The sequence below is a fragment of the Bombina bombina genome, chromosome 1 (assembly GCF_027579735.1).
Source record: "Bombina bombina isolate aBomBom1 chromosome 1, aBomBom1.pri, whole genome shotgun sequence".
NCBI lineage: Eukaryota > Metazoa > Chordata > Amphibia > Anura > Bombinatoridae > Bombina > Bombina bombina.
This window is the reverse complement of record NC_069499.1, coordinates 1,279,124,150-1,279,412,507: the sequence shown is the minus strand read 5'-3', so window position 1 is coordinate 1,279,412,507 and position 288,358 is coordinate 1,279,124,150. Positions and strand designations below refer to the sequence as shown.

Here is a 288,358-nt window from a genome sequence, read left to right as displayed (position 1 = left end):
GTTTTTTTAATCTTGCCCTGCTTTTTCTCCATTACTCATGGACTCTCCACAGCTTTGGTATTGGTTCCAGGAGTAATGGAACATGGACTCTTACCACCTTTATGAAAGAAAACATAAATTTATGCTTACCTGATAAATTAATTTCTTTCATGGTGGTAAGAGTCCACAAGACCCCACCATGTTATATTTTTTGGTGATGGTTTTTTCTTTTATTGCACATCTTTTTCCCAAGCTCATTAATATATATATATATATACACATATACATTATATATATATATATATATATATATATATATATATATATATATATATATACACACACATACACAAACACACACACACACACACACATATATACACAGACACAAACACACTAGGCGATAAACCTGCCCAGAGGGCAGTCTATATTAAAGAAATACAAACCCCCAAGCTACAGTTAAAAAAAATAAAAAAGTAAAAAAACAGAAAAAAATAAACAAAGCTATCCAAAATAATAAAATCAAACCTAAACTAATACCCCTATAAAAATAAAGACACCCCCTAATCTAATACTAAACTACAAATAGCCCTTAAAAGCGCCTTTGTAGGGCACTGCCCTAAGGTTAACAGCTCTTTTACCACTAAAAAATAATAAGTCCCCCCTAACATTAAAAACCACCCACCCACCAAAATAAAAACTAACACTAAAAAATAAATAAACTACCCATTGCCCCTAAAGGGGCATTTGTAAGGGCATTCAGCTCTTTTTCAAGCCCCCAAAAAACTCTAATCTTAAAAAAAAAAAAAATACCCCAAAAATGAAAATAAAAAAGCCTAAACCTAAGCCCCAAACAGGTGCTCACTGTTTCTGAAGTCTGGCGGAGAAGGTTTTCTTCCAGACAGATCCATCATCTTCTATCTTCATACGGAGTGTGTTCCCAATGCCTGGGTCCTTGGCGGCATGTTGGCTCCTCTTCATCCGATGTCCGTCGTTGACTGAATATTGAATGCAAGGTACCGCAATCAATTTTTGAAAATCAGCCAATTTTGAAATCAGCCAATAGGATTAGAGCTACTGAAATCCTATTGGCTGTTCAGATCAGTCAATAAGATTTAAGTAGCTCTCATCCTATTAGCTGATTTTGAAAATTTCAGCCAATAGGAATGCAAGATACCCCAATAAATATGGGGTATCTTACCTTCAATCTTCAGTGTGCGGCCGCCGTCGAGGATCGCCACATCTGGGAAGACTGCTCTGGACCTCCGCTCCGCTTTCGCTATGGATGAAGATGATGGACCTGCTGGAAGAAGACCTTCTCCGCCAGACTTCAGGAACCGTGAGAACCAATTTGGGGCTTAATGATAGGCTTTTTTTTTTTTTAAATTAGATTAGAGTTTTTTGGGCAATTTAAAAAGAGCTGAATGCCCATACAAATGCCCTTTTAGGGGCAATGGGTAGTTTAGGTTTTTTTAGTGTTAGGCTTTTTATTTTGGGGGGTTTGGTGGGTGGGGGGTTTTACTGTTAGAGGGTGGACTTAGTATTTTGTTTTAGGAAAAGAGCTGTATAACTTGGGGCAATGCCCTACAAAAAGCCCTTTTAAGGGCTATTGGTAGTTTATTCTTAGATTAGGGGGTGTTTTTATTTTGGGGAGTTTTATATTTTCAAAGGGATTAGGTTTATTTTTTTTATTTTGGATAATGTGGTTTATTTTCTTTAATGATAGCCTTTTTTATTTTTTACGTAATTTTAGATAAATCTAATGTAATCTTATTTTTTTTTAAATTAATGTAGTATTTTATTATTTTATGTAATTAAGGGGTTAATTTAGGAGGTGTTAGTCACTAGCTTAGTTATTTGCATTGTGGGGGTTGGCGGTGTAGGAGTTAATAGGTAAATTAATTTATTGCATTGGTGGTGGATGGCGGTTTAGGGGTTAATACATTAATTATTTAATTTGCGATGTGGGGGAATAGCTGATTAGGGGTTAATAGATTTATTAGGTAGTTTGCGATGTTAGGGTTGGCGGATTTAGGGGTCAATAATTGTATTAGTTTTTTTTCCCCAACATTCTTTTGGCTGCCTCGCGCTGCCAACATTCCTTTAGAGATGCTGCTCAACTGGCGACGGACATGTTACAAACACAATTATAGTATAGATATATAGACAGATATATATATATATAAATATTTTTAGTGCTTTTTTTTTCTTTTCTTATCTCTTTTTGCTTGGTTATACATCAGACTAACTACCATAGAGGTGGGAGGGGTTATATAGAGCTGTTGCCTCCTCCTAGTGGCAGGGAAGGTAATTCCCAGGAGTAATGGATCGTGGACTCATACCACTATGAAAGAAGTGAATTTATCAGGTAAGCATAAATTATCTTTTTTTTTTTTTTTTTTTTTTGAAGTGCCATACAGCAAGCAATGTTATTGGATGCTGTACAGTCACAAAAATAGAAACCCAAACTGTCCGGGTCATTCCCAGAGAGGTGGCAACCCAAGATGTGATAGCAGAAGCAGGTCAAAATTGTCAGCGTGACTGAGGAAACTGTTAGATTTTCTTTTCTTCAGTAGTATATCTATCTTATGCATGACTTCTCTGGACCACATGGAGGAGTTTGACATGGACAATCCATCGTCATGGGACTCATATGCTGACGGCCGACAGTTTTTTATGAAAGCTAATAAGATAAAGGATACTATTTAGAAGAGAGCTGTGTTACTGAGTGTCATTGACTCTAAAACTTTTGAAACTTTTGTCCTCTCACTGTTATCCCCCTGCTAAACCAAGTGACTGCTCAAAAATTAATTTTGCACCCACCCACTCTGAAATAATTAGGTATTTTTATTTCAACAGACAAAATCAGAAACCAGGTTAAAGCATTGCAGTGTACATTGCAGAACTGGGCAGACTATCTGAAAATTGCAATTTTGGTGCCAGTTTAGAATCCTTACTAAGAGACAGGCTTGTGTGTGAGGTACATGATGAAGCATTGCAATGCAGACTCCTATAAAAAGCCGTCTTAAAATCTGTCTGGATTGTTTACATCCTGATTTAACAAATACAGCAGTAAAAAAATCAAAAAAATCTTAATTCCATAAGAACTTTAAGTTTGCTACTTTGAGAGTCTTTGAACCTGACAGTATTGTTTGTGTCGGGAAATATGCTACTGGACCTAAATGGATACCTGTCCTGCACATGTTCTTATGGCCACTGGACCAGTGTCATACAAAGTACAGATTGCTGATGGCAGGATATTACAAAAGCACATCATTCCGAGAGCTGTCTGAAAAAATTGTGCCTGCTACTGTTTCCGTTGGCACTGGATTTTCTATGGTACCTAATGACATTGAAACATTGTACAATACAAAGGACAGTTTTCCTACAGTTGCTGTTACAGAGCCATGGTCTCACAATTCATCTAACAGTGCACCAACAACAAATTTAGATCTTGAGCGTCCAAGAATACATTTACCGTCCCAGTTATCGCAAATACTTTAAGGTCTAGGGGAAAGGAGTGTTATGATTAGTGTAGTGTATGCAGCAGCCGATCAGCAGATGACAGCATTGTAAAATTGAGTTTGTTAGAAGTTCCATATTGTCATGTAATACCTTTTTTTTTTCTAAAGAAGTTCCACTGTTTTCAGTTAGTTAAAAGTACAGAAAGAAGTCTTGTTCTTAAGAGTATGTGAGTCACACACACACACATATATATATATATATATATATATATATATACACACATATACACAGGGCCGCCACTAGAAATTTTGGGGCCCCTGACTTGACCATTGATCAGGCCCCCCCCCCCCTTGACATGTGCAATTTTTGACCAGTGACTAAAACGTTGATGCACTTTATTATTAAGTGTCTATTTAAACTTGGAAATGTTGTAAAGGTAGTAACATACACACACACACAGACACACTCATACACTAAAACACACACTCACACATAAGGATTCACATATAGATACTCTAGCAGACACGCAAAGAAACACACAAACACACTCAGACACAGACACCCACACAGACACTCAGCACTTGATTACATTGACCTGACAAGTAATGAGGTAGGCTACAGTTTTGTAAAAAAAAGGAGATTTAGAAAACAAAATATGGAGTTCTGATTATCTTTTTGTAAAGGAAGATGCCAACTAAATGATGACAACAGCATGCAGTGGCTGAAAGGAAGGGCCCTGAACTGCCTAAACAATAATTTAAAGGTTAAATGGTGGATTGGTGACTTCCGTAAAGGTCTCATTAGTCTCAAAGTCTGTAGAAACATGTGAATAATCAGTAGTAAGGTAAAAATGTCCTAAAAAGGAACAGACAATGGACACAAACACACACAAACTCAAACTTGCACATACACCCAAGGAAACACTGACAGAGACAGCCTCAGAAAACAAACAAAGACATACAGACACACACACAGAGACAACCACATAAAACACAGAAAGACATACATACACACACCCTCACTGAGACATCCACAGAAAACACACAGACACACCCTCACAGAGACACCCACAGAAAACACACACCCTCACTAAGACATCAAAAGAAAACACACAAAGACATACACACACCCTCACAGAGACACCCACAGAAAACACACACCCTCACAGAGACATCCACAGAAAACACAGACATACATACATATACACACACACACCCTCACAGAGACATCCACAGAAAACACAGACATACACACCCACCCTCACAGAGGCATCCAGAGAAAATACACAAAGGCAAACATACACACACCCTCACAGAGACACCCATTGAAAAAGCTCAAAGACATACACACCCACTCTCACAGAGAGACCCACAGAAAAAAATACATACACACTCATAGAGACACAAACCAAAGCACAAAGACATAAACACAGACACCCACAGAAACACTCACAGGAGGAAACATTTATGCACCTTGCATCCCCTAAATCAACAATGTGTGACATGCATGATAAAAAATTGCAGAAACTAAGAGATCACTTTTTAAAGAATCATATTTGTAAATGTGTAAACAAAAATAATTCTGTGAATTCAAAATTGTACATTAATGATCTGGGTAGATGGCTAGATGAAGAAAAATTATTTTAAAAGGTTGACATATGTTTGTTTGTTTTTTCCCCAACCAAGAGCACCACTTCAAATATAGTGTACAAATGTTCCCATCTGTCAGCTGTACTTATGGATTTTGAAAATGCTGTACTCTATATGGTCTTGGTGGAACCATAAGCTGTGGTACTCATACCATTAGATCTGATTAAATGCATAATTTAGGCCTGTTGGTATGTATTTCAAAATAAAGTCAGCTGTAGTGTAAACTGAACAGTTTTAAGTTAACCTGACTCATTTCAAACACTGAGCAATCGAAGTCTGAGAGTATAACATTTTATGCAGATGTAAAAAATCTTAGATGAAATGCCTCCTTGCATCTGGAAAGTCCTTGCATAAAAGGGGCAGTAAACTGTAATGTTATATATATATATATATATATATATATATATATATAAATAAATGCATATCTGCCAAAAGGGCACCTACCATTTGTGTATTGAGGAGGAAACATTTCTGCATGGTTTTAAATATAGAATTTCTACAGCATTGTCAAATAATCATAAATACACTGCTGCTAAAAAAAATTGTTTTTATGGACCCCTGGCCCCACCATACAACTACTACCACACTGAAGTTACAATCCGAAATTGCACAAATAAATAAAAACCATTTGCTAAGTAAGTCATACCTCCTCTGCAAATGAAAGTTATCTGCAGTCTGACTCAGGCACACACTGTACAAACAAAGTCTGTCTCATACTGTGCATAGTGGTTTAGTACACATTCAGAAATCCTCTCAAATGCTAATACTTTACTCCTTGTAATACCATTTCCCATGCTCAATTAGCACTCTGCTGTAGTACCCACTGGTGGCTGCCAAAATTTAAAATTTAATTTTTTTTTTTTTTTTTTTTTAGTTCTTGCCTCATGGGCCCCCCCCTGGCCCATTGGGCCCCTGACAGGAGTCACCCCTGTCACCCCCTGATGGCGGCCCTGCATATACACACACACACACACACACACACACACACACAACCCCAATTCCGAAAAAGTTGGGACGGTATGGAAAATGCAAAAAAAAAAAAGACTCAGTTGAAAATTCAATTCACCCAGTACTATATTGTAAACACATTATTAGTTGATGTTTTACTTTGTGAATTTAATGTATTTTTGAAAATATACACTAATTTCAAATCTAATAACTGCAACACGTTCCAAAAAAGTTGGGACAAGGGCAATGTAGGACTAATAGTAATGTGACAAGTTAAAATAAGAAGGTGATGTGAAAAAGGCGAGGCAATCGTGTAGTAGTATATAAGTTAAGGCTTTACTATGCAAAGCAGAAGCTACACAAACACTGTCCAGAAGTGCCGCCGACTTTTTCCATACTGTCCCAACTTTTTTGGAATTGGGTGTGTGTGTATGTGTGTGTATGTATATATATATATATATATATATATACACATATACACACACACACACTAATAAATAATAATACCCTACTCTACAATTATACCTGCATCTCCCTTTATAATACTACCACCAGTTTACTGGCATAACTTAGTTTAAACTTGTTTCATGTGTATTTTACCTTTGCCCTTTTCTTTTTATAGTTGTCATAATAAAATAGATTGCTGGATGGCTGTAGAGGTTTTTACAACTATATTTTGCAATATAAGCATTGTTTATTGCTAAAACATAACATGAATACTGAAAAAGTGAATTATTAACCTTAGACTCTTGTTCTCTTCTAGATAAAATTGCTTTATCACCTTTGACCAAGTTTTCAAATGTTTCTAGAAGACGTGGTAAAAATAGACATTGCTTTCTCCTGTTATGTCACAAGCAAATTCAATGTAATCATTGTGTATCAGCCATCAAAATTAATGTTAAAATGGCTACCTTCAGGTTTTGTACAGTGACAACTTTGTGTCACACACAAAGCGGGATGTTTTAGAATGCATGTTTCTCAACAATTCTTATCTATTACAGCTTATGGGGTAGATTTATTAAAGGTCGAGCGGCAGTGATGGGTAATTTGATGGATAAAAGGACAACATCTATGCACATTGCCTCCTGGAACTGATATTAACTCTATTTCTGGTAATTTAATGTGGGCTGCAAATTATTCCATTGTGAGTATAAAAAGGGTGAAAACCACACCCTTGTAGTTTGCCTTTTACAAAATTTAGATAGTTAGAGGGTAGCTATTTGCTATAACTTTCGAAGATAAAGCAGAATAAAGATTAAAGCAACCACTGATCATTTTAATGCCAAAACTGATTTGTTTTAAAGAATGTGCCAATTTCCAATCAAAACTATTATGCTCCTTTACAGCATCAGTAGATACTAAAATCATTATTGTTTTGGTGACTTTGGCATATTGCATGGGCTGGAGGACCCTAACAGTAATGGTCTTGAACTGGGACATACACTCAGGATGTCTAAAAAGATTGTAAAATTAAATTAAGGTGTTTAGCAGGAATTTTGCTATTTATTTTCATAGAGGGGGATAATAAAAATATTAAGCTGTAATTAGTGGGCACTGTGCGTTTGGATCTATGATAACATCAAACATATTGCAGGGTAATCAGGTAGTCAACGTGTTCAGTCTTATCAGAAGTAATGTTTTGTCATTTATTTTCATGGAACATTTCTAGACAGATTATAAAATAGTGTAAGCATATTTTAAAATATCTTGCTGTGTTCTGACTACTACAGCAGTCATTTTGTAAAATCGGGATTAGATGATTTAGGGACTTACTTTTATGTCCTAGCTGATTATTTTTTGTTGAATAAATGTCCCATATGTTATGATTTTAAGAGGGGCTAGTATCATGTTGTGTATTAAATACAAAGAAGGTGTAAATGGAATCTGAACATTTGCTTTTGGAAAATTCATTTATCTAATCACCATATAAAAGGTTTAATGATTCACTGAGCCAGACTGAATCTGGAGATGACAAAAATTATGGGTTTTGTACGTTGAGACTAAGGGGAGGTTGGCGTGATATATTAAAATAAAGTCTGGAATATGTACATGTACCATACACATAATAATTTAAAACAGATTTATTAATTGAAAATTGAGCTCAAGGAAAATTTACGTAAGAGTTTAATAGCTCTTCAAGGGCAATACAAAAATATTTTATGTGGAATCCTATTCTTGTGTCTAAATTTGTGTTAATTATCTGTTTAAATAGGTTTATTGTCCTGACCTGGGAGCATGGATTGTTTTAAATGTTGCTTGTCTGTTGTAGAAAACAAATTGGTCTTCAATTAAAATTTTATTGTCTTTGCACCACAGTTGAAATTGGCAGTGTTTTACAGCATTTTTTCACATCTGCCAAATACTGATAAAAGACCTGTTGACCATTTTTGCCAGATTGGGAAAAACATCATTTAAAGGATGTGAAAATGGCAGAGGTGATGAATTAGTAACCTTACTTTGCTGTCATAGAATTGGAATATTTTGTCATTGGCTCCTTCATAGGTGATTATTTTTGGTGCACCAATGAGAATTCACAAATTATTTTTAGGTTTTAGTAAGAGTACTCTATAGTCACTTTCTATCAAGAACATTCTCTATCCCAGTTGTCAATATAAGCTGATCTTGAAGCTGTTAAATAGTAACTTCTCCAGGGGTTACTAGTAGTGTTACATAAAATTTGACAATAGATAAGAACAAAAGGCCCATCAAGTCTACCCCTATTAATTGTGCAGTGTCTCATGCATTTTTAAATTATTTAACAGCGTGTTTACCATCACTATTGGAAGTGTATTCCTTCATCAAAGGACAACAAGACACTGAAGCAAGTTTGATAATAGATGTCAATTGGAAAGTTGTGTAAGATGGTATGATTTATCTGAATAATAAAAAAACTATTTGGGGTCCCTTTAATACCTTTTTTTAACTTTGTCAAAAACGTAGAGTCAATGGGATGCATTTAAAAAAAAAAGTATCATACAACCATTCTAATAGAAAATAAAAATTAAAAATGTTTGTATAGTCCAAAAAAATCCCAGAATGGATGATGGAGTGAATCTATTCTTTAGCCGCTAATAAATAAAAAATACCAAACACCACACATCGAAATAAAATGAAATAAATGTGATAACACAATCAAAGATCATGAAAGCACCAATGAAAAAAGAAAAACAAGTGAAAATAAAATTATGAGTTCTTGTAAGGATATGCGTATTCTTGCTTGGAATCTTCTGTTTCTTTGTATCTTTAGAAATTCTCAGAAAAAAGGAAGAGAACATGCAACATAGTGTAATTCTGTAACACTATCCAGAATATATATCAAGCTTGTGGCCAAATGCCTACTCACATGTGTTGGAGCTTATACCTAAGCTCAAGGAAATGCGCACACCCACTTTGCACTGGTGGGCAAACAGTACTCTCACGGCAATATGGTAAAAAACTATTTATTAAAATGTAATAAAAAGCGTCACAAATGTTTATGGTACACTTATTACAGAGGTTAATAGAGCAGTGAATTATTATTATTGCTCACAAAAGCAAACTCCACTGAAGGATGCAAGCGGATTCGGGCAGCAGAGACTTGACCGCTAAACCGTCCAACCTGACCACAGATGTGAGTTGCTCCTCCTTCCAGTGCACAAGCAAGTGTAGAGACGCGCAGGAGAGTAATTCTTTAGCCGCGCCATCATCCATTCAGGGCTGCTCTCCAAACAAATAGAAGGCGCCTTATGGTGTAGTAACTTTAATAAACAGTCTAATGCAAAGTCAGAAGATTTTGCTCACTTGTGAGAAAGCACTCAGAGCTAACAACACAGACCAGGACCCTAAGAGCTGCCTGGCAAGCTCACCACCAGCCACAGGAACACCACCACAAGAAGACTTGGATTAACAGTAGACCAATGTCCAAACTGTCACCACTACTCAAGAGTGGTAAAATGTTAAAGAATTTTAGCACTGTAGGTGGCAACTATTAAACCACAGGAGTGAATAATAAGTTAAAAACTTTAACACCTTAAAAACCACAATGTACCATGTATGTCGACGGTCGTTAAAGGGACATGAAACCCAAATTTTTTCTTTCATGATTTAGAAAGAGCATACAATTCTAAACAGCTTTCTAATTTACTTCTATTATCTATTGTGCTTCATTCTCTTGATATTATTTGCTGAAAAGCAAATCTAGATATGCTTAGTAGCTGCTGATTGGTAGCTGCACATAGATGCCTCCTGTGATTGGTTCACCGTGTGCATTGCTATTTCTTCATTAAAGTATATCTAAAGAATGAAGCAAATTAGGTAATAGAAGTAAATTGGAATGTTGTTTAAAATTATATTCTCTATCTTAATCATGAAAGAAAATGTTTGGGTATAGTGTCCCTTTAAGGGTTTTCTTGTTTCTAATAGCACGGGTGTCGCCACAAGCGGCAGGACCGCACTATTATACCCTCCATCCTGTCTTCTGGTGACTGAAAATAGTGCGGTCTCACCACTGGCGATAAAACTGAGCTATTAATTACACAATCCTTATAGAAAGACCAGCGACGTACATAGTATGTCATTGGTCCTTAAGGGGTTAATAAAATCTGAAAAGCAACACGTTTCTCAGTAACACGCTGTTTCATCAGGCTGATGAAACAGTGTGTATCTGAGAAACATGTTGTCTTTATAGGCACAGATAAGCAACTTTGCACAAATATAAATACACAGATGAAATACAGGATAAACATGTACGCAGAACTAGATTGATAGCACAGATTGCCTACAAGGCACACAGGAATGTAGATTTAGCCTGATGGCTCATATGTTATACAGGATACACAAGTATGCAGACAACTTGATAGCATAGATTACACAAGTATGTAGAATTGTTAGCATAGATAGTATACAAAATACCAAGAGTACAGGCTTGGCTTGAAAGCACAGATGGAACTCAGGTATACAGGAACAATACAGTAAAACTGGAAACAAGGATCTCCAAAGCTGAGGGGAACAGCCAGACAATGGGCTACTGATCAGCTCTTCTGTAAATATGAAATATATAAGCATACACTGCCCTGTAAATTCACGCAGTCAGGCACCCACACGTGCATGTTTTTAGGAAGCTTGTTGTTGACGGATACGTTGCTGATTACACCGTGACACCTACTAATTGCATTCACTCCAGAAACATTCTATAAAGCATATAAAAAGATACTTAAATATTTCTGGAGATGTGGAAATCTCTGTCACCCTCATCTCTTTATCCTTTCTTCCTTTTTCTTACTTTGATCTGACTGACCTTTTATGGTATCACACATAATTGATAAACTCCAGGCTCGCTGTCTTCCAGAGAACATAATATAATTAAAGACTGTTTTCAATATTGAAACATTAATGTGCAATGACAGCTGGAGTACACTTAAACTACAGTGTTGATGGTTTATTTTTGCACCTTTATATTCACTTTGTACCAAGATGTTGTTTTCTCATATTTGTTAAAAAAAACAAACTGATGTTTATTTTCTAAAGGAGGCTTTCTACTAAAATTTAGAGAAGAAAAAAAATAAAATAAAGAATTTTATACAAGAAAAAGGTGTAGGAGCGTGCATATAATCTTGAACACGAAGACGAATGGCAGGTGTACTACCACATTTCAATTCCCGCCATAAACTGTGCCATAAACTGTGCATTATGAAGAGCTAAACCCAGTGAGTATCTCCTGCAAGAACAGCCCTGCACATTGCATAGTTAATGCATTTTGTTAATACATAATTTATGTAAGAACTTACCTGATAAATTCATTTCTTTCATATTGGCAAGAGTCCATGAGCTAGTGACATATGGGATATGCAATCCTACCAGGAGGGGCAAAGTTTCCCAAACCTCAAAATGCCTATAAATACACCCCTCACCACACCTACAATTCAGTTTAACGAATAGCCAAGCAGTGGGGTGATAAAGAAAGGAGTAGAAAGCATCAACAAAGGAAATTTGGAAATAATTGTGCTTTATAAAAAAAATCATAACCACCATAAAAAGGGCGGGCCTCATGAACTCTTGCCAATATGAAAGAAATGAATTTATCAGGTAAGTTCTTACATAAATTATGTTTTCTTTCATGTAATTGGCAAGAGTCCATGAGCTAGTGACATATGGGATATCAATACCCAAGATGTGGATCTTCCACTCAAGAGTCACTAGAGAGGGAGGGAATAAAAATAAAAACAGCCATATTCTGCTGAAAACATTAATCCACAACCCAAAAAAAATAAGATTATTTTCATTTTTGAAAGAAAAAAACTTAAATCAAAAAGCAGAAGAATCAAACTGAAACAGCTGCCTGAAGAACTTTTCTACCAAAAACTGCTTCTGAAGAAGCAAATACATCAAAACGGTAGAATTTAGTAAATGTGTGCAAAGAGGACCAAGTTGCCGCTTTGCAAATCTGATCAACTGAAGCTTCATTCTTAAAAGCCCACGAAGTGGAGACCGATCTAGTAGAATGAGCTGTAATTCTCTGAGGCGGGGCCTGACCCGACTCCAAATAAGCTTGATGAATCAAAAGTGTCAACCATGAAGCCAAGGAAATAGCAGAAGCCTTCTGACCTTTCCTAGGACCAGAAAATAAAACAAAATAGACTGGAAGTCTTCCTGAAATCTTTAGTAGCTTCCACATAATATTTCAAAGCTCTTACCACATCCAAAGAATGTAAGGATCTTTCCAAAGAAATCTTAGGATTAGGACATAAGGAAGGGACAACAATTTCTCTACTAATGTTGTTAGAATTCACAACCTTAGGTAAAAATTGAAAAGAAGTCCGCAAAACTGCCTTATCCTGATGAAAAATCAGAAAAGGAGAATCACAAGAAAGAGCAGATAGCTCAGAAACTCTTCTAACAGAAGAGATAGCCAAAAGGAACAACACTTTCCAAGAAAGTAGTTTAATGTCCAAAGAATGCATAGGCTCAAATGGAGGAGCCTGCAAAGCCTTCAGAACCAAATTAAGACTCCAAGGAGGAGAAATTGATTTAATGACAGGCTTAATACGAACTAAAGCCTGTACAAAACAGTGAATATCAGGAAGTATAGCAATCTTTCTGTGAAATAAAACAGAAAGAGTTGAGATTTGACCTTTCAACGAACTTGCAGACAAACTCTTATCCAAACCATCCTGAAGGAACTGTAACATTCTAGGAATTCTAAAGGAATGCCAGGAGAATTTATGAGAAGAACACCATGAAATGTAAGTCTTCAAAACTGTATAATAAATCTTTCTAGAGACAGATTTACAAGCTTGTAACATAGTATTAATCACTGAGTCAGAGAAACCTCTATGACTTAGAAATAAGCGTTCAATTTCCATACCTTCAAATTTAATGGTTTGAGATCCTGATGGAAAAACGGACCTTGAGATAGTAGGTCCGGCCGTAACGGAAGTGGCCAAGGCGGGCAACTGGACATCCGAACCAGATCCACATACCGAAACCTGTGTGGCCATGCTGGAGCCACCAGCAACACAAAAGACTTTTTCTATGATGATTTTAGAGATCACTCTTGGAAGGAGAACTAGAGGCGGGAAGATATAAGCAGGATGATAACACCAAGGAAGTGTCAGTGCATCCACTGCTTCCACCTGAACATCCCTGGACCTGGACAGGTATCTGTGAAGTTTCTTGTTTAGATGAGAGGCCATGAAATCTATCTCTGGAAGACCCCACTTCTGAACAATCTGAGAAAACACATCTGGATGGAGAGACCACTCCCCTGGATGTAAAGTCTGGCGGCTGAGATAATCCGCCTTTCAATTGTCTACACCGGGGATATGCACTGCAGAGATTAGACAGGAGCTGGATTCCGCCCAAGCAAGTATCCGAGATACTTCTTTCATAGCTTGGGGACTGCGAGTCCCACCCTGATGATTGACGTAAGCCATAGTTGTGATATTGTCTGTCTGAAAACAAATGAACGGTTCTCTCTTTAGCAGAGGCCAAAACTGAAGAGCCCTGAGAATTTCACAGAGTTCTAAAATATTTATTGGTAATCTCGCCTCTTGAGATTTCCAAACCCCTTGTGCTGTCAGAGATCCCCAAACAGCTCCCCAACCTGACTCGCATCTGTTGAGATCACAGTCCAGGTTGGCCGAACAAAGGAAGCCCCTTTGACCAAACGATGGTGATCTATCCACCATGTCAGAGATTGTCGTACATTGGGATTCAAGGATATTAATTGTGATATCTTTGTATAATCCCTGCACCATTGTTTCAGCATACAAAGCTGTAGAGGTCTCATGTGAAAACGAGCAAAGGGGATCGCGTCCGATGCTGCAGTCATGAGACCTAAAACTTCCATGCACATAACCACTGAAGGGAATGATTGAGACTGAAGGTGCCGGCATGCTGCAACCAATTTTAAACGTCTCTTGTCTGTTAGAGACAGAGTCATGGACACTGAATCTATCTGGAAGCCTAGAAACTTTTTGGTAAATTGATCCTCCAACCATGTTTCCGAAGAAACAACACTAGTTGATTCGTGTGAGATTCTGTAGTATGTAAAGACTGAGCTAGTACCAAGATATCGTCCAAATAAGGAAACACCGCAATACCCTGTTCTCTGATTACAGATAGTAGGGCACCCAGAACCTTTGAAAAGATTCTTGGAGCTGTTGCTAGGCCAAATGGAAGAGCAATAAATTGGTTATGCTTGTCTAGAAAAGAGAATCTCAGAAACTGATAGTGTTCTGGATGAATCGGAATATGAAGGTATGCATCCTGCAAGTCTATTGTGGACATATAATGTCCTTGCTGAACAAAAGGCAGAATAGTCCTTATAGTCAATATCTTGAAAGATGGTACTCTTACATAACAATTCAAAATTTTTAGATCCAGAACTGGTCTGAATAAGTTTTCTTTCTTTGGTACAATGAATAGGTTTGAATAAAACCCCAAACCTTGTTCCTGAGGAGGAACTGGCATGATTACCCCTGAAGACTCCAGATCTGAAACACACTTCAGAGAAGCCTGAGCTTTTACTGGATTTACAGGGATGCATGAGAGAAAAAATCTTCTCACAGGAGGTCTTACTTTGAATCCTATTCAATACCCCTGAGAGACAATGCTCTGAATCCAATGATTTTGGACAGATTTTATCCAAAAATCCTTGAAAAACCTTAATCTACCCCCTACCAGCTGAGCTGGAATGAGGGCCGCACCTTCATGCGGACTTAGGGGCAGACTTTGATTTCCTTAATGGCTTGGATTTATTCCAATTAGAGGAAGGCTTCCAACTGGAAGCAGATTCCTTGGGAGAAGGATTGAGTTTTTTTTCCTTATTCTGACGAAAAGAACGAAAACGGTTAGAAGCCTTAGATTTACCCTTACGTTTTTTATCCTGAGGCAGAAAGACTCCTTTTCCTCCAGTGATAGTTGAAATAATAGAATCCAACTGAGAACCAAATAAATTATTACCTTGGAAAGAAAGAGATAGTAATCTAGATTTAGATGTCATATCAGCATTCCAAGATTTAAGCCACAAAGCTCTTCTAGCTAATACAGCTAAAGACATGGATCTAACATCAATTTTGATAATATCAAAAATGGCATCACAAATAAAATTATTAGCATGTTGCAGTAAGCGAGTAATGCTAGATATGTCAGGATCCAAATCTTGTTGCGATAAATTCTCCAACCAAAAAGTTGAGGCAGCCGCAACATCAGCCAAAGAAATAGCAGGTCTGAGAAGATGACTTAAATATAAATAGGCCTTCCTTAGATAGGATTCAAGCTTCCTATCTAAAGGATCCTTAAAGGAAGTACTATCTTCCGTAGGAATAGTGGTACGTTTAGCAAGAGTAGAAATAGCCCCATCAACTTTGGGGATTTTTTCCCAAAACTCTATAGATTTTGCTGGTAAAGGATACAATTTTTTAAACCTTGAAGAAGGAATAAAAGAAGTACCTGGCTTATTCCATTCCCTAGAAATCATATCAGAAATAGCCTCAAGAATAGGAAAAATCCCTGGGGAAACCACAGGAGGTTTAAAAACAGCATTTAAATGTTTATTAGACTGAACATCAATAGGACTGGTTACCTCAATATCCAAAGTAATTAACACTTATTTTAATAAAGAACGCATATACTCTATTTTAAATAAATAAGTAGATTTGTCAGTGTCAATGTCTGAGGAAGGATCTTCTGAATCAGATAGATCCTCATCAGAAGAGGATACATTATTATGTTGCTAGTCATTTGAAATTTCATCAGCTAAATGAGAAGTTTTAAAAGACCTTTTACGTTTATTAGAAGGTGGAAATGCAGACAAAGCCTTCAGAATAGAATCAGATACACATTCTTTAAAATTTACAGGTATATCATGTACATTAGAAGTTGAAGGAACTGCAACTGACAATGTACTATTACTGATGGAAACACCATCTGCAGGTAAAAGTTTATCATGACAACTATTACAAATGACATTTGGTGGAATAATTTCAGGCAGCAATGTTCCAGCAGAAACGTCTGAGGCAGGATCAGATTGGGACATCTTTCTCAATGTAAGAGAAAAAACAACATATAAAGCAAAATTATCTATTTCCTTATATGAGAGTTTCAGGAATGGGAAAAAAATGCAAAAGCATAGGCCTCTGATAGAGCAAAAAGCAAGAGGCAAACAACAATGGGGTATTGAAATATTGAAAAAATTTGGCGCCAAGAATGACGCACAACGTAACGTAAACTTTTTTTGGCGTCAAAAATAACCGGAAATGACACATTTGCGTCACTAATGACGCCGCCATGTGAAAGGTCTCGGCGTCACGTATGACGCCGGAAATGACAAAGTTGCGTCATAAACTTCTTTTTCCGCGCCAAAAAAAATTTGCACCAAGAATGACGCAATAAAGTTTAGCATTAGACGCACCCGTGGGCCTAATACCCGCAATAGCAAGAAAGTAGTCAATTGAAAAAAAGACTAAACCCCAGGTAAGAAATAAATTTCTTAAAATGTTTAAATTCCCCAAATATGAAACTGACAGTCTGCTGAAGGAAATACATGAATCTGACTCATGGCAAATATAAGTACAATACATATATTTAGAACTTTATAAAAATGCATAAAGTGCCAAACCATAGCTGAGGTGTCTTAAGAAATAAAAAACATACTTATCAAAAGACACCCATCCACATATAGCAGATAGCCAAACCAGTACTAAAACAGTTATTAGTAGAGGTAATGATAGATTGAGAGTATATCGTCGATCTAAAAAGGGAGGTAGGAGATGAATCTCTATGACTGATAACAGAGAACCCATGAAATAGACCCCCGTTAGAGAAATCATTGTATTCAATAGGTGATACTCCCTTTACGTCCCTCTGACATTCGCTGTACTCTGAGAGGAATTGGGCTTCAACAATGCTGAGATTCTGAGAAGCGCATATCAACGTAGAAATCTTAACACAAACTTACTTCACCACCTCCATAGGAGGCAAAGTTTGTAAAACTGAATTGTGGGTGTGGTGAGGGGTGTATTTATAGGCATTTTGAGGTTTGGGAAACTTTGCCCCTCCTGGTAGGATTGTATATCCCATATGTCACTAGCTCATGGACTCTTGCCAATTACATGAAAGAAAAAAAAATAATTATATATATATATAATCAATGTAAATATTTGCATAGGAAATTAGCACATCTAGGCAACTCTCTGCGCATGCTTTCCCCCAGAAATTCTTAATATACAATGTTTCCAATGCACAAGAGAATTGTGGGTAAGATATGCAAATTAGATATGCAAATTCTAAGTTTTTTTGCTTCAAAATACTGTTTTGACACAGCAATCCTTTTAACAGGATTATGACAGCAAACCAGAAATCACTCACTAGACAAGCCTGTTTCGTTCTTTTTGGAACTCATTAGTAGGAGATAGATTTCTGGTTGCTGCATTGGTAAAGCTATTTTCATGGTTAAACCAAAATTAATTAAAATTATGGGGGGAGAAAAAAAACTGAAATTAAAATCCTCCATGTCTCAAAATTAAATCAATGTAAATATTTGCATAGGAAATTAGCACATCTCCTACTGATGAGTCCCAAAAAGAACGAAACAGGCTTGTCTAGTGAGTGATTTCTGGTTTGCTGTCATAATCCTGTTAAAATGATTGCTGTTTCAAAACAGTATTTTGAAGCAAAAAAACTGAGAATTTGCATATCTTACCCACAATTCTCTTGTGCATTGGAAACATTGTATATTAAGAATTTCTGGGGGAAAGCATTCGGGGATACTTGCCTAGATGTGCTAATTTCCTATGCAAATATTTACATTGATTTAATTTTGAGACATGGAGGATTTTAATTTCAGTTTTTTTTTATCTCCCCCCATAATTTTAATGAATTTTGGTTTAACCATGAAAATAGCTTTACCAATGCAGCACCCAGAAATCTATCTCCTACTGATGAGTTCCAAAAAGAACGAAACAGGCTTGTCTAGTGAGTGATTTCTGGTTTGCGGTCATAATCCTGTTAAAATGATTGCTGTCTCAAAACAGTATTTTGAAGCAAAAAACTGAGAATTTGCATATCTAATTTGCATATCTTACCCACAATTCTCTTGTGCATTGGAAACATTGTATATTAAGAATTTCTGGGGAAAAGCATGCAGGGATACTTGCCTAGATGTGCTAATTTCCTATGCAAATATTTACATTGATTTAATTTTGAGACATGGAGGATTTTAATTTCAGGTTTTTTTTTATCTCCCCCCATAATTTTAATGAATATATATATATATATATATATATATATATATATATATATATATATATATATTTTGTGGGATTCTCATGGGTAGGGAATTTTGCCCACTGCCCCTCCAGCAGCTTCCTCTGCCAGACAAATGTCCCAGTTTACAGGGATTTTGAAGGGATCTTACTATGACACGGCTTGGCCCAAGCCCACATACGTCCCACCACCACATCTGTCACAGTTGTACCCACAAAAGACCAGTGGGTCACCTCCCTATCTAAAAATGTTGGTAGGTTTGTTACTGGTGTACATTAAAAGCTCAGAAACACCAGTTATAAAAAAATAAAATAAGTAATGCACTTTAAAAGGTCTATTTTAAAATGCAGCAAAAAAAATAATACTTCAAATCTAGTCAGGGCTGTAAGTGGTTAATTTTTTTTTAATTATTATTATTGTTATATGAGCTGTGTTGTAATAGAAAATATTGCATAACTTTATTTGGAAATAAAAGTTTATCACACTGACAGAGGCTAAATCATCAGACATTATGGTCTATAGCAAGCAAGTTAGCCCCTTCAGTGCAGAGCCACTTCATACCCCTGTGGTAGAGCTGTTTATCGTCATTTGGCTATGGGCTAGGAGTACAGCGTTTAACTGAAAGCGTCAGCCTAAGCAATTGGCCTAAGGGGCATTTGCATTTGTGAACCCTCTCTATTTTAAGGATGGAATAAAAGTTATATTTTATTTTACTTAACGATGGCCTGGAATTTCTTCATTTGTTCACTTATTTCATTTACACATAAATATAAATGTTTGTTTCTGTGAGGTACACAACAAACCATTCCTTTTTTTTTTTTTTGAGCAGAACTACCATTTTTGCAAAATAACGTTAGCTTGCAGAATTACATTATACAGGAAAACACCATCTTGGAATTTATGCACAAATTGAATAAGTAACCTAGACATGAGATATTAGATTCATTTTCAATTACACAAAATTCTTATTTCCCAAAGTAATTGCTTAGCCCATTTTAATAAGGCATGCATGCTCCTATGCCTAAGATTTCTACCAAGCCAGTATTTTACCAACATGGCAGGTATTTTTAAAGTTCAGTATAAATAGTATAAATATTAAATATAGATATTATGTGAAATTTTATAGGGTTTTTGGTGTTACTATATTATGTTTTTCTGGAAAATAATGCGTCAGACACATGGGGGGGAATTATCAATGTGCAGACGGACATGATTAGCTGTAGTGGATCATGTCCGTCGCACATCGATAAATGTTGACAGCATACACTGTCGGCATTTATCATTGCACAAGCATTTCACTAGAAATTCTTGTGCAATGCCGCCCCTTGCACATTCACGGCCAATCGGCCGCTAGCAGGGGGTGTCAATCAACCCGATCGTATGTGATCGGGCAGATTGCTGTCCACCGCCTCAGAGGTGGCGGACGAGTTAAGGAGCAGCGGTCTTAAGACGTGTGAGCGAAAACAGTTTACTGGAGCATTAAATAGCACTCCACTTGTAATCAGTGTATCAGTAATGACTTTTACTTTACACAGAGCATATGTACATATTTGTGGTGCACCCTCTTTCAAATAATGCTTGCAGTCAAAAAAGATAGATTGCACAGGAACGGTGTTTGAATGACAGAGAATGGGGTATATATATATATATATAAATATAAATATATATATATATATATATATATATATATACACATATATACACATACACACACACATATATATATACACACACTGTGTATATATATATATATATATATATATATATATATATACACACACACATACACACACAATCACTTCTTTTCAAATCTGAAATTATATATATATGTGTGTGTGTGTGTGGTGAGAGCGATTCAGCAGCAGATTTTCCACTACTTATTTTAGCACAAAAAGGAAATACACAAAGCATGTGATTTGGAATGAAAATGTCCCTTTAATGCTTACTAGCTCATGGAAATAAGTTTATCAGGTAACGTTTTGTTTTTATTATTATTTTAAATACATTATTTAAATAAAAACAGGCACTGATAATGATCTCCATAACACATTAAAAAACTACTTTTTATTAAAGGACAAAGCTAAGCTGACTTCAGGAATATTTTAACATAATGAGTTTGCATTCTAACAGATCAGACGTTTGCTGCAGCGAAGCAGTAAACAAGATTGTCTCAGTTCTTCAGTTTATGGAAACATTAACTGCATACACTACAGAATTGTTTGCAATCATTTAAACGTCCTTTAGTAATTTAATGGGAGCATTTATCTCACCTTTGCCATCTATCATCAAGGTCAGGCACAACACAAGAAGGACTTGGATGAGATTTTCCATGTTTACTTCCAACAGCAACAGCAAATTGTTTAGTGAAAATATGCAGAAGAGAGAGTCTTATAGCAGCGAGAAACTTTGCCAGTGGCCCAGAGAAGCATGTGAGGCTTTGAGCAGTCTGTCATTGGACAGGAGCCAGTCACTGTTACTCATAGGCTTTCATTCATTACGTCAGGAAATATTTGTAATACTAATTTTCATTGGTTCCTTGCAATGCCTGTTACCCACAGTCACTGCATTTATAAACAACTCTAGCTTGAACTTTTTGCACATTTATGAGATTCTTTAACTGATATTAGTAAATATATATATATATATATATATATATATATATATATATATATATATACACACTATATATAGTGACAGAGAACAGGGAATTGTGAGTGATCAGGTGTATATTTCTCCTACAATGTTGAAATGTGTATTCAGTTTTTAAACCCCAGGAAAATGTATTGTATAAAATGTGGCTTGGAATTAAGCTACTGTGTTTTTGGGTCCCTGGGGTGGAACACTGGAGATAGGGCGGGCCAGTGTTCCATTCCTCAATTTTCTGTAGCTGAGAGTAAGCAATCAGGAAGGGATCTTTACTCACCTGTGTTTAATTAAAGGAAGTTAATTTATTCTCCAGCTGCTAAGTGGAGAGAGCGAGCGAGCGAGCGAGCGAGCCACCAGTGTTTCTGACTTGGAGAGACAGACACACATTGCAAAGCTGATAAAATTGAGTTTTCTAAAAACAGCATGTTTAGTTTAGTTTACCCTGTTTTAATAAGTGCTCAAACTGAGCTAGGCTTTTTGTTTGTAGTATTAAGTGTGTTAACCTTTTAAAGCCGTTATGCCGTTCTATTCCGTCATAATTAGACTGGGCTTTAAAGCCGTTATGACGGAATAGAACATCATAGCTAACGGCTGCCCTGAAGCCTTCTGTGCTGTCAGGACTTGATCGCGGTCTTGGGGGCATTCCTAGGACTGTTGGGACGCCCCCCAGACGTGATCCAATAATTGAAATCTTGAGATTGTGTGTACGATTGTGTGGTTTCAATCTGTCTACATCGGAACAGTTGTTCCGATGTAGGCACTTTAACCCTGACACGAAAGGGTTAAACTGCTATAAAACACACATTGCTGTTATCTGCATTTGGACAGTGAAAATAAAACTGACTGTTTAAATGTATCAAGGCTGTGTCATAGAGGACCGTGCTATTTCCTTTAAGCCAGGCACCAGGAGTGGGTGCTGGATTACAATATATATATATATATATATCAAATTTAGTAACGGAGGGGAAGCAATCGCTATGAGCTTATATTAAGACAAAAAGTGACCAACCAGTTGGCTTCTAGGCTAATACTGGTATGGTCTAGAATATATCAAATATATGGTGCAGACCCTTATGTAAAATAGATGAGTTTATATAGAAAGAATAAATCCTGGAAAAAAAAATAGGAAAGACCAGGATGAAAGACAGGGAATTCAGCACTCTTTTACAAAAATAAACTAAAGCTCAAAATACTTATTCAAAATGTGTCAGCCTCAAAGGCTTGTGTAGCTGCAAAGGAGAGAACTCTCTGGCACTTACTGTATATTACATATATATATACAAAGATAGAAAAATGCAAACAGACCCAATAGGTAGATATGATCTCTTTATAGGGATATCAAGTAGCATAAAAAATACAACATGTTATGTTACAAACCTGACCGGTCAGGGGATAGTGTCTATACCAAAACAGAAATTATAAACATGATATGTGGTTATTTTCACAGGCCTGTGGAGCCATGTGTGTAAACTGCAGGATAAGAATGGGGGACAATAATTAGACTACTACACCCTACTGCTTGTGGCACCTTAGTATGTAAGGCTATATGCCGGGCAGATTACTATATGGGATCTAAGTAGTTACAGTTAGTGTACCCCAACACCTATGCAGAAGTATTGATGTTCTTAAAAACGGATAGCACATATACATGTAACTATAAGATATATTTATGGGGGACTGAAATACAAGCTACTACACCCAGCTGCTTACGGCACCTTATAGTGTTGAGGCTAAATGCCGGGCAGGTATATGTATGGGATCTAAGTAGGTTGTTGTACTGTGCCCCAAAATATGTACAAATATCTTATTGTCATGCAAACAAACAATTTAGCACAGTAGTATACAGCCAGCCTCGCTGGGTAATCACTTAGAGGCAGCTACTCTTGCTATCGAGTAAGAATGTCCCTTTGGAGAAAAGTTATGCAAGCTGAAAAGTTAGCCATGAAGCAGATACAGATAGTTGCAGAAAGCCCAAGGTTAAGCCTCCGTGTTGCGTGGTATTAGTAAGCTTCAAGCGCATATTAGTAGCATTTCCTCAGGGAATTTTTAAAGTATACTCTCTCAACAGGGTATCATCATCCAAGACAGTCAATAAACAGCCTATTAATCAGGCAGTGACAAGGTAGTATACGACCTGTTTCCTTCAAAGTTATTTCTATGACTGATTCTTAGGAGATGAGCCTCATTGGGTGTTCGGGAACTCCATTCTAGAAATCCGTCAGATATGTTTGTTTGCAGCGTGTCTGTTCCGTGTATTCAACACCTATCACATGCTCCGGTCAGCTTGTCCAATGCCGCTTTTCTAAGTACGGGTAGACAATCCTTTATCCGAGCTGCTTGGGACCAGAAAAGGTTTGGATTTCCCATTATTTGTATCTTGGTTAGGCTTGCATCCTATCTGAAAAATAGGTGCCGCAAGCAGTAGGGTGTAGTAGTCTAATTATTGTCCCCCATTCTTATCCTGCAGTTTACACACATGGCTCCACAGGCCTGTGAAAATAACCACATATGTTTATAATTTCTGTTTTGGTATAGACACTATCCCCTGACCGGTCAGGTTTGTAACATGACATGTTGTATTTTTTATGCTACTTGATATCCCTATAAAGAGATCATATCTACCTATTGGGTCTGTTTGCATTTTTCTATCTTTGTATATATATATGTAATATACAGTAAGTGCCAGAGAGTTCTCTCCTTTGCAGCTACACAAGCCTTTGAGGCTGACACATTTTGAATAAGTATTTTGAGCTTTAGTTTATTTTTATAAAAGAGTGCTGAATTCCCTGTCTTTCATCCTGGTCTTTCCTATTTTTTTTTTCCAGGATTTATTCTTTCTATATAAACTCATCTATATATATATATATAAGCTACTAGCCAGGCCAAAATGTTACTCACCACTGATCCCACCCATCTAGGTTTGCCAGGTGTCCAGTATTCAACTGGACAATCCAGTATTTTAGAAGGCTGTCCAGTAAATGTTCACATTTTTACTGGACACTTAAAGGGGCAGTCAAGTTAAAAATAAAACTTTAATGATTCAAATAGGGCATGTAATTTTAAACAACTTACCTATTTAATTTTTGCTTTTTTTCTCTTTGTATTCTTAGTTGAAAGCTAAACCTAAGAGGTTCATATGCAAATTTCTTAGACCTTGAAGGCCGCCTCTAATCTATAGGCATTTTGGTAGTTTTTCACCACTAGAGGGCATTAGTTCATGTGTTTCATATAGATAACATTGAGCTCATGCACGTTAATTTACTGTGGAGTCAGGTCTGATTGGCTAAAATGCAAGTCTGTCAAAAGAACTGAAATAAGGGGGCAGTCTGCTGAGGCTTAGATACAAGGTAATTACAGAGGTAAAATGTGTATAATCATAACTGTGTTGGTTATGGAAAACTGGGGAATTGGTAATAAAGCGATTATCTATCTTTTAAAATAACAAAAACTCTGGTGTTGACTGTCCCTTTTTTAAATATCCATTTTTTTTAAGTCCCTGAGTTTTAGCTAAATTTAAAAGGCCTCCTATGCCTAAAAACATTACAAACATGGATCAGAATGAGGACAGTCAAGGAGGGGTCAAATTACTCCTGTTCACATGTGTAACTGGCAATCAAAGAGGTAAAATTATTAATTTGTATGTTACTGGCAGCCAAAGGGTAAAATGATTGTTCAGGTGAGAAAAATATAAATGGGGGGGGGGGGGAGATAAAGAGTGGAGGCTAAGGTAGAGTTTTTAGAGGGTGGGGGGGGGGGGGGCATTGTGTGACCCACCTACCATTCTTTTAGTTTGCATTTTGCCTAAACAACAGCAGATTGTCCAGAATTGTTGTGGAGTACAGCTGGCAACCCTACACCCATCACCCGCCCACACACATGGCTTGTGACCATCCATCTTCCTCTCGATCACATTCCAGATTTATCTTTGTGAAGGACGCATGAATCAAGCAATGTACAAGGTTCTCCTTGAAGAAAACTTGCTCCCTTGCTCTGCCAATGTTCCCGAACTCTGAGGATTGTTTTTTTTCTGTAAGACAATGCTCCATGCCACACAGCCAGGTCAATCATGGTGTGGATGTACGACCACAAGATCAATACCCCGTCATAGCCAGACCAATCTCCATACCTGAACCCCATTGAAACCTCTCGAATGTGATAGTTAGGAGGGGGAGGTAGGGGGTACCACTACACTACAGAAAAAAAATGAATTATAAAATAAATAAAAATAATTAAAAAAAATAAACTGAGTACTGGCAGACAGGGAGGAGGGTTAAATTGCTGTTTGGGGGGGGGATCAGAATGAGGGAAGAGTTAAGGAGTGATCACTACGCAAGCGGTGGCTTGTGCAATGATAAATGCGGGCAGCGTATTGTTGGTTAGTCGCAATGCCGGCTGGACAGGGGTGAAGATATGTGCCCTTATCCATTCAACAATTCTTAAAGGGACAGTCTACACCAGAATTTTTATTGTTTTAAAAGATAGAGAATCCCTTTATTACCCATTCCCCAGTTTTGCATAACCAACACAGTTATATTAATATACTTTTAACTTCTGTGATTATCTTGTATCTAAGCCTCTGCAAACTGCCCCTTTATTTCAGTTCTTTTGACAGACTTGCAGTATAGACAATCAGTGCCTGCTGCCTGCTCCCAGATAACTTCATGTGTACAAGCACAGTGTTATCTATAAGAAATACATGAACTAACAAATACATGAAAAACTGTTAAAATGTATTCTAAAAAGAGGTGGCCTTCATGGTCTAAGAAATTAGCATATGAACCTCCTAGGTTAAGCTTTCAACTAAGAATACTAAGAGAACAAAGGAAAATTGGTGATAAAAGTAAATTGGAAAATTGTTTAAAATTAGATGCTCTATCTGAATCATGAAAGTTTATTTTGGCCTAGACTGTCCCTTTAAATCTAGCCCTATATACACACACACAACCTGTATACTCTCAAAATCATAAAGGGACAGGCACACACAATGCTCACAGTCTTAAAGGGACAGAGTCTCAAACGGACAGATGTGCCAACTGGCACACAGCCGTGAAAGGGTAACTTACACCTAACCCCCCCAATCTTAATGGTGCACAAACACCCAAGGCACACAGTCTTAAATGAACAGCTGACATCATGTATAAAAGGGACAGATCACAGTATGCACATACACACAACAGTGAACACACTCAAAATCTTAAAAAACAGGCATATACAAGTACACTGCTTTAAAGGGATGCTTAGTCTTAAAGGGACAGCCACATAACACACACAGACTTAAAGGCACACTCAGTCTTAAAGGGACAGGTGTACACACACATCACACTGCCTTTCAAGGGACAACTTACACCACATGCACAGTTTTAAAGGGACAGATCACAGTATATATATATATATATATATATATATATACATACATACATACATACATACATACATACACAACCTTGCACACTCTCAAACTCATAAAGAGACACACAATGCAAAGAGGACCCAGGTGGAAATATGCCCCAGGTGTAAGAATCCAAGAAGGGTCCCCCCCCCCAAAAAAAAAAATGTGAATTTGCATAATGATCAACAAATGCATGATAACAACACAATGCAATAGCACTTAGTATAAACTAAATTAAATATTTTTTTCTGACACGTTTTAAAGCTATGCCTATTTTCACTCCCCCTCTATTATGTGACAACCATCAGCCAATCACAAAAAGGCTGCATATACATATATGATGTCAGTTCTTACACATGTTCAGTAGAAGCTAGTGACACAAAAAGTGTACATATAAAAAGTCTGTGAACATTTTGTTAATGGGTGTTAATTGTAAAGTTGTTTAAAATGATGTGCTCTGATTCATAAAAGTTTAATTTTAACTAGACTGCCCCTTTAATGTCCTTGAGTCAATTTAATTATTTTGTTATTGAGAGTGACAAGCAGTTTTATCTGCTGAACTGGGAAGCAGTGGTCTTATAAATAAATGTGACTGTGTGACAAGCAGTTTAGAAATGGACTGGTTAATGATGAAAAATATATTAGCTTAAGGCCAGACCATTTCTAAACTGCTTGTCAGAGTTTATTTATTTAAAGGACCACTAAATGCAGGAGAATTGCATAATTAACAAGTTCATAATAAGACAATGATTTAGCACCTACTCCGAATTTTAAATAAGAAGTATATTCTGGCAAATTTATTTTCTCTCTCGTTTTCCGGCCTCCTATATCATGTAACAGACATCAGCCAATCACAGATCAGTATACGTATACCCTATGCTCAATTGCTCATGCACATGGTCAGTAGGAGCTTGTGCCCCAGAAAGTGTGTTTATAAAAAGACTGTGCAAAATTTGCTAATGGAAGTAAATTGTAAAGTGTCTTAAAACACCATGCTCTTTCTGAATCAAAAGTTTATTTTGACTTGAGTGTCCCTTTAAAAGACCACTGCTTCATAGTTCAGCAGATAAAAGGCTTTAACAAACATAATAATGCAAAGTGAAATGTTTTATTAATATTAGCAAGTTTGTAAAATCTATGTAGGCACATTACATTTTAGTTATATTAAAGTGTTTTCAGTATAGCACAACTGGAATATAAAAGATCCCTTTACATATAACATCCACATAATAATGCAGGCTACAGCAGTGATTCAGTCATACACAACTAACCTGGCAATCATTCAGTACATTCAGGTTAGCGTTCACTGATATGATAGTCTACTATTAGTCATCCTGATTGAACGTTGCAGTGTTGTGGGTGCCAACATAATGTATCTCCAGCATGCATGCCTGAAGTGCTAAAAACTCTACACTACACAAAGACAGTCAGTCACGAGTTATCATGACCGAGTAGTTCCGCTCAGTGACAGACCCAATCTCCTGATAGCAAACACAGTGGTACTCACCGCTTAGGGTGAAACTGGCAAAGGCATGGCAAGAATAGTAGTATATAAGAGTGAGATACATTGAGTCCGACTCTGCTCACTATTGCGTTTGCCACTAGCCAACCTTAGCCGTGCTGTAGAATCACATTCTCACTTACTGCACATGTAGTCAAGAGCCCATTGAGGAGACTACACTTGCAGTCAGGAGCCAATGTGCACACTGCATGCCAAGATATTCTTCCGGCTGAGCTGGCCCAATAGCATAAGAAACAACCAGACGTTGAGTTATGTGATGACTAACAGGAGGAAAAGTTGTGCTGAAGCTGGGACCATAGCGAGCAGGCAGGTGGAAAAAAATAATAGTAATGAAAAAAAAAGAAAAAAGTTCAAAGTTGTGCTAAAGTAGGCCCCTCTGAGGGATGGACCTCTGGGGCCTGGTTGCAGTGTCGCCCTCTGCATCCCAGGTGGTTCCGTCACTGAGCAGACCTACTCAACATAGGGCCTGGTGCAAAAAAAAAAAAAATCCCCCCCCCCCCCCCAGGTAACTCTGTAGTAAGCAATAGTAATAATATAAATAATATAGAAAAAATATGCAAGCTGCTCTGTATTATCATTTTGAGGATAGATATATTGACCTGCACTAATAAAAGGCTTCACTGTATTAGGATTGTACACATTCTGCACAAGCCTATAGATTGGCTGCTATGCCCTTTACAAGCACGTCGTTCCTGGTGCCACTGCACCTGCTGCACCAAAGGTAGTTCCGTCCCTGACTGGTACACAGTTCTATAAGTGCACAGAGCCTTAAAGAGACAGGCACACACCCAAAATGCACAGTCTTTAAAAGGACTAAACACACACCGCATGCACACAGTCTTAATGGCCTTAAAGGGACAGATCCCACCACACAGCTTTAAAGAAACGGCTCACTTAATGCTCACACAGTCTTAAAGGGACAGATGCACTTACACAATGCAGCCTTAAAGAATACCAATTACAGTCTTAAAGGGAGAGATTGCAGCACACACAAACACACACGGTGCACACAGTCTTAAAGGGAGAGCTCACACTGTCTTAATGGTACAGTCGCACACATACAGTGCACATAGCCTTAAAGGAACAGCTCATGCCATGTGCACATTGGCTGGGACGCGCACACACAATACACACATCTTTACAATAACGAACCAAAGCACAACCACAGTCTTACAGGGACAAATCACAGCATGCACAACCACACACAGCCTTAAAGGACAGCTTACAGAATTAACACACAACTTCACATGGCTTAAATAATGTGAAGAAATAATTCATGGTACACACACCCTTACATAGATGGCTTAAGGCATTCATAAACAGCCTTAAATAAATAGCTTATGTCATTCAACCACAGCTGTGAGTTGTCACTTTAAGTCTATGTATGTGTGCCATGAGTAGGCCCTTTAAGGCTGTGTTTGTGTGCTATGAGTTATTTCTTTAGCCTGATAATGAAAACCCTGCTGGCATGGAGAGAAATCTTTGGAGGTTTTAGCATTATATTGTAATGTAGGTATGTCTCCATCACATGCAGGACTCTACTAGAGAAATAAACAGCTTTTAAGCTAAACTTTGCCTTTATAAAATAGCTTGTTGGAGATCTCAGTACTGGTAAGATTTCTTAGATTATCTTGTCAGATCAGAGAGCTTAAGATCATTATGCTGTCTCAATCCCTTTAAGGCTGTGTAGGTTGTGTGTTTGTCAGAACCTTATGGGCTAGGTGCATGTGGTGTGAGTTCTTCCTTTAAGGCTGTGTGTGCTTTGCATGTTTTTCTGCATATTGTGATCTGCTCCTTTAAGTCTGTTTGTGTGTGTGTGTGTGTGTGTGTGTGGAGTGATCTGTGTCTTTAAAGGCTTTGTGTGTTATGTATGCCTGTACCTCTGGGACTGTGTGCACATGGTGTGAGTTGTCATATGACTGTGTGTGTGTGCCTGCCTCTTTAAGACTTGTGGGGTGTCCATTTAAGGGTGTGTGTTCTGTGTGTGTTTGTGCACGCTATGGTTTGCCCTTGTAAGACTGTATTTTTGGGGGTTCTTTAAGACTGTGGAGCCAATTTACGAAATGGTGGGCGGACATGATTCGCTGTAGCAAATCATGTTTACCTGGAAAAAGAGGCATCAGGGGCCATTTGGCCCTTGATAAATCGGCCCGGTTGTTTTGTGTGCGCGTGTGTGTACACACCAGCTCTTTTAAAGGAACATTATAGTAAAAAAATGATTCCATTAGAGCATGTAATTTTTTTTTGACTATTGACCCTGCTCTACTGTGTATTTATCCCCTGCAAAGGGGTTAAACACAAATTCCACTTGGGACTAACAGTGCACTGGTGGTTCTGAGTGGAACCCACCGTGGATCCAATCAACAGTGCTAGTTGTACATCTGAGTTGTGTGACTAGTAATGCTGACTGGATCAGCAGCGGGTTCCGCTCAGGACCAGCAGTGCACTATGGGTCTTGAGCAGAACTTCTACTGTGTGACCCCTTTAACGGATTACAGCAAGTCATTTTTTGGCTATTATGGCTCTTTAAGACTGTTTGCTAATGGTGTGAGCTGTTGCTTTAACGCTGTGTGTACTGTGTGCCTGTACCATTAAGACAGTGTGTTTATGCAGGGCAAGCTGCCCTTTTAAGGCTTCATGTGTACTTGTGCATACTGGGACCTGACCTTAAATTCTGGGTGTGCTTTAAGACTGTTTGCACTGTGTGAGTCTGCCAGCCCTATTATAGACTGTGTGCATGGTGTTAGCTGTTCCGTTAAAACTGTGTGCATTCTGTGTGTGTGACTGCACCATTAAGACACTGTGCGTGGGGTTTGAGTTGTCCTTTTAAGATTGTATTTAGTGTGCTTTAAATCTGTCTGCATTGCGTGGGTGTGTCTGTTCATTTAAGTCTGTGTGAGTGTGGGGTGAGCTGTTCATATAAGGCTGTGTGTGTTGATTGTGTTTGTGCCTGGTTTGATCGGTCCTTTTAAGGCTATGTGTTTCTGTGCCTGTACAATTATTATTGTCTGAGAGTGTGTGGTGTGAATTGTCTCTTTAAAGGCTGTGTGCATTGGGTGTGTGCTTTCTCAGAAATGCTTGTGCAATGTTGAATGCCGACAGCTTATGCTGTCGGCATTTAGCAATGCAGGGCGGACACAATTCGCTACAGCAAATTAAACTGACCCCTATGTGTCTTGTGTGTTTGTACCATTAAGACTGTGTGCATGTGGTGTAAGTTGTCCCTTTATAAACTCTGTGTGTGTGTGTGCGTATACACTTGTCCCTTTTTTGTGGGTTGTGTGTGCCTGACTTTTATAACTTTAAGAGTGTGCAAGGTTCTGTGCATGCACATACCGCAATCTGTCCCATTAACACTGTGCATGGGGTACAATTTGTCCCATTAAAGACTGGATGCATTGTGCTGTGTTGCGCCTGTCCCTGTGAGACTGAGTGTGCCTTTTACGTCTGTGTGCTTTGTGTGTGCCTGTCCCTTTAAGACTTTGAGAGCATGCAAGCTTGTGTGTGCGTGCATTCTATGATCTATCCCTTTTAAGACTGTGTGAATGTGATGAGTCGTACATGCATTTTGTGTGTGTGTGGAGGGATGCTTGCTCCTTTAAAGAAGGCTTGTGCATTGTATGTCATTTTCACTTTAGGAAGTTGAGTGTGCAAGGTTGTGTGTGTGCATACTGTGATCTGTCCCATTAGGACTACATGTGGAGTTAGTTTTTCCTTTAAAGGTTTGTGCCTGTCCCTATAAGAGTTTAGGAGCTTGTAAAGATGTGTGTGTGTGTGTGTGCGCATACTGTGATCTCTCTCTTTAAGACTTTGGGGACAATTTATTAAATGTGTGAGCGGACATGATACGATGTAGCGTATCATGTCCGCCGCACATCGATAAATGTCAACAGCATACGCTGTCGGTATTTATTATTACACAAGCAGTTCTTGTGAACTGCTTGTGCAATGCCGTCCCCTGCAGATTTGCGGCCAATCGGCCGCTAGCAGGGGGTGTCAATCAGCCCGATCATATAGGTATTGATGTCTGCAGCCTCAGAGCAGGTGGACAAGTTATGGAGCAGCCATTCAGAGCTTGATAATTCGGCCCCAATGTGTATGTGTGGTGTAAGTTTTCCCTTTAACGGCTGTGTGGGGTGTGTGTGCCTGTCTTTTTAAGACTGTATAAATGTGTAGAGAGTTGTACGTGCATTTTGTATGTGGCCATCTGTTTGTTTAAAACTGAGCATCCCTTTAAGGTTGTGTGTGTTGTGCCTATTCCTTTAAGACTAAGAATGGGTGAGGTTATGTGTATGCTCATACTGTGTGGGTTATGTGTGATGTCCCTTTAAGACTGTGTGAGCATTCGGTGAGTTGCAAGGCTGTGCTGTGTGAACATCTCTCAGTAGTGTGGCCTGTACAGTAGGTACTTGCAGGGTCTCTTAGCAGTGTGTGCCTGTACAGTAGGTACTTGCAGGGTCTCTCAGCAGTGTGTGCCTGTACAGTAGGTACTTGCAGGGTCTCTCAGCAGTGTGTGCCTGTACAGTAGGTACTGGCAGGGTCTCTCAGCAGTGTGTGCCTGTACAGTAGGTACTGGCAGGGTCTCTCAGCAGTGTGTGCCTGTACAGTAGGTACTGGCAGGGTCTCTCAGCAGTGTGTGCCTGTACATTTGGTACTAGCAGGGTCTCTCAGCAGTGTGTGCCTGTACAATAGGTACTTGTAGGGTCTCTCAGCAGTGTGTGCCTGTACAGTAGGTACTGGCAGGGTCTCTCAGCAGTGTGTGCCTGTACATTTGGTACTAGCAGGGTCTCTCAGCAGTGTGTGCCTGTACAGTAGGTACTGGCAGGGTCTCTCAGCAGTGTGTGCCTGTACATTTGGTACTAGCAGGGTCTCTCAGCAGTGTGTGCCTTTACAGTAGGTACTGGCAGGGTCTCTCAGCAGTGTGTGCCTGTACATTTGGTACTAGCAGGGTCTCTCAGCAGTGTGTGCCTGTACAGTAGGTACTAGCAGGGTCTCTCAGCAGTGTGTGCCTGTACAGTAGGTACTGGCAGGGTCTCTCAGCAGTGTGTGCCTGTACATTTGGTACTAGCAGGGTCTCTCAGCAGTGTGTGCCTGTACAGTAGGTACTAGCAGGGTCTCTCAGCAGTGTGTGCCTGTACAGTAGGTACTGGCAGGGTCTCTCAGCAGTGTGTGTCTGTACAGTAGGTACTGGCGGGGTCTCTCAGCAGTGTGTGCCTTTACAGTAGGTACTGGCAGGGTCTCTCAGCAGTGTGTGCCTGTACATTTGGTACTAGCAGGGTCTCTCAGCAGTGTGTGCCTGTACAGTAGGTACTAGCAGGGTCTCTCAGCAGTGTGTGCCTGTACAGTAGGTACTGGCAGGGTCTCTCAGCAGTGTGTGTCTGTACAGTAGGTACTGGCGGGGTCTCTCAGCAGTGTGTGCCTTTACAGTAGGTACTGGCGGGGTCTCTCAGCAGTGTGTGCCTTTACAGTAGGTACTGGCAGGGTCTCTCAGCAGTGTGTGCCTGTACAGTAGGTACTAGCAGGGTCTCTCAGCAGTGTGTGCCTGTACAGTAGGTACTGGCAGGGTCTCTCAGCAGTGTGTGCCTGTACAGTAGGTACTAGCAGGGTCTCTCAGCAGTGTGTGCCTGTATAGTAGGTACTGGCAGGGTCTCTCAGCAGTGTGTGCCTGTACAGTAGGTACTGGCGGGGTCTCTCAGCAGTGTGTGCCTTTACAGTAGGTACTGGCAGGGTCTCTCAGCAGTGTGTGCCTGTACATTTGGTACTAGCAGGGTCTCTCAGCAGTGTGTGCCTGTACAGTAGGTACTGGCAGGGTCTCTCAGCAGTGTGTGCCTGTACATTTGGTACTAGCAGGGTCTCTCAGCAGTGTGTGCCTGTACATTTGGTACTGGCAGGGTCTCTCAGCAGTGTGTGCCTTTACAGTAGGTACTGGCAGGGTCTCTCAGCAGTGTGTGCCTATACATTTGGTACTAGCAGGGTCTCTCAGCAGTGTGTGCCTGTACAGTATGGCACTGGAAGTCTTGACTGTGTGAATGGCGTTATGAAATCTGAAGACTACCAAAGAATTCTGTGGTACAATGTAGGGCCCAGTGTTAGAAAGTTGGGTCTCGGTCAGAGGTCATGGGTCTTAAAGCCGGACAATGACACAAAGCACATGTCAAAAAACACCCAGAAATTATTTAAAGGGACACTGAACTCAAATTTTTTCTTTTGTGATTCAGATAGAGTATGAAATTTTAAGCAACTTTCTAATTTACTCCTATTATCAAATTGTCTTCATTCTCTTGGTATCTTTATTTGAAATGCAAGAATGTAAGTTTAGATGCCGGCCCATTTTTGGTGAACAACCTGGGTTGTCCTTGCTGATTGGTGGACAAATTCATCCACCAATAAAAAAGTGCTGTCCAGAGTTCTGAACGAAAAAAAGGTTAGATGCCTCCTTTTTCAAATAAAGATAGCAAGAGAATGAAGAAAAATAATAGGAGTAAATTTGATAGTTGCTTAAGATTGCAGGCTCTATCTGAATCAAAAAAGAAAAAAAATTGGGTTCAGTGTCCCTTTAAGACAAAGTGCTGGAGAGCAAAGGCGTCACTACGAGGGCAATTGCCCCACCTAGATTAATCTTTGCCCCCCCCCATGTCCCACCCCTCCGCAGTCAGATCTCCTTCATCTGCCTGTATGCACTAACAGTTAAACACTAGTACAATGCATATTTTATAAAAAATAAACTTTTATTTTAAGTTGCTTCACAGACTCATTAAGCAGTAGCATGTCTGGCCAAATTAAAAATGGCGATGCACCTGAAAAGTTCAAAGGAGGACAACCTGCTGTTGAGTGACATGTGTCATTTGGGTGGTGTTTTTTGATGTATTTCATAAAGGGGCATGGCTTAATTTTGCTCCGTGATTCTGTGACGTTTCACCAATTACAACTATGGGCAGAGCTATGCAAATGATTCCACAGACTAGTAATTACAAAATACTGGGGTTTTCCTGGAGATAGCTGGAGGTAGGTTACTTGGAGTGAGGTATTGAGAGTTGCATTGTGTGCATGGGAGAGAAAGTAATGTTTCAGCATGCCATATAGTAAAGTAACAGTGGGTAGTCTGTTGTAGTATATCTATGTGACCTAGTGATGTGATGATACTGAGTGGCAGTGATGTGTTATCTAGTAGTGTAAAAGCTAGTGATGTAGTGATTTTATATATGTTATATGATTTAGAAATTCCTTTCCATCAAACTCTGGTTTAATGTGGATATTATTGGGAGATGTGTGTGCATGACATGGCACATGTATGTGTGATGGTCATGTGGTGTGTATTATATGGTGAATATCAATTAAATTGTGTAAAATAAGGTATGAAAGTGATGTTACATGGTATAATCATCATGTGTATCACACTGATTTTTTTTTTTTTTTTTTTCAAACAAGCTTTATTGAAGAAAAAAAAAAGAAATACATCACCAATATAGCAAAAGAAAAAAGACAGCATTACACAATGCAATTCCCTGAACAGGGGAGGGAGAAAACATACAAAGGTGATGCAATAAAATTCCACCTGACAAAGAAGTTGAGTGTTTTGGTCTTAGAGTGGTAAAAGTCTGTATTAGTCCTTGGGTCTAATCGAAATGATAAAGCTTGTTAATTTGACAGTTTTAGTGGATTAAAGACATATAAAGATTTCGTAATATGCATATCCAATATGAGCCCACAAAACAGGTGGTAAGCTCAAAAGTGTTCAGACAAAAGAAAGACTGAAAGACTGAAGAACAGATCAAGAGAAATTAAAGAGTATACCCCACAAGAGGTGGGGGAAAAAAAAAAAAAAAAAAAAAAAAAAAGGGAAGGGGAGGGGGGGGTCATCCAGGGAAAGTGACAAGGAGGGATATCTCTTATTCTGGGTCACAGAGGGCAACCACATGTAAAGCGAGTGTAAAGTGGATGTCAGCTAGCTCACAAATGAACATTAAGGTGCCGTGTCCTTCCATATTGCTAACATCATCTCGTGTATTGCTAACTTTTTGATTTTTATGTAATGTAGTTTCTCCAGACTCAACAAGATCTCTACCGAGGACTGCCATTCGTCAAGGGTGGGAACCCGGGAGGATTTCCACCCCCGAGGAACAAGCCTTTTGGCACCAGTAAGCATGATCAGCATAAGGGCCCTAGTGGGTTCATCCCTGATCTTAGGTAAGCGCAAGAGTAGCAAAGTCTCAGGTGTATTAGGGATAGTGATCTGTAGCCTACGCGACATGGTCTCAAGCACAGCTGTCCAATAATCCTGCAACCTGGGGCATGCCCACCAAATATGAAGGAGCGTGCCTGGGTCACCACAACCCCTCCAACACAATGAGCTCGCCGCTGGGAAGAGCCTATGCAATTTCGCCGGGGTGTAGTACCACCTAGTCAATAGTTTAAGGTGGATTTCCTGTACAACCGCCGAGACAGAAGATCGTTTTGTCAAAGTAAACGCTTTAATCCAATCTTCCTCATCTATTATATTGTTAAAATCATTACACCACATCAATGTATACGTAGGTAGCTGTACCCCCGGCGGCAAGAGCCGGAGTTTATAAACTTTAGATATCAGCCGCCTAGGAGGGGTAAGATCCACACAAAGAGCCTCAAACGGAGTGAGCTCTCTATTAAAATCCCCCCTGTTTTTGTGATATCTCAGATAGTGCGATAACTGATGATATCTGAGCCACGATTGAAAGAGCTCTCCATGACGCTCAATCAACTCAGTCCTCGACCGCAGCCTCCCCGTATCAAGAGCGAAATGCAATATTCCATCACGGAGACTGTAGTTAGAGCCCAGCCGGGAGCCCAGTACATGATACGGGAGTTCAGGATTTTCTATAATCGGGATCATTGGGGAATAGGTCGATGAAATATGAGTGCTAGTGGCAATCAGTCTATCCCACTCCTGGAAGGTTGTAAGAGATAAGTGATATTTATGAATTAGCTTGGGTCGATTTGGTGCAGGAATCCATGCCATAGCACCTACGTTGCGTCGTTTGAAAATTTGACTGTCGAGCCTTACCCACTGTTTATGTGGCGTATTTCGAGACCACTCAATTAGTCTTTGCAAGAGTATGGCTCGTCTATATTTGGACAGATCAGGGAACCCCAGCCCCTCCCTCTCACGAGGAAGGTATAGAGTCCTCCTAGAGACCCTAGGTCTCGTGCCATGCCATACAAACTGCTCCAAAGAACGTTGTAGTTGCATTAGGAAATCGCTAGGTAGAGTAATAGGAACTGTTTGCATTATATACAATATGCGCGGCAAAATATTCATTTTAATTAAGCTGATCTTTCCCAGCCACGATAGCATTTTATTTTTCCAGGATGACAGATCGTTAGTTAATTCCCTTTTTTAATGTGAGATAATTGTCTTTGAATAAATCAGTCGGACTAGCGGACAGAAATATCCCCAGGTATTTTAATTTGAAAGGAGCCATAGAAATGTTATGGCTTAACGCCAAGGACTGGATATGTTCTCTGGGAGTATTAATGTTTAGCATCTCGGACTTAGATAAATTTAGGTGAAAGTTTGAAAGTTTCCCATACCGTTCTAATTTGCGCAGTAGTTCAGGGACCGAGGTTTCCGCATTAGTGAGGGTGTACAGGATATCATCCGCATAGAGCGCCTGCTTAATTTCAACATCGCCCACACTAACTCCCGTGATCATTGGGTTCCTTCTAATAGTTTGCGCTAGCGCCTCAATAGAGAGCACAAAGAGAAGCGGCGACAGGGGGCACCCCTGTCTGGTCCCATTTGTAATATTAAAAGCGTCCGACAGCGTGCCATTTACCCGTATCCGAGCATTTGGTTTCGAATAAAGAGCGAAAGTCATGTTTATGAAGGATTCGCCAAAATTCATCGCCTTCATGACTCGACGCAGAAAAAGCCAATCGACCCGGTCGAAGGCCTTCTCCGCGTCGGTCGAGAAAAGAACCAGTGGGATGCCTACATTTTGAGCGTGGCTGATCAGCTGAATCACTTTGTTAGTATTATCTCGCGCTTCCCGACCAGGTATGAAACCAACCTGGTCGGAATCGACCAAGACAGGGAGGAACCTATTGAGTCTCCTCGCCAATATCTTAGCGAAGACCTTCACATCCGCATTGAGTAGCGAGATAGGGCGGAAATTGGCAGGGGAAGTAGGAGGTTTGCCCGGTTTGGGTATAACCGCAATATGAGCTTCCAATAACGACCCAGTAAGCGTGGGATTATGCATAAGTGAATTAAATAGTGTCAACATATGTGGACCCAAAGTCTCCAGAAAAGTCCCGTAATACTTGGGTGTAAACCCATCTGGGCCAGGGCTCTTCCCACCAGGGAAATCTCTTATTGCCTGGGAGAGTTCCTCTATGGAAATAGGGGCATCAAGGGAGTCCCTGTCTTCATCGTCTAGTTGTGAGAGGCCTAATGAGGCCAGGTAGTCATCTATCAACGCCTGTTTGTGTGACATAGCATCGGTCAGATGCTCGCCTTCCTGCATGGGAGAGATATTGTATAACTTATTATAATAGTCATGGAAGGAGTTTGCTATCTGCTTGCTGCCTCTCAGCATTGTGCCATCTGTGCCCTGAATGTAATGAATATATGATTTTAGTTGCTGCCTGCGTATGCTTCTAGCTAATAGCTTGCCTGGCTTGTTGCCCCCTTCGTAATAGTGTTGTTTTGTGGCTAGCATCTTACGGTGCAAAACCTCAAACTGGTGTACACGGAGTTATTTTTTAGCGTCCTCTAGGGACTTACAAACCTCTCTATCAGTAGGGTCACGTTTATGTACAGACTCAAGTTGCGTAACACTATCTAAGAGCTGTTTGTGTTTCTGGTTTTGCATTCTGATCAAGCGTGCCTTATGTTTGAGGAAAATTCCGCGAATTACACATTTGTGGGCCTCCCAAAAGGATGTGAGTGATGTATGAGAGGGATCATTGTGTGATAGATAGTCTGAAAGGGATTTCTGGACGTCTGCTTTTACATCTGGGTTCTCTAAGAGGAGTTCATCCAACCTCCAAATGTAAGCTGTAGGGGGAATGTCAGGCCATTGTATGTGACAGGTAATAGGGGCATGATCTGACCATGTAATTGGGCCTATCGTGCATTTACTAACCATGTCCAGTCCAATTGAGTCAAACAGAAAGTAATCTATACGAGAATATTTGTTATGAGGTGGTGAGAAATATGTGTAATCTTTATCTGTCGGATGAATTGTTCTCCAAACGTCATGTAATTGTAAGTCTGCTAAGGTTACCTTGATAGATTTGATAGTTTTATTGGGAATGCTTGTCGAACCATTAGATGTGTCTATACTTATTAAGATCTCCTGATAAGAAGACCGGGCCTTTAGCTAAATCCAGGAGGATTTTTGATAGTTTTTTCATAAAGCGGTGTTGTTCTAAGTTTGGTGCGTAGAATGTGACTAACGTCAGAGGGTGTTCATAGAGTGTGCCTATCAGGAGTAGAAATCTACCGTCAGGGTCCTTCTCTACATGGGTGATTTGTAAGGAAACAGAATGGTGTACTAGGATACCCACCCCGCATTTTTTAGTATTTCCTGAGGCAAATACTGCCGTGGGGTAATGTCTAGGGTTCCATTTTGGTTCTTTGCCCTTACGAAAATGAGTCTCTTGAAGGAAAATAACGTGACTGTGTGTTTTACTGAGCTCCCGCATTGCTATCGATCTCTTACCCGGGTCATTAAGGCCTTTTGCATTTATTGTGGTGAGATTGAGACTATGTAGATTGAATCTACGCTGCGATTGAGCCATCTTTGCTTAGGGAAAGTAGGGGAGGGATGGGAATTGGGAAGGGAGAAAAAAAAAAAAAAAAAAAAAAAAAAAAAAGGGCGTTAGAACTGTATACAAATCTCTGAAAAGAAAGAAAAGAAAAAAAGGTATAGTCTAAGAATATTCAGATAGTAAGAAGAAATAAAGATTGGACTTTGAATGTAAGAGAAGTAAGAACCTCCAAAAGAAAGAAACAACAACTACCCGAGCTGTTAAGATGAACCGCTCGTGCAGAAGGGGAGGTAAAGTAGGGAGAGTAATCCTTTGGCAAATAAAATCATTAACATATTATTTAAATTTTCCAGGATCCAGGAACACCTAGAACCCGAAAGCAGTTTGAGTATGGCAACATGGGTGAAAGACGAGGGAAAGAGGGTGCAGCGGGAGAGAAAGAAGGGAAAGAGTAGCTGAAAGGAGGAGAGTGAAGACGAAAAAGGAAGGAGTGATAAAGGATGAGGGGGGGGGGGGAGAGGGAGAAGAAAAGAAAGGGGAAGGAAAGAAAGGGTAGAGGTGAGGAGGGGGAATGGGAGGAAGGGTAAAGTGCAAGGGGAGGGAAGAGAAAAGGGCGAAGGGAAGAAAAAAGGAGTGAAGGAAAAGGAAAGGGAAAAGGATGGAGAGGAGGGGAAAAGGGGGTAAAAGGGAGAGGGGCATAAGGGGAGAGGGAAGAGGGGAAATGATGGGGAGGGGAGAAGAGTAAGAGGAAGGAGGGGAGGTTGAGGGAGAGAAGGAAGGGAGAGTAATGAGGGAAAGTTGGGGAGGGAGGTGAGGAGGAGAGGGAGAGGTGGGAGAATGAGAGGGAAAGGAGAAGGAGTAGGAAGGCAGAGTAGAGAGGAAAGATGGATAGGAAGGGGGAGTGGGAGGGGGGGAAATAGTTAATAGAGGGAGTAAGGGAGGGGAAAGTGGGAAGGGGGCAAGAGGGAAGGTTAGGGGTCAGATAGGGGGAAGGGAGAGTAAAGGAAGGGCAGACAGGGGAAACTTGGCAATATATTATAACTTAGTTTAAGAGAAAATACCTAACTGAGCAAAACATAAACACTTCTAAACCTTAACATTATTGCATAATATTTTCCGTGTCACCGACACGGAACAGAAACATATGTAAACTTTGAATAAAAGCAACCTTCCAATAAACATAGTAACACAGAAACATTGTCTAGTCTTGAGTCAATATATATTGCGTGTCCCAATGAAAAGGGGTACCATCACCCCTCAGAACACTAACTCAAAAAGAAAAGGATACAAGACCATATCATGTAAGTAGCTTGTCAATCTGTTCCATCAGGCTGTACATGTTGATGTTTCCCCCCGTTGTCTTGGGATCGGGACATTTCCTTCTGAAACCGCGTTCTGCGGTGGTTTGTCACCAACTACAAGCAAGGTGTCCAGAAAGGTCTGAGCATCAGCACCTGGGCGATAAATTGCTGTTTTGTTATTCCGGGTGGCGATAATGGATACAGGAAATCCCCATCTATATGGAATCTTGTTGGCTCTCAACTGTGTCGTAATGGGAGTCAATTCCCTTCTTCTCATCAAGGTAGTCGGTGAAAGGTCAGAGAAGATCTGTAGGTCCTCCCCTGCGTGTCGAACTGGTTGTTTAGTGCGTGCACATTGAAGTATCTCTTCTTTGTCTTTAAAATTTAAAAAGCGGACTATTATGTCTCTAGGAGGAGCTTTAGGGGGTGGCTTTGCCCGTAAGGCCCTGTGGGCGCGTTCCAATGGTAAATCAGGGGACATTGGTGTGCTTTTGAGTGTACGAAATAAACTTTGCAAGTATCCTTCAATTGCTGGGGGATGAATTGTCTCGGACACACCTCTGATTCGAAGGTTATTGCGACGCCCCCTGTTGTCCAAATCCTCTATTTTTTCAGATAAAAATGGTATGGTTTCGGATTGTTGCTGGATTTCTAGTTGCATCTGAGTGACTGAGTTGGTGGTTTCAGCTTGTTTTGTCTCAGATTGTGACACTCTAGTGTCCAGTAGATTGATGTCCTTTTTGAGATCATTAAACATGTCACGCATTTCCTTGACTGCATTGCTAATGTCCTCCTTTGAAGATAAATGCTGCAGGTCCTCTCTTGTTATATGATGTCCGGTCTGCATGTCTGTTATTTGCAGAGGTGGTTGAGTAGTGTTGTGAGCAGATTCCATGTCACCTGCGTGCGCTGGAATGGTCTGTTCAGCCTGCTTTAAGTACCCACTCAGGGTGTGAACTGGGGTGCCTTTATCTGATTTATTAAGATGTTTCTTACAAGGCATATCTGAGTAGACCCCTGCTTGAAGATATTATATCTGCTGTGGCAGTCTGCCTGTCAACCCAGTTATTGCAATATGAAAACCACCAATCAGCCTTTATTTGTGCTGTTTGTAGTGTCTTTACTTTTTATTATTATTTGGTTGTTTGTTTGGTTTCCCTTTTTTTCTTTTTTTTTTTTATTGTCTTTATTTTTCTTCTCCCTTTGTTGTTTTTCTTTCTGTTTCACCTATGCTTTATTCCTTTATTTTCTCTTATGTTGGTATAGCACAAGGAATGTTTGTCAGCGTTTATTATGCTGTGATGGTATTTCCCTTATGTGTGTAGTTGTATAGCCTGCTTTGTTAACATGCAGGTAATTTATCTGGGCCTCCTCTCACCCCTCCTCCCTCTAACCGTCTGCCTAAGATGCAACAGACTCACAGTAGACCAAGTGATATCCTGAGAAAAAATGTCCCAAACACCAATGCAAAAAACAAACAAAAAAAAAACAAATGACAGCAATGAAATTTCAGTTAACTACCAGGGTCTACCCAGGTTAAACACCGGTATTATATTTCTTTATTTATGTTGTGTTTATTTTATATGCTGGCGCGGTAAACGTGAGCCAGTAGGGTGATGGGCTGCACTTTACTTCACTCCGTGGATGCGACGGAGTTGGCAAGGCTGAGTTGGTAGTATGCGCTTGCCGTGTGAAGAGTCTCTTTTGTTGTGTTTCAGTCACCGCCAAAGTTGTACAGCTGGGGCCTAGATGTATGTATGCGCCTATCGCGCAGCAAGGGCGGCAGGGATTATGTCATGCAGCGTCTGTATAGAGCGGGCTTTTATTAGATGTCTTACCCGGCTGCAGAGAGTGTAAGAGGATCCTTCCGTGCCTCACTTAACTAACCGTCTGGCTCCGTCTGACTTGCTATAGCCTTCAGCATCCACAACGCCTCTGATATTACAGGCCCCAGGCTGCGTGCCAGTACAGGCTCACACTGTCCGTGGTCTTTCCGATTGAACCAAAAGAGGGTAAGCAGGTTGAAATGTTATTAGCCTGTCAGGCAGATTATTAAACCAAGTTATCCCCCAAAGCTGAAATTAAAAAAGTAAGGGAATTGCCATATTTATGTGGTTTTATTGCCAAAGAGTTCAGGAGCTTACTCAATGCACAGCCATTCGCCTGCGTGGCCAAGCTCCGCCCCATCACACTGATTTTTTATAGGGAGATGATTTCATGTGTATCATTCATGGGGAGTGTATAACTTATTTTTTTGGCAGTGATTTGATGTGTTTATGAATATGTTGAATTGTGTGTGTGTGTGTGTGTGTGTATATACGCATGTGTATATGAATGTGTGTGTGTGTATGAAAAAAAAAAATATATATATATATATATATATATGTGTGTCTTGAAGATCACCTTACCGGGAGAAGTCTTCATCCAACTGGGCCGGAGTCCTCAACAAAGCCGGGAGAAGTCTTCATCCAAGCCGGGCGAAGTGGTCCTCCAGATGGGCAGAAGTCTTCATCCAGACGCCATCTTCTATCTTCATCCATCCGGCGCAGAGCGGGTCCATCTTCAAGACATCCGACGCGGAGCATCTTCTTCAATCGACGGCTAACACAGAATGAAGGTACCTTTTAAGTGACGTCATCCAAGATGGCGTCCCTTCAATTCCGATTGGCTGATAGAATTCGACCACTTCACCCGGCTTGGATGAAGACTTCCGCCCAGTTGGGTGAAGACTTCTCCCGGTAAGGTGATCTTCAAGGGGTTAGTGTTAGGTTTTTGTAATGGGGTATTGGGTGGCTTTTAGAGTAGGGTTGGTTGAGTGGGTGGTGGGTTTTAATGTTGGGGGGGGGATTTGTACTATTTTTTTTTTTACAGGTAAAAGAGCGGATTACTTTGGGGCAATGCCCCGCAAAAGGCCCTTTTAAGGGCTATTTGTAATTTAGTGTAGGGTAGGGCTTTTTTATTTTGTTAGGTGGATTAGATTAGGTGTAATTAGTTTAAAAATCTTGTAATTTGTTTATTATTTTCTGTAATTTAGTGTTTGTTTGTTTTTGTACTTTAGATCATTTTATTTAATTGTATTTAATTTAGGGAATTAATTTAATTATAGTGTAGTGTTAGGTGTAATTGTAATTTAGGCTAGGTTTTATTTTACAGGTAACTTTGTATTTATTTTAGCTAGGTAGTTATTAAATAGTTAATAACTATTGTACCTAGTTAAAATAAATACAAACTTTCCTGTAAAATAAAAATAAACCCTAAGCTAGATACAATGTAACTATTAGTTATATTGTAGCTAGCCTAGGGTTTATTTATTGGTAAGTATTTAGTTTTAAATAGGAATAATTTAGTTAATTATAGTAATTTTATTTAGATTTCTTTTAATTATATTTAAGTTAGGGGGTGTTAGGTTTAGGGTTAGACTTAGGTTTAGGGGTTAATAACTTTAATATAGTGGCGGCGACATTGGGGGCGGCAGATTAGGGGTTAATAAATGTAGGTAGATGGCGTCAATGTTAGGGCCGGCAGATTAGGGGTTAAAAATATTTAACTAATGTTTGCGAGGCGGGAGTGTGGCGGTTTAGGGGTTAATATGTTTATTATAGTGGCGGCGACGTTGGGGGCAGCAGATTAGGGGTTAATAAATTAGGTAGGGGGCGGCATATTAGGGGATAATATATATAATTTAGGTGTCGGCGATGTTGGGGGCAGCAGATTAGGGGTTCATAAGAATAATGTAGGTGGTGGCGGTGTCCGGAGTGGTAGATTAGGGGTTAATAATATAATGTGGGTTGCGACGATGTCAGGGGCGGTAGATTAGGGGTTAATAAGTGTAAGATTAGGGGTGTTTAGACTCAGGGTTCATGTTAGGGTGTTAGGTGTAGACATAAAATGTATTTCCCCATAGGAATAAATGGGGCTGCGTTAAGGAGCTTTACGCTGGTTTTTTGGCAGGTGTTAGACTTCTTTTCAGCTGGCTCTCCCCATTGATTCCTATGGGGAAATCGTGCACAAGCACATTACACCAGCTCACCGCTAACGTAAGCAGCGCTGGTATTGGAGTGCGGTAATGAGCTAAATTTTGCTCAACGCTCACTTCTTGTCTGGGTTGTAAAAACCCGTAATACCAGCGATGTCTGTAAGTGAGTGGTGATCATAAACTGCTCGTTAGCACCGCACAGCTCAAAATGAAAAACTCGTAATCTAGCCGTTTGTGTATTCGAACATTTTAAGTATATACATGAGAAAAATCCCAATGGGCTATCAGTAAGAATCTTGGAAACAATATCAGCAACAGTGGGCAATGATTATCCGAGGCTGATGCGACTGAGACAGTGCAAGACAAAGTGGATACATCTATTAGATAGTTTGTCCCGGGTGTCATACAGGAGACTGGAACCAAGCCAGATAGCTAGGAGCGCCGACTCCCTAGTCCCAGAAAGGGAGGTCACAGGCTCCGGATACCTCAAGCAGCCTCGTCTCATCCTGTACTCACTAGGGAGATATGTTACCCAGCACATCTCAGCGTTCTCCTGTACCCGCACCTCGTCCTTAGCAGGCGACACAACCCACTTCCGGTCGGCCTTACTCCCGCTGAGGTCGGTTGTTTCCCGGTGCCGTAAATGATGTGGCTCTGCCTGTGAGCCCAGCAGCAGCGTGACTTCCTTGCCTGTAGGCAGACCGCATCGGCCCGCTACCCACACTGTAGTCAGGGATCCAGGTGTCTTGGGGAGATTTTCTGGCCCTTCTTGGATTCAGAGCCCACAGTCAGTGTGCGTGTGCTTGCTGACTCCACCCATCCAGAACTTTGATTTCCATGGTTTACCACCTTTTGAAATTATATCAGATTGAATAAAAGGGAATACATCCGAGAGGTTTTCAGCTGTAGGTTCTGAATTTTTACTGTAGTTAGCTGATTTTGTATAAGACTGCTGAAACCTGGGAAATTGCATCCCAAAACCAGAGAATAGGGCAACCTCGGGACTACAGCCGCCTCAATTTTTATAGGCCTACCAAGGTGTTTTATATCAATAGCAACAGTAGCATATTCTACTTTAGTACCATGGACACAAAGTACACCCACCCTTTTCCCAGGTAGTACTTCTATGGTGTGACTAGACTCTCAGAAACTAAATTAATTTTACTGCCTGAGTCTACTAGGTCCAGTATGGCCTTTCCATTTAGCTGTACACGTACACTGAAAACACTTGTTTCCCTATTAAACACACAAGGCCACAAAAGTTTTTATCTACAGAAGCATATCCACATTCCATGGCTTTCTGCAGTTGTGGACAATGAGCTTTGATGTGTCCTAATTGCCAACACTTGTAACAGGTAATGAACAGTATCATTCTGCAGTCCTTTCTGGGGTTCATTATTCTTTGAGCCAGATTGAGTTCCTTTAGGTCGCCTAGTCAAGTTTACCATTTTCTGAGCTCCACTAGTTCTCCAGTCCTTTAGATCCCGGTGTTGTTTCACCTTTTGGATTCTTGCAGATGGAGAGGAAGATTTAAGGTCGCTCACAGCAGTATAACGCTCCACCATAGCCACCATCTCCTCATAGGTAGTGGGGTTACCCCTCCACCCCCACTGGAGTAGTCCATTTGGTAAAGCTCGCACAACACCAGGGTCTCTATAATTTGTGTTGGTGTAGAGTTTTCTGGTGTCAGCCATTTCTTTGCCAAATGTATCAAGTCAAACAACTGGGTTATTGGGGTCTTCTGCTTCTGATATGCCCAATTGTGATATCTTTGGGCATACACTGCAGGGGACACACCAGCCCTGCCCAGGATTTCTGCTTTAAGACTGTCATAGTCATTTGCTTCCTCCTCTTCCAGATCAAAGTGAGCCCTTTGGGCCTCTCCTAATAGAAATCGTGCAAGGATTCCACCCCACTTTGCATGTGGCCACTGCTCCCTAGTGGCAGTCTTTTCAAAAGTAAGGAGGTAAGCTTCTACATCATCTTGCGGGGTCATCTTTTGCAGATACTGACTTGATTGGATAGTCCTGGTATCACTGCTGGTCTCTCCTTTGCTGGCATTTGAGAGACGGTCCACTATCCCTTTAAGCATAATGCGGTCAGTGTTTTACGCCTCTATTACTGCTCTAAGGTGCATAGACAGTAAACAGTTGCTGCACTGCTGTGGCCTGTAACAGGGCTTTTAAGATCTCCTCAATTTTTGCAAACAAACTTTTATATATTTTTCTTTTAGTGGGCTCTGTACTTTTAATCTCCCAGTACTAGACCAATCCTACTTCTGACACCTTTGTGACAAGGTGGCCGAGCTTTTGGCGTTAGGCAAGAAGGAATAGATCATTTGATTCAGAAACAAACTATTTATTTGTTACACAGCAGGTTTCACATAATTAGCTTTTGATTCACAAAACAAACACCTACTCCTAACTCAGGAGGCTAACTAAACTTTGAAGGATTCCTAATTATATTACTGGGTCATCTAAACTGTCCCCAGTAAACAACTGCTTTATAGAAAAAAACAATAGTTTTAAAGTACCTGCTTTCTGTGTCTCTCTGTCTCTGTGCTTACAGGCAGTCAGTCAGGTGATTTCCTCCTCACAGGAGGAAGAGAGACAATGCTTTTGCTGAGAGCACCTGAAATGTAACTGTTTTCATTCTGGATAAATAGAGAGCTCCATTCTCCTGCTAACATAATAATGATCTCTGACCCTGTCAATATATATATATATATATATTTATTTAGACACGTGTATGTATCTGTATGTTCAAGCCCTTTTTTTTTCTAACAGATGAGATCTAATATCTTTGAGCTTTTATAACTTTTGTGTGCAATATTTTTTTTAAATAATTTTTATAAGATGGTGTTATTATGAGTGTAACTATAGTTTGTAATGCATTTTTTATGTGTTTAGTGACACATTTTAGTTTTGCAAAACTGTTAACCAGAGCTCTGAAGTCGCAGTAATCATTCTAGCGTAAATAGCTTGAGTGCAATTGCGTTTACTACTTTCAACTAATATGAGCGATAAGGCCGACGAGCGCAAACATTTGCAATAAACCCCTTAATGCTTGCGCGCAAACATTTGCGCTCCACTCATAATCTGGCTCATTATCTTTTTTAATTGATAAGTAATGCATATTACAACAGTTTCTATTAAAGGGAACTAAACCCATTTTTTCTTTCATGATTCAGAGAGCATGCAATTTTAAGCAACTTTCTAATCTACTCCTATTATCAAATTTTCTTCATTCTCTTGCTATCTTTATTTGTGATGCATAGGAGCCAACCCATTTTTGGTTGAGAACCTGGGTTATGCTTGCTTATTGGTGGGTAAATCTAAGCCTCCAATAAGCAACACTATCCATGGTGCTGAACCTAAAATGGTCTGGCTGCTAAGATTTACATTCCTTAGCAGCCAGAAAACGAAGAAAAATTGATAATAGGAGTAAATGAGAAAGTTGCTTAAAATTTCATGCTCTATCTGAATCATGTAAGAAAAAAATCGGGTTCAGTGTCCCTTTAAGTATAACTTACTGCTGAGTGCTTTTTATTGCAGCAATGAAACAAATGGTGTTTTATCTCTTAAACTATATTGGGTGAGATTTTAACCTGTGAGATTCGATACAGCAGTGAGCTTTTTCAACTCTTGAGATATCATTTAGAAGTTTTATATTTAATAATGTAATCACAGTAGATTGATAGTCCATCATAGACACAAGTTAATGTTTTCACAAGCAAATTCTTTATGCAAAAAATAATTACTGCACTTTTGTTTCCCCTTAAAGGGACATAATCCAATTTTTTTTTATAACAATTTTATACAACTTTTCAATGTACTTATTTCATCAAAGTTGCTTCATTCTCTTGGTATCCTTTATTGAAGTAACAGCAATGCACTACTGGGAGCTAGCTGAACACACATGGTGAGCCAATGACAAGAAAAATATATATGCAGCTACCAATCAGCAGCTAGTTCCCAGTAGTTCTCTGCTGCTCCTGAGCCTACAATGTTTTTCAACAAGGGATACCAAGAGAACTAAACAACTTAGATAATTGAAGTAACTAGGAAAGAAAAATGTCATCTTCTTCTATCTAAAGCATGAAAATAAATCCTTTTAATATAAATGCCACAGCTTGGAGAGAAATAAAATTATGTTGAAAAGCCTTCATAAAATAATCATTTACTTGCGAATCACATAATACGTTCATTTCATGTGCTCGAGTTATGCAAAATTTAGATTTGTATTTTTGTGCACTATTTGAGTATGTTAATGTGCTTTTTAAAAACGTGTGTTCTGGTATATTGTTTTCTATTCACCACTATATTGTAAATATGATTTTATAAACGGTGCCTCATGTAGCATTTAAAACACCAGATACAGTAGATATCTAAAGTTCTGTATGGCCTCCGTTTTCTTCCTGCAACCTCCGCACTTTCTCCGGTAGTGTAACAGTCCAAAACTTTACTCTTTCCTCTATTATCCTTTTTGATGGTTTTTGTTTAAGATTAAGTTCTAGATAATGTTCTTGTTCATCATACTCCGGCCATTCTACAAGACCAGGTCCATTAGGGTCCCTGCATATGACAGAGGAAAACAATGGTATTATTAATAATATTAGTAATAAGAATATGTTATACAATGTTAAGTGAATACAAAATAGGGACAAAACCTTAATTGACTGGAGTATGTACATATATATGAATAGGGTGTATTCCCATAGTTTTTCAAAGCAATATATTCTTTATTAAAAAACAGAAAAATATTTGTATATCCCTCAATGAGTTGGAACAGTCCAACAGTATTTATGGAGCTTATATTGCACAAGACTGAAATGAACAAGGTTAGTATAGTCTTATAAAACTAAAATATTAATGTACCATTGTACAAACTGGCAGACACATTTAAAAAAAAATGTACATTGTTTTCTCTATGAAAAATCAGTACTGGAACAAGCCAGTAGCTGGTCCTGTTGTGTTTTGCACACTATTAGTAGCTTCTTCAGGTAAGGTCCATCTCCAGTTTCTCTTTCCTTCTGCCTACAGTTTACTTCCATCTTTATTTTTCTATTTATTGGCAGCAATAAATTATATATATATATATATATATATATATATATATATATGTACAGGGTCTGGCAAACCTATTACTTTACAGTGATCGTGTAGGGTTTAAACAAGGTGTACATTAAAATTAATAATTTGGGGGGGTGTTTCTGGGGAGCACCTTGAATGGTAGCAATTGTGGTTACTGCATGTGGAATGCTAAAAATCTATCAGCAGTTTGTGAATCCATTTATTTTCTTTCTTAGTAATTTTGCAATCAAAAAATTGTCCTGAATCTCTAGATATTAGTTTAGCTGATTCCTATACGGGTTAACTGTTATGGAGCATTGAGGCCTATGGCAACCCTTACGAGAAGAGGCTCTCAAGTAGACAGGATAAGAGCAGCTTATATGCTGTATGTTACTGATAGTTTGGAAGCTCATAAATATGGGAACTAAAACTAAGCAGATCTTAGGCACACTCAAGTAACTTTTATTTAAGCCTCTATCCTGCTTTGAGAAAGAGGTAAGCTAAGCATTACTCTACTGATGAGGTCCCTACAGAAGAGCACAAAACTGAGACCCCTGATCTTGCTCTGAACCAGGGAGCAGTTATTTTGCCTACAAATTCTTTGCCAGCATTAGCTGATACGTAAATGGCCCCCTGGTCAGGTCTCTGTGGATGTGGAAGCAGAAGTGGAGGTGATTGATTGTGCAGACTTCCAGTGCCCCGCGGCAGTTTGGATTATTTCCAGTATCTAATGGCAGGAGCTGTACATATGTCTATAGCCGGAGCACATTCCTAGAACTCTGGTGGAGTGATGTGAGCTTTGCGGAGAGAAAGATAAAACATAACTCAGTTCCTGACAGAAATCCTAATCCACCTGACCCTGAGACTTCTCAGGAAGCTATCTCTCAGGCTGCAGTGCTGTATGGAGAACAATCACAAGCCGCATGGATGACGGATATAAACACCTCAGGATTTATGTATCAGTTTTCCATTTAAACCCCATCTGTTTTATTGTGACATTTTGAACTAATGTTCACCTAATACATATTAAATAAGGATACCCGGACTTGAGTGGTTTAAGTGAAGTACGTCTCCCAGACTGTAATTCCTCTATCAAATGGGCATATAATACAATTGTTTACTTTAGTTAACCTTTTAAGATATTCTGTACTGCAGAATATTAACCCTGGTCACAGATATTGTTATTTTTGAGTGCTGTAATGCACTTTGTATAATGCAGTCAATTTTTGCAGCTGGATAGTCTTGATAGACGAAACACATTCGGCCTCATGAGTATAGTACACTAGAATTCAAATAGAGATGACCTGAGTATTTTTTATATTTGTTTACTTTGCACAACTGCTCATCCATTTTATTTAAAGCTTTATATATGTTTGTTGGGTTAGGCCATAATTAGCCCTCTGTTATGTAGTAATGTGCCTTTTTTGGCCTCCCTTGTATTTACTGTATGTAAAGGCTGAACATTTAAAGGATTTGCACTGCTTATATATCCTTCCTCTAGAGTAATAATGATCCCATACAAAGTGTGCTTGGTGTTGCTTTATATCTATGTAGTTATAACATTTCCTATTTTGGAACCAGAAGTGACTTCACAAAGGATTGTCACATGGCCTTACGGGTTTCGTAAGAGTCTATGCTCACTTGGTCAGAGGATAATCTACTGCCATCCTCTACAGGCTTAAATAGTCTGTTGCTGGTATGATTGCTACTTTAATTGAACAATTGGATACTAATTATATGGAGGTTTATTACTGCTGGGAGTTCGATGTATGAAAAAAACGTGTTGTCCCTTCCAGTTTATCCGGCTGCCCGCTTGGCACGCTACTTTACTTGATTCCAGCAGTATTTAGACGCCGGTGTATCAGGCAAACATTCTCTAATAAAATATGTAAAAAACAATCTGGTGCCATACTAGAGCACAACTTTGTTATCACGGGAGGTAGGATCATTTTGTTTTAAAGGCTCCCTGGATAACAGTAATAGGTCAGAACTCATTTATAACATCCATGTTAATTACATATCAACAGGGCTAGTCACCCCCCTTTCGTGTATTTCACTTTCATATTGATAGTAAATAAAAACCATTAATATCAAACTCCTGGTTGACACAACCTTTTTATATCCTGTGCCCACTCCTGTGTGTTTGGCCACACTCTTCCCTTCTATTGCGCTCTTATACCTACCTAGTACGTTATGTCCGTCACTTTAAACATTGACAGATCCAGCAAATGTAATAGACCTAACATACTCTTTCCAATATCACAGTACATGTTTGAACATGCAAAAAATAACAGCAAAGGAAAAAAAAACAACAAAACAAAAAAAAACAAAAAACAAAACAATGTAATGTTTATCCTGCCCCACACATTTATTTATCTTTATTTATCTTAATTTATTTTAGATTATGTAGGTGTTTAGTGTTGTTTGTTTTGTTTAGTTTAGTAACAGTTATAACTATAAAACCCCAATAGTGAGTACACAAGTTGTGTTCAATATTTGTTATTTTCGATTATAACATTGCTCTGAGAGGTATTAACGTATTGGTATTATCAAATGTTCCAAATATCCTTACTGATGTATCTTCCTGCTTTCTAAATGCACTTTACCACCCTGTGAGGTGGAACAAAACCTATATTGTGTAACTGTACTCACTGTTGGAAATAAATAAAATTATTAAAAAAAAAAAAAAAATATGTAAAAAACTTTAAAATAGGTAAAAATTGTCAAACTTCTTATTAAAACTGACCTGTATACAGTTAAATAAATATATATTAAAACCTAAAAATATAAGAAGCGCTCACAAGGGCTAAAGACAAATCAAATTTATTAATTTCAGATGAAAATAAAACTTAAAACTAAAACTTTAGAGTGCGCACTCTTAAAATACAATTGAGACTAAACAATTCAACAATTCATTTAAACTGATTCTAAAACCATAAACTAAAACAACCTTTGAAAGTTTCTTGACTTTGTTATTTGCAAAAGGTGCTATTAGCAGATACTGTTATTTGCAAAAGGTGCTATTAGCAGATACCAAATAAAACAAACTTCCCAAAGTCTCTTAATTTGTTTTGTGCAAAGGCGCTTATAGCAGATACTAGCAGATGGATCTATATCCTTTAGTTCATTAGACTCATTTCCTTTGACCAATCAAATGTCTCTATTATCGTTGTTTTGATATTTCAAATGTAACCGTTATAGCAATAATTGTATCAAAGACTTTTTTCTAGCCAGAGTTCTTTGTTTCTGTAAAACACTTTTACCTTAATATTCCAGTTCCTTTTGAAACATAAGTATTCCTCGCAAAGTGAGCCTTTGTAACGGCTTTCAACAGTGGGTTTTTGTGAAGCAACAAAACCTGCTTACCGTGATTCGGCTACCGCTGATCTTAGCTTGTTTGAACAGATCCCCCGCCTTTCGATGACAATGGGCAGTCCGCCTCTATTGCCTCCAGGCTAAAAAGGGAACTAATACACTTGCTTCTAGGTGCGGGTATATGTTGATCTTACCCGATTTTTTGTTAGCGATCTCCTGGACAAGTATACACAGCTTATGGTAAAGCTGTCAGATCCTTGCAGTTTTAGATATCCAAGCCTATCTTTTACGGCTGTATATCTGAGTCTGTGGTATCCTATGAATCATCAACGCATTTCCGCTCGCAATGAGCCTTTTTCAAGATGATATCCTCAGGTGTAATCCACCTTTTTATAGCTTGAATGATTATCTGCTTGATTGTTTCTTAAAGGGATATTACAAGTCTTATTTTCTAACATATATCTTCCTTGTATTTAAAATCTGTCATTATTATATTAACATATATACACAAAATTTTTTAATTAAATGAAAATGTATGATAAACAGTCTGTTGTGATAAATTTACACTTAAAATATTCCGGTTTAATAACTTTACTAGTTGTTTTGCATCCTCATAAAAAGATATTTATTGAACAGCTTAGAAGTAATTCTCAAGCTCACATATCAAATAAGTTACCGCTTCTTAGTTAAGACAATTTGTTCCTTCATATGCATTAATATAAAAACTTTATCATTATAAAATGTCTATATTTTTTAAAAATCTTATTAAGAATTTATTTAGAATTTTGTTAGAATACTATTAAAGGGATATTGGTAAAATAAATAAATTATTAAATAAATTAGGGGTCCTAACCTAGCCTTCAAAACATTATAACTGGTTGCTTTATATAAATTTAGACCTACCAATTCTTTCATATATGCTATAAAAACCTTTTACATAAAACTCTAATAATTGGTATATCAAAAATTATAATACACTAAAGTTAAAACTAATACATTTTATTATACCCCCAAAAAAATGTCTACAATTGATATTTGGAGATTTTTATATTAAAACTGATTAAAATTAAATTGGAATAATTTATTTTATCTTCTATGTAAAAAGGGATTTAGATCTAATTCTGCATTTAATCCTAGGGGGTGGAGAGTTTTAAAATTATATATAAGTTCAGCTTCATAATATAAAAGTTCTTCCTCGTGATTTCCTCCCCTCCAATTTTTCTTTATACATTTTATACCCCAGAATTTAAAACCTAATGTACTCTGATTGTGTTTATCTTTAAAATGCTTTGATAGAAGCTGTCCTTCAAACCCATTTTTAATGTTATTTAGGTGTTCACCTATCCTATCTTTTAGAGGTCTGCTCGTTTGACCTAAGTACTGTTTCAGGAAGGATATATAGGTACTCAAGCGCCAGCTAACACCTATAGGCCCGGAAGAGGTGATGACCTAGCAATCACCAAAAGGAGAGTAACTAAAAGAATGAAATAACCAGGCACCAACTAACGGAGGCTAGGTGTGTGGGTAAAAAGCTGCTATTTAATATAAAAATAAAAGCACATTAATTAATTACACAATCAATGAATAAAAACACATTAAATAAAACTCCTAGTTCATGGATCCATGAATCATACAATAAAATAAGTAGTGTAATGACAATGAGTAGGTCTAGTTAGACAATAAAAGTGACTTGCTCGTTTAAATTAATGCCGCAGACAATGATAATACTAAAAATACAAAAGCACATAAATAATAATATAGAAAAAAAGATCAAAAAATATCCAGTGTAAAGTGTCCAAAAAATAAATAAATTAAACACTGCAAGAAACTGCTGTGGATATATAACACAAATCCTTAATATGTGTCAGAGTTGTTGAAACAAAGTGTCCAAAATATAGCAAGGTGTCCTAAAAATGGTAGTCCAAAACAATAAAAAACAAGTGTGATATCAAAAATGACTTGGAACTAGTTCAAAGGTGGATCAAAATAATTTTAGAACTAAAGTGAAGTGGTGCAATGAAAAAAGCAAAAACAAAAATTCAAAAATTCAGGTGACACAAAGAAAGTTGAAGCCAATTAGTGTTGAAAAAAACGTTTCCTCCTGTTTTCTTCCAGTGTGGGATGGGGAATTCACAGGACAGAAGAGGAACCCATGTTTAAAATACCTATGTGTATTGCAATAAACATAAAAAATACCTGTAAAAAATAGAGTCTTGATAAAGGCCTAGAGGGGCCGAAACGCGTAGACTGGTAAGCCTGATTTCATTGGAGCAAAATATTTATAAACTTGCTACACATTGTTTGCATTTTTATTTCCACAGGTATTTTTTATGTTTATTGCAATACACATAGGTATTTTAAACATGGGTTCCTCTTCTGTCCTGTGAATTCACCATCGCACACTGGAAGAAAACAGGAGGAAAAGTTTTTTTCAGCACTAATTGGATTCAACTTTCTTTGTGTCATCTGAATTTTTGCATTTTTCTTTTTGCTTTTTTCATTGCACCACTTCACTTTAGATCTAAAATTATTTTGATCCACCTTTGAACTAGTTCCAAGTCATTTTTGGTTTCACACTTGTTTTTTTATTGTTTTGGACTACCATTTTTAGGACACCTTGCTACATTTTGGACACTTTGTTTCAACAACTCTGACACATATTAAGGATTTGTGTTATATATCCACAGGAGTTTCTTGCAGTGTTTTATTTATTTATTTTTTAGACACTTTACACTGGATATTTTTTTATCTTTTTTTCTATATTATTATTTATGTGCTTTTGTATTTTTAGTATTATCATTGTCTGCGGCATTAATTTAACCCCTTAACGACCGAGGACGTGCAGGGTACGTCCTCAAAAAAAAGGCAGTTAATGCCTGAGAACGTACCCTGCACGTCCTCGGTTTGGAAAGCAGCTGGAAGCGATCCTGCTCGCTTCCAGCTGCTTTCCGGTTATTGCAGTGATGCCTCGATATGGAGGCATCCTGCAATAACTTTTTTAAGCCATCCGGTGCAGAGAGAGCCACTCTGTGGCCCTCTCTGCACCGGAGATCGGTGGTTCCCTGCGTTGGTGGGTGGGAGCCGGACTGGGAGGCGGGTGGCGGCCATCGATGGCCCTGGTTATGTGCAGGGGGGGCGGGATCGTGGGCGGGGATGAGCGGGGGCGCGCACGGACGCGCGCGCGTGCACGGGAGGGCGGGGGCGGGCGCGTGCACGTGGAGGGAGCGGGTGGGAACCGCTACACTACAGAAAATGTGTTAATAAAAATGTTTAAATGCCCTAATATTTTTTTTTTAAAAAAAAAGATCAGCAAGGTGGTGGGGGTTTGTCTGTGTGGGGGGGGAAGCTACACTACAGAAAAAAGCCAAATAAATATAAAAAAAGCCCTTTTTTTTTGCAAACTGGGTACTGGCAGACAGCTGCCAGTACCCAAGATGGCCCCCAATGAGGCAGAGGGGATGGTCAGAGAGCGGTTTTGGGGGGATAAGGGAGGTTGGGGGCTAAGGGGGGGATCCTACACCCTAGCATATGTAAATATGCTAAAAAAAAATATTTATTTTTTAAAAAACCCTTTTATTTTAGTACTGGCAGACTTTCTGCCAGTACTTAAGATGGCGGGGACAATTGTGGGGTGGGGGAGGGAAGGGAGCTGTTTGGGAGGGATCAGGGGGTGGGATGTGTCAGGTGGGAGGCTGATCTCTACACTAAAGCTAAAATTAATCCTGCAAGCTCCCTACAAACTCCCTAATTAACCCCTTCACTGCTAGCCAGAATACACGTGTGAGGCGCAGCAGGATTTAGCGGCCTTCTAATTACCAGAAAGCAACGCCAAAGTCATATATGTCTGCTATTTCTGAACAAAGGGGATCCCAGACAAGTATTTACAACCATTTGTGCCATAATTGCACAAGCTGTTTGTAAATTATTTCAGTGAGAAACCTAAAATTGTGAAAAATTTAACTTTTTTTTCAATTTGATCGCATTTGGCGGTGAAATGGTGGCATGAAATATACCAAAATGTGCCTAGATCAATACTTGGGGTTGTCTACTATACTACACTAAAGCTAAAATTAACCCTACAAGCTCCCTAAAAGCTCCCTAATTAACCCCTTAACTGCTGGGCATAATACACTTGTGGTGCGCAGTGGCATTTAGAGCCTTCTAATTACCAAAAAGCAACGCCAAAGCCATATATGTCTGCTATTTCTGAACAAAGGGGATCCCAGAGAAGAATTTACAACCATTTATGCCATAATTGCACAAGTTGTTTGTAAATAATTTCAGTGAGAAACCAAAAGTTTGTGAAAAAATTTGTGAAAAAGTGAACGATTTTTTGTATTTGATCGCATTTGGCGGTGAAATGGTGGTATGAAATATACCAAAATTGTCCTAGATCAATACTTTGGGATGTCTACTAAAAAAAAATATATACATGTCAAGGGATATTCAGGGATTCCTGAAAGATATTAGTGTTCTAATGTAACTAGCGCTAATTTTGGAAAAAAGTGGTTTGGAAATAGCAAAGTGCTACTTGTATTTATGGCCCTATAACTTGCAAAAAAAGCAAAGAACATGTAAACATTGGGTATTTCTAAACTCAGGACAAAATTTTGAAACTATTTAGCATGGGTGTTTTTTGGTGGTTGTAGATATGTAACAGATTTTGGGGGTCAAAGTTAGAAAAAGTGTGTTTTTTTCAATTTTTCCTCATATTTTATATTTTTTTTTATAGTAAATTATAAGATATGATGAAAATAATGGTATCTTTAGAAAGTCCATTTAGTGGCAAGAAAAACGGTATATAATATGTGTGGGTACAGTAAATGAGTAAGATGAAAATTACAGCTAAACACAAACACCGCAAAAATGTAAAAATAGCCTTGGTCCCAAACGGACAGAAAATGGAAAAGTGCTGTGGTCATTAAGGGGTTAAACGAGCAAGTCACTTTTATTGTCTAACTAGACCTACTCATTGTCATTACACTACTTATTTTATTGTATGATTCATGGATCCATGAACTAGGAGTTTTATTTAATGTGTTTTTATTCTCTAAGTACTGTTTCAAACACAAACATTGAATTAGATAGATTACATTTTTATCTCTACACCTAATCATATCTCTAATTTTATATGCTTTAGCTGTTACTGTGGATTTTACTTGTTTTGTTTTAGAACTATGTTTACAGGCAGTACATAAATGACATGGAAATATAAATTAAAAATCATGAAATTGTTACAAAAAACATTTAAAAAAAAGTTAATACAAACAACTATATACATGCGGATAGCTGCCATCACAAGAATTGGAAGAGAAATATCCCAAAAGGACAGCTTTTAAGATTAAAGAAAAATTGTACGAATACTGAAGACTATATAGAACAAGCAAACATACTAGAAGAAAAATTCGTGGACAGAGGTTATAAGAGAGAAGATATAAAAAAGGTGAAAGAAGATATAAGTCAAATAACCCAAACTGAAATTCTAACTAAGAAAAAAGATTTGCAAAAGAAAGAAGGATCAACAATTTCAGTACCATTTATAACTACTTATAATAATCAATACAGTATATTAAATAAAATTTTAAATAAACACTGGAATATTTTAAAAATGGATCCACTTATGGGGAAAGAATTAAATGAAAGACCCCAATTGATTTTTAAAAAAGCAAAACATTTTAAAAATATACTATGTCCAAGTGAACTTAAACAAAGAAATGTGAAAAATCAAGTAGATTTATATAATAAAAGTCTATCAGGGTTTTACCCATGTCATTTATGTACTGCCTGTAAACATAGTTCTAAAACAAAACAAGTAAAATCCACAGTAACAGCATCGTGTTTGAAACAGTACTTAGGTCAAACGAGCAGACCTCTAAAAGATAGGATAGGTGAACACCTAAATAACATTAAAAATGGGTTTGAAGGACAGCTTCTATCAAAGCATTTTAAAGATAAACACAATCAGAGTACATTAGGTTTTAAATTCTGGGGTATAAAATGTATAAAGAAAAATTGGAGGGGAGGAAATCACGAGGAATAACTTTTATATTATGAAGCTGAATTTATATATAATTTTAAAACTCTCCACCCCCTAGGATTAAATGCAGAATTAGATCTAAATTCCTTTTTACATAGAAGATAAAATAAATTATTCCAATTTAATTTTAATCTTTAATTTTTGGGTATAATAAAATGTATTAGTTTTAACTTTAGTGTATTATAATTTTTAATATACCAATTATTAGAGTTTTATGTAAAAGGTTTTTATACAGTGGCGGCTGGTGACTTTTGAAGATGGGGGAGCACTAGCCCCACCCCCTCAGATGGCTCCGCCCATTTTAGTGTATATATATATATACACATGCACAGTATATATATATATATATATATATATATATATATATATATATATATATATATATATATACACATATACACATATACATACACACACGCACACAGACATATATACACACACACATTTAGACATAGATATACACACACACACACACACATTTAGACATATATACACACACACACACACACACACATTTAGACATATATATATATACACACACACATATATATATATATATCAGGGCAATTACATTCTAAGATAGCATGATCACACAAAATAAATTGTGTTTGGTATATATACTCAGACACTTGACCCTAAATTAAGGCTGATGTTAAGAAATTTATAAGCAATTGGCTGTCAATTATTGTAACATCTAGCTATACTCTCTATAGCAGCAATAACCAAATACAATGAAATAGGCACTGGATTTCATTGGTGTATGCATGCACAAGCAAAATGTTGATAGATGGAACATAGAAGAAATGATAAATAACTTAAAGGCAGATAAAATTAATTCAAAACCTTAACATCCACATGTTTATATTTTAGAAATGCACTTATATATATATTTTACAGACTGTATATTGTTTTCAAGTTTTGATTTTTTTTATTTATTTTTTTAACAAAATTAATTTTAGTAGCCAATTAGTGAAAATATAGATGCACAATTTTAATAATTATAGATCCAATTAGACTTTTTGCAAGAATCTGTTTAAGTGTGTGAAACTGCAGAGGGAAGGGTAAATTGTGCCTATTTTTTTTTTTATACTACATGTACAGCAGCTTAAAGGGACAGTCTAGGCCAAAATAAACTTTCATGATTCAGATAGAGCATGTAATTTTAAACAATTTTCCAATTTACTTTTATCACCAATTTTGCTTTGTTCTCTTGGTATTCTTAGTTGAAAGCTTAACCTAGGAGGTTCATATGCTAATTTCTTAGACCTTGAAGCCCACCTCTTTCAGATTGCATTTTAACAGTTTTTCACCACTAGAGGGTGTTAGTTCACATATTTCATATAGATAACACTGTGCTTGTGCACGTTAAGTAATCTGGGAGCAGGCACTGATTGGCTAGACTGCAAGTCTGTCAAAAGAACTGAAAAAAGGGGCAGTTTGCAGAGGCTTAGATACAAGATAATCACAGAGGTTAAAAGTATATTATTATAACTGTGTTGGCTATGCAAAACTGGGAAATGGGTAATAAAGGGATTATCTATCTTTTAAAACAATAAAAATTCTGGTGTAGACTGTCCCTTTAAGAGTTAAATTAAACAGTCCATGCCACTTTCAGTGTTACCAGTAAGGAGCACTTTTCCCCTTTCACAGCCTGCATAGCTCAGGTGATTTATGATTAGCTCTGTCTTGTGTATTTTGGATTTTCAGGAGAAGCTGCAGATAAACCTGCAAGTTAATGACTCGTCTGTGTCTCTGAGAAGCGCTACTCTCTGAACTGTTAGTCTGCATTCCTTGTTAGGCAGTTTAATTAATTGCTCTTGCTCAATCAAGAAGTGACTAACAGGAAGGATCCAACACATGCAGCGTCCCTAGTTCAGTTAGCTCATATACATTGCTGCTCTATTTGATAAGCCTCTTTGTAAATGTTTAAAGCTGCAAGCCTAATATGTTAAACACACAAGAAAACATTTGAGAGTTATAGATGCACACATCTAGCTGCCAATGTTTACACTATAAGTTATAATGTAAACATCAGCAGTTAGATGTGCTGCAACCCCCATGCCTCAGTCTGAATTCCATCCTTCAGAAGCAAAGGGTGGGGGGCACATACAAATGTAAAGCATTTAAGAAAAGAGCGTAACGCTGCTCATCCTTCATCCCAGACCCCCGCACATTGAACTTATATGTCCTGATTAAATGTGCAAGTGCTGTGCTAACAGTCAGGTGTTGTATCAAATATAACCAGGACATATATTTTAATTTGTGGGGGTCTGGGATCCCTAAACATAGGAGCCATAGCATTGCTTATTTCTAACCGGTCTAACAGCCTGCCACTGCATACCTCTCACATGGTGCCTCAACACAGCAGCAGTATCGAGTAGCTGCTCCAGCTCCATCCACTCCTCTGAGTCCTCTCTGCAAGTGCAAAAGCCCGCGCGCAGTGAATGTTTAATGGCTTCTTTCTCAAATGGGAAAACCCACCAGTGTCACCCGGTCCAGGCCACACCCCCCTAGTGACGCTACTGCCTCTACACACACAGCTCTTAGTGTGCTAGTGTCACATGACAGCTGGCTCTCGCACACGAAGAGCTGTGCGGTTATGAAGACCTATGGGCTGGCCTGTAGGTGGCGCTGCTGTCAATGCAGCTTTAAAGTGGGAAGAGCTTTTGCCTATACTTCTAGCTATCGCACTGCACATCATGTGCGATAGATAAAAGTATTAGGCAAATGCCCATTCCACTTTCAGCCTAAATAAGGCAATTTTAATGTTTTTACTGTGGAGCCTGGAGTATTTCAGGAGTATTTTTTAATTTAATCAACAAAAAAGTTTAAATATTTATTTATTTATTTTATTTCTCACTTTTTTTTTTTTTTGCTCATCAGGGGTCAGGGGGCATCAGGGGTCAGGGGGCATCAGGGGTCAGGCCCAGGGGGTTCACGTGCTCATGTGCTCCTATAGAGGAGCCTCCACTGTTTTTATAGCATATATGAATGAATTGGTAGGTCTAAATTTATATAAAGCAACCAGTTATAATGTTTTTAAGGCTAGGTTAGGACCCCTAATTTATTTAATAATTTATTTAGTTTACCAATATCCCTTTAATAGTATTCTAACAAAATTCTAAATAAATTCTTAATAAGATTTTTAAAAAATATAGACATTTTATAATGATAAAGTTTTTATATTAATGCATATGAAGGAACAAATTGTCTTAACCAAGAAGCGATAACTTATTTGATATGTGAGCTTGAGAATTACTTCTAAGCTGTTCAATAAATATCTTTTTATGAGGATGCAAAACAACTAGTAAAGTTATTAAACCGGAATATTTTAAGTGTAAATTTATCACAACAGACTGTTTATTATACATTTTCATTTAATTAATTTTTTTTGTGTATATATGTTAATATAATAATGACAGATTTTAAATACAAGGAAGATATATGTTAGAAAATAAGACTTGTAATATCCCTTTAAGAAACAATCAATCAGATAATCATTCAAGCTATAAAAAGGTGGATTACACCTAGGGATATCATCTTGAAAAAAGGCTCATTGCGAGCGGAAACGCGTTGATGATTCATAGGATACCACAGACTCAGATATACAGCCGTAAAAGATAGGCTTGGATATCTAAAACTGCAAGGATCTGACAGCTTTACCATAAGCTGTGCATACTTGTCCAGGAGATCGCTAACAAAAAATCGGGTAAGATCAACATATACCCGCACCTAGAAGCAAGTGTATTAGTTCCCTTTTTAGCCTGGAGGCAATAGAGGCGGACTGCCCATTGTCATCGAAAGGCGGGGGATCTGTTCAAACAAGCTAAGATCAGCGGTAGCCAAATCACGGTAAGCAGGTTTTGTTGCTTCACAAAAACCCACTGTTGAAAGCCGTTACAAAGGCTCACTTTGCGAGGAATACTTATGTTTCAAAAGGAACTGGAATATTAAGGTAAAAAGTGTTTTACAGAAACAAAGAACTCTGGCTAGAAAAAAGTCTTTGATACAATTATTGCTATAACGGTTACATTTGAAATATCAAAACAACGACAATAGAGACATTTGATTGGTCAAAGGAAATGAGTCTAATGAACTAAAGGATATAGATCCATCTGCTAGTATCTGCTATAAGCGCCTTTGCACAAAACAAATTAAGAGACTTTGGGAAGTTTGTTTTATTTGGTATCTGCTAATAGCACCTTTTGCAAATAACAGTATCTGCTAATAGCACCTTTTGCAAATAACAAAGTCAAGAAACTTTCAAAGGTTGTTTTAGTTTATGGTTTTAGAATCAGTTTAAATGAATTGTTGAATTGTTTAGTCTCAATTGTATTTTAAGAGTGCGCACTCTAAAGTTTTAGTTTTAAGTTTTATTTTCATCTGAAATTAATAAATTTGATTTGTCTTTAGCCCTTGTGAGCGCTTCTTATATTTTTAGGTTTTAAAACATTCTCTAATACTTTTTAATTGTTTTAATTGTTTTACTTATCAGCAACTTATTACTTTATTGTTTTTTATATACGGATATATTAAAGTTTACTTTTTTTAAACTTTTTTTTATGCTCTAGAATATGGTGGGAACTTCCTCACATATACTCACTGAGAACAATACAGTGAGTTGCAGAGGGGTTTCCTACATTTCTAATACTTTATTCAGAGTTTAAGAAAGCTGAGACCTAAGGACACTATAAACACAGGTTGGAGGTCCAACGCTGGGGCTACAAAGAATCGGGAACGGATAACTTAGGATCTATCTCTACATTCCCCACAGGTGAGCGGTCACTATTGCTTATATATTTTCAAAATACAGTTCTAACACCAGAAATATTTTTTCTGTCTTTTCTCTTATGTAATGTAAATGTGGATTAACTCAACTGGAAGCTCTGTTTTAAACCCTAGAACTATATATAATATATATATATATATATATATATATATATACAGGGAGTGCAGAATTATTAGGTAAGTTGTATTTTTGAGGATTAATTTTATTATTGAACAACAACCATGTTCTCAATGAACCCAAAAAACTCATTAATATCAAAGCTGAATAGTTTTGGAAGTAGTTTTTAGTTTGTTTTTAGTTATAGCTATTTTAGGGAGATATCTGTGTGTGCAGGTGACTATTACTGTGCATAATTATTAGGCAACTTAACAAAAAACAAATATATACCCATTTCAATTATTTATTTTTACCAGTGAAACCAATATAACATCTCAACATTCACAAATATACATTTCTGACATTCAAAAACAAAACAAAAACAAATCAGTGACCAATATAGCCACCTTTCTTTGCAAGGACACTCAAAAGCCTGCCATCCATGGATTCTGTCAGTGTTTTGATCTGTTCACCATCAACATTGCGTGCAGCAGCACCCACAGCCTCCCAGACACTGTTCAGAGAGGTGTACTGTTTTCCCTCCTTGTAAATCTCACATTTGATGATGGACCACAGGTTCTTAATGGGGTTCAGATCAGGTGAACAAGGAGGCCATGTCATTAGATTTTCTTCTTTTATACCCTTTCTTGCCAGCCACGCTGTGGAGTACTTGGACGCGTGTGATGGAGCATTGTCCTGCATGAAAATCATGTTTTTCTTGAAGGATGCAGACTTCTTCCTGTACCACTGCTTGAAGAAGGTGTCTTCCAGAAACTGGCAGTAGGAATGGGAGTTGAGCTTGACTCCATCCTCAACCCGAAAAGGCCCCACAAGCTCATCTTTGATGATACCAGCCCAAACCAGTACTCCACCTCCACCTTGCTGGCGTCTGAGTCGGACTGAAGCTGTCTGCCCTTTACCAATCCAGCCACGGGCCCATCCATCTGGCCCATCAAGACTCACTCTCATTTCATCAGTCCATAAAACCTTAGAAAAATCAGTCTTGAGATATTTCTTGGCCCAGTCTTGACGTTTCAGCTTGTGTGTCTTGTTCAGTGGTGGTCGTCTTTCAGCCTTTCTTACCTTGGCCATGTCTCTGAGTATTGCACACCTTGTGCTTTTGGGCACTCCAGTGATGTTGCAGCTCTGAAATATGGCCAAACTGGTGGCAAGTGGCATCTTGGCAGCTGCACGCTTGACTTTTCTCAGTTCATGGGCAGTTATTTTGCGCCTTGTTTTTTCCACACGCTTCTTGCGACCCTGTTGACTATTTTGAATGAAACGCTTGATTGTTCGATGATCACGCTTCAGAAGCTTTGCAATTTTAAGAGTGCTGCATCCCTCTGCAAGATATCTCACTATTTTTGACTTTTCTGAGCCTGTCAAGTCTTTCTTTTGACCCATTTTGCCAAAGGAAAGGAAGTTGCCTAATAATTATGCACACCTGATATAGGGTGTTGATATCATTAGACCACACCCCTTCTCATTACAGAGATGCACATCACCTAATATGCTTAATTGGTAGTAGGCTTTTGAGCCTATACAGCTTGGAGTAAGACAACATGCATAAAGAGGATGATGTGGTCAAAATACTAATTTGCCTAATAACTCTGCACTCCCTGTATATATAATCATAGAAACATAGAATTTGACGGTAGATAAAAACCAGAAAAGCCCATCAAGTCTACCCATATTACATGTTACTTTTTCCTTAGGATAGCCTTATGCATGTCCCAGGCATTTTTGAATTCCTTTACAGTCTTTGGGTTTACCACCTCAAATGGAAGTTTATTCCATGAATCCACCACCCTTTCTGTAAAAAATGCTTTCTCATATGTCTCCTGAATCTGCTACCCTCTAACTTTAGATTGTAACCCCTTGTTTTGGCATTTATTTTTTTGTGAAAAATGCTTTCAGCTTCTATTTTATTAAGCCCCTTCATATATTTGAAGGTTTCTATCATGTCACCTCTTTCCCTTCTATCCTCTAAACCAGTGTTTTTCAACCAGTGTGCCGTGGCACACTAGTGTGCCGTGAGAGATCCTCAGGTGTGCCGCGGCAGACTGACAACAATGTGACATTTTTTAAATTTTGCTTGTTTTTTTATTCTGGGCCGTTTTTTTATTTTAAGTGAGATGATGACTGATGGGGGGGACTTTTCCCAGTGTGGGGGTGTCCCTCTTTCAAATTTTGAAATATTGGGAGGTATGTGACAGGCTCATCAGGCATCATTTACAACCATGACATATTGACATTCATTCACAGACAATCATTATGATTGTTTGTGAATGAATGTCAATATGTCATGTATAGTTTGTAGGAGGCATGGCATGACAGCACAGTACAGTGTGTGTGTATGTATGTATGTTTGTGTGTATGTATATGTATATGTATATGTATGTATATATATATATATATATATATATATATACATACATATATATAAATATATATACACACTGTATTAAGCTACAATGTGTTATTTTGTAAAATATTGGGATGGTGGTGTGCCGCAGGATTTTTTAATGTAAAAAAGTGTGCCACGCCAAAAAAAAGGTTGAAAATCACTGCTCTAAACTATACATATTTAGATCATAGAGTCTTTCTTTGTAAGTTTTTATATTTTAGACCATGTACCATTTTAGTAGTCCTCCTTTGGACAGCTTCTAGTTTATTTATATCTTTCTGACGATATGGTCTCCAGAACTGTACACAGTATTCCAGATTTGGTCTAACTAATGATCTGTAAAATGGCAAGAACCTTGCTATTTCTGCTACTAATACCTTTTCCAATGCACCCAAGTATTCGACTAGCCTTACTGGCTGCGCTGCTGCATTGTGTACCAAATTTTAAATCTAAAATAATAATTCCCAAGTCCCTTTCTTCTTTAGTTACAGTTAGTAATGTACCATTGAGACTATAATTGGCCTTTGGGTTTTTGGATCCTATATGCATAATTTTGCTCTTGGTAATATTAAATTTCAAATCCCATTTATTTGACCAGTCCTTTAGTTTTTTTAATATCACAGTTCATTTGATCAACCCCTCCTGGAACATCTACCCTGTTACAAATTTTTGTATCAGCAGCAAACCTTCCCCTTAAGCCCACTTCCAAAATCACTTATAAACATGTTAAGCAAACAGGCCCAAGAACTGACCCTTGGGGAACACCACTAGTAACTGATGCCTCATTTGAATGTACTCCATTAATTAAAACCCTCTGTCGTCTATCTTTAAGCCAGCCTTTTACCCACTTAACAATCTTAGCATCTATTCCAAGGCAATACATTTTGTGAATAAGTTTGTTGTGTGGGACGGTGTCAAATGCTTTGCTAATGTCTAGACATGCAACATCTATGGCTCCTACCTGGTCTTATTTTAGTTACATGGTCAAAGAAATCAATTAGATTAGTCTGACATGATCTTCCAGCAGTGAAACCATGGTGTCCTTTGTCTTCTAAGTTGTTTGTTTGAAGGAAAGATACAAGTCTTTCCTTTAAAATTGTTTCCATTAATTTCCCTGCAATTGAGGTCAAACTGACTGGCCTATAGTTTTCATAAAAAGGGTAGTAGGGAAGAATATGCTGAGGGATTACATTTGCAATTTTCCAGTCTTTTGGAACAACTCCTGTTTAAGTGACTGGATGGAGTAGCTATTACGGATCAAAGTTCTCTTAGAACTCTTGGATGAATATTATCTGGACCCACAGACTTATTTTCTTTATTTTTGATAAAGCCTTTTTGACCTCTTCCTCTGTAAAAAGAAAAATATTATTATTATTTACAGTAACATCCCTTAATAAAAAATCACTATCTTTACCATCTGTTGTAAAGACTGAACAAAAGTAATCATTTAAACAGTTTGCTATTTGTTTATCTTCTTCCACTACTCTCTCATCATTCTTAAATCTAACTTTCCTTCTTTTAGTTTTTCTCCTTTCACTGATATATCTAAAGAAGGTTTTGTCACCGTTTTTTTACAGATTGTGCTATTTTCTTTTCTGCATCAGCTTTAGCCTTTCTGATTAACTGTTTTGTCATCTTTTGATGGGTTCTCCATTTTTCCTTATCCTCTTCTGAGCCAGTGAGTTAGATTTTTTTTATAGACTGTCTTTTTTGTCTTAACTGCATGTGTTTCTTCTCTTAAAACCATATTGGTTTTCTTTACTTTTACAAACAAGCCTAATACAGTGTTTAGTTGCATCTAGAATAGCATTTTAAAATATTCCCACTGTTCTTGTACTCTTGTAATCTGTGGAATCCCTTTTTAGAGATTCATCAAGGTATCCTCCCATGTAAGAAAAATCAGTTGTTCTAAAGTCTAAGACTTTTGTTTTACTATGGTTGCACAGTACCCTTGCCTGAATATTAAACCATGCAGACTGATGATCACTAGAAAATTGTCCTGAATCTCTAGATATTAGTTTTGCTGATTCATTTACTGTTTAAATGTTATGGAGCATTGAGGCCTATGGCAACCCTTATGAGAAGAGGCTCTCAAGTAGACAGCTTATATGCTGTATGTTACTGATAGTTTGGAAGCTCATAAATATGGGAACTAAAACTAGACAGATCTTAGGCACACTCAAGCAACTTTTATTTGAGCATCTATCCTGCTTTAAAAAAGAGGTAAGCTAAGCATTACTCTACTGATGAGGTCCCTACAGAAGAGCACAAAACTGAGACCCCTGATCTTGCTCTGAACCAGGGAGCAGTTATTTTGCCTACAAATTCTTTGCCAGCATTAGCTGATACATAAATGGCCCCCTGGTCAGGTCTCTGTGGATGTGGAAGCAGAAGTGGAGGTGATTGATTGTGCAGACTTCCAGTGCCCCGCGGCAGTTTGGATTATTTCCAGTATCTAATGGCAGGAGCTGTACATATGTCTATAGCCGGAGCACATTCCTATAACTCTGGTGGAGTGATGTGAGCTTTGCGGAGAGAAAGATAAAACATAACTCAGTTCCTGACAGAAATCCTAACCCACCTGACCCTGAGACTTCTCAGGAAGCTATCTCTCAGGCTGCAGTGCTGTACGGAGAACAATCACAAGCCGCATGGATGACGGATATAAACACCTCAGGCTTTATGTATCAGTTTTCCATTTAAACCCCATCTGTTTTATTGTGACATTTTGAACTAATGTTCACCTAATACATATTAAATAAGGATACACAGACTTGAGTGTTTTAAGTGAAGTAAGTCTCCCAGACTGTAATTCCATTATCAAATGGACATATAATACAATTGTTTACTTTAGTTAACCTTTTAAGATATTCTGTACTGCAGAAATCTTAACCCTGGTCACAGATATTGTTATTTTTGAGTGCTGTAATGCAGAAATTTCTATTGAACACTTTGTATAATGCAGTCAATTTTTGCAGCTGGATAGTCTTGATAGATGAAACACATTCGGCCTCATGAGTATAGTACACTAGAATTCAAATAGAGATGACCTGAGTATTTTTTATATTTGTTTACTTTGCACAACTGCTCATCCATTTTATTTAAAGCTTTATATATGTTTGTTGGGTTAGGCCATAATTAGCCCTCTGCTATGTAGTAGTCTAAGACTTTTGTTTTACTATGGTTGCACAGTACCTTTGCCTGAATATTAAACTATACAGACTGATGATCACTAGAACCTACGTTCTCACCCACAGACACCTCAGATACTATATCACTGTTTGTAAGTACTAAATCTAATATAGTTCCTTTACGTGTTGGTTCTTTTACTAGTTGCTCAAGAGATTCCCCTTGTAAAGATTTCAGAATATATTTACTTCTAGTTGATTTGGCAACAGGTACTTCCCAGTCTACATCAGGCATATTAACGTCCCCCACTACTATAACATTGCCCTTCATTGTAATTTTGGCTATTTCATCAATTAATAAATTATCTGATGCTTCATCTTGTAATGGTGGTCTATATACTACTTCTATTCTAAACACCTGTTTCCCTTCAGTTTCTATAGTTACTCAAACACTTTCTACATTGTCATTTTTTTCTACAATTTCAGTTACTTTAATATTTCCTTTCACGTACAGAGCAACTCCGCCAGGTATGACTGTTCCCCAGTCTTGAGAGTCATTGTACCATGTCTCTGTTATAGCTACTAAATCCAATTTATCTTGAATCATTATTGCAGTAAGTGCAGGTAATTTACTTACTAAACTACAATTAATTGTGCACATTGGACATAGAACATTTCTAGAATTCTCAAATCCTTTTGCATGGTCAATACAACCCCTGTCTACATTATTCAAAATCTTATTCCTAAAAGTAATGTTTTTTGTATTTTAATTAAAAAAACAAGAATGTAAACTTTGGTCGACTGTCTTGTCATTCTCTGGGGGACAGATTAGTATGTTAACACTGCCCCCTTCTTTAGTTTAAATTGCTGCTAATAAAGTCTTTAAATGGATTTTTCAGATAGAGCATGCAATTTTAAGCAACTTTCTAATTTACTCCTATTATCAATTTTTCTTCGTTCTCTTGCTATCTTTTTTTTTGAAAAAGAAGGAATCTGAACTTGTTTCTTGGTTCAGAACTCTGGACAGCACTTTTTTATCGGTGGATGAATGTATCCACCAATCAGCAAGGACAACCCAGGTTGTTCACCAAAAATGGGCCGGCATCTAAACTTACATTCTTGCATTTCAAATAAAGATACCAAGAGAATAAAGAAAATTTGATAATAGGAGTAAATTAGAATGTTGCTTAAAATGTCATGCTCTATCTGAATCACGAAAGAAAAAATTTGGGTTCAGTGTCCCTTTAAATTCTTTACTCAGTACTCCTGTCCCTTTAATATCCAGATGCAAACCATCCTTCTTATACAAGTTACTATCAAGCCAAACAGGGCTTTGATGGCTAACAAAACTATGGGGGGTAGTTATCAACGTGTCAACTTTCCTGCCTTCGCTGGCCCAATACGGCCTCCTAAGCTCGCCTACCATCGCCGCCGCAGACCTGAAAAAATTTGCCTAAGTTATCAATAAATCTGTCAAAAAGCCGCGCACCAAGTACGGGGCGATGAGCAGCGGACTGTGAGAGTTATCACTCATCTGATCTCGCTGCTCTTTGGCTTTTTTACAGCTTTATTGCTAGCCTGTCACTAAGCACCCACACTAAACTACACTGTTCTACCCCCTATACCGGCGCCCCCAGAGCCCCCCGCAACTCAATAAAGTTACTAACCCCTAAACCGCCGCAACTCTTATAAATGTATTCACCCCTAAACCGCCGCTCCTAGACCCCGCCGCAACTCTTATAAATGTATTAACCCCTAAACCACCGCTCCTAGACCCCGCCGCAACTCTTATAAATGTATTAACCCCTAAACCGCCGCTCCCGGACACCGCCGCAACCTACATTATACCTAGTAACCCCTATTCTGCCCCCCTATACCGCCGCCCTCTATAATAAAGTTATTAACCCCTATCCTGCTGATCCCGCACCTCGCCGCAACTAAATAAATAGTTTAACCCCTAAACCGCCGCTCCCGGACCCTGCCGCAACCTATATTAAATTTATTAACCCCTAATCTGCCCCCCCTACACCGTCGCCACCTATAATACATTTATTAACCCCTATCCTGCCCCCCACTACACCGCCGCCACTGTAATAAATTTATTAACCCCTAAACCTAAGTCTAACACTAACCCTAACACCCCCCTAACTTAAATATTAATTAAATAAATCTAAATAATATTTCTATTATTAACTAAATTAATCCTATTTAAAACTAAATACTTACCTTTAAAATAAACCCTAATATAGCTACAATATAAATAATAATTATATTGTAGCTATCTTAGGATTTATTTTTATTTTACAGGTAACTTTCAATTTATTTTAACTAGGTACAATAGCTATTAAATAGTTATTAACTATTTAATAGCTACCTAGCTAAAATAAAGAGAAATTTACCTGTAAAATAAAAACTAACCTAAGTTACAATTACACCTAACACTACACTATCATTAAATAAATTATTCCTAGGATAGGGGTTACTAGGTATAATATAGGTTGCGGCGGTGTCCTGGAGTGGCGGTTTAGGGATTAATACATTTATTATAGTTGCGGCGGGGTCAGGGAGCAGCGGTTTAGGGGTTAATATGTATAGAGTAGCTTGCGGTGGGCTCCGGGAGCAGCGGTTTAGGGGGTAATACATTTATTTAGTTGCGGCGGTGTAGGGGGGGACAGATTAGGGGTGTTTAGACTCTGGGTACATGTTAGGGTGTTAGGTGCAGACATCTCCCATAGAAATCAATGGGATGTCTGGCAGCAGCGAACTTGTACTTTCGCTATGGTCAGACTCCCATTGATTCCTATGGGATTGAAAACCAGGTACGCTGGGCCGGAAAAGTGCCGAGCGTACCTGCTAGTTTTTTGATAACTAGCAAAAGTAGTCAGATTGTGCCACACTTGTGTGCGGAACATCTGGAGTGACGTAAGAATCGATCTGTGTCGGACTGAGTCCGGCGGATCGAAGCTTACGTCACTAAATTCTACTTTTGCCGGTCTCTAGCCTTTGATAACTAAGGCGAATCAGCCTCGCCACAAATACGCTGCGGAATTCCAGCGTATTTGAGGTTGACAGCTTGATAACTACCCCCCCAAATATTCTCTCCCTGCACCACCTCTCTAACCAAGAGTTTAATTCTATAATACTGCATTCTTCCTACGTCCTGTGTCTATACACAGATAAAACAGCAGAAAAGGACACAGATGCAGCTACATGATCTAAACAACTTCCTTGTTTTAAAAAACTCATTTTTCACAGCAACACCATCATTGCTAGCCAGATCATTTGTACCTAGGTGAACAATAACATCCAACTCACTGTCTTTTTTTATAGCTGCCTTAACAATTCCTGAAATAAGATTTAAATTTCTGAGCGGTAGAACCTGGAAGACATTTAACCTCTCTCAAATCTCCTTTATCATCTATCTGTATATTTATATAAAGGAGGTGGACCCGCAAAGTGCCGGCGAGGGGTGATGTGTCCCCAATAGGATATAAGCATCGCCACTTGTTGACACTTTCAGTGGGCGGGAGCCGTATTTGCAGTGTTCCTACACAGCACAGTTATTTACTGAAACCAAACGCGGTTTTTGTGTCGGAACACTTCATATATTGCCTGCGTAACCTAACTGCAACTACACCTGCACTACCTAGCTCACACTATAAAGCCTTGCTACTGAAAAGGTGGCAAGACAAACATGGCTGACACCGTACTCATAACCTGCACTTCAGAGAGTGGAATATATCGCACTGCTGGTGATGTATCCCAATTAAACTCAATAGAGCAAATCCCGAAAAATCACTTTCACAATTTACAGTGTGTAATTTAAAAAATGAAAACTTGCTCAGTAAACGCATCATTTTGAAACATAAGAGGTTAATTTTTTTAATGAAATATCTTAAACTGCAAAATGAAATTTGTATTTGTCCTTTTCATTTTGATTACAGTTTTCTATACAGTAGAAAACACATTCATGCCTGGGGCCTTTTGTTAGCAGATTCTATTTGGAAATGTGATCATCCTATATTATACATACAGCAGAGGAATGCGCACAGCGAAAGCTGCCTGGTGGGGGTGTGGCCGGGCGTGCAGTGTTGGGGGCGTGGCCGATGGGCGTGCTGGGGTGTGGCCTTGCGGGAGCGCGCGTGGCCGATGGGAGATACCAAAAGAGATCGGAGAGACCAAAAGAGAGGAGGGAAAGAGGGAAAGCAATCAAAATAGGGGGAAGAGAGAGCACAAAAGAGGGGGGGAGAGAGAGCACAAAAGAGGGGGAGAGAGAGAGCACAAAAGAGGGGGAGAGAGAGAGCACAAAAGAGGGGGAGAGAGAGAGCACAAAAGAGAGGGGAGAGAGAGAGAGCACAAAAGAGAGGGGGGAGAGAGAGAGCTCAAAAGAGAGGGGGAAGAGAGAGAGAGAGTGCAAAAGAGAGGGGGAGAGAGCGCAAAAGAGAGAAGGGGAGAGAGAGCGCAAATGAGAAGGGGAGAGAGCGCAAAAGAGAGGGGGGAGAGAGCGCAAAAGAGAGGGGGGAGAGAGCGCAAAAGAGGGGGAGAGAGAGAGAGCAAAAGAGGGGGAGAGAGAGAGCAAAAGAGGGGGAGAGAGAGAGCAAAAGAGGGGGAGAGAGAGCAAAAGAGGGGGAGAGAGAGAGCAAAAGAGGAGGGAGAGAGAGCAAAAGGGGGGGGAGAGAGAGCAAAAGAGGGGGAGAGAGAGAGCGCAAAAGAGAGGGGTAAGAGAGCAAAAGAGAGGGGAGAGAGAGTGCAAAAGAGAGGGGAGAGAGCGCCAAAGAGGAAGAGAGAGAGAGCGCAAAAGAGAGGGGGAGAGAGAAAAAATAAAATGTAAAAACAAATACATAAAGGGGTATGATAGGTACTGGCAGACAGCTGCCAGTACCTAAGATGGTGGCACTAGTTAGAGGGGGGGGAGGGTTAAAGAGCTGTTTGGGAGGGATCAGGGAGGTTGGAGGGTAAGGAGGTATCCTACCCTGCAGACATTTTTTTTTATTTAAAAAACAAAACAAATTGATGTTCAAAGATGTTCAAACCAGAATGTGCTTTTGTGATCAGGTTTTTTTTATAGGTTACGAGCTTTCATGCATGCTAATTCCAAATATGTTCATGACAGTGTTTTTTACAGTGCTTGTGCCTACATTTTTGAACTTGTAAACGTGATCGACCCTTTGTGAATGTGAGTTCAGTAATCTAGGTGCAAGCACTGTAAAACACACTGTCATGAACGTGTTTGGAATTAGCATGCATGAAGCAATGTACCCTATAAAAAAAACCTGTTCATGAAGGCGCAATCCCGTTTAAACAACTTCTATGCAGATAGATAAATCCATGTAATAGAAACCGAAAGTCTTCATCTTGTTTTAAGATCACGCCAAGCTGGAAACGATACTTTTACAAACAATAAATCTAAATATTGCAAAATACAATATTTGTAAAATATTAAAAGTGACAATATAGCAAATGATCAATGATTACCCATCACATGTCTTAGCAGTGTTGAGGATGGGTTCGGATTACAATAGGTTTATCTCACACATATAAATGGGCATTTCCCTTACAAATTGCACAAAGGGCTTATTTCAAAAGAAGTCTGAAAGGGCTATTGTATATGTCAGTTTGTACAGTGTGTCAACTTCAAATCACCACTGGCAATAGAAATAAAGTTAAAAAATAACATTTATTGTGTATCAAATATAAAAAGTAACAGATCTTTTAAGGAGCTGATGACACAGTATATATTTGATACACAATAAATGTTATGCTAAATTTCTGTTGCCAATGGTGATTTAGAACACACTGTACAAACTGATGTATTATATCAGCATAGTGGATTTTTACCTTCAATTAAAGGGACACTGAACCCCACGGCATTGGACAGACTTTTAAAAATTAACAAGGGTTTAATTCATGAAGGCCTAGATTAGGAGTTTGGCGTTAGCCGTGAAAACCAGCGTTAGAGGCTCCTAACGCTGGTTTTAGGCTAACTCTGGTATTTGGAGTCACTCAAAAAAGGGTCTAACGCTCACTTTTCAGCCGCGACTTTTCCATACCACAGATCCCCTTACGTAAATTGCGTATCCTATCTTTTCAATGGGATTTTTCTAACTCCGGTATTTAGAGTCGTGTCTGAAATGAGCGTTAGAATTCTAAAGACAAAACTCCAGCCGCAGGAAAAAAGTCAGTAGTTAAGAGCTTTCTGGGCTAACGCCGGTTTATAAAGCTCTTAACTACTGTGCTCTAAAGTACACTAACACCCATAAACTACCTATGTACCCCTAAACCGAGGTCCCCCCACATCGCCACCACTCGATTACATTTTTTTAACCCCTAATCTGCTGACCGCCAACTACGTTATCCTTATGTACCCCTAATCTGCTGCCCCTAACACCGCCGACCCCTATATTATATTTATTAACCCCTAACCTGCCCCCCACAACGTCGCCGCCAGCTACCTACACTTATTAACTCCTAATCTGCCGACCGCAAAGCGCCGCCACCTACGTTATCCTTATGTACCCCTAATCTGCTGCCCCTAACACCGCCGACCCCTTTATTATATTTATTAACCCCTAATCTGCCCCCCTCAACGTCGCCTCCACCTGCCTACACTTATTAACCCCTAATCTGCCGAGCTGAAGCGGTGTAATTAGTTTAAAATTGTTGTAATATTTTTCTTATGTTTGTAGATATTTTTTTATTTTTTGTAACTTAGTTCTTTTTTATTTTTTGTACTTTAGTTAGTTTATTTCATTGTAGTTATTTGTAGATTTTGTATTTAATTAATTTATTGATAGTGTAGTGTTAGGTTTAATTGTAGGTAATTGTAATTATTTTATTTAATTAATTTAATGATAGTATAGTGTTAGGTTTAATTGTAACTTAGGTTAGGATTTATTTTACAGGTAATTTTGTAATTATTTTAACTAGGTAACTATTAAATAGTTCTTAACTATTTATTAGCTATTGTACCTGGTTAAAATAATTACAAAGTTGCCTGTAAAATAAATATTAATCCTAAAATAGCTACAATGTAATTATAATTTATATTGTAGCTATATTAGGATTTATTTTACAGGTAAGTATTTAGCTTTAAATAGGAATAATTTATTTAATAAGAGTTAATTAATTTCGTTAGATTAAAATTATATTTAATGTAGGGGGGTGTTAGTGTTAGGGTTAGACTTAGCTTTAGGGGTTAATACATTTAATAGAATAGCGGTGAGCTCCGGTCGGCAGATTAGGGGTTAATAATTGAAGTTAGGTGTCAGCGATGTTAGGGAGGGCAGATTAGGGGTTAATACTATTTATTATAGGGTTAGTGAGGCGGATTAGGGGTTAATAACTTTATTATAGTAGCGCTCAGGTCCGCTCGGCAGATTAGAGGTTAATAAGTGTAGGTAGGTGGAGGCGACGTTGAGGGGGGCAGATTAGGGGTTAATAAATATAATATAGGAGTCGGCGATGTTAGGGCAGCAGATTAGGGGTACATAAGAATAATGTAAGTAGCGGCGGTTTACGGAGCGGCAGGTTAGGGGTTAATAATAATATGCAGGGGTCAGCGATAGCGGGGGCGGCAGAATAGGGGTTAATAAGTGTAAGGCTAGGGGTGTTTAGACTCGGGGTACATGTTAGGGTGTTAGGTGCAGACTTAGGAAGTGTTTCCGCATAGCAAACAATGGGGCTGCGTTAGGAGCTGAACGCGGCTTTTTTGCAGGTGTTAGGTTTTTTTTCAGCTCAAACAGCCCCATTGTTTTCTATGGGGGAATCGTGCACGAGCACGTTTTTGAGGCTGGCCGCTTGCGTAAGCAACTCTGGTATCGAGAGTTGAAGCTGCGTTAAAAATGCTCTACGCTCCTTTTTTGGAGCCTAACGCAGCCTTTATGTGGACTCTCAATACCAGAGTTATTTTTATGGTGCGGCCAGAAAAAAGCCGGCGTTAGCTACACGGGTCCTTACCGACAAAACTCTAAATCTAGGCCAAAATCTTTTATATGTATATATTTTGCAGAATTTTTACCTATTTACCGCTGCAACGATAAGCACAGCTCTCCCGTTCGCCGTTTTGTCAAATTGATTGACAGAAGACGATTCGTAAAAGAACCAATCCTTGTTTCCCTCCGGGCCGTGACGTTTATGCAAAGGGGCTGAACGCCCCGGGGGGAAACAAGGATTAGTTATTTTACAAACTGTCATCTGTCAATCAATTTGACGAGAATTCCAAAATAATTAAATAAATTTGCTAATTTAAGTAAATTGAAAGTTTTTTAAAATCGTATGTAGAATATACCCCAAAGTTATCATTTTTATAGTTTTGGATCTAAAATGTAACATTAACAGTGGTCACATGTATCACTATCTCATGAGATTAGGGTTGCCACCCGTCCCTTAAAATACAGAACACTTATAAATTACACATGCTGCAGGGTGTGCAGGGAGGAATATGAATAGTGCTGTCCAGAAACACAATACATGTTCCTTCCTGCACACCCTGCAGCATGTGTAACTCATAAGTGTCCAGGAAAACATGGCTGAGGTGGCAACCCTACATGAGATACTTTACCTTATTAAGGGCCCAGTTTTAAAAAAACTGATCCCCTTAGTGACAGAAACAGCCCTGAAAGCTAAAATGTGCCTTTCTGTTTTTTTTTTTATTATATACTATTCAGTACTGATGAGACTTAGGGGTCGAATTATCCCCCTGTTTCCGCGCGAGCCTTCAGGCTCGCTGGAAATGGCAGTTATGAAGCAGCGGTCTTTAGATCGCTGATCCATAACTGGTCCACCTGCTCTAAGGCTGTGGACATCAATCCATAAACAAGACTGGTGTCAAGATACCAAGATTACTTTGGCACATAGTTATTAGTGATCGATAAAAAGAAATACTTTAAACTGGTGAGAGGAAAAAATAACATATTTTACCCATATCGAGCAAAGTTGGCCCAGTATTTCATAATTGTTTTGCTTAAGGATTTTTCTTCATCGGTGGCAGGAGCTTGTGAAGGAAGAAATATTTTGTTAATGACTTCTTGAAGTTCCATAAATATAAAATGTGTACAGTTAGGAATGTGCTAAAAAGCAGGTGAATCACTTACTGCTAAACATGACGTTCTTTTCCATGAATGGGCCTCCCAAAACAAATATAAGCTCAGATAGATGATCGGCTTTTACATAATCTGCCACAGAATTATGAAACAATGAGGATCGATGCTGAAATTCATAGAAGTAAACAGGGAGACCAGAGTCTAAAAGAGAAAAAGAAGGGACATCTTAATAACTGTCACAAATAAGAACATACCCCTTATTTGTAACAATTGTATCGCCTTAAATCATTCCAAATATATAAAACTATATTCTGGTGCACAGTATATTCATATCTGTTTATTGTAACATTTATTTCTTGAAATAACTTTTGACAGATGTTTGCAGTATTTATATCTACTTAGGACTAATATATATTTTTGGAGAACAAAAATACTTCCTACCTGCTTTTCAACAAAGAATATCATGAGAACAAAGTACACGTGATAATAAAAAAAAAAATTTAACTTTAGAATAAATACAACTTTTGGGTTTAATTTCCTTATAAGTGTATGGGGTCGATTTAACAAGGGCCTTCAGGCTTGCCTGAAACAGCAGTTATGAAACAGCGGTCTAAAGACCGCTGCTTCATAACTTGCCCGCTGCCTCTAAGGCTGCGGACATCAATCTGCCAGATCCTATACGATCGGGCTGATTGACACCCCCTGTTAACGGCCACAAATTTGCAGGGGGTGGCCGCAAATCTGCAGGGGGCAGCATTGCACAAGCAGTTCTGGTGAACTGCTTGTGCAATGATAAATGCCGACAGCGTATGCTGTCGACATTCAGCGATGTCTGTCGGACATGATACGCTACAGCGTATCATGTCGTACAGACATTGGGAAATCTACCCCAATGTATTCAGTCTCTGTTCTTTTAAACTGGCTGTCATCCAACCTCTTCCATCTTTCACTCTCAACCCAATAATTTTGCAACTTCTCGCTATATTCTCAAATCACTATCTGCGCCTTTAATACGTCCCTGTGTTTAAGCTATGATTGGTAAATTCCATTGTATCAATCAGTATTGTTTCAGACCTTTGGATGAAAGGGAACTTTTAGAGGCCTATTTAACAACGGTCTTGCGGACCTGATCCGACAGTGCGGATCAGGTCCGCAAGACCTCGCTGAATGCGGAGAGAAATACGCTCTCCGTATTCAGCATTGCACCAGTAGCTCACAAGACTCGCCAGAAACACAGGCTCACAAGCTCCATACGCTTGATAAATGGGCCTCTTAGGATCTAAGCTTTGCATTGTTAGTCCTACTACAATACTCAAATTTAATAATACAAAGAAGTAAATATTTGCATCTTTTTAATTGTGAGAACTTCTTGTCATTATTCAAAATAGTTCCCTTACTATGGGTACAGTTTAACTTGGGCATCCTTATTTATATTGAAGGTATAATAAGACCCCTCAAATATATTTTAACATTAAGGGGTCGATCACAATAACCCCCCCCCCAGAAAAACATGATTAAAGGAAAATGAAATCCAAAAATATGTTTTTTTTTTCATGAAGATCTCATGATTTTAGGTTGTGAAGGGTTAACTTTTTGCCTGTGTATTAATTATTTAGTTTTTCCTTATGAGTATTCTGCATCTATTCTTAAAAAACAGACCTACTATCATAAATACGTTTTACGTTTCGGTAGAGCTAATTTTATCACTTACATCCAGAGACCTGATGCCTCAAGTCGGTAAGCTGTTAACACAGAGTGATGAGAGACAGAGCCCCTCTTCACCACATAGGGGCCGCATTATCAATGTGCGGACGGACATGATCTGCTGTATCGATCATGTCCGCTGCACATCGATAAATGCTGACAGCATATGCTGTCAGAATGTATTGCTGCACAAGCATTTCACAAAAAATGCTTTTGCAATGCCGCCCCCTGCAGATTTGCGGCCAATTGCTAGCAGGGGGTGTCAATCAACCCAATCATATCCGATCGGACTGATTGCTGTCCGCTGCCTCAGAGGTAGAGGAAGAGTTAAGGAGCAGCAGTCTTAAGACCTCTGCTTTTTAACTCCTGTTTCCGGCGAGCCTGAAGGGGTCAAGAGGATCTCTGGGCCTTTTTCTGATGGCCTATAATAAGAATAAGTATATGTAAATGTGTATTTTTTCCATTAAATTGAGTTTTACTTTTACATATCCAATGCAATTGCTTTTCAAACATTAAGTGTTAGATATTTCTAAGGCTTTAAGGGAGATTGAGGTTTTTGAATATTTCTCCTAACTGCTGCCTGTTCCAGGTTTCCGGGACTGTTGACATCACCACACCCATTCAGGGTGTTGTCCCTGGCATACTCATATTCCCCAGGTGATACCAAGCAATTTGGCCACCTCATATGTGGGGGTAAGAGTATGTGGGGGCGCATGCTTAGCTCTGAAAATCACCCCTCTGTATGAAAACACGTGGGCATTATCCGCTCTAAAGACACAGTATGAATGACAATCATGTTTCATCATACACATTGAAAGGGTCAAAGTGTAATTTGAGCAATATTTGTGCCTTTTTATTGAAGTAAAAACTGTAGTATTTATGAACATAAATTATATCAGTTCATCATGTGTGCAATTAAAAAGTTTAGTTTTTTTATATGAACATATTTTAACGTCCAAGCACTTTATTTCATGCTGATGTTCATACTTAAAGGGACACTGAACCCAAATTTTTTCTTTTGTAATTCAGATAGAGCATGCAATTTTAAGCAACTTTCTAATTTACTCCTATTACCAATTTTTCTTCGTTCTCTTGTTATCATTATTTGAAAAAGAAGGCATCTAAGCTTTTTTTTGGTTTCAGTACTCTGGACAGCACTTTTTTATTGGTGGATGAATTTATCCACCAATCAGCAAGGACAACCCAGGTTGTTCACAAAAATGGGCCGGCATCTAAACTTACATTCTTGCATTTCAAATAAAGATACCAAGAGAATGAAGAAACTTTGATAATAGGAGTAAATTTGAAAGTTGCTCAAAATTTCATGCTCAATCTGAATCACGAAAGAAATTTTTTGGGTACAGTGTCCCTTTAACTTGCGTTTATTATTTAAAAGGGTGTTTAAAGCAATATTTGTACTGTTTTATTAAAGTAAAAACTAGGGCCTAGATTTGGAGTTTTGTTGGTAAAAACCTGCGTCTCTAAAGCTCCTTTTTTTTCCAGCGCTCCCTTAAGCCAACGCTGGTATTATGAGTTTTCTGAATGGCTGCATTAGCCTCAGAAAAGTGAGCGTTGAGCCAAATTTAGCTCCACTTCAACCCTTAATACCAGCGTTGCTTACGGTAGCGATAAGCTGGAAAAACGTGCTCGGGCACGATATCCCCATAGAATACAATGGGGCTGAGCTGGCTGAAAAAAAACCTAACACCTGCAAAAAAGTAGCGTTCAGCTCCTAACACAGCCCCATTGTTTCCTATGGGGAAACACTTTCTAAGTCTACACCTAACACCCTAACATGAACCCTGAGTCTAAACACCCCTAACCTTACACTTATTAACCCCTAATCTTCCGCCCCCGCTATCGCTGACACCTGAATTATACTATTAACCCCTAATCTGCCGCTCTGGACACCGCTGCAACCTACATTATAGCTATGAATCCCTAATTATTAACCTCTTATCTGCCGACTAGACATCGCCGCCACCATAATAAATGTAATAACCCCTAAACTGCCGCCTCGCAAACACTATAATAAATTTTATTAACCACTAATCTGCGCTCCCTAACATCGTCGCCACCTACCTACAATTATTAACCCCTTATCTGAAGCCCCCAACATTACCGCTACTATAATAAAGTTATTAACCCCTAAACCTAAGTCTAACCCTAACCCTAACACCCCCCTAACTTAAATATAATTTAAATAAAACAAAATAATTTTACTATAATTAAATAAATTAATCCTATTTAAAACTAAATACTTACCTATAAAATAAACCCTAATATAGCTACAATATAACTAATAATTACATTGTAGCTATTTTAGGATTTATATTTATTTTACAGGCAACTTTGTATTTATTTTAACTAGGTACAATAGCTATTAAATAGTAAAATAACTATTTAATAGCTACCTAGTTAAAATAATTGCAAAATTACCTGTAAAATAAATGCTAACCTAAATTACACATACACCTAACACTACACTATCAATAAATTAATTAAATAAATTAACTACAATTATCTAAACTAAAATACAATTAAATAAACTAAACTATAATCAAAAAAAAAACAACACTAAATTACAAAAAATAAAAAAATATTACAAGCCAATAGAATTGACCTCGCATTCTATTGGCTGATCCAATCAGCCAATCGGATTGAACTTCAATCCGATTGTCTGATTAAATCAACCAATCAGATTTTTCCTACCTTAATTCCGATTGGCTGATAGAATCCTATCAGCCAATCGGAATTTGAGGGACGCCATCTTGGATGACGTCATTTAAAGGAATCTTCATTCGTCGTTAGTCCGTCGGAAGAAGAGGATGGCTCGCGTTGGCTGGATAGAAGATGGCTCTGCTCCACTCCAGAAGGATGAAGATGTCTGCCGGTCCGGATGTCCTCTTCTGCCCGGATAGGATGAAGACTTCTGCCGGTCCGGATGTCCTCTTCTGTCCCATCGGTGACCGGCTGGCAATGCCCCGCAAAAAGCCCTTTTAAGGGCTGGTAAAAGAGCTGATTACTTTGTAATTTAGTTTAGGGTAGGGAATTTTATTATTTTGGGGGGCTTTTTTTATTTTATTAGGGGGCTTAGATTAGGTGTAATTAGATTAAAATTCTTGTAATATTTTTTTTATTTTTTGTAATTTAGTGGGGGGTTTTTGTATTATAGTTTAGTTTATTTAATTGTATTTTAGTTTAGATAATTGTAGTTAATTTATTTAATTAATTTATTGATAGTGTAGAGTTACGTGTATTTGTAACTTAGGTTAGGATTTATTTTACAGGTAATTTTGTAATTAGTAGGTAGCTATTAAATAGTTATTAACTATTTAATAGCTATTGTACCTAGTTAAAATAAATATAAATCCTAAAATAGCTACAATGTAACTATTAGTTATATTGTAGCTATATTAGGGTTTATTTGATAGGTAAGTATTTAGTTTTAAATAGGAATAATTTATTTAATTATAGTACATTTATTTTGTTTTATTTAAATTATATTTAAGCTAGGGGGGGTTAGGGTTAGACTTAGGTTTAGGGGTTAATAACTTTATTATAGTAGCTGCGACGTTGGGGGTGGGAGATTAGGGGTTAATAATTGTAGGTAGGTGGCGGTGATGTTAGGGAGGGCAGATTAGGGGTTAATAAAATGTATTATAGTGTTTGCGAGGCGGGAGTGCGGCGGTTTAGGGGTTAATAAATTTATTATAGTGAGGGCGATGTTCGGTTGGCAGATTAGGGGTTAATAAGTGTAGGTAGGTGGCGGCGACGTTGGGGGGGAAGATTAGGGGTTAATAAATATATTTAGAAAAAGCAAAAAGAAAGAAGATTCCACAAAATAAGTGCAATCTCAAAGTCTAGGATACAAAGCACATATAGACACAGGACCAGAAGATTCAATGCAAAAACAATAATTCTTTATATGTGAATATGTATATAAAGTGCATAAAAGAACACACATGTATGTACAATTCAAAGCATACAATACATCAACCATACAAATACATTCATACTCATAACAGTAAAAAGGGGTACCCCAATTGAGCAGCAAGAAATGTTCAACTTATTATTAATAAGGTGCACCATATGAGTCCAGAGACTGTAATTTCCAATTTTAACAAAATATTGGAACAAACTTTAGGATGCTTTTGAGTACATGCAGTTAATTGCATAAGCCAACCATCATAGATCAGAAATTGCACAGGAAAAAACTTTGAAATCATGCAGTTAGTTGAATAAGCCAGATGTCATGAAGCAAGAGTCATAGCGTTATTGCAAAAGATCGTCAGTGCAATATAGATTAATATGTTAGGCTCATAAAGCTCAGTCCTGTCCAAACATCCAGATGTTCTGTGTAAATGTTAGCAGTCAAGCAGTAAAGCAAAGTTCATTCCTTATCAGTATTGCAACAATAACAAAGCGCAGTCTCTGTAGCAAGAGCTCAGTTGCAATAAAAAGGATATAAGTACTATACACATTTCATAGGTGCATTTTCACTTATTGAACAGAAAGCCATAAAGTCACTTTGCAAATATATATGCTTCATAAGCACATCGCCACTTATCATAGACAGGTAATCACATACCAGCCGCATCGAGCGGCATGCTTGTATTTGGAGCAACGTGATCCTCATCCGTCTGTGAGTATATTGTCAAAAGCGGCACAGTGTCCCAATACAAAGATTCTTGATACTTGCTTTCAAAAGGGGTAACTCTCCCCTTGAGTGGGATTTAGGTGTTAGATAGCGACCTGCCAACGCGTCCCCATGCGCGTTTCGCTCCACCCTCGTGGTCGCTCGGAGCTTCTTCCGGGTATGACGTAGCTACGGCTTACGTATCCATTTATTGGTTGTTTTGGTCATCTGACTTGGAGGCTCGTTCCGTTAACAGTATTGCGTAAGAGCTCATTGTTATTTTCAAACTGACAGCTGCATTTTAATCGCTGTCATATTCAAAACAATTATACAGTATTACTCATCAATAGATTACATAGGCCATAGCACATCAATTTAATACAACATTCATTCCACCACATACATACAATATTAGTACCAAAAAATATATATATAGCAAATAGTTTTCTATTTCTTTAACGTCCCTTAGATTTTCGAAATTAGGTCACAGGGAAGGCATTTTAGTAAAAGATTCATATTCATGTCTATAATAATGTACCAAATTAATCAAATTTATTATAATTTTTGCTATCAAATTCCTGGAGGCCGAAGACCCTAAACTGCATGGATAGAAGGAAGTTATAATTCTCTTCAATTAAGAGGAGAGATTTATCATTTCAAAAAAGAGGCGAACTCTAATTTTTCATTAAGGCCGTGTGGGGATAAAGTATTCAAGTAATAAATCCAACGAGTCTCTTTTTGTAGGAGAATGGTGTCAATATCACCACCTCGTTTGCTGGATTTAACTGCTTCAATACCAATAAATTTTAGATCATCTGTCCTAGACTGGTGGCATTGTGCAAAGTGCCTTGCTATAGGACTATCGATATTAAAATCTTTTACATCGTCACGATGTTCACTTATTCTGGAACGAAACTCCCTGTAGGTTTTGCCTACGTAAAATAATGGGCAGGAACATGACAGTAGATATATTACACCAGTCGTTGAGCAATTAATAAAAGATTTAATTTGATAGGTTTTTTCAGTATTGCTCATAAATGTTTTAGTTCGTTTTACATACTGACAACAAACACAATGATTGCATGGAGAGCAACCCACAATTTTCTGGGAGTGTCTATCTAACCAATTAGTATTCCTGACTTGGTTAAACTCACTTCTGACTAAAAAGTCTTTTAGGTTTTTAGCCCTTCGCGCGGTCATAAGTGGATAATCACCCACATATTCTTTAAGGGCTGGATCAAGGGAGAGGAGATGCCAATTTTCTTGTAATATTCTTTTAATCTTTCCCCAATGGGAATTGTATCTCGTGATATACCTAATTTTAGTAGTTGTCTTATCTTCCTCATTTGTATTAGTCTGGTTTTTAAATAGAAGATCTCTTCTATTCATGTTCCTTGCCTTAAAGAGAGCCCTCTTTATGCATCTTCTAGAGTATCCTCTAGCCAGAAATCTGTCTGCCATCTCATCCGCCTGCTTTTTGAAAACCCAATCATCAGTGCAAATCCGTCGTAGCCTTAAAAATTGCCCATAAGGAATATTTTTCTTTAGATTTTCTGGATGATGGCTTGATCCCAACAACACACTATTAGATGCTGTCGGTTTTCTATATACCTGAGTAACTATCATATTATCTCTTCTAGCAACAAGGAGATCCAGAAAACTTATTTCATTTAGATGATAATTACAGGTTAAGAAAATATTAAGGTCGTTATGGTTAAGGACCGAAACAAATTCCAACAGATCTTGTTCAGTGCCATCCCACAAAATGAGAATGTCATCCACATAGCGGATCCAGAGGGCCACATGTGCATCAACCCAATCAGAGTGTTCACTAAATACAATATTATCTTCCCACCAGCCAAGGTGGAGGCAAGCATAGGTTGGTGCACATGTGGCCCCCATGGCCGTACCGCGTTTCTGTCTGTAATACCTTCCATTAAAAAGGAAAATATTGTTGTTTAAGACAAACTCCAAAAGATCCACAACAAATTGAGTATGTTTAGAGTAGCCTGGTCCTCTAGTTGTTAAAAAGGATTTACAGGCCTTTATTCCAACTGCATGGGGGATCGAAGAGTATAAGGACTCTACGTCCAAAGAAACAAAAAGCATTTTTTCAGAGATAGTGATGCCATCAAGTTTTTTAATCACGTCGGTAGAATCTTGCACAAAAGTGCGAAGTTCACCGACAAATGGTTTCAAAAAATGGTCAATATACCTACTGATACCTTCTGTTGGACCACCGATCCCAGAAATTATGGGACGGCCGGGAGGTTTTTCAAGCGATTTGTGCAACTTGGGTATCCAGTAAAAAACTGGGGTCACTGGTTTAGCATTGTACATATACCCTTGTTCTTGACTATTGATTAAATTGTATCTTCTCGCATCATTAAGAATAAATAAGAGTTCACTATGGGATCTCTGAAAATCATCAAAGGTGACTGGAACATATTGCTCAGTATCTTGAAGTTGGCGCATCGCCTCACTGATATAATAATCTTGGTCAAGAATGACAACATTCCCGCCCTTATCGGCTGGTTTTACTACCAGTTCATTATGGGCGATCAAATCTTCTAGGGCTTTCCGCTCTCCTTTTGATAAGTTATCATTCAATACACCAGTGAATTGAATCTGTGCAAATTGTTCAGTAACACTTTGAACAAATACCGCAATATTTGGAATGGATGAGAAAGATGGCATATAGGTTGATTTTTTCCTCATATCAGTATGGGGGCATATTATCATTGGTTCCAAAGATTGTTCATATGCAAGGGTTTCTAGATTATGGATGGCCTCTCTGTCCTCAGCACTCCTGAGGTTAATAGTTGTTCGAGGTGCCATAATCTTTTTTAAGGCTAACTTCCGTGCAAATAAGTGCAGATCTTTTGTAATTTCAAAGAGATCAAGTCTATTTGAGGGACAAAAGCTTAGGCCTTTTTCCAACAGACTAATATGCTGTTGATTAAGAGGAAACGTGGACAAATTGACAATATTGGATTTTTGTTTTACAGGGGGTTCGCCGAGAAGTGATGTAGACTTAGGTGTTAATTGTACCTCAATCGGTTTCTTGTAATCATGTAATGACTTCTGTTCCTTCTCCCTCCCCCCCCCCACCTCTCCTTTCTGATGGGGGCCTTCGCGTGTCTCCACTTCCCCCCTCTCCTGGTCCTACCCCTAAAGGGCGTATCTCTTGATTACTTTCTTGGTTTCCATTATCTGGGTCAGAATCCATATCGGATCCATCAGTTCCGGAATCATAATGATTCCTACTGTTAAATTTATTGCGATAAATATAGACTTTGTTTCTCCTATAGTCATCTTGATCTCTAATCAATTTACGTCTTTTTCTCGATTTTATCTCACTCTGCAATTTTTCAATTAATTTCTGAGTCTCCTTGTTTAATTTCTCAAAAGAGGAATCACTTTCATAATATTTCAATTTTTCATAGACAGTATCAACTTCCACTTTACAATTCTCTAGTTTCTTCTCGTCCTCTGCAATCATTAATGAAATTAAATCAAGTGAACATTTTGTCAAGATTTCATTCCATTTCTCAATAAATTCATTGTTAGCATCTATCCCTCTTAAGTTGATACCTGGATCTAGCCTAATTCTCAACCCTCTAGGTATGATTTCCATTTTTAGATAGTTAGATAAACTTTGATATTCCCACTTCACTTTAACTTGCTTTGTCAGTTTTTTCTTATAACATTTAAATGCAGAGACTACGTCATTAATTAGTTCCTCCTCTCCCTCAATCTGCACACTCTCTTTTGTTGAAAAAGCTTCAGATATATCTGTATTCCAACGCTCATCAGTTAATTTGAACGCCATGACTAAAATAGGGTCCTGGCCACTCAGGAATTACTTTGATAGATAAAATAAACTGGTCCAAAAAGAAATATAATAATCAAAAAATATATGATAATAACCGACTTTGATAATTTATGAATAATTAATATTGATAGGGAGCTGTTTACTCGAGACTCAATGGTTTGAACAACTCTTAATAAGAGCTAATATGTTAATAAACTATAAAACAGGGTTTTTTTAGTAAAGCTCACCTAAAATAATAATAATAATAAACGCTATAGTGCAACCTAGAAAAACATATTTAGAAAAAGCAAAAAGAAAGAAGATTCCACAAAATAAGTGCAATCTCAAAGTCTAGGATACAAAGCACATATAGACACAGGACCAGAAGATTCAATGCAAAAACAATAATTCTTTATATGTGAATATGTATATAAAGTGCATAAAAGAACACACATGTATGTACAATTCAAAGCATACAATACATCAACCATACAAATACATTCATACTCATAACAGTAAAAAGGGGTACCCCAATTGAGCAGCAAGAAATGTTCAACTTATTATTAATAAGGTGCACCATATGAGTCCAGAGACTGTAATTTCCAATTTTAACAAAATATTGGAACAAACTTTAGGATGCTTTTGAGTACATGCAGTTAATTGCATAAGCCAACCATCATAGATCAGAAATTGCACAGGAAAAAACTTTGAAATCATGCAGTTAGTTGAATAAGCCAGATGTCATGAAGCAAGAGTCATAGCGTTATTGCAAAAGATCGTCAGTGCAATATAGATTAATATGTTAGGCTCATAAAGCTCAGTCCTGTCCAAACATCCAGATGTTCTGTGTAAATGTTAGCAGTCAAGCAGTAAAGCAAAGTTCATTCCTTATCAGTATTGCAACAATAACAAAGCGCAGTCTCTGTAGCAAGAGCTCAGTTGCAATAAAAAGGATATAAGTACTATACACATTTCATAGGTGCATTTTCACTTATTGAACAGAAAGCCATAAAGTCACTTTGCAAATATATATGCTTCATAAGCACATCGCCACTTATCATAGACAGGTAATCACATACCAGCCGCATCGAGCGGCATGCTTGTATTTGGAGCAACGTGATCCTCATCCGTCTGTGAGTATATTGTCAAAAGCGGCACAGTGTCCCAATACAAAGATTCTTGATACTTGCTTTCAAAAGGGGTAACTCTCCCCTTGAGTGGGATTTAGGTGTTAGATAGCGACCTGCCAACGCGTCCCCATGCGCGTTTCGCTCCACCCTCGTGGTCGCTCGGAGCTTCTTCCGGGTATGACGTAGCTACGGCTTACGTATCCATTTATTGGTTGTTTTGGTCATCTGACTTGGAGGCTCGTTCCGTTAACAGTATTGCGTAAGAGCTCATTGTTATTTTCAAACTGACAGCTGCATTTTAATCGCTGTCATATTCAAAACAATTATACAGTATTACTCATCAATAGATTACATAGGCCATAGCACATCAATTTAATACAACATTCATTCCACCACATACATACAATATTAGTACCAAAAAATATATATATAGCAAATAGTTTTCTATTTCTTTAACGTCCCTTAGATTTTCGAAATTAGGTCACAGGGAAGGCATTTTAGTAAAAGATTCATATTCATGTCTATAATAATGTACCAAATTAATCAAATTTATTATAATTTTTGCTATCAAATTCCTGGAGGCCGAAGACCCTAAACTGCATGGATAGAAGGAAGTTATAATTCTCTTCAATTAAGAGGAGAGATTTATCATTTCAAAAAAGAGGCGAACTCTAATTTTTCATTAAGGCCGTGTGGGGATAAAGTATTCAAGTAATAAATCCAACGAGTCTCTTTTTGTAGGAGAATGGTGTCAATATCACCACCTCGTTTGCTGGATTTAACTGCTTCAATACCAATAAATTTTAGATCATCTGTCCTAGACTGGTGGCATTGTGCAAAGTGCCTTGCTATAGGACTATCGATATTAAAATCTTTTACATCGTCACGATGTTCACTTATTCTGGAACGAAACTCCCTGTAGGTTTTGCCTACGTAAAATAATGGGCAGGAACATGACAGTAGATATATTACACCAGTCGTTGAGCAATTAATAAAAGATTTAATTTGATAGGTTTTTTCAGTATTGCTCATAAATGTTTTAGTTCGTTTTACATACTGACAACAAACACAATGATTGCATGGAGAGCAACCCACAATTTTCTGGGAGTGTCTATCTATCGATGCGGCTGGTATGTGATTACCTGTCTATGATAAGTGGCGATGTGCTTATGAAGCATATATATTTGCAAAGTGACTTTATGGCTTTCTGTTCAATAAGTGAAAATGCACCTATGAAATGTGTATAGTACTTATATCCTTTTTATTGCAACTGAGCTCTTGCTACAGAGACTGCGCTTTGTTATTGTTGCAATACTGATAAGGAATGAACTTTGCTTTACTGCTTGACTGCTAACATTTACACAGAACATCTGGATGTTTGGACAGGACTGAGCTTTATGAGCCTAACATATTAATCTATATTGCACTGACGATCTTTTGCAATAACGCTATGACTCTTGCTTCATGACATCTGGCTTATTCAACTAACTGCATGATTTCAAAGTTTTTTCCTGTGCAATTTCTGATCTATGATGGTTGGCTTATGCAATTAACTGCATGTACTCAAAAGCATCCTAAAGTTTGTTCCAATATTTTGTTAAAATTGGAAATTACAGTCTCTGGACTCATATGGTGCACCTTATTAATAATAAGTTGAACATTTCTTGCTGCTCAATTGGGGTACCCCTTTTTACTGTTATGAGTATGAATGTATTTGTATGGTTGATGTATTGTATGCTTTGAATTGTACATACATGTGTGTTCTTTTATGCACTTTATATACATATTCACATATAAAGAATTATTGTTTTTGCATTGAATCTTCTGGTCCTGTGTCTATATGTGCTTTGTATCCTAGACTTTGAGATTGCACTTATTTTGTGGAATCTTCTTTCTTTTTGCTTTTTCTAAATATGTTTTTCTAGGTTGCACTATAGCGTTTATTATTATTATTATTTTAGGTGAGCTTTACTAAAAAAAAACCCTGTTTTATAGTTAATAAATATAATATAGGTGTTGGCGATGTTAGGGGCAGCAGATTAGGGGTTCATAGGTATAATGTAGGTGGCGGCGAGTTCCGGTCGGCAGATTAGGGGTTAAATAATTTTATTATAGGGTTTGCGATGGGGGGGTGCTTCGGTTTAGGGGTTCATAGGTAGTTTATGGGTGTTAGTGTACTTTATAGCACTGTAGTTAAAAGCTTTATGTTCCGGTGTTAGCCCAAAAAACTCTTAACTACTGACCTTTTTAGGTGGTAGGAGTCTTGGCGGTAGAGGCTGTACCGCTCACTTCTTCCAAGACTCATAATACCAGCGTTAGGCAAATCCCATTAAAAAGATAGGATACGCAATTGACGTAAGGGGATTTGCGGTAGCCAAAAGTCGCGGAAGAAAAGTGAGCGGTAGACCCTTTCCTGCCTGACTCTAAATACCAGCGGGTGTTAAAAAGCAGCGTTAGGACCCCTTAACGCTGCTTTTTAAGGCTAACGCAGAACTCTAAATCTAGGTGTATAGTATTTATGAATTAGTTAATCGAGCCTGCACAATGAAAAAAACTAACAATGAAAAAACAGTGTAAATCCAGGACAAAATTGAAGTTCAGAAAGCCAACATTTGAAAAGTCCTAAAATCCTAATGATGTTGATTTGTCCCCATGCAAGTCATAGATGGTGTTACTGCACCACAAATATATTTGAAAAACTTTTATCACAGTAGTTATCACAGGATTTTCTAATGGATTGGAACAGGTCTGAATTTGGAAAACCTGCAAAAAGCTGTGCAAGGTACTTTGCACTAAAATTCTTTAAAAATTATGTTATTTCTACCAGCTGGTATTGGTGTTAACTCTGCACCCTCCTGGATCCCTATTGTGTGCAATTGCATGGAACCATCATTATTAACAGATGCACACCCAGCAAACTGGCACTAACAATCAGACTCCATTTTATTGTGTGTTAAATGGAACTTGCTAATAGAGAATTATCTTTTTTTAAAAAAAAACTTTAGCTTGTTTTAGCATATCCAAATCAATTTAGGCCTTTATTTGTGATACCTAAACATAACACAAATACAGTTACATACCTCTGTGATATTTGGCAGCTTTTATGGCAGGCAAAATAAACACGTAATCTCCACATAAATCAATGAACCTGTTTCTTACTTCAGCTGGATCATCCGTATCACCAAAGTAATAATCCATAACCAGGGAAACTGTTTCAGCACTCATATCCTGTAGGAACCAGAAATTGGTTAATAAACAATAAAACAAAGTCTGTTTTAAAAAATATGATTTGAAAAGATAGTCATTGGTTCTTACTAAGAAAGGATGGTTGAGGACAGCTGAATGGACGGTATCCTTATTCATGTATTCCATCTCTTGCATAAGATTCAGGTACTGGAGAGAAAGAAAAAAAAAGCAACAGTTGGCATTAGTTTCCTTGTTATACAGGTGCATAAATAAATTAACATGTATATAGGATTTCTGTAACACAATTAAAACAAATTTTTATCATTTTATTTGCCTAACTTTAAATTTTCCATCAGTATGTTTGTTTTATTCAAACTCTCTCTCTTCCTCTCTCTCCCTTTATGATCACTGATATGCCCGCTCCTTAGGTAGTACCTTGATAAGAATAGTATGTTTATTTTTTCATCTGACGTATGTCATTAGTATTTCCCCTTATACATACATTTTGCATTCTTGCTTTACCTCAGGCTATGTGTCCTTACCACTTCTAATGGAAGTCTAGTCTAGTTTTTGCATATAAGTGTTTCTGCAAGTTACTTCTCACCCATTTTTCTGGTGTTGCTTTTTTGTGTATGTTTTTTTTATCATTTAACTTGTGAACAATCTTGAAGGTTGTTATCACCTCTCACCTTTCCCTCCTCTAAGCAAAATATATGACGGTCATTAAGTATTTCCTTGTAAGATTTATTTTTAAAGGGACACTCAATCAAAATTAAACTTTCACTATTCAGATAGAGCATGCCATTTTAAACAACTTTCCAATTAACTTCCATTAACTAAATGTGCACAGTCTTTTTATATTTTAACTTTTTCAGTCACCAGCTCCTACTGAGCATGTGCAAGAATAAGTGTGTATGCATTTGCAAATGGCTGATGGCTGTCATATGGTACGTGTATGCATTTGTAATTGGCTGATGGCTGTCCCATGGTACAGGGGGAGTGGAAAAATACATAACTTTTAAAATTGTCAGAAAAAAAATCTACTACTCATTTGAAGTTCATACTAAGTGCTATTGCATTGTCTCGTTATCTTGCATGTGTTGATTATGCAAATCTACTGTGTTGACTGGTCCTTTAAGTCCATGTGCCACTTTAATAGCATTACTTTAAAATGTTTGTAATTAAAGGGACACTCAAGTCAAAATTAAACTTTCATGATTCAGATAGAACATGAAATTTAAAACAACTTTACTATTTACTTCCATTAACAGACTGTGCACCGTCCTTTTTATATTTACATTTTTTGAGTCACCAGCTCCTACTAAGCATGTACAAGAATTCACAGTATATACGTATATTCATTTGTGATTGGCTGATGACTGTCACATAATAAAGGAGGAGTGGAAATAGACATAACTGAAATTTGTCAGAAAAAAATCTACTGCTCAGTTGAAGTTCAGACAAAGGAGCCAATTTATCAACTGTCTGTTCAATATGATCCGCTCAGCGGATCATGTCCGACAGACATCGCTCGAATGCCGACAGTATACACATTCAATATGATCCGCTCAGCGGATCATGTCCGACAGACATCGCTCGAATGCTGACAGTATACGCAGTCAGCATTTAACATTGCACAAGCAGTTCTGGTGAACTGCTTATGCGATGCCACCCCCTGCAGGATTGCGGCCGCTAGCAGGGGTGTCAATCAACCTGATCATATGCGATTGGGTGAATTGATGTCTGCAGCCTCAGAGAAGGCGGACGAGTTAAAGGGACAGTCTTGTCCAAATTAAACTTTCATTTTTCAGATAGGACATATAATTTTAATCAACTTACTTTTATCATCAAATTTGCTTTTTTCTCTTGGTATTCTTAGTTTAAACTAAACCTAGGTAGGCTCATATGCTAATTTATAAGCCCCTGAGGGCTGCCTCTAATCACATGCTTTTTAAATTGTTTTTTAACACAAAGAGACTGAAAGTACACGTGGGCCACATAGAAAACACTGTGTTCAGGCACAGACAGTTATTTAAGATTTAGCACAACACAATGCTAAATGCAAGACGATAGATAATAAACAGTCACAGTCATGTGATCAGGGGACTGGAAGAAGGTTCTTAGATACAAGGTAATCACAGAGGTAAAACGTATATTAATATTAATATAATTGTGTTGGTTATGCAAAACTGGGGAATGGGTAATAAAGGAATTATCTATCTTTTTAAAACAATAGCAATTATATTGTAGACTGTCCCTTTAAGGAACAGCGGTCTTAAGACCGCTGTTTCTTAACTGCTGTTTCTGGCGAGCCTGAAGGCTCACACAGAAACAGGGGCAACAGGGGCCATTCGGCCCTTGATAAATCGGCCCCAAAGTGCTATTGCCTTGTCTTTTTATTATGCATTTGTTTATTATGCAAATCTACAGTATTTACTAGTCCTTTAATTTATATACTTTTGAAGATAGTCTCCAGAACTGTAAATTAAAGCTTTCCAGCTCAAGCTGCTGCAGCCCACCGGGAAATCTCTTGGTATCCTGGTAGGGCAATCCGGCCTTGACAATGCTCAAGGCCTAATTACTGAATAATAAAGTGGCATAAAACCTATTTTTTGTCTCCTGGTAATATTCATTCTTTTACAACCAAATATCATTTGAGCCTTACTTTCTGTGCTTCTGCATTGTTTTCCAAACAAATTGCTGAAATAATAGTTGAAATATTGAATATATTTGTATTAACTTTTGAGCTTAGAATAACTCATATGCTCAATATAGCTGTACATTTGAATTGAGAAATCAATTACAGTGAGGAAAAAAAATGTATTTGATCCCCTGCTGATTTTGTACGTTTGCTCACTAACAAAGAAATGATCAGTCTATAATTTTAATGGTAGGTTTATTTGAACAATGAGAGACAGAATAACAACAAAATCCAGAAAAACGCATTTCAAAAATGTTATAAATTGATTTGCATTTTAATGAGAAAAATAAGTATTTGATCCCCTATCAATCAGCAAAATTTCTGGCTCCCAGGTGTCTTTTATACAGGTAACGAGCTGAGATTAGGAGCACTCTCTTAATCGAGTGCTCCTAATCTCATTTTATTACCTGTATAAAAGACACCTGTCCACAGAAGCAATCATATTCCAAACTCTCTGCCATGGCCAAGACCAAAGAGCTGTCCAAGGATATCAGGGACAAGATTGTAGACCTACACAAGGCTGGAAAAGGCTACAAGACCATCGCCAAGCAGCTTGGTGAGAAGGTGACAACAGTTGGTGCGATTATTCTCAAATGGAAGAAACACAAATTAACTGTCAATCTCCCTTGGTCTGGGGCTCCATGTAAGATCTCACCTCATGGAGTTTCAATGATCATGAGAACAATGAGAAATCAGCCGAGAACTACATGGGAGGATCTTGTCAATGATCTCAAGGCAGCATAGACCATAGTCACCAAGAAAACAATTGTTAACACACTATGCCGTGAAGGACTGTAATCCTGCAGCACCTGCAAGGTCCCCCTGCTCAAGAAAGCACATGTTCAGGCCCTTCTGAAGTTTGCCAATTAACAGCTGAATGATTCAGAGGAGAACTGTGTGAAAGTGTTGTGGTCAGATGAGACCAAAATCAAGCTCTTTGGCTTCAACTCAACTTGCCGTGTTTGGAGGAGGAGGAATGCTGCCTATGACCCCAAGAACACCATCCCCACTATCAAACATGGAGGTGGAAACATTATGCTTTTATACAATGAAGTTGTCATGTTCCCTTAGCAGAAAAACACCCCCAAAGGGGCGATGGGCGGGGCCATGTACCATCAAATCTTGGGTGAGAACCTCCTTCCCTCAGCCAGAGCATTGAAAATGGGTCATGGATGGGTATTCCAGCAGGACAATGACCCAAAATACACTACCAAGGCAACAAATGAGTGGCTCAAGAAGATGCACATTAAGGTCCTGGAGTGGCCTAGCCAGTCTCCAGACCTTAATCCTATAGAATATCTGTGGAGGGAGCTGAAGGTTTGAGTTGCCAAACGTCAGTCTCAAAACCTTAATAACTACGAGAGGATCTGCAAAGAGGAGTGGGACAAAATCCCTCCTGAAATGTGTCCAAACCCGGTGGCCAACTACAAGAAACGTCTGACCTCTGTGATTGCCAACAAGGGTTTTGCCACCAAGTACTAAGTCATGTTTTCCAAAGGGGTCAAATAATTATTTCACTCATTAAAATGCAAATTAATTTAAAACTTTTATGAAATACATTTTTCTAGATTTTTTTTGTTATTCTGTCTATCACTGTTCAAATAAACCTACCATTAAAATTATAGACTAATCATTTCTTTGTCAGTGGGCAAACATACAAAATCAACAGGGGCTAAAATATTTTTTCCCTCACTGTAAGTAAGAACAACTCAATTTGACTTTTAACTAAATGTTTTATCCAGATAAAAGTATTCATTCACACATGGGTGTCTGATCAGAGGCCAACCTGAATATTACAATTCCTATAACTTGACACTTGTCTTTAAATCGATATTTAGAGTTACCTTGGTGAGAGATTCTATAACCATACAGACATATTGCGTATTACTTTGTCCCTGTATTTTTAATTACAGTTGTGCATGTACTGATTATATCATTAAAAAAAATATTAGATAACTGGCAATAATTTTTTAAAAAAAAAATAGTCAGTTATTTATATTCCCCAAAATCAAACTACAAGTAATACTAACACTGTAAAACCTTTTTATGAAGTCAACATACAGTTCATTCATATTACCCTTTATTTTTAGTTTTTATTCTTTTTTGGGGGATTTATCAAGAAACTGTTCCTTACCATAGGAATGTACCATCCAAACTCCTGGTTATTCACACCAATGATATAGGGAACATGGTGGATTTCTTTTGCATCCAAAAGCTCTTCTGGGTGTTTGGGTAGGAACACTCCATCTACACAGCCAGGGGTGACTGGAAATTGCTGTAAATGCAAAATATTTATTTTTACTTGTTTTACAAACATTAAGTATTACCTAGAATATATTTGACATTTGTGTAATTGCCGGTACTGTATATTAACAATATTACAAGAGTGTGTATCATATTATGTAACTTTTCCATTAAATTATCTGGATTTTGCAAAGTCCTCTGTGAGAATGAGACAGCAGGTAATCAAATTCCAGTACTGCGTTGGGTTTAACTGGGAAGAAGGGAACAAATATTTTTTATTAGGCATAATGACAAAATGTGATATATTTTATTCCAGATGAAAAACTTAAATTATGCTTGCCTGATAATTTCCTTTTCTTCTGATGGGGAGAGTCCACAGCTGCATTCATTACTTTTGGGAATACAGAACCTGGCCACCAGGAGGAGGCAAAGACACCCCAGCCAAAGGCTTAAATACCTCCCCCACTTCCCTCATCCCCCAGTGATTTTGCTGAGGGAACAAGGAACAGTAGGAGAAATATCAGGGTGAAAAAGGTGCCAGAGGAATTAAAAAAAACAGAAATTGACGGCTGCCCCAAGAAAAAATGTGGGCGGAGAGCAGTGGACTCTCCCCGTCAGAAGAAAAGAAAATTATCAGGTAAGCATAATTTAAGTTTTTCTTCTTAAATGGGGAGAGTCCACAGCTGCATTAATTAGTTTTGGGAAAACAATACCCAAGCTATAGAGGGCACTGAATGCAAAACAGGCGGGAGCAAGAGGCGGCCCATTCTGAGGGCACCACAGCCTGAAATTACCCAAACACCCAACAAAAAAACTGTTTTACGAGAAGCAGAAGGAACAAAAATGGAAAGGACCAACAGCCCATCAGTTAAGACCAGTAACACCCTTGCTAACGACCTCTTGGATCACTAGACTTAACCGAGCACAAAGGCCTCCAAGGAGACAAAGTCCCACAGACTCCAAGCCCACACTTAAACTCATATAAGAGAGTTCGAAAGGACCGCCAGACAAACAACTAGGGCAAAAAGGAACCCCAAGTATAGCTTCAAGAAAGCAAACCAAGGATTCAACGGGAGACAGCCACGTAGACGACGCACCCACCCTACCGACCGGGCAAAGTGAAGGGAGGAAAAATCCTAGATCCCTAACTGCATGGAGTCCAAGGGACCAATGAAAACGCCCCAGCCCTGGCAATCTAACGGGACAAAGGTATACCCCCTCACTTACACAGAGTGCAAACCCGCACTCAGGATAGAGTTATCGAGGGATAAAAACCACCCTGGGAGCCGATTATAAACAAACCAGCACCATAACATCTTATTATGCTCCAGAGGAAGCCACATGCTTCCATCAAAAGGACTAAGCGGACACAAAGCTGCCAACACTAGCTAATCAAAGGCTAGTAATCTGCATCAGGACTCTCACAGAGAAAAAACTCCAAAGAAGTGCCGAGCAAATCCTTCCCAGAAACAAAAAATGGGGAAGTAAGGACAGAACCCAAAAACTAGCAGTGGAAAGCTACCTGCTGAGGTAAGGAAACACTGTTCCCACCCAAAGGAGGCCCACAAAACCTTTTGAAGATACGTGGTCAAGGCTCAACAGAGCAGTCAGAACCACTCCAAGGCAAACGGACCCAGCACCAAGCAACTGGCAATGTCCGAAAGGACAAGGGAATTAAAAAATTCCTTGAACCACCCTCAGGAAGGAAAAGGATGGGATCCCCAACCAGCTCCCTTCCCAAAGAGAAGGGACACTTCCAAAAAGTAGACCCTATACTGAAAACAGAAATGGCATGACACCAGAAATCCAGCTGATATCCTGTACACGAGGCAGGGAAGACCCCACAGAACAGAGGAAGAAAATACCTCCGGGGCACCAGGTGGATACTGTGGTATGCCCAATCCTCTCCAAAGGGAGGGGAAACACAAACATAACAGCTCACTCGCCCACAGGCATGGAGCTTAACCCCTAAAGTTCAAGACTAAGGTAACTTACGAGAGAACAGAGCTCAAAACCTAGAAAATCTAGTTTGAGAAGATAAATAGTCTCCAAAGATCCACTCGGGATCAACCTCCCGGAAACCCCTACAGCTCGAGGAATGTACGATGAACGAGCATCCCAAACTCCTGGCGAGTGACTGATCAAATCAAAACGCCTAAGCAGGGGGAACCGCAGGAAAAAGGAGACAACACAATCCAGTGCTCCAAAATTATGGTAGCAGACGAGATACCGTAGGGGAAAGAAAAAGGGCAAAAAGGCCCAAGCTTCCAGAAACAGATGACCAGAAAACCAGGCCCAAGAATGGAAAAAAAATAGGCACAAACAACCTCGACCCTTTAAGGAAGAGGTACCATTGCCAATGGATTCAAAAAGGACAATCCAAGAAAAAATACCAATAGAGCAGAGGAATAATCACCACCTAAACCTGGTACCACAGATTTTCAAGGAGTCATCTGAACTTCCAACCTTGTTGGGAAGGAGAAAATGCTAGTTCCTGAACCAAAGTCAGGAACCCCCAAAGTAAGCATTAGCAGGATCCAAGCTCGGTCAACCCGCCAGCCATCAGGAATAGGACATTGAGGACTGAGCACAATCCCCTCTGATGCCCAACCCAAAGGATAAATGAGGACTGGCCTGATGTCTAGGAACAAAAGGCCTCCTATAACATACAAAACTAAGAAAGCGAACTCTTCATCAGAGTAAGCAACTCAGCTCCCCAACCAGACCAGCCGGTTACAACGGGCACCATGTGTTAGATACGGACCTCAAGGAACAGAAAAACTAGTGCCCGACCAGGACCAGCCTGATACATAGGGCACCCTAGAACTTGTCCAAGGCCACAGAAAAGTTGAAGCCCTAGTATGGAAAGACAAAATAAACGATTGATATAACAATTTCCTAATATTATTTATTTAACTTCCTCGGAACTGCCAAGGTGACCACAAAATTGCTAGTATCAAATTACAGAGGAAAAAATGTTTTCCAAAAGGAAAAACTATAACAGACATGAGCTTTTTCAAAAGAAAATAAAATAAATCCTAACCGGATCAAAGTAAATGAGGGCAGCACTCGCAGGCGAACACCCAAGAAGAATGAACACACTAACAGGACCAGCCGGTCAGAGACCCAATACTTCCGAAGCTCTGAGCTGGAATAAGATACCTAAGAAAAAATGGATATGACAAGGAGATGTACTTCATCCCCCTTCGTCTAACCCTGCTTACTGTCTGGAATGGAAGACCAAGGATCCATTGACCCATTAGGACTGGGATCCTCCAGCACTGCCAAAACATGCCTCAGCAGGACATGAAGGAGCGCCAGTCTATAACAAAAGGCAAGACTTACCTCTGCCTGGGCAACTGATGAACCTGGCTCCGATGGTTGGACCCCTGAAGCCTCAGAGGAAACCACTTCCCCAGAGGGCTGATCTGATCCAGTCAATCCCACGCCTGACAAGTCCTGGTTAATGGAGCACGGACAGTATCCACCTGAAAGATGTAAATGCACCAATGCCATAGATATGGCCATGCAGAACTGTGTTGTAACCTCTGGAGAAAACAAGCAGCCTTTCCGGAGAAGTGGTAACGGCATTTGGGACACCTGCATGCATAGCAAGAGAAGGTTCTAGAGTTCACGCCTTGTGGGATATGGGATCCACAGGAGCGTATGGCTCGGCAGACTCTAAGTTCCCGAATCGCGAGACAAGAGCACTCTAACGTGGCATTCGGAACATAACTGATGGGCATGGATCACCCGGGCCATTTCATACTCTTCGCAAGAAGAAGAATCTGAATCAGAGACATCCGTCTCCACAAAATCAGAATCCTCCATAACTTGGTTATTGAAATTATGGATACAAAAATAAACGGTGCCTTACACCCCCCAATGGCTGGGGCACTCACCACCTCCTATGACCCAGACAACTATCAAAACAGACTCTCTCTGTCGCCACCCGGTCAGGAATACAGAAATGGAGAACAGAAAACATGACCACGCCCGGTCGCGAGGTGTACTGTGCAGGCCAAAGAATAGAGCACAAGTCCACAAGGACCACGTGGCCTGACAAAAAGGCCGGTATGTTCTGAAATAGCCACGAGCCCAAGCATCACTACACATTAGCAGACAGAATCACATAAGAAATATGATTTAAGTCTCCCCTGTTCAATAACCCCCCTCAGGAGATATTAACCCTTGATTCCATAAAGATAAAATGAGTCCCACTGAGACCCTCTCTTCCTTTACATTACATTCTCATATTGAAAGTAAAATGAAACCATCTTACCGGAATCTACACCGTGGAACAGGAACACAGCCCTTCAAGTGTGACAGATAGTAGCATCAAAATAGAAAGCAGGCAGCAAAACTCATCAACGCTGATTGCCTATGGAGCTGTTAATATGAGTTGGGATGGTTTAGCAGAAAGACTCTTCCAGCATCTCCGGACTCTAACTTTCATCCAAGCTCTCACTGAGAGGCTGACAGGACTACTTAAAACTCCAATCCCATTCCGAAGAGTACTACCCTCCATAAGAGACTATTAAATCTGTGACAAAAGGCAAAGAATGACTAGGGAGAGGGAAGTGGGGGAGGTATTTAAGCCTTTGATTGGGCTGTCTTTGCCTCCTCCTGGTGGCCAGGTGTACACTTTTTTTAATTTAAACTCTGCATTGATTTTGTAGCTAAGTAATTTTTTTTTTATAATTTTTTCAATAACTCTGGAATATAGCCCCGTGTCTGCATGTCTGCTAAATATTCTGAGAAATAACATAAATAAACAAGATTTACTGTATAATTTTGTAGTCAAAGTATTTATTTGTTGTGATCAATGGCTAAAGTGACACTGCCCTTTATCTGCTCCAGATATTTTAGCAATCCCAACTAATCTGAATTACTTTTTGTGGACCCTAAAATGATGAAATGTTGAAGGCCTAGAAAGGTCTTCAACCTTTAGAATTAGGGTTTTAGTCAGAAAGACACACCTCATTTTTATAAGCATGTTTACTTACAATTTATGTTAAAATGCTAGCAAAACTAAGTGCTCATTACCTACAATGGAGTTACCAGTGAACAGCATGTTCTAATACAAATTAGCCTGAGTGTTTGTTTAACACAATATGCTTGAAATAAGTATGTGCTTTTCACACAACAAATTCACACGCCTGGGGAAGTGTTGACCACATACCAAGAAATGCTTGAAATTGTCACTTAACTTGGTTTTGAATTTTCCTTCCTGAATTTCAAGCATGTTTAGAAGCAAAGCATTCGGCTTGCTTCATTTTGAATTGGCACCTTAGATATGATTATCATATGATTATCTCATTACATATTTTCATTTGTCTCCACAACTATACCAAGGTATTGCACATTGTCACTTTACCTTACTAAGAAATATGATCAGCCATTTTCTATACAAAATTAATATATTCATTTATTAATTTTCTATACAAAATTAATATATTAATCTTGTTTAAAGTTTGCTGAATCACAGGTAATTTTGAGTTTTCTTACCCCCTTATTAGGGGGAGATGCCTAGTTCAATGTGGGTCACTGTCCAAAAATTTTATTTTATTTTTAAATGGTACAACTTGTAAATTAATGTAAATAGCGAGTCACCCATGCGTCTACTATTTTTTTTTTTTAACCTTTAGAAAAAGAAGTGGTACCACTGATTTATACAACCTGCATCTGGTTCAACACAGATTTTTATAGTCCAAGCTATCAACACAGATTGACAGAAGACAGTGTCTTACACAGACCTGAGGTAAATGAGGTAAATTAGAGTTGACATTCTAGGATATCTCAAGAAATGTTTTAGCGTTTTTATGTTACTTGGTAACCAAATATTACAGACATGTCATATTTGGTATGAAAATAATCATCATGATGTCATAATTGGATTGATTATAAGTGTTTGGGTACTGGATATATCTAAATTCAATTATAAGGTTTCCTATTACTTGAGCCAATGCTTGTTAGCTGTTTTATGGTCTGTGATAAAATGGGTATTTACATTCCTTGCCCCCACTTTTTTGGAAATGTGTTTTTTTGAGATTGTTGATTCTACCAATGTGACTATGAGACTCCCAAGACCAAGTACGGTGATGTCATCACCACGGGACGGCTTTAGCATGCCTCAATCATGGTATATGAATTTGAAGAGTGCGGCAATGTTCCCGGGACTCCTAAGCAAGTGGGGATGAAAGAAGGAGCACAAGAAGAATATGGGATACGACAGCCTAGGCTTCTATTTGGAGGTATGTTATTTACATTATCCATCGATGGCTGTTTTACAGCTATCTGTTCTTAGTATTAAGACCTTTTTGCCACACTGTATTTACAGTGTAATAATCTACGCAGTAAGCCTATGACTTGAGCCAGTGCTTGTGATCTGGTTAATTGTCTGCAATAAAATTTATAGGGGCCTGGCTAGAAACCTGACCTGAAAAAACTAAATTTATGCTTACCTGATAAATTAATTTCTTTCATGGTGGTAAGTCCACAATCTATTACTCCTGGATTCAACTCCTGGCAACTAGAAGATTCCCAAAACTTCAAGAGTACTTAATCCCTCGCCACGCTCTTGTAAGCTAGTCTGATGTGTAGCCAAGCAAGGAGAGACAGAAAGGTATGAATGGATGAAGAAAGAAGAATGAGGTGGAAGCTAGAACTGCTGCCAGAAAAAAATATTTACTGTGGTGTGCAGCTCCCTCCTCACATGACCCAACTTAATTTACAACACGAAACCCAATCCAAAGTTTTTAAGGCAGTTGAAGCTTAAATTTAAAAGAGGATCAGTTATATACACTTCATACATATAAGGACATTAAACTGTTCCTCCAGTTTTTCCCCTTTTTGGAAATTGGTGAACCACCTGAAGTGGTGTGCACAGCAGATCAGAGAGAGGTTCCTGAGAGCTGAGGGGAGCTCTCAGGGCAGCTCTGAGGACCCGGATCACTATTTCCTCACTTGTTTAGAGTGCATACACACATGTAAATGTCGGAACTTTTACTTGCTATTCGTTACCAAAGTGAATGCATGTTTTACACCACAAGGCACCTCCTATGTTTTGTTTGTTTTAATTCTGGATGTTATACACCTGTCTTCTAGGACACCCAGTGGACAAATTTTGGACTTTTCTTTGCTTAATTAAGTTATACATATATGTGCTGGTATTTTTTCTTAACATACAAGTATAATCATACCTTATTTTGAGATATATGTTTTATTATCCCCAGTGTATTTTGGTGAGCGCCCCAAGTGATTCTTTTGTGCATTGTTTAATAAAATTAGGCAAGGCTTGTGGACTCTCACCCCCATTAAATAAATTAATTTATGGGGTGAGCATGAATTTTGTTTTCTTTGATAAAGGGATGAGAGTCCATGATCCATTACTCTTGGGAACTAATACCCAAACTGTGCAGTCCACAAGTAATTTAAGCGGGACAAAAATTTTGAAAAGGCAAGCACCTAATTTCCAAACACTGCTGCCTGGAAGACTTTCCTACCTGAAGAAGCAAACAAAAAGTGGTAGAATTTAGTATGTAGGTATGTAAAAATCCCATGTTGCAAATTTGTTGTACAGAAGCCACAATTTTGAAAACCCAGGAAGTGGAAACTGATCTAGTCTAATGCTCTGGAATGCGTTTTGTTGGAAGACTTTCCTGCCTCCAAGTAAGCCTTGTGAATCAAAAGTTTAGCCAAGTAACGGCTGAGGCCTTCTGGCCAGAGCATGGAATCAAGAGATGAGTCAACAAATTAGAGAATTATTTACAATCCTATGTAGCATATAAACAGAATTTTGAGGCTCTCACTACATCTAAATGTAAAAGCTAAATGTAAAAGCCATTCTTTTCATTCTGAGGATTAAGACAAAGAGAAGGAACTGCAATTTCCTTATTGAAGATATTAGAATTAAAACAAATACTGAGGCTCACAAGAAAGAGCAGAAAATTAATTAACTCTACTGGCAGAAGATTCTGGAAAAAGAAACAATATCTTTCAGGACCGAAACTCAATGTCTGAGCATAGGCTCAAAAGGAGAGACCTGCAAAAATCTTAGAACCTGATTAAGGTTCCAAGAAGGAGAAATTGGATTAATCACTGATCTTATCCTGACGAAAGTTTGAACAAAGATCTGAGTTTCAGGAAGTTTAACAAATTTCTTGTGGTAAAACATGGAAAGATCAGATATTCTAATCAAACATGTAGCTTGCAATTGTGGTGTGTCAATCATAAACAAAATGAGTGTAAAAAACTTAATTTTTATTATTTGTTGTGCTTATATTACATTTGGTAATTTCTCATAATGCATGAATAAAGAGGGATTTTCTCCATATTTCTACTAGCCCTTACTTTGTAACCAGTGGAAACTAAAACACAGCAAAATGCTATCATAAAGGACTTCTATCTGTAAATATTTCAGGTTCCTATCTGGTCACCCACCAGAGATAATTACCTTAAAAGTGAAGGGAAATGTTAAAAAATTACACTTTCTCACCCCCATAAAAAAAAAAAACTTCAGTGATTGTCATCATTACTTAGGCCTTAAGTTGTAAGTCTAAGGATCAAGAATATGCAAAATCTTTATTAATAAACATGTATCTTGTAATGTGATCTAGAGTTCAGTTTTTGTTCCAAGGAGCTTGGACATTGGAATGTAAAATATTTGCAGAACATACACAGTTAAATACTTTCGGCCAGATTACGAGTTTTGCGTTATGAGTGGCTCGGTAATAACTTGCAAGTTATTTCCACCACTCACCTTTATTAGCACTGCTATTACAGGTTTGCAAAAAAACGGTGTTTGCAGGCAATATGGCACCATACCGCACACAAATACCAACGCTGCTTTGAGCTGCTTTGATGTGCTTGTGCACGATTTCCCCATAGACATCAATGGGGAGAGCCGGCTAAAAAAAAAAAACCTAACACCTGCAATAATGGAGCATAAAGCTCCGTAAAGCAGCCCCATTAAAGTCTATGGGGAAAAAAACATAAACCCGAGTCTAAACACCCCTAATCTGCCACCCTCAACGTCGCCGCCTACATAAATTTATTAACCCCTAATCTGCCATCCCCAATGTCGCCGCATACCTACACTTATTAACCCCTTATTTGCCGCCCCAATGCCACCGCCACTATACTAAAGTTATTAACCCCTAAACCTCTGGCCTCCCACATAACTAACACTAAATAAATATATTAACCCCTAACTCTAACCCTAAGTCTAACCCTAACGTAACCCTAACAACCCTAACTTTAATATAATTAAAATAATTCTAAATAAAACTTACTATTAATAACTAAATAATTCATATTTAAAACTAAATACAAATTTACCTGTAAAATAAACACTAAGCTAGCTACAATATAACTAATAGTTATATTGTAGCTATCTTAGGTTTTATTTTTATTTCACAGCTAAGTTTGTATTTATTTTAACCAGGTAGACTAGTTAGCAAATAGTTAATAACTATTTACTAACTACCTAGTTTAAAATAAATTCAAATTTACCTGTAAAATAAAACCTAACCTGAGTTACACTAACACCTAAAATTACACTAAAATTAAATAAATTAAATTAAAAAAATACATTTATCTAAATTACAAAAAATAATAATCACTAAATTACACAAAATAAAAAAAAAGAAATTATCAAAAATAAAAACGAATTACTCCTAATCTAATAGCCCTATCAAAATAAAAAAGTCCCCCTAAAATAATAAAACCCCTAGCCTAAACTAAAAATCAGCTCTTTTACCTGTTAAAAAAAAATACAAACAACCTCCCAAGAGTAAAACCCACCACCCACACAACCAACCCCCCAAATAAAAACCTACCTAAAAAAAAACTAAGCTCCCCATTGCCCTGAAAAGGGCATTTGTTTAGGCATTGCCCTTAAAAGGGCATTTAGCTCTTATACATTGCCCAAACCTTAAGCTAAAAATAAAACCCACCCAATAAACCCTTAAAAAAAAAACTAACACTAACCCCCGAAGATCCACTTACAGTTTTTGAAGACCGGACATCCGTCCTCATCCAGCTGGGAGAAGTCTTCATCCAAGCGGCAAGAAGTCCTCAATGAAGCCGGGAGAAGTCTTCATCCAAGCGTCAAGTAGTCGTCCTCCAGGTGGGCAGAAGTCTTTATTAGATATGTGCAATTCGTTTTGGATCGATTCGGAAATTCAGAAAATTCGGCAAATTCGGATCGAACCGAATTTCTGAATTAAAATACTGCCGAATTTACCGAATAAATCCGAATTAGTTCGGATTTATTCAGTAAATTCGGATGGCCATGGATTACACTAGTATTGTACAGTATATTAGGTTATATCACTCTGCTATGGGTTACACCTAATATACAGTACATAATACTAGTCTAATACACAGCACACATACCGAAATTCCAAATTTCCGAACCGAATCGAACCGAATCTAGCCAAATTTTTTCGAATCCGAATGAATCCGAAACAAATTAATTCGAAGTTTTCCGAATTTTAATCGATCTGAAACGAAATTCGAAAAACTCCAAATCGATCCAAACCGAAACAAATTTTTCGATCATGCACATATCTAGTCTTTATCCAGACGGCATCTTCTATCTTCATCCTTCCGACGTGGAGCGGCTCCAACTTCAAGACATCCAGCGCAGAGCATCCTCTTCATACGTTCCCAGTCGTACACTGAAGGTTCCCTTTAAGGGACGTCATCCAAGATGGCATCCCTTGAATTCCGATTGGCTGATAGAATTCTATCAGCCAATCGGAATTAAAGGGTAAAAAATCCTATTAGCTGATGCAATCAGCCAATAGGATTGAGCTTCAATCCTATTGGCTGACTCAATCAGCCAATGGGATTGAGCTTGCATTCTATTAGCTGTTCCAATCAGCCAATAGAATGCAAGCTCAATCCTATTGACTGATTGGATCAGCCAATAGGATTTTTTACGCTTTAATTCCAATTGGTTGATAGAATTCTATCAGCCAATCGGAATTCAAGGGATGCCATCTTGGATGATGTCCCTTAAAGGGAACCTTCAGTGTATGGCTGAGACCAAATGAAGAGGATGCTCCATGCCGGATGTCTTGAAGATGAAGCCGCTCCTCGTCGGAAGGATGAAGATAGAAGATGCCGTCTGGATGAAGACTTCTGCCCACCTGGAGGACGACTTCTTGCCGCTTGGATGAAGACTTCTCCCGGCTTCGTTGAGGACTTCTTGCCGCTTGGATGAAGACTTCTCCCGGCTGGATGAGGATGGATGTCCGGTCTTCAAAAACTGTAAGTGGATCTTCAGGGGTTAGTGTTAGTTTTTTTTTTAAGGGTTTATTAGATGGGTTTTATTTTTAGCTTAGGGTTTGGGCAATGTAAAAGAGCTAAATGCCTTTTTAAGGGCAATGCCCATCCAAATGCCCTTTTCAGGGCAATGGGGAGCTTAGGTTTTTTAGGTAGGTTTTTTTTGGGGGGGTTGGTTGTGTGGGTGGTTGGTTTTACTGTTGGGGGGTTGTTTGTATTTTTTTTAACAGGCAAAAGAGCCGATTTCTTTGGGGCAATGCCTCGCAAAAGGCCCTTTTAAGGGCTATTGGCAGTTTAAGGCTATTAGATAGGGCTATTAGAATAGGAGTAATTCGTTTTTATTTTTGATAATTTTCTTTTTTTATTTTGTGTAATTTAGATAAATGATTTTTTTAAATTTAATTTTAGTGTAATGTTAGGTGTTAGTGTAACTCAGGTTAGGTTTTATTTTACAGGTAAATTTGTATTTATTTTAACTACGTAGTTAGTAAATAGTTAATAACTATTTACAAACTAGTCTACCTTGTTTAAAATACAAAATTTAAAATAAATACAAACTTACCTGTGAAATAAAAATAAAACGAGAGAATTATTAAAGCGCCAAAGGACAAAGGCCGGGTCTAAGTTAAAAATATGTCATTTATTTAACACAGTATAATTATAAGAAACAATAAAATTTACCTAGAGTACATAAAAAGATATAATCATGGATCCAAGATTTTACAATAAGTAGATATAGGTTAAAAACAAAATATACAAAACTTGACTAGATCAGTAATTTGGACTGTCTAAGGATTGAAATGTACAGGCAGTGTGTCTGCTGAGGGGTAGAGCCGTGGCTTGGGTGGCTGTCAAAAGGTAAATTGACAGTGTTAAAGGTGGTGAAATAAAGTGGTGAAGGTTTGTGTTACAAATGTGGTGAAGGCTTGTGTTTCAAATTATTGTGGGAAATAGTGCAAACTCCATTAACAAAAAAATAGTATAAACAGTGTGAAATCAACAATTTTTAACACAACAACCAATCTCTGCAATGGTGTGGTGTGATCAAGCAATAAGCAAGCAAAAATTGGAAAAAAGGAATGGAAAAAATGAAAAAAATGATGAAAAAATGAAAAAATCCTGGATATAGTGAACAGTCAGATAACAATAATAAGGAATGTCAGAATAAACAAATGTACTTGTATGTCCCAAAAAGATTCAGTAGTATTCCTCCTAGTGCTATTTCTCCCAAGTGTGAGGTGCAGGTAGAATTCCTAAGTGGTGACCCAATCGGTCAGTTCAGTGTTCTGCCATATTGATCCTTTCTGTCAGAAAACAAAAGCAATAATAGTGCAGACGTTTTTCAAAAGTAACTACCTATCAGAGTTTCACTTACCAGTCGACGCGTTTCGGTCATGCATTGACCTTTATCAAGACTGGTTTTAGCTAATTCCTTGTGCCTTTTTATACCCTTGTACAATTGTGGATTTTCGTACTACCGGAAGTGCAGTTTCACACTTCCGGTTTCGGGTGGCGATTATTAGATGGTCTCCTTATGTGAAAAAACTTTCTATTTGTCTATTTGCTGTAGTTTTATTTATTTAAAAGTAGGGATGAGGGCTTGTGTCTCTGATATATACAATTTGATGTATTTCGTGTTTCCCTATATTTCCGATTTTCTAGTAATCTGATTGGTCAGATATGGGGCGTATTCTCTATGCATCTTGCTATTGGTGGTATGTCTGAGTCTTATGAATAGACTCGAACAGCCTATTATATGTGAGGGTGTGTGTTACATCCGTCTTCTTATTGGTCCCTATTTCTTAGTGTGTTAGTAGTATGATAACGAATTCCATGCTGTCTTCAATGAATATTGATTATGAGATGGAAATGTTCCTTTGTACTCCGGTTAGGTTAATATGAAATGGTGTAGGTGCTGTGTTTGACATCCACCATTATGGGTCAAAAACAAAGAATAAAAAATGGGGATCAAGGTGATAAACGATGTTTCAACAAATGCAGTTTACTTTTTGTATTGTGCATTTTTAACTTTCCGTTATACCTCCACCATTATGGGTACAAGATGAAAAATGGGAATGGGGATTAAGGTAATAAAAATATTTTAACAAATACAGTCATACTTTTTGTATTTGACTTTTCATGATACTTAAATCTTATGCGTATTAAACATTTTCCAAAATAAATTAACATATTTATAGTTGTAAATATTTTCTCATATATTATTAACCAGATAGACCCGTACTTTTAATCACATCTGTTATAGAAGGGGGGATATCATAAATTTATTGTTGGTTAATCTTCATTGGATTAATTCATGTTTTCTTAAAGTTTTTAAAATTCTTTCTGATTATCCAGCTTACATTTTTTTGGAGGATTGGGTAATGGTTCTTTTCTAGTGACTGGGTATTTCTAAGTGCTCCTATTGTGTTTTTGGGTTACGTTGTAAAAAATCCCATTATATTCTTTTGTTGAGTGTTGGAGGGCCAATCATAGGGCTCCTATTGTATTAGTGGGTTTTGTTATAAAAATCTTTTATTGAGTTTTGGAGGGCCGATCGTAGGGGCCACTGGCTTAAGGGATTAGAGTAACATGTCTGGTCGTCTCATTTTTTCTTTTTTGAAGTGATCAAATTAGGGAGTGTGTAAACATAGACCACATTCATTAAGACTAATATATTTAATATGGTTTCCAATATACTGGAGGTTTTTATGGATGAGATCTTTTCCCATCTGTGATATTGTTACATATTGGAATACGTAAATGTTCTCAAATCTAAGTTTGAGTTTTATAAATGTCCTTACATGTAAGTGTGATGGTTAATATTAATAAGGTGAATTGGTCTTTTAAATGGACCAATCTTAGATTAGAAATATAATATATTTAACTAATCCCCACGTTTTGGGGCTTTTTGAGAGACAGATTCAGAGATGATATACAGAGGGAGAGGAATTTACACATAAATTCTGATGTTTATTCATCTGTACTTTCAATTTCTCCAGATAGATGTGGGATATTTGTGACGTTGTTCATGAATTTCCTATCTATAATTATGATCCTTTTGGTGGAGAGAGTTCTGATATTTTTCTTCTTGTGATGGAATATTTTCTTAAAGTAGTCAAATTCTCTTACCTAAATGTGAGCAGGAGTGAGGACAGGGACAGTTATATGTATAAGAGTCTCCTAGGATACTCTTATCTCTCTGGGATATAGTATCTGGAGAGTAGCTTTGATCCTCTCAGTTTGCTCAGGTGTTCTTCCAAATTCTTAGTTTAGGTTTAATAGATGGGAAAGGTCCTCTTTATTATTCAAACCTCTTGGATGGAGAGAGTCAAAGCGGAATATCCATTTTGACTCCTCAGTGAGTAGTTTTTTCTCCTGGTTGCCCCCTCTCCAATCTCTTGGTACTTTTTGTATTCCCATATATGTCAGTGTTTTGATGTTTCCTTGATGTTTTTCTGAGAAATGTTTGTACAATGCGGTTTCTTTGTTAAGTTTTTCGATACACAGCAGATGTTCGCGTATCCTGTCTCTTAGTGGTCTGGACGTTTGTCCCACATATTGGAGACCGCATGGGCATTCAAGGAGGTATATGACGTCCTTATCTTGACACTTAATTAATTCTTTGATCTTGTGTTTTTCTTTGTTATTATGTGATTGGAACATAGTAGATTTTTTGCCACATTTGCATGCCTTGCATGTGTGACAGGGAAAAAAACCTTTTATTATTTTCCCAAATATGTCTTTCATTCCAGATTGTTTGACCTTTTTAATACTTGGGGCCAATTTGTTTTTCAGGTTGTTTGTCCTTCTATATACAAACTTTGGTTGTTGAGGTAATTTCTCTCCTAGGATGTCATCATCCTTCAATATGTTCCAATGCTTCCTAAAAATGTCTTCGATAACCCGACTGTTTTCGCTATATTCTGTTATTAGTGGTACATCCAGGATCCCGTCGTTATTATTCCCACTGGATTTATCCTTGTATTTGGTTAGTTCCTTTCTTTCAATTTTTCGGACCTCTTCTATCTTTTGATCCAATAGGTGTTCATTGTAACCTCTCTCGATGAATTTAGCCTTGATTAGCTGGGCTTGTTCCTCCCATTTCTGTGGATCCGAACAGTTCTTCTTCATCTGTAGAAGTTGTCCCTTTGGGATATTTGCCTTCCAATTTCTATGGTGACAACTAGTTTGGTGGACATAGTTGTTACTGTCCACCTGTTTGAAATGGGTTGATGTTTCAATGATGTTATTCTTTATTTCTATTTTCAGATCTAAATAGGTAAGAGATTTTTGACTATATTTGTATGTGAACTGAAGATTAACTTCATTCTGGTTCATCACCTTGAAGGTATATTCAAGGTCTTCTTGTTTTCCTCTCCACACGAGTATGATGTCATCGATATAGCGGCGATAGAGGACCAGATCCGCGCCTGCAGGACATGACTCCCAGAATATTTCTTCCCATTTGGCCATATAGAGGTTGGCATAGCTAGGCGCGAACCTGGTCCCCATCGCCGTCCCACATATCTGTCTGTAGAATTTCCCTTCGTTGCTGAAGTAGTTGTGGTGTAAAATATAATTTATACTTTCCAGTATAAATTCGCATTGTCTTTCGGGGATCTCTCCATCTTTTTCCAGATAGAATTTTACAGCTTTCAATCCTTCCTCATGAGGAATACTTGTGTATAATGCAGTAACATCACAAGTTGCCAGGATGTAGTTATCTTCCCAGCTTATGTCCTCGAGTAGATTGATTATTTGAGTGGAATCCCTTATATATGATGGGCGTTCTCTGACAAACTTCTGGAGATGTCTGTCCACATAATCCGACAGATTGCTGCTTAAAGATCCTATCCCTGAGATTATTGGTCTTCCAGGGGGGTTGTTCAGACTTTTATGAATTTTGGGGAGGTGATATATTATCGGTGTCTTTGGAAATCGTACATTTATATAATCGTACTCTTTCTCATTCAGGATGTTTTCTTCTTTTGCTTCCTTCAAAAGGTTTGTCAATGTTTTTTTATATAGATTGACCGGGTTTTCTTTCAGTTTTTCATATGTGTTTTGATCACCCAAAATCCTCTCCATCTCCTTATTATAGTCTGTCTTATTCATCACCACAATCCCACCGCCCTTGTCGGCCGGCTTAATGGTGAGATTGTGGTTATCTTCTAGTTTCTTGACACCTTCGATTTGTTTATTTGATAAGTTTTTATTTTTTAATTTCAGCTTCTTGTTGTCTATATCTCGTATTTCTCTGCATACTACAGTCTCGAATGTCTCGAGTGCCGTCCCTTTGTATGTCAGGGGGTAGAATGTGGATTTTGGCTTCAAATTGGTATGTTTGTAGCCATCAGTTTGTTGAGTGTGAGTGTATCCTTGAAAACCATAACCCATCCTTTCCAATGGTGATTTCATAAAAAATCTTTTCAGAGTAAGTTTTCTGATGAATTCTTTTGTATTTATGAATGTCGCGAATTTGTCCAAACTTTTAGAAGGGGCGAAGGATAAGCCCAATTTTAAGACAGATCTTTCCTCTTTGCTCAGTTTATGGGAACTAGATTAAATATCCCTTTCTCAGAGTTATCATCTGTCTGGTGATCTATTTCTTTTGTAGCTTTCTTTGTTCTTAAGCTTCCTCTTTTCCCTCTATGAGTCTTGTCTTTACCCGTGTGGAGGACTGGTTTTGTTCTCCTTTTTTGTGGTTTTGGAGTTCCAATTCTAAAAAAGAAGAAGAAGTGGAGGATGAGTGGGGGTGTGATACTTGTGTATCTGTTTTTATTTGGTTATTTGGTCTATTTGTACCAGTCCTCTTTTCTTTGATTGTTGGTTGTCCCCCTAAGGATTCGGTCCTTTCTTTTGCTCTCTCATTGAAAGAAAGAAAAGAATGAAATCACCATTGGAAAGGATGGGTTATGGTTTTCAAGGATACACTCACACTCAACAAACTGATGGCTACAAACATACCAATTTGAAGCCAAAATCCACATTCTACCCCCTGACATACAAAGGGATGGCACTCGAGACATTCAAGACTGTAGTATGCAGAGAAATACGAGATATAGACAACAAGAAGCTGAAATTAAAAAACAAAAACTTATCAAATAAACAAATCGAAGGTGTCAAGAAACTAGAAGATAACCACAATCTCACCATTAAGCCGGCCGACAAGGGCGGTGGGATTGTGGTGATGAATAAGACAGACTATAATAAGGAGATGGAGAGGATTTTGGGTGATCAAAACACATATGAAAAACTGAAAGAAAACCCGGTCAATCTATATAAAAAAACATTGACAAACCTTTTGAAGGAAGCAAAAGAAGAAAACATCCTGAATGAGAAAGAGTACGATTATATAAATGTACGATTTCCAAAGACACCGATAATATATCACCTCCCCAAAATTCATAAAAGTCTGAACAACCCCCCTGGAAGACCAATAATCTCAGGGATAGGATCTTTAAGCAGCAATCTGTCGGATTATGTGGACAGACATCTCCAGAAGTTTGTCAGAGAACGCCCATCATATATAAGGGATTCCACTCAAATAATCAATCTACTCGAGGACATAAGCTGGGAAGATAACTACATCCTGGCAACTTGTGATGTTACTGCATTATACACAAGTATTCCTCATGAGGAAGGATTGAAAGCTGTAAAATTCTATCTGGAAAAAGATGGAGAGATCCCCGAAAGACAATGCGAATTTATACTGGAAAGTATAAATTATATTTTACACCACAACTACTTCAGCAACGAAGGGAAATTCTACAGACAGATATGTGGGACGGCGATGGGGACCAGGTTCGCGCCTAGCTATGCCAACCTCTATATGGCCAAATGGGAAGAAATATTCTGGGAGTCATGTCCTGCAGGCGCGGATCTGGTCCTCTATCGCCGCTATATCGATGACATCATACTCGTGTGGAGAGGAAAACAAGAAGACCTTGAATATACCTTCAAGGTGATGAACCAGAATGAAGTTAATCTTCAGTTCACATACAAATATAGTCAAAAATCTCTTACCTATTTAGATCTGAAAATAGAAATAAAGAATAACATCATTGAAACATCAACCCATTTCAAACAGGTGGACAGTAACAACTATGTCCACCAAACTAGTTGTCACCATAGAAATTGGAAGGCAAATATCCCAAAGGGACAACTTCTACGGATGAAGAAGAACTGTTCGGATCCACAGAAATGGGAGGAACAAGCCCAGCTAATCAAGGCTAAATTCATCGAGAGAGGTTACAATGAACACCTATTGGATCAAAAGATAGAAGAGGTCCGAAAAATTGAAAGAAAGGAACTAACCAAATACAAGGATAAATCCAGTGGGAATAATAACGACGGGATCCTGGATGTACCACTAATAACAGAATATAGCGAAAACAGTCGGGTTATCGAAGACATTTTTAGGAAGCATTGGAACATATTGAAGGATGATGACATCCTAGGAGAGAAATTACCTCAACAACCAAAGTTTGTATATAGAAGGACAAACAACCTGAAAAACAAATTGGCCCCAAGTATTAAAAAGGTCAAACAATCTGGAATGAAAGACATATTTGGGAAAATAATAAAAGGTTTTTTTCCCTGTCACACATGCAAGGCATGCAAATGTGGCAAAAAATCTACTATGTTCCAATCACATAATAACAAAGAAAAACACAAGATCAAAGAATTAATTAAGTGTCAAGATAAGGACGTCATATACCTCCTTGAATGCCCATGCGGTCTCCAATATGTGGGACAAACGTCCAGACCACTAAGAGACAGGATACGCGAACATCTGCTGTGTATCGAAAAACTTAACAAAGAAACCGCATTGTACAAACATTTCTCAGAAAAACATCAAGGAAACATCAAAACACTGACATATATGGGAATACAAAAAGTACCAAGAGATTGGAGAGGGGGCAACCAGGAGAAAAAACTACTCACTGAGGAGTCAAAATGGATATTCCGCCTTGACTCTCTCCATCCAAGAGGTTTGAATAATAAAGAGGACCTTTCCCATCTATTAAACCTAAACTAAGAATTTGGAAGAACACCTGAGCAAACTGAGAGGATCAAAGCGACTCTCCAGATACTATATCCCAGAGAGATAAGAGTATCCTAGGAGACTCTTATACATATAACTGTCCCTGTCCTCACTCCTGCTCACATTTAGGTAAGAGAATTTGACTACTTTAAGAAAATATTCCATCACAAGAAGAAAAATATCAGAACTCTCTCCACCAAAAGGATCATAATTATAGATAGGAAATTCATGAACAACGTCACAAATATCCCACATCTATCTGGAGAAATTGAAAGTACAGATGAATAAACATCAGAATTTATGTGTAAATTCCTCTCCCTCTGTATATCATCTCTGAATCTGTCTCTCAAAAAGCCCCAAAACGTGGGGATTAGTTAAATATATTATATTTCTAATCTAAGATTGGTCCATTTAAAAGACCAATTCACCTTATTAATATTAACCATCACACTTACATGTAAGGACATTTATAAAACTCAAACTTAGATTTGAGAACATTTACGTATTCCAATATGTAACAATATCACAGATGGGAAAAGATCTCATCCATAAAAACCTCCAGTATATTGGAAACCATATTAAATATATTAGTCTTAATGAATGTGGTCTATGTTTACACACTCCCTAATTTGATCACTTCAAAAAAGAAAAAATGAGACGACCAGACATGTTACTCTAATCCCTTAAGCCAGTGGCCCCTACGATCGGCCCTCCAAAACTCAATAAAAGATTTTTATAACAAAACCCACTAATACAATAGGAGCCCTATGATTGGCCCTCCAACACTCAACAAAAGAATATAATGGGATTTTTTACAACGTAACCCAAAAACACAATAGGAGCACTTAGAAATACCCAGTCACTAGAAAAGAACCATTACCCAATCCTCCAAAAAAATGTAAGCTGGATAATCAGAAAGAATTTTAAAAACTTTAAGAAAACATGAATTAATCCAATGAAGATTAACCAACAATAAATTTATGATATCCCCCCTTCTATAACAGATGTGATTAAAAGTACGGGTCTATCTGGTTAATAATATATGAGAAAATATTTACAACTATAAATATGTTAATTTATTTTGGAAAATGTTTAATACGCATAAGATTTAAGTATCATGAAAAGTCAAATACAAAAAGTATGACTGTATTTGTTAAAATATTTTTATTACCTTAATCCCCATTCCCATTTTTCATCTTGTACCCATAATGGTGGAGGTATAACGGAAAGTTAAAAATGCACAATACAAAAAGTAAACTGCATTTGTTGAAACATCGTTTATCACCTTGATCCCCATTTTTTATTCTTTGTTTTTGACCCATAATGGTGGATGTCAAACACAGCACCTACACCATTTCATATTAACCTAACCGGAGTACAAAGGAACATTTCCATCTCATAATCAATATTCATTGAAGACAGCATGGAATTCGTTATCATACTACTAACACACTAAGAAATAGGGACCAATAAGAAGACGGATGTAACACACACCCTCACATATAATAGGCTGTTCGAGTCTATTCATAAGACTCAGACATACCACCAATAGCAAGATGCATAGAGAATACGCCCCATATCTGACCAATCAGATTACTAGAAAATCGGAAATATAGGGAAACACGAAATACATCAAATTGTATATATCCGAGACATAAGCCCTCATCCCTACTTTTAAATAAATAAAACTACAGCAAATAGACAAATAGAAAGTTTTTTCACATAAGGAGACCATCTAATAATCGCCACCCGAAACCGGAAGTGTGAAACTGCACTTCCGGTAGTACGAAAATCCACAATTGTACAAGGGTATAAAAAGGCACAAGGAATTAGCTAAAACCAGTCTTGATAAAGGTCAATGCATGACCGAAACGCGTCGACTGGTAAGTGAAACTCTGATAGGTAGTTACTTTTGAAAAACGTCTGCACTATTATTGCTTTTGTTTTCTGACAGAAAGGATCAATATGGCAGAACACTGAACTGACCGATTGGGTCACCACTTAGGAATTCTACCTGCACCTCACACTTGGGAGAAATAGCACTAGGAGGAATACTACTGAATCTTTTTGGGACATACAAGTACATTTGTTTATTCTGACATTCCTTATTATTGTTATCTGACTGTTCACTATATCCAGGATTTTTTCATTTTTTCATCATTTTTTTTCATTTTTTCCATTCCTTTTTTCCAATTTTTGCTTGCTTATTGCTTGATCACACCACACCATTGCAGAGATTGGTTGTTGTGTTAAAAATTGTTGATTTCACACTGTTTATACTATTTTTTAGTTGATGGAGTTTGCACTATTTTCCACAATAATTTGAAACACAAGCCTTCACCACATTTGTAACACAAACCTTCACCACTTTATTTCACCACCTTTAACACTGTCAATTTACCTTTTGACAGCCACCCAAGCCACGGCTCTACCCCTCAGCAGACACACTGCCTGTACATTTCAATCCTTAGACAGTCCAAATTACTGATCTAGTCAAGTTTTGTATATTTTGTTTTTAACCTATATCTACTTATTGTAAAATCTTGGATCCATGATTATATCTTTTTATGTACTCTAGGTAAATTTTATTGTTTCTTATAATTATACTGTGTTAAATAAATGACATATTTTTAACTTAGACCCGGCCTTTGTCCTTTGGCGCTTTAATAATTCTCTCTCTGATTATCCACTTCCCTGACCGCTAGGGGTCAATTTATTAAAGCTAAGGGTCCCTCTAGCAATAGGCGCTTAGTGTCAACCCCAATTACTGTTACAAATAAAAATAAAACATAAGCTAGATACAATATAATTATTAGTTATATTGTAGCTAGCTTAGGTTTTATTTTACGGGTAAGTATTTAGTTTTAAATAGGAATAATTTAGGTATTAATTGTAATTTTTATTTGGAATTATTTTAATTAGGTTAAAGTTAGTGGGTGTTAGGGTTAGGGTTGCGCTAGGGCTAGGGTTAGCCTTATGGGTTAATAACTTTAGTATAGTCGGGGCGACATTGGGGGCAGCAGATTAGGGGTTAATAACAGTAATGTAGGTTGCGGCAATATTAGGGAAAGCAGATTAGGGGTTAATAAGCGTATGTTGGTGGCGATGACATTGGGGCAGCAGATTAGGGGTTAATAATATTTAACTAGTGTTTGTGATGCAGGAGTGCGGTGGTTTAGGGGTTAATATGTTTATTATAGTGGCGGCGATGCCTGGAGTGGCAGATTAGGGGTTAATAATTTTATGTTAGTATTTGCGATGTACTAGGGCCTCGGATTTAATAGGTAGTTTATGGGTGTTAGTGTACTTTGTAACACTTTAGTTATGAGTTTTATGCTACAGCTTTGTAACGTAAAACTCATAACTACTGACTTTCAGGTGGCGGTACAGATCTTGTAGTTATAGACTGTACCGCTCACTTTTTGGCCGGATAGGCAATCTTGTAATACTGGCGCTATGAAAGTCCCATTGAAAAAGGACTTTTTGAAAGTTGCGGTAGTTACTTCACGTGACGGCAAAAAAAGTGTGCGGTACAACTATAGTTACAAGACTCGTAATAGCAGCGGTAGTGAAAAAGCAGGGTTATGAAGCTTTTTCACTCATAATGCAAAACTCGTAATCTAGCCGTTTATTAACTATGAATATTGCATAAATTAGATTTTTTATGTTTTCAGCTACTTGACTGCAAAGGGCTCAAATGCACGTATTTATGTCTGTATATATTTATACATATGTATGTGTTTATATGTGTATATATGTCTGTAAATACATATGTACACATATAAATACATATGTATACACATATAAACACATATATAAAGTCATGGCCAAAAATATTGGCACCCCTGCATTTCTGTCAGATAATACAACACTTCGCCCAGAAAATTGTTGCAATTACAAACGTTTAGGCATTCTCATGTTTATTTCTTTTGTTTGTATTGGTATGACACAAAAAAGTGGAGAAAAAAACAACAAATCTGACACATTCCATGCAAAACTCCAAAAATAGACTGGACAAACTTATTGGCACCTTTTCAAAATTGTAAAAATGAATTGCATTCCAAGTTTGTGATGCTCCTGTAATTTGTAATTAAACTCACCTGTATCAATTAACAGGTGCTGACAATATAGAAATCAAACCGGCAACCAGTTAAAATGGTGAAAATTTGACTCAACCTTTCAGTTGTGTGTCTCTGTGTGCCACACTGAGCATGGAGAAGAGAAAGAGCAGCAAATAATTGTCTCAGGATTTGAGAACAAAAATTGTGGAAAAGCTTGGACAACCTCAAGGTTACAAGTCTATCTCCAGAGATTGTTTTTGTTGTTGTTTTTTTAAAAAATAATTTTAATGAGGTACAAGAATTTTCAACACAAAAGGAAGATTGCATATTACATGTCATATACAAAAGGAAAAAAATAATAACACAGTTTTACATGTTTGTGCAACTGCCCAATTACAAGGCACCTTATTTAGTCATCAGTATTTACATCAAAAATAAATATATACAAAAGAAAAATAACCATAATTCTATTACATAATAACCTCAGGAAAAAAAGACAAACAAGTCCCATATATAAGCAAAAAACTTCTGCGGATAGAATATTATAAGTTAAGATTATAGCCTTGCATAATCTTATAGCTTTAAGTTTGTGAGGCTCGTGGGATACTCCTCTATCAGACCGAACTCAGCCAGTAGTCTTGTTATCCCAGCGTCGAAAGATAGGGAATATCCCAGAGCAGAGAATATCAGGAAAACGAGGAGAGCGGCACTCACCACAGACAGGACAGCACAAGGCAAATAGGCAGACAGGATACAGCAACAGAAAAGCAGACCAGCAATTCAGGGTTTAACCAGGTAGCGTAGTAAGACAGGCAGGGTTCAGTAACAAGGTATCAGTCCAGCAGATTAGGGGTTAACCAGTTAGCGTAGTGAGACAGGCAGGGTTCAGTAACAAGTATCAGTCCAGCAGCTTAGGGGTTAACCAGTTAGCGTAGTAAGACAGGCAGGGTTCAGTAACAAGTATCAGTCCAGCAGCTTAGGGGTTAACCAGTTAGCGTAGTGAGACAGGCAGGGTTCTGTAACAAGTATAATCCAGCAAATGATCTGTTACTCCCATGAGCACATGAAGTAGCACCTATACTTGGGCAGTGACAGGTCGTTTGCTGCCCGTTTAAATACCATTGGCAAGGCACCAAGAGACCGTCTGGCATCAGGAGTGTGCGGCGATGATGTCAGCGCCGCACACATACTGAGATGACAAAGCCCTAGGCAAGGAGCATGGAGAGGACGCCGTGCCCCTAGCAACGGCCCGGCGTGACAAAGTGGTGGTGGTGTGGGGGGGGAATTATTAAAATTCTTAGATTAATATTCTGGAATGTTGGGGAAATTGCCTCTTTCTATAGCTCCTAATAAATATTCGGATCCACGAAAAGGATACATTATTTGAGCTTGTGATTCCAGGGGATAAGAGATCATTAGTTTCTCCCATTTTCTAAAAAAAACAATTACATTTTTGTTTCAGACTCAATAGAGTTGTCGTATTGTTCAGTTATTAAATGAGTACGTATAGATAGGTTAAATTCTGTAATTCGGGACTATTTTTAGATTTCCATTGTCTTAAAATCATATTTCTGCCAGTTAAGATAACCATATGTAAAAATATATTATTCTTTTGCATACTTGAGCTGGCTACCAGAAAAAAACACGTTTAGCTAGCAGATTAAACACTGTTTTACACACTATATTATACCAATAATTATTTTTTTTCCAAAATTCTTGAATCTTAGGGCAACCCCAAAAGCAATAATATAGATCTGCTGCAGGAAAATTACACTTGTGTAAAAGAAGGGGGTTAAATAAATCAGCGCTAGAGTTAATAACCCCTAAGCCTCTTTCTCCTACTATCTTCTTCCTAGATAGATTGGGTAGTAAGGAAAATAAAGGGGTTGTAGAGCAGGCGCTAAAATTAGCACTAGGGGTAAGGGTACTATGGATAAAATAATGCTTATCTCTAAAGGAGATAGGACCTTAATATGTTAAAATAACAGTAACAAATGTAAAATAACAGTGACAAATGTGAAAACTATATATTATTTATTAAAATATACTATTTTATAAGATCATATTACAATGCAAATTTGAGGTTCAGGTATTACATTAAACAGATTTAAAATATATAAATTTATAATATCTAAGTGTTGCAACATTAAAAACACAATTACTAAAAATCTTTCTATATTTTCTTCATAAAATAATCTTCTTAAAAACAGTTAATCAAAGGTTAATTCTTAAACCAGATATCTAAATTTAAACAACCCACCTGGGGGAGATTGATATCACTGATATCGTTAGAGTTACTAATAATTTGCAAATAACAAAATAGCAACAAGGTGCAATCAGCAGATATACAAAAATGATGGTAAAAGTGATTTCATTCAATATACGATGTAAAGATATCAAAACCTGTATTACAACCGTCATAAAAGCGGGGGGGGGGGGGGGGGGTGATAAATTCAAGTAAACCGTCAGGATGAAGCTGGATACAATATTTATTGTTAGAATGGTATCCCCATAGTGGCTGTATATCAGTGATATCAATCTCCCCCAGGTGGGTTGTTTAAATTTAGATATCTGGTTTAACAATTAACCTTTCATTAACTGGTTTTTAAGAGGATTATTTTATGATGAAAATATAGAAAGATTTTTAGTAATTGTGTTTTTAGTGTTGCAACACTTAGATATTGTAAATTTATATATTTTAAATCTGTTTTATGTAATACCTGAACCTCAAATTTGCATTGTAATATGATCTTATAAAATAGTATATAGTTTTCACATTTGTCACTGTTATTTTACATTTGTCACTGTTATTTTAACATATTTAAGTCCTAATCTCCTTTAGAGATAAGCATTATTTTATCCATAGTACCCTTACCCCTAGTGCTAATTTTAGCGCCTGCTCTCCAACCCCTTTATTTTCCTTACTACCCCAATCTATCTAGGAAGAAGATAGTAGGAGAAAGAGGCTTAGGGATTATTAACTCTAGCGTTGATTTATTTAACCCCCTTCTTTTACACATTTGTTACTTCCAATAATAAATAAGCAGCTAGAGGGTCATGGAAATATTCTCATACAGAGACAAACTTTTAACAGAATTAGATTTTAAGGATAGACCTCTGACCTAGTACATCAGGAGAATATGAAATAATTGACACTAACAAGCTTATAAATGATCTTGAGAAAAATATGAATAAGGAGTTGAAACAAAAAATGGAACTTATTTTTTTGGATAGATATTTAGATAAAGAACTTAGAAACTAGAGGTTTAAAACTTAAAAAATCATGCACTTTTCAATTGAGTGATACACTTCGAGAAGAATGGGAAAAGGTATTATTTGAAGCCTCTAAAGGATTGATAGAGATTATAAAATGTAAGAATGAAACACTTACTAATATTAATGAGATTCTTACTATAAAAACTAAATTGGACAATAGTCAAGAACAACATCTGTTAAAAAATAGACAGAAAATGATTATGGAAAGGCTAGATATGTTAAACGAGATTATTAACAATAGAAGGAAGAAAAAAGAAAGAGATGATAAAGAAAAAGAAACACAGGATAATCAGAATATGGAGATTACCACAGAAAATAGTGATAACTATGACCCAGAAGAAAGGTAATAGACATAATCAGACACCAAAAGAAAATACTAAGTATCACGACAGTAAGGAAGGGAAACACCCAGGAAGGGGTATATATGAAGATCAAAGAAATATGAAGGATAGGAGATATAATGGACAAAGAAATTACACACATTATGATTCAACATATAGAAGGAGCAATCCTTTTCACCATCATAATAGAGAATTTAAACCTTATATGAATAGATACCAACATAGATATGAGTATAATGGACCTCAAATCAATGAGGGATTTAACACACATAATGGGTACTACCGGAATCAAGATTTTAATGAAAGATGGAACATAGGGAATTACAGAAGTAATAGAGGGGAGGAGTATACCCCCTACAGACAAAGTAGAAGTAGACCAAAGGAAAGATGGAAAACTACTCCACACAATAATTTTGAACGAAGAGAACAGGATGACAGATGGAGGATAGCAACACATAATAGATTCAAACCATTGGAGAAAAAAAAGGTTAGATAGTTTTGAGCTCATAATTGATGAGGAACATTTTTTAGGAAGAAGCCCTCAAAGAGAGGGCAAATTAACAAAATCAAAAGAGTCAATAGAAATAGGAAAATCTCAAAAACTAAAAAAAAAAGAACTATAGAGGAAGTAGAGGAGGAAAAGGAAGACAAAGTCGAAACATAAAGACAGAGATAATGAAAGAGAATGTTAACCCCCCTAAAAAAAGCAGTATTTTCAATTTCAGTGAAAGAGATCTTACTGATAAAGAAACAAATATTTTGGGTTTAGGTTTAACCTTTGCCCCAAGTAAAACTTTAAATAAATTTGAAACTCATATAAATGTAAAGAAGTTTATAAGGAATTTGACTCTTAAGAGATATTTTTTAAAACAGCCCCTGGAGAACTACACAAGAGTAGTGACTGATAAATTTGTACACACAGGCTTAAAGCCAAGATCAAAGTTTTACCCTTCTAATGACAAGGGAAGTAATATAGAAACATTTGAAAAGTTAGTACTGGCAGATTTAAGAAAGGATAGCAATAATTCAAGGACAACTTCTAATCTGAATACAAATGACAGGGAGATCCTCAAAGGGAGGCTGAGAGACTTTTAGGTGACAAAAAGACATATAAAAAACTTATATATATGAATCCCACTGAAAAATTCAATAAGAAATGAATCTCCATTTTGGATAGTGGAAGAAGATTTGGCATTCTAAAAGAAGGAGAATATGATTATATTCTAAACAAGTTTCCTAGAGTGCCGGTCTTCTACTCCTTACCCAAGATACACAAAAGCCTCATTGATCCTCCAGGGAGACCTATAATCTTTGGTAAGGCTTCATGACATCCAATCTATCAAGATACATTGACACCTTTCTACAAAAATATGTGGTGAATCTCAACACATATCTAAAGGATTCTACCAGCCTTTTAAGATTATTAGAATATATTAAATGGGAGGACTCTATGATACTAGCCACATGTAGAGTCCTTTTTGATAAAAGATAGTGAGTTACCTAAAGAGCAGAAAGATTTCATATTACGAAGCATAAGATTCATACTAGAACATAATTACTTCTCATTTAACAACATATACTATCTTCAAATTGTGGGGACTGCAATGGGCACAAGGTTTGCACCGAGCTATGCAAATCTTTTTATGGGAGATTGGGAACAGAGATTCCTTGACAACTCAGAGCTTGGTGCGAACCTTGTGCTCTTCAAGAGATTTATAGATGATATCTTCATAATTTGGAGGGGAGAGGAGGGAGATCTCCTAGAATTCTTTGAATCTATGAACAACAATGACCGAGGGATTTCATTCACATATGAATTTTACACCAAATTACGTTTCTCGACTTAGACATAATGGTAGAATCTAATAACATCGAGACAAAAACGCATTTCAAAGAGGTAGACTCAAATAATTTCATACACACCTCTAGCTGTCATCTTCCTAAATGGAAGGAAAGTATACCAATTAGTCAAAGTTTGAGAATTCGCAAGAATTGCTAAAAAAAATTATGACTTTGAAGTCCAGATTAATATCTTGGAAAAAAGTTCAAAGACAGGGGTTATAATAGAGAAACAATTGATAAGGTGACTAAAAGAGCAAGGGACACAGAGAGAAAAAAACAACTATTAGAACACAAGCACAAACACAAAAAATATTTATCAGATGAGTTTAATGTTCCTTTTATTGAAGAAGATCATTTGTTAATAAAAAAGATTTAAAAAAAAAACATTGGCATCTCCTAAAAAATGATCCAATCCTGGGGGATAAAATACCACCATACACAAGGGTAATCTATAGAAGAGCTCAAAATCTAAAGATGATTTTAGCACCGAGTAAATATAAAAAGTGCAACAATAATAAAAAATCTTTTGCTAAAGACCTGAAAGGAATAGATGTAAAAGGCTTCTTCCCTTGTCATACATGTAGAGCTTGTCAATTCAGTACTAAAAAGAAAACTATAAAAATTCCCAATAAAACTAAAGAATTTAAAATAGAAAATGTGATAAGATGCAAAAGTACATATTTGTAACATTAAGAAAGGCAATTTGGATACCCATTTATACAAACACTTCAGAGTAGTACATAAAAATAAAGTTTCAGATATGAAATAATGGGGTCTATATAAGGTAAAACCAAACTGGAGAGGGGTAAATTTAGAAGAATCTATTTTAAAAAAAGAAGCAGAATTTATTTACAACTTTAATACCATTTACCCTCACGGTCTTAATTCCGAATGGGATATATCCCCTTTTTTAGGCACTTAAAACCCCAGTTTTAATTATAGTAACAATCGAAGGTTAGAATATGGTATATATATTTTTTAAATAACTTTGTGATGACACTTAATTAAATAAAAGTTTATGTTTGTATTAGTTAATGGTATGATATGGTTTATACCACAGATTTTTGTCACTGGAACAATACACAGTATGTAATTTAACATATAACACAAATATATATCACTTCTAGTTCCATTAAATTTTAGAAAGTTTCACATCTTGTTACACATTCCCCCTTCCTTCACCCTACCTCTGCCCATTATCCCTAACTTCTCCAACACTCCTTATCTGATAATCAGCAGAATTTACTTATAAAATTATTACAAATTGATATCTAGGTATCGTCACATTGCATTTCATTACAGCGATATTGCGACTTTTATGTTCTTAAACAAAATATTACAATGAAATAAATAAGATGTAATAGATATATATTTTAATATATTCGGATCTTTGAAATAAGATTTGTAAATGAAATGATACTATTAAAAGAACCGTCATAATTGTAAAGTGGTTAACCCTATGGCACAAAGGAAATAGCAAGGATATAATAAGGAATTGTTAAAATGGTATGGCATTGAAAAGAAAAAACAGGTAATCAAATGACATGGCTTTAGGACCCAGTGGAGAAGAGAAGCAGGGAATGAACCAATAGAAACAAAAACGTCATTATATAAAGGTGTATACTAAGCTCACACTTTATCTTGAAAAAGCCAGAGCACCTGGCGAAACATGCCTATATAAGTGTGACTTATTTCTGACACCAAGAGGAACCTGTTATCACCTGCGTACGTGAAGTACTGAAGTGCAGGAAACACTAAAGGACGGAGGAATATCCACAAAATAACTTGCGCAAGTTACAGGAATAAAAGCACCATCAAAACTTTGTGGTGCTTGCCCTTAGAACAACAAACATAAGAAAAGCTAAACGGAGACCGGTGACGTTCGGTGATTCACCTACCGGAACTACTTTCTTAAAGGATTTGCCGAGAACACAGAGGTGAAGCCGTGAGGAACCATACAGGACGCCGTGAGTAATACAAGCTCACTTGTAAGGGTAAGAAGACCTCTCTTAGCACTGCACATTCATATAGTTATATGAACATTCGGGACCTAAACTGAAGCTACATCAACGAGCTGTTTGGCACATGTCACAGCTGTACACACTGTTGCCATTTACCATTCTGATATACAGCCACTATGGGGATACCAGCTTCAGCCTGCCGTTTTACTTGAATTTATCACCCCCCCTTTTATGACGGTTGTAATACAGGTTTTGATATCTTTACATCGTATATTGAATAAAATCACTTTTACCATCATTTTTGTATATCTGCTGATTGCACCTTGTTGCTATTTTGTTATTTGCAAATTATTAGTAACTCTAACGATATCAGTGATATCAATCTCCCCCAGGTGGGTTGTTTAAATTTAGATATCTGGTTTAACAATTAACCTTTGATTAACTGGTTTTTAAGAGGATTATTTTATGAAGAAAATATAGAAAGATTTTTAGTAATTGTGTTTTTAGTGTTGCAACACTTAGATATTGTAAATTTATATATTTTAAATCTGTTTAATGTAATACCTGAACCTCAAATTTGCATTGTAATATGATCTTATAAAATAGTATATTTTAATAAATAATATATAGTTTTCACATTTGTCACTGTTATTTTACATTTGTTACTGTTATTTTAACATATTTAGGTCCTAATCTCCTTTACAGATAAGCATTATTTTATCCATAGTACCCTTACCCCTAGTGCTAATTTTAGCGCCTGCTCTCCAAACCCTTTATTTTCCTAGGGAAATTACACTTGCAACATGATGCAGACTTGAATTCAATATATGGTGAAATATATATCCTATTTATCAATTTTGTATGGGATTCTCTCCACGATGTTGAAATAGTTGTTTGATCTACTAGCGAAAAACTTTTCTGCAAAATTTCTACTGGATCTCCTTAATTAATTATAGACCACTTATTGGCAATTCTCGGCATATTATCTTTACCTTGATATTCTTAAGGGTCTTATATAGGATGGAGACAGATGTTTTACCTAGTTTACATACATTTATTATTGACGCTAAAGGGCCCCAGGTCCAGTTATCAGGGTATTTTCTGGATAATTCTAGGAAAAAATGCCGGATCTGTATATACACAAAAAAGTCTTCATGCGGAAGATGAAATTCAATTCTAAGATCTTCAAAGGACCTACAATTTATTCCATCTTCTTCCTTAAGTTGATACATATAAGCGAACCCTTTCTTGTCCCAATTTTTTTTAAAGTTTGGATTTTAACGCATATGTGAATTCTGGATTCCCATTCGGGAACAGGAGACATTTAATTTTCAAGATTTTACCCATTTTTTGCCTTGCTTTAATGACATTTTTAATACTAGTTAAACATTTAAACTCTTCTGGTAGTTTACTTGATATATTATGTAGAAGTGCTTTGAGGGAATAAGGTTTCACTAGTTGTGACTCAAGCATCTATGGGGTGTAATATTTAATTTTGGTAACCCATTCAAGTGCAAATTTCCCTAAGCAGACCCAGTTATAGTATTCTATATCTGGGAAGGCCAGACCACCATTATTTCTAAGCAGAGTCAATTTGTTCAATGCAAGAGCTTTTCTCTTTTTGCCCCACAAAAATCTAAAGACAATCTGTTTACATTTTTTATATCTTTCCGTGTAATTATTAAAGGTAATTTCTGTAAAAAATATAACATCCTAGGAAAAATCATAATTTTTATTAAATTAACTCTGCCAGTCAGGGAAAGTGGAAATTTAGCCCAATTCATTAAGTCTTTTTTGATTCCTGTCCATAATTGTGGATAATTCAATGAATACTATTTATTAGGGTCTCTCCCTAATTTAACACCCAAATACTTCATATAATTATGTGCTTCTTTGAACAAAACTTTTCTGAGGCTATCCTTATTTCTATACAACTACAATATTTCAGATTTACTGGGATTAGCCTTGTAACCTGAAAAGGAAATAGTCTTCCATTATCTGCATTAAAGGGACAGTCTAGTATAAATTAAACTTTCATTATTCAGATAGGACTTTTAATTTTAATCAACTTTCCAATTTACTTATATCATCAAATTTGTTTTTTTTTTCTCTTGGTATTCTTAGTTTAAACTAAACATAGGTAGTCTCATATGCTAATTTCTAAGCCTTTGAGGGCTGCCTCTTATCACATGCTTTTTAAGTCTCTTTTCAACACAAAGAGACAGAAAGTACACATCGGCCATATAGATAACACTGTGTTCAGGCACAGAAAGTTATTTAAGATCTAGCACAATACAATGCTAAATTTAAGACAATAGATAATAAACAGTCACAGTCATGTGATCAGGGGGCTGGAAGAAGGTTCCTAGATACAAGGTAATCACAGAGGTAAAAAGTATATTAATATAACTGTGTTGGTTATGCAAAACTGAGGAATCTGTAATAAAGGGATTATCGATCTTTTAAAACAATAACAATTCTATGGTTGACTGTCCCTTTAAGATTGGAATATTTTTTTGGGAATTCTTAACAAACAATAGTAAATTGTCTGCATATAAGGCCAGAGTAACCTTCTCTTGACCAATTTGTATACCATCCAAATCTTTCCTTAACATCATCGCTAGTGGCTTAGTATAGAGGTTTTAGGATTATTATCGATCAGCTGTATGAACATTGGGAATGAACCATCAAATCCAAATTTCTTTAGAGTAGTAATTAAATTGCCCCAAGAAACAGTATCAGATACTTTTTCTGCATCTATCGCTACAATGACCACATCTAATTTTATCTTTTTTGCCCTTTTTTGAAGCTTCTGCCAGTAATGCTCTATCACTATCTGTAGCTTCCTTAAATTACATGTAGAATTTCTACCTGTCCTAAAGCCAGATTGGTCTTCATGAATTAATATACCCATATGTTTAAGTCTTTGTGCAATTATACTGGAATCTGGTCAGGCCCTGGAGCCTTATTTAGGGATGCATTCTTAATGGCCTTACAGATTTATTTTCTAGTAATAGATGCATTGATCTTATCCATATTTTCTGGAGAAATGCGTGGGGTTTGGATCTTATCCCAAAAACCTTGCTTAATTTCAAAATCAGTTGTAGTAGTAAACACTGAAACACTGAATTGAAAATAATTATTTATATGATTTTTTTATATCTTGAATGTTGTTACATTTATTGCCATCTATTCTAAGTACTTCAGTTGAGCGTTTTTTTTTTTGTTTAAGCTTAACTAAATTGGCAAGATATTTTCCCACCTTCCCCCATGTCTATAGAATAGGGCTCTTGTTCTTATTTGTTTTAATTCAGTTTTTTTGGTTTAGAAAGATTACCCTTTCTTTTTTAGACAATACATATTTCTCCCAGTGCTTCTTATTTGTATTACTGATATAAACATTAAAGCTATTATGTAATTGGTTGGCCAGAGATCCTAATGTTCCTGTGTCCATTGTGCGCAACATTGTCAAGAAGTTTACAGCCCATGGCACTATAGCTAATCTCCCTGGATGTGGTAGAAAGAAAAAAATTGATCAAAGATTGCAACAAAGGATTGTTCGAATGGTCGATAAAGAACCTTGATCAACTTCCAGACAAATTCAAACTGACCCCAGGCTCTAAATGTGTCAGCTCACACTGTACGTCGCCATCTTAATGAAAAAGGACGCTATGGTAGGAGACCCAGCAGGACCCCACTGCTGACACAGAAACATAAAAAACACAGATTGGGAGGGTGGAGCTTGGCCACGAACGCTGATGGCCGCACACTGAAAGTGCTCTGACACCTAAATGCTCTCAGCACAAGCTTAAGCACAGCTAACAGCCTGAAAAACGCCAAAAGCAACCCTGCAATAATCGAGGTGACTACACGCTCCAAACCAGGAGCAAGCTAAACTACTGTGGGAACACAAAAGTAAACACACGAAGTGAGGCCTACAGAGAGGACGGGCGGCGACCGCAGACTGCCTCTTCCCGCGCCCTACAAAACTTTAGCCTGTCAGCCTGCCAGCGGGGATACCATAGAAGCCGACAGATTACACAGCTGGAGGTCCGGGCTACAACACAGAGTATACTCACTGACCCAAACAAGGACATCAACTGGAGGCCAATACCAGAACCTGCCCTGTAACGGCTGGTGGATCTGAATGCCATAGGAGGCTTTGAACCCTCTTCAGTGACCGATCCCATACTTGCTGGAGATAACATCGGCACCGGCAGCTGAGTCGCAGCATAGAGAGGCTAGTGAGGTGAGCGGTGAGTTGCATCCTTAACTACGCAACGCATATGGGCATGAGATCACGCTAGGCACTGCTGTCATTAGGACACAAGAAAGGTCTGGGGCTAAATTGACACTGGTATACACACGCCCTGAAAGAAACTTGACAAATAGAAAACAATACATAAAGCATATAAAAGCCTTTATTTTACTTTTCTTTCTTGCACTGTAATATTGGGCTATTAAAAAACTGCAACCACGTGGCTCTGGGGGAACTGAGCCTGCTAGATTGCTACACTAATAACGTTGCATACACCTCTGCTGGACCACAGGGCCCACTATAGACCAGACCACACTAGTAGCAAGCAGTGTAGATTACAGAAATGTCCACCAAGAGGGGCTCTAAACCGCATAAAAATTTACACTCCTCAAATATGGATAACTATTTGATATCAACTGACTCAACCCAAGGCTCTCAGAGGGACCCACTGGGTTCTATGGGGCAGCCTGAAGTGGCCTCTTCTCACAGCACAGAGCACACACAGTTTGACTATGTCACCAAAGACGATATAAGACACTTATCATCTAAAAATGACATAAAAGATGCCATTATGGAAATGAGAAACATGTTTGGTGAGCTCAAAAAAGACATTGCTAATGTTGATCACCGAGTCACACTTGTAGAGGAATCACAAGAGGCACTGCGCTCTGATCTACAGCATAACTCCAACTGTATAGGGTCACAGGAAATGACTGTTCTGAATCTAACCGAGAGGATTGAAGATTTAGAGAACAGGAGTCGGCGGAACAATCTGAGGATAAGGGGTGTTCCTGAAACTGTGATCCCGACAGAAATAAATAAGTATACGCAAAGACTCTTTAAATACATCAAAAACAACCAGATGCTGAAGATATACACATCGAAAGAGCCCACAGAGCTCTGCGGCCCAAGCCTCCAGCTAGAGCTCCACCTAGAGACATTGTTAAGCTTCTCTCATATAGAGACAGGGAAGATATACTCCGGCATGCCAGAAACAGGCAACCCTTATCATATGAAGGAGTGGAATTACAGATCTACACAGACTTATGCCCGGCAACTTTACAAAAAAGAAGGGAACTGCGCTTCCTCATATCAGCTCTTAAGGATCAAGGAATCCCGTATAGATGGGGCTTTCCAACCTGTCTGATCGCAACTAAAGATGGAACCACAGCCACATATCGGATGATCTCCGACTTGCCAGCTTTCAATCAAGCTTTGGGAACACAGATTAGGCCTCTAGGCCCGGCAGCAGAACCCGTTCGAGGAGGTGCTGATCATATAGAAGTCGGGAATCCACCTTGGGGAAGGCCACTCTAAGTACACACTCACCCCTTTGAAAAGACACATCACTTATATGCGGACTGAGACATGGTCTTGCTGCATCATACATTCCACAAATGTTACACTTGAGATGCTGACCTTCACATCCTGCAGCTAAGTATATGTATTGATGTATATGCATGCTGCAGAAGGCCCCCAGGCCTGATATGACATGTCTTTAATAACATTACAGTGACTTACTTGTGTTTTGTTAGATATATTTGGATTGCTTCAGAATATTTGCGGGACGCTGGCCACTTGGCCACTGCTATGCAAACAATATCAGCACTGTCACTGCTTGTAATAATACATTTTCTTTGAATGCTTAATACTCCTGTTGGGGGGGGGTGATAGGATTGGGCTGCTGTAACCACCATTTTGCTTTACAGGTTAATGCTCAGTACACACTCACGCCTTCCTCTCTAGCATTAGCCCCGGGGTGGATGGGAGAATTGGGCTACCCTGCTCTGACTCAGATTGCGGGTCTGCAGACCTACGACCATCCTTAAATTGCATATTATACCCCACTTTTGGTTTTTTAGAACCCCTATATCAGTATCACTTAGACACCGGACATTGTCCCAAACTTCCCGCTATATATTACAAGACCGGTTCAACATTGACCAGGACACAACACACTGATGTTATGACAGGTGGCAGGGATACTACACTTTGAGCAGGCAAATAATATCACTGTACTCCAGAATAGAATCCTCTCCCACAGCTTCACACTGCATCTCTAGGGTTACACCAGACATCTACAAGTTGCCTTTTGACGTGGCTGAGACACTGGTTGTACAGCCACACTCACTGATGTAGCGTTTACGCAGTTATTGTTATTGTTTTTTGCACCATTCAATGTTACGCACTCCTACTATGCATACGTTATTGCAAAATGTTTGTTTTCACTTTTTACTTCGCCAAGAAATTATTGAAGAAAGCGCACACTCTATACTCCAGTATCAATCCCAGGACAGTTGGACATACTACCCCGCCCTGACTTGACTGGGAGATCTGACTCATTGACAAGAGATCTGTGCAGACCGGATATCAGCCCCATTTAAAGATACCTAGACTCTATATAAAGATATCCCTAAGATATTAGAGGCTGCATGGACCTGTCCGGTGTACCTCACGTGGCAGCGCTGGCTCTGACTTAGACACAAATTAAGACACACAGTAGTACACTGGGGGGAGTGCCCGGTGGGGTTACATCTGACAGACACATGAGAAATCAGGCCGATCTAGTGGCGCCAACTGCCCCCTGGACCTCCACAGAACACTGTTGACATAGAGAGTGAAAATGTACAGCTATTAGTTGGCGTTAAACGCATATGATGTTACTGTTAACTTCCTTTTTTCTCAGTTGTGCTTATCCACAAGTTATTGAACCAATGTATAGATTTCATTGCTGAGAGCATGAAGGCTACTACCCTTCTGCTAGATTTATATTTGTTTAGTAGAGTTAGACTCTACAACCTTTTCGTTCTTCATTCCTTTATCCTGTACCTTACTTGCATCTATATCTGAACTAGGAGTTACTCTTAGTTTCCTAACTCCTGTATTTCCCTCTAACCTCTGTCCTCCTCTGGCAACTGTACTTTGCCATACTTTCTTAGTTTTCTGACTTTACCCTTCCTCCCCTCCCCCTCCTCCCCTCTCCTTTCCTTTTTTTTTTTTTTTCCTCTCCCTCTCCCCCATTGGTCTCTACTCGACCCTACCAACCCACCAGCACCACTGCCTCTACCAGGTTTGCCTTTGAAGTGTAAGCTTGCATCATGGGGAGCACTGGCGTCCTTTCAATAGACCTCATCACGGTGAATGCAAAGGGACTCAATAGCCCTGGAAAGAGATCAATGGTCACCAGAGAAAATGGGCGGGGACGTTGTGTACCTTCAGGAGATGCACTTTTCCAAATTCAGAGAACCAAAATGGTATAACCAAAAATTCCCAGTAGCCTACTTTGTGTCCGGCCCGACCAAAAAAAATGGAGTGGGAATCCTGTTTAGGACTGGCGTGCCCTTCCGATTGGAGCAGATCGTGAGAGACCCAGATGGCAGGTTTCTGATTTTGACTGGCACCTTATATGGCAAGAGCATAACATTTGTCAATCTCTACTCCCCAAATGTGGCGCAAGATGTCTTTTTAAAAAAACTAACAAATAAAACTTTGGAAACCCAAAAAGGGATTGTTTTTCTGGGCAGTGATTTTAACATCTCATTTTGCCCTACCTTGGATGCGTCAGATGGCTTATCCAGTACCTCACATAGAGTGGTGAAACATGTCACCAAATACATGAGGGAATTAGTCCTCCATGACGTCTGGCGCACATTACACCCGACCACCAAAAACTACACTTTCTACTCCCATCCTCATGGGAAATACACAAGGATTCTTTATATCTTTACAGACCCAGCAGGTCTCTCAATAACAACTAGTAGTAGCATAGGTCAAATCACCTGGTCAGATCACGCACCAGTAAAATGTACCATTAGCTGGCCGGAGGCACCGATCACTCCATTTATGTGGCGATTGGACAAGTCCTTACTGAATGACCAGCTACTTAAAAAGAAAATTGACATCGACATTGAAGAATATTTCCGCATCAACACAGGAGATGCCTTAGCTGATACCACAATTTGGGAGGCACATAAATGTGTCCTACGGGGAGTCATGATTAAACATGCATCGGCCCTTCCTCGGGAACAACGAGCTCGTTATGACATCCTGCTTCAAAAGGTGGCGCAGGCAGAAACTCTACACAAAATGCGACCAGCAGATAACACACTACAAACAGATCTTGCTGAAGCCAGATCGGCTCTACTGAGCCATATCCAGGCTGAGCAACAAGCCAAAGCTCTTCGACTTAGGCAATATTACTTTGAACAAAGTGATAAAGCTGGTAGGTTCCTGGCGCGGGCGTTGGTGCGTCAGAAACTCAAAACGTATGTATATGAGATCAAAGACTGTAATGGTGACAAGCACTATGATGGCCCATCTATTGCAGACACATTTAGGTGCTTCTACGAAACCCTATACAACCTGCACAATACGGACCAGGAGAACCCTGGTCAGGTCACTGTTGATACCCAAGAGAGGAATATATTAGAATTCTTAAATAAAATAGAGATGCCTAAACTAACACAGGAAGAAGCGGATCAACTTGAAGCCCCATTCACTCTAAGAGAGATCCAATTGGCTATCAAGCTCCTTCCGGGAGGCAAGAGCCCTGGCCCAGATGGGTTTGGCATGCGCTACTATAAAATCTTTTCCAACAAACTAGCACCTCAGTTACTCCAGATGTTCAATTGATTGCCGGAGGGATCGGATTTACCAAGCTCCATGCTTGAAGCATATCTATCAGTCATCCATAAGCCAGGGAAACTTGAAAATCAATCCAGCAGCTATAGACCGATCTCACTCCTTAACACGGATGTTAAAGGTCCTAGCAAAGGTCATAGCTAATCGCCTCGCCAAACTATTACCAAAGCTGATCACTACTGATCAAGTGGGGTTTGTCCCGGGCAGGGAAGTCCGGGACAATACCCTTAGAATAATACAATTGATTTCCTATGCCCAAAATAATTCAGCGCCGTTGGCCTTGGTCTCCACGGATGCTGAAAAGGCTTTTGACCGGGTCAACTGGCTTTTCATGCGACACACTGTGACCAAGCTGGGATTTGGTAGCGGTATTGTGAATACAATCTTTTCCTTATACTCTACGCCGAGTGCTAGGGTGAGAGTTAACGGCATGCTATCTAAGCCCTTCCAGATAACAAATGGGACGAGACAGGGGTGTCCCCTCTCTCCCTTATTGTTTGCACTTGTTATGGAGACACTGGCCTGTAAAATACGTAACAACCCCAACATCTCTGGCCTGGCGGTCGGCCACCAAGAGCACAAACTGGCCATGTACGCGGATGACGTCCTTGTGATGTTATCTGACACGTCCGCATCCTTATCAGCGTTATTGGCGGAATTCGAAGAATTCGGGAAGGTTTCTGACTTTCTGCTTAACCTATCTAAGTCAGAGATCATGAATATAACCATACCAGCTGATGCCTTCTGTGAGGTTGGTGCCCTTTGCCCACTTAAAATAGCAGGGTGCCGCTTGAAATATCTCGGGATCTTCCTGACCCCAGTGGTAGCAGACAGTGTTGAAATAAATTACAAGCTGATCAGAGATGCAGTGGCAGAGGACTTGACCAAATGGAAAAATAAGTCTATCTCATGGATGGGCCGAATTCATGCGGTCAAAATGAATATCCTACCCAGGGTCCTCTATGTAATGCAGGCAATTCCTCTTCTATCGGCAATGCCTCTTATCCATCAGATTCAATCAGAAATAGAAGCATATATCTGGAACGGCATTCGACCGAGAGTTAATAAAAAAACAATGTTCCTACCTAGGGACAGGGGGAGGAGTGGGAGTCCCTTCGCTGAAGACATACTTTAGGGCAATAATCATCCAACGATTAGTCCACTGGTGTCACAACAAAGCAGATAGAGCATGGGTGGAGTTGGATTGTGAAATCCTGCAGAGGGGAAACATTGGTACCCTCGCGTGGATATCGGTTGAGAATCGAGCACCACTAATACATCGATACCCCTTGCTGGGAAATGTCTTTCGAGAATGGGATACCCTGGTTAAACAAAATAAGCATATATCCACTGACCAATCACCAGTGACACCGGTTTTTGAAAACCCAGATAACGCTCTAGCAAACAGAGCTCATGACCCGAGACAAACATATTCCCTAGCAGAAGCAGCAATATCAAACGCTTTCCATGAGGGGAAGATTCAGACCCAAAAGAATCTAAAAAAGTGGGATCACTGGCTATTTTCCTTGTGGTTCAGAGTTGCGCAGTTCCACCATTACATAAATGGCCATAAGGACACCACACCCTTTATAAGAGAAAAAACTCTCTTTGAATCCATATGCACGTTGGCACAGCCACCTGGCCACCTGATATCCCGCCTATACAAGCTGCTTCTAGTGAGCAGTAAGGAGACATTGCCCTCTTATGTAGACGCATGGCGGGCAGATCTTGACTCTGAGATCACCACAGAAGATTGGCTTAGGATATTCAACAAAGCCAAGAAAACCTCTGTCTCTATGAGACTACAAGAGATGCATTTTAAATTCCTGAGCCGGTGGTACCTGACCCCACAGGAACTCCACTAGATCTATCCGCAGGCCTGCGGGGATTGCTGGAGAGGCTGTGGAGAGGAAGGAACAATTATGCACATCTGGTGGACATGTCCACAAATTCGTGTATTTTGGGAAAAGAGTGTTCCTGGAATGCAGTCGGCTTCTTGGCATTATCTTGCCTTCAAACCCGAGATACCTGCTATATCATGCCCTCCCCAAAGTCATGGTGGAGGCCAAACACAGGCTTCTTTTGCTGATGCTAAACTGTGCCAAGGGTCTAGTCCCAAAATACTGGAAATCTGTGCATGCTCCGAGCCTCAATGAATTGAAGCATGGAGTTCGGGATCTGCTTGGTCTGGAACGGTACCACTACCTTAAAACTGGGAATTTAGTGACGCATGAACATATGGTTTTGATCTGGGAAGGCAAGGGTATTTACTAGTCTTCTAGGACAAGTACTGATCTGGTTAACACGCAGCCGCTGCTCCTGGAGGTGTACTCGTCCGATGTCTCCTTGGGGGGGACCTAGAAATCTGAACATTATGGCCTAGATTTAGAGTTCGGCGGTAGCCGTGAAAACCAGCGTTAGAGGCTCCTAACGCTGGTTTTAGGCTACCGCCGGTATTTGGAGTCAGTGATTAAAGGGTCTAACGCTCACTTTTCAGCCGCGACTTTTCCATACCGCAGATCCCCTTACGTCAATTGCGTATCCTATCTTTTCAATGGGATCTTTCTAACGCCGGTATTTAGAGTCGTTTCTGAAGTGAGCGTTAGAGCTCTAACGACAAAACTCCAGCCGCCGGAAAATAGCAGGAGTTAAGAGCTTTCTAGGCTAACGCCGGTTCATAAAGCTCTTAACTACTGTACCCTAAAGTACACTAACACCCATAAACTACCTATGTACCCCTAAACCGAGGTTCCCCCACATCGCCGCCACTCGATTAAATTTTTTTAACCCCTAATCTTCCGACCGCCACCTACGTTATACTTATGTACCCCTAATCTGCTGCCCCTAACCCCGCCGACCCCTGTATTACATTTATTAACCCCTAACCTGCCCCCCACAACAACGCCGCCAGCTACTTACAATAATTAACCCCTAATCTGCCGACCGCAAAGCGCCGCCACCTACATTATCCTTATGTACCCCTAATCTGCTGCCCCTAACACCGCCGACCCCTATATTATATTTATTAACCCCTAATCTGCCCCCCTCAACGTCGCCGACACCTGCCTACACTTATTAACCCCTAATCTGCCGAGCGGACCTGAGCGCTACTATAATAAAGTTATTAACCCCTAATCCGCCTCACTAACCCTATCATAAATAGTATTAACCCCTAATCTGCCCTCCCTAACATCGCCGACACCTAGCTTCAATTATTAACCCCTAATCTGACGACCGGAGCTCACCGCTACTATAATAAATGGATTAACCCCTAAAGCTAAGTCTAACCCTAACACTAACACCCCCCTAACTTAAATATAATTTACATCTAACGAAATTAATTAACTCTTATTAAATAAATTATTCCTATTTAAAGCTAAATACTTACCTGTAAAATAAATCATAATATAGCTACAATATAAATTATAATTACATTGTAGCTATTTTAGGATTAATATTTATTTTACAGGCAACTTGGTAATTATTTTAACCAGGTACAATAGCTATTAAATAGTTAAGAACTATTTAATAGTTAACTAGTTAAAATAATAACAAAATTACCTGTAAAATAAGTCCTAACCTAAGTTATAATTAAACCTAACACTACCCTATCAATAAATTAATTAAATAAACTACCTACAATTACCTACAATTAACCTAACACTACACTATCAATAAATAAATTAAATACAATTGCTACAAATAACTACAATTACATAAACTAACTAAAGTACAAAAAATAAAAAAGAACTAAGTTACAAAAAATAAAAAAATATTTACCAACATAAGAAAAATATTACAACAATTTTAAACTAATTACACCTACTCTAAGCCCCCTAATAAAATAACAAAGACCCCCAAAATAAAAAATTCCCTACCCTATTCTAAATTAATAAATGTAAAAGCTCTTTTACCTTACCAGCCCTGAACAGGGCCCTTTGCGGGGCATGCCCCAAGAAAATCAGCTCTTTTGCCTGTAAAAAAAAACATACAATACCCCCCTCCAACATTACAACCCACCACCCACATACCCCTAATCTAACCCAAACCCCCCTTAAATAAACCTAACACTAAGCCCCTGAAGATCTTCCTACCTTGTCTTCACCATCCAGGTATCACCGATCCGTCCTGGCATCCGGTGCTGAAGAGGTCCAGAAGAGGCTCCAAAGTCTTCCTCCTATCCGGCAAGAAGAGGACATCCGGACCGGCAAACATCTTCTCCAAGCGGCATCTTCGATCTTCTTCCATCCGGTGCGGAGCGGGTCCATCTTGAAGCAGCCGACGCGGATCCATCCTCTTCTTCCGTTGTCTCCCGACGAATGACGGTTCCTTTAAGGGACGTCATCCAAGATGGCGTCCCTCGAATTCCGATTGGCTGATAGGATTCTATCAGCCAATCGGAATTAAGGTAGGAATATTCTGATTGGCTGATGGAATCAGCCAATCAGAATCAAGTTCAATCCTATTGGCTGATCCAATCAGCCAATCAGATTGACCTCGCATTCTATTGGCTGTTCCGATCAGCCAATAGAATGCGAGGTCAATCTGATTGGCTGATTGGATCAGCCAATAGGATTGAACTTGATTCTGATTGGCTGATTCCATCAGCCAATCAGAATATTCCTACCTTAATTCCGATTGGCTGATAGAATCCTATCAGCCAATCGGAATTCGAGGGACGCCATCTTGGATGACGTCCCTTAAAGGAACCGTCATTCGTCGGGAGACAACGGAAGAAGAGGATGGATCCGCGTCGGCTGCTTCAAGATGGACCCGCTCCGCACCGGATGGAAGAAGATCGAAGATGCCGCTTGGAGAAGATGTTTGCCGGTCCGGATGTCCTCTTCTTGCCGGATAGGAGGAAGACTTTGGAGCCTCTTCTGGACCTCTTCAGCACCGGATGCCAGGACGGATCAGTGATACCTGGATGGTGAAGACAAGGTAGGAAGATCTTCAGGGGCTTAGTGTTAGGTTTATTTAAGGGGGGTTTGGGTTAGATTAGGGGTATGTGGGTGGTGGGTTGTAATGTTGGAGGGGGGTATTGTATGTTTTTTTTTACAGGCAAAAGAGCTGATTTTCTTGGGGCATGCCCCGCAAAGGGCCCTGTTCAGGGCTGGTAAGGTAAAAGAGCTTTTACATTTATTAATTTAGAATAGGGTAGGGAATTTTTTATTTTGGGGGTCTTTGTTATTTTATTAGGGGGCTTAGAGTAGGTGTAATTAGTTTAAAATTGTTGTAATATTTTTCTTATGTTGGTAAATATTTTTTTATTTTTTGTAACTTAGTTCTTTTTTATTTTTTGTACTTTAGTTAGTTTATGTAATTGTAGTTATTTGTAGCAATTGTATTTAATTTATTTATTGATAGTGTAGTGTTAGGTTAATTGTAGGTAATTGTAGGTAGTTTATTTAATTAATTTATTGATAGGGTAGTGTTAGGTTTAATTATAACTTAGGTTAGGACTTATTTTACAGGTAATTTTGTTATTATTTTAACTAGTTAACTATTAAATAGTTCTTAACTATTTAATAGCTATTGTACCTGGTTAAAATAATTACCAAGATATAAATATATGGAGGAAGGGGAAAAAAATTAGATTGTAAGATGGGAGGCTAGTCCAGAATGCTATCCGACAACCCCTGAGATTTGAAGGTTACAGTTTGGGGTAAGGAATCTAGAGAGAAAAAAGTAAAAGATTTAAATTGTACTAATTGAATGTATAATGAGAGAAATAATTTGAAGACTGTATTGTTACTGTTTGATTGTTTATTTATTGATATTGATGATGTTACATGTTCATTTTACATAATATGTGAAAAATCAATAAAAAGATTTCAACAAAAAAAAAAATAATTACCAAGTTGCCTGTAAAATAAATATTAATCCTAAAATAGCTACAATGTAATTATAATTTATATTGTAGCTATATTATGATTTATTTTACAGGTAAGTATTTAGCTTTAAATAGGAATAATTTATTTAATAAGAGTTAATTAATTTCGTTAGATGTAAATTATATTTAAGTTAGGGGGGTGTTAGTGTTAGGGTTAGACTTAGCTTTAGGGGTTAATCCATTTATTATAGTAGCGGTGAGCTCCGGTCGTCAGATTAGGGGTTAATAATTGAAGTTAGGTGTCAGCGATGTTAGGGAGGGCAGATTAGGGGTTAATACTATTTATGATAGGGTTAGTGAGGCGGATTAGGGGTTAATAACTTTATTATAGTAGCGCTCAGGTCCGCTCGGCAGATTAGGGGTTAATTATTGTAAGTAGCTGGCGGCGACGTTGTGGGGGGCAGATTAGGGGTTAATAAATATAATATAGGGGTCGGCGGTGTTAGGGGCAGCAGATTAGGGGTACATAGGGATAACGTAGGTTGCGGCGGTGTACGGAGCGGAAGATTAGGGGTTAATAATAATATGCAGGGGTCAGCGATAGCGGGGGTGGCAGATTAGGGGTTAATAAGTGTAAGGTTAGGGGTGTTTAGACTCGGGGTACATGTTAGAGTTTTAGGTGCAGACGTAGGAAGTGTTTCCCCATAGGAAACAATGGGGCTGCGTTAGGAGCTGAACGCTGCTTTTTTGCAGGTGTTAGGTTTTTTTTCAGCTCAAACAGCCCCATTGTTTCCTATGGGGGAATCGTGCACGAGCACGTTTTTGAGGCTGGCCACGTCCGTAAGCAACTCTGGTATCGAGAGTTGCATTTGCGGTAAAAATGCTCTACGCTCCTTTTTTGGAGCCTAACGCAGCATTTGTTTGAACTCTCGATACCAGAGTTAATTTTATGCTGCGGCCAGAAAAAAGCCTGCGGAGTGTTAACAGCCCATCTACCGCCAAACTCCAAATCTAGGCCTATAAGAGCACTTGAGAATAGATGTGAGTCGCCTGTAATTCTGGGACCCACCCCTTCCTCCCTCCCCCCCTTTTTTTTCTTCTCTCCCTTCTCTCTCTCTTCTTCTTCCTTACCCTCCTCTTCTTCTCCTAGCCCCTTATCTTTCCTTTCTCTCTTGGGTATGAATTAATGCCCAAGCTAACTTATAATTTGGAAGCCTTAATAAAATTGCATTGTATAACATTACACGCCTACTTGTGAACAATGAGTCAGAAGTATAAGCAAGAGTCAATGATAATTAACCATTATTACTATTTGAACTATACCATAATTTGAATGTATTATTTCGCTCACAGCGCCTGTATATTAACGAATGTTTGTTAAATTTTGTATTCTGCTCATTCAATAAAGCTTTTTTAAAAAAAACACAAAAAAAACCCCACAGATTGGGGTTTGCCAAAATCCTTTTGGGTGAATGTGCTGTGGACAGACAAAACAAAATTACAGCTTTTTAATAAAGCCCATCATTCTACTGTTTTCAGAAAAATAAATTTGGCTTTTACAACAAAAGAATACAACCCCTACAATCAAACATGGTGGAGGTTCACTGATGTTTTGGGGTTGCTTTGCTGCTCAGGCACTGGATGTCTTGACTGTGTGCATGGCATCATGATATCTGAAGACTACCAAAGAATTCTGTGGTGCAATGTAGGGCCCAGTGTCAAAGAGTTGGGTCTCCGTTAGAGGTCATGGGTCTTACAGCAGGACAATGACCTAAAGCACACATCAAAAAGCACCCAGAAATGGTTTAAGACAAAGCGCTGGAGAGTACTGAACTGGTCAGCAATCTAGATCTCAATCTCATAGAGCACCTGTGGAGGGATCTCAAAACAGAAGTTGAGAAAAGGAACCCTTCCAATCTGAGAGACCTGGAGCAGTTGGCGAAAGAAGAGTTGTCCAAAATTCCACTAGAGAGGTGTAAGAAATTAATTGATGGTTAAAGGAAGCGATTGATTTCAGTTATTTTTTCCAAGGGCTGTGCTACCAAATATTAAATTGAGGGTGCCAATAATTTTGTCTAGTCCATTTTTGGAGTTTTGCGTGGAATGTGTCAGATTTGGCTTTTTTCTCTCCACTTTTTTGTGTCATACCAATACAAACAAAAGAAATAAACATGAGAATGCCTAAACATTATCTGATAGAAATAAAGGGGTGCAAATATGTTTGCCCATTACTGTGTATATATATATATATATATATATATATATATATATATATATATATATATATATATATAAATCAAAAACACTCTCCAGATCAACCCACCAGATGCCAATTGCCTGGATGCAAAAATGTCCTCAAATAGTTCCACAAAAGAATGCACTTCTTTTCAAAATCAAACAACAAGGTTCTATTATCAAACATTGTTGTTTGATTTGGAAAAGTCTTAAGAGTGCATTCTTTTGTGGCTCTATATATATATATATATAAATATATATATATATATTTGCATACGAAGAGAGAAGCGCTCTACCAGGAATGAACAACAGCTCATCAGCTAGTTCTACGGCGATTTACCACCCGGAAGCAGCCTCTTTTAGACCAGTGTGCTTTTCACAGAGGAAAACTTTCCTGAAGTATGTCAGTCTGATCCCGCCAAGTAAGGTAAGGTCAGTCCAGCCCCAAAATACCAGGCAATTCTCCTCTGAACAAGGAACATGACAACCCCAGATGATCTACTTTTTACTAGATTTACTAGGACTTAAAGATATAAACATAGAGGGAGACCAATATAAGTCTATAAAATCTAAATAGGACCGCTACCAAATTAAAGCAATGGTACATTTACTAAATTGTCCAACAAAAATAATATATCAAAGAAAAGAATGTAACAATAAAAATATTGTATCAATGAAAATAGACACGCACAATCAATTTTAAAAACGATTTCTGTAAAAAAAACTTTTTAACTCCCAAAAACAAGAGGCAACAAATATCTAATTGTTCTGATATCCACTTTGCTTAAAATTTTGCACTTAAAATTTTTTTGCACTTATACATTCCAAAAATGTGTATTTAAATTATCAATATATTTTTTATCATTTTTTTATTATTGTTATCCATTTTTTAGTTTCACAATCAATTTTTCAATTATTCTAAAGTTTAAGGTAAACTAAGGTCATTTTGAAAAAACCTAGAATCTAATCTAGGTCTTAATTGATGAAAAACAATGTAGTTTCAAATTACTTTGCTGATAGGCTGATCCAGATTTCAAATTGCTCCAATGAAATCACGCCTACACCTTTAAAAACATAAGACCAGCACACCTTGGGCATCTTGATAAAGGCTCAGGCCGAAACGTGTAGATTTGCCCCTAGTGTGCACTCCAACAACTCAAGTCTGCATCTAAGACTACCCAGGACTGAATAAGAAAAACACACTACCGGTGACTGCTATACACTGAGCACCACAAGATTTGAAGCGGACACTCACCATACCTGAAGCTCCAGCAAACCTTGAAAAAGGTAAACAGCTCCAGCAACTGTCAAGAAAATTTCTTTGTAATTACCAGTTGAAACTCCTACAAACCACTTTAAGGTAAACAGTTTCACTATAGATCAACTACCAGCAACTGAAACTCCAGCAAACCCTGGGAGGGTATATAGTTTCAGCAACAACAGACGCCTACAAAAAGAATTGTTCAAACGGTTCTAAACAACAATACAGAGAACACCCCACGCAACTAGACAACTAGAAACTCCAGCAAACCAATGCAAGGTAAACAGTTTCTATTAACCAAGTTATACCAACAACTGAAACTCCTGCAAACCAAGTTTAGGTAAACAGTTTCAGCAAACGGAACCAAGTTATACCAATAACTGAAACTCCTGCAAACCGAGTATAGGTAAACAGTTTCAGCATCTTTACCATCAAGTATTTGTTATCCTCATCTACAATCTTGATCTACAAGTTTTAAAGAATTTTAGTCAAAATCACAGCGGAATATGTTATCTTATTCACATAAAGGCTTGTCTGTTCCAACCAATCAGACACCTTGGAATATTTTTCATGCAAACTGTGAGTAATTACTTTTCCACTTAAAGTCACATCAAAAGCTACAATCTTGATCTAAAGTTTTAAAGAATTTTAGTCAAAATCACAGCGGAATATATTATCTTATTCACATAAAGGTTTGTCTGTTCCAACCAATCAGACACCTTGGAAAAATTTTCATGCAAACTGTGAGTAATTACTTTTCCACTTAAAGTCACATCAAAAGATACATGCAAATCATCAGATGAACATTTATTTCCACCTTCCACGATAATTATTTTTACCTTTATTTTTGTTCTTATCAAATGCTTTGAATACTATAGTATGAATGTAATGTCATTTTAACTTTAAGAAATTTTAACTATACTATTTTCCTCAAGGTAATAGAGCTCTTTACCACTAACTTAATCAAGTCAGAACTTATAATCCAGTCAAATATTGTGTTTTTTATTGCAACAATTAAATATTCTGTTTTTTAACCTCTTGTAGTCATACCTCCATTATTTTTCACCTATTTGTTCACCCATTTCTTAGTGCAATATATATTGCAGAAAAATCAAAAATTAACACGAGAAGCTCATCTATAGGTCACGATTACACACATATATATGTATTGAAATACACACAGCTCCCCTCACCTGTTTATTTTTTACCCCATCAACCCCAGATGATCGTTTCGGCCTCCTATGGGCCTCGTCAGTGAGGTGCAGCCACATTCCTCTAAGCACACTGGGCAAGGAGTCCACGTCTGGTTTCCCCCATCACCCATAGGGAGACTTCCCCAGGGTCATATTAATTTGCATACGAAGAGAGAAGCGCTCTACCAGGAACAAACAACAGCTCATCAGCTAGTTCTATGGCAATTTACCACCCGGAAGCAGCCTCTTTAGACCAGTGTGCTTTTCACAGAGGAAAACTTTCCTGAAGTATATTAGTCTGATCCCGCCAAGTAAGGTCAGTCCAGCCCCGAAATACCAGGCAATTCTCCTCTGAACAAGGAACATGACAACTGTGATTGCATAAACAAAAGCTCCGTAACACAGCCCTATTGATGTCTATGGGGAAAGAAAAAGTTATGTTTAAACCTAACACCCTATCATAAAAACCACAACTAAAAACTCCTAATCTGCCGCCCCGACATCGCCGCAACCTACATAATGTTATTTACCCATAATCTGCTGCCCCTAACATCGCTGCCACTTAAATATACTTATTAACCCCTAATCTGCCGCCCTTAACATCGCCGCCACCTACATAATGTTATTTACCCCTAATCTGCTGCCCCTAACATCGCTGCCACTTAAATATACTTATTAACCCCTAATCTGCCGCCCTTAACATCGCCACCACCTACATTACAGTTATTAACCCCTAATCTGCCGCCCCCCATTGTCGCCGCCAATATACTAAAGTTATTAACCCTTAAACCTCTGGCCTCCAACATCACTTACACTAAATGAATATACAGGTGAAACTCGAAAAATTTGAATATCGTGCAAAAGTTAATTTATTTCACTAATGCAACTTAAAAGGTGAAACTAATATATGAGATAGACTCATTACATGCAAAGCAAGACAGTTCAAGCTGTGATTTGTCATAATTATGATGATTATGACTTACAGCTCATGGAAACCCCAAATCCACAATTTCAGAAAGTTAGAAAATTACATGCAATCAATAAAACAAGGATTGTACATACCCGTAGAACAATATCGGACCTCTAAAAAGTATAAGCATGCATACTGTATGTACTCAGTACTTGGTTTGGGCCCCTTTTGCAGCAATTACTGCCTCAATGCGGCGTGGCATGGAAGCTATCAGCCTGTGGCACTGCTGAGGTGTTATGGAAGACCAGGATGCTTCAATAGCAGCCTTTAGCTCTTCTGCATTGTTCGGTCTCATGTCTCTCATCTTTCTCTTGGCAAAGCCCCATAGATTCTCTATGGGGTTCAGGTCAGGTGAGTTTGCTGGCCAATCAAGCACAGTAATCCCATGGTCATTGTACCAGATTTTGGTGCTTTTGGCAGTGTGGGCAGGTGCCAAGTCCTGCTGGAAAATGAAGTCAACATCCCCATAGAGCTCGTCTGCGGAAGGAAGCATAACATCCCCATAGAGCTCGTCTGCGGAAGGAAGCATAAAGTGCTCCAAAATCTCCTGGTAGACGGCTGCGTTGACCCTGGACTTAATGAAGCACAGTGGACCAACACCAGCAGATGACATGGCTCCCCAAATCAACACAAACTGTGGAAACTTCACACTGGACTTCAAGAATCTTGCAGTGTGTGCCTCTCCATTCTTCCTCCATACTCTGGATCCTTGGTTTCCAAATGAGATGCAAAATTTGCTCTCATCAGAAAAGAGGACTTTGGACCAATGCGCAACAGACCAGGTCTGTTTTCCTTTAGCCCAGGTAAGACGCTTCTGACGTTGTTTGTTGTTCAGGAGTGGCTTGACAAGAGGAATACGACATTTGAAGCCCATGTCCAGGATCCGTCTGTGTGTGGTGGCTCTTGTGAAAGTCCCCAACACTTTTGAATGGCCTTTTCCTGACAATCCTCTCCAGGCTGCGGTCATCCCTGCTGCTTGTGCACCTTTTTCTTCCACACTTTTCCCTTCCACATAACTATTAATGTGCTTTGATACAGCACTTTGGGAACATCCAACTTCTTTTGCAATTACCTTTTGAGGCTTTCCCTCCTTATGGAGGGTGTCAATGATGGTTTTCTGCACAACTGTCAGGTCAGCAATCTTTCCCATGATTATGATTCCTACTGAACCAGACTGAGAGACCATTTAAAGGCTCAGGAACCCTTTGCAGGTGTTATGGCTTAATTAACTGATTAGAGTGGGACACTTTGAGCCTATAATATTGCACCTTTTCACAATATTCTAATTTTCTGAGATTGTGGATTTGGGGGTTTCATGAGCTGTAAGCCATAATCATCACAATTATGACAAATCACAGCTTGAAGTATCTTGCTTTGCATGTAATGAGTCTATCTCATATATTAGTTTCACCTTTTAAGTTGCATTAGTGAAAAAAATGAACTTTTGCACGATATTCTAATTTTTCGAATTTCACCTGTATTAACCCCTAACCCTAATGTAACCCTAAGCATAACCCTAACCCTAACGTAACCCTAAACCTAAGTCTAACCCTAACCCTAACACCTCCTAACTTAAATATAATTAAAATAAATCTAAATAAACCTTACAATTATTAACTAAATAATTCCTATTTAAAACTAAATACATACTTACCTTAAAAAAAAAACTAAGCTAGCTACAATATAACGAATAGTTATACTGTAGCTATCTAAGGTTTTATTTTTATTTCACAGCTAAGTTTGTAGTTATTTTAACTAGGTAGACTAGTTAGTAAATAGTTATTAACTATTTAATAACTACCTAGTAAAAATAAATACAAAGTTACCTGTGAAATAAAACCTAACCTGCCTTACACTGAAAACTTACATTACAATAATATAAATTCTTAAAATACAATTTTCTAATTTACAAAACAAAATAAACACTAAATTACAAAAAATAAAAAAATAAATGATCAAAAATAAAATCAAATTACTCCTAATCTAATAGCCCTATCAAAATAAAAAGCCCCCCAAAATAAAAAAAAACCCTAGCCTAGACTAAACTGCCAATGGCTCTTAAAATGGCCTTTTGTGGGGCATTGTCCCAAAGAAATCAGCTCTTTTACCTGTAAAAAAAAATACAAACACCCCCCAACAGTAAAACCCACCCACCACCGAACCAACCAAGCCCCCCAAATAAAAACCTATCTAAATAAACCTAAGCTAACTATTGCCCTGAAAAGGGTATTTGGATTGGCATTGCCCTTAAAAGGGCATTTAGCTCTTTTACATTGCCCAAACCCTAAGCTAAAAAAAAATCCACCCAAAAAACCCTTAAAAAAACCACTAACCCCCGACGATCCACTTACAGTTATCGAAGTCCGGACATCCATCCTCATCCAGCCGGCAAAGTCCTCATCCAAGCGAAAAGTCTTCATCCAGGATGCCTCTTTGATCTTCATCCATTCATCAGCCAATAGGAATTAAAGGGGAAAAAATCCTATTGGCTGTTGCAATCAGCGAATAGGATTGAGCTTTCATCCTATTGGCTGATCCAATCAGCCAATAGGATTGAGATCTATTAACCCCTAAGCCACCGTCCTCTCACATCGCAAACACTATTTAAAGTAGACATGTGCATGGCGAAAAAATTCGGTTCGGTTCGGATCGATTCGGAATTTTTCGAAGTTCGGTTCAGATCGATTCAAATTCGGAAAATTATGAATCGATTCGTTTCGGATTCGTTTCGGATTCATTTGGATTCGAAGAAATTCGTCTGGATTCGGTTCGATTCAGCCAATCAGATTGACCTCGCATTCTATTGGCTGTTCCGATCAGCCAATAGAATGCGAGGTCAATCTGATTGGCTGATTGGATCAGCCAATAGGATTGAACTTGATTCTGATTGGCTGATTCCATCAGCCAATCAGAATATTCCTACCTTAATTCCGATTGGCTGATAGAATCCTATCAGCCAATCGGAATTCGAGGGACGCCATCTTGGATGACGTCCCTTAAAGGAACCGTCATTCGTCGGGAGACAACGGAAGAAGAGGATGGATCCGCGTCGGCTGCTTCAAGATGGACCCGCTCCGCACCGGATGGAAGAAGATCGAAGATGCCGCTTGGAGAAGATGTTTGCCGGTCCGGATGTCCTCTTCTTGCCGGATAGGAGGAAGACTTTGGAGCCTCTTCTGGACCTCTTCAGCACCGGATGCCAGGACGGATCAGTGATACCTGGATGGTGAAGACAAGGTAGGAAGATCTTCAGGGGCTTAGTGTTAGGTTTATTTAAGGGGGGTTTGGGTTAGATTAGGGGTATGTGGGTGGTGGGTTGTAATGTTGGAGGGGGGTATTGTATGTTTTTTTTTACAGGCAAAAGAGCTGATTTTCTTGGGGCATGCCCCGCAAAGGGCCCTGTTCAGGGCTGGTAAGGTAAAAGAGCTTTTACATTTATTAATTTAGAATAGGGTAGGGAATTTTTTATTTTGGGGGTCTTTGTTATTTTATTAGGGGGCTTAGAGTAGGTGTAATTAGTTTAAAATTGTTGTAATATTTTTCTTATGTTGGTAAATATTTTTTTATTTTTTGTAACTTAGTTCTTTTTTATTTTTTGTACTTTAGTTAGTTTATGTAATTGTAGTTATTTGTAGCAATTGTATTTAATTTATTTATTGATAGTGTAGTGTTAGGTTAATTGTAGGTAATTGTAGGTAGTTTATTTAATTAATTTATTGATAGGGTAGTGTTAGGTTTAATTATAACTTAGGTTAGGACTTATTTTACAGGTAATTTTGTTATTATTTTAACTAGTTAACTATTAAATAGTTCTTAACTATTTAATAGCTATTGTACCTGGTTAAAATAATTACCAAGATATAAATATATGGAGGAAGGGGAAAAAAATTAGATTGTAAGATGGGAGGCTAGTCCAGAATGCTATCCGACAACCCCTGAGATTTGAAGGTTACAGTTTGGGGTAAGGAATCTAGAGAGAAAAAAGTAAAAGATTTAAATTGTACTAATTGAATGTATAATGAGAGAAATAATTTGAAGACTGTATTGTTACTGTTTGATTGTTTATTTATTGATATTGATGATGTTACATGTTCATTTTACATAATATGTGAAAAATCAATAAAAAGATTTCAACAAAAAAAAAAATAATTACCAAGTTGCCTGTAAAATAAATATTAATCCTAAAATAGCTACAATGTAATTATAATTTATATTGTAGCTATATTATGATTTATTTTACAGGTAAGTATTTAGCTTTAAATAGGAATAATTTATTTAATAAGAGTTAATTAATTTCGTTAGATGTAAATTATATTTAAGTTAGGGGGGTGTTAGTGTTAGGGTTAGACTTAGCTTTAGGGGTTAATCCATTTATTATAGTAGCGGTGAGCTCCGGTCGTCAGATTAGGGGTTAATAATTGAAGTTAGGTGTCAGCGATGTTAGGGAGGGCAGATTAGGGGTTAATACTATTTATGATAGGGTTAGTGAGGCGGATTAGGGGTTAATAACTTTATTATAGTAGCGCTCAGGTCCGCTCGGCAGATTAGGGGTTAATTATTGTAAGTAGCTGGCGGCGACGTTGTGGGGGGCAGATTAGGGGTTAATAAATATAATATAGGGGTCGGCGGTGTTAGGGGCAGCAGATTAGGGGTACATAGGGATAACGTAGGTTGCGGCGGTGTACGGAGCGGAAGATTAGGGGTTAATAATAATATGCAGGGGTCAGCGATAGCGGGGGTGGCAGATTAGGGGTTAATAAGTGTAAGGTTAGGGGTGTTTAGACTCGGGGTACATGTTAGAGTTTTAGGTGCAGACGTAGGAAGTGTTTCCCCATAGGAAACAATGGGGCTGCGTTAGGAGCTGAACGCTGCTTTTTTGCAGGTGTTAGGTTTTTTTTCAGCTCAAACAGCCCCATTGTTTCCTATGGGGGAATCGTGCACGAGCACGTTTTTGAGGCTGGCCACGTCCGTAAGCAACTCTGGTATCGAGAGTTGCATTTGCGGTAAAAATGCTCTACGCTCCTTTTTTGGAGCCTAACGCAGCATTTGTTTGAACTCTCGATACCAGAGTTAATTTTATGCTGCGGCCAGAAAAAAGCCTGCGGAGTGTTAACAGCCCATCTACCGCCAAACTCCAAATCTAGGCCTATAAGAGCACTTGAGAATAGATGTGAGTCGCCTGTAATTCTGGGACCCACCCCTTCCTCCCTCCCCCCCTTTTTTTTCTTCTCTCCCTTCTCTCTCTCTTCTTCTTCCTTACCCTCCTCTTCTTCTCCTAGCCCCTTATCTTTCCTTTCTCTCTTGGGTATGAATTAATGCCCAAGCTAACTTATAATTTGGAAGCCTTAATAAAATTGCATTGTATAACATTACACGCCTACTTGTGAACAATGAGTCAGAAGTATAAGCAAGAGTCAATGATAATTAACCATTATTACTATTTGAACTATACCATAATTTGAATGTATTATTTCGCTCACAGCGCCTGTATATTAACGAATGTTTGTTAAATTTTGTATTCTGCTCATTCAATAAAGCTTTTTTAAAAAAAACACAAAAAAAACCCCACAGATTGGGGTTTGCCAAAATCCTTTTGGGTGAATGTGCTGTGGACAGACAAAACAAAATTACAGCTTTTTAATAAAGCCCATCATTCTACTGTTTTCAGAAAAATAAATTTGGCTTTTACAACAAAAGAATACAACCCCTACAATCAAACATGGTGGAGGTTCACTGATGTTTTGGGGTTGCTTTGCTGCTCAGGCACTGGATGTCTTGACTGTGTGCATGGCATCATGATATCTGAAGACTACCAAAGAATTCTGTGGTGCAATGTAGGGCCCAGTGTCAAAGAGTTGGGTCTCCGTTAGAGGTCATGGGTCTTACAGCAGGACAATGACCTAAAGCACACATCAAAAAGCACCCAGAAATGGTTTAAGACAAAGCGCTGGAGAGTACTGAACTGGTCAGCAATCTAGATCTCAATCTCATAGAGCACCTGTGGAGGGATCTCAAAACAGAAGTTGAGAAAAGGAACCCTTCCAATCTGAGAGACCTGGAGCAGTTGGCGAAAGAAGAGTTGTCCAAAATTCCACTAGAGAGGTGTAAGAAATTAATTGATGGTTAAAGGAAGCGATTGATTTCAGTTATTTTTTCCAAGGGCTGTGCTACCAAATATTAAATTGAGGGTGCCAATAATTTTGTCTAGTCCATTTTTGGAGTTTTGCGTGGAATGTGTCAGATTTGGCTTTTTTCTCTCCACTTTTTTGTGTCATACCAATACAAACAAAAGAAATAAACATGAGAATGCCTAAACATTATCTGATAGAAATAAAGGGGTGCAAATATGTTTGCCCATTACTGTGTATATATATATATATATATATATATATATATATATATATATATATATATATATAAATCAAAAACACTCTCCAGATCAACCCACCAGATGCCAATTGCCTGGATGCAAAAATGTCCTCAAATAGTTCCACAAAAGAATGCACTTCTTTTCAAAATCAAACAACAAGGTTCTATTATCAAACATTGTTGTTTGATTTGGAAAAGTCTTAAGAGTGCATTCTTTTGTGGCTCTATATATATATATATATAAATATATATATATATATTTGCATACGAAGAGAGAAGCGCTCTACCAGGAATGAACAACAGCTCATCAGCTAGTTCTACGGCGATTTACCACCCGGAAGCAGCCTCTTTTAGACCAGTGTGCTTTTCACAGAGGAAAACTTTCCTGAAGTATGTCAGTCTGATCCCGCCAAGTAAGGTAAGGTCAGTCCAGCCCCAAAATACCAGGCAATTCTCCTCTGAACAAGGAACATGACAACCCCAGATGATCTACTTTTTACTAGATTTACTAGGACTTAAAGATATAAACATAGAGGGAGACCAATATAAGTCTATAAAATCTAAATAGGACCGCTACCAAATTAAAGCAATGGTACATTTACTAAATTGTCCAACAAAAATAATATATCAAAGAAAAGAATGTAACAATAAAAATATTGTATCAATGAAAATAGACACGCACAATCAATTTTAAAAACGATTTCTGTAAAAAAAACTTTTTAACTCCCAAAAACAAGAGGCAACAAATATCTAATTGTTCTGATATCCACTTTGCTTAAAATTTTGCACTTAAAATTTTTTTGCACTTATACATTCCAAAAATGTGTATTTAAATTATCAATATATTTTTTATCATTTTTTTATTATTGTTATCCATTTTTTAGTTTCACAATCAATTTTTCAATTATTCTAAAGTTTAAGGTAAACTAAGGTCATTTTGAAAAAACCTAGAATCTAATCTAGGTCTTAATTGATGAAAAACAATGTAGTTTCAAATTACTTTGCTGATAGGCTGATCCAGATTTCAAATTGCTCCAATGAAATCACGCCTACACCTTTAAAAACATAAGACCAGCACACCTTGGGCATCTTGATAAAGGCTCAGGCCGAAACGTGTAGATTTGCCCCTAGTGTGCACTCCAACAACTCAAGTCTGCATCTAAGACTACCCAGGACTGAATAAGAAAAACACACTACCGGTGACTGCTATACACTGAGCACCACAAGATTTGAAGCGGACACTCACCATACCTGAAGCTCCAGCAAACCTTGAAAAAGGTAAACAGCTCCAGCAACTGTCAAGAAAATTTCTTTGTAATTACCAGTTGAAACTCCTACAAACCACTTTAAGGTAAACAGTTTCACTATAGATCAACTACCAGCAACTGAAACTCCAGCAAACCCTGGGAGGGTATATAGTTTCAGCAACAACAGACGCCTACAAAAAGAATTGTTCAAACGGTTCTAAACAACAATACAGAGAACACCCCACGCAACTAGACAACTAGAAACTCCAGCAAACCAATGCAAGGTAAACAGTTTCTATTAACCAAGTTATACCAACAACTGAAACTCCTGCAAACCAAGTTTAGGTAAACAGTTTCAGCAAACGGAACCAAGTTATACCAATAACTGAAACTCCTGCAAACCGAGTATAGGTAAACAGTTTCAGCATCTTTACCATCAAGTATTTGTTATCCTCATCTACAATCTTGATCTACAAGTTTTAAAGAATTTTAGTCAAAATCACAGCGGAATATGTTATCTTATTCACATAAAGGCTTGTCTGTTCCAACCAATCAGACACCTTGGAATATTTTTCATGCAAACTGTGAGTAATTACTTTTCCACTTAAAGTCACATCAAAAGCTACAATCTTGATCTAAAGTTTTAAAGAATTTTAGTCAAAATCACAGCGGAATATATTATCTTATTCACATAAAGGTTTGTCTGTTCCAACCAATCAGACACCTTGGAAAAATTTTCATGCAAACTGTGAGTAATTACTTTTCCACTTAAAGTCACATCAAAAGATACATGCAAATCATCAGATGAACATTTATTTCCACCTTCCACGATAATTATTTTTACCTTTATTTTTGTTCTTATCAAATGCTTTGAATACTATAGTATGAATGTAATGTCATTTTAACTTTAAGAAATTTTAACTATACTATTTTCCTCAAGGTAATAGAGCTCTTTACCACTAACTTAATCAAGTCAGAACTTATAATCCAGTCAAATATTGTGTTTTTTATTGCAACAATTAAATATTCTGTTTTTTAACCTCTTGTAGTCATACCTCCATTATTTTTCACCTATTTGTTCACCCATTTCTTAGTGCAATATATATTGCAGAAAAATCAAAAATTAACACGAGAAGCTCATCTATAGGTCACGATTACACACATATATATGTATTGAAATACACACAGCTCCCCTCACCTGTTTATTTTTTACCCCATCAACCCCAGATGATCGTTTCGGCCTCCTATGGGCCTCGTCAGTGAGGTGCAGCCACATTCCTCTAAGCACACTGGGCAAGGAGTCCACGTCTGGTTTCCCCCATCACCCATAGGGAGACTTCCCCAGGGTCATATTAATTTGCATACGAAGAGAGAAGCGCTCTACCAGGAACAAACAACAGCTCATCAGCTAGTTCTATGGCAATTTACCACCCGGAAGCAGCCTCTTTAGACCAGTGTGCTTTTCACAGAGGAAAACTTTCCTGAAGTATATTAGTCTGATCCCGCCAAGTAAGGTCAGTCCAGCCCCGAAATACCAGGCAATTCTCCTCTGAACAAGGAACATGACAACTGTGATTGCATAAACAAAAGCTCCGTAACACAGCCCTATTGATGTCTATGGGGAAAGAAAAAGTTATGTTTAAACCTAACACCCTATCATAAAAACCACAACTAAAAACTCCTAATCTGCCGCCCCGACATCGCCGCAACCTACATAATGTTATTTACCCATAATCTGCTGCCCCTAACATCGCTGCCACTTAAATATACTTATTAACCCCTAATCTGCCGCCCTTAACATCGCCGCCACCTACATAATGTTATTTACCCCTAATCTGCTGCCCCTAACATCGCTGCCACTTAAATATACTTATTAACCCCTAATCTGCCGCCCTTAACATCGCCACCACCTACATTACAGTTATTAACCCCTAATCTGCCGCCCCCCATTGTCGCCGCCAATATACTAAAGTTATTAACCCTTAAACCTCTGGCCTCCAACATCACTTACACTAAATGAATATACAGGTGAAACTCGAAAAATTTGAATATCGTGCAAAAGTTAATTTATTTCACTAATGCAACTTAAAAGGTGAAACTAATATATGAGATAGACTCATTACATGCAAAGCAAGACAGTTCAAGCTGTGATTTGTCATAATTATGATGATTATGACTTACAGCTCATGGAAACCCCAAATCCACAATTTCAGAAAGTTAGAAAATTACATGCAATCAATAAAACAAGGATTGTACATACCCGTAGAACAATATCGGACCTCTAAAAAGTATAAGCATGCATACTGTATGTACTCAGTACTTGGTTTGGGCCCCTTTTGCAGCAATTACTGCCTCAATGCGGCGTGGCATGGAAGCTATCAGCCTGTGGCACTGCTGAGGTGTTATGGAAGACCAGGATGCTTCAATAGCAGCCTTTAGCTCTTCTGCATTGTTCGGTCTCATGTCTCTCATCTTTCTCTTGGCAAAGCCCCATAGATTCTCTATGGGGTTCAGGTCAGGTGAGTTTGCTGGCCAATCAAGCACAGTAATCCCATGGTCATTGTACCAGATTTTGGTGCTTTTGGCAGTGTGGGCAGGTGCCAAGTCCTGCTGGAAAATGAAGTCAACATCCCCATAGAGCTCGTCTGCGGAAGGAAGCATAACATCCCCATAGAGCTCGTCTGCGGAAGGAAGCATAAAGTGCTCCAAAATCTCCTGGTAGACGGCTGCGTTGACCCTGGACTTAATGAAGCACAGTGGACCAACACCAGCAGATGACATGGCTCCCCAAATCAACACAAACTGTGGAAACTTCACACTGGACTTCAAGAATCTTGCAGTGTGTGCCTCTCCATTCTTCCTCCATACTCTGGATCCTTGGTTTCCAAATGAGATGCAAAATTTGCTCTCATCAGAAAAGAGGACTTTGGACCAATGCGCAACAGACCAGGTCTGTTTTCCTTTAGCCCAGGTAAGACGCTTCTGACGTTGTTTGTTGTTCAGGAGTGGCTTGACAAGAGGAATACGACATTTGAAGCCCATGTCCAGGATCCGTCTGTGTGTGGTGGCTCTTGTGAAAGTCCCCAACACTTTTGAATGGCCTTTTCCTGACAATCCTCTCCAGGCTGCGGTCATCCCTGCTGCTTGTGCACCTTTTTCTTCCACACTTTTCCCTTCCACATAACTATTAATGTGCTTTGATACAGCACTTTGGGAACATCCAACTTCTTTTGCAATTACCTTTTGAGGCTTTCCCTCCTTATGGAGGGTGTCAATGATGGTTTTCTGCACAACTGTCAGGTCAGCAATCTTTCCCATGATTATGATTCCTACTGAACCAGACTGAGAGACCATTTAAAGGCTCAGGAACCCTTTGCAGGTGTTATGGCTTAATTAACTGATTAGAGTGGGACACTTTGAGCCTATAATATTGCACCTTTTCACAATATTCTAATTTTCTGAGATTGTGGATTTGGGGGTTTCATGAGCTGTAAGCCATAATCATCACAATTATGACAAATCACAGCTTGAAGTATCTTGCTTTGCATGTAATGAGTCTATCTCATATATTAGTTTCACCTTTTAAGTTGCATTAGTGAAAAAAATGAACTTTTGCACGATATTCTAATTTTTCGAATTTCACCTGTATTAACCCCTAACCCTAATGTAACCCTAAGCATAACCCTAACCCTAACGTAACCCTAAACCTAAGTCTAACCCTAACCCTAACACCTCCTAACTTAAATATAATTAAAATAAATCTAAATAAACCTTACAATTATTAACTAAATAATTCCTATTTAAAACTAAATACATACTTACCTTAAAAAAAAAACTAAGCTAGCTACAATATAACGAATAGTTATACTGTAGCTATCTAAGGTTTTATTTTTATTTCACAGCTAAGTTTGTAGTTATTTTAACTAGGTAGACTAGTTAGTAAATAGTTATTAACTATTTAATAACTACCTAGTAAAAATAAATACAAAGTTACCTGTGAAATAAAACCTAACCTGCCTTACACTGAAAACTTACATTACAATAATATAAATTCTTAAAATACAATTTTCTAATTTACAAAACAAAATAAACACTAAATTACAAAAAATAAAAAAATAAATGATCAAAAATAAAATCAAATTACTCCTAATCTAATAGCCCTATCAAAATAAAAAGCCCCCCAAAATAAAAAAAAACCCTAGCCTAGACTAAACTGCCAATGGCTCTTAAAATGGCCTTTTGTGGGGCATTGTCCCAAAGAAATCAGCTCTTTTACCTGTAAAAAAAAATACAAACACCCCCCAACAGTAAAACCCACCCACCACCGAACCAACCAAGCCCCCCAAATAAAAACCTATCTAAATAAACCTAAGCTAACTATTGCCCTGAAAAGGGTATTTGGATTGGCATTGCCCTTAAAAGGGCATTTAGCTCTTTTACATTGCCCAAACCCTAAGCTAAAAAAAAATCCACCCAAAAAACCCTTAAAAAAACCACTAACCCCCGACGATCCACTTACAGTTATCGAAGTCCGGACATCCATCCTCATCCAGCCGGCAAAGTCCTCATCCAAGCGAAAAGTCTTCATCCAGGATGCCTCTTTGATCTTCATCCATTCATCAGCCAATAGGAATTAAAGGGGAAAAAATCCTATTGGCTGTTGCAATCAGCGAATAGGATTGAGCTTTCATCCTATTGGCTGATCCAATCAGCCAATAGGATTGAGATCTCATTCTATTGGCTGTTTCACTCAGCCAATAGGATGAAAGCTCAATCCTATTGGCTGATAGAAATCTTTCAGCCAATAGGAATGTAAGGGACACCATCTTGGATGATGTCACTTAAAGGGAACCTTAATTTTCCAGTGACGACCATAAGAAGAGGATGCTCCGCGCCGGATGCCTTGAAGATGGACCCGCTCCACCCCGGATGGATGAAGATAGAAGATGCCGTCTGGATGAAGACTTCTTTCCGCTTGGATGAGGACTTCGCTGGGTGGATGAAGATCGAAGAGGCCTCCTGGATGAAGACTTCTTGCCGCTTGGATGAGGACTTCACAGGCTGGATGAGGATGGATGTCCAGACTTCGATAACTGTAAGTGGATCGTTGAAAGTTAGTGTTTTTTAAGTTTTTTTTAGGTGTTTTTTCTTTTAGCTTAGGGATTGGGCAATGTAAAAGAGCTGAATGCCCATCCAAATGCCCTTTTCAGGGCAATGTTTAGCTTAGGTTTATTTAGATAGCTTTAGGTTTTTATTTGGGGGGTTTGGTTTGGTGGGTGGTGGGTTTTACTGTTGGGGGTTGTTTTTGGTTTTTTACAGGTAAAAGAGCTGATTTCTTTGGGGCAATGCCCCGCAAAAGACCCTTTTAAGGGCCAATGGCAGTTTAGTTTAGGCTAGGTTTTTTTTTATTTTGGGGGGCTTTTTTATTTTGATAGGGCTATTAGATTAGGAGTAATTCGTTTTTATTTTTGATAATTTCATTTTTTATTTTTTGTAATTTAGTGTTTATTTTTTTTATAATTTAGTAAATTGTATTTTATTAATTTAATTTATTTTATTTTATTCTAATGTTAGTTTTTAGTGTAAGGTAGGTTAGATTTTATTTTTCAGGTAACTTTGTATTTATTTTAACTAGGTAGTTAGCAAATAGTTAATAACTATTTACTAACTAGTCTACCTAGTTAAAATAAATACAAACTTACCTGTGAAATAAAAATAAAACCTAAGCTAGCTACAATATAACTATTAGTTATTTTGTAGCTAGCTTAGGTTTTTTTTTTACAGGTTAGTTTGTATTTAGTTTTAAATAGGTATTATTTAGTTAATAATTGTAAGGTTTATTTAGATTTATTTTAAATATATTTAAGTTAGGGGGTGTTAGGTTTAGGGCTACGTTAAGTTTAGACTTAGGGTTAGGGTTACGTTAGGGTTAGGATTAGGGGTTAATATATTTATGTAGAGTTAGTGATGTGGGAGGTCAGAGGTTTAGGGGTTAATAATTTATTTTAGTATATTTCATTGTGGGGGCTTGCGGTTTAGTGATTAATAGGTTTATTATAGCGGTGTGGGCAGATGGCAGATTAGGGGTTAATAATCTTTAAATTAGACATGTGCGATTCGTTTCGGTTCAATTCGGAAATTCGGAAAATTCGGAAAATTCGGCGATTCGGATTGAACCGAATTTCCAAATTAAAATTCTGCCGAATTTTCCGAATCTAACCGAATCGAACCGAATCGATTCGTAAATTCGGATGGCCATTGGGATTACACTAGTATTGTACAGTATGTTAGGTTAACACCTAATATACAGTATAATACTAGTCTAATCCCACCTAACACTTACCGAAATGCCGAATTTACGAACCGAATTGAACCGAATCGAACCGAATCCAGACGAATTTCTTCGAATCCAAATGAATCCGAAACGAATCCGAAACGAATCGATTCATAATTTTCCGAATTTGAATCGATCTGAACCGAACTTCGAAAAATTCCGAATCGATCCGAACCGAACCGAATTTTTTCGCCATGCACATGTCTACTTTAAATAGTGTTTGCGATGTGAGAGGACGGTGGCTTAGGGGTTAATAGGTTTATTACAGTGGCAACGATGTCGGGTAGCGGCAGAATAAGGGTTAATACATTTTTTTAGTGTGTGCGATGCGGGAGGGCCTTGATTTAGGGGTTGATAGGTAGTTTATGGGTGTTAGTGTACTTTTTAACACTTTAGTTATGAGTTTTATGCTACAGCTTTGTAACGTAAAACTCATAACTACTGACTTTAGATGGCCGTACGGATCTTGTCAGTATAGGGTGTACTGCTCACTTTTTGGCCTCCCAGGCAAACTCGTAATACTGGCGCTATGGAAATCCAATTGAAAAAGGATTTTTTTAAAAGTGCGGTACTGACGTTGCATGATGGCCAAAAAGGTGTGCGATACACCTATACCTACAAGACTTGTAATAGCGGCGTTAGGGATAAAGCAGCGTTATTAACAGTGTTAATATGAATGTAACTATACAACTAAATGTATTTTTAGATGTGGTTTGTCCAACTTTTTGTCTCACGTAACAGTTAACTAAAGCTCTGAAGTCACGATATCCTGATGCACGTTAAAGTTGATTGCGCTCTAGTGAACATGTTTACTTTCAACTTGCACGCTACAGTTAGGGTGTTACTCGTAATCTAGACCAAAGATGGCTGCCATTGTTAAAAGCAAGTTAAATAAAAATAAAAAAATGGTGGTTTTGCCATACTGCTTTTATATTGACTGATTGAAAATGTAGAATAGTGTTCTATCAGAAGAGACCAGCTCTGAAGTAACCTGAAGATTGCATGTTCTATGTGTTCTAGGATATTTATTGGTAAGCTCGCCTCCTGAGGAGACCAAACTCTCCATGACCTCCTGGACCACCAAACTGTATCCGAACCTGAGAGATTTCCGACTGTAATGACTATAGTCCAGGTATACAGACATACAAAAGATGCTCCCAGATATATGGACTTGTGATTTATAAACCAGGACAGAGATTGTCTCACTTTGGAATTCAAGAGGATTAATTAAGAAAGCTGTGTATAGTCCTTGCTCCAAAGACGTAGCATGCAGAACTGTAGAGTTCTCATATGAAATCGTGCAAAGGGAATATTGTCAAACCTAAGACTACCATGTACTGAGCAACTGTAGGATGAAAAGAGAGGTTACAGAAGCTGTCTGAAATTTTAAACTCATTTGATTAGCTAAGGAAAGTCAAATGTAGTTGATAATGACTCCTAGGAATGAGATCATAGTTCAGTGGAGAAAGAGAACTCTTTGGAACAATGATTCTCTAACCATGCTGTCAGGATATCTGAGTATTATTAAATAATATATATATATGTATGCATTTTTATCTACATATAGATTTATAATAAGACCAAGAACTCATTTTTTTGTTTGCTTTGGGAAACTGCCTATAAGACATTAGATGCCTGACTGGCCACAATTCAATCCTCCCCCACTCAATATGCAAAAATTACAATGCATCCAGGTGAGGACAAAGGAAGACATTTGGTCTAGTTAAATTCAGACAGTCATTTCAAAGACAGACAAATTACTAAAAAATGGTCATCTATATTCTGTGTATTCCAGATCTTAGATCAGACATAAGATATGCTTATCCTGATTAAGATAACATTTAAGTTATTTCAAAGAGAGAGCATCTGTCTCATTACCTAGGTCACAGGAACCCCTGAGTTAATAGAGACGTGATGTCTGTGATTTTTCTTTTAGGCCTAATGAGATTCGTAGAGAAGATTTTTAGCTGAAGAAAAGACTAAAGTGTCGCCTATGTGTTAAATTGTCCCTGTTGTATTGAATCAACATCTGTACTGGCTAACAAAGACACATGTCTTGCATTGTAACTCATCGGTTCATTTTAAAATACAGCCCGTATAATTTTAAATACTATATAAAAATGTGTAATCTGCTGTGTTTTTATATGAATATAAGGAAATACTCAACTGAACATGTATATTCAGACACATATTAAATATGAACATGAAAACCTGAGAGTTAAGATTTTAACATGTCTTAACCTATGTATTTTTTTAAAAAGCATAGAATGTCTTAAGGACTCAAAATGTCTCAGAATTAATAGCACTATTATTTTAATTTAAGATCTGCATCTGGAATTGCCATGCATTCAAAATTCATTAGAAATATGAAATACATTGCATTCCTATTGAGATGCAATGCAATGCCAGGATGTTGAATGCTGTGATTCTGGGGAGGGCAAATGATTGATAGTGTAATTGTTTATTAATATGATCACTAGAAACATACTGTATTTGGTATTGGAGTAATCAGAAAAATGGCATTATAAAAATGACATTATATTACCCCATCTATAATCAATATTGTAAATGATTAATACAAGGAAGTAAAGTAGTTTAAATAATTGCTTTATAAGGATGTATTAAATTGTAGCAAAAATGAGTGGTAAGACTATATTTCTGGTTGTCTGCTGCCCCCTAGGGGATTGGAACTGGTATGACAACCAAATGAATTATCTATTAGAACACATGTAAATCCAAATAGCCAATCAAATATTTCAGGGCGGACCAGGGACAAACTTTGGGGACCAATCCAAGACAAGCTTCCGAAAGGCCTATCATATCGTTTCACCAATGATTAAGATTTTATAAGCTGAATGCAAGAGGAGAAAAAAAAGTGGCTGACTTTTGCTGAACTCTGGACTGATAACTTGGCGTTGGGCTATTTTTTTTCTTATCCATATTGCAAATACCCTTATTTTCATATGAGGTGAAACAAGAAATATTGGAATATTAAATTGGCTCATGTTGGTAATGTATGAACCCTATCATTTGATATTTTAAAGCAAATACATTCATTTTTGCTACATTCAAACTGCAGTTAACAGATTTAAAAGGGCACTTAGTATTTTAAGCTTGTGTTTCATAGTCCTATGTAATCTTAACTAGTCATTATTGCTAAATAATTTATTTATTAGACAGGGTTTTATACTCCAGATTTATAAGTCAGTTATTATAGTGAACTCTTTCAGAACTGTACATAAACTGGTTATTGTGATTATATCCCTGGTAGTTATTAATTAAGCATAGTAAGTGGGTAATCCATATTGAGCATTGAACTAGAGTTATTGGTTAATAACAGAAGATCCTGGTATTTCATTGTGATATTTAAATGCAACTCTGATTTGGGAGATTATTGAGAATAAGGTAACTTTTATGATCTTTGCATAGTATATTATAAAAATAAATTTTAACTAATATAAAGAATTTATGAATTTACATTAATTTTATTGTTTTGTATATGAATTTTTATTGGGGTTTTATTTTAAAGAATAATTATTAAATATATTGTATTATAACCTGGCCATATACTGACAATGCATATGAGGAAACAACAAATGTTTGCCCATTTGAGATAGAACTAAAGCTGAAAAGGGAAATGAAAGTAAGCGACCATTCAAATCTATTGTGAACATATACTGACCCTGGTGTAGCAGAGAGAATAGTCCATCTAGAAAACTTGTTTAGAGTTCTTAAATATAGAATAGGCTTATGATTCCCGTATTTCTTGTGAACAATAAAAAAAAAATGTGTAAAAAAAATGTGGCCTTGTTCCAACACATTGAAGGCAGGCATTTACCTTTGCAGGATCCTATGAAACATGAAACAGAATAGACTTTCCTTGAGGAGGCCTATTTTGTACCCCAAGGAAACTATATTTAGAACCCAAGGATCCTAAATAAACTGAGACAAGGCATCCTGACAAAGAGGTAATCTTTCGCTCCTCCCAGAAGAAGATCTGGATCAGGGCCACATCTTCAAGTAGAATTGAAAGAGGAAGAAGGCTTTTTAGACTTTAGCCTTGTTCCAGATAGGATTGGACTTCCAGGAAAGTCTGAAAGATTCTTATTTCTGTGAAGATGAAGAGGACGTTTGGTTCCTTGATTAAGGAAAGAAACGAGATTGACTGAAAGTTCTATTCTTTCCCTTAGATCTTTTTCTCTGAGGGAGAAAGGATCCTTTTCCTCCAGTCACACTAGAAATGGTAGCATATAGACCAGGCTCAAATAAGATCTTTCCTGCTTAAAGGGAGAGATAAAAGTCTAGTCTTGAAAACCACAATCACAAGGCTTTTCTGGTCAGAACAGATACAGCCATATTTTTTAGCATTAATCAGGTTATATTAGAAATTGCGTCACAAATTAAGGCATTAGCAGATCTTAGATCTTATAAGTTTCAATTTAAGCTGAAATATTTTCTCTACAGAATCAGAGGATTTATCCTTTAAAGGACCTACAGTAGTTGGGACAGTTCCAGCATGCTCCATTACTGGTAAAAGAAAGCCATAGGGCTCATTTCCATTGAGTAATTAAAAATTGAGCCATAAGCTTATCAAAGTTGCCGAAAGTAAAAGTAGTTTATGGCTTAATTTGAAATATTTTTGTGCAGTGCATGCAGTCTTTTTGTGTATGTGTAAGTTAACGTTGTGTTAATGCTTCCATCTGATGTCGGATTTCTCGAAAATTGCACCATATCAAGTTTGTTGCTTTGGTAACCTGACCTTAGATTATAAATGTTACATTAAGTGCCTGTGCTCCTTATCTGTGATTGGATAGAAAGGGAAATACATGGTAGTTAGTTGCAGTGTTAGGAGTTTGGTGTTTTACACTTAGTTCAGTATGCCGTAATGTTTGGGACCTTATCGACAGCTTCTGACAGTATTTTACCTGTTTGCATATTCATTTGAAACCAGGTGTAAATTTGTGCTTTGAGCCATTGGAAACTATTGATAAGCTTAATACCTTCCAACAGCATTTTTTTTTTTTGCACAAAACCATTTACAGCTCAGTGGAAACAAGCCAATAGTAGGAAATAAATAAATATAGTTAAAACATATGTTTATTACAATATAATAGGAGACAATAGTTATAGGTAAAACTCAAGGACTTATAACAGTAAAGGACTCAGAGAATAAGAAACCCACACAGAAAAAATATATATGTGCAGCAAAGATATAAAACACAATAAAGTGCACATGTAAAATAGGAACCTCCTAGAACAAAAGTCTGTCTCCCAATAACATATAGTCAATCATCTATATATAGTCTAGTGTATACTGGGGTATGTCTGTAAGTGTCTGTAAAAATGTCCTCTGGTTATTAAGTACAATTTTGTAAATATACCTGCTAATAGTTTGTGGGCTATGTGAGTGCCAATGTACTGTGTCTCTACTTACCTTACTAGCACTCACTCTGCTGTGCTTACCAGCTGCAGAGATGACTGCATCCAGTAGGTTGCCCATCCAGTTCTATGTACGTCACAGCAGAGTATCACTTTAAGAAGTATCTTGACGACCCAACTAGGAGGCTAGTCCCTGTGACACCTGTGGCAGGCTTGTGACTAACTCCTTCACTGGGAGTAAATGTGTCTCTACCCTATACTTCAAACCCCCCTCTGTCTTTTAGTAGTAGCTCTCTGAGGGGAAAATGAGCCTCACATAGGTCTGAGGACCCCTCACAATGAAGAATCTGGAGCACCTAATTTCTTCCCCTTCCTCCTGGGAGGCAAAGATAAGAGTAGCTTACCAGAGAGGTGGGAGGGATTAAGAACTCTTAAAAGGTTTGGTTGTTTGTTAATTCCTTTTTCATATAAATGCACTGTAACAGTTTTTGTTCAGAATATATCTCTTTAATACATTTTTGCCTTTATCTAATATTTAAACCTCATTACAAAAGAGACTATAAATAACAGTATTGTGTTTTTAGATAGATTTTTGCCAAATTGTGGCTTGGTATTTCCCATATAATAATCCCAAAGTGGTGGCAGCAGAGATAGTTTAGTGTGGGCTGCAGTAAAGGAGAGTTTTAGGCATTATTCTGGGTCAATTACAAATGTTTTTGCGCGCACCAAACTAAGTCATAGGCTTGTCTGGAGCGGTCTGTTCAGCTGAAGTGAACTGTAGGTACTATACAGTTTTTGTATAGTGATTGCAGTAAGTTACTTTGTGCCACAATAATAAACTACTATTACGTTACCGGTTTTGAAATGAGTTCCACAATCTCTTCCTCTGTTTTCCTCATCAAGCAGTCTACTATAGCCGATGAATGCGGTGAAGCACAGCCAGACAAATTAGCATAGAGCTGCAAGACAATGATATAGATTTTTTCAGGTTGTCATCATTTTGAAAAACTGTTTTAATTTATATTTTAAGAAACACCTTTTAAGGGGAACTTTTAGTGTAACAAAAAAATTTTGTTCGAACGAACATTATATTTTGAAAAACAACTTCTTCTCTTTTACTTTTACCTATTCAAAATAATAAAATATATAGTCAGCGTTGTGCTTCTGTACAACTATAGATATAGCTGATGAGCAAATAAGAAGCAGGTATACATGTGTATGCTCCAATTACTTGCTGTGTCCTCATTTAGAGCAGAATGGGATATTCTAGGTGACCTTAATAAAAGCAAAAGAAAAGTGGCCAAAAAAGTTAAACGTTAATAATACAGTACTAATACGGTTGAATAAACTTTGTGCAACCAATAATTAACTTGCACTGGAACTTTAACTCTGACAAAAAGTAATGAAAAAACAGCAAACAAGGTTTAATCAAAACAGGCGAAATACATAGGAGTGTAAATCTGGCCTGACTGCATTTGATACACATTACTTGTCTTCAGGACTTGACTGGGACCAAAAATAGGCCAGGGCATTTTAAAGCAAAGCAGCCCACCCCCTCCCCATATACATACACTCATATGCATGCACACCACACATACACCAACATACATACACTCATATGAACATACACCACTCATACACACACTCATATGCACAAACACCACACATACACCCACATAAACACACTCATATGCACGCACACCACACATACACCCACATAAACACACTCCTATGCATGCACACTACACATACACCCACTCATATGAAAGCACACACACCACACATATAGCCACTCATATGCATGCACACCACACATACACCAACATACATACACTCATATGAACATACACCACTCATACACACACTCATATGCACAAACACCACACATACACCCACATAAACACACTCATATGCACGCACACCACACATACACCCATATAAACACACTCATATGCATGCACACTACACATACACCCACTCATATGAAAGCACACACACCACACATATAGCCACTCATATGCATGCACACCACACATACACCCACTCATATGCTCGTACACCACACATACACCCACCTACAAACACTCATTTGCATGCACACTGAACATACACACACACACACAATCATATGCACACACACCCCACATACACCCATTCATATGCACAAGCACCGCACATACACACAATCATATGCACCAGCATACTCACATCGCACATACACCCACATACACACTTATATGCACTCACATTGCACATACACACACTCATTAGCTCGCTCGCCACACATACACTCTCATTATACATAGTCTACAGATTCCACTGAATGAAATATCTGTGTCAGAAATTGACTTAACTAAATACAGTTCCTTGGACACATTCCACCCATATACACAGGTGCTGAATGGTGAGTGTAGACTGTGCTGTAGCTTGTCTGTCAATAAATGTATTTGCTCTTGCAAAATAGAAAATTGCTACAATCACATTCAAACACACAGCCACTAACTGTTATGGCTAACATTGAATCTCCCTTTTATTTGTGTAATATCTCTAAAAATAATGTACTTTGCAAATACACATGATGTGAAATTCTTTGTGTGTTTTCAGAAAGATATCACATGTATGTCCATCTGACTAATCATTGTAAATAACATGCTTTTGTGAGAAACCAACATATTAACAACAAATATGAATCATAACAAATTATAAGGACAAGAGGGGTGTAAAATGTGTAGTTTAGGAATAATTATAAATAATGTGAAGCTGATCTTTACTACTCATGATCATGAGCAATAGCCTTTATCATATGGGCTGAAGGTAGATAATATTATATATAAGGATGACTCAACTATCCATACACTGCATGTAAATATACTTAAAAATATAATATACAAAATATATATATAAAAATCAGCAATCTCCTAATATCATATGTATATATACGCTGTATAATGCACCCTAAAAAATATCTCTTAATCAAACATAGATAAAATATAATTTAATACATATAAAACACAGTATTACAATATCCTCTAACTATTGTTGTGGCCACAACTGCTAAAAAATGATAAGGAATATTCCAAAAAATATACAAAATTGTTCCAGATAAAATATTGATATATGTTGTAACTGCTAAATAAGATTACTAAGTATCAGATTGTTTTTCACTTTGTGGATACTATGTACACACTTAAAAGGGTGTATTTTAGAAATGTATTAGCCCCTGCATGTACACTGTGTGTAGTCCATGTAATCCACAGTTAATAATTAAAAAACAGAGTACCTTGATGTTAAAATAATCGGCGTTCTCCAGCCGTTGCTTTATCCAAATAAACATGTGGCAATGTGGTAGCCAATCGACGAACAGGTCTTAGTTTAAATAAGTGCTGTTAAAATTGCGAGTTAGCATCCAATCCACTGTCTGCGGTATATATTAACAATATATTGATCAATCTAAGTCACTTGTAATTGCCGGTTTGGTACACATAATTCAGAATAGCTTTCACTGTCCTGTGTCTTTTGTCTTCAAATCAGCTTACCCACCGCTGACTTGTCGGTCCTTTGATCTGTTTCCACTTTAGCTGTTTGCACAGTATCAGTCCAGCTTGGATTCCCACTTTGCTGTCCTTAGAAACTGTTCCCGGTAACTCAACAGTCCACCGTGTAGCCGGATTTACCGGGGGTGGTGAATGGTGATTACTTCAGGTGTTTAGCCTGGCTGAACTTGTATCAGCTGCTGGTCAAATGTCTCAACTTCCTTCACAGATCTACGCGTTTTAGCATCTCAGCGATGCCTTTATCAAGATGACAGGAAGTTGGTGGAGATAACTCAAGATAAAGGAAAGTTTCGAGAATTGTTCGAAAAGTCAGTGAAAGAAGATATTCAAAATTTTAAACTTAAAAGAGGAAAGCACTTTAATACTAGTATAAGAGAAAATTAAATAATAAGAGATTTGAAAAATAACCCAAACATAATGATCAAGCCTGCAAATAAGGGCGGAGGTCTGGTTATTCTGAACACTGAAGATTATGTGACAGAATCATATAGATTACTTAATGATGAAAGTACATATAAAAAATTAAAAATGAACCCTATCAGAAACCAAATAGTAAAACTTGATAAATTATTAAGGTTTGCAAAAAGAGAGAATATATTGAATGAAAGCGAATTTCGTTTTCTAAATATCACACATCCAAAACCCCCCATTTTTTACCATCTGCCAAAAAATCCCCAAATCTCTTATTAACCCACCCGGAAGACCCATAGTATCAGGCATACACTCATTAACATCTAATTTGTCAGAATACGTGGATAATTTTTTACAGAAATATGTGGTTAGATTACCATCCCATATAAAAGACTCAACACATTTTTTTTATTTTTTAGGGGATATCTCGTGGATATCCCCTAAAGAAGAATATACACACGTTACCTGTGACGTTAACTCCCTGTATACAAATATTATTCACCAATTAGGCCTGGAAGCAGTAAAATATTATTTACACAGAGATGAAGATATCCCTATTGTCCAAGCAGATTTCATATTACAATGCATTGATTTTATTCTGAATAATAATTATTTTAATTTCAATGGTGAGTTTTATATTCAAACTAAAGGTACTGCTATGGGTACAAAATTCGCACCTAGTTATGCGAATATTTTTATGGGCCTATTTGAATTGAAAAATATTATGGAATCACATTGGAAAAATAATCTAATTATGTTTAAAAGATTTATTGATGATATTTTCATTATATAGAAAGGAGGGGAAGAACTCTTTAACATGTTTATACAAGATTTGAACCAAAACACATGGGGTTTAACATTTACACATGAATATAGTTCAAAACAAATAAACTTCCTAGATATCCATATTGATATAGAAATGAACTCTATTATAACAAAAACCTTTTTCAAGGAAGTGGACGCAAATAATTACATCCACTTCCAGAGTTGTCATCTAGATTTGTGGGAAACAAATATACCCAAGGGTCAATTTTTGCATTTAAGAAAGAACTGCACACATATATCAAATTTTAGAGAACAAGCTAGTGTTTTGAAGGATAAGTTCACTGAACGTAGATATAGTGAAAACATCATACATGAAGCTATGCTTTTTGCTGAACAAAAGGATAGAGAATAACTTTTAAGTTCTAGAAAAACCATAATTGATAATAAGGTACAAGAAACTGTGATAAGAGATACAGCTTTTATTACAAATTATAGCTCAGACCAAAGGTTAGTAAATAAAATATTAAACAAACACTGGCACTTGGTAAAGAAAGACCCGTTATTGAGTGATCTGATTAGTGATGTCGCGAACCTAAATTGAATTGAATTCAATAGGCAGGCGAACTTTAAAACCTACAAGGACTCTTTCTGGCCACAATAGTGATGGAAAAGTTGTTTCAAGGGTACTAACACCTGGACTGTCGCATGCTGGAGGGGGATCCCTGGCAAAACTCCCATGGAAAATTACATAGTTGATGCAGAGCCTGCTTTTAACCCATAAAGGGCCTAAATCACCTAACATTCCTAAATTGTTTGCAATAAAATAAATAAATATTGTAAAATTTTAGATTTTAATATTAAAATTATGTTAAGAAGTGCAATGCCCATATGACTCTATGAGTGGTCGCACTGGCTGGCTGCTACGTAGGGCAGCAATTATAACAACAGTATGCTGTGTAAGTCAGATAGACAGTTTGACACAGGCCTGATAGAAAATACAATTAGATTACACTAGCATAATGATTTAAAGACTTTTTTTTGGAAATTTTAAGAAAAAGGTTAAGCACATACATATGAGTCGTGGCTGATAGCCTTGGAAGGGCAGCTATTAAAAACAGTAGGCTCTGTAAGTCGGATACACACACGCCTGATAGAAAATACTATTAGAATACACTAGAAAAATTATTGAAATTATTTTTTTGGGGGGGAAATTAAAAAAAGGTTAAACACATATGAGTCGTGGCCCATAGACTAGGGAGGGCAGCAAGTAAACACAGTAGGCTCTCTATGTCAGCAAAACACACAGGCCGGATAGAAAATTATATTAGATTACACTAGCAAACAAATTTAAACTTTTTTTTTTATATATTAAAATTAAGGTGAAGAAGAATAGATATGAGTGCTGGGTGGCTGCCTGGCACAGACCAATTAACCAAAAGACTGAAAAAAATGAGGTATATTAATGCTGAGTGAGCATGACAGACACAGGCATGATAGTAAATATAATTAGATTACACTAGCAAAATATATATATATATTTTTTTAAAATTTAAAATAATGTTATAACTGGATATTAACACTGGTGGCTGCTGGCTGGCACAGAGCAATGAACCAGAGTATATGCTGTGTGACACTGGCCTGATAGAAAATGAAAAAAAATTACACTAGAAAAATAATTAAATTTTTGGGTTAATTAAATTTAAACTAATGTTGTTAGGGAGATATCAGTGGTGGCAGTAGTCACAGCATATGCTGTGAGCCTTAAACACACAGCTGAAAGCCAGGCAAATACTAATAAAAAAAAAAACGAAAAAAAAAAAAAAACGGCACGAAATATAGCCCTTAAAAGGGCTTTTTGGGGTGCTGTGCTTGCAGCAGAGATGAGTGGAGTCCTTCTGGACTGTAAATACACTAGCCTAGCTATGTTTTTCCTATTAATGTCAGGAGCAAAAACACAACACGTCCTCTCATTAAGAAAGCAAGGTCGTTATGAGTCTAAAATGGCGGATTCCGAGTAGCTGGGAGGGTCTGTGAGGGAGTGTCTGATGTTGATTGGCTCTAATGTGTCAGGCGGCTGTGACATAAAGGGTCAAAGTTTCCACAATGATGACACATAGGGGCGGATCGCCATGTGTTCGCCCACAAACGCGAACGCGAACAAGCTATGTTCGCTGTGAACCGTTCGTGGGCGAACAGTTCGGGACATCACTAGTGATAAACCTAAAATAATTTATAGAAAGGAAAGATCTTTAAAGAATATCCTGTCACCCAGTGAATTTTGAAATAGAAAAGGAAAGAAATAGATGTTGATTTATCAGGAAATAAAATAGAAGTTTTTTTTCCTTGTCATGGATGCAAAGCCTGTAAATTTAGTACAAAAACCAAAATTGTTGAATCTAGTCAATCCAATTGTAAATTTCATATAAATGAGGTCATAAAATGTAATATAGTATATATAATCAATGCCCATGTAAGAGGCATTAGGGGTGGGAATATTACGTAATATACTTTTAACTGAAGCGGAACTAATTTTTAAATTTAATACCTTAACTCCAAATGGTTTAAATGCGGAGCTGGACCTAAACCCATTCATCTGATTTGATGAGACTATGATATGATACATTTGTAGATATACTGTATAATAATGCATAGATTTGATATATTTTTTTAGAGACATTTTAAACTATATATATATACATTTTTTCCTAATTATCAAATAATAAAAAAAATTTAATTTAACTTTTTTTCATATTTATCAAATAATAATTTTAATAATTATTTTTATTTTTTCATATGTATAAATATCAATATAATTAGTTAGATTTTAGTCTAATTAGCGCTAATATTGTGTATTATATAAAATAATGAAATTGCTGCTATTTGAGTATTTATATCCTTTTGGAAATTATAATACTGCAAGAATATCAACATATTGCCTTTAATGAAATGGGGGAATATCCCTTTAAGGGACGGATATAAAAGACTGACATCCACCAACTTCCTGTCATCTTGATAAAGGCATCGCTGAGATGCTGAAACGCATAGATCTGTGAAGGAAGTTGAGACATTTGACCAGCAGCTGATATAAGTTCAGCCAGGCTAAAAACCTGAAGTAATCACCATTCACCACCCCCGGTAAATCCGGTTACACGGTGGACTGTTGAGTTACCGGGAACAGTTTCTAAGGACAGCAAAGTGGGAACCCAAGCTGGACTGATACTGTGCAATCAGCTAAAGTGGAAACCGATCAAAGGACCGATAAGTCAGCGGTGGGTAAGCTGATTTGAAGACAAAAGACACAGCAGAGTGAAAGCTATTCTGAATTATGTGTACCAAACCGGCAATTATTAACTGTGGATTACATGGACTACACACAGTGTACATGCAGGGGCTAATACGTTTCTAAAATACACCCTTTTAAGTGTGTACATAGTATCCACAAAGTGAAAAACAATCTGATACTTAGTAATCTAAGGCCTAGATTTAGAGTTGGGCGGTAGCCGTCAAAACCAGCGTTAGAGGCTCCTAACGCTGTTTTTTACCGCCCGCTGGTATTTGGAGTCAGTCAGGAAAGGGTCTAACGCTCACTTTGCAGCCGCGACTTTTCCATACCGCAGATCCCCCTACGCCATTTGTGTATCCTATCTTTTCAATGGGATCTTTCTAACGCCGGTATTTAGAGTCTTGGCTGAAGAAATCTAACGACAAAACTCCAGCCGCAGAAAAAAGTCAGTAGTTAAGAGCTTTATGGGCTAACGCCGGTTTATAAAGCTCTTAACTACTGTGCTCTAAATTACACTAACACCCATAAACTACCTATGTACCCCTAAACCGAGGTCCCCCCACATCGCCGCCACTCTATTAAAAATTTTTAACCCCTAATCTGCCGCTCCGTACACCGCCGCCAGCTACGTTATCCCTATGTACCCCTAATCTGCTGCCCCTAACATCGCCGACCCCTATATTATATTTATTAACCCCTAATCTGCCGCCCCCGCTATCGCTGACACCTGCATATTTTTTTTAACCCCTAATCTGCCGCTCTGTACACCGCCGCAACCTACATTATCCCTATGTACCCCTAATCTGCTGCCCCTAACACAGCCGACCCCTATATTATATTTATTAACCCCTAATCTGCCGCCCCCAACGTCGCATCCACCTACCTACAATAATTAACCCCTAATCTGCCGACCGGACCACAGCGCTACTATAATAAATGTATTAACCCCTAAAGCTAAGTCTAACTCTAACCCTAACACCCCCCTAACTTAAATATAATTTAAATCTAACGAAATAAATTAACTCTTATTAAATAAATTATTCCTATTTAAAGCTAAATACTTACCTGTAAAATAAACCCTAATATAGCTACAATATAAATTATAATTATATTGTAGCTATTTTAGGATTAATATTTATTTTTCAGCCAATCAGATTGAGATCGCATTCTATTGGCTGTTCCGATCAGCCAATAGAATGCGAGCTCAATCTGATTGGCTGATCGGATCAGCCAATCGGATTGAACTTGAATCTGATTGGCTGATTCCATCAGCCAATCAGAATTTTCCTACCTTAATTCCGATTGGCTGATAGAATCCTATCAGCCAATCGGAATTCGAGGGACGCCATCTTGGATGACGTCCCTTAAAGGAACCGTCATTCATCGGGAAGTCGTCAGTGAAGATGGATGGATCCGCGCTGGAGGTCTTGAAGATCAGCCGGTCGTCATCGGATTGAAGAACATAGAAGATGCGGCTTGGGGGGCGGAGCCAACTTCCATCATGGCCGGTCGCACTTAGTAGGGGCTCTCTGCTCAAATTAGCTACAAAGTACAGTTATCACTTGTAATTATTGTTTAAAAGGTATATATCCTAACTGATATTATTTAGACCTATCCTAGGGTCCTGCACGCCAGTGCGATAAATTCTCGCTGCACCGGAAAACTACTTTAACAGTGATCCCGCTTGCATCAAGGCCTCCGGTTGTAAGTCTCAGCCTTCCCACCCTCCAATGCAGTAACGGAGCTCACCTGCACACCCAGTCTCCCGGATCGTCTCATACAGAGTGGGGGCAGAGTTGGGAGCTATCCCGCACTATCCGCACAAGTGCACCAAGTTGAAAGCCGGATCAACAGCATCGCATCCTTCCATACTGCAGCCGCTTCTATCACAGGCACTAGCTCCGGAGAGACGGAGGTCCGCTCCGGAGCCCACACCTCCGCATCGTCTTGAAGCCAGGAGGCAGGCGCTACATAACCGAGCTGCTGGTGAGTCACATCAACTCAAATTACCAGTAACAACTGACCCGCTTAGCCCTTATACACACATCCTTACCCTGGGGACAATGCGATAGTGCTGCACAGATATCTACAAATAAAGAGACAGAATACCCTGCAAAGTGGTGCAAAATCGCCATCTTTGTTTACCCTGCGCCACAGTGCAATAGCCTGACACCCAGGCCCTCTACTTTCACACCCATTTAACACCACTACAGAACTTTCACCTCAGACTTTGCTAGAGGCACTGGCAAAAGTTCAGCCTGCTACAATTTCCAAAAGAGTGACTTAATTGAGGCCTGCAGCTACACCCTTAAATCTACCGGCTGGCCACGTGGAGCTGGCTTCTTACACTGAGGCCTACCATTCAAACTGCACAGCAGCTGCCTCTCATTTTCTTACGCCCCACTTCACTACTTATGGAGATAGTGAAATTAAAGGGACACAAGTGAAAGTTTTTTTTTTTGGATGACTGTGTGAACCTTAGAATATTTCTACACCATACTAGCAGCATAGTTCTAGAGACTGTTCTTGGCTGGTCACTCCGCTGCATCAGTTAATACAGCTTTCTCTGGTAGGGACAATTAAAAGTTCCTACTAAGCAGGATCTGAAAGCACTACAGGGGGGCGCTCTCCCATTCCCTTTCCTGCTGTATATAGTGCAGCAGGTCATACCCAACACCCCTTCTCCGGCCTGGCCCAGAGGTGGCAATCTCCCCAGGGAGGGTGCCCTTCGCCTAGTTCAAGTACAGAGCGATCTATTATTCTATAAAAGACTGAACCTACTAGACATTAAAATATTAGGCAGATGCCCCAAGCCCCAACGGCACTTCTAGTTTGATTAAGAAATACATCTGCCTAACATGGAATAATCTCCACTAGGCCACCTAGGCCTGTCTACCACACAGTGATTTATAGCACCTCCTAAGGAGAAACACCTTGGCGTTTCTGGACATATCCTCTTCAAGGACCCCCATCACAGAGTATACATTTTACTTCCTATCCAACATGTCGCAGTCAGCGAAGGGAAAAAAGAACAAGCAGCCTTTTTTACCAAAAAAAACTGTAATGGATCATTTTGGGCCCTCTGGAGGGACTCCACAGAGTGATTTGGAGCCCCCAGACTCCCCCAGATCTGATTCCTCAGAACTTACATTGGCGGCTATGCAGAATTTCCAACAAGCCCCGTCTGAGACAGTTACTCCCTCATTCATTATGGACTCTCTAAAGTCCCTGTTGGACAAACATCATGCTTCATTCACAGCCCAAATGGCAGCTTCCACGGCTGAACTCAAAAAAGAGATTTCATGTACCAACGAAAGAATAGACACCCTGGAGAGAAGGCAAGAGGATGCAGCTGTAGAACATTCTAATTTGCAATCCTACACGCAGCGCTTGGCGGATTACTTTGAAGTTGTAGATGACAAAATAGCTGATCTGGAAGACAGATCTCGGCGGAACAACCTTAGGATCCGAGGTATCCCCGAGACTGTCTCCGCAGCTGACCTACATCTATATCTAAAAGAACTGTTTCATGTGCTAGCCCCACCTGCAACAGATATAGAAGCCTTAATAGACCGTGCGCATCGCGCGCTCAAGCCCAGGGGCCTTTCGGATGATCAGCCAAGGGATACAATAGTCCGGCTTCACTATTTCACCTACAAAGAGAGAATCCAGAGGGCGCACTTTCAGAAACCTTCCCTCCCAGACAAATTCAAAGGCCTACAAATCTTCCCCGATTTATCTGCGAGGACTTTACAAAAGAGAAAGACTTACACTGAAATTACTTCCATATTACGGAAAAATGAAATCAGGTATAGATGGGGTTACCCCATAAAGTTGTTAATATTCCGAAACAACCAGATGTTCACTGTACAGACTTCAACCAGAGGATATGAGCTTCTAAAAATGTGGAATCTGTATCCTACCCATAAAGATAAAGAAAAAGATAAACTTCAACCTAAGCAAATCCAGCTAAGTGCTTCAGCAACAGAATGGACTGCCTCTACCACCTCTGCAGACCGACAGGGTGCTGCAGGGACCTCAAGGCTCCAGGACCGGTCAACTCCCTCTTTTCGAGGCTTTGGACCACAGAAGCGACATGAGAATCAGGATTGGTCCATTCTGCCTCAGAGACACAGATCTGGTTCACCAACTTCCTAGGATATACTGATGGGACTGTAACCTGAAGTCTGCTTGGCATGTTCAGTTTTTGTGAGACACTGTCCGTATGTTTGGTGAAGGACTGTGTTTCAACTTACCTGGAACTCTTTGGACTTTTGTGCTGTCTCTAGTGGACTCTGGACAATAAGTATCTTCCTTTGATTTTACTGTTTTATAATTCATTTATAATGCTCTTTCTAATGTTTTTATAATTTAATAGAGACTTCCTTGCCTATCATTTACCGTTATTGTTTAAAAATAACAACGTTGTCTTAGCTGTGCAGCGACCTATAGCCTAGACCCCGCAGGTAAATTGCTCACTGCCTACCCCTATCAGTCATGATCATACTAATATATAGATTTCGAATGCTCGGTGTGGGCCCAACCGGAGCGCATCTCCTACGTATCTAGCAATCATGACTATGACTGATGATACCAGTCTCAAAATCATATACAGCATATTTAGACATGGTACTAGCCTAGGCAGCCCTTTATGTAATTTGGCAGCTCAGCCCATAGGACCTGAACACAGCACCCTTTAGTGATAGAGGAAGCAGGGTAGACAGAGTTGATGGTTTACATGTGCAGAAGGTAACTTTCATAGACAACGTATATTGAGCTCCTAGATAAGAGCCTAATTATAACAAAGTTAGCATCATTTAGTGTAACACAGCAAACTATCACTGTCATATCCCCCCAATCCACTAGCTGTAAACGTAACTACAACTATACAGATTATACGCAGGGTTTTTATTTTAAAGAGCAGTGTGAAAAATATTGCAGCTCAGCGCACACCCTACGTTTTAATGTCCCATAGATGCTTACCTAACTAGAGTTCCGCAATGCAATGCCAAGCTGACTCCCAGTTCTCATTTTACGATGTTTCAACTGCTAACAATTCTAACGAAGTACTAATTGTGTAATTAATGTTCTCTTATTTGTTTCCTGTTTACTATATATTATCACTGTTACACAATCTCCACTGTTATATATTCTTCTTATGTGAAGGCCATAGGGCCGATAACCTAAGTTTTGATCTCCATACCTTTAGTTTCAGTGAAACATTGCTGTTATTTATAGATTAGTACTCTGAATGATGTTTTATATATAGAGTTACTGTTTTTTTTTCCACATATTTAGTGAATGTTTTTTGTTATCACTGTCACATAACTTTAAAGTATCTTGTAACTTTTTCACTTGACAGGCTATAAGGCCTTCACTCCAATTTTGGTCCCCCATCACCCCCTAATATCATATATCATTCATCATATAGCTAGTGTGCGGCCGGCCCCCCCTATGCATGGCCCGCTGTTAACAGTAAATTACTTAAAAATCTTAACAACCCTCCCCCCATAGACCCAAGTCCCCTTCCCCCCTTCTCCAATATAAAGTGGTTTCTCTTAACTACACCGCCATATCTATCTTGCAGTTCATTTGTACTGCCATAAACTATACTGAGTGTCGCATCCCCCCCCCCATAGACCCTAGCCCCCTTTCCCTTTTACTCTAATGTACCTCCCTTACTAGGGAAGGCGATTAAAGCGGTTTCCCTTGACTATACCGCAATTTCTATTTTACATTCCATTTGGACTGTTATAAATTGTACTCAGTGTTGCACCTATCTGGAATTTACCAGAAGTCCAAAAACAAGCAACCTCTTACTGCTCTTATTCCCTCACTCTGGTACTTTTCTTTCCCCCCCTCTTCCTTTGCTAGTTCTAACTTCTTCCTCCCTCTCCCCCTTTTTTTTTTTTTTTTTTTTTTCTTCCCTCTCTCCCCTCTTCTTGTCTACTACTTCTTCTCTACCCCCTCTCCCCCAAACGTTGTTTCAACATGTCCCTTACCTGCACTTCACTTAATACTAGAGGGCTCAATACTCCTGACAAGAGAAGCAGATTAGTTAGCTACCTAACACGCACTAAATCTAAAATAGCCTTTCTCCAGGAGACTGACTGGGCGGATGGTACCCCTATACCCTTACATTGTAAGCAATATCCAGTAGTGGAGACAGCCTCATTCTCAGGGAAATCGAAGGGAGTAGCTATTTTGATACACAAATCCATACTCTTTGAGAAATTAGAAACTTATAAGGACCCAAAGGGTAGATTTCTGATACTGACCTGTAGACTAGATAACACTCCATATACCCTAGCCAACTACTATGGCCCAAATTCGGGACAAATACGAGCCTTTAGAAAGTTTTTACGACTGTTGACCTCTCATAAAACCCAAAACCTATTACTAGCGGGGGATTTTAATATGCTCCTAGACCCTATACTAGACAGACGCTCTCCCAAACTCAAACCCTGTGACAAACAAACCACTAGAAATGCCAAACAATTCAACAATGTTCTGGCTCAACATAATCTGTTCGACATCTGGCGTTCCCACCATCCCTCTTCTAGGGACTATTCCTTTTACTCTAAAGTACACAACACCTACACCAGAATTGATTATTTCTTCTGTGAACCCAGACTCTTGGATTCGGTCCAGTCGGTACTCATGCCTGAGTGCACCTGGTCTGACCATTCCTCGGTTCAGCTTATCTTGAAAACCCCCAACAGTATCCCTTTCAGATCCTCATGGACACTCCCAGAACACCTCCTCTCCAGTCCTGAACAAGTCACACTAATCCGGAAAGAGATTTCCGAATTCCTAAGCGTAAATGACAACGGTGCGGTTAATGACTTTTGCCTGTGGAGTACTCTCAAGGCATACCTCAGAGGGGTATTCATTAAACTGCACACGGAGCACAAGAAAAAGATGGGCAGTTCGCTTGCCCAGCTCCATGTTTCTCTGAGGAACCTGAATGCATTGCATGTAGCGTCATTAGACCCCCAGGTTCTCACCCAAATTGAAGCCACTAAAACAAAAATCGCAGCCATAGAATTAAAAAAGCACCAAGCACAGATTCAGAAGTTCAAACAGGCATTTTATGCCAAAGGAAACAAAGCGGATAGACTATTGGCCAACAAACTCAAACAAAGAACTGCTGAAGCTCGTATCCCATACCTCAATACACCCCAGGGAGCAGTTCGACTCCCAGCAGACATAGGGAAAGCCTTCGCTTCCTATTACTCCTCATTATACAATCTAGCCAATACCCCTGCCCACGTTGCCCCGACCGCACAGCATATTCGGGACTTTCTAGACACCCTCTCTCTACCGACTCTTTCGGAGGACCAGAGAAATCTGCTTGATGCTCCATTTACCACCAAAGAAGTCCTCTATGCCATTAAGTCCCTTAAATCCCACAAAGCTCTGGGCCCTGACGGTTTTGGAGCTCTTTTCTACAAATCGTTCCACCTTCAGTCAGCACCGCTCCTTAATAGAGTTTGCTCCCTAGCTAGACAGTCTAGCTCCCTACCGACAGAGCTACTAGAGGCGACCATAGTAACTATTCCGAAGCCAGGTAAAACCCCTAATGTATGTGAACACTTCCGCCCCATTTCGCTGATTAACGTAGACGTGAAGCTGCTGGCGAAGCTACTGGCCTTTAGATTAAACAAAGTTCTCTCATCGCTATTGGATGGCGACCAGGTGGGCTTTACTCCAGGCCGAGAGGGGCCAGACAATACCCGCCGGATCCTTAACATATATTTCGAAACCAAGAGACGAAATCTCCCATGCACGACCCTAGCCTTAGATGCCGAAAAGGCTTTTGATAGGGTCAACTGGACATATCTATTTGAGGTCCTCAGCAAATTCGGTTTTCCGCCGGGTTTTAGCTCTTGTGTCAAAGCCTTGTATGTGGCCCCCTCGGCATCGGTGAGAGGCCTGGGGTTCCGATCCCCAACCTTCCCGATTACTAACGGGACACGACAGGGCTGCCCCCTCTCCCCGCTACTTTTTGCCCTAGTTATGGAACCTCTGGCTGAGGCGATTAGAGATAACCCTGAAATCTGGGGTATAGAACTGGAGGGCACCCTTCAAAAAACCGCCCTATTTGCGGATGACCTAACCATATTCCTAAGAGATCCTCTCCACTCCCTCCCAGCACTGTTTAAGTTGCTGGATCGGTTTGGACAGATTAGCTATTACAAGCTCAATATCAGCAAGACAGAGGCCTATACCATCAATATACCAGCAGCTGACTTTGCAGAACTTCAGCGCCGGTACCCATTTAACTGGTCTCAGCAGAGGATAAAGCATCTTGGAGTCTATCTCTCTTGTAGCATTCCCACTATAATTGAGTCCAACTTCTACCCTCTCCTCCAGCAGTTTCAGTCTAGCATTGATAAATTGAGTGTTCCATGCATCTCTTGGCTGGGGCGTATTGCTGCATTTAAGATGCTCCTACTCCCCAAGCTCACATACTTATTTCGTTCACTCCCTATCCCTGTTCCCAAGTCTCTGATCGTCAAATTTCAGCAAATATGTAATAAGTACATCTGGAAAAACAAACCTCCTAGGGTTGCCACCAGATTACTTCAACAACCACTCTTGAGTGGGGGCGCAGGCGCCCCTAACATAGCCTATTACCAGGAAGCTTCTAGACTTTCCCATGTTCTAGCGTGGAAGATTATTGACGACAAAAATAAATGGCAAACTCTGGAGCAAGCTATGCTCCCCGGCCCACTCACCTTACAAGACCTTATTTGGCTACCCAAGCACATTAGGTCATCTAACAAAATTCAGAATGTGATAATTTCTCACGCCCTCCGACTATGGGACAGATTGCGCTCTCTCCCTCAGATCGCCCCTCACCCCTCTCCCGTCCATTCTCTGACGGGCCTGCTAGCGGCCCTTAGAGGTTCCCACCCCCATCTGTGACAGGGCCATGGTATTCACTGCATGGCAGACTTGTTTATTAATGGTCAATTCATCACAGCGGCGCAATTTGTTAATACTTACAATCCGCCCCAACTTCTCCTATTTGAATTCTGGAGGCTAAAAAGCTTATTAAAATCTTGGGGATTTTTGAACCAGCCTCCCAGAGAGCCCACTGTGTGGGAAAAAAGATGGAGCAATAACATGAAGACACCCAGATCACTATCGGTGTCTTACAGAGATCTGATGAATTCCCCTACTTTCTACAGGTCAGCGTACACGCTGGCCTGGGAAAAAGCTCTCCACTTCAGAGTTGAACAAGAAGTATGGGCCCGTGCAGTGGCTTTAACCAAGCAAGCTCTCCACTGTGTTACTCTACTGGAGTTATATCTTAAAGTATGTACTCAATGGCATCTCACCCCACTCCGACTATACAAAATCTCCCAGACCAATTCTCCGTTATGTTGGAGACAGTGCGGGATGGTGGGTTCGCCAGCTCATATATGGTGGGAGTGCCCGAAACTGGCCCCCTTCTGGCAAACAGTCTCGCACAAATGCAGGAATCTACTCCCCTGCTTAGAAACCTCCCCGCAAACAGCCCTGCTACATCTAAACATAGACACAGCCACGGCCTCAGAGGCCTTACTCTCTGTATATATACTTATCTCAGCCAAATTAGCCATAGCGCGTCTATGGAGGCAGCAGACACCACCCACATGGGGGGAAGTAGTTAAAACTATGACCTATCTAGAAATAATGGAAGGCCCAATTTTTACTCAACATAACAAAATATCTCTACATTCGGGAATCTGGGAAATGTGGAAACATCTGAGCTGATTCTGTTATTATGTAGTGAGTAAGATTGACAGTTGCAGGCCCTACGCGTCCTTTTTCTTCTTCTCCCCTCTTCCTCTCTTTCCCCTCTCTTTTCCACTCCTATTTACTCTGAGGTTGTTCTCTTCAAATACACTCGTTTTTTTTTCTAGTTGTTGGTGCATATACCAGTTGCTTATGGCCTAAAGAGTCCTGAGATGACCCGCCGGCCATTTAATGCGTGGACAGTTCATTGTAGAAAAGTTAAAGAAAGGTTTAGTGCATATAGAGCTATGTCTCATCAGAATGACCAAATACTCTTATTGTACCTCTCTTCACAAAATCATCTGTAACATGTATGTGGTTCTATTATTTGTCTTGCATAGCATTGTATGTTATTATTTTCCTGAACTTTATTATTAATAATAAAAAATATTTAAAAAAAAAAAAAAGAAGATGCGGCTTGGATGAAGATGTTTGCCAGTCTGGATGTCCTCTTCTGCCCGCTTGGATCAAGACTTCAGCCGGAGGATGGACGTCACTCTTCAGCCCCCGCTTGGGCTTGCATCAAGATTTCGGAGGCTTGGATCAAGACTTCGGTGGACGGATCGGTGAACCTGGCATGGTGAAGATAAGGTAGAAAGATCTTCAGGGGCTTAGTGTTAGGTTTATTTAAGGGGGGTTTGGGTTAGATTAGGGGTATGTGGGTGGTGGGTTGAAATGTTGGGGGGGGGTATTGTATGTTTTTTTTATAGGCAAAAGAGCTGAATTCTTTGGGGCATGTCCCGCAAAGGGCCCTTTTCAGGGCTGGTAAGGTAAAAGAGCTTTGAACTTTTTGAATTTAGAATAGGGTAGTGCATTTTTTTTATTTTGGGGGTCTTTGTTATTTTATTAGGGTGCTTAGAGTAGGTGTAATTAGTTTAAAATTGTTGTAATATTTTTCTAATGTTTGTAAATATTTTTTTATTTTTTGTAACTTAGTTCTTTTTTATTTTTTGTACTTTAGTTAGTTTATTTAATTGTATTTATTTGTAGGTATTGTATTTAATTAATTTATTGATAGTGTAGTGTTAGGTTTAATTGTAGATAATTGTAGGTATTGTATTTAATTAATTTATTGATAGTGTAGTGTTAGGTTTAATTGTAACTTAGGTTAGGATTTATTTTACAGGTAATTTTGTAATTATTTTAACTATTTTAGCTATTAAATAGTTATTAACTATTTAATAGCTATTGTACCTGGTTAAAATAATTACAAAGTTGCCTGTAAAATAAATATTAATCCTAAAATAGCTACAATATAATTATTATTTATATTGTAGCTATATTAGGGTTTATTTTACAGGTAAGTATTTAGCTTTAAATAGGAATAATTTATATAATAAGAGTTAATTTATTTCATTAGATTTAAATTATATTTAACTTAGGGGGGTGTTAGTGTTAGGGTTAGAGTTAGCTTTAGGGGTTAATCCATTTATTAGAGTAGCGGCAAGATCCGGTCGGCAGATTAGGGGTTAATTATTGTAGGTAGCTGGCGGCGACGTTGTGGGGGGCAGATTAGGGGTTAATACATATAATATAGGGTCAGCGGTATTAGGGGCAGCAGATTAGGGGTACATAGTTATAATGTAGGTTGCGGCGGTATACGGAGCGGCAGATTAGGGGTTAATAATAATATGCAGGGGTCAGCGATAGCAGGGGTGGCAGATTAGGGGTTAATAAATATAATATAGGGGTCGGCGGTGTTATGGGCAGCAGATTAGGGGTACATAGGTATAATGTAGGTTGCGGCGGTGTACGGAGCGGCAGATTAGGGGTTAAAAAAAATAAGCAGGTGTCAGCGATAGCGGGGATGGCAGATTAGGGGTTAATAAGTGTAAGGTTAGGGGTGTTTAGACTCGGGGTACATGTTAGAGTGTTAGGTGCTGACGTAGGAAGTGTTTCCCCATAGAAAACAATGGGGCTGCGTTAGGAGCTGAACGCTGCTTTTTTGCAGGTGTTAGTTTTTTTTTAACTCAAATGGCCCCATTGTTTTCTATGGGGGAATCGTGCACAAGCACGTTTTTGAAGCTGGCCGCGTCCGTAAGCAACGCTGGTATTTAGAGTTGCAGTGGCGGTAAATATGCTCTAAGCTCCCTTTTTTGGAGCCTAACGCAGCCCTTCTGTGAACTCTAAATACCAGCGGTATTTAAAAGGTGCGGGAGAAAAAAGCACACGTAGCTAACGCACCCCTTTGGCCGCAGACCTCTAAATCTAGCCGTTATTTAGCAGCTACAACATATATCAATATTTTATCTGGAACAATTTTGTATATTTTTTGGAATATTCCTTATTATTTTTTAGCAGTTGTGGCCACAACAATAGTTAGAGGATATTGTAATACTGTGTTTTATATGTATTAAATTATATTTTATCTATGTTTGATTAAGAGATATTTTTTAGAGTGCATTATACAGCGTATATATACATATGATATTAGGAGATTGCTGATTTTTATATATATATTTTGTATATTATATTTTTAAGTATATTTACATGCAGTGTATGGATAGTTGAGTCATCCTTATATATAATATTATCTATCTTCAGCCCATATGCTATATGGGCGCCACTCTGTCTATACTTTAATTGAATTAATTTCTATTTTGAACGTGTGTGAGAAGGTAATGTTGTTTAAGAGTGTGCATTGAAGGTCCTATAGTTAGTGAGATCTAGAGAATTTTTTTTTTTAATTTCTAATAGTCTTTATCATCATCAGCCAGTGCTAGAATACGCTAGTCCCAATTAAGTTCCTAGTGCACATTACAGTTATCAGATGCCCAGCAGCAGTCACCTGAGCCTGTGTTTATGAACACTTCTTATCTTACAGCAACAGAAGTGGAGCCAGCTTCATTGTTGTGGTCATTCCTGCCTAGAATTTCATATCTTCAAGCCAGCACAGGTAAGTTGATAATTAACTACTTAAAAAATCTAAAAGGTTGAATATTTGGTCATATTTTTTTCCCATTTGTTTTATAGTCTTATACAAATTGTGTAATTTTATGGAAATATAGGAAAAAGCCTAATTAAAGGGATAGAAAAGTCAAAATTAAACTTGCATGATTTAGATAGAGCACATAATTTTAAGACACTTAAAAAACTTCTGTTTTTAAATTTGCTTAATTCTCTTTGTATCCATTGTTGAAAAAGAATACGCACATATCCTACACTAGTGGGAGCTAGCTGCTAATTGGTGCCTGCACACATTTGTTTCTTGTGATTGGCTAACTAGATGTGTTCAACTAGATGCCAGTAGTGCAATGCTGTTCCTTCAGCAAAGGATAACAAGAGATTGAAGCAAATTTGATAATAGAAGTAAATTGAAGTTTTTTAAATTTGTATGTTCAACGACAATTGTATCCAACGACTATGTATCGCCCCCTTCCAAAACCTAGAAACTAATTAGTTGTTAAAGGGACACTGAACCCATTTTTTTTCTTTTGTCATTAAGATAGAGCATGACATTTTAAGCAACTTTCTAATTTACTCCTATTATCAAATTTTCTTCATTCTCTTGGTATCTTTATTTGAAATGCAAGAATGTAAGTTTAGATCATGGCCCATTTTTGGTGAACAACCTGGGTTGTTCTTGCTGATTAGTGGATAAATTCATCCACCAATAAAAAAGTGCTGTCCAGAGTCCTGAACCAATAGAAAAGCTTAGATGTCTTCTTTTTCAAATAAAGATACCAAGAGAATGAAGACAAATTGATAATAGGAGTAAATTAGAAAGTTGCTTAAAATTGCATGCTCTACCTGAATCACAAAATATTTTTTTTTGGTTTCAGTGTCCCTTTAACAACACCACAGCAAACGTACCTATTTTCTGGGAAAGTGGAGGAAGAGGAGATTGGCGTTTTTTTTTTATTTTCCCCATTTTCTCCCCTAAATTAATTTTTTTTTGTTCTCACATATCTGGGCACTCACAAATTTATTTGAGTCTAATAATTAATAATACGTGTTTTATGCTTTATTCACTTATCCAATTCTGGTTATTTTCTGTAAAGTGAGGTTACTATTAAAAATGACATTATTATTTCATAGCAGAGTAAATTTAGCTCTGCCATATTCAATATATTGATTTTTTTTCTACTAATGATAGCAGAGTACTGATCTTTGAATTCCAAATGTTATAAGGGGTAATCTTAGAACAAGTTAATCTTTAAGAGATCATGTTTAATATTGTTGTACTTTATAAGGGTGTTTTCCTCATTCTCCACTATGATTCGTGAAATGGTTATTTTTTAACTTTTTTGTCTTTGTTTTTTCTCTTATGTAAACCAGGCTGGATATTGTTATATTTTCAGTGGGGAAAACCTTGTACTATCATGTGATATATGTTGTGACTGTCTCTTTTTTTTTTTCTTCTTTTTCCCCTGTATTTTGTTTGGATTTCATGACTTCAATAAAAAAAAAAAAAAAAGAATATGCACATATCCTACACTAGTGGGAGCTAGCTGCTGATTGGTGCCTGCACACATTTGTCTCTTGTGATTGGCTAACTAGATGTGTTCAACTAGATGCCAGTAGTGCAATGCTGCTCCTTCAGCAAAGGCTAACAAGAGTTTGAAGCAAATTTGATAATATAAGTAAATTGAAAAGTTGTTTAAATTTGTATGTTCTACCCAAATCATGAAATAAAATGTTGTGGTTTCCTGTCCCTTTAAACATTTAATGCATTTATATATGCAGACACACAGACATGTTCAACCTTCTAAAGATATATCTAAAATATAAAGATCATTTCCTAATTACTTGAAATTAAAGGGACACTGTACCCAAAATTTTTCTTTCGTGATTCAGATTGAGCATGAAATTTTAAGCAACTTTCTAATTTACTCCTATTATCAAATGTTCTTCATTCTCTTGGTATCTTTATTTGAAATGCAAGAATGTAAGTTCAGATGCCGGCCCATTTTTGGTGAACAACCTGGGTTGTCCTTGCTGATTAGTGGATAAATTCATCCACCAATAAAAAAGTGCTATCCAGAGTACTGAAACCAAAAAAAGCTTAGATGCCTTCTTTTTCAAATAATGATAGCAAGAGAACGAAGAAAATTTGATAATAGGAGTAAATTAGAAAGTTGCTTAAAATTGCATGCTCTTTCTGAATTACAAAAGAAAAAATTTGGGTTCAGTGTCCCTTTAAGTTTCAAAAAACAAATTTCAAGCATTTTTTGCAGTATGATGAATCCCAACAGAACATTAAGCAAAACTTACATTTCGGAAAAATATTACATCTTCAACTTTACTAAGGATCAGTGCATGTAATAAAACAACACCGCTCTCAGATATTGCTTGGTGGAACAAGTTCTTTGATAAAGGTGATATAATCTGAAAATAGAAAGAAAGTAAATGGGATGAAAGAATAACGTTAAAAGGAAAATCTTTGGCATGCAACAATAGTAAATGTATTTTAGAGAGAGGTTTACACAAGAACTTTACTCTATTTCAAATTAACTCTGAAATCAGTATTTGAATGCAGTCCCTCCGAGAGGCGGTTTACTATACCTCTCTGTGGGTGTAATGTAAATGATCCCTTTACACAGTTTTGTATGGCAATACAATTTATGTGTCAACACAAACTCAAGCACTTTTGTTACAATACAATAGTGAAATTAAGACATCAATAATTCACCTATAGGCGCTGGGGATTGTGCATATATTTTACACATATATACAATGCTTTATTTATATGTATTTTATTGTATAATGCTATATAATATATCATTTAAGCCTTGTGATTTTTAAAATCGTGTATATTGCCTTTGGCGTATTTTTTTCCACACATCACAACGCTCACAGAATAACTCAGTCCTTAAAAGATGAAACTCTCAGGAATAGTCAGAGCCTTAACCCAACAATTACCTGTGGTAATCCAGTCAGGACGTGCCCTGCAAGAAAATCAAAATAAATTGAAGCAGCAACTTCAATGTATTTCACAAGATCCTGTTCCACCTGCTACATCTACCAGTGTATCTATGCCAGAAGCAGGAATGAACTCAATATTTGAACCAAGAGTTGTGTTGCCTGAAAAATGTAATAGTTATAAAAATGTTGGATTTTTTTTAACTTCCTGCCACATTCTGTTCTCATTGCAAACCAAAACTGACAATTCAAATTCATACAAATGCACAGTCAATTTTCTCCTTACTGGAGAACCACAATTGTGGGCTCATCATCTTTTAGTCACTCATAGCCCTATTCTTGAGTCCTAGGATACATTTTTGCATAGTCTGGAGTCACAATATGAAGACCCTTTTAAGGCCTCCACAGCTCAAACCAAGATGTATGCTCTCAAACAGGACAGGAGGGACAAGTGGGATTTCCTGCCACCTTATAATTTTTTATCCATTCAAATTGACCGACGTCTCAGAGAAAGACGGATGGAGAGGGAAGCATCTTATAATCCTCCCCGCAGAGGATCTGTTTATCATCCTCCAACAGCCAAAACTGTTAATTCCACAGAAAAACCTATGCAAATAGGAAGTGTCCGAGGCCTTCTCTCTGATTCTGAAAAACAACAAAGGAGGTTTTTGAATTTATGCCTCTACTGCTGAAAACCTGGTCATATATCTTGAGTATGCGCAACCAAGCCTAAATCTCCTACTCCTAGAGGTACGCCGCCTCTTCCCCTATTGTCTAACAATATGAACAAATGCCTAGATATTCAAAACCTCACCTGTCCATACCAATCTCATTGCAGTAGGGTAAGAATCCAGTTAATTTGCTTGTCATGATTGACTCTGGAGCCAGTGGGTGCTTCTTGGATACCCAACTAGCTCAAAGATTACAGATACCCATCTCTCTAAGAAAAGCCCAGTTCACATTCAACTTATAGATGGATCAATACTAATAACTGAGTCAATAATAGAAAAGACCATTACTTACTGGCCATTGAAGGGCCTGGACATCAAGAGACTATAACCACTGATTTGGTGTCCTCACCTGTATTTCCTCTGATACTTGGTCTCTCCTGATAACGGAGGCAAAATCTTCTTATTTATTAAAAAAACGGTACAGTAAAATTCACATCCCAGTTTTGTCTTCACCATTGTCTGTTTCCTCACATCCATTCCATTTTCAATGAGAATCTCCCCATCCAGTGCCAATCTACAACATCCAGAGATATACCAAGATTTTCAAGATGTGATTGAAAAGAAAATAATTGATGTTCTTCCCTCCCATAAGGAATTAAATTCCCTTTAGCCTTCTCTATCCTTTATCAGAACCTGAATTACAAGTATTAAACTAATATTAAGATGAGAACCTTCAGAAAGACTACATTCGACCATTCAAGTCACCTGGGGCAGGAATATGTTTTACAGAGCCCTTTACACCATCACTGTACAAAATAAATATCTACTACCTCTCATCCCAGAATTGATGGATTGACTCCGATCAGCTGTCATCCTCAGTAAAATTGATTTAAGGGGTGATTACAATGTTGTGAGGGTCCACAAAGGAGACAAGATTTTGCTCTCTCTACAAGCATTTTGAATACACAGTGATGCCCTTCGGCCTATGTAATGCTCCAGCAACCTTTCAAAGGTTTGTAAATGATATATTTCAAGACATATTTGACCTCTATGTAGTGGCCTATTTAGATGACACCCTCATCTATTCTTCCTCAATAGAACAGCATTTTGACCATGTGAAGACTGTTTTAGCCTGCTTATGTGCCAATCAATTACAGGTGGCCCTCGGTTTATGACGGTTCAATTTGCGCCATTTCAGAATAACACCCTTTTTTTCAGTCATGTGACTGCTATTGAAAAGCACTGACAAGCAGTGCATTGATTAAAATAAGAGCAGGCCAGTAGGTGGAGCTGTCCGCTTGTGTTGCAACAAAGATATGCAAGCCAAGCAAGCTGAAATAAATCTGTAACCAGACCTGAGCTATCAAGCAGCTTTCAAAGAAACAAGATCTAGCAGCCACTTCCCTTTTATCTAGTCCAGACTGGAATGCATAGAATAGCTTCAGACCTGATATTATCTAACATGCTAACAATGCAGAGAACTGTTTGCAGAAAAATGCAAGTAAAAACATGTTTTTGTTCATTAAACTTAGTTTGATGATACATTCTATGTTGTGTGATTATTTTATTAGGTTTATAATGCTGTTTACCAAATGTTTTTGTTCATTAAACTTATTGTGATGATATATTCTGTGTTTTGTGATTATTTTAATAGGTTTATAATTATTATTATTATTATTATACTTTATTTATGAAGCGCCGACATATTCCGCAGCGCTGTCCATGGATACAATTAATTTAAATAAAAAAATACAAGACTTGTAAGAGACAGGACAAGATTTACAAACACATACAGGAGGAATTGAGGGCCCTATTCTCATGGGAACTTACAATCTAGAAGGGTAGGTAGTTGAGAAACAGGAGGTGAGGACTGCAAGATTGGGAAAGATGTTAATACAGAGTTAGATGAAGGAAATGTTAGGTAAGTGAAATTAATTTATTATTGAGTTGGGTGGTAGGCTTCCTTGAACAGAAAAGTCTTCAGGGAACATTTAAAGGAAGACAGATTAGGGCAAAGCCTGACAACACAGGGGAGAGTATTCCAGAGGGTAGGTGCTGCACGACAGAAGTCCTGCAGTCTAGCATGAGAGGAGGTGATAGTTGCAGATGCAAAGAGAAGGTCATTGTTGGACCTTAGTGGACGGGCTGGAGTATACTTGTGTATTAGAGAGGATAGGTAGAGGGGAGTGGCGTTGGTGAGAGCTTTGTATGTAAGGGTGAGAATTTTGAATTTAATTCTGCTGTGAATGGGGCGCCAATGAAGGGACTCGCAGAGAGGTGCAGCAGATACAGATCGACGGGAAAGATGGATCAGCCTGGCAGAGGCATTTAGGATGGATTGAAGGGGGGAGAGGCGGGAAAGAGGAAGGCCAGTGAGTAGGTTATTGCAGTAGTCAAGTCGGGAGATAACAAGGGAGTGGATTATTTGCTTTGTGGTGTCAGCGCTCAGAAAAGGTTGAATTTTGGAAATATTGCGTAGATGGTTGCGGCAGGATATAGAAAGCGATTAGATATGGGGGACGAAGGATAGATTTGAGTCAAGTGTGACTCCGAGGCAGCGGACTTGGGGCGATGGCGAAATGGTGATGCCGTCAACAGGTATAGAGAAGTCAGAAGTCAGTGTAGAGCTTGAGGGGGGGGGGATAAGAAGGAGCTCAGTCTTGGACATGTTGATCTGTAGGTGGTGAGAGGCCATCCAGGAAGAATGAACAATATAACTATACCCTAATAAAAAAAATAAAAAAAAGATCTGTATTGGAATAAAAATAGAAATAATTATTATGATACACATAGAGACAGATATCAGAATCATCATACTTCTCAGGTTCCAATGATACAAGGTTTCATTATAAACCGTATCAGAATAAATATGATAATTATAATGATACAAATAAACATTCATAGCCACAACACCAATATGATCAACTTTATGACCATGAAATCTATGGGAACAGATATGTTAATGGACACAACAGACACTATAATCATAATTACCAAACTAAAAAAAACTTTAATCAAATAGATCAAACTGAAAATTGTAACCAAAGAGAAAATTCTAACCAAAGAGAGAATTCTAATCATAATTGGAGGGTTCCCTTAAGGAACAGATTTGAACCTTTTCAATATACACCTTATCCAAATAAAAATAGGGCCTATGTGAATAGGAGAAATTATGATAGCAGCATTCAAGATATTATCCCTAAAGAGACACCTTTTTTAGGGGATTCCCCGCAAGAGCTTTCCAAGAACCTGCAAAAACACAAAGAAACCTACAAAACAAAAGAAGACTAGAGGTAGAAGAGGGAGAGGAACCTCTAAACAAAACAATAAAAAGATAACAACTACAAAATCTGGTATTTTTAATATCAGCAAAATTAACCTGAATGAAAAACAAGAGGAAGTTTTAAATAAAGGTCTTACATTTGCCCCCTCTTGTAACTAAATAAATTTGAAACGCTAATTAACATTAACCAATTTATACGTAAACTAACGTTAAAAATATATTTTCTTAAGAACCCTGTACAAAACAAACACATGATAGTGATAATTATATTCACACAAATTATAAACTGAAATCAAGGTTTTATCCAACTAACGAAAAAAGTGAACACATTAAACTCTATGAACAGAATATAAAAAAAGATCTTGAATTATTAGACTAAACCAAACCAATTAGGAGTAATTTAACTAAAAAAGAAACTCAGGTACTCAATGAACTCAAGAACAACAAAGAGATAGTGGTGAAACCAGCAGAGAAAGGTGGGGGCATTGTTGTCATGGACACAAGTTATTATCTAGAGGAATCAAATAGACTTTTAAACGATAGATCTACATATATGAAACTAACAATGAATCCTTTAAAGAAACAAGTACATCAACTAGATACCCTTTTGAAGAAAGCTAGAGTAGAAGGTATTATCAATCAATCCGAATTGGAATTTTTGTCCATCACTCACCCAAAGACCCCCACATTCTACTTTTTACCAAAAGTGCACAAGCACCTAACCAGAATCCCAGGACACCCTATTATATCAGGGATAGAGTCTCTCACCTCCAGTTTATCTCAGTACGTAGATTTCTTTCTACAGAAATATGTAGTTAATCTACAATCCTACTTAAGAGATTCAACACATTTCCTTAATTCCATCAAAGATCTGATTTGGCAGGATAATTACATCTTAGTCACATGTGATGTGAATTCACTTTATACCAATATCTCGCATAATTTAGGTATAACTGCAGTAAAAAACTATTCAATGAACTACCAACAATACAAAACAAGTTTATATTAGATTGTATACAATTTATTCTCTCCAATAACAGTTTTCTGTTTAATGATGAGATATATCTGCAAGTGAAAGGTACTGCAATGGGCACAAGGTTCGCCCCTTAGTTATGCCAATTTGTTCATGGGCCATTTTGAAGAGATCTATATAAATGATTGTCCATGGGGAGTGAACCTTGTGCACTATTACAGATACATTGATGATATCTTCATAGTTTGGAAGGGAGACATCGAGTTATTAGACTCCTTCATGATTGATATGAATACTAACGATATGGGCATTTGCTTTACCCATGAATTCAGTAGCAACAAAATAAATTTTTTTGGACATTGAGATTGAAGTCACCAATAATCAAATACATACTAGAACATATTTTAAAGACATAGCTGCAAATAATTATATACATTTTGAAAGCTGCCATTTGGCACAATGGAAATCTAATATTCCTTAGAGCCAATTTATGAGGATTAAGAAAAACTGCTCTTCTCCAGACAGTTACCAATCACAATCTCAAATTCTCACCACTAGGTTTATAGAAAAAGGTTATGATCCAAAAATCATTGAAAAAACACAAAATGAAGTAGCAAATATAGATAGAGATAGACTACTGACTACTAAAACCAAGAAAAAGGGTAGAGATGTTAACACAAGTAATACCTATAAGAATTCAAATTCAGACGACCTCTTAATACCCTTCATTACAGATTTCAGTTCACAACATTTAGAAATTAAAAAAATCTTAAAGAGACATTGGCACCTTTTGAAACAAGACCATGTCCTAGGCCAAAAATTTGAAAACTATACTTTCACCAAGCGAATATAAAAAGGAAAAACAAACAAATGATTGAGACCTTAAGGGCAAAGAACTGATTGTTTTTTTTCCATGCAATACGTGTAAGTCTTGTCAGTATAGTACAAAACTTAAAGAAATAAAATCTCTTAACACATGGCATCATACTAAAATAAAATAACTAATAAGATGCACGGATAGAAATATTATTTATTGTATACAGTGTTTCTGTAATTTCCTTTATTTTGGACAAACCTGCAGAATGTTAAAAGACAGGATACTTGAATATATTCTGAAAATTGAACACGAATCCTCAGACACTAAGTTATACTCCCATTTCAAAGAAGTGCACCATGAAACCTAAAACATTTTATGTTTTGGGGGAATAAAAAAACTTGATTTAGGTAAGAGAGGAGGAAATATGAATACACTGCTAACGAAAAAAGAAGAATTCATATTCCATTACAATACTCTACATCCACATGGTCTCAATTCAGAATTGGATTTAAATTAACTTATCTAGGATTATTTATATAAATCAGTGATTCAATATGGATATACAGGTTTGCCAAGTAATTACCTCTAATTGATTATTACATATATGTGTATATATGTGTTTAAATTTCCCTTCTTTTGGTTGGGTTCATCTGGGGATCATGTCCCTCTGACCAATAGAAAAGAGTCCATGTTTCAATATATCCTATATAGTCTATTAAACACACATATATATAAAACTATTATTTCATAGACTATTTTTAATTGTCCTTATAATAATAACTAGTATTTATATAGCGCCTTTCTCCTAGTGGGGCTCAAAGCGCTTTTTCAGCGCTCACTCTCGGAATTAACCAAATCGGCAGCTGAATAGTAATAGTTGTTATTATTACCCAATTTAATGGTACTCATTTTATCGAACTCGGAAGGATGAAGGGCTGAGTCGGCCCTGCTGGGATTTGAACCTGTGACCTTGGATCTTTTAAACAGGCTTTTTTGTAGTCAGGGCATTTACCAACTGAGCTACCTCACCAGCCTTATCCATGCAATAAAATATATTTTGTTTTAATCTAATTTCTGTTTTAATCCCCAGTTTATCTTCCTTTTATTTAATTAATTTTCCATTTTGTTTTTGTCATGTTTTTCTTTCAACTTTACATTTACACTTATTGGTTATTGAACCACACTTTTAATTATTTTAATTTTCTATCTTACATATATATTCTTATAAACTTATCAACAATTTAGGTAATTTTTCCTGATCTATTTGTCAACCCTTAAGTTAACCAACAGTACATACAATCTTATTCATATCTTTAGTATGGCATTTTTAAGATAGGACCTCTCATTATGTGTTTTTTCTATCTGACATGCACTATAACTTTAGACAGGACCTCTTAGTCCATTGTGGCAGAAATACATAATCTGTTTGATGTATTCACACCCATACCTTTAACATAGCATATCCTCTTTTTATAATATAGGATTTTTAATATGTATATCACTACCCCACAGTTACTATAACTAGAGATAGGACCTCCTAGTATATGTCCGACATAGTATATATCCCATAGTTAATGTTACTAAAGACAGAACCTCTTAGTATATGTCCAACATACACTACAATTTGTTGCGCCAGAAATAAACAACCAGTATGACACTTCTAAGTTGCACATCTAGCTAATCTTTGTACATTTAATTTAATTTTTGAATATTGAAATATACCGATGGTGTATAAATATTTTACATCGTTGTATATTTTTTTTAACAATACTTTATGTGTGATTAGAAACATCTGATTCCTTGTTGAAACACACCTACTGGGAGTCACATATCAACCTATAAGGTGAAACACCAGGATATTTAAACTCTGATCCTTTCAAAATGAGCATCTTGATAAAGGCCTACGAGGCTGAAATGCGTAGATTTGCTCATTTATACCCGACTTTGGACAAATTGTGATAGTAGGTGAGGTGCATCGAGCCACTTAATACTCATAAAGTGGTCTCCATATGCGTAATCCCTTACCCAGGATCTATTCACTAACTTTTTGTATATAAAGAGACTAAATTAAAAACATTGCCAGTTTCGGATTATACACTATTCACACTTGTGATTTGGAAATTTGACCTCTAACACCGGAACAGGTATTTGGACCTGGAGGTACAGCCAGAACCGATATCGTAGCTGCCAGCAAACACCTCGGTCCCAGCATATACCTGAAATGAATCTCTAACATCGGAAGCTGTCCCCGGTTTAATTACTGTCACAACCCAGCTGCTTGCATCCGGTCCGGTAAATGCAAGTAAGATACATCCGCTTGCTGAGGTTACTTCATCTGGAGTAACGGTAACACTATAAACAGTAACACTAAGGAAAGACATTTAACCTGTTGTTATTCCTGCTAGCAAGGATACAGACATTTGATTAAATAAGCATCGATTACCAATGCATTAGTGCACTTTATCACCAGCTTGATGTTTTTATCTATGTTCTTATTAATTTTTTACGTGACCCGAATACGGTTAAAACGCTATATTATTGTTGGATTTACTGTATTAGATGCCGGCATCTCACTAGTCTATTGTATATATTGTTGACACTATTGTCTTTTGCATACATAAAATATATATTTTTACACCCCTTCCCCCAGTTACAGAAATGTTCCTATCCATACACTGATACAAAAAGGCCTGTTTAAAAGCCAACACGACCTAAAAGAAGAAATAGGACCACCTTTTGATAAGTGGTACATATACTTACAAGCGAGACATTCAGTTATGACAGACCCACAAAAGCATGAACTTCTGAGAGCCCTTACACCTTTTGAGAGCCTGTGCACATCTGCTACGTTGACGAAATCACATATTTCTTTGATTTACACAATACTGAGTAAAAAGACGCCTAACACTAAACCGTCCTATACAAAACAATGGGAACATGAGCTACAATTAGAAATTAATGAAGAACAGTGATCTCATTCTTTCATCTCTACTAAAAAATCTTCCATTTCACTTAACTTAGTAGAACTAAATTACAAGATACTGTCTAGATGGTATCTAACCCCACACAGACTGTGCAAACTTTTTCCGTCAGTGTCTCCTCTTTGTTGGAGACACTGTGGAGAAACAGGAACCATGACTCATATCTGGTGGTCATGCACAAAATTGAAACCATTTTGGGACCAGATAAACACTTACATTAGAGATATAATAAAACTTGACATAACACTAAACCCCTCCATGGTTTTACTGAATCATACCCCTAACTTAGGCTGTGCTTACAGAGGGAAATTATTATCTTGCATGATAACCTGTGCGAAAAGATTGATTCCTAGAAGGTGGAAGAAATTAGAGATCCCGAGTCTAGGACAGTGGATCTCGGAGGTTACTATGGTACTAAAGCTAGAAAAAATGTACTATAGCTATATAGGGAAAAAAACTTCATTCTGGAGTTTATATTCCTCTGGGAGCAGGCACCCGCAAACATTGGTTAAACAGAATGGACAGTGTCAAAGGTCAAACAAAATGAAAGGGTGGTAATGTTAATTACAAATGATGATTACTATAATCGCATAATGAAACACATGGTCATGTACTATATAAGTGTGTATGCCTTCCTTTTCTTTTCTCTTCTTTCTCTTTCTTTTTCCTTTGCTTTATATAAGGACTAATTGGATGTTAAAACATTGCTGGTGTTCTACAAAAGATGTAGTGTATTGTGATAATAGATTATTTGTTTTATTTTCTGTATAAAACAAATTGAAAACTCAATAAAAACATTTATTTCAAAAAAAATATATATATATATTTTTAATCATATTCATTGGTATCAATTTTTATATCAAGTTTTATATTAAATTTTATATCAACTTTTATATCATTTTTCACAACAGTTACATATATCTACATAGTACATAGTTTGTTACCTACTATAATCCTTTTTTGACATTTGTATCCTTTTTTCATATACACTTAGCACACAGTTGGCCACTTTTGTTGTTTATTAGCACTGATTATTTGAAAATATTTTCTCTCTCAGGTGAGAGTTGCACATATACATATATATATCCTTTTAGTATTCTCTATGCTTTGTAAGCGCTATCCCTCACTCACTCATACATCCATCCAGGAAGAAATACCAGATAAGCAGTCGCTGACATGAGAAAGGACAGAGGGAGAGAGAGCAGGGGTGGAGAGGTAGATCATCAGCATAGAGGTGATATTTAAAGCCATAACTGTTGATAAGTTTACCCAGCGAAGAAGTATAGATGGAGAAGAGTAGAGGACCCAGAACAGATCCTTGAGGTACTCAAACAGACAGAGGCATAGGAGAGGAGGAGTCGCCGGCAAATGACACAGAAAAAGACCTGTGAGAAAGATAGGAGTGAATCCAGGAAAGAGCAGTGTCACAGAGGCCAAAAGAGCTAAGGGTCTGTAGGAGGAGGGGGTGGTCAATTGTATCGAAGGCAGCTGAGAGGTCGAGTAAGATGAGTATAGAGTAGTGGCCAATATTTTTTGCAGAGAGAAGATCGTTTGTAACCTTGGTAAGGGCAGTCTCAGTTGAGTGTTTTGGGGCGTAATCCGGATTGCAGTGGGTCAAGCAAGGAGTTGGCGGACAGGAAGTGGGTTAGGCGATTGTAAACTAGTTTTTCAAGGAGTTTTGATGTTAGTGGAAGCAGTGATATGGGGCGGTAGCTTTCAGGAGAATTAGGGTCGAGGGAGGGTTTTTTGAGTATGGGAGTGACTTTTGCGTGTTTGAAAGAAGATGGGAATGAGCCGGTAGAGAGAGATAGGTTGAAGATGTGGGTAAGAGCAGGAGTGAGGGTGGAAGATAGGGAGGGTATTAGATGGGAAGGGATAGTGTCGAGTGGGCAGGTAGTTAGGCGTGAGGAAGATAGTAAGGAAGCAACTTCATTCTCAGTGGCTGGATGGAAGATAGAGAGGGTGGCAGAGCGAGTAATTGGGCCTGTTGTTGGAATATTGCAGGTTGGTGTTGGGATGTTGCTTCGGATAGTACGTGTTTTGTTTAAAAAGTAGTCTGCCAGGGCTTGAGCACTAAAGACAGACGGGGTGGTGGAGCAGGTGGGTAGAGGAGAAAGTTATAGGTGGAAAAGAGTCATTTAGGGTTTGAGGAAAGAGTAGATATGAGAGAAGAGAAGTAGGTTTGCTTGGCTAAGTGAAGGGCAGAAGTGTATGAGCGAAGAATAAACTTATAGTGTATGAAATCAGGTTCAGAGTGAGTTTTCCTCCAGACACGCTCAGCAGTACGTGAGTATTTTTGCAAATAGCGTGTTTGCTGAGCATGCCAGGGCTGTGACTGACTGCATGGTGTTTTGCGCAGCTGGGGAGGGGCAAGTGTGTCTAGTGCAGAGGAGAGAGTTTTGTTATAGTGGGCTGTAGCGAGATCAGGGCAGGTTATAGTGGAAGTGTAAGGGAGGAGACTTTGAATGATTTTTGAAAATATAATATATTATAATATATTATAATCCTGTTTAGCATTTAAAGTCTTAATTTCAAAGCTTTAAAAATAATGTATTAGGTGTTACTTATGACAATTTTGAGAAGGGCCTGGAACCTAACTCCCTCACTTAGATTATAAACTGGGTTTTCAATTTACAACGGTTTCTGTTTACAACCATTCCTTCTGGAACCTAACCCCGGCTTAAACTGAGGGCTACCTGTATATGCAAAATTGCATAAATGTGTGTTTAACTCACAATCTATAGAGTTACATGGCTTCATCCTTGTCCTTGGAGAGGTCTGATTGGATTAAACAAAGGTAGAAGCTATACTAACCTGGCCCATGCCAGAGAAAAAGAGAGCTATTCAATGTTGTGTTGGATTTGCAAATTTCTATAGAAGATTTATAAAAAACTTGTATTATTTAACCCATCACAACGCTCACTAACGGCTAGATTTAGAGTTTTGTCGGTAAAGACCCGAGTATCTAACGCTGGCTTTTTTCTGGCCGCACCTTTAAAATAACTCTGGTATTGAGAGTCCACAGAATGGCTGCGTTAGGCTCCAAAAAAGGAGCGTAGAGCATATTTAACGCAACTTCAACTCTCGATACCAGAGTTGCTTACGGACGCGGCCAGCCTCAAAAACGTGCTCGTGCACGATTCCCCCATAGGAAACAATGGGGCTGTTTGAGCTGAAAAAAAACCTAACACCTGCAAAAAAGCCGCGTTCAGCTCCTAACGCAGCCCCATTGTTTGCTATGGGGAAACACTTCCTACGTTTGCACCTAACACTCTAACATGTACCCCGAGTCTAAACACCCCTAACCTTACACTTATTAACCCCTATTCTGCCGCCCCCGCTATCGCTGACCCCTGCATATTATTTTTAACACCTAATCTGCCGCTCCGTAAACCGCCGCTACTTACATTATCCCTATGTACCCCTAATCTGCTGCCCCTAACACCGCCGACCCCTATATTATATTTATTAACCCCTAATCTGCCAGCCACAACGTCGCCTCCACCTGCCTACACTTATTAACCCCTAATCTTCCGACCGGACCGCACCGCTATTATAATAAAGTTATTAACCCCTAATCCGCCTCACTAACCCTATAATAAATAGTATTAACCCCTAATCTGCCCTCCCTAACATCGCCAACACCTAACTTCAATTATCAACCCCTAATCTGCCGACTGGAGCTCACCGCTATTCTAATAAATGTATTAACCCCTAAAGCTAAGTCTAACCCTAACACTAACACCCCCCTAAATTAAATATAATTTTAATCTAACGAAATTAATTAACTCTTCTTAAATAAATTATTCCTATTTAAAGCTAAATACTTACCTGTAAAATAAATTCTAATATAGCTACAATATAAATTATAATGATATTATAGCTATTTTAGGATTAATATTTATTTTACAGGTAACTTTGTATTTATTTTAACCAGGTACAATAGCTATTAAATAGTTAAGAACTATTTAATAGCTAAAATAGTTAAAATAATTACAAATTTACCTGTAAAATAAATCCTAACCTAAGTTACAATTAAACCTAACACTACACTATCAATAAATAAATTAAATTAAATACCTATAATTATCTACAATTAAACCTAACACTACACTATCAATAAATAAATTAAATACAATTCCTACAAATAAATACAATGAAATAAACTAACTAAAGTACAAAAAAAAAGAACTAAGTTACAAAAAATAAAAAAATATTTACAAACATTAGAAATATATTACAACAATTTTAAACTAATTACACCTACTCTAAGCCCCCTAATAAAATAACAAAGCCCCCCAAAATAAAAAAATGCCCTACCCTATTCTAAATTACTAAAGTTCAAAGCTCTTTTACCTTACCAGCCCTGAACAGGGCCCTTTGCGGGACATGCCCCAAGAAGTTCAGCTCTTTTGCCTGTAAAAAAAAACATGCAATACCCCACCCCCAACATTACAACCCACCACCCACATACCCCTAATCTAACCCAAACCCCCCTTAAATAAACCTAACACTAAGCCCCTGAAGATCTCCCTACCTTGAGTCGTCTTCACCCATCCGAGCCAAATTCTTCACCCAAGCGGAGCAAGAAGAGGTCCTCCATCCGGTAGAAGTCTTCATCCAAGCGGGGCAGAAGAGGTCTTCCATCCGATTGAAGTCTTCATCCAAGCCGAATCTTCTATCGTCATCCATCCGGAGCGGAGCGGCAGCATCCTGAAGACCTCCGACGCGGAACATCCATCCTGGCCGACGACTGAACGACGAATGACAGTTCCTTTAAATGACGTCATCCAAGATGGCGTCCCTCGAATTCCGATTGGCTGATATGATTCTATCAGCCAATCGGAATTAAGGTAGGAATATTCTGATTGGCTGATGGAGTCAGCCAATCAGAATCAAGTTCAATCCGATTGTCTGATCCAATCAGCCAATCAGATTGAGCTTGCATTCTATTGGCTGATCGGAACAGCCAATAGAATGTGAGCTCAATCTGATTGGCTGATTGGATCAGCCAATCGGATTGAACTTGATTCTGATTGGCTGATTCCATCAGCCAATCAGAATATTCCTACCTTAATTCCGATTGGCTGATAGAATCCTATCAGCCAATCGGAATTCGAGGGACGCCATCTTGGATGACGTCATTTAAAGGAACCTTCATTCGTCGTTCAGTCGTCGGCCAGGATGGATATTCCGCGTCGGAGGTCTTCAGGATGCTGCTGCTCCGCTCCGGATGGATGACGATAGAAGATTCCGCTTGGATGAAGACTTCAATCGGATGGAAGACCTCTTCTGCCCCGCTTGGATGAAGACTTCTACCGGATGGAGGACCTCTTCTTGCTCCGCTTGGAAGAAGAATTTGGCTCGGCTGGGTGAAGACGACTCAAGGTAGGGAGATCTTCAGGGGCTTAGTGTTAGGTTTATTTAAGGGGGGTTTGGGTTAGATTAGGGATATGTGGGTGGTGGGTTGTAATGTTGGGGGTGGGGTATTGTATGTTTTTTTTTACAGGCAAAAGAGCTGAACTTCTTGGGGCATGCCCCGCAAAGGGCCCTGTTCAGGGCTGGTAAGGTAAAAGAGCTTTGAACTTTAGTAATTTAGAATAGGGTAGGGCATTTTTTTATTTTGGGGGGCTTTGTTATTTTATTAGGGGGCTTAGAGTAGGTGTAATTAGTTTAAAATTGTTGTAATATATTTCTAATGTTTGTAAATATTTTTTTATTTTTTGTAACTTAGTTCTTTTTTTTTTGTACTTTAGTTAGTTTATTTCATTGTATTTATTTGTAGGAATTGAATTTAATTTATTTATTGATAGTGTAGTGTTAGGTTTAATTGTAGATAATTATAGGTATTTTATTTAATTTATTTATTGATAGTGTAGTGTTAGGTTTAATTGTAACTTAGGTTAGGATTTATTTTACAGGTAAATTTGTAATTATTTTAACTATTTTAGCTATTAAATAGTTCTTAACTATTTAATAGCTATTGTACCTGGTTAAAATAAATACAAAGTTACCTGTAAAATAAATATTAATCCTAAAATAGCTATAATATAAATATAATTTATATTGTAGCTATATTAGGATTTATTTTACAGGTAAGTATTTAGCTTTAAATAGGAATAATTTATTTAAGAAGAGTTAATTAATTTCATTAGATTAAAATTATATTTAATTTAGGGGGGTGTTAGTGTTAGGGTTAGACTTAGCTTTAGGGGTTAATACATTTATTAGAATAGCGGTGAGCTCCAGTCGGCAGATTAGGGGTTAATAATTGAAGTTAGGTGTCGGCGATGTTAGGGAGGGCAGATTAGGGGTTAATACTATTTATTATAGGGTTAGTGAGGCGGATTAGGGGTTAATAACTTTATTATAGTAGCGGTGCGGTCCGCTCGGCAGATTAGGGGTTAATAAGTGTAGGCAGGTGGAGGCGACATTGAGGGAGGCAGATTAGGGGTTAATAAATATAATATAGGGGTCGGCGGTGTTAGGGGCAGCAAATTAGGGGTAAATAGCTATAATGTAGGTGGCGGCTCTTTGCGGTCGGCAGATTAGGGGTTAATTATTGTAGGTAGCTGGCTGCGACGTTGTGGGGGGCAGGTTAGGGGTTAATAAATATAATATAGGGTGGTGTTAAGGGCAGCAGATTAGGGGTACATAAGTATAACGTAGGTGGCGGTCGGCAGATTAGGGGTTAAAAAAAATTATTCGAGTGTCGGCGATGTGGGGGGGCCTCGGTTTAGGGGTACATAGGTAGTTTATGGGTGTTAGTGTACTTTAGAGTACAGTAGTTAAGAGCTTTATGAACCGGCGTTAGCACAGAAAGCTCTTAACTCCTGACTTTTTTCTGCGGCTGGAGTTTTGTCGTTAGATTTCTAACGCTCACTTCAGACACGACTCTAAATTCCGGAGTTAGAAAGATCCCATTGAAAAGATAGGATATGCAATTGACGTAAGGGGATCTGAGGTATGGAAACGTCGCGGCTGAAAAGTGAGCGTTAGACCCTTTTTTGAATGACTCCAAATACCGGCGGTAGCCTAAAACCAGCGTTAGGAGCCTCTAACGCTGGTTTTCACGGCTACCGCCAAACTCCAAATCTAGGCCTTAGAAAATAACATTTATTTATTGGACTGGAAGCTAAAGAGTTCATTTTAAGGCAAACGCTACTGTTTTAATGACCACTGAAACTAGAAGTTAAAATGTTAATAATTTTAAAGCAGATCTAATGCTGTTTAACAGTAGAAGGGACTGCATTAACTCTTTGATTTTATAACCAACTTTTCTCTATGTAAAATCCACTTTTTAGGATAACTGGACTAGTTCAAACAGCCAAATCAGAGTGACTTCAGTCAAATACTTTCATACTAAAATTCAGCAAGATAGTCTGCTTTTATACCAAAGACCACTTAATCAAACACATACATTTATCATCTACAAATTAAAAAAATGCCTGAGGAAACATCCATAACTGTAGGCTGAAAAACATGTTGCACATAATTTTAGTTAATTGTTTTTAAACTTTTAACTGAATGGTTGTTCTGGTTCAACTGGTGCATGCTCACCTTGAAGATTTCTGCTGTGATGAGTTTTCAGCTAGCTGTATGCTGGCAACTCCAGCCTGCACATTTACCACTTTCCTCATAGTGCAAAACCACTTTGTGAGTTCATTACTGTCTTTTCTCTCTCAACATCAATACATAGAGAGATATGTTATGTGATGACTCTTTGCTTTGTTATAATTTTTAGATCCCAGTATTCCACTGGATGGCTCTGAAGCTAGCAGCCTGAGCTTGATGGGACTTCTTAAATTGCTTCAACTGAATTGGTGAACTCTATTCACATATTTTTATTCACTGGTCACTACTACATTTAATTGTTTTTGTTTAGTATCACATAGAATCATAGAGGCCTATTTATCAAATGTCTGTCGGACCTGATCCGACAGTGCAGATCAGGTCCGACAGACATCGCTGAATGCGGAGAGCAATACGCTCTCCGAATTCAGCATTGCACCAGCAGCTCGAGTGAGCTGCTGGTGCAATGCCGCCCCCAGCAGGGGGGTGTCAATGAACCTGATCGTACTCGATCGGGTTGAATTGTGGCGATCTCTGTCCACCTCATCAGAGTAGGCGGACAGGGTTATGGAGCAGTGGTCTTTAGACCATTCGGAGCTTGATAAATGGGCCTCATAGTGTGTTCCCGGTAGTTGAAGCCTATTCCTACAGTTCTTTACTTCTATTTTACAGAACAATATAATACTCACATGAGCACTAACACTGATTCCACCAGCAGATTCCCCAAAAATAGTAACAGACTGTGGGTTTCCTCCAAAATCTTCAATATTTTCTTGAACCCACTGTAAAGCAGCAACTTGATCCAGAAATCCTAAGTTCCCACGTACATGTTTATCACCTGTACTGAGATAGAAAAGAGAAATAATGATATGCATCACAGGATTTAATTCAGCAAGTCATGTGTTCCAACGATTAGCAGGTAATCCTAAAATAATGGAGTAGTTGGTATAGTCAGTATAAATAAAATACCAGGAAGAAACAGATTACAATGCTCAATCATAAAACAGAGCTCCAAACTGAAGTTAGAAGATTTTCCCAGCTATCCTACAGCTTCTTCTTCGGGGGAACCTGTCCTGGTTTCCAAAGCAAAACCGGGACTGCCCTAACTCCATTCATAGCTTGTCCAGAATCTGCCCATACACCAACCCCATACCTGTGGTCACATCTCTGCCTACAGAAAACTGAAATCCCCACCTGCAAGTCTCGCTCACTTTCCAGTCCCGAAGGCCTCCAGTATATGTAAGGCAGTATGACAAAATTAGGTACCAAATACATTGCTGGTATTAATCTTATGAGTTTTTATGTTTTTTTATTTTTTTATATTTGTTATGTTAACATAGACCCCTTGGTTGCAAATTACAAATTTATCTAAAATCAAATCAGACATTTTTTTTATTTCCTACATTCATTGATTTTTAGCACAACGTTGGATAATTGATGTTACAAACTATACCAAAGAGGTGTGTACTATTCCCCCTAACTAACATAAAAGTAAATGGGCTATACATAATTTTAAAATATAATAGGATGAACTAAAATAAATAGTCCCAGACTGGTACTGACTGGTTCTTTAAGGGAAATTAAACCCACATTTTTTCTTTCATGATTTAGGTAGAACATATAATTTTAAACAACTTTTCAGATCAATTCTATTATCAAATGTGTTTGATTTTCTTGGTATCATTTGTTGAAGAAACAGCAAAGCACTACTTGTTTCCAACAGACATTGGGTGACAATGACAATCGGTATATATACAGGGAGTGCAGAATTATTAGGCAAGTTGTATTTTTGAGGATTAATTTTATTATTGAACAACAACCATGTTCTCAATGAACCCAAAAAACTCATTAATATCAAAGCTGAATAGTTTTGGAAGTAGTTTTTAGTTTGTTTTTAGTTATAGCTATTTTAGGGGGATATCTGTGTGTGCAGGTGACTATTACTGTGCATAATTATTAGGCAACTTAACAAAAAACAAATATATACCCATTTCAATTATTTATTTTTACCAGTGAAACCAATATAACATTCACAAATATACATTTCTAACATTCAAAAACAAAACAAAAACAAATCAGTGACCAATATAGCCACCTTTCTTTGCAAGGACACTCAAAAGCCTGCCATCCATGGATTCTGTCAGTGTTTTGATCTGTTCACCATCAACATTGCGTGCAGCAGCAACCACAACCTCCCAGACACTGTTCAGAGAGGTGTACTGTTTTCCCTCCTTGTAAATCTCACATTTGATGATGGACCACAGGTTCTCAATGGGGTTCAGATCAGGTGAACAAGGAGGCCATGTCATTAGATTTTCTTCTTTTATACCCTTTCTTGCCAGCCACGCTGTGGAGTACTTGGAGGCGTGTGATGGAGCATTGTCCTGCATGAAAATCATGTTTTTCTTGAAGGATGCAGACTTCTTCCTGTACCACTGCTTGAAGAAGGTGTCTTCCAGAAACTGGCAGTAGGACTGGGAGTTGAGCTTGACTCCATCCTCAACCCGAAAAGGCCCCACAAGCTCATCTTTGATGATACCAACCCAAACCAGTACTCCACCTCCACCTTGCTGGCGTCTGAGTCGGACTGGAGCTCTCTGCCCTTTACCAATCCAGCCACGGGCCCATCCATCTGGCCCATCAAGACTCACTCTCATTTCATCAGTCCATAAAACCTTAGAAAAACCAGTCTTGACGTTTCAGCTTGTGTGTCTTGTTCAGTGGTGGTCGTCTTTCAGCCTTTCTTACCTTGGCCATGTCTCTGAGTATTGCACACCTTGTGCTTTTGGGCACTCCAGTGATGTTGCAGCTCTGAAATATGGCCAAACTGGTGGCAAGTGGCATCTTGGCAGCTGCACGCTTGACTTTTCTCAGTTCATGGGCAGTTATTTTGCGCCTTGGTTTTTCCACACGCTTCTTGCGACCCTGTTGACTATTTTGAATGAAACGCTTGATTGTTCGATGATCACGCTTCAGAAGCTTTGCAATTTTAAGAGTGCTGCATCCCTCTGCAAGATATCTCACTATTTTTGACTTTTCTGAGCCTGTCAAGTCCTTCTTTTGACCCATTTTGCCAAAGGAAAGGAAGTTGCCTAATAATTATGCACACCTGATATAGGGTGTTGATGTCATTAGACCACACCCCTTCTCATTACAGAGATGCACATCACCTAATATGCTTAATTGGTAGTAGGCTTTCGAGCCTATACAGCTTGGAGTAAGACAACATGCATAAAGAGGATGATGTGGTCAAAATACTCATTTGCCTAATAATTCTGCACTCCCTGTATGCAGCCACCAATCAGCAGCTAGAACCTAGGTTCTTTTGCTGCTCCTGAGCTCACCTAGATAAATATTTCAGCAAAGGCTAACAAGAGAAGGAGGCAAATTAAATAATAGAAGTAAATTGGAAAGTTGTTTACAATTGTATGCTCTGTCTAAATCATGAATGTCAAATTATGACTTTACTGTCCCTTTAAATAATGAGTTCAATTCAACTGTAGAAAAAAATAGCTTTGTGCAATCTGTGGTGTTTAGTACTAGCAATAATAGGCCCCCCTAATTTGTTCAATTAAAATAGGCTGGTGCAGTTAGCAGCTTTATCATTGACTGATTCAGGTACTGTAAAGAAATATAAGAGAGCAAATGAAAAATTTGCACATTATGTAAATGTATTAAGACCACTCTATAAAGGGAGTTAAAGTGACTACTCACAATTGAAGTGCACCACAACAGGAACTATCCAAGCATGCTGGAAAAATTAGCAACCTAGTAGCTGGCTGACTACTTGCAAATGTACATAATGAACAACCATAAGAGTCCAAGAAGTCTAATATAATAATTTATTAATACAATCTTATAAACAATAACATTTAGAAACCTAGAATGGGAATATATTACTGTACTAATAAACATTTCTCTGCCCCAGTCTGGTCATTTATTCAGGCTTAAAGGGACACTGAACCCAAATTTGTTAATTTGTAATTCAGAAAGAGCGTGTAATTTTAAGCAACTTTCTAATTTACTCCTATTATCAATTTTTCTTCGTTCTCTTGCTATCATTATTTGAAAAAGAAGGCATCTAAGCTTTTTTTTGGTTTCAGTACTCTTGACAGCACTTTTTTATTGGTGGATGAATTTATCCACCAATCAGCAAGGACAACCCAGGTTGTTCACCAAAAATGGGCCAGCATGTAAATTTACATTCTTGCATTTCAAATAAAGATACCAAGAGAATGAAGAAAATTTGATAATAGGAGTAAATTCGAAATTTGCTTAAAATGTCATGCTCAATCTGAATCACGAAATTAAATTTTTGGGTACAGTGTCCCTTTAATGCTATCAGAGTCCCTTGTTTTTTCATAATATGTGGGGTCATCTTAAACTGGAAACTGTCTGTTACTCAATTCTCTATTCATCTATCTCATTCAAATAATTTGGGATACCACCTCAGAAAGCATTAACCCCATCAACATTACCTAAAGTCTGCTGGTGTGTAAAGATTGTGCCCCAGAAAACTGAGACTCTGAGAACAACAAACTCTGTCCATAGTCCGCTGAGACCCCTCCCCCCCCCCTCTTATTCTTGCTGCTGGTTATGATTTTTAAATGTTGGGAGGGAAAATCTATACACATATAAAAAAAAAATACCTACAGTTGAAGAAAATGTGTGGTGAAAGATGTTTAAATTCAAATTGAAACTAACAAATCTGCATAATTTGTGTAATTCCTACTAATGGTCATTGGTTGTTACTCCATGAGTATTAATATAAACCTCTCATCCAATGAAAATGGCAAGAATATATACATTTCTTCATGTTTAAATGCGGCTTTTTCATATGGAAAATGTTGAATACAATGTCCCTATAATGACCCTTTAGTGAATCACATATATAGCAAAATAACATGTTATTTACCTAAAGAAACCCAGTATGTTCAGTCTGTACTGGATTGACACTATCACCACATTTTCATAAGCAGATAAAGCAGATCCATCATAAAGTGCTGCTCCTCCATCCACCAAACCTCCTCCGTGGATGTACACCATGACCTGAGGAGAAAGCAAACAGCCTGAATGTGAGCTAAAGGCATATCTGAGTACCTTGTTCAAATAAACTATTAAAAGGACAAATAGGGGCAATTATAAAATTATCTTATGTCAAGAGGATTTTATAATTGCACTATTTCTTGCATAGAACTATGTATTAAACCCCTGCCAAGGTCTTAAATAAATAGTTATAGCCAGCTATGGAGCAGCAATATACTATGATCTGGAGCTGAGCATAGCTGCTAAGGCAATCAAGGGTGGAATATTGTCATATATGTTGTTTTCTCTTGAAACACTTAGCAGCCTGTCCCTTTAATTATGGCGGTTATGTATCCTTTATAAGCAGCCTAGTTTGATTATTCCTTGCTTGTTATTGAGGAACCACTTCTGGTTACAATTGAGCCACCTGTTGCCTTAGCTGTAAGCTGTCATCAGCGTCTTCCTGGAAGCATGTTAGAATTTTCAGCGTGCATCCTGACAGCTCCCCCTTCCTACCCGGAGCTTTGCGGTCAAACAGAAGGCAGCAGGACTTTGGAGACATTGCAACTAAATTCACTAACGGATTCCAGTAAGTACTTACTGCGGTATACTAACCATAGAACAATAGACTGTTCTCTGTATGAACTCACTTGCAATACCGCTATTGAATTTGTCATCCTACATCAGCTGTTCTGCCGCAATAAGTATTATTATTGTTGATACTTTGTATCTCCTACGCCACTGTTTTGAGAACTGTTTTGTCACGGCTAGAGAATTGCTTAAATCAATGCAGCCTCATTTCTCCTTGCTGTAAAACATCGATGTAGCAATAGACTTTTGCTTCTTATTTTTTCTGTATTATTATTTGAGTCCACAGACAGCATGATTCATAGTATATGATATTTTTGATCACTCTATTACCACTATATAAGAATGTATTTGTTAAAGTTGAACTTTACATTCTGATAACGTGGAATATTAATAATCTGCATTTAATGTTATTCCTTAACCAGTATGGGAAGTAATATTAAGAGCAGAAACAAAACAAGCTACTTCCATGAACTTGACTAAATCTGCATATTTGATTCTTTTACTTAAAGGAACATATCTGATTTAAACAGCATCTTTGACAGAATAACAAGCCGAAAAATGGATCAAGCAGATTTGCCCACACATGTTTATAATCTCTCACAGAGAGTAGACCAACTCTCACAAGGCCTAAGAGAGTTACAATTAGAAAAACAGACATTACGTGACATAATAAAAGATACTGCAGCCCCTAAACAGGTTACTGTAGATTCAGTTAATGAGCCTCTTGTGTTGCCACCAGAGAAATTTTCTGGCGATAGAAGCCAATTTCGGGACTTTAAGAATGCATGTTATTTACTTTTTACAAAAACATACACTACTGACAAACAAAGAGTATTAACAGTTATATCTTATCTTAGAGCAGAGCCAAGAACTTGGGCCAACTCCTATTTTGAGCAAAATGATCCCATATTAGATAATTTGGAAGGTTTTTTCCACGCTATGGCATTACTGTATGACGATCCATGTAAACAACTCACATCAGAAAATTCTATGAGAGCTCTTAAACAGGGAAAAAGGCCAATTGAGGACTATATAGTCGAGTTTAAAAGGGTATAAAAAGATTTGCAGTGGAACAACATCTCACTCTGAAATCAATTTAGACTCGGTCTATCAGAAGCCCTGAAAGATGAGCTATCTAGAATAGATATACCAGAAAGTTTAGACAATCTAATGTCTTTGTCAATTAATATTGACAGACGTTTAAGAGAATGTAAGAAGGAAAGATATAACTCAGAAGTAACCATTAGAAAAGTATATCAACCTTACAAAGTTACAGATGAGCCAATGGAAATTGGCGTATTTAGGGGTCCTTTAAGCCCTGAAGAGAAAAAGAGGAGAAGGGAAAATAACCTCTGTCTTTATTGCGCACCTAAAGAACATAAGGTAAAAGAATGCCCTAACCTTATGAAGATAAAAAAAGGTAAGAACTATAATATGAGTACAACTTCTGACAAAAGATTTGATAACCCATCTTACTGTCATTTACTTGTATCATTACAGTGGGGCTCAAAAGAGATTATGTTGAAGGCACTCATTGACTCCGGTGCTTCAATCAACTTTATTGATTTAGATGTGGTGTATAACAATGAAATAACATTAAAAAACAAAACAAAACCATATGTGTTACGTGTATTTGATGGTATTCAAATAGCTAATGGTCCAATCACACATCAAACAACACCTATTATAATGGTTACAGAGGACGGACATAAAAAACATATATCATTCGATGTAACACCATCCCCTTTATTTCCATAAATTTTAGGTTTAAGTTGGTTACAACAACACCAACCTAGCATCAATTGGTAAACACTTAGTACACAATTTCAATCTCAACACTGTAAGCAACATTGTTTCCCAATACATATTACCTCACATATAAAGAATGAGGCTGCAATAAAGAATCAAGCTGAATTTTCACAACACCCAGTACCTGACATTTATTCCCAATTTCAGGATGTATTTGACAAAAAGGAGGTGGAGACTTTGCCTCCGCATAGGACATATGATTGTCCAATCGAACTCCTTCCTGGATCCCCAATCCCTTTTGGTCACATATATCCACTATCTCAGGCAGAGCTTCAGCACTTAAAACAATATCTGGATGAGAATTTAAAAAAGGGGTTCATAAAACCATCCACTTCACCAGCAGCTGCTGGAATGTTTTTTTGTGCGCAATAAAGATGGAACTCTTAGACCAATTGTTGATTATAGACAGCTCAATAAGATCATAATTAAAAATCGATACCCATTACCTCTGATAACAGAATTAATAGAACGGTTGGGAAAGGCTTCTATTTACACTAAACTTGATCTAAGGGGCGCATATAATTTGATACGTATAAGAAAAGGGGACAGTGTTTCGTACTAGATACGGTCTGTATGAATACACTGTGATGTCATTCGGTCTCTGTAACGTCCCAGCGACCTTCCAGCATTTTATTAACGAGGTCTTTCGGGATTTATTGGATGTTTGTGTAATCATCTATCTGGATGACATCCTTATTTACTCAGAATCCCTAGAAGAACACATAAAACACGTAACTACAGTTTTAACCAGATTAAGAGAGAATGATCTCTATGCGAAGCCTGAAAAATGTACATTTCATACACAAGATATATCCTTTCTTGGTTACTGAATTACGGCAGAAGGTATCAATATGGAAGATACTAAGATATCCTCCATCGCAAGTTGGCCACAACAAACCACAGTTAAAGAACTTCAAAGTTTTTTAGGATTTTCGAATTTTTATCGAAAATTTATTAAAAATGTTTCCTCTATAGTAAAACCTCTCACAAGGCTCACAGGAAAAGGAACACCTTTCGCTTGGACTCAGGAAGCACAACGTGCATTTGAATTACTTAAGGTGTGTTTCACAACCGCACCAAATCTTCATTTTCCAGATCCTTCAAAACAGTACATCCTTGAAGTTGATGCGTCTGAGTATGCAATAGGTGCTATTCTATCCCAAAGGACAAGTTTAACAGAACCCGTTCATCCGGTTGCTTATTACTCATGATCTTTAACACCTCCAGAAATCAACTATCCTATAGGAGAAAAGGAGCTTCTTTCGATCAAGTCTGCTTTAGAACATTGGAGGCACCTGTTGGAAGGAACTGACATACCAATTCTTGTATATATTGACCACAAGAACTTAGAATACCTACAGACTAATCGTACGTTATCATCAAGACAACTCAGATGGAGTCTGTATTTCTCTAGGTTTAACTTTCATATACAATACAGACCTGGATCACGTAATGGAAAAGCAGATGCTCTTTCAAGACAGAGAACACCCCCTAACCTTAAAGAACCTCAGAGAACTGTTCTATCACCAGAACATTTTGTCTCCTGTTTACAACCTTTTGCACAAGAATTAAAGGATGCACAAAGGATAGATTTTAACATAAACAAATATAATCTCACAAAACACTCAGATGGATTATATTATTTTGAGAACCTCTTGTATATACCACCAACTATACAAAAAATAATTCTACAGCAAAACCATGATTTAGTCCTCAATGGACATCCTGGTATACAAAACACATATGATATATTAAAAAGGAAATATTGGTGGCCTAAGATGTGGAGCTCAGTGGAGGACTACGTGAAGACCTGCACCTTATTTGTCCAAAAAAAAAGGACCATAAAAAACCTTATGGATATTTAATGTCCTTGCCAATTCCCAATCGACCATGGAAGGAAGTCGCAATGGATTTCATTGTGGAGTTACCGAAGTCTAAGACATATACTACTATTCTAGTAGTTATCGATTTGTTTACTAAGATGGCACATTTTTTGCCTATTTAATCACTACCCACTGCATCCCAAACGGCAGAGCTGTTTCTATCACACATTGTTAAATTACATGGACTACCGTCCAGTATTTTAACTGACCATGGTACCCAATTCACATCTAAATTTTGGCATTCACTATGCGACAGATTGAACATCACTAGAAAACTTACAACATCATATCATCCGCAAATTAATGGCCAATGTGAACGTACCAACCAAACTTTGGAGCAATATCTAAGGATTTTTTGTTCTCAGCAACAAGATAAATGGGCTGAATACTTGGCAACTGCAGAGTTTGCTTATAACAATACCAAAAATGATTCAACTCAGCTTTCTCCCTTCTTTGCCAATTATGGATTTCATCCTTAGTATGATCTTCTACCTAATTTACAAGCCCAATGTCCTACTGTTAACGATTTAGTTAATTCTAGTGCCCAAAATTTCAAATTGTTACAGGACAATATCACCCGGGCACAGTCCCGCCATCAACATTATTATAACTTACACCGACGTCCAGCACAGATTATAAAGTCGGGGATTTGGTATGGTTGTCCACCCGTCACATACGAATTCCAGCTTCAAAAACTAAGTTCAACCAGTTGTACATAGGGCCATTCCCAATAGTTAAAATCTTTAACTCCAACGCCGTTGTACTTCAACTACCAGAAAAGTATCGTATACATCCTTAATTTCATGTTGCCCTGATCAAACCATACACTTCTGTCAGATCTGACCCTGCATCCATCCCGGATTCAGTTGAATCATTGCCTACCGAAGAGGAATATGAGGTCTCTGAAATCCTTGATTCAAGAGTGTTTCGGGGTGTACTTCAATATGTAATCCATTGGGAGGGGTATTCACATGATGAGGATTCTTGGGAGCCTGCCTCGAATATATCTGCGCCTTGTTTGGTGTCACTTTTTCATTGGAGATATCCGGAGAGGCCCTCTTTTTGAAAACCTGGAGGTTTTCCCTGTGTGGGGGACCTGTCATATATGTTGTTTTCTCTTGAAACACTTAGCAGCCTGTCCCTAATTATGGCTGTTATGTATCCTTTATAAGCAGCCTAGTTTGATTATTCCTTGCTTGTTATTGAGGAACCACTTCTGGTTACAATTGAGCCACCTGTGGGCTTAGCTGTAAGCTGTCAGCAGTGTCTTCCTGGAAGCGTGTTAGAATTTTCAGCGTGCATCCTGACACCCCCCCTTCCTACCTGGAGCTTTGCGGTCAAACAGAAGGCAGCAGGACTTTGGAGACATTGCAACTAAATTCACTAACGGATTCCAGTAAGTACTTACTGCGGTATACTAACCATAGAACAATAGACTGTTCTCTGTATGAACTCACTTGCAATACCGCTATTGAATTTGTCATCCTACATCAGCTGTTCTGCTGCAATAAGTATTATTATTGTTGATACTTTGTATCTCCTACGCCACTGTTTTGAGAACTGTTTTGTCATGGCTAGAGAATTGCTTAAATCAATGCAGCCTCATTTCTCTTTGCTGTAAAACATCGATGTAGCAATAGACTTTGCTTCTTATTTTTTCTGTATTATTATTTGAGTCCACAGACAGCATGACTCATAGTATATGATATTTTGTGATCACTCTTTTATCACTATATAAGAATGTATTTGTTAAAGTTCAACTTTACATTCTGATAACGTGGAATATTAATAATCTGCATTTAATGTTATTCCTTAACCAGTATGGGAAGTAATATTAAGAGCAGAAACAAAACAAGCTACTTCCATGAACTTGACTAAATCTGCATATTTGATTCTTTTACTTAAAGGAACATACCTAATTTAAACAGCATCTTTGACAAATGTGTACATAGTCCAATTACCAACTGTGTTCAGTTCAGGGCTGTCAGTGCCTTGCCTTTCTGGAGCTGACTTCATGTTTAACTCCTTTGATGTGGTTAAATACATTGGGCTAGAGTACAAGTGTAGTGCAAAAATATTAGTGCTTTGAGCGCTAACACCACTTTAGTTAAATATATAGTGCTCTTATTATTGTGTTCATATTTTAGTTGACAGTAAAATTATAATATATAATTTGAGTTATCCTAAAGAAAAAGCCTCAGGCATGCTGACATCTAGAGGGCGGCTAGTGCTCTCCTCAAAGACTTCTATGGGGGCGCTAAGCCAAGTACGCTAAAGCCGAAGGTATGCTAAAAAGCATTGATGGGCATCATAAAGAAACCCTCCGTTCGCTCCTACTGGAGCAGTAGCCCCATCTGTTCTACCTCCATTTTCTCCCAGAGTATGTTGAGGCAGAGGTATGAAATGATTCTGCACTTCAGCGACAACAGCCTGTGCCCCCATAGGGAGCATCCCAATTTGACAGGCTGTATACAATCTGCCCCCTGATTACCCACTTTTCTGCCAGGTTTGCAGAGGCTTACACACCTGGAAGGAATATATGCGTTGATGAGGAATCCCTAATGAAGTATAAGGGAAGGCTGGGATTCAAGCAGTATATTCCTTCCAAGCGTTCCAGGCATGGGGTAAAGGTGTATAAACTCTGTGAGAGCGAGACTGGGTATACTCAGGCCTTCCGGGTGTATGAGGGAAAGGATAGCCACCTTGACCCTCCAGGTTGCCCAGAACATATGGGAACCACTGGCTGGGACCTGATATTACCCCTAATGAACAAAGGGTATCACTTGTACTTGGACAATTTTTATACAAGTGTCCTTTTGTTCAAGCTACTGTATTGCTTTGATACAGTAGCTTGCGGTACAATTAAAAAGAACCATGCAGGTTTCCCAGGACAACTTGTACGCACCCGGCTACGAAGGGGGGAGACCTTAGCTCTGCGCCAAGAGGAGTTGTTGGCACTTAAGTACAGAGACAAAAAGGATGTATACCTTCTTACCACCATCCACACAAAGAGGACGGTGGCGGTCTCTGTACGTGGCAGAGCTGAGATCATAAAGAAGCCAGTGTGCATCAAGTCTTATAACCGGCATATGGGTGGGGTTGATCTGGCAGATCAGCTGCTGCAGCCCAACCTAATTATGCGGAAGACAAGGACCTGGTACAAAAAGGTTGCAATTTACCTAATGCAGATTGCAACCCACAACGCTTTTTTGTTGTTAAAAATACTTTTTTTTACAGTTTCAGCTCCAGATCATTTTGTGGATTTTGTACCAAAATGCACCTGCTCCCCGGGCGGTGATGGAAGAGGGCAGAGTTGGGGCTACCCATTTTATTTTTAAATTCCCCCCTTCTGTCGCAAAGCAGAGACCACAAAAAAATGCAGAGTCTGTACCAAGAGGGGGCAGAGAAAAGACACCATATATTACTGTCCTGATTGCCCTGGACAGCCTGGACTCTGCATTGGGGACTGCTTCAAGCGGTACCATACAATGGTCCATTTTTAAAAAATAAATACATTTGCTGTTATTTATTTTTTTTTGTTATGTTTACTGTTAGATGTTTTTTTTTTTTTTTTTTTTTTACTTTTACTCTGCCAGATTTTTACATTTCACTACTCTACAATTGGGGCTGTTTTTTTTTTTTTTACCAAAACCCCTGTCAAACCTATGCAGGGGGACACAGGTGTTCTCAGAGTGCCTTGCAGAATACAATCTGGAGTGTTTTTTTGCAATAACTTACAACAGTCTCTCCTAAATCATAGTAAAAAAGCAATGTGTGTGTAAAAATGAAATGAAATACCACCATACACTTTCTCCAATTTGTTTTGGGCTAAAACGGTTGCTTCAAAGGCATCAAAGCACACCATATACAATACCTTGGGGTCTCAACTTCTGAAATATATGCACATTCATGGCGAGCAAATAAATTGGGGTATGTAAAAAAGCCCCCCAAAAGAAGATAGTCAAAGATGATATGTTATATTTGAAAAAAATCACAAACACATGTCAGAAGTTTGGCATTGTAAACCCCAACCAACCCAACAAACCTATGCAAAGGTGGTATCAATGTATTCAAGAGATCTTGCTGAACAAATATTGGGGTGTTCTTTGTCAGTAACACATAACAGGAACCGAGAATCCATGCCTAAAATACAATTTTTGTGAAAAATAACACAAAAAAATGACTACCCAAAAGTTTGACAAAGACTGATGGTTGAATTAGTGCATGGAAAGTGTTAAAATACCAGTATTTGAAATATCCTAGGGTGTCTACTTTTCAAAAATATATGGTTTGATGGGGGTAAATTACATTGTCCGGCTTTAGAAATTACCTAAATAAGGCCTTTTAGCCCTCTGAGAACTCAACAAACCTATTCATGGGTGGTATCACTGTACTCAGGAGATGTTGTTGAACACATATTGAGTTTTTTGCAGTAACACATAACAGGAACTAAGAATCCATGCCTAAAGTACAATGTGTGTGAAAAATAACACAAAATAATGACTACCTAAAAGTTTGACAAAGACTGGTGGTATAATTACTGCATGGAAAGTGTTAATATACCAGCATTTGAAATACCCTAGGGTGTCTACTTTTCAAAAATATATGGTTTGATGGGGGTACATTTTTATTGGTTATAATCAAAGGCAAGAACAGACAGACAGTTTTTTTTTTATCTGTGGAATTAGAAAAGTGAAAAGAAAAGACCTGTAAATACGCTGGTAAATATTAGATTGTGATTACTATTATTATCATCATCATCAGTTATTTGTAGAGAACTAACAGATTCCAGCCAAATAGGACTGGCACATATTAATTACATGGCCATTTTTCACCAATCCAATAATAAAAAAAGTGTTGCTGGTAAACAATGAAATGTATTGGTCAACAATTAGAACAGCCAATAGCAATAATTGTGATTGTGATTGTGATCAACCTCATAGTGCTCTGCAAGCAATAGTGCAATGATAAAATTATCTAGCACATTAGAGGACACTATTATTGTTTATTTCTGTCACTTTAACAGTTACAAATATGTAGTTTAATGTAGATATCTATTGCTACCATGAACCCTATGTATGAAACCCAGAGGCAGACAAGGTTCCCACCGTATGTGCTGTTGCCCAAGCACTTGCTTGTGCCGCACTGCCCTGTTAATCACCCTGAAGAATCATGGTCATGTGATTTATTTCCATTAAGGTGACGGAGAGAGCAACATTGTGGAAAGAGAGATTCATAGCAGCATTTGCTGCTTAGTACATAGAGCCCTATGAGTAAAGCTGGATTGTTATCTGTCCCTTATTTGGCAGCAAGAAATACTAAATTGTTTTAAACTATCTACTATTTACTATCTTTCAGTCTGTCTCTTCTGTATGTCTATCTTTCCATCAGCTTATATTGTGCATTAGAAGAGAAACAATTGTTCCAGTATTGCGACTGTAAAACATAAATACTTACTGGTAACTTGGAATTCTTTTGTCGATTTGCTGGAGTGAAGACATTTAGAAACAAGCAGTCCTCTGACATGGCGGGCATCTCTAAATCCGAATGGAACATCTCAACTAATCGTATATTTCGTGCTATATTTTGCAAACACCTTGAGATTTTAAATAAAACATTTGTGTCAGAACCCAATAAAAGAAGAGCAACAGCGCATACAAGAGCTGTGCAAGCACAATTATCTCTAGGTTACTCAGGTGCTCCTACGCTGTTCTAGCATATCATCATCACTAGCATTTATTTTCAGAATATTCTATTTGATGGCAAGTTGAAAGTTAGACACAAAATAATTAAATGCATTTACTTAACGTGAATGTCAATTTTCAGGGGCACTTTCATTGATGAAAGTTTACATTGCACCGGATTTGTAGAAATACTTATCTTTTACTTCTCCAAAACCGGTTCACCGTTCCCCCGCATTCTTCTTCCTGCTGTACAAACACAGCAATGATGAAACCGGCTTCCTCCAATCACAGCTGGGCATCACGAGATGAACACTCGGGGGGAAGCCATGATTGGAGAAAGCCGGTTTTGTCATTTCTGACATCAGTACAAAGGAACTGAGGCTGGGATCGGCGATCCGGCTTTGCAGAAGTAAAAGGTATTTCTACAAATCCGGTGCAATGTAAACTTTCATCAATGAAAGTGCCCCTGTTTTTAAAAGTATTTTTAAAAACTGGGCACTCGTTGAAAATTTACATTCACTATAATCAACTTTTTGTGATTCTCATAGTGAATAGGCAACAGCCTGATAGACCTGATGAGTAATCTGGCCCTGCCTAATTGTTTCTGGGGTCAGAGCTATGTTATTCTATTCATGTGTTCTGTAAAAGGGAAACCTTTTATATTAAGTAAAGAAATGTTAAACAGTCTGTTTCATTGTTGCAATAAAAAAATCAGTTGCTTTTACTAAAAGGGATACTAAACCCATTTTTTTTATTTCATGATTCAGAAAGAACATGTAATTTTAAGCAAATTTATAATTTACTCCTATTATCAATTTGTCTTTGTTTTCTTGTTATCTTTATTTGAAAAAGCAGAAATATAAGGTTAGTGGTGAAAAACTACATTTAGCCACTAATCAGCAAGAGCTACCCAGGTGCTGAACCAAAAATGGGCCGGCTCTTAAAGGGACAGTCTAGTCCAAAATAAACTTTCATGATTCAGATAGAGAATGTAATTTAAAACAATTTTCCAATTTACTTTTATCACCAATTTTGCTTTGTTCTCTTGGTATTCTTTGTTGAAAGCTAAACTTAGGAGGTTCATATGCTAATTTCTAAGCCCTTGAAGGCCGCCTCTTATCTCATGGCATTTTGACAGTTTTACACCACTAAAGGGTGTTAGTTCATGTGTGTCATATAGATAACACTGTGCTCACGCACGTGGAGTTCAGGTGAGCCAGTTTTGATTGGCTAAAATGGATGTCTGTCAAAAGAACTGAAATAAGGGGGCAGTTTGCAAAGGGTTAGATACAAGGTAATGGCAGAGGTAAAAAGTGTATTTATATAACTGTGTTGGTTGTGCAAAACTAGGGAATGTGTTATAAAGGGATTATCTATCTTTTTAAACAATACATTTTTTGGTGTAGACTGTCCCTTTAAGCTTACTTTCCTGCTTTTTCAAATAAAGATAGCAAGAAAACAGAAAAAATGATAATAGGAGTAAATTAGAAAGTTGCTTAAAATTGCCTGCTCTGTCTGAATCATGAATGAAAAAAATGGGTTTAGTATCCCTTTAATAAGTCATTGCAATATCTATCATTAAATAGATTTTACCTTTTATATTTTTAAAAAAATACATTTGTGCAGTGTCCATTACTTCCAGTCACAGCCCTACAAGGAGGAGGAGGCCTCTGCAGGGAGGTTTATTTTAGCCTGATGTCATACAACTTCTAGGCTGGTTTACTATAAAGTGAATAAACTAGATATAAGGGAGACAGATTTGCTCATGATAAAAACAGAATAAAACTTAGGTTTTAAAAATTCTCTATTCAAATTACTCTGGGGGCAGATGCTACTCTGAGAAGTGCTACATTTGCTGATATTTTACTTAACCTGTTTCTTTTTATGTTTACTTTGATTTGATATTTCTTTTTTTTACCAAAGGAGCACTGTTTAATACCCCTTAAATCCTTGAAAATGCATTATGTCAATGAAACTGGAAACACTTTTTCTTAGGGACTTACAAGGGTGGATGCCGTGTTGCATCTCGGATGGAGTTCCATGGTTCTGCTCGTTGGGGAGGTGCAAATCTTAATGATCCAACTGGAGCTTTTGCAAAAGGGATTCCAAGAAAAGCATCCACTGCTTGATCTGTCTCTTTCACATGAACCATTTTCCCTCGTAACTGTCCATATTTTGTTGCCAGTAATGGATTTTTTTCTGCTTGCACTGAAAAGAGTATGAATATAAACCTTGGGTATTAAGGGATTTTAAAAAATATAAAATCACTTGAATTCTCCATAATTTCTGATGCATCTGTTATAAAGATAAACTTTAATGATGTAAGCTAGACGTGCAATTGGCATTGGATAAATAAAAAAATAAAAACACATTTTTTATTATTCATTGCATTCATCAGAGCAGGTGCTTTAGTCGTTTGCGCATTTGTTAAATTTTTTCTCTACAGGTGGAAAGGTCTTCACATTAGGCTATGAGGCCTATCTATCAAGCTCCGAAAGGAGTTTGATGGCCCGTGTTTCTGGCGAGTCTTCAGACTCGCCAGAAACAGCAGTTATAAAGCAGCGGTCACAAAGACCGCTGCTCCATAACCCTGTCCGCCTGCTATGAGCAGGCGGACATGAACCGCCGGAATTCAACCCGATCGAGTACGATCGGGTTGATTGACACCCCCCTGCTGGCGGCCGATTGGCCGCGAGTCTGCAGGAGGTGGCGTTGCACAAGCAGCTCTTGTGAGCTGCTGGTGCAATGCTAAATACGGAGCGCGTATTACTCTCTGCATTCAGCGAGGTCTTGCGGACCTGATCCGCAGTGCCGGATCAGGTCTGCAAGACCTTTCTTAAATAGGGGCCTATGTCCTTGTCATTAATTCATTCCTATGTTAGACAATGAATATGTAAGCTTCAGTTTTGTATGTGGCCAATCTGATGGTTCAGAAACAATATAAAAGTTCCTGCCAGTCAGTTTTTTTGCCAGCGTCTTGCTATTGCTTGGTTGCATCTTGCCAGAGTGTTGCCAGCAAGAGATAACAGAGAAGTGGGGGAGAAGAAGAAATGAGACACAGGATAGAAAGAGAGAGTATTATTTTGTGCTGCACTAAATATGTGTAGTTTAGAGGAGAGAAGGGAAAGAGGTGACATATTAGTACAATAAAAGTGGAACCTGAAAGCATTTTCCACAAAAAAACAGATTTTAGTTTTTTTACAGAAGGGGTGGTGGATTCATGGGGGCCGATTTATCATCTGTCGGACGGACATGATATGCTGTAGCGATTATGACCGCCCGACAGCGCTGAATGCCGATAGCATAAGCTGTCGGCATTTATCATTGCACAAGCATTTCTGCTTGTGCAGTGCCGCCCCCTGCAGATTTGCGGCTAATCGGCCGCTAGCAGGGGGTGTCAATCAACACGATCGTATAGGATCAAGCGGATTGATGTCCGCAGCCTCAGAGGCAGCGGACCAGTTAGAGAGCAGTGGTCTTAAGACTGTTGCTTCATAACTGCTGTTTCTGGCAAGCCTGAAGGCTCGTGCGGAAACACGGGCATCAGGGGCCATTCGGCCCCTGATAAATCAGCCCCATGGGGTTCAATTTATTAAACCCCTGGCAGACATGATTCGCTTTATCAAATCATGTACATCTTGCATCACTAAATGCCGACAGCATACGCTTTCAGCATTTAACATTGCACAAGCATTTCCCCCCTTGCACATTCGCGGCCAATCGGCCGCTAGCAGGGGGTGTCAATCATCCAGATCGTATCGGACCGGGATGATTGCGATCCGCCACCTAAAAGGTTGCATAATTAATCTACCCCATGGGATAAACTTCCAATATAGGACTAGATTACAAGTGAGGCGCAAATTTTTCCGTATTCCCTCATAGAAGTCTAATATAGAAAAAAGTGGGAAAAAATATCACCCCACTCTCGTACAAACACAATCCCATATTCTCATTTGTGCTGCACCAACATGAAAATATGAATATTTCATATTCTAATGTTCTTTACATAACAGAATATGTTCTATTTATTCATAAATACATATTTCTACATATATCTGATGGTATTTTGTACATCATCAACAAATGATCTTTGAAAGGATAGGAAACTCAAAATCTTGTAAATGCGCATTGTAAGCTTGAATATTTCCCTGTCTCCATATGAAACTTTTGTTTTGAGCGCAACCATTGTTATTGGGATGGACAGAAATTTACATAAATATACATTTAATATGTGATATCTTATACAGCCAAATAGATCTGCAAGATCTGCAAGAAAACAGAAATCGTGACCTTAAAGGGACAGTCCACTCAAGAATTATTATTGTTTAAAAAGATAAATAATCCCTTTATTACAGATTCCCCAGTTTTGCATAACCAACACGGTTATATTAATATACTTTTTACTTCTGTGATTTCATTGTATCTAAGCCTCTACAGACTCCCCCCTGTCTTCAGTTATTTTGACAGACTTGAATTTTAGCCAATCAGTGCTGACTTATAAATAACTCCACTGGAGAGAGCACAGACTTATCTATATAACACACATGAACTAGAGCTGTCTAGCTGTAAAAAAATGTCAAAATAGACTGAGATAATTAAAGGCATACAAAGGGCTTAGAAATTTGCATATGGTTACCTTAGTTTAGCGTTTAACAAATGTATACCAAGAGAACAAAGCAAATTTGATGCTAAAAGTAAATTGGAAAATTGCATGCCCTACCTGAATCATGAAAGTTTAATTTTGACTAGACTGTCCCTTTAAACAACAGGCTAGTGGTGCATGAGTGACCTGAATGTGTACTTGTGACCATCCATTATCTAAGTGCCCACACTGTGGCTAGCAAAATCACAGAATGTTTTATAATACAAAAGTGCCAATCTCTATATTCAAAAAGCTGTAGTTTAAATATTTATTCTGCAAATTTAATTTATACACACTCTCAGCTAGCTAAATGGACCTTATTATGTGTCCAAGTAGTTTGACTGTCTCCAGTCAAAGTTCCAACTCTGCAGCCGTCTAATGTAGCAGGTCTCATTGTGCCAAAAACTACCAATGTCTATATTAAAAAAACAAATAGCTGTAATATTTCTTCTAGTACTAACATTTCTAAATGGCTTGGCAACCATACAGTTATTTCAGAGTACACAGAATAAAGCTGCTATAGAAACTGCAAGGTAAGCAGCCACCTCAAAGAAATCCAGCCCTTCCCTATTGTCAAGATGTGCAGCGCACCCACAAAAAACGTGCTGCTACTGTTTATTGAAGAGGCATTATATACTGGAATTTTCTTTGCATAAATGTTTTGTAGATGATTCATTTATATAGCCCATACTGTTTTGTTTTTTTAAAAATGGATACTTTTGCTTATTTTTAAATAACATTGCTCTGATTTTCAGACTCCTAACCAAGCCCCAAAGTTTTAGGAAAATACCGATGTATACCTACTCCAGCTTGCTCCTCTTTGTGTAAAGGGTCTTTTCATATGCAAAAGAAGGGGGGGGGGAGGGTCTGATATTTCCCCTTGCAGTGGGTGTTTCAGTAACCTTTTAAACAGAGCTAAACTGGAAGATTCTACGTAAGTTTTTAAATGGTTTTATACTGGATTTTTAGATAAGTATTTGTGCATATTATTCTTTATAGTAGTGTCTATTACATGCAGTTATATAATAATTGGTGTATACTGTCCCTTTAATCCCAAGAGGCACGTAGGTACTTAATAATAGTAAAGGTCCAAGTATCATCTGATCACTAAAATGTACATTTTTTATCAGTAGAAGCAAGGGCTAATTTTTGGTCCTTGGGGTATATTTATGTAAGTGTGAGCAGACATTATTCGATGTAGAGTATCATGTTTGCTGCACATCGATAAATGCCGACAGCATAGGCTGTCGGCATTTATCATTGCACCAGCAGAGTGCAGGGGGTGTCAATCAGCCCCGATCGTATTCGATTGGGTTGATTTCTGTTTGCGGCCTCAGAGCAGACGGACGAGTTATGGAGCAGTGGTTTTTAGACTGCTGCTTCATAATTTCTGTTACAGGCGAGCCTGAAGGCTCAACGGAAACAAGGGGCATCAAGCTCTATATGGAGCTTGATAAATTGACCCCCTTATCTAGAGTTGAACAAGGGTGTTGCACAAACACCCCTTTTGGATGGGGTTGAACAAACAGTAAAATAAAGCAATGAGTATAAAAACAAAGAGGTCTAGCAAAACAGCACAGTTTATATTTCACTGAAATTTTCTTACTCTTTAAACAGAACCTAACAAACAGTACAGATCAGTTAGCTGCTTTCACCAATTAATCAGGAATCCCTCCAATTAGATAAATCCTTCAAATGTCTTTATTATTTCACAGAGACTATTTACTATATTTTCATGAAACTAAGCTAGTACGTGTCTGGTTTTCCATGAATTCACATAGGCACACCTCTTTTTCAGACAAGGGAATCTTTCCATAGGGATCAGTAATACAGGGAGCAAAACAATCGGCTAGATTACAAGTTGTGAAAAAGCAGCGTTATCAGGTCCTAATGCTGCTTTTTTATGCCCGCTGGTATTACGAGTCTTGCAGGATTAGGGGCACCGCACACTTCTTTGGCCTTACAGCAAAACGACTTACGTAAACTTCGTAAACCCTTTTTTCTATGGGACTTCCATAGCGCTGGTATTATGAATCTGTCCTGGGAGGCTAAAAAGTGAGCGGTACACCCTCTACCTCCAAGATCCCTAACGCATTCTAAAGTCAGTAGTTATGAGTTTTACACTACAACGCCGTAGCATAAAACTCATAACTAAAGTGCTAAAAAGTACACTAACACCCATAAACTACCTATTAACCCCTAAACCGAGGCCCTCCCATATCACAAACACTATAATAACATTTTTAACCCCTAATCTGCAGCCCCGGACATCGCCGCCACTATAATAAACTTATTAACCCTTAAATCCAGGCACTCCTGCCTTGCAAACACTAGTTAAATATTATTAACCCCTAATCTGCTGTCCCTAACATCGCTACCACCTACATTATACTTATTAACCCATAATCTGCCGTCCCAAATGTCGCCACCACTATATTAAATGTATTAACCCCTAGTCTAACCCTAACCCTAACACCCCCTAACTTAAATATAATTTTAATAAATCTAAAGAAAATTCCTATCATTAACTAAATTATTCCTATTTAAAACGAAATACTTACCTATAAAATAAACCCTAAGCTAGCTACAATATAACTAATAGTTACATTGTAGCTAGCTTAGGGTTTATTTTTATTTTACAGGCAAGTTTGTATTTATTTTAACTAGAATAGTTATTAAATATTTATTAACTACCTAGCTAAAATAAAGACAAATTTACCTGTAAAATAAAACCTAACCTAAGTTACAATAACACCAACACTACATTACTATTAAATAAATTAAATTAAATTAGCTAAATTACAAAAAAAACACTAAATTACAGAAAATAAAAAACTAATTACAGATCTTTAAACTAATTACACCTAATCTAATAGCCCTATCAAAATAAAAAAAGCCCCCCCAAAATAAAAAAACCCCTAGACTAAACTAAACTATCAATAGCCCTTAAAAGGGCCTTTTGCAGGGCATTGCCCCAAAGAAATCAGCTCTTTTACCTGTAAAAAAAAAAATACAAACACCCCCTCAACAGTAAAACCCACCACCCACACAAACAACCCCCCAAATAAAATACTAACAAAAAAAAATAAGCTCCCCATTGCCCTGAAAAGGGCATTTGGATGGGCATTGCCCTTAAAAGGGAAGTTAGCACTATTGCAGCTCAAGCTATAACCTAAAAAATAAACCCACCCAATACACCCTTAAAAATACCTAACACTAACCCCCTGAAGATCGACTTACTGTTCTGAAGACCGGACATCCATCCTCAAGGAAGCGGCAGAAGTCTTCATACAACCGGGCCGAATTCCTCAATGAAGCCGGGAGAAGTCTTCATCCAAGCCGGGCGAAGTGGTCCTCCAGACGGGCAGAAGTCTTCATCCAGACGGCATCTTCTATCTTCATCCATCCGATGCAGAGCGGGTCCATCTTCAAGACATCCGACGCGGAGCATCCTCTTCATCCGGAGTCTTCTTACTGAATGAAGGTTCCATTAAATGACGTCATCCAAGATGATTGGAACAGCCAATAGAATGCGAGCTCAATCCTATTGGTGGATTAGATCAGCCAATAGGATTGAACTTCAATCCTATTGGCTGATTGCATCAGCCAATATGATTTTTTCTACCTTATTTCCGATTGGCTGATAGAATTCTATCAGCCAATCAGAATCTAAGGGATGCCATCTTGGATGATTTCATTTAGAGGAACCTTCATTCAGTAAGAAGACTCCAGATGAAGAGGATGCTCCTCGTCGGATGTCTTGAAGATGGACCCGCTCTGCGTCGGATGGATGAAGATAGAAGATGCCGTCTGGATGAAGACTTCTGCCTGTCTGGAGGACTACTTCACCCAGCTTGGATGAAGACTTCTCCCAGCTTTGTTGAGGACTTCGGCCCAGTTGAATGAAGACTTCTGCCGCTTCCTTGAGGATGGATGTCCGGTCTTCAGAACAGTAAGTCGATCTTCAGGGGGTTAGTGTTAGTTTTTTTTAAGGGTGTATTGGGTGGGTTTATTTTTTAGGTTAGGGCTTTGGGCTGCAATAGAGCTAAATGCCCTTTTAAGGGCAATGCCCATCCAAATGCCATTTTCAGGGCAATGGGGAGCTTAGGTTTTTTTAGTTAGTATTTTATTTGGGGGGTTGTTTGTGTGGGTGGTGGATTTTAGTGTTGGGGGGGTGTTTGTATTTATTTTACAGGTAAAAGAGCTGATTTCTTTTGGGCAATGCCCCGCAAAAGGCCCTTTTAAGGGCTATTGATAGTTTAGTTTAGGCTAGGGTTTTTTTTTATTTTGGGGGGCTTTTTTTATTTTGATAGGGCTATTAGATTAGGTGTAATTAGTTTAAAGATCTGTAATTAGTTTTTTATTTTCTGTAATTTAGTGTTTTTTTGTAATTTAGCTAATTTAATTTAATTTATTTAATTCTATTCAATTTAGTTAATTTATTTAATAGTAGTGTAGTGTTAGGTGTTATTGTAACTTAGGTTAGGTTTTATTTTACAAGTAAATTTGTCTTTATTTTAGCTAGGTAGTTATTAAATAGTTAATAACTATTTAATAACTATTCTACCTAGTTAAAATAAATACAAACTTGCCTGTAGAATAAAAATAAACCCTAAGCTAGCTACTATGTAACTATTAGTTATATTGTAGCTAGCTTAGGGTTTATTTTATAGGTAAGCATTTCATTTTATGTAGGAATAATTTAGGTAATTATAGTAATTTTATTTAGATTTATTTAAATTATATTTAAATTAGGGGGTGTTAGGGTTAGGGTTAGACTTAGATTTAGGGGTTAATACATTTAACCCCTTAATGACCACAGCACTTTTCCATTTTCTGTCCGTTTGGGACCAAGGCTATTTTTACATTTTTGCGGTGTTTGTGTTTAGCTGTAATTTTCTTCTTACTCATTTACTGTAACCACACATATTATATACCGTTTTTCTCGCCATTAAATGGAATTTCTAAAGATACCATTATTTTCATAATATCTTATAATTTACTATAAAAAAAATGATAAAATATGAGGAAAAATGGAAAAAAACACACTTTTTCTAACTTTGACCCCCAAAATCTGTTACATATCTAAAACCATCAAAAAACACCCATGCTAAATAGTTTCTAAATTTTGTCCTGAGTTTAGAAATACCCAATGTTTACATGTTCTTTGCTTTTTTTGCAAGTTATAGGGCCATAAATACAAGTAGCACTTTGCTATTTCCAAACCATTTTTTTCCAAAATTAGCGCTAGTTACATTAGAACACTGATATCTTTCAGGAATCCCTGAATATCCCTTGACATGTATATATATTTTTTTAGTAGACATCCCAAAGTATTGATCTAGGCCAATTTTGGTATATTTCATACCACCATTTCACCGCCAAATGCGATCAAATACAAAAAATCATTCACTTTTTCACAAATTTTTTCACAAACTTTCGATTTCTCACTGAAATTATTTACAAACAACTTGTGCAATTATGGCATAAATGGTTGTAAATTCTTCTCTGGGATCCCCTTTGTTCAGAAATAGCAGACATATATGGCTTTGGCGTTGCTTTTTGGTAATTAGAAGGCCGCTAAATGCCACTGCGCACCACAAGTGTATCATGCCCAGCAGTTAAGGGGTTAATTAGGGAGCTTTTAGGGAGCTTGTAGGGTTAATTTTAGCTTTAGTGTAGTGTAGTAGACAACCCCAAGTATTGATCTAAGCACATTTTGGTATATTTCATGCCACCATTTCACCGCCAAATGCGATCAAATTAAAAAAAACGTAAAATTTTTCACAATTTTAGGTTTCTCACTGAAATCATTTACAAACAGCTTGTGCAATTATGGCACAAATGGTTGTAAATGCTTGTCTGGGATCCCCTTTGTTCAGAAATAGCAGACATATATGACTTTGGCGTTGCTTTCTGGTAATTAGAAGGCCACTAAATCCTGTTGCGCCTCACACGTGTATTATGGCTAGCAGTGAAAGGGTTAATTAGGGAGTTTGTAGTGAGCTTGCAGGGTTAATTTTAGCTTTAGTGTAGAGATCAGCCACCCATCTGACACATCCCACCCCCTGATCCCTCCCAAACAGCTCCCTTCCCTCCCCCACCCCACAATTGTCCCCGCCATCTTAAGTACTGGCAGAAAGTCTGCCAGTACTAAAATAAAAGGGTTTTAAAAAAAAATGAAATTTTTTTTTTAGCATATTTACATATGCTACTGTGTAGGATCCGTCCCTTAGCCCCCAACCTCCCTGATCCCCCCCAAAACCGCTCTCTAATCCTCCCCTCTGCCTTATTGGGGGCCATCTTGGGTACTGGCAGCTGTCTGCCAGTACCCAGTTTACAATAAAAAGTGCTTTTTTTTTGTTTTTTGTTTTTTTTTTCTGTAGTGTAGCTTCCCCACCCCCCACAGACAAACCCCCACCACCTTGCTGATTGTTTTATTTTGCCATTTTTTTAATATTTTTTATTTCCACATTTTCTGCAGTGTAGCGGTTCCCACCCGCTCCCTCCCCGTGCACTCGCCCGCCCCCACCCTCCCGTGCACGCGCGCGCCCGTGCGCGCCCACAGCCACCCCCGCCCACGATCCCGCCCCCCTTCACATCAACAGGGCGATCGATGGCCGCCACCCGCCTCCCGGTCCGGCTCCCACCCACCAACGCAGGGAGCCACCGATCTCCGGTGCAGAGAGGGCCACAGAGTGGCTCTCTCTGCACCGGATGACTTAAAAAGGTTATTGCAGGATGCCTCCATATCGAGGCATCACTGCAATAACCGGAAAGCATCTGGAAGCGAGCAGGATCGCTTCCAGCTGCTTTCCACACTGAGGACGTGCAGGGTACGTTCTCAGGCGTTAACTGCCTTTTTTCTGAGGACGTACCCTGCACGTCCTCAGTCGTTAAGGGGTTAATATAGTGGCGGCGACGTTGGGGATGGCAGATTAGGGGTTAATAAGTGTAGGTAGGTTGCGTCGATATTGGGGGTGGCAGATTAGGGGTTAATAAATGTAATGTAGGTGGCGGCGATGTTGGGGGCAGCAGATTAGGGGTTAATAAGTATAATGTAGGTGGCGGCGGTGTCCGGTGCGGCAGATTAGGGGTTTATAAGTATAATATAGGTGGCAGCGGTGTCCGGAGCGGCAGATTAGGGGTTTATAAGTATAATGTAGGTGTTGGCGATGTCAGGGGCGGCAAATTAGGGATTAATAAGTGTAATATTAGGGGTGATTAGACTCAGGGTTAATGTTAGGATGTTAGCTGTAAAATTAAATGTGTTTCTCCATAGGAATCAATGGGGCTGCGTTACTGAGATTTACGCTGCTTTTTCGCAGGTGTTAGACTTTTTCTCAGCCGGCTCTCCCCATTGATGTCTATGGGGAAATTGTGCACGAGTACGTACGACCAGCTCACCGCTGACTTAAGCAGCGCTGGTATTGGAGTGAGATATGGAGCTAAATTTTGCTCTACGCTCACATCTTGCCTTTTAACGCCGGGTTTGTAAAAACCCGTAATACCAGCGCTGTAGGTAACTGAGCGGTGAGAAAAAACTGCTCGTTAGCACCGCACAGCTCATAACGCAAAACTTATAATCTAGGCGAATGCAAGTTGTAGGCACTAAAAATAAATAGAATATTTCAGAGATATAATTTGTATTTTTATTAAATTGAGCATTGCCTGCACAAAGAGTTAAAATGCATGAGAAAGAGACAAAAAGTGACAGCAGCCTAACTGAGTGCTAAATCCTTAGAGTTTCGTGTTTCCTGAGTCACTAACTGTGCTAGAAGTAAACGTTTTGTGCACGTCGGGTATCGCTCGTATTACAAGATGTAAAAAGTAAAAAGTTAGCGATTGTATGTTTAAAGAATGCGCACACAAAGCAAAGTTAGAATATCACAATACATTAGAATGTGACATATTTACAGTATGTACATATGTGTTAATGTGTTTATATGTGTATATATGTCTGTATATATATATATATATATATATATATATATATATATACACACATATAAATACATAAATATATTTGTACAAACACACACACACCCACATATACACACATATATATATATATACAGTATATATACACACACATACATATTTAGACATGTATATTTATATAAATATATATGATAAAGCCCTTTGCTTGCCTTTTTTATGTAACACCTGAGATCGCATATCTTTGAGCCTTTATAACTTTTTTGAGCAATATTTTTTAATCATTTTTATCAGATGGTTTTATTATGAGTGTAACTGTATTGTGTAATGTATTAACCAGACCTCTAAGGTCGTGGTTATCATTCTAGCGTAAATTGCAATTGCGTTCACATGTTTGCATTTAATTTCAACTTGTAATATGAGCACAATTTAACTTACGCGTAAACTAAACGTGAAAACCCGATATTGCTTGCGCGCAAGCGATTGCACGCCACTTGGACCAAAATTGGTTAAACTTCAGTTGTATTTCTTCCTCACTGACAGGGAGGATGGGAAACCAGACAGATTTGCAGTAAGTGGTTAACTCCAAGAGCATTGCTAGATCCTTCAGCCCAAGGACACATATTCACTTATATCCTTATAATCCACTACCGTCTCATCCCAAGCATATGTCAGCGCTGCGGAATCTTTTGGCGCTCTACAAATACCTGATAATAATAATAAGCCTCATGCACACAATGTATATTTCTCTCCTTGGTTGCCAACAACACACAACACACAAAGGCCACGATTTCACACTTTTTGCCAGAAATACCCCATTAACTGTCAGTAATAAAATACATCAATGACAACCCCATTTGTGCCAGTATAACATCGCTCAGTGATTTTACCTCCTTAACTGCCTGTAACAAAGTGCAATGACTTATCAAGGATTTTATCCCCTAAACTGCCATTAAAGGGACAGTCAACTCAAAAAAATGTATTGTTTAAAAAGATAAATACTCACTTTATTACCCATTCCCCAGATTTGCACAGAAAACATGGTTATATTAATATACTTTTAATCTCTGTGAATAACTTGTATCTAAGCCTCTTTTGACAGCACCCTGATCACATGACTTTTTATTTATTTTCTATTGACTTGCATTTTTGCTATGTTGTGCAGAACCCACGGGTGTGAGCTTAATGTTATCTATATGGCCCACATGAACTAGCAGTCTCCTGTTGTGAAAAGCTAATAATAAAGCATTTGATAAGAGGCTATCTATAATGGATTAGAAACAGGCAGAAATACAGAGGTTTAAATGTTATAATGTATATTAATATAACAATGTTAGTTGTGCAAAGCTGGGGAATGTGTTGTAAAGGCGTTATCTATCTTTTTAACAGTGGCGTCACTAGGGGGGTGCGAGCCGCACCTGGGTGACACCCTCCAGGGGGTGACACCAAAAAAAAAATTTTTTTTTTTTTTTTTACATTTTATTGAAATTCAAAGAAATACAATGTTGAGATGCATAGATTATTTTATTAGAGGCTGGCATTTGTGAACATTAGTGGGACTGGGGAAGTTGTAGACACACAATTTTTTTGCCCCTTGAACCAGTGCTGCAATTTCAACATATAGTTTTCCCGGCTGCTTTTGCTTGTTTGTACTTTGCTCCTCCCCTGCCCAATTTCACTATGAATGTTGTGGGTGTGCCGTGGGGCTTGCAAAGTTGCGCTGCTAGCCTAAACCTGCCTGCCTATCTGTGCTCACTGCTCAGTGACATGCGGCCCAGGGCTGTGCACTGACAGACTTGGAACAGAGTCAGAGAGCAGAATTTTCTTAGTTAGCGTGCCTAATCCTTTTCTTCAGTGATTTATTTTAGAGTGCTCTGTTTATCTTTCATTTGATGTTCTGCTGAGCCAGGGAGCAGCTCTAGGCATGAGCTTCATAATTAATGCAGTGCAGTTTACATATTTTGTATGTGTGTGTCTGAGTTTTTGTGCGTCTCAGTGTTTTTGTGTGTGTGTTTTTGTGTGTGTGTCTGCTTTCTGGGGGGGGGGGGGGGTGACACCATGACTTACCGCACCGGGTGACACCAACCCTAGTGACGCCACTGCTTTTTAAACAATAACACTTTTGGAGTAGACTGTCCCTTTAAAGGGATATGAAACCAAACTTTTTTCTTTCATGATTCAGAGAGAGCATGTGAGTATAAACAACTTTCTAATTTACTTCTATTATAACATTTTCTTCATTCTCTTGGTATCTTTTGTTAAAAAGCAGGAACTAGCATGAATTGTTATATTAATATACTTTAAAACATTTAAACCTCTTAATTTCTGCCTGTTTCTAATCCACTACAAACAGCCTCTTATCACATGCTTTTTTATTTGCTTTTAACAACAGGAGACTGCTAGTTCATGTGGGCCATATAGATTAACATTGTGTTCATGCCCGAGGAGTTAAAATTTGGCACAACACAGTACTAACTGCAAGTCAGTAGATAATAAATAAAATAGTCATGTGATCAGGGGGCTGTCAGAAAATGCTTAGATACAAGGTAATCACAGAGTTAACATTATATTAATATAACTGTGTTAGTTATGCAAAACTGGGGAATGGGTAATAAAGGGATTATCTATCTTTTAAAAGATTAACATTTCTATTGTAGACCGTCCCTTTAACTGTCAGTAACACACACAGAGCAATAAATTAATACCACAAAACAACAACAGATGTACTCCAGAATTGCAGGGGGTTGTTAGTGTTAGGTATAAACTTCACACACTACACATGTCAACATTGATAATCCTCATCCAGCACTTCCAGTACTTTGGTCCATCACTAAATGCAGCCCCATCGGATGCAAACACTTCTCAAAGTGTACAGGAAAGATCCACCAAACACTTCAGTATATTAGACATTTCTTACACACTGTGCAAATAGTCCTTTTGGAATATTTATATAAAAATCACCTTTATCAATTATCATTAAACACAGGAAACAAAACAATAAAAAAATGGAGCAAGAACCAATCAGTATAAGTCAGCCCCAATAACTCATGAGTGTGAAAGTTCACCACATTATTTAAATATGAGCAGTAACAAAATGAATAACAAAATGATCCATAAACATCCCATAACATTACCAACACAATTAAAAAATCCAGAATTCTTTCTTTTGTTTTAAAACCTGTGATCTGTCTCCATCTCACAAGTTTTAGAAATGTTGAATCCATTAAAAACCTAATAAGTTGTCTGAATTGGTTCCTTATGAAAATGTGACTCAATCATACTTGCCAACATTTGAAAAAAATTCCAGGGACATTTTGTAGTTAATCCAAGCCAATTTATGGTTTGAATAGCTCATCCCACTCTAATACATCGCAAAACAAGCACATACAATAAAAGTAGTATAACTTAGCCTTACTGATAGGTTTAAAAGATTGGTAAGCCACAATTAAACTTCCATGATTCAGGTATAGTGGCCAATTTATCATAGTGCGAGCAGACATGATAGGATGTAGCGTATCATGTCTGCCGCACATCGATAAATGCCGACAGCATATGCTGTCGGCATTTATCATTGCACAAGCAGTTCTTGTGAACTGCTTGTGCAATGCCGCCCCCTGTACATTCATGGCCGCTAGTAGGGGGTGTCAATCAACTGATCGTATTCAATCATGTTGATTTCTGTCTGCGGCCTCAGTGCAGGCGCACAAGTTATGGAGCAGAGGTCTTTAGACCACTGCTTCATAACTTCTGTTTCTGGCGAGCCTGAAGGCTCGCACAGAAACCTCCATACAGAGCTTGATAATTTGGCCCCATAGCATGTCATTTTTTTATTACATTTTATTATCAAATTTACTATGTTCTCTTGGGTACCTTTGTTGTAAAAATATGTACATTTCCTCAGCAGCAGAAGTGCACTACTGAGAGCTAGCTATTTATTGGTGGCTAGACACATTTGTATTTTGTCATTGGCTCATCAGATGTGATTAGCTAGCTCCCAGTAGTGCATTGCTGCTCTGGAACTGACTTTGTGTGTTTAAAACCCTTGCAGAGGTAAAATATGTGGTAATCAGAGCATTTTCTTTTTCCACTATTATAGCCCTTTGATTGGGATGATTAGCGCCCACCAGTGAGCAGGGGGCAGCATTGCACAAGCATGCTGTCGGCATTTAGAGAATCATGTCCACTTGGCCTTTGTTAAATTTACCCCTTGAAATTAGTGATATTACCTTAATATGTTTAAATACTGTCTTGGGGCTGGAATGGAGAACAATATATGTAGATCTATTGAGGATGGATTTGTTTTTTTATGTTTTACTTTTGATAAAGTACTATTGAAAGTTTCACAAGTTGCATTTTATGAAGTAAATATTCTTTTTTTATGGTTCCTGATTTTGAACAGTGGGTTAATAAACACAGTAATGCCCAGTAAATCTGGATTTTTAAAATAAATTCTCTGAATTCCAGTCCCAGTACAAGAAGAGCCTGAGCTTAGCAAATCCTCATTATATCAATAGGGGCAATTAAACATGTTCTAAAATTTGCACTGCTATTGAGATGCCTTGCTTCCTCACTCCTTGCCTACTACCCTCCCTTCTATTATATATCACATCTCATGGCTTCCCCATACCTGATACTTTACTACTCACTGCTCAACTTCAGTGTAACAGAAGACCACAGAAGTGTAACAAAGACTGATAATGACAATAGAGTAAAATGAAAAGCCACAGCGATCTCCGTAGTGGGAATGATGCACTGCACACAATATTATTAAACTAAATCCAGACTAAATTGAACAAGGGACAGACTTAAAATGCAGGGACAGGAAGCCAAAAAACAGGACTGCCCCAGAAAAATGGGGCCAGATGACAACTATGCTCACTTGGAGCAGTAGACTCAGGATACATTTTAGAGTAAAGATGCTCTTTCAGAGGTCGCTTTGTTTTACCCACATACTTTTGATTGCATTTGCTACCACATCAAAATAACATTTTTTTTAAAAACTTCTGGGCAGCCAGATTCACTTGCTTGGATAAGGTCACCATGATGTTCTTCATTTTTCTTACTTCTATACAAATCTGCAACTATTACTCAAAACATATTCTATTATTTTCAACTGTGTATAGTATTGCTAATGCTCCTTGTCAACATAGTAAACATAAGCACACAATGTCTCCTTTTTGGCTCTTATTTTTTTATTTAACAACAGCTTTCTATTCAATCAACTTGCTTAACAGTTCTCAGGTGTTTCTTTGCATAGCCACACAAAATAAGCCATTCCTTTTATGAATTTACTATATTTATCAGCAGGTAAACAGTTTCTTTCAGCTTGCTTCAACTTGCTTTTTGGCATTGTCCTTAGTGTGTGTGATGGATGACATATTTGACATTAAGTAGTGTATTACCAGCTATACACTATCTATCTACTGTTGAATATAGATCCAAATCTAAAAACTTATATTTTGTTCACATGTTGCATTTCTAATGTATTCTTAAAGGAACAAAACATAGAATACTCTATTTTATTAAAATATTTTGGCCTAGATTACAAATGGAACACAAAAATGTTAACACTATTATATGTTAACCAGCACAATCCATACCGGTTTAATTTTTAAGATCATATTACAATTCCAAAGGTAGAATTGTAGACGTTCTATGGGGCATGCAGTAAAATGAATGTACTAAGCACTAAGGCAAACGAGCGTAAAAAGATTTGCTTAAAGGGATATGAAACCCATGTGTGTGTGTGTGCGAATCAGACAGAGCATATCATTTTTAAAAAGTCTCCAATTTACTTCCGTTATCAAATTTACTTCATTCTCATGATATTCTGTGTTGAAGAGAAACCTAGGTAGGCATCTAGAGTACTACATGGCAGGAAATAGTGCTGTCATTTAGTGATCTTGCACATGGAAAACATTCTTGCAAAACATCTGCCATATAGTGCCCCGGAAATGGGCCGTCTCTTAAGTATACATCATTGCTTTTTAACAAGAGAATAAAGAAAAATATAATAGAAGTAAATTAGAAAAATGTTTAAAATTGCATGCTCTATATGAATCATGAAAGAAAAATTGTGAGTTTCATATTCCTTTAAGTAGTGGCCCAGCCCTGCCCCTTGTCATATACCATATCCTTTTAATTCTGCCACAAAATATTATTTTCATTATTAAACCTTTGTTTCCAAAGTCTTAATATAACAAATCCTTTCTTTCCATATTTTTTCATGTTTTTTTTCCCCTCCACTTGTAATAGTATAGTGTACATTATTCTTTAAGTGAGGCTAAGTGCAAGATAACACACCCTGTGCTATTGATGGCGCTGCACTCCACTTGTAATATAGGCCTTTATTTTTAAACAAATTATTTTTATTTGAAGGGATATTAAACTGTAAATGCATGCTAGACATAATGATGTATTCAAAGCAACGATTATCTTTAGAATAATATGTAGATCTATTGTTTAACACATATTAGTTCCTTAAATATTGAAGATAATTCATAGTTGCCAACTGCTTTATTTTTTACAGAAACAGTCCCATTTTTTTGTCTTCTTGTCACTGCCTTTTAACTGTGTCACTTGTTCCATTTAGTCTGTATTTAGTTCAATAATATTGTGTTCAGTGCAGTCCTCCCACCACAGAGGGAGCTGTGGCGTATGATTTTACTCTATTGTCTCTAGTCTCTTAGTTATAGCATGTACTTTTTTTCTGTAGTCTTCTTTCACCTTGTAATACGAGCAAACAAAATGACACACTCAAACACTTAACCGTTTTTCAATTGCGAGTAACTGTTAGCACTCCACTCGTAATCTAGCCCACAGTGTATTCAAAGTATGCTATAGGAATAGCTTCTTTATTTGTATTTATTTTTTGTTATAAATAGCTGGTTTAATTTACCACATTACCTAGCGATTCAGATTAACACGGGCTGTTATAATCCCAAGCTTTAATATCTCATGTGAGAACTAGTGACGCTGCAGAGTTAAAATGTTGTTAGAATTAGTTTGTGTTATAACCAGCTATAATGCTAGTGATACTGCAGAATAAAATGCTGTTAGATTCAGATGTGTTATCACCAACTATAATATTGTGCTGTTCCCAGCATTGCTACCAATTGCCAAATAGATTTAATTGTAATTTACATAACTTTCTAATAGTGACCGGTATTAGTGTAACTTCAAGCCTGGTTTATATTTTGAAACAGCCCTTCTCACAGAGTCATGTATTGCAGAGCTATATTTATAAACTAAGTTTAATCCACTATTTTCAATTCTACTTCAGTAAATAAATGGTTAATCACTTTATAGAATACATTAATTACACACTATAAGGTACTGCTCGAAAGCAGGTACTAATATGTTCCCATAATAGCATACTGGAACCAGCTAAGTAAATATATTTTTTTAAACTAATAATTGCTGCAAGTTTATAAAAACATTTTGAGCTCCCACCAGCCCGCTCCCCTCCTAAATAGGGTTGCCACCTCAGCCATGTTTTCCTGGACACTTATGAGTTACACATGCTGCAGGGTGTGCAGGGAGGAACATGTATTGTGTTTCTGGACAGCACTATTCCTATTCCACCCTACACACCCTGCAGCATGTGTAACTTATAAGTGTTCTGTATTTTAAGGGACGAGTGGCAACCCTACTCCTAAATATGTTTCACAGGATCTCAGGCTTTATCAAAAGGCGAGGTGCAGCGGCGTCTTTTTATGATTTAAGCACCGCCTCCTCATACTGTCTCAACAAATCAGATCTTTTAAATATCTGCACCATCCATGGAGTATCGAATATATAACATATTTCATCTTATTTTTTACTGTCCTGAAGAATTTATATATCGATATTTCTGTACATACTGTGTATGTGCATTGAAAAAAGAGATGAATACAGATAGAACTATTGAATCAACTTGCAACCTTATGGATTAATTCCAAATGAACATTTTTGCTGATATTGGTTTAGTAACCGCTAATGCGTTTGCACTTTATTATTTTATTCTTCAAGCTTTATCTGATCATCTACTGCCAATATTTAAATTATATCTGTATTACTAAAAAAGTCAAATGGCTAGATTTAGAGTTCTGCGTTAGCCGTCAAAACCAGCGTTAGAGGATCCTAACGCTGGTTTTGGGCTACCGCTGGTATTTAGAGTCGTGTAGGTAAGGGTCTAACCCTCACTTTCCAGCCGCGACTTTTCCATACCGCAGATCCCCCTACGCCATTTGCGTATCCTATCTTTTCAATGGGATCTTTCTAACGCCGGTATTTAGAGAGTTAGAAATCTAACAACCAAACTCCAGCCGCAGAAAAAAGCCAGGAGTTAAGAGCTTTCTGGGCTAACACCGGTTCATAACGCTCTTAACTACTGTGCTCTAAAGTACACTAACACCCATAAACTACCTATGTACCCCTGAACCGAGGTCCCCCCACATCGCCCCCACTCTATTAAAAATTTTTAACCCCTAATCTGCCGACCGCACACCGCCGCAACCTACATTATCCCTATGTACCCCTAATCTGCTGCCCCTAACATCGCCGACCCCTATATTATATTTATTAACCCCTAATCTGCCCCCCACAACGTCGCCGCCAGCTACCTACAATAATTAACCCCTAATCTTCCGATCGGACCTCACTGCTACTATAATAAAGTTATTAACCCCTAATCCGCCTCACTCCCGCCTCAAAAACCCTATAATAAATAGTATTAACCCCTAATCTGCCCTCCCTAACATCGCCGACACCTAACTTCAAGTATTAACCCCTAATCTGCCGAATGGACCTCGCCGCTACTCTATTAAATTTATTAACCCCTAAAGCTAAGTCTAACCGTAACACTAACACCCCCCTAAGTTAAATATAATTTTTATCTAACGAAATAAATTAACTCTTATTAAATTAATTAATCCTATTTAAAACTAAATACTTACCTGTAAAATAAACCCTAATATAGCTACAATATAACGAATAATTATATTGTAGCTATTTTAGGATTAATATTTATTTTACAGGCAACTTTGTAATTATTTTAACCAGGTACAATAGCTATTAAATAGTTAATAACTATTTAATAGCTACCTAGTTAAAATAATTACAAAATTACCTGTAAAATAAATCCTAACCTAAGTTACAATTAAACCTAACACTACACTATCAATAAATAAATTACATAAAATACCTATAAATAAATACAATTAAATAAACTAAACTAACTAAAGTACAAAAAATAAAAAAAGAACTAAGTTACAAAAAATAAAAAAATAATTTACAAACATTAGAAAAATATTACAACAATTTTAAGCTAATTACACCTACTCTAAGCCCCCTAATAAAATAACAAAGCCCCCCAAAATAAAAAATGCCCTACCCTATTCTAAAATAAAAATAGAAAAGCTCTTTTACCTTACCAGCCCTTAAAAGGGCCTTTTGCGGGGCATGCCCCAAAGAAAACAGCTCTTTTGCCTGTAAAAAAAAAACATACAATACCCCCCCCAACATTACAACCCACCACCCACATACCCCTAATCTAACCCAAACCCCCCCTTAAATAAACCTAACACTAAGCCCCTGAAGATCATCCTACCTTATCTTCACCACGCCGGGTATCACCAATCGGTCCAGGCTCCGAAGTTTTCATCCAAGCCCAAGCGGGGGCTGAAGACGTCCATCATCGGGCTGAAGTCTTGATCCAACTGGCAGCTGAAGAGGTCCATCATCGGGCAGAAGTCTTCATCCTATGCGGGCAGAAGAAGAGATCTGGACCGGTAGACATCTTCATCCAAGCGGCATCTTCTATCTTCTTCCATCCGACGACGAGCGGCTCCATCTTCAAGACCTCTGGCGCGGATCCATCCTCTTCTTCTGACGTCCTAATGAAGGTTCCTTTAAGGGACGTCATCCAAGATGGCGTCCCTCGAATTCAGATTGGCTGATAGGATTCTATCAGCCAATCGGAATTAAGGTAGGAAAATTCTGATTGGCTGATGGAATCAGCCAATCAGATTCAAGTTCAATCCGATTGGCTGATCCAATCAGCCAATCAGATTGAGCTTGCATTCTATTGGCTGTTCCGATCAGCCAATAGAATGCGAGCTCAATCTGATTGGCTGATTGGATCAGCCAATCGGATTGAACTTGAATCTGATTGGCTGATTTCATCAGCCAATCAGAATTTTCCTACCTTAATTCTGATTGGCTGATTCCATCAGTCAATCAGAATTTTCCTACCTTAATTCCGATTGGCTGATAGAATCCTATCAGCCAATCGGAATTCGAGGGACGTCATCTTTGATGACGTCCCTTAAAGGAACCGTCATTCTGTGTTAGGACGTCGGAAGAAGAGGATGGATCCGCGCCGGAGGTCTTGAAGATGGTTGGAGCCGCTCGTCGGCGGATGGAAGAAGATAGAAGATGCCGCTTGGATGAAGATGTCTACCGGTCCGGATCTCCTCTTCTGCCCGCATAGGATGAAGACTTCTGCCCGATGATGGACCTCTTCAGCCGCCGGTTGGATCAAGACTTCAGCCCGATGATGGACGTCTTCAGCCCCCGCTTGGGCTTGGATGAAAACTTCGGAGCCTGGACCGATCGGTGATACCCAGCGTGGTGAAGATAAGGTAGGATGATCTTCAGGGGCTTAGTGTTAGGTTTATTTAAGGGGGGTTTGGGTTAGATTAGGGGTATGTGGGTGGTGGGTTGTAATGTTGGGGGGGGTATTGTATGTTTTTTTTTACAGGCAAAAGAGCTGTTTTCTTTGGGGCATGCCCTGCAAAAGGCCCTTTTAAGGGCTGGTAAGGTAAAAGAGCTTTTCTATTTTTATTTTAGAATAGGGTAGGGCATTTTTTATTTTGAGGGGCTTTGTTATTTTATTAGGGGGCTTAGAGTAGGTGTAATTAGCTTAAAATTGTTGTAATACTTTTCTAATGTTTGTAAATTATTTTTTTTATTTATTGTAACTTAGTTCTTTTTTTATTTTTTGTACTTTAGTTAGTTTATTTAATTGTATTTATTTATAGGTATTTTATGTAATTTATTTTTTTGATAGTGTAGTGTTAGGTTTAATTGTAACTTAGGTTAGGATTTATTTTACAGGTAATTTTGTAATTATTTTAACTAGGTAGCTATTAAATAGTTATTAACTATTTAATAGCTATTGTACCTGGTTAAAATAATGACAAAGTTGCCTGTAAAATAAATATTAATCCTAAAATAGCTACAATATAATTATTATTTATATTGTAGCTATATTAGGGTTTATTTTACAGGTATTTAGTTTTAAATAGGATTAATTAATTTAATAAGAGTTAATTTATTTCGTTAGATGAAAATTATATTTAATTTAGGGGCGTGTTAGTGTTAGGGTTAGACTTAGCTTTAGGGGTTAATAAATTTATAGAGTAGCGGCGAGGTCCGGTCGGCAGATTAGGGGTTAATACTTGAAGTTAGGTGTCGGCGATGTTAGGGAGGGCAGATTAGGGGTTAATACTATTTATTATAGGGTTTTTGAGGTGGGAGTGAGGCGGATTAGGGGTTAATAACTTTATTATAGTAGCGGTGAGGTCCGGTCGGAAGATTAGGGGTTAATTATTGTAGGTAGCTGGCGGCGACGTTGTGGGGGGCAGATTAGGGGTTAATAAATATAATATAGGGGTCGGCGGTCTTAGGGGCAGCAGATTAGGGGTACATAGGGATAACGTAGGTTGCGGCGGTGTACGAAGCGGCAGATTAGGGGTTAAAAAAAATATGTAGGGGTCAGCGATAGCGGGGGCAGCAGATTAGGGGTTAATAAGTATAAGGTTAGGGGTGTTTAGACTCGGGGTACATGTTAGGGTGTTAGGTGCAGACATAGGAAGTGTTTCCCCATAGGAAACAATGGGGCTGCGTTAGGAGCTGAACGCTGCTTTTTTTTTTTTCAGCTCAAACTGCCCCATTGTTTCCTATGGGGGAATTGTGCACAAGCATGTTTTTGAAGCTGGCCGCGTCCGTAAGCACCGCTGGTATTGAGAGTTGCAGTGGTGGTAAATTATGCTCTACGCTCCCTTTTTGGAGCCTAACGCAGCCCTTCTGTGAACTCTAAATACCAGCGGTATTTAAAAGGTGCGGGGGAAAAAAAGCACGCGTAGCTAACACACCCCTTCTAATGCAAAACTCCAAATCTCGGTGAATATTTCTTATGCTGATAGAGATTAGTTATTTGGTGAGGGGTAATAATGTTTGTGCCCTTCTAATGTTTGTGATTGCTAGTAGTGTTTTCCAGGTGCTCCTGGGAAGGGGTGGGGGGGCCCAGTCAATATTTTAGTAAGGGGCCCAAACATTCTATTGGCGGCCCTGTCTGCAGCTGTTATTACCTATCAACAAGCACATATCTGCAGCCTGTTAATAAAGTCAGGGCCATCTTTAATATTGATTGGGCCCTGGGCAAACATTTTCTTGCCCTCTCCCATGCAATTTTGCTATCCACTCCAACATCCCAAAAAACACAGCCTTTCCCAGTAGCCTATATAAAGACATAAAAATGCAGAGCTGCCATTCTGCCTCACTCACACACATAACCCCTCCACACACACACACATTTATACACACAAATACACACACAAACTTATACACACAAATACATACACACACATTTACAGTATATACACAAATACATTTATACACACAAACACACATACTGTACATATATATACACAAATACATACACACACATTTATATACACAAATACACACATACATTTATACACACAAACACACATACATTTATATACACAAATATATACACAGACATTTATACACACAAATACATGCACACCCACATTTATACACACAAATAAATACACCCACATTTATATACACAAATACACACACACATTTATACACACAAACACACACACATTTATACTGTCAGGGTATTGCTGAGTGGCATTGCATAAACTACGTATGTATCACATAATTTAATATTTCATTTTAGCTAATATCTACTTTGATATAAAATGATTTGGCTATAGCCACAGCAGACCACCCCCCTCACTGCTTAAGACATCTAAGAGTTCAAAAGAGAACATTTGTCTTAAATTGTGGGAGATAATGTCACTTCAAATAAACTTTTGATCACTGTCAGAAGAACTGGTAATAAAGTTAGTTCAGCACAGACCCCTGGGGTGATAGTAACACAACTCTGTACTTTAGTTGAGAAACACAAGCAGAATCTTGAGGATGTGGTAATTAATACAGGCATGTTGATAAACAAATGATTAATCACTGGGCCTCTCTGAGCCAACTAAATACACAGATACCCAGATGTTGCGTCTCTATTGAATGATAAAGAAAGTCTTTTAAAACCTGTGTATTTTTTTTGTTTTCAATTCTTTTTATTGATTCAATATATGTCAGAATACAGATAATCAAGTAATATATCACAATTTCCATCAGAATAATCATCTTACGCAAGTCAAATAACTTTAACAAGTTAAACAAGATATAACAGGTATAACCAAGAAAAGTTGGTTAGCAAACAATATTACTCACAATTGAACCTTTTGGGTTTTATCTTTAAATATTTTCCATTAGTGAGATTCTATAACCATAAGAAATATAAGAGATAGAAATGTAGTTGTTCATGAATATTGCATACTACATATTATTAAAACAAGGGAAGAGCGGGAGGTAAGTGGGGAAACAGAAAGGGGGGGTGAAGTTACAAGGGTAAACATAGACTTCCTCAGTTCCTCGTCTCGGAAGTTAATTTCTATTTTTATATTTTAGGTTTTGGTATTTAGTTTTGGCTCCATAAAAAAGGATGTTACTAAAATGTTCTGATTTGCTATAATAGCTATAGTATAACTCCTCTAAGGTCAGTACATGTTTAATTTCATCTAGCCATTGTTGTAGGGAGGAAACTTGTGTTTTTTTCCACATACGTGGGATCAATCTCTTTGCACTATTGACCATTATTTGCATTAGGTCTGTCTTGTATTGACAGTGAAAACCTGTGTATTTTGAAAGCATAAGATTGAAACTTTAAAACTTAATTACTTGTGTCTGATTTTCAAATATTTTATTTAGACTGTATAAATAATATATATTTATGGATCAGGGAGATGTGTCTAAGGTTTATATACTATATTAAATGAACATATGACTGTATATTTAAAATAAATAACATCTTCTTTGTTTTTTCAGGCATCTGATAAACCAGTGAGATTCCAAATATGAATGAATACAGATGCAATAAGTTATCCTATTAATATGTCATAGATAGGGGTCCATATTTTAAACATTGTTGAGACATGTGTCATGATAAAATGGAATATATTTATATAGTCAATAATAATAATGCTCCTATATATATCTGTCATGATTAAATTGCTACAGAATTATATTGCAGGTATGTATGGAATATAGATATATAGGCTCAAAAATGCAATGTAATACCAGGATATTAAATGCTATGGTTCCATGAAGAACAAACAATTAAGAATATAATTACTTATTAATATGGCTATATGATTAATCACATCAGAATGCTACTTACAGATTATATATATGATATAATCCAATAGGAAGTATATATATATATATATATATATATATATATATATATATATATATATATATATATGTATATGTATATTATAAGATTTAATGTTATGCATAGACCTAATATTTAGAATGTAAAAGAATACATACTAAATCAATATACTCATGCCTGGTATTAAAATACACATATTCAGTTAAAGGGACAGTCAAGTCCAAAAAAAACTTTCATATTTCAGATACAGCATGTAATTTTAAACAACTTTCCAATTTACTTTTATCACCAATTTTGCTTAGTTCTCTTGGTATTCTTAGTTCAAGGCTAAACCTAGGAGGTTCATACGCTAAGTTCTTAAACTTTGAAGTTTTTCACCACTAGAGGGCATTAGTTCACGTTTTTCATATAGATAACATTGAGCTCATGCACGTGAATTTACCATGGAGACAGCTCTGATTGGCTAAAATACAAGACTGTCAAAAGAACTGAAATAAGGGGGCAGTCTGCTGAGGCTTAGATACAAGGTAATTACAGAGGTAAAAAGTGTATAATTATAACTGTGTTGATTATGCAAAACTGGGGAATTGGTAATTAAGGGATTATTTATCTTTTAAAACAATAAAAATTCTGGTGTTGACTGTCCCTTTAAGCCAAAAAGCCCATATTTGTTGACCAGATAAGTTTACTAATACTTGGAAATAATAAGTATATTAAATATGCGTTTTAAAAATATATAAGAATTTATTTTTCAGTAGTATTTGCCAACAAAGCTACATTCCATTGCCTGTTGTACCCCCGGTGTTTAATGCGGGAATTGCAACCAAAGGGTATTTTAAATTGTCAAGGAATTTAAAATTACCATATGCATTCCCAAGGACCAATGAGAGACAAGCTCCGACTAAGGCCATACCCAAATTTCAATGAATGATTAGAAAAGAGGTGGGTTTTATCACAGAGATAACAGCTCTTGCACAGGAAGTAATAGGGGTCTTTGTGCTTAACTTGCCTTGCTGACTGACATGCTGCCTTGGATTTACAGTCTTTGGTAGATACACATTTGGGAAACTCTTTATACCGGAAGAGCAAACAAAATTGGGCCTAACATTTACTTCCAGATCTGTGCATAATCTCTTATATGACAGTGAAAAGAATTTTGACTGGAAAAGCTGAAACTCTCAAATATTGGGTGCTGGTCATGTATAGCAATATGTTTGTTTTTTGTTTTTTTTTTAAATCAAGGATATTCTTTATAGCCATAGTCCAATTGAAGCTGTAATTTAAATGGTATCTTATTATTATATTTAATATTAATTGGACCAGGGGGGTAAATGTACTAGTGTTAAATATTATTAAGAAAGGATTTATGTATTTTAATGTCATGTTAATTGTAGTTATTGTGATATATTTTAGAATTTGTTTTAGTTGAAATTCTTTTTATTTCGTTCCATCACAGCATATTAAAGACATAAGTTACAGCTTGGTTGATCCATCTCCATAGACAAGTATGACATATTTAACACATTTACACACCATAGACAAATATCTAAATAATGACCGATCTCATCTCTTCTTTTGTTCCAAGATCCTGGTTCCAATATGGAATCAATTGACTGTCGTAAGAGTCCTTTGTACCTAATAACAATACAGCTTTGAGGATTTACCTGCTATATGTGGACATCCAATTCTCTATCAAATTCAGGAACATTTAACTATTTCTTATACATAATTAAATAAAATAACATTTAAACATTTAAACTAACTATATGTGAACTTCAAGTAAGCCTATAGAATATGATAAGAAAATCATTATAAGGATCATGTGTTTCAGTGAAATAGAATACTGATAGTTGTAAGCAAGGTCCTGACTTGACTCTTTCCCTCCAATAGTAAGGGGGCCACTATGACTCCATTAGAATCTGTACTTCACCCAATTATCTACTGTGACTGACTCATAATCCAGTAGAACCACACCCTCTGGAATCAATCTGTTTCCCCTTGAATCCAGGCCACCCTCTCTGAGATGTTATATATAAGTTGGATTTTGTCTAAAATTTCCTGCCAGATAGGTGGGCCTGTCTTCCAGTGTCTTGCAATACACATCCTTGTGGCTGTGCATAAAATCTTAACACATTTATTAATTGAAGGATTTAAGTGAGGGATTCCCTGGTTCAAAAGTGCTTGAGAGATGGTGAGGGAGACAGGTTCTTCTAATACCCGGGTTAATAAATCATTAATTTTTTTCCAAATATCCTTTATTTGGGTGCAGTCCCACCACATGTGTTTATAGGAGCCATATTCTCCACAACCTCTGTAGCAATTGTTAGTTTTTCAAGGTGAATAGTGAGATGTCTTTGAAGGTGTTAAATACCATCTATATGTTGTTTTTATACTATTTTCCCTGAAATCTGCGCTCAGCAGACCTCTGCACGTGTCACACAAAATCTGATCCTGGTCTTCCTTTGGAAGAGTTATCTCCATGTCTGACTCCCATTTCTGAGCTATGCTAGATTTGGTGTTGTGATTGCTATCCTTTAAGTCTAGGTAAAGTTTGGAGATAACCTGTTTCTCTCTAGATGTACTTTTGCATATGCACTCTAGTGTAGTGTTTGGTTTCTTCTCATGAGTTATATTGTATTTACCTAGTGCAGAGGATATCTGTAAATAGATGTACCAATGTAGCTTTTGTGGGAGTATTTTCTCCTGTAGTTGCTTATATGTGAAGATGGGATTTTTATCTATAAAATCAGCCACTCTATACAGCCCCTTGTTTGACCATTTTCCAACCTGTCTGTGAATTTCTTTAGGTAAAATCAGTTTTATCCAGGATTTGGGAGGTATCAAGTTTGTTGTTTTCATAACTAATCTCCATATCATTGTCATGTCTATAGTTGTGATAGTTTACCAGCTTTCTGGTCGTGCCCCCCTCCTGGATCCCACAAAACATTTCTGTCAATCTTGGAAAGATATTTTAATAGGCAGGGCTCGGAATAAGTATAGTATTCTAGGCAATACATTCATTTTTAGTACTGAGAGGCGTCCATACCCAAGAGTAAGTTCCCTTTTTCCACTTTAAGAGATATTTTCTGATGGAGTTATATAATGGAGTATAATTCAACCTATAAAGTTTTTCATATGAGTCTGAAATCTTCACTCCCAAATACGATAGGGAACGTTTGGTCCATGTTATGTCGAAATTAATTTCTATTAACTTTTTGGTATGTGCGGAATAGAGAGAGAGATAATGCCTCACACTTGTCAAGATTGATTTTATATCCCGATATCACAGAGAATTCCTGTATTGTTTGGTATAAATTAGTCATAGAGTATAGCGGGTCTGTTAGAGTCAGGAGTATGTCATCGGCAAATAGTGAATGTTTATATTCTGTGTCTTTAATTTTAATCCCTCTAATTTCTGCAGTGTTTCGTACACATGCCGCCAGTGGTTCTATGCATAGGGCAAACAGGAGCGGCAACAAGGGGCACCCCTGCCTAGTCCCATTTTAAATATCTATTGATTTACACTGGAAGCTTGCCACACTTATTGTTGCTGATGGATGGGAGTAGACAACTTTGATTGCCTGAATATATGCCCCCTTAAATCCCATCACCACCAGAACTTCAAACATGTATGTCCAGTCTATTCTGTCAAAAGCTTTCTCCGCGTCCAGGAAAAGAAGAAGAGAAGGCGTTCCTCTCTGTTTTAAGTGTTCCGTCAAGTCTACTGTTCTCCGGATGTTGTCTGGGGCTTCCCTGTCTTGAATAAAACCAACTTGGTCCGGGTGTATAAGATATGGGAGTATTTTCTTAAGTCTATTGGCCAGCACCTTAGTCAGGACCTTAATGTCCTGGTTAATCAATGATATTGGTCTGTAACTCTGGCAGATCAAGGGATTTTTCCCTGGTTTGGGAATAACTATAATCTTAGCCCTAAGGATATCTCTCGGTATACTTTCCCCCTTCATGACATTGTTACAAAATTGTTGGAGATGGGGTACCAGTTTTGTTTTAAACAATTTATAATACTAACTAGAGAAGCCATCTGGGCCCGCCACTTTACCTGGTTTCAGACCTTTAAGAACCTCTAGGCACTCCTAAGATGTAATCTCGGCATTTAAGATATTATTATCTAGGGGCTCGATAATATTAAGATTGGCCTTCTGTAAGAATTATGACCTAAGGTTCTGTGTTTGAGTCGTATTTTGTACTTTTTGACTGTCATAAAGAGATTCATAGTATGTGGCAAAGATGTTGGAAATGTCTTGAGGGTTTGATGTTTGTGAGCCATCCTGCCTTTGTAATTTAGTGATAGAGTATGATTTTGTTCTCTCTCTCAATTTATTCGCTAAATATTTGTCCGGCTTATTGGAGAACAAAAAATAATTAGCATTTAGTCTCTGGATGGCCCTCATTGCTGTGTCATTCAAAATTTTCACTACTAGGTTTTGTTTTGTTTGAGGTATTCTAAAAGTAGCATCAGAATGAGATAGTTTATGTTGTTCCTCCAATATGTGTATATCTGATTGTAGTTGGTCAATTGTCTTATTGGATACTTTTGTGAGTCTAGCTTTCTCTTTCATGAGTATCCCCCTAATATATGGCTTGTGTGCCGCCCATGTGTAGATGGGGTTGGTTATAGAATGTTTATTAATTTGCCAGTATTCCTTCATCATTCGTAGTAGTGTATTTTGAAATGGGACATTTCTAAGAATGCCTGGGTCAAAGGACCACGATTTCTGTCTCTGAAAATTAATTATGTCTGACATATTGAGTTGAACTATTGAGTGGTCTGACCAGACACATGGGTGTATGTATGAATGCATAATATTTGGGGTAAAGATTTGGCTCACTAGTACATAATCTAGCCTGGAGTAGGTTTTGTGCGCATGTGAGTAGAAGGTATGTTCTGTCGTGTTCCCATACAAGGTAACCCATGAGTCTATTAAATTATGTGCCGACAAAGAATCTCTGATTGATTTAGATATAGAATTTTGTCTGTGTTGTTTTTTTGTAATAGTTGTTCAACCCGTGTTAGAATGAGGTAGTAGAGCGATGTTAAAGTCACCTGCAAGTATTATCCTAGAGAGGGACCACTGTGTTAAGAGCTGTGACAGTTGGCAGAAAAAAGAGTGTTGTCTTTTATAAGGTGCATATACATTGCATAGGGTGACTTTAGTGTCCTGTATTCTGCCCCTTAATATTAAAAATCTACCTTCTGGATCTCTAACAATTACTTCTGTGGCGAATTGGAGAGAAGAGTGTATAAGAATTGATACCCCTCTTTTCTTTTTGTCTGTCACAAAGTGGTAGTGAATAGGGAATTGTCTATGCCAATAATTAGGGATCAATGATTGAGTAAACTGTGTCTCCTGTAAAAATATAATTTTAGCTTTAAACTTTAAGTATTTAGTGATTGCTACTTTACATTTTACGTTAGTGTTGAGACCCCTCACATTATGAGATATGGTGTCATTGGTAGAGTCTCAAAAGCAGCTGCTGTTCATTAAACTATTAATGCATTTTTCTATATTGGACCGCCACCTCCTTTACCCACTCAGGAGGCCACTAGAATGGAGGAAAGAAAAAAAAACTGGTTAACATTGTATACTCATCTATCCCAATAGTCTCCGATAGTCCATGAGTCAATAAACGATCAGCTTAAAGTAGCTATCCCTCTGAGGAATGTCACTTAGGTTTCGTCTTATTGACTTTAGTCCATTTGTGTCGTCTATGAGTATTCTCTCTTGGTGGTATGGGTTCTCCTTCTGGATCTTGGGTTTCTGAGGGGAGATCAGGCGGGTCAATTTTTAGATAAGAGCATATTTCTGGGATGTCTTGTCGATTCCTGATTGTCAACACCTTGCCATCATGATGGATGTGTAGAGAAATGGGAACTCCCAGCGGTAGTTCATCTGATTCTTGAGAAGCAAGAGAGTAAGAGTTCTGAGTGAACTCCTTCTTTGTAGGGTTCTGACGCACAAGTCTTGGAAGAACTGGACCACTGAACCTTGAAACTTAAAGGTTGGATTTTTCCTTGCTGCTTGAAGAATAGCTTCTTTTTCCGGCAAGCGTAGCATCCTCACAATCACATCCCTACGGGGATAATCCTCTTTCAGCTTTGCTTTAAGGGCTCAATGTGCCCTTTCCATTTGGAAGGCTTCTGCATCATCTTGGCCTGTTATGAACTGAAAAAGTTGCTTTAAATAATCTTTAAGATCTGGTTGTGATATAGATTCTGGAATTCCTTTGAGTCTGATGTTACATTGTCTGGTACAATTTTCCAGATCTTCTAATTTGTCATTTAGGTTATCTATATCATGTTGATCTGTTAGTACCTGGTGTGTGATAGTGTCCATCTTTTCATCTGTGGAATTTTCATTGTTCTCAAGACCCTGGCCCCTAGATCTTGAATATCTTGCCTGATTTCCACTAGGCTGTTTGTGACTGTAGTTTGCATTGCATCAAGTTTTCCCCACATTTTCTCCAAATTATTGTTGATATCCTGCTTGGAGACCAGATGTTTGATATCCACTTTAGTAAGAGGAGTCAGGTTGTCTGGGTCTCCCTGCATATTAGGGTCTAAATCCGGCTCTTCTTCCATGTCCGTTTCTTAAAGGGGTCGTCAACTTTTCTCCCTTTGAGGATTTAAAAAACATGCTGGCAGCTGCAGCTTTTCCCACAGAAGCGGGTTTGTTTAATTTTCTTGTTGACATTATGGAGCATACCCTGTTAATATATATGTATATCACCAACGTTTGGGCTCAATAGGTAAATAGTGCACTCCTTTTTTCTTCTGAGGATTAAGGCCTCTTATGAATGCTCCTGTCGAAGATGTAACTTATTGTCACCCAGACCTCTCAAATAACTCACTTTTTCAATGCATGTAGTAGGCCAAAATTGCCCTCTCAGTAATTGTTTTGTTACTCTTATAGGGTAGTTGCAGCAAAAAACACTATCATATCATAGTTATAGTGGAGTAATTTACACTGTCCTGTCCATTTCTCCCTTGTAAACTATGTGTGTGCCAAGACAAACATCTTTATGGAGCTTGATTGCAATGTTCATATTTCACTTTGCAAACGGACTAGGTCTCTCACACTCGTAATGTCAGTCCTTAACAATTGCCACTAAGTTAGTGGCGCAGTAGCTTGTTAGTGTATAAGCAAGTCCTCTTACTTGCGTGACCTAATGCAAAAATGGAGCCCCCTTTTTTATATCATTTATTTTGATTGCTGGTGTTACTTATAGGGGGTAGATGCTGCACAGCTTAATATGTCTGTTTAGATCACTCCTACCTTCTTAGATGATTGTGTTGCGAGTGGCATTATCATACAGATTTAGCTCCGAATTTTCGTGCCACAGTGTATGGTAAGATGGCATTTCTGCGCTCCATTGCGGTCTACAGCGTGTCTCCAGAGGCATGTTACAGCCCTGTAGCGGTGTTATATCCGCCTTTTTAAGGTACACTTTTCTATTGTTGCCAGATCGGGTAAATGATTGTATAATCCTTCAAATGTTGAAGATATTGTGGTAATTGTAACATCAAGCTGTTTAGTTGCTGTTCAAACACATTAGCCCCCCAGCTTGGTAAATTGGTTGTTTCTATTATTTTTGTTCTTTTTTCTTGTTTTCTCTTGTTTTGTTTTTTTGCAGAGGTAACCTCCTTGCTGACTAAAACATTACATTGATATAATTAAGCAGTAATGAGTAACATGACCATTTAGAACTCACACTCCTTTATCGGGGAAAAAAAAAAAAGGTTTCTCTTTCCATCTTACACCTAAAAGATGTTACACCAATATTTCACTTTAGTGCACAAATGCACCTAAGCACACACACTAACTATAAAGTATCTTTGCCCTCTTATTATAGTCACTAGTTTTTGGTTTTCTTTTTTAGATGCACATGGAACAATATATCACAAACTTTAAACACAACTCACTGGTCATGCCTGCCAAACAAAAAGATAAAAATATATGTACCTCTGAGACTCACTTAGATAATTCTAACAAGACAATGTTGCACAAAATTGATATACAACCAATAGTTACCCAGATGTCAGATATTTTTCTGCCACAATTTGGATTATTAAAAACCCAAATGACTAGCTTAACTTCAGAAGTAAGGCAATTCTATAATCGGCTCACTGAGGTTGAGAGTAGGGTATCAGAAGCCGAAGATATACTTTGTAATCAAGATACATTTTTAGACAATCAAGGCAAATTACTAAAAATGTTGCAAGACAAAGTTCATTCCGGTGGAATAACCTCAAGATTTTAGGTCTCCCTGAAAGCAGAGATTACTCTGATCTATTATTCTTGGCAAACACAACTCTCCCTTTAGCAGTTGGCATGACACAAAAAGACCTGCCACTATCAATCGAAAGGGCACATAGATTAGGAACTCCTAGGACTGATTATAATAGACCCATTATGGTTAAATTCCTAAATTATCAAGTGAAAAGAACTATCTCCATACTGTACAAAGTTGATTAGTTCAGGCTACAAGGCTAGACTCTAAAAAGTTCTGTAAAAGGAAAAATGTTCTTTGATGTAAAGAGTATTTTGTTTTTTCTTATATATCAATCTTTTTGAATAGGTATAATGTATGCGATATGTTTGACCCTCGATTGTAATATGGTTTTTTTTGTTTTATGTTGGTTTTTATATATAAATGTGTATATATATATATATATATAAACGCGTCAGTTGTCATCTTGGTCATTCACCTTGTAATGAGCAACGCTGCTGAATAAACACTACTGCATCAAGTTTTGAGCCTTTGGTCCCAGTTCTTTCCTCCTTTGGATACAGAGTATTTTTTATATATATATATATATATATATATATATATATATATATATATATATATATATATATATATATATGTGTGTGTGTGTGTGTTTTTTTGTTTTTTGTTTTCCCATCCCCCATCAAAAGAAAATCAATAATTAAGCAACTAGCTAAATATAATCCTGACCTAGTCTTATTGCAGGAGACGCATTTAAAATCTGAAGAGGCTGTCAAATTTAAGGGTAAATGGGTAGGGCAGGTTATTGCCTCTGATTGTTCTAGGAGGAAGAAATGAGTCATATTTTTATTAAATAAAAATCTTAGAAAAAATATTTTTCACATTCAAATTGACCCACATGATGGGTCGATAATCTTAAATATTGAGATTGCCCGAGTAAAATGTATATTTTGTAATATTTATGGACCCAACACGGATTAGGATTTCCGGAACATAATCATGACTAAGCTGTCCCAATATATAGATCAGAATCTAATTTTAGCAGGAGATTTTAATCTGATCCCTGTATTGTCTCTTGATAGATTTTCCCCTAGGCAGATTTCTGGCCTATCTCAAAAATCGTTACACAAATCTGTAAAAATCTCAAATTGCATGACATATGGCGCATTCAGCACCCAGATACCAAACTATACACATGCAAATCTAGGTCGTACAGATCCTTCTCTCAGATAGATCATTTTCTAATATCTAATTCCCTCTTAAAATCAGAAGGAAGGGCGCAAATAAATGATATTGTTATATCCAACCATGCTATAGTTTCTTTAGCTCTTGTTCCTAGACCCCTATCGACGGAAGGTGTAGCCAACTTTTATTTCCCTAAACATTTAATTAACAATATACCATTCCAAAATTGGCTACAACATGAATGGCAGGAATATAGAGAGGATAACTATCCAAAATGAAATTTAGAGTGTGTGAATTACAACTTGCAAACACGATCATGAATGCCTACCGGAAATACATTAATATACCAATTAAAAAATATTGGGACACATATAAGATAGCCCAACAAGATAGGGGCCTGTTCTTGAAGAAATCAGAATCAATGCTATATATAAGGGGCACTATGGTAAATCAGCCAAGTATCTTGCCAGACTTAATAAGGCCAGGAAGAAGAATAATACTATTGAAAATATTATAGATGGGGATAAAAAATTTACAGAACTTGACGACATAAAGAGGACCCTTTTCAACTATTATCAGAACATTTATGTGGCAAAAAAAATTGATAAAGATAACAAAATGACTTTTTGGAGTAAAGTCACTTGTCCAAAAATTACTGTAGCTCAAACTGATTCAATAAATATTCCCATTACATCAGAAGAAGTTCTAGAAGCTTTAGCTGCTGCTAAACTTGGCAAAGCTCCAGAACCCGATCAACTTCCTGTGGAGTTCTACAGGATACTCAAAATAGATATTTTAACCAGCTTATTCAATGAATACTATATTCTCAATATTTCTCAGCGTCAACTATAACTCTAAAAAAAGATAAGATAAGAATCCTTCAGATCCTGGGTCATATAGACCTATTTTCTAAATACTGACTACAAATTGCTTACTTCTATTGTAGCCAATAGACTTAGAACTCTGTTACATGAAATTATACACCAAGATCAATCTGGCTTTATGACTGGAAGATCTTCAACAAAAAATATTCGTAGGACATATATGATCTTATAACATTTCTGGACCAAACTCCTTAAGAATAAAAGAACACTACAACAAGATTTTGTCATGGTTTTAGTTGATGCTAAGAAAGCCTTTGATTCAATAATTTGGGACCATCTATATTATTCTTTATTCAATTTTAGCTTCTCAGGAAATTTAGTAGCCTTTATGAGGGCTATTTACAATTCCCCTATATCCTCTATCTTACGGCTAGATTTAGAGTTTTGTAACGCTGGCTTTTTTCTGGCCGCACCTTTAAAATAACTCTGGTATTGAGAGTCCACAGAATGGCTGCGTTAGGCTCCAAAAAAGGAGCGTAGAGCATATTTAACGCAACTGCATCTCTCGATACCAGAGTTGCTTACGGACGCGGCCAGCCTCAAAAACGTGCTCGTGCACGATTCCCCCATAGGAAACAATGGGGCTGTTTGAGCTGAAAAAAAACCTAACACCTGCAAAAAAGCCGCGTTCAGCTCCTAACGCAGCCCCATTGTTTGCTATGGGGAAACACTTCCTACGTCTGCACCTAACACTCTAACATGTACCCCGAGTCTAAACACCCCTAACCTTACACTTATTAACCCCTAATCTGCCGCCCCCGCTATCGCTGACCCCTGCATATTATTATTAACCCCTAATCTGCCGCTCCGTAAACCGCCGCTACTTACATTATCCCTATGTACCCCTAATCTGCTGTCCCTAACACCGCCGACCCCTATATTATATTTATTAACCCCTAATCTGCCCCCCACAACGTCGCCTCCACCTGCCTACACTTATTAACCCCTAATCTGCCGACCGGACCGCACCGCTATTATAATAAAGTTATTAACCCCTAATCCGCCTCACTAACCCTATAATAAATAGTATTAACCCCTAATCTGCCCTCCCTAACATCGCCGACACCTAACTTCAAACATTAACCCCTAATCTGCCGACTGGAGCTCACCGCTATTCTAATAAATGTATTAACCCCAAAAGCTAAGTCTAACCCTAACACTAACACCCCCCTAAATTAAATATAATTTAAATCTAACTAAATAAATTAACTCTTATTAAATAAATTATTCCTATTTAAAGCTAAATACTTACCTGTAAAATAAATCCTAATATAGCTACCATATAAATTATAATTATATTATAGCTATTTTAGGATTTATATTTATTTTACAGGTAACTTTGTATTTATTTTAACCAGGTACAATAGCTATTAAATAGTTAAGAACTATTTAATAGCTAAAATAGTTAAAATAATTACAAAATTACCTGTAAAATAAATCCTAACCTAAGTTACAATTAAACCTAACACTACACTATCAATACATTAATTAAATACAATATCTACAAATAAATACAATGAAATAAACTAACTAAAGTACAAAAAATAAAAAAGAACTAAGTTACAAAAAATAAAAAAATATTTACAAACATCAGAAAAATATTACGACAATTTTAAACTAATTACATCTACTCTAAGCCCCCTAATAAAATAAAAAAAAACCAAAATAAAAAAATGCCCTACCCTATTCTAAATTACTAAAGTTCACAGCTCTTTTACCTTACCAGCCCTGAACAGGGCCCTTTGCGGGGCATGCCCCAAGAAATTCAGCTCTTTTGCCTGTAAAAAAAACACATACAATACCCCCCCCCCAACATTACAACCCATCACCCACATACCCCTAATCTAACCCAAACCCCCCTTAAATAAACCTAACACTAAGCCCCTGAAGATCTTCCTACCTTGTCTTCACCATACCAGGTTCACCGATCGATCCAGAAGAGCTCCTCCAATGTCCTGATCCAAGCCCAAGCAGGGGGCTGAAGAGGTCCATGATCCGGCTGAAGTCATCATCCAAGCGGGAGCTGAAGAGGTCCATGATCCGGCTGAAGTCTTCTATCAACGGCATCTTCAATCTTCTTTCTTCCGGATCCATCTTGAAGACCTCCGACGCGGAACATCCTGCTAGCCCGACGGACTACCGACGAATGAAGGCTCCTTTAAGGTACGTCATCCAAGATGGCGTCCCTCGAATTCCGATTGGCTGATAGGATTCTATCAGCCAATAGGAATTAAGGTAGGAAAATTCTGATTGGCTGATGGAATCAGCCAATCAGAATCAAGTTCAATCCGATTGGCTGATCGGATCCTATCAGCCAATCGGAATTCGAGGGACGCCATCTTGTATGACGTCCCTTAAAGGAGCCTTCATTCGTCGGTAGTCCGTCGGGCCAGCAGGATGTTCCACGTCGGAGGTCTTCAAGATGGATCCGGAAGAAAGAAGATTGAAGATGCCGTTGATAGAAGACTTCAGCCGGATCATGGACCTCTTCAGCTCCCGCTTGGATGATGACTTCAGCCGGATCATGGACCTCTTCAGCCCCCTGCTTGGACTTGGATCAGGACATCGGAGGAGCTCTTCTGGATCGATCAGTGAACCTGGTATGGTGAAGACAAGGTAGGAAGATCTTCAGGGGCTTAGTGTTAGGTTTATTTAAGGGGGGTTTGGGTTAGATTAGGGGTATGTGGGTGGTGGGTTGTAATGTTGGGGGGGGTATTGTATGTGTTTTTTTTACAGGCAAAAGAGCTGAATTTCTTGGGGCATGCCCCGCAAAGGGCCCTGTTCAGGGCTGGTAAGGTAAAAGAGCTTTGAACTTTAGTAATTTAGAATAGGGTAGGGCATTTTTTTATTTTGGGGGTCTTTGTTATTTTATTAGGGGGCTTAGAGTAGGTGTAATTAGTTTAAAATTGTTGTAATATTTTTCTGATGTTTGTAAATATTTTTTTATTTTTTGTAACTTAGTTCTTTTTTATTTTTTTTACTTTAGTTTGTTTATTTCATTGTATTTATTTGTAGATATTGTATTTAATTAATGTATTGATAGTGTAGTGTTAGGTTGGATTGTAGGTAATTGTAGGTATTTTATTTAATTAATTTATTGATAGTGTAGTGTTAGGTTTAATTGTAACTTAGGTTAGGATTTATTTTACAGGTAATTTTGTAATTATTTTAACTATTTTAGCTATTAAATAGTTCTTAACTATTTAATAGCTATTGTACCTAGTTAAAATAAATACAAAGTTACCTGTAAAATAAATATAAATCCTAAAATAGCTATAATATAATTATAATTTATATTGTAGCTATATTAGGATTTATTTTACAGGTAAGTATTTAGCTTTAAATAGGAATAATTTATTTAATAAGAGTTAATTAATTTCGTTAGATTTAAATTATATTTAACTTAGGGGGGTGTTAGTGTTAGGGTTAGACTTAGCTTTAGGGGTTAATACATTTATTAGAATAGCAGTGAGCTCCAGTCGGCAGATTAGGGGTTAATGTTTGAAGTTAGGTGTCGGCGATCTTAGGGAGGGCAGATTAGGGGTTAATACTATTTATTATAGGGTTAGTGAGGCGGATTAGGGGTTAATAACTTTATTATAGTAGCGGTGCGGTCTGCTCGGCAGATTAGGGGTTAATAAGTGTAGGCAGGTGGAGGGGACATTGAGGGGGGCAGATTAGGGGTTAATAAATATAATATAGGGGTCGGCGGTGTTAGGGGCAGCAGATTAGGGGTACATAGCTATAATGTAGGTGGCGGCGGCGTGTGGACGGCAGATTAGGGGTTAATTATTGTAGGTAGCTGGCGGCGATGTTGTGGGGGGCAGGTTAGGGGTTAATAAATATAATATAGGGGTCGGCGGTGTTAGGGGCAGCAGATTAGGGGTACATAAGTATAACGTAGGTGGCGGTCGGCAGATTAGGGGTTAAAAAAATTTAATCGAGTGGCGGCGATGTGGGGGGACCTCGTTTTAGGGGTACATAGGTAGTTTATGGGTGTTAGTGTACTTTAGAGCACAGTAGTTAAGAGCTTTATGAACCGGCGTTAGCCCAGAAAGCTCTTAACTACTGACTTTTCTCTGCGGCTGGAGTTTTGTCCACTTCAACGCTCACTTCAGCCACGACTCTAAATACCAGAGTTAGAAAGGTCCCATTGAAAAGATAGGATACGCAAATGACGTAAGGGGATCTGCGGTATGGAAAAGTCGCGGCTGAAAAGTGAGCGTTAGACCCTTTTTTGACTGACTCCAAATACCGGCGGTAGCCTAAAACCAGCGTTAGGAGCCTCTAACGCTGTTTTTCACGGCTACCGCCAAACTCCAAATCTAGGCCTTAGTAAATAGTAGTTGTACACCTTTTTTAAACTAAACAAAGGAACAAGGCAGGGCTGTCCCCTCTCTTCTCTCCTTTTTAATATTGCTATAGAACCTTTAGCGATACTTCTAGAATTGCAGGGAATCAGTTTAGGGAGTCAGACATTTGTCCTATTGCTATACGCAGATGATTTACTAATATACTTTAAAAATACCAAAATAAATATCCCAACAGCTCTTCAGATTCTTAATCTCTTCAGTTCATTTTCTGGTTATAAGGTTAACGCAGAGAAAACAGAAATAGTTTGGATACACAAAAATTAGGACAGTTATACTCAACATAACTTCAAAGAAGTAGAAAGGTTCAGATATTTGGGAATTAATTTCCATAAAGATCCTAATATGTGGTACAGACTTAATTATACATTTTTCTTCTCTAATATAATTTCTAAATTACACAGATGGAGTCTCTTCCCCCTTTCATTATCAGCTAAAGTCATGATTATCAAAACTATTCTTTTTCCACAGCTATTATATATCATGAATAACCTATCCTTGATTATCCTAAATCGGGATATTAAGAGTTTTAACAAGGAATGTGCTAAATTTCTTTGGAAAGTAAAAAGGCACAACTTATCTATATCTCAAATCTTTCAGTTGACAGAATTCGTTGCTTTTGCCTTTCTGGATATTAGATCCTATAATATTTCAATACTTGCAAGACATGCAGTGGATTGGCTCTTGTCATCTGATTACCTGACCAATAAAACTATGGAAGAAAAGCTAATACATCCTTTCTCCCTTAAAGCTATCTTGCATTGCCCACATACACAACTTCCTGAAGCTATTAAAATGTTGTTCAATATACATAATGTGGTCAAAGCTTGGCAATAATTTTGTACAACATTGAAGATTAATTTTTACATATCTGTTTTTCTACCTATTTAAGGAGAAGATCCGGAATTTCTTCCAGGGAGCCAGTTTGAGATATTTAATAAATGGGCTTACAATGGTCTAACTACTGTAATACAAACTTTGGAAGGGGATTACAGGATGTCAATCTTTGAGAGTATTGCCACTAAGTATAACCTACCCAATAACAATTTTTTTGCATATCTTCAACTACACCATTATATTTATAAGAAGATGCAATTAGGTCAATGGGAGGAGTGATTTGGGAAAATTGGCGACTATATTAACCTTTATAAGGAAGGGAATCATTCAATTTCCCTACTCTATAAAATATTGTTGGGAAAAAAATGCCAATTAAATTTAGATAAGATGTTCCTATGCTGGATCAAGAGTTTTGAGGATGTGGAGATTGATATAATTAAAACAGGTATTAAATGGGTTTGTGAGGCTTCTCTTCCTTCCTCCTGGAAAGAATCTCACTTAAAGCTTCTTAATAATGCATATATTACACCAACTAGATTAGCTAGATGGTCACAAGATCGTCAAGATAACTGTTACAAATGCCATTGCCTGAAAATTAAGAAGCTTTGGCATAAAGTCAATTTTTGCCTAAATAAGAATACACAGGACAAATTTGTAGAAATACAAAGTACAAATAGAGACAAAATTCATCTTTTGTTTGTACAAGACTACAAACAACCAAAATTATAACCTTGTCAACACAGCCATCATGATTGTACGCAATCTGATCTTGAAGAATTGGACAAATCGTACAGCTCCTCCTTTTGGGCTGTTTATTCAGGCAATTAAATCACAGATTATGTTTGAACAATATAGTATATCTAATTTCATAAAAGGCAAATAATTCATTTTTTAAAGAAATGGGTAAAAATCATACAGTCCTATCCCATATCGACACAATATATTCTTAACTAAGCAATTCCTTAGGTCTGCTTATTTTGAAACTTTAATATTATGGGATTTATTCCCGTCATCTTGGTATTAAATAAGAGAAAGGAAATAAAGGAACATATTGAATATGGGTGGTATTGGTGGGATGTGGAAAGGTGCAATGCAGGGTATTCTTCCCCCTCCCTTTTTTTTTTTTTTTTTTTTTTTTTTTTGTTTTGTTCTTTTTTTTCTTGTTTTGTTTTCTGTTTTGTTATGTATTATCGAAAAATCTCCAATTCATGAGGAAGGTTTAGTTGGTTCATTGTGAACCTTAAGAAGAGGTAAATTAAGTCAGCATAAAGATATGATTTACACTTGCTGTCTATTTGCTTAAGTGTATTTTTGTACGCAAACTTACCTTGATGTATTTGATAAAGTGCCCTGTTTATTTTTCCCTTCTATGAAATGCTTTAATTATCTTGGGTTTGTTGGTTCAATTTGTTTTAAGTATGGAGTTTAAGTTTAATACCCAAGATTTCTGGTGTTCTTGCTGATTTAAATACTTTTCATACACTTATTAGTATGCTCATATATTTTTTTTTTTTATGTAATGCCATATTTTGCCATGATGTTTTTTCTTGATGCTTTCGATTCCCGAGTCACCAGGTCCTGCTGTGCGATACAGTTGGGATTCACGTGTCTCTCCACGGCAGATAAGAACTTTAGGAGGAGGGAGGGGCTCTGCCTCTATTGTGGGTTACAGGGCCACCTTTTAAAGTCTTCTCCTACACCACTGGTTAAACGCTTGCACTTAAGGTCCTGTCGGGGGCAGACCTTGGATGGTTTATCCTCGTCCCCGGAACAAATAAAGGAGAAACCTTTGGTCACGGTTATCCTTTCCTGGGTGGACTCCTCCATAGTCACCCTGGCTCTTGTTGACTTCGGTGCTGCAGGCTATTTCATTGACAGTGCCTTTGTATCACAGCACTCCATTCCTGTATTGCCTCGGTCCGTTCCACTTGCTATTGAGGCCATTGATGGCAGGCCCCTTCAGTCTGCACTCTTTACTCACAAAACCACTCTGGTATCCATGGCTGTTGGGGCTCTCCATTTTGAAACCCTCCAGTTCCAGGTAATTAACTCTCCGCATTTTCCATTTGTTCTGGGTTATCCCTGGCTCCAAAAGAACAATCCCAGTCTCGACTGGCATAGGTCTGAAATTTTGTCATGGTCTCCGCAATGTAGTTCCACTTGTTTTCGGAAACCAGTCAAAGTCCTGTGCACTTCTTTGGTATCTCAATTGCCTGAGGAGTACAGACATTTCCAAGACGTTTTTGACAAGGTGCATGCCGGTACATTGCCTCCTCACCAGTCTTACGATTGTGCCATAGACCTGCAACCCGGAGCAATTTCTCCTCAGGCCAGGTTTACCCTCTCTCGGTTGCAGAGAATTGTGCTATGGAGGAGTATGTTGCTGATGCTCTGTTACGGGGGATCATTCACAAATCCTGCTCTCCTGCAGGGGCAGGGTTCTTCTTTGTGAAGAAAAAGTGTGGCGAGTTAAGACCATGCATCAATTGTAGGGGTCTTAATTGTCTTACCATTAAGAATGCTTACTCTATTCTGCTCATTACTGAACTCTTTGACCGCCTCAAGGGAGCTACAGTCTTTTCTAAATTTGATTTGAGAGGAGTATACAATCTTGTTAGGATTAAGGAGGGCCACAAATGTAAAACAGCATTTAACACGAGGAGCGGGCAATATGAGTATCTTGTAATGCCCTTTGGTCTATGTAATGCTAAAGGTGTTTTCCAGGAATTTATTAATGATGTCTTATGAGATATGTTGCAACAGTGTGTTGTGGTGTACTTAGATGTATCCTTAGAGATATCCTTATACACTCACCCACTTTTGAGGCTCATCGTTCTGATGTTACATGGGTACTTCAGAGACTACGTGAGAATGGCCTGTTTTGTAAACTCGAGAAATGTGAGTTCCATCAGACTCAAGTAACCTTCCTAGGTTATGTAATCTCCGTTGCAGGGTTCTCCATGAATCCTGACAAGTTGTCTGCAGTCCTGCAGTGGCCTTGCCCAGTTGATCTTCGCTCTATTCAACGTTTTTTGGGCTTTGTCAATTTCTATAGGAAGTTTATTAAAAAAAATTCTTCCTTGGTCAAACCTATCACTGACATGACCTGACCACAAGAATTTGACTTATCTATCTGAAGCAAAACGTTTGTCATCCCGACAGGCCAGATGGGTGCTCTTTTTGTCTCGGTTTAATTATGTGGTCCCCTACCTGCCTGGTAGTAAGAATGTTAGGGCTGATGCCTTCTCTTATAAATTTTCACCTGTGTTCAAGGATGAGTCTGTAACTATTCCAGTTATACCTCCTGTCCATATTTTGGTCACCATATATACTAATTTAACTTCTCCCTTGGGGAGGAGATCCTGGCTGCACTAACCAATGCACCTCCTGAGAAACCTAATGGTAAGTGCTTTGTACCTGAGAATCTTCTAACTAAACTATTGCACACTTACCAGTATCCTAAATCCGCAGGTCATCCGGGCTAAAACCAAATGATTTGGTCTGTCACTCAACAATTCTGGTGGCCAGGTCTTCGTTCTGATGTTGCTGCATATGTTGCCTCCTGCTCAGTCTGTGCACAGAATAAGACTCCTCAATGTCTTCCTTTGGGTCTTCTTCAACCTATTGCTAATGGTGAGCGTCCTTGGACACGTCTTTCCATGGACTTCATTGTTGAACTCCCTGTTTCCAATGGCAATAGTGTTATCCTAATGGTGGTTGACCATTCTCTTTTGCCTGGGAGGTCTTCCGTTTACATGGGTTACCCAAGGAGCTAGTCTCGGACCAGGGTAGCCAGTTTGTCTCCAGATTTTGGCAATCCTTTTGTGCTCAAATCGGTATCCAGCTTTCCTTCTCCTCGGCATATCACGCTCAATCCAGTGGGGCTGCAGAATGATCTAATCAAGCTCTGGAACAGTTCCTCCATTGCTATGTCTCAGATCACCACAATAATTGGTTTGAACTGTTACCTTGGGCAGAGTTCGCTCATAATAGTGCTATTAATGCTTCCTCCCAGTAATCCCCGTTCATGGCGAATTATGGGTTTCAACCATCCTTGTTGCCCGATTCATTCATGTCTCAGGGTATTCTGGCTTTGGAGGAGCATCTCCAGGTGCAACTGGGTGCAGATTCAGGATTGCCTTCATCGTTCTATGCAGCATCAAAAGTTCCAGGTTGATCGTAGGCATCTGCCCACTCCTTCCTACCAGGTTGGTAAGAGGGTTTGGCTGTCCTCCTGCAATTTGAACCTTTGTGTGCCTTCCATTAAACTGGCTCCCCATTATGTTGGTCCTTTTCGGATACTCAGACGGGTCAATCCTGTGGCCTATTCTCTTGACCTTCCTCCTGCAATGCGCATCTCCAATGTTATTCATGTCTCCCTCTTCAAACCATTGGTTTGTAATTGGTTTACCACTGTGTTGCCTCGTCCCCGTCCTATCTCTGTTGACAACCATGAAGAATATGAGGTCAGCAGCATTATTGACTCTCGTATGTCCAGGGGCTGTGTACAGTACAGTTTGGTTCACTGTAGGGGCTATGGTCCGGAAGGAGCATTCGTGGGTTCCCTCCTCTGATGTTCATGCTCCCGCCCTCCTCCATGCCTTCCATGCCTGTTTCCCCAATAAGCCTTTTGTCCTCCCGCGGGGGAGGGGTCGTTGAGGGGAGGGTACTGTCAGGATTTTTCCCTGCTTTGTTTGCCATGTGCTGCTGGCAGCCATTTTACTGACCTCTCTTACTGAATCTGGTACATAGTGTGTTATGCGGCTCATTTCCTGCATGCCCTCTTATGGCCAGACTGGTGAACATCATCCGTTTGAGACAGGTTGCAGTCTAATAATTGTGATGTCATCACTTATTATTTAAAGGGCCTCTGTTCAGTATGCTTTGCCCTTGCATTGTCTCAGACCTGTTTGTGAGTTCCTGTGTTCCAGTTCCTGTGTATTACCTGTCTAGTCTGTTGTCCCTTCTGGTTCCTGGTCCCTGGCTTGTTCCTGACTTTGCTGTTCTCCTTGTTCCTGATTCCGGCTCGTCTGACTACTTGCTTTGGCTCCTGAATCCGCTCGTCTGACTACCAGCTCTGGCTTTGATTCCTGGCTTGTTATTTGACTTGTGGACTTTTTATTATTTTTGTTATTAATAAAGGTGTGATTATTTTTCCACTTCTTGTCTCAGTCTGATTCCTGGCACCCTGACACTCCTGATGGAATACCAAGATACTTTTGCTAGGGATTCTTATGACTGTGGGACTACAGACCTGCACATTGCAAGAATCCAAACAGATCCCAATGCACCACCTGTATTTGTAAAACAATACATACTCCCTTTAGCCTCATATGAGTCTTGCAGAAATCATAAGGAACTTGGAAGAAAGGGGTATTATCCAACAAGTGCATAGCTCTTATAATAATCCTATTCTAGGTATTCTTAATCCAAATGGACAGTGGCTTTTCTGTGCTGACTAAAGACAGCTAAACAAATGAGTGTACATGTCTGACTGGCCTGTACCATATATTGACCAGTGCCTAGCATAGATGCAGGGATCCAAAATATTCATTGCCATTGATTGCGCAGGGATACTGGACCATAAAAGTACATGAGGAAGACCAGTATAAGCTTGCATTCTCCTTCCAAAAGTTCCAATATGCATTCCAAAGACTTCCGTTTCGATACATAAATTCAGGACATGAATTTGCAGTATTCATGCATAAGGCTATGCCTGATGCACTGGAAAGGGGAACGTTATCCTATGTTGATGATGCGTTAATCAAAAGCACAGACTTTGAAAAACACATCAGAGAGCTTAAACATGTCCTCAGCCAACTTAAAAGGGCTGGCATTAAATTATCCCTACAAAAAGCCCAATGGTGCCGTACTTGTGTCAACTTCTTGGGATATGAAGTTACTTCTGAAGGGTTAAATCCCCAGAAGAAAAAGGTTGAAGCTATAATAAATTCTAAGAACCCAACTAACTTAAAGGAATTAAGATCATTCCTGGGTATGACAAAGTATTCTCGCAAATGCATTGATAATTATGCAGAATTAGCTGAACCACTGCTACATCTTCTAAAGACTGATGTGATATGGCACTGGAGTGAGGCTCAAGAGACAGCCATAAGAGAGCTGAAAAGAAAACTCACTCAAGCAACTTGCTTAGGTTACCCTGAAGGTGGTAAACCTTACTACTTAGAGACAGGTTACACAGATATAAGCATGAGTGCTGTTTTATACCAAAAACATGATAATTTAAGCAAAGTCATTGCTTATGTGAGCAAAACTTTATCCCCAGTAGAAATAAAATTTAGTGATTGTGAAAAGGCTCTCTTATCTACTGTATGGGCTCTACAAAATTTCCACAGCTATATACAGGGCAAGAAAAGTATTGTAGAAATGGACTACCAGCCTTTGCTGGGTGAGATGGGAAATTTGCTATAAGCAAAACAAAAAGAATCCAGTCGCACAGAGGCTTGCTGAGCTCTATGACTGTACTGCTAAGGATCATGGGGAAGAGTTATTAGAAGATGATTTCATGGAGGAACAATTGCTTTCCCCATATAAAATATACAATGAGAACCACTGTCAATCATTACCTTGGGTATATGTTAATGGTTGTTCTTACCATGCCACTATTGATAATGAGTGCAGAATAGTCATTGGCATTGGTATAACTGGGCAAATGGATTCCAAAATATTTCTGTAGGTTTCAACATTGGACCAAGATCCAGTCAAGTTGCAGAACTAACTGCTGTTCTAAAAAACATTGAGATGGCTACTGAACAAGGTATTCATGAATTTGTGATCATTACTGACTCAAATTATGTGCGTGACAGTTTTGTTGAATACCTGCCAGCTTGGAAAAGAAATAGTATGCAGAAAACTAACAACAAACCAGTCAAACATTGTAAGTTGTTCTGTGAGATTGATAAATTAGTGGTTTCCAATGGGTTAACCATACGTTAGAAAAAGACCAAGGGTCATTCCAGGATTCTAGTTCCTGATAAGGAAGGCATTGATCTTGCAGATGCATTATCCAAACAAGGGGCCATAACTGGAAGCTCCTTAATATTGACCATTAAATGGGTGCAATTCATGTAGAAGCCATTACCAGAAACCAGGCTAAACAACTAAATGAGCTTAACCTGGTACAATGGAGTCAGAATTCTCCTAGTGAGGACCTGATCAATAGTAAAAAAGAAGACCCATTATAGATATTTTCTATAAACAGAAAACAACCCCATCTCAAAAGATGACTCTATTGGCAAGGAAGATCTTAGAATCTTAATGAAGTCCAAATCACTATTCAAATTACAGGATGGTTTGTTAATTAGAACCTCCAAAACAAATATCCAACATTGGGTGGTACCTACCCAGTTCAGGGGTCTCATGCTTCAACATGCCCATGATGCGCCCACATCTGGCCATCGTGGTGCCAAATTAACATATGAAATATTGTGTGATTATGCCTTTTGGCCGCATATGTTGAAGGATGTTCAAACCTGCTGTCAAGGATGTTTAATCTGTCCACAGTTCCAACCCACTGCACCAACACATAGAGCACCATTGCAGAAAAGGGGGATGGTAATGCCATGGTCAGATATACAAGTTGATTTTATTGATCCAGTAACTCAGTCATCAAGAGGTAACAGATACATGTTGACAGTAACAGGTCTGTTCACTAAATGGGTAGAGTGCATCAGTGCACCTAATAATAGTGCTGAAACATATGCAGCATTGCTCATCAACCACATATTTTTTCAGATTTGCCCCAGTGAATCAAATTTGATCGGGGGACCCACTTCACTAGCGAAGTCATGACAAAAATGTGGAAAATACTAGGGGTTAAAATAAAGCTTCATTTAGCATATAGAGCTGCCTCTAGTGGTGGTGTAGAGTGTTACAACCAGTCCATTGTGAAAATACTCTAAAAGTTTGTGAGTGAAACAGGTAAGGACTGGGATGTAAAATTACCTCTAGTCCTAATGGCATTAAGAGCAACACCAAGTAGTGCTACTAATATGTCACCTTTTGAATTGATGACTGGTAGAAGAATGGTTCTACCTCAGTATTTACTTACCGTACATCAGACCAGAGCTTAATAAATGCTGCTACTACCCATCAATATGTAGAAACCTTAAGGAAGCATCTCCAATATGCTTTTGCATTTGCTCAAGGAACATAGAGAAGTCCGCAACTGCTGCTAAAACCTATTATGATCTCAAAACTTCCAAAAAGGAATATGAAATTAATGATAAAGTTTATCTTTATAACTTTGGAAGAGATCAGGTTAAGGAGAAGAAGTTTCTTCCATCATGGAAGGATCCTTTTGTCATTACTCACAAAATATCTCCAGTTGCCTATAAAATTAGGATCCCTAAAAATGATAATTTTATGGATAAATGGGTCCATATTATTCAGCTGCAAGCATGCCACCCTAGGTCCCAACTCCAAGTCATAGAAGGAGACTAAAGTGTCATGTCCCCAAATACACTAGAGAAAAGTTGTAGCTAACGAAAAGTTGTCTAGCTAACGAGCATAAATATGAGGATTAAAAAATATCAGACTCTCTTCGTAATAAGACTGTCTAGAATGCATACTGTCAGTACACTCACCAATTATCACTGGATTTAAATCAATTCCAACACATGTGTCCTACATATATTAAAATGGAAAGGGGGATTTTATGTTAGGGTATTGCTGAGTGGCATTGGATAAACTACATATGTATCACATAATTTAATATTTTATTTTAGCTAATATCTACTTTGATATAAATTGATTTAGCTATAGCCACAGCATACCACCCCCCTCGCTGCTTTAGACATCTAAGAGATCAAAAGAGATAATTTGTCTCAAATTGTGGGAGATAATGTCACTTCAAATATACTTTTGATCACTGTCAGAAGAACTGGTAATAAAGTTAGTTCTGCACAGACCCCTGGGGTGATGGTGACATAATTCTGTACTTTAGTTGAGAAACATAAGCAGAATCTTGAGGATGTGGTAATTAACACAGACTTGTCGATAAATAAATGATTAATCACTGGGCCTCTCTGTGCCAACTAAATACACAGATACCCAGATGTTTCGTCTCTATTGAATGACAAAGAAAGTGTTTTAAAACCTGTGTATTTTGAAAGCATAAGATTGAAACTTTAAAACTTACTTGTGTCTGATTTTCAGATATTTCATTTATACTCAGACTGTATAAATAATATATATTATGGATCTAGGAGATGTGTCTAAGGTTTATATAATATATTTAATGAACATATGACTGTATATTTAAAATAAATAACATCTTCTTTGTTTTTTCAGGCATCTGATAAGCCAGTGAGATTCCAAATATGAGTGAATACAGAAGTAATAAGTTATCCTATTAATATGTCATAGATAGGGGTCCATATTTTAAACATTGTTGAGACATGTATCATGATAAAAAGGAATATACAGTATATATATTATATAGTCAAAAATAATTATGCTCCTATATGTATCTGTCATGATTAAATTGTCAGCCCAGTGTCACTGACCTTTAAGTGCTGAGTTCCAGGGAGAACAAAACTTCTACAGATGATGTGCTTCCTTCCCTACGTGGTCATTCAAGCATCCAATACAAAGAGGGGGGGGAGGGCAGCGTGGTGCTGCTGTAAATCTGTCAAAGCAAACTGAACTAGTGCGGCACCTCCTGCTAATTAACAAATGGCTGAGACAGCGAATAATATAAACAAAACTGGCAGCTGCACTAGATTCTCCCTGGCTCACAGTTCTATTTTCTCTGCTAGCAGGGCAAGTAACCTTACTTAGGGCCCTCACATTCATTTCCCCAGCTCACAGGCACAGGTGACAGCTCTTGCCAATTCAGTCAAGGAGGATGCTGGAGGCCAGTGAGTGAGTAAACTTTTAAACTTACAACTCAGCTGGCAAAGCAGCTCCTCCCACCCGGTCACCCTGAGTGCACCAAGTTTAATTTATACTGAGTACTACTGACACTCACTCACTGTGCTTCCTGATTGCCAGCAGCAGCCAGATCTAATGATGAACAGAAGTTCTAAGTTCGTAGTGACTGTGACACAGTCAGCTCAGCTATCAGTGCAGCACAGAGTGTGAGCCGACCACCGGCAGCCGCTGTCTGAGCCTTCACCCTCCACGTCCCTGCTTGCTGCCTTCTCTTGAAATAAGGGACAGTCTACAATAGGATTTTTATTGTTTTAAAAGATAGATAATCCCTTTATCAACCATTCAACCAGTTTTGCATAACCAACACAGTTATATTAATATAATTTTTTACCTCTGTGATTATCTTGTATCTAAGCATCTTTTGACAGCCCCTGATCACATGACTCTGACTATTATCTATTGACTTGTATTTTAGTACTGTGTTGTGCTAACTCTTAAATAACTTCTCGGGCGTGAACACATTCGGCTAGATTTAGAGTTTTGTCGGTAAAGACCCGCGTTGCTAACGCAGCTTTTTTTCCTACCGCTGCTTCCAAACAACGCTGGTATTTAGAGTTGTCTGAAGGGCTGCGTTAGGCTCCAAAAAGGGAGCGTTGAGACGAATTTACCGCCACTTCAACCCTCAATACCAGCGTTGCTTACGGTAGCGGTAAGCTGGCAAAACGTGCTTGTGCACGATTCCCCGATAGGAAACAATGGGGCAGTTTGGGCTGAAAAAAACACCTGCAAAAAAGCAGCGTTAAGCTCCCAACGCAGCCCCATTGTTTCCTATGGGGAAACACTTTCTAAGTCTGCACCTAACACCCTAACATGAACCCCGAGTCTAAACACCCCTAACCTTACACTTATTAACCCCTAATCTGCCGCCCCCGACATCGCCGACACCTACATTATACTTATTAACCCCTAATCTGCCGACCCCGCTATCGCTGACACCTGCATTACACAATTAACCCCTAATCTGCCGCTCCGGACACCGCCGCCACCTACATTATCCCTATGAACCCCTAATCTGCTGCCCCCAACATCGCCGACACCTACATAATATTTATTAACCCCTAATCTGCCCCCCCCAACGTCACCGCCACCTAACTTCAAGTATTAACCCCTAATCTGCCGACCGGACCTCGCCGCTACTATAATAAATGTATTAACCCCTAAAGCTAAGTCTAAACCTAACCCTAACACCCCCCTAAATTCAATATAATTTTAATCTAACGAAATAAATTAACTCTTATTAACTAAAGTATTCCTATTTAAAACTAAGTACTAACCTGTAAAATAAACCCTAATATAGCTACATTATAACGAATAATTATATTGTAGCTATTTTAGGATTTATATTTATTTTACATACTTTGTATTTATTTTAACTAGGTACAATAGCTATTAAATAGTTATTAACTATTTAATAGCTACCTAGTTAAAATAATTACAAAATTACCTGTAAAATAAATCCTAACCTAAGTTACAATTAAACCTAACACTACACTATCATTAAATTAATTAAATAAATTACCTACAAATACATACAATTAAATACAATTAAATAAACTAAACTAAATTACAACCCCCCCCCCACTAAATTACAGAAAATAAAAAAAATTACAAGAATTTTAATCAGCTCTTTTACCAGCCCTTAAAAGGGCTTTTTGCGGGGTATGCCCCAAAAATAAGCTCTTATGCCTGTAAAAAAAAATACAACCCCCCCAACATTAAAACCCACCACCCACATACCCCTACTCTAACCCACCCAAACCCCCCTTAAATAAACGTAACACTACCCCCCTGAAGATCTCCCTACCTTGAGTCGTCTTCACCCAGCCGGGCCGAAGTCTTCATCCGATGGGGCAGAAGAGGAAATCCAGACCGGCAGAAGTCTTCATCCTATCCGGGCAGAAGAGGACATCCGGAAGGCAGACCTTCATCCAAGCGGCATCTTCTATCATCATCCATGCGGAGCGGAGCCATCTTCTTCCCAGCCAATGCGGATCCATTCTCTTCAACCGATGCTTACTCGCCGTATGAAGGTTCCTTTATATGACGTCATCCAAGATGGCGTCCCTCGAATTCCGATTGGCTGATAGGATTCTATCAGCCAATCGGAATTAAGGTAGGAAAAATCTGATTGGCTTATTCAATCATCCAATCAGATTGAGCTTGCATTCTATTGGCTGTTCCGATCAGCCAATAGAATGCGTGCTCAATCTGATTGGCTAATTGGATCATCAAATCCGATTGAACTTGAATCAGATTGGCTGATTGAATCAGATTTTTCCTACCTTAATTCCGATTGGCTGATAGAATCCTATCAGCCAATCGGAATTCGAGGGATGCCATCTTGGATGATGTCATTTAAAGGAACCTTCATTCGGCGAGTAGGCGTCAGTTGAAAAGGATGGATCCACTTCGGCTGGGAAGAAGATGACTCCGCTCCGCATGGATGAAGATTGAAGATGCCGCTTGGATGAAGATGTCTGCCGGTCCGGATGTCCTCTTCTGCCCGGATAGGATGAAGACTTCTGCCAGTCTGGATGTCCTCTTCTGCCCCATCGGATGAAGACTTCGGCCCGGCTGGGTGAAGACGACTCAAGGTAGGGAGATCTTCAGGGGGGTAGTCTTAGGTTTATTTAAGGGGGGTTTGGTTGGGTTAGAGTAGGGGTATGTGGGTGGTGGGTTTTAATGTTGGGGGCGGGTTGTATTTTTTTTTACAGGCAAAAGAGCTGATTACTTTGGGGCATGCCCCGCAAAAAGCCCTTTTAAGGGCTGGTAAAAGAGCTGATTACTTTGTAATGTAGAATAGGGTAGGGACTTTTTTTTATTTTTTTTTATTAGGGGGCTTAGATTAGGTGTAATTAGATTAAAATTCTTGTAATATTTTTTGATTTTTCTGTAATTTAGTGTTTTTTTTATTTAGTTTAGTTTATTTAATTGTATTTAATTGTATGTATTTGTAGGTAATTTATTTAATTTAATGATAGTGTAGTGTTAGGTTTAATTGTAACTTAGGTTAGGATTTATTTTACAGGTAATTTTGAAATTATTTTAACTAGGTAGCTATTAAATAGTTAATAACTATTTAATAGCTATTGTACCTAGTTAAAATAAATACAAAGTTGCCTGTAAAATAAATATAATTCCTAAAATAACTACAATATAATTATTCGTTATATTGTAGCTATATTAGGGTTTATTTTACAGGTAAGTATTTAGTTTTAAATAGGAATACTTTAGTTAATAACAGTTAATTTATTTCGTTAGATTAAAATCATATTTAATTTAGGGGGGTGTTAGGGTTAGACATAGCTTTAGGGGTTAATACATTTATTATAGTAGCGGCGAGGTCCGGTCAGCAGATTAGGGGTTAATACTTGAAGTTAGGTGGCGGTGACGTTGGGGGGGGCAGATTAGGGGTTAATAAATATTATGTAGGTGTCGGCGATGTTAGGGGCAGCAGATTAGGGGTTCATAGGGATAATGTAGGTGGCGGCGATGTGCGGTCGGCAGATAAGGGGTTAAAAATATTTATTATAGTGGCGGCGATGTGGGGGGACCTCGGTTTAGGGGTACATAGGTAGTTTATGGGTGTTAGTGTACTTTAGAGCACTGTAGTTAAGAGCTTTATATACCAGCGTTAGCCCATAAAGCTCTTAATTACAGCCTTTCCATGGGCGTTACGAGTCTTGTCGGTAGAGGTGTAGCGCTCACTTCAGCCATGACTCTAAATACCGGCGTTAGGAAGATCCCATTGAAAAGATAGGATACGCAATTGGCGTAAGGGGATCTGCGGTATGGAAAAGTCGCGGCTTGAAAGTGAGCAGTACACCTTTACCTGGCTGACTCTAAATACCAGCGGGCGGCCAAAAGCAGCATTAGGACCCCTTAACGCTGCTTTTGATGGCTAACACAGAACTCTAAATCTAGGCGACAATTATCTATATGGCCCACATGAACTAGCAGTATTCTGTTGTGAAAAGCAGATACAAAAGCATGTGATTAAGAGGCTGTCTATAGAGCCTTTGAAACAGGCAGAAATTTAGAGGTTTTAATGTTATAAAGTATATTAATCTAACAATGTTGGTTTTGCAAAGCTGGTTAATGGGTAGTAAAGACATTATATATCTTTTTAAACTATAACAATTTTAATGTAGCCTGTCCCTTTAACCTTTCACTGCTAAGCACAAATTTCACCCCAGTACTGGGCAAATTTAGAGTTTTTTTTTGCTACCTACATTTAAACCCTAAATTTAAATTATAGTGAGTGACCCACACACATTATATATTTTTTTTTTCAGCAGGCCCAGCAGAGTCACAATATGCCAATATTATATTTACAATTCATGACATGTGAGATAGCTGCGGCAAAAAGTGTAAAATAAAGAATATATAATGTTTGCGTAGATTTTAATAAATAAGTATTGAAAATGGCCCAGTGATCACTGCTGTTACTGTAATCGTCTTACTAAATTATCATCAAGGGTAGCCACATGTTAAACAAGGACCCATACGGGCTTCTGGGGGTTAAAATATAGATTAGAAATAGAAGCACTTTTTTTTGCATGTTTTCACTGTTACCACAGTGATTACTGGACTATACAAAAATATATATATTTTAATTGTCTATATAAAACTTTTACCACATAAGAAACAAACACATATCTGCAGCCTGCTACCATTTTAGCAACAAATACGTATCTGCAGCCTGCTACCCTATAAGCAACAAATACATTTATGTAGTCTGCTACCACATACGCATCAAACACATATCTGCAGCCTACTACCATATTATGAACAAATACATATCTGCAGCTTGCTACCACATAAGCAACAAACACATATATGCAGCCTGCTACCCCATAAGCAACAAATAAATGTATGTATTCTGCTACCACATACGCAAGAAACACATATCTGCAGCCTGCTACCACATAAACAAGAAACACATATCTGCAGCCGGCTACCACATAAACAAGAAACACATATCTGCAGCAGGCAACATAAGCAACAACAACATATATGTAGCCTACTACTATAAAAGAAACAAATACATATCTGCAGCCTGCTACCACATAAGCAACAAATACAGGGAGTGCAGAATTATTAGGCAAGTTGTATTTTTGAGGATTAATTTTATTATTGAACAACAACCATGTTCTCAATGAACCCAAAAAACTCATTAATATCAAAGCTGAATAGTTTTGGAAGTAGTTTTTAGTTTGTTTTTAGTTATAGCTATTTTAGGGGGATATCTGTGTGTGCAGGTGACTATTAATGTGCATAATTATTAGGCAACTTAACAAAAAACAAATATATACCCATTTCAATTATTTATTATTACCAGTGAAACCAATATAACATCTCAACATTCACAAATATACATTTCTGACATTCAAAAACAAAACAAAAACAAATCAGTGACCAATATAGCCACCTTTCTTTGCAAGGACACTCAAAAGCCTGCCATCCATGGATTCTGTCAGTGTTTTGATCTGTTCACCATCAACATTGCGTGCAGCAGCAACCACAGCCTCCCAGACACTTTTCAGAGAGGTGTACTGTTCTCCCTCCTTATAAATCTCACATTTGATGATGGACCACAGGTTCTCAATGGGGTTCAAATCAGGTGAACAAGGAGGCCATGTCATTAGATTTTCTTCTTTTATACCCTTTCTTGCCAACCACGCTGTGGAGTACTTGGACGCGTGTGATGGAGCATTGTCCTGCATGAAAATCATGTTTTTCTTGAAGGATGCAGACTTCTTCCTGTACCACTGCTTGAAGAAGGTGTCTTCCAGAAACTGGCAGTAGGACTGGGAGTTGAGCTTGACTCCATCCTCAACCCGAAAAGGCCCCACAAGCTCATCTTTGATGATACCAGCCCAAACCAGTACTCCACCTCCACCTTGCTGGCGTCTGAGTCGGACTGGAGCTCTCTGCCCTTTACCAATCCAGCCACGGGCCCATCCATCTGGCCCATCAAGACTCACTCTCATTTCATCAGTCCATAAAACCTTAGAAAAATCAGTCTTGAGATATTTCTTGGCCAAGTCTTGACGTTTCAGCTTGTGTGTCTTCTTCAGTGGTGGTCGTCTTTCAGCCTTTCTTACCTTGGCCATGTCTCTGAGTATTGCACACCTTGTGCTTTTGGGCACTCCAGTGATGTTGCAGCTCTGAAATATGGCCAAACTGGTGGCAAGTGGCATCTTGGCAGCTGCACGCTTGACTTTTCTCAGTTCATGGGCAGTTATTTTGCGCCTTGGTTTTTCCACACGCTTCTTGTGACCCTGTTGACTATTTTGAATGAAACGCTTGATTGTTCGATGATCACGCTTCAGAAGCTTTGCAATTTTAAGAGTGCTGCATCCCTCTGCAAGATATCTCACTATTTTTGACTTTTCTGAGCCTGTCAAGTCCTTCTTTTGACCCATTTTGCCAAAGGAAAGGAAGTTGCCTAATAATCATGCACACCTGATATAGGGTGTTGATGTCATTAGACCACACCCCTTCTCATTACAGAGATGCACATCACCTAATATGCTTAATTGGTAGTAGGCTTTCGAGCCTATACAGCTTGGAGTAAGACAACATGCATAAAGAGGATGATGTGGTCAAAATACTCATTTGCCTAATAATTCTGCACTCCCTGTACATATCTGCAACCTGGTACCACATACGCAGCAAACACATATCTGCAGACTGCTACCACATAAGCAACAAACACATATCTGCAGATTGCTACCACATAAGCAACAAATACATATCTGCAGCCTGCAACCACATAAGCAACAAACACATATCTACAGCCTGCAAACACATAAGCAACACATACATATCTACAGCCTGCTACCACATAAGCAACAATTACATATCTGCAGACTGCTACCACATAAGCAACACACACATCTGCAGCCTACTACCACATAAGCAACAAATACATATCTACAGCCTGCTACCACATAAGCAGCAAAAACATATCTGCAGCCTTCTACCACATACGCAACACACACATATCTCCAGCCTGCTACCACATAAGCAACACACACATATCTCCAGCCTGCTACCACATAAGCAACACACACATATCTCCAGCCTGCTACCACATAAGCAACAAACACATATCTGCAGCCTGCTACCACATAAGCAACAAACACATATCTGCAGACTGCTACCACATAAGCACCAAACACATATCTGCAGCCTGCTACCACATAAGCAACAAATACATATCTGTAGCCTGCTACCACATAAGCACCAAACACATATCTGCAGCCTGCTACCACATAAGAAACAAATACATATCTGCAGCCTGCTACCACATAAGCAACAAATACATATCTGCAGACTGCTACCACATAAGCAACACACACATCTGCAGCCTACTACCACATAAGCAACAAATACATATCTACAGCCTGCTACCACATAAGCAACAAATACATATCTACAGCCTGCTACCACATAAGCAACAAACACATATCTGCAGCCTACTACCACATAAGCAACAAACACATATCTGCAGCCTGCTACCACATAAGCAACAAATACATATCTGCAGCCTGCTACCACATAAGCACCAAACACATACCTGCTGGCTGCTACCATATAAGCAACAAACAAATATCTGCAGCCTGCTACCACATAAGCAACAAACACATATATGCAGACTGCTTCCACATAAGCAACAAACACATATCTGCAGACTGCTATCACATAGGAAACAAATACATATCTGCAGTTTGCAACCACATAAGCAACAAATACATATCTGCAGCTTGCTACCACATAAGCAACAAACACATGTCTGCAGCCTGCTACCACATAAGCAACAAACACATATCTGCAGCCTACTACCACAAAAGCAACAAACACAAATCTGCAGCCTGCTCACACATAAGCAACAAACACATATCTGCGGCCTGCTACTACATAAGCAACAGATACATATCTGCAGCCTGCTACCACATATGCAACAAACACATATCTGCAGCCTGCTACCACATAAGCAACAAATACATATCTGCAGCCTGCTACCACATATGCAACAAACACATATCTGCAGCCTGCAACCACATAAGCAACAAACACATATCTGCAGCCTGCAACTACATAAGCAACAGATACATATCTGCAGCCTGCTACTACATAAGCAACAAACACATATATGCAGACTGCTTCCACATAAGCAACAAACACATATCTGCAGCCTGCAACCACATAAGCAACAAACACATATCTGCAGCCTGCAACTACATAAGCAACAGATACATATTTGCAGCCTGCTACTACATAAGCAACAAACACATATATGCAGACTGCTTCCACATAAGCAACAAACACATATCTGCAGCCTGCAACCACATAAGCAACAAACACATATCTGCAGCCTGCAACTACATAAGCAACAGATACATATCTGCAGCCTGCTACCACATATGCAACAGATACATATCTGCAGCCTGCTACCACACATTTTATTATGCATTTATTACTCAAGGGTCTCTTACCTGTTCCCTGTACCTCCACACCCAGGCAAAGCAGGAGAAAAGCTATTACCACAGAATCCATAGTAAAATAGTTTTATCCAAATGATTGTATTCAATGGAGAATAGCAACACTTGGCTTAAATATGTATAGCAAAGTCAAATGTTCTCAGTCCAGTAGCAAACAGAGAACTGCAAGAATTAGAGAGAGCCAGCAGCAGACTTAGCTTTTTATCCCACAAACATCTGTAATGTTTGTTCTTATTAGTTGCCAGGAAAGGCTGTCTTACAAATCAACTGACAAATTAAACACTGCTTTGCACAATGAAATCTTTAAAGAGATATGACAATACATTTAGTTAAATCTAACTGGATATTTATAACACTATTATTGTTACTACTTTCTGAGTAAATTTAAAAGAAGCTGCTATTTTTCCTCAATTGTGTTGATATATAGTAATGGATAGTGCAGTTTATCTCACCTTTAACACCTAGGGGTTGATCACAATTTCCCCGATATTGGCCGCAGGTAACTGGTTTCAGTTTCGGACTATATGGTAAGCACATTTTTCTGGTGATCACAATCCAAAATTTATTAGATGCTAAAAGCTTACAGCGACAAAGGAGTTTTTTTTTTTAAATATCCCCTTAGTTCAATGTGTAAAGGAAATGCTCATTTACATGTGTTTGATTAAAGGGACAGTCTAGTCCAAAATAAACTTTCATGATTCAGATAGGGCATTTCATTTTAAACAACTTTTCAAGTTACTTTTATCAGCAATTTTGCTTTGGTCTCTTGGTATTCTTAGTTGAAAGCTAAACCTAGGCGGTTCATATGCTAATTTCTTAGCCTTTGAAGGTCAACTTTTATATGAATGCATTTTGACAGTTTTTCCCCACTAGAGGGTGTTAGTTCATGTGTGTCATATAGATAACAATGTGCTCACACACATGGAGTTCCCTAGGAGTCAGCACTGATTGGCTAAAAATGCATGTCTGTCAAAAGAACTGAAATAAGGGGGCAGTTTGCAGAGGCTTAGATACAAGGTAATCACAGAGGTAAAAGTATATTAATATAACAGTGTTGGTTATGCAAAACTAGGGAATGGGTAATAGACATGTGCGTTTCGATTCGTTCCAAATCCAAATTCGGACGAATTTGTTAAAAAAGGAGATTCGGATCGATTCGAATTTCTGAATTACGGTAGTGCCGAATCTACAGAATAAATCCGAATTAGTTCGGATTTATTCGGTAAATTCGGATGGCAATGGATTACACTAGTATTGTACAGTATATTAGGTTATATCACTCTGCTATGGGTTACACCTAATATACAGTACATAATACTAGTCTAATACAAAGCCCATCCCACCTAACACATACCAAAATTCCGAATTTTTCGAACCGAACCGAATCAAACCGAATCCAGCCTAATTTATTCGAATCCGAATGAATCCGAAACGAATTCATTCGAATTTTTCCGAATTCGAATCGATCCGAACCGAAATTCGAAAAAATCCGAATCGATTTGAACCGAACCGAATTTTTCAACCATGCACAAGTCTAGTAATAAAGGGATTATCTGTCTATTAAAACAATACAAATTCTGGTGTCCCTTTAACCTATTGTAATCCAAATCCATCCTTAATGAAATAACATAAACAAAACAGAGCGCAAAAGGAAAAGATTCAAATGCAGATGTATTAGACAGTTTACATGCACAAAACAAAAATGTACTCACAAGAAATACATGTATAAAAAGCCTTTAAAAGTGTTGTGTCCACGAAATGTACCATACAGAGCTAAAGGCAGCTGGAGATCGTCTGTAGCACACAAATGCCTGTTGCGGGGATATCCAAAAATCCCCCACACAACTGCCGTGCTAGGATAGCCAATACCGCTTGCACAGTGAGGCTATGTCCCCATAGAGGAGTCAATACTAGGTAACCCCAACGCGTTTCTCCCGGTTCTCGCCGGGCTTTTTCAAGAGAATTGTAAAATGGATACTACTTTCCCAATTTAGTCTTCCTTATTGACCCGTAAGTTTGAACAAACCCCACCCTCGCTGGCACGTCCATTAGCAAACTCTCATTGTATCATTAACTTCCAATCGGTCTATGCCTCCCGGGGGTGTGTGTGTTACACAGTTTCTATTTAGTATCTAGATTGTCACCGTAATTCATGCTTATGTGCAAAAAACATTTCAACGAAAATACACATTTATCACAAATTGATGAAAAACACGTTAAGATACTAAAAAATAGATATTTAAAAAGACCGATATTAAAATACTTAAAGGTTAATTGATATAAACTAAATAATCCATTATTTCATTATGACACACTAATTCATATATACAATAAACAATATAAAAGACACCTAAATGAGAAAAGATGATGTGCTAGAAAAAGAGCCCATATGGATTACATTACCAGATTACATATAAGCAGTCACATCAATATCAATATTTAGACCTAGAGGATGCAGACTTTTAAGCTTATATATCCAATATGTCTCAAGCTTTATTAGTTCCAAAAGTCTATTGTGCTTGGTAGGTGGTACCCAACCAATAACCTGTACCCTTAAAGTAACAGGATTACTATTATGATGATCCACAAAATGCTTTGCCACATTATGTTTTACTAGTTTTCCCTTGATGTTATAAACATGTTCATACACTCTACATCTGATTTGGAGTTTTGTGCGGCCCACATAAATTAGGCCACACCCACATTCCAAAAGATAAACTACAAATGTGGATTCACAATTGCTTTTAAAAACAATTTCTTGTAAGTACATTTTTGTTTTGCGTATGTACTCTGTCTAATAAATCTGCATTTTAATGTTTTCCTTTTGCGCTCTGTTTTGTTTATGTTATTTCATTTTGGACCCGACAACCATTGACAAGAAGGCTTGGTTTAGAGAGAGCAGCAGGTACTGTCTCTCACTTTGTTCCCAATAAGGACGCTTTTCATATGGACATTATATCTATATAAGGACAGTGTTATTTTTGGAGTACACTTCCCTTAGTAATTTATTTGTGCAAAAAATATATATATCTTATTAATGGAGAGTGGTGGATGACAATTGAGTTCTAGAAAATTATTGTGGTGTGTTGACT

At 38.0% G+C, this 288,358-nt stretch overlaps 2 protein-coding genes across 2 annotated transcripts in view; both read right to left on the bottom strand.

Annotated features, from left to right (window-relative positions):
• The window catches only part of LOC128648625 (fatty acyl-CoA hydrolase precursor, medium chain), a 124,202-nt gene extending 102,989 nt beyond the window's left edge, over positions 1-21,213 (bottom strand). Inside the window, exon 1 of the mRNA XM_053701413.1 lies at positions 21,056-21,213. Within this exon, the coding sequence (XP_053557388.1) occupies positions 21,056-21,116 (61 nt within the window). The 5' untranslated portion in view covers positions 21,117-21,213. The remainder of the gene's footprint in view (positions 1-21,055) is intronic.
• A 26,494-nt stretch (positions 21,214-47,707) lies between these two features.
• On the bottom strand, positions 47,708-285,445 carry LOC128648613 (pyrethroid hydrolase Ces2e). The gene is made up of 13 exons (XM_053701386.1): positions 285,261-285,445; positions 226,167-226,371; positions 223,937-224,075; positions 214,087-214,220; positions 209,861-210,014; positions 192,227-192,340; positions 170,068-170,172; positions 98,564-98,704; positions 93,858-93,935; positions 93,623-93,770; positions 79,307-79,456; positions 79,134-79,206; positions 47,708-49,944 (listed from the first exon to the last, which is right to left on the bottom strand). Exons 1-13 carry the CDS (start codon positions 285,319-285,321, stop codon positions 49,758-49,760), a joined length of 1,689 nt encoding a protein of 562 aa, XP_053557361.1. The 5' UTR covers positions 285,322-285,445; the 3' UTR covers positions 47,708-49,757.
• Positions 285,446-288,358: the final 2,913 nt, after the last annotated feature.

What these genes read in the sequence shown, in the direction of transcription:
- LOC128648613 (XM_053701386.1), bottom strand. Translation starts at nt 285,321, where the DNA reads ATGGATTCTGTGGTAATAGCTTTTCTCCTGCTTTGCCTGGGTGTGGAG. An exon ending in AAAAGAATTCCAAGTTACCA is followed by an intron (nt 214,221 to 223,936) that starts GTAAGTATTTAT and finishes CTTTCTCCTCAG; the next exon opens with GTCATGGTGTACATCCACGG. An exon ending in AGCTGCCAAATATCACAGAG is followed by an intron (nt 79,457 to 93,622) that starts GTATGTAACTGT and finishes TTTCTCTTTTAG; the next exon opens with ACTCTGGTCTCCCTGTTTAC.